Raw genomic sequence first — 238,200 nt, forward strand, 5'->3', positions numbered from 1 at the left:
AAAACATCAAAATAAAAGAATAACACAACTTTTAAAAATACATACAGCTGATTAAAATCATTAAATTAAACCGTAACAAAACACTGGCGCGCGTAGTGAATAAATGGAGAACTAATCGAGAGCGAGGGAAAATCAGCTGATCGATTTTCCCTCGCCCTAAATTAGAGCTTGAGAAACGACTACTTTCATTGATATCAGCTGTTATCGAAAATAGTTACTTTCGTTAAGGAGTGATGAAAACTATATTAGTTCAATTGTGTGCATTTTCCATTTTTTTTTTCCAGGGAATCCAGATTTAATCGGCCTTTCTCCATCTTCGCTTCGCAAGAAGGGCTTATGTGAGCGGCACTTCAGGCCCCAAGATATCCTGCCAAGTGGACGCTTGATGAAAGGAGCATTGCCTCTCCCATTCATTCCACCTGACTACGAAGCCGGCCCATCTACCAGTCAACAATTCGTCGATAGTCCATCCCCTCGTGTTCAGAGAAGTGGAATATCTCCGAAGCGTTACTGCATCACGAAGCCATCGCCGCAGCCTTCCCCATCAGTCAGCACTTCATCTTCACATTTTGTAATAGAAGAAATGTCACCTTCGGTCCGGAGCTGGATTGAGAAAGCTTCCCCAATGATGAAATCAAAAACTGCAAAGCGAGCTCTGTTTAAAACATCAAACAAGGTCGAGATAAAAAATCAAAACCAGAGCAGGCTTTTAGCTTTAAAACGAGCAGAGATTTCACGACTAAAAAGAAAATTACTGAAAGTAAACAATTCCAAAAAAACAGCTTTAGAAGACATGCGTTTCAAAAGCCAAGAAGCAGCGGTGTTATTTGGCATGCAGAGCCACAAAATTAGACAACCGTGGAAAAAAAACGAAAAAACTCTGGCTACCACCTTATACTTAAGATCCCCATCCATGTATAGATATCTCCGTAAACTATTTGTATTGCCAGGTCTGTCTACTGTCAAGCTTTGGATCTCTTCAAAAGAATGCTACACTCCAGGTTTTAACAAACAACTTATGAATCAAATTAAAATAAAGGTAGAAAGCATGACACAGATGGAGAAAGCTTGCGTCGTTCTATTTGATGACATGTCAATCAAGCAATGTTTGGAATATTCTACAAAATATGACTTGATTGAGGGGTTTGAAGACATGGGGAGTCTTGGAAGAAGTAGTAGGATTGCGAAATATGCTACTGTCTTCATGGTCCGTGGGCTCTTCTACCAATGGAAACTTCCGGTTGGCTACTTTGTTACGGAGAAAGGGATGAGTGGTCAAAAAATAAAGTTGACATTACAGTCCTGCATAGAGAACCTGAACGACGTAGGTCTTACGGTAAAGGCTGTAGTTTGTGACCAATCAACTACAAACTCCAAAGGATTGAGGGAACTAGGTGTGACCGTTGAAACCCCGTATTTCTTTTCAGAGAGAGGAGAACAGATATTTGCTTTGTTCGATCCTCCCCACTTGCTGAAATCATTGAGGAACAATTTGTTGACACATGATTTCTTATGTAATGATAAAATAGTTTCGTTTTCTGACATCAGGAAGTTATATGAAATAGAGATAAAAAGTGAAACAACCAGAGCAGCTCATCAATTGACACCATCACATATTTGGCCAAATAGTTTTCAAAAGATGTCAGTTTCTCTAGCTGCACAAGTATTTAGCCACACTACATCTGCAGCTTTGAAAACCGCCGTATCAACTGGACAGCTACAAACGGAAACCGCTACAAACACTGCAAATTTTGTGAGCAAAATAAATTCAATTTTTGATAGTATGAACAGTCGAACAGATGAAGTATGAACAGATAGTACATATGACAGTAGTATAGTAGTTATAGTACACATAACAGATAGTATGAACAGTATGTTTTACGTTATAGGCCATTAAGACTTTTCATACTACTTAATACTATTTTTACTTTTAATACTATTTTTTTTTATTAAATTCATGCTGTTTTGTGGATTTTTGAAAATGTTTACGTCCTACAGGTTAGGCCAATTGAGAACGAAAAGTCGTTTTGGGGCAGTGTTAGGGCGCATTAGTAACCTAATATTTGAGATTGTTCAGGGTCAGATCTGTTCTGTTCTGTTCTGTACTGCGGTCGTTATCACGATTACGCCTCCTGTATATGTTTTGTTGTCGTCGCGTTGGAGGTATTAAAAAAAACAAATAAACAAATTATAGCTTCACAAAACAACGATAAATGCACAAATTTAAGTTACAATCATGCTAACACGACCCGTCATAGCTACACAAAACAACGATAAATGCACAAATTTAAGTTACAATCATGCTAACACGATCCGTCATAGCGACACAAAACAACCATAAATACTCAAATTCAGCCATACTAACACGATTCTTCTTGGGGGTTATGTTTACACAAACTCAAATAGTAAACAAATGCACGCAATGCGTTTAATTGAATTTAAAAATAAATAACAGCAATAAAATTATACAGCTGATCAAAATGTAAACAATTATGTTCTTCATAAGGATAACATGGGAACTTTCAAAGCCACTGGGGCAGAGCCCAAAGGACTTTTTCAAAAATGTAACGCCAGTTTGCAAATCTACGCGACACGCTCTTTCCAATGAGACGTCAATGGATGAAATCGGTTAAGAAATGGCGGAGGAGTTCAACCGACAAAGTTTCATGTAGCGTATTAATTATATAGATTGCAATAGTAAAACTAATCATGTATAATCGTATAAATTAATTTTATTGGAAATTCATTACATTTATTGGCCTACTAATTCACAAGGATAAAAGTACTTAATAAAAATGTTTAAAGGCAATTTGGTTTATCATTTTCTTGAACGACCCTGTTTTATACTTTAATAATTTAGAAAAATAAGTGTTCAGTTAAGCAGCGCAATAAGTGCACAGGTAAGATAAAACGTGTTTTATCATAAATAATTTCTTCAAACATTTGTATTATTGGTCAACATTCTTTTAAGAGGTATAACTGTGACATTTTTTTGTTATTTTGTCAAATATTATTAGATATATATCTTTCCCATATTCAGAGTAATTTATCTACAAACATATTGATTTAAAATTATTAAAATAAACTCAACAGTATTCTACAACAGAGTTCTTGTATTTTGTGTTCAAAGGAATACCTAACATATAGTTTCGTAAGTAACATGTGTTTATTGAGAAAATAAATAAAAACTCACGAGTTAATTAAAATGTACCGTGTTGAATTTTTAAACAAAGCTTTAGGCCTAATTACCAACACAACAACAGTCACAATTGCAAACTTTAATGATTAAAACCGTAATTTTACATTGCTAGGACTGCATGCTTGCTTTGTACTAAATGAAATTAGACATTTTATCCCAGTAAATAGAAAATATTTTTTGTTTTAGGGTATTAAAGTAGCTTTTATCTACATTTTATTGAAATAATAATTTTGTTCTATCCTTAATATAAAATTGAATTATACGCTTGCAGCGTCATTTACGTCTATGTACTCATGAATTCACTAGAATTAATTTGAATGATTTTTAGACTGTCGTGTTTTGTAGCGTTTGTAGATTATAAATATGTATATTTCATTCTAAAAACGTAAGTAATTTAGTAGCAGAACACTGTTCCTCGTACTCGCGTCGGTAAAGAAGATCGTTCGCATCATCGACAGTGGCGCTGCCTGATATCCGCATCATGAACTAACTCACGGCGCAACGACGGCTGGCTGTCTGCTTTTGTTTCCTTAGTCAATGCCCGGATGAAGGAACCCCTAATATTTGTCAAGAGAGAGAAGATAGCCTTAGCAACGGAAAAGAGAGCGAAAACACAGAAACTTCTAATGGAAAGAAAGAAGAAAATAGAGTGGAATGGGAAAGAGGCAGAAAAGTTAATGGACGGTATTTCACTAGGACCGGAAGAGAAGTTAAACCTACATTGCGGTATCAGTTTTAACATTTTATCATGGGAGAGAGGATGTAATGGAATGACATGTGATTTAGTAATTATTTGTATGTTTACTCATATGACTATGGTTACCAGGGGTTACTATGTTGTTGACTTGTTTTGAAGTGAGTTGTTAAGTTAGTTGAATCTATACATATTTAATACGCAAGCAGTTTTTTTGTGACGATTACTCCTCCAAAACTACTGGACCGATTGACGTGTTTTTGGTGTCATTGGAAAGAGCGTAACGTGAAGTTGTGCAGGAAACTTTCTTTTTAGGGAAATAATTATAGAGTGAGGCCCTGGGGCCCTTTAAAGTTTCGTATTTTCCCGTAAGATTAACATAGGAAACAAAAATTGTTATGAAACTCCAGCTGTTGTCAGAAATTGAAAGTGAGAAGAAGAACGTATATGTTAATTGTAGACAGTCAACAAGTTTGCTAATTTAATAGCTTGCTACAAACATTTACTGAATTGGTTGAAATGGATTATTAACTAATGAGTTAGGCTATTTGTAGAAAACACTAAAAAATACCCCCGCCGCAGCAAACCTGCAGACTTAGCGAATTTCCATTTGCCTGATTGAATTTAAACTAAAATGTTTCCTTAAAAATATCACATTTATTCCCTATTTAAACAGAATTAGTTTAATGAGTACTTAGGTTTGCTGCAACAGGGAGGGTAAAAAAGTTTTTTTATGTAAAATATTAAAAGGTACTGTGGTTTAGTAAGAAATTAATGTATTTTCCAACTTTTATCAAAATATGTTCATAAACAAGCAAACTACAACAGTTGACTTATTCTCCATAAGAATAACATGGGAATTTTAAAATTACAATTTTTTTGAATTTTCTCCGTAACAATTAGGCGCATAATAATGCTTCGATATACTAAATTATTTGTTTTTTTAAGCTCTACAAAATGGTTTAAAAAGAAATTGTGAAATTTTGTGTTTTTAGGGTCAAAAATGGGAAAAACCTAATTTTACCCCATAAAACCCCCCATAAACCCCCGTTCCCATAGTCCGATCATGCTGGTTCGCGAACTCATTCAAGTTTATCCCGCCTTACACCTTCAAACCAAATTTTATCAAAATCGGACAAAAAATACTCAAGTTATCGTGTGGATGGACACACATATATATATATATATATATATATAGATATATAAAAATTTGAACGAATGGTGTTTTTGGCCTCTGGGGACATCAAAATGAAAAAGAAAATCGGTCCCGGGCTTAGGTCTTACTATGAGACCTACGGTAATAGCTACTTCCCTATAGGGAAATTCGCTAAAACAAGATCAGCTTTTGGAAAATGATAAGATAATAACAAGAAATATTGATTATATCGATCTGTTATGTAGATCTTAAGTATTTCCATTGAGTCGAATCTTTTAAAGTCACTATAAATTATGACTGTTGTTCGTTTTAAAATAATGCATGTAATACATAGCAATTGCTCGAATTCGAGCAACAGGGACACTAGTGTTGAATAAAAGTTCTTAGAAGAATTCCTTTTAATCTATCTTTACACATTACATTCATAAACGAAATCCATCTTAAATAAAACAGTTGATGAAATTTGACAGTACAATAGAAATCACATAACATAACATTAACCCCATATATTTTTTATTGTAATCTTTTAAATTGGTGGGAAGCCTTCGGACTCTTGTGGAACGGCGCATGTCTGTTTCTTCGTTATACGTGGCCGATGTTCAAGGCTATACGTGGCTAAAGTTTTCCCGGGAGTGGAGTTCCAGAGATTGACAAGCTAGAAACAAAAAGTTCGAACGATAGTTTTAAGATAGGGTGTGACTTTATCCACAAGGACAAAGTCTTGGATCGTAAATTGTGGCCCAAGAACATCACATTGAAGCGGTTTTTACTTACTTACTTACTTGAATACTTGATTCCTTCATCTTTGACCAACCAAAGTTGGATAGATTGCGTCAAAAAAAAGAGTAAGCTTATAAAACACTATAAACATATATATATATACAATTTAATCTGAACTGACGGATGTGACTCGGATTTTTGGAAAGGCGAGTGGTTCGTCAATCAGTTCCTTGATCGAGTACAGGGGCAGCTACTGACTAGGCTCTGGCGAAGTGCAGACTTAAACTGTTTCGGTTCTAGGGTCCGGATGGTTGTCGGTAGCGTATTGAATAATTTTATCGTTAGAGATGGGTATGAATTAAGCGTGTGGCTAAGTCGACAACGGGGTGCATCCAGGTCATAAGCTCTGCGGGTCCCATGGTTGTGCTGCATTTTTCTGGTTGAGAAGTTGTTTATATTTTCTCTCAAGAGGACTAGGGTGTTTAACGTATATTGGCTGTAAACTGATAGAATGCCAAGTTCTTTAAAAAGAGGCCTACAGTGGTCGGTAGGGCCGGAGGATGTTATTAGCCTTAGCGCCTTCTTCTGAAGTAACAGCACACTCTGGGTTGCGTGGCTATGGCCCCATACCACCAGTCCATAATTTATGTGGCTATGGAATAATGCATGGTACATTATGACTAGGTAGGGACGTGTGATCTCATGCTTAAGTTTCCTGATCAGATATAATATTCTACTTAGCCTAACGCATACTTTCTCCACATGGAGGTTCCAGTTGAGTTTGGAATCGATCCAGAAACCTAGCAGTTTGACCGCCTCGTCTTCGATGCCCTGTTTGAGAGTGCACGTGACGGATTGTGTTTTTTCGTCATAGATTTTGAGACGATTCAAAACGAACCATTCCTTGGCTTCATCCAGCAGAATTGCTGCCTCGGTTCTCAGGTCGTTCAGGTTGCTGTGCCTGGTCAGAAGAATTGTGTTGTCTGCAAAGAGCAGCGTTCGCCTGTTTAAGGACAGATCATTGATCATTATGACGAACAGGACAGGGCCCAGAATCGATCCTTGGGGCACGCCGTGGTGTATTTGCCTGATACTAGAGGAGGCTCCCTGCAGCGAAACAATTTGTTTCCTGTTTTCTAAGTAGCTGACTAACGATTTGTGGACTAATCCAGTGACGCCATATTTGCCAAGCTTGGTAAGAAGGATATCATGAGAGACCACGTCAAATGCCTTGCTAAGATCACAAAGACTAAGATAGAGGGAGTCATTTGATTCAAAGGCATCAGAGATGTTCATGACTAGGCTAAGGAGTGCAGAGGTTGTGGATCGTCCGGCCCTAAACCCATGTTGGGAATCGTTGAACAGGTTGTTGTTCTTGAAATAGGCCACCAGTTGCTGTTTCATTACTGACTCCAGAACCTTAGAGAAAACAGGAAGAATTGATATCGGCTGAAAGTTAGCGGGCTGTGCCGGGTCACCCTTCTTGTAGATAGGGATGGTTTTAGCTATCTTCAGGTTTTCGGGAAAAACACCTTCGGCCAAACAACTGTTGACTAAATAAGCAAGAGGGGCAGCAATCGATTTAAATACAGATTTAAGAATATGACTAGAAACTCCATTTATATCTTGACTAAATGAATCCTTAAAGTTGTGTACTATTTTAATCAGATCTTTCTCACTCACCTTTTTCCAATTTCTAAGGGTGACAGTTGGGGTTAGGTCCGAGAGGTAGTCAACTGAGTTAGGCTGTAACAGAGGTAGGTCAGAGATTATATTATCAGCTATACCAGAAAAATAGTCATTAAAGTCGTCGGGTGATGATGATATGGAGATGATGGTACATGAGTGGATGGTCTGTGTTGATTGATGATGCCCCAAGCGGCTTTACATGAATTTGGAGCATTCAAGATGGTCTGAGCATTGGACATTTTCTTAGCTAACCTAACTTTGGAACTGTAGTCTTTTTTGATTTTAGTATAGAGTGAGAGGTATTTGATTTTCAGTGCAGGGTCAAGGGTCAGTTTGTAATGATCATGGACTAAAAACCATCAGTGAACGCAGCTTGCTTAATTCTGGGGTATACCAATTGAAGAGTAAGCTATATATTTTTTATTGTAATCTTTTAAATTGGTGGGAAGCTTATAAATTAGGATTACTTACTTCGGTGGATTTAGATTTTACAGTATGCGGTTTTTCTTCATTTCTCTAGCTGGAAAGACCAAGTCAAATTGTTCTTGGAAAAGACCAGAAAAAATCCTAAAAGCATCTGAAGCGTCAGGTATTGTGTAGATACTCTCCCAAATTGTGTTATCTAGCATACTACATAGGGTCGGTACATTATTTAAGTCAAGTTTCCTTTTAACTATCTTGTATGAGTCCAGCCAATGGGGTTCTTTGCTTACCTTGGTTGGTCCCAATGTAAGGACCACGGCTCCATTGTGGTCACCGACATGGGACGGAACAACCTCCGCTTTCAAATCCCAGGAGTCAAAATTGGTAGCGGCTGTGTCCAGACACGCGTCGCCTCTGGTTGGCTCTCTTGTGGCAGCCCAAAATTTTGAAAAAGATTCACAAAAGAAGCCTCATCGGGAGAAGGTCTTTCCAAGTGTACATTAAAGTCTCCACACACAATTAGTTTACTAGATTTATATTTCGCTAGGTATGTTAGGCACAAGTCCATTTGGTCTAAAAACACTATCCAAATTGCTATCAGGAGATCGGTAAACTGTCATTAATATTGTGTTAATATCAGTTACTTCCACTGCAGTGACTTCAAAGAGCATTTCAATACAAAAATTGTCAAGAGACATCTTGTTACATTTGAAAGAGTTTGCAGCAAAAATGGCTACCCCACCATTTCTATGTACGCATTTACATACATTTTTATTCCGGGAATCAAGGGAAAGTGCAGTGACGTAGGACCTGTATCTATCCCAGTGCCCATCTCGGATTCCTTATAGCGTTTACAGACAATATACAAAATCCTCTAACCTCAAATGTGCCTAGGCCTAGGAAGCACGACTTGGCCAGGGATGGGGCTCCTGTACCGCAAACTATATAGTGATCATCTGGTATTTGGCTATCTTAATATTCATTCAATGTTTGTGTACTAAATTTAATGTCACCTCACTTTTTTGTGAAGAAAATCATTAGACGTTTTCTGTGCCTGTGAACATTGGATAGGAAACAGTGATATAGACGCTTTCAGCAAACTGAACTCATTACGGCGTGAGGCGTGTAGCAAGTTATTGACATGACCTGCACAAGAATGGTGGTAATACACTAGGTCTAGGCCTATTAATCTTGTGCAGTATTGCAGATTACAGTGAACTCGATATCGAGATAGTTGGTATTGAGCTGATGGACTTCTCCCTCCATCGTCCTCAGCATATATCGCTCGCCTGATGGACGGGTTCTGCAGTTCTTCGATCTGCTCGACCTGTGTCTAGGCTATCTTGCTGGTTTCAAGAAAAACATTATCTTGGGCGGAGACTTCAACATAACCCTCAATGCCAACGATGCAGTGGCCAATGACTTCGCAGATCCTCTATTCACTCTCATGGACTGTTCATCACGAGTCTTCTGCCTATGCGTGGACCTCGCTGCCTTGATACAGTGACCAAAGATCTTAACACATGGGAATACCAGGTTTGGACAACTGAACCGTATGTGGCGGACCATTAAGCGGTTCTCATGAAAGTCAACTCCAGTATGGCGAGTCATTCTTTAGCAGTTCATGCATGGCAAAATCTATATACTAGACATTATAGGTTATTAGATGACGAAGATCTTATTCCTGAATCCCCTGGGATGATGTGTTATTTGGCAAGCAAGCTGAATCGGCTTTTGATGCATTTTTTTATGTATATAATTCAGTTTTTAATACTTTTATCCCCTTAAAAGTCAAGAAAAAGCATCTTGTCTGAGGCGACGCGTGTCTGGACACAGCCGCTACCAATTTTGACTCCTGGGATTTGAAAGTGGAGGTCGTTCCGTCCCATGTCGGTGACCACAATGGAGCCGTGGTCCTTACTTTGGGACCAACTAAGGTAAGCAAAGAACCCCATTGGCTAGACTCATACAAGATAGTTAAAAGGAAACTTGACTTAACTTGACTTAAATAATGTACCGACCCTATGTGTTATGAAATGATTTACCTGGTACTTCTTTCTTGTTGCTACGGCTCGTGAGTAAGGATTTCTCTCGAGTGAGTCAATTGTACTTTGAACTCGAGTTGCACATTATACTTTTCCTACAGTTACCATAAAACAATAAATTGGTGAAGAAACATAACCTATTTTTACACAGTAGTGAACTTTTAATATAACATTTAACGTGAAGTGACAAATACAACAGTACAACAGCTGACCAGCTGATTTACAGCCAGTGCTGCCAACGTATTTCGCGCGCATACGACGTTGCCTGCATGCTACGCGCTCACTATTTCGTGCCTTCACGTTGAAAATCTGGAGTGAGACAAAGTAATTAGAGTGAGACAATGTTAACATTGTCTCACTGATGAGCGAATTGGCCACTTTGCTTTCTCAAATCAGTGAGAGAACATGTACATTGTTAGGTAACTGTAGGAAAACATATTTTTGTCCACTCAGTCTCTCTTAATTTTCACTATTGATCTTTTCCATTTGTCTTTATCCAAGGGTTTGTATTTCGCACCTTTTTTAACATTATTGTCTAGCACACTTCCACGGTTACTTACACTCATTTTAAAAGTAAACCAGATTTAAAACATACTAAAATCTCATAAATGTTAGTAAAATAAATCTAAAACAGCTAACTAGACCAAATGAGGTTATTTACTGTGTCGTAATACAGAACAGATGTTCTCTGCAAGAAGGGCCTATAACAGAGATTACTAAAACATCTGTTGTAGCACAAAAAACATAGATATTGAAAAAAATCACAGACTTCTAGATTAAAGTATGGAGAAGCCGTTTTTATATGTTCTCCCAAATAAGAAGGGCCGAAGGGCCTATATGGGCCTATAAGCCCTTCTTGTAGCTACCTCCTCAATTTATTATGAATCAGGCCCCTGCTGTCACTTTCAGTTGCTTCACCAAATAAATGTGTACAATTTCAGTAGCATTTGAGTAAACTTATGTTGACTGATGATGGATGAGATCATCTTCGTTTCAAGTAAATTTTACATTTTACAGAGAGGGAGAGAAATGTTAAATCTATTGCCATACTTGGTTGAAAATCATTTAGATTTTGTGAAAATAACACGAAGAAATACTAGATAACAAAGAGACTTCTATAAACTAGACAAAATCTGACATCCTTAAACAACGTTCTAACATCTTGCTGTTCCATAAGAATGGTTTAAAATTTGGCTTTATGAAGTTCTATAATCAAAGACAACGGATTAATTGTATAGTTATTGTTGGTCCATGTTACAACAATTGTTACATTACAGCTGAACGCTAGCATTTCTAACCGACACGAACACATGCCTTTAAAAACATGCTTTACTAGGGTTGCTTTCAGAGAGGTGAAAGCCAGTTGAGCGGAACAAACGTGATTTGATATTTGTATAAGTAACTAAATGTAAAAAAGTCAATAGATTTATTTACTAATGGTTTTATTGATTAAAATTATAATAATTCAAATTTACCTCTTCCAGAAAGTCTGACCAGGAAAATATTACAGTATAGTTGGAATCTGATATTAACATCCAAAAAGAGCGTTAAAGTATAAAAAAGAGAAAGGAAATTTAACATTCAAATTAAACTGTAGCCTACAACAAAATCATTGGACTTCATTTTTCACCCTTACAATTGGTTAAAGTGTATTTAAGTATAAAAAACAGTAACTATTAAAAAACGAGTATTGTATAACAACAGGAGAGGAAATTTGACATTTAAATTCAACTGTGCAACATAAACATTGGTCTTCATTTCAACCCTTGCAATCGGTTAAACTCAGCTTTCTTTGCTGGAAATAATTTATGATTGTTAATACCAAGTATTCTTGATGGAGGATATAATTGTAATGTAACTGGAATGTAGGTCTTCTGCCATTATTAGGACGATTTAGCGACGGCATTTTAATACTGGCCTTAATAATACCATTGGCCATTGGATACAGAAGATTCCCAAGTAGCAAAAATCGTTGGCAAATCGTTGGCCCAACGTTTCTGTCGATCGTTGGCCAACGGTATGTTTTGGCACTCAGTCTTACGGTTGGCCAACCAACCAATTTTTGCGGAAGGGCCAACCATCCCATTGGGCATAAACATAAAAAACACAAAATAATAAAGATTTTGTATGCAAAGCATAATTATGAGTTGAGTAAATTGATTAAATAGTTAATAAAAACTTATTTTGAAAATAAAACGAAATAAAATTTTCTGGCCGGGACGGGTCTCGAACCCGGTACCTTCGACATGTGAGCCTTGCACCTTACCTCTGAGCTAACTGTGCTTGTTGTTTAAGAGTGTTTTCAAGTGGTCAAAGAGTAGCCGACAGGTGCAATGGTCACAATTAATACTTCAAATATTTTTGATGCTACAGTATAATATGATTCTGTTAATCTGTTTAGGCCTCAAGTATTTGAATTGTTTTTCTGGTAGTTGGAGAGGATACTAGTATTTGAATATAGATTATTTAATTACCATTAGATTAGTAGGCTACTGTTATAATTGATTGTTTTAAAATTAATTAATCTTTTCTCTATAACTATTAAAAACTTGCTTAAATAAGTTAAAGAATATATTTAAAAAAAAATAATTATAATAATTATTATATGTTAAGCAGGTGTTCCCCACTGTATCTAGTATCACAACATCATCTAACTACATTCATTATTGATCCAAACTTTTACAATTTTGTCTTATATTCTGCTGCCATAACATTTATGTACTTTTAAATAAATCAATTTGTTAAAATTCGTTTTAGAATGTTTTATACTTAAACCCAACGAATGCCCAACGAAGGCCCAACGATTCTTTCCTTTGTAGGGCCAACGAATACCAGTTTCCGTTGGGCCAACGTTGGCAAATCGTTAACATTTCTGCCAACCATTTCCCAACCGTGCCGACCATTTCCCAACGTTGGGCCAACGATGTGTGCTACTTGGGTTTTGTTGAAAAAGCTGGCTACAAATTTGAATGGATTTATGTATCTCTAATACTAAGACTGCTTTCAGAGTAAACTAATGATTTCCCCCGAACAAAGCTTGGTTCTCAGGTACTGTAGATAATATAATTAGAAATTAGTAGCCTACTTCTGGACAGGCCTAGACAATTATCCATACCGTGGTTAAAAGTGTACTTCTATAAGCCCAGGTTTACTTTACGGTTGTAACTGGACGTATGATTAGTCCGTGGCATGGCAATCAAATAACAGTATTTATATAGGACAGGCTACTGTTACCAACATTTGAAATTACTGAATTGTTACCAAATTACTGTTTCACAAAATGCAGATTCCATTTTCAGCCGAGCCATTAAAATGAGGATTTGCCGAACAATTATTAATATTACAGAATAATATTTAATGATATACAGTTTTTCACATTTCATAAATTATATGTTAGTTTTGCTATGGTCAAAAGGTCCAAATCCAAATGTTCTTTTCATTTGGTTTTTATGTAGTAATTTGCTAGAATCATTATAAAGTCAATGCTAGAATACTGTAGATGGTTTGTTAAGACCATATGCAAGCATTTTTGAAATCGTTTCCCCGTTTAACCAACCATTCCAAAAGATAAAAGTTATAATGGTGCAACACAAATAAACAACCCGATCACCTACTTATAACCTACACTTTACCTTCCTCATCTAACCTTACTTCAAAACACTTAATGTAGTCATGAATACTCATAAACCCCGACCTACCTTCCCCACATGCCTAAATTAGATCAGTGTTCAATCTGCGTTTTATTAATAAGTGTAAACTTACTGCACCGTGGATGTAATTCTACATAATATAACCTGTGAGGTATTATCGGATTAAATATCGATTTCGATGCGGTTCAATATATCGCTTATTAAATCCTGATTTCTAACATTGGCTGTTTCTAATCAGCTGGCAACACATATAGGTTCCCAAGAAAGTAGTCACCGATCCGTATCCCTCCGCTCCTTGTTTATGCTCCGCGCATTGAGAAAGTAGTTCCGTATATTTTCTCGATTTGCAGTGAATTCCGCGCCTTAAAAACATGTTTAATAGTATATTTCGTACCAAGGGCCGAAAATGAGGTTTTGCCGGCTCGAGATAGTTTTTAAGTTCGAGACGAAGTCGAGAACTTAAACGATCGAGAGCTGCAAAACCATTTCGGTCCGTGGTACGAACGCTATTTTTCACCACACTATACCCTATTACCACTATTCACCACTATAATAATGCACACTGATCGTCAACACAACTACAACTTTAGAAATAATTTGAGGAATCAGCAAAAATATAAAGAAATAGTTGCTAGGCAACGGTGACAATAACACAATTCTATATTGCAATGGTATGGATTTTGATTGTGTATTTAAAACGCATTCATGTTCTAAGTAAGTAAGCGGACAGCTGATTTTGCGGCCCCGGCCTGTAAAAACCTGCTCGGTCCCCAAATTGGCGACAGCTGGCATGGCCAGCAAAACGTAACTTTCAGCCACCAATTAACGTATGTAATACAGCCAAAAACATCATAGTGTGGTGAAAACGGTATTTTCTCGTTTATTAAAATCCTAGGAATGGTTTAAAAATGTTTAAAAGAAAAGTCTAGAAAGTTCAGAAATACCTTATGATTCTCTTGTTTACATTTTTCTTGTAAACAAAAAACCTGTCATGGCTACTTTAGTCCCATAAGCCTAATGTTAAAAATTGGAAATTTTAAGTTCGTTTTAAATTGCATTAGCATTATCTAATTGAAATTTGTTTGTTTAAAAACCATCTCACTATTAGTCTAAGTAATTTTGTTAAGTTTGGCTGAAATGCGTTCAGCCGTTATTGAGTGATGTTTCTCTATTTGTTGCATTGAAGTTGATCCCAAAGAGCTTCGCTCGCTCCGCTCAATTACGTGTCTTGTTTAGGCTGTGGTTTCCTAGACGCGTAATAGATGCGCTGCGTGTGCGCATCTAAGACGCGAAAACTTGTCTTATGGGGTTTCGTGTAAGCGGTTTCCAAGGCTGCGTATCTAATGCGTGCGTATCTAATACGCGCGCACCAATAGCTGCGTATTTGACCGACTGCTCTCAGAGCAGTCGAATCTGAGTTACGCTGCGTTTTAGACATGTCTTGTGCAATGGATTCGGAAGTAAATGTTGTACAGAAAGCAAAATTCTCCAACAACGACGAACAAATTTATTGGATTTGTCTCTTCTAATGACATATTATGGAAATACTTTGTTCATACAATTAAAATTGTAAAGTATTATATTTCATATCATTCGTTATAGTGTTAATTTTCCCATAATGTGTGATTTTAATATTTAATCCCGTTGTTACATGTTCCCTACAATTAATTTGTCCTCACATATTTTCTTATTGTTGTTACTGTATTAATAAATAAACCTAATATGTACTGAAAAATATTCTTTTCAAGTCAGGACAACCAACTCCCAAATATAAGTGCCCCCATAATTATTTTAAGAATACCTGAACATCTTAGTAATAACTCTATATTAATTACTAGCATATATAGTACCCAAACGTCTTACGGGGTTGGCGTATAAGTATAAAATGATTATTGCAGTTATACTTATAAAAGGTATTTTCATCGATTCGGTAAATCCCGAATATGTAAATATAATAACAGTAAAAGCAAAGTTTGACAGGGTAAATTGAGATTTATTGTTTTCATTTTAAATTGACATGTTTGCTTTAACACTACAGTTAAAAGATGCGTGAGGGCCACGTGTTTTCACTGCTTACGCTTCTTCAAAGCTTTTAATGCCAAAATATCCATTTCATTATCTAAATCATCGTATAACATCATAGTAGCCACTAGTTATCTCTCCCGTGAACTTATGTTACGCACCAACCGTGTGTATTGTACGCAGTCTTGGAAACTACTCACGGCAGCTGCGTTTTGGGACCTGGATAAAAGACTTCATGTTGTTAGCCTCTGGATCACTGTTAAAGTAATAAATAATGGTTTAAATACCTTATACTGTCAAAAGTGATCCTTTGTAGTCTATATGTAGGCTACTGCAGTTTCATTCCCGGGGGAACTTCATCAGGCTTGTAATGACATCAAAACTTCATTCCATAGGAAGTCGTCATGGTAAAAATCCATCAAGGTCATATATACATAAAACACGGACGAACACACAAACATAACACATAAACATTACGAAACACGGTACCGGGAAGCACGTTACGCACGGAGGGCAGGTCTAGACTGATGCGTTATCTTGATCTCCAAGTGTATTTCCTCCCCCACCTACTTGCTTATCACGAGTTGACCAATGTTTTGTTTGCGACTCACCTATTCTTATTGCCCATTCATAAATAATATTAGACTTGAAACCTCTTTGTTCATTTAGGACATTGTGTGGTTCTTTTTTCACAGCCTTATAAATCTCGTACTCTTCCATTGTGTCCATGAAACGGCCGCTGCAACTCCCAAAACTGATGAAAATAACATGAACGGCACGGGTATTTACAAACTAAACTGTAACGATTGTCCTAGTTATTACATCGGCCAAACAGCTAGATCATTCAACATCAGATTCAAAGAACATTTACCAGGCAAACCCACTACTAATCATACATCCTCGTACGCCAATCACTTAATTAATAATATACATAATTACTCAAAAATTGACGACAACCTCGAAATTCTGCATAAATGTAAAAGCGGCCGTTTCATGGACATAATGGAAGAGTACGAGATTTATAAGGCTGTGAAAAAAGAACCACACAATGTCCTAAATAAACAAAGAGGTTTCAAGTCTAATATTATTAATGAATGGGCAATAAGAATAGGTGAGTCACAAACAAAACATTGGTCAACTCGTGATAAGCAAGTAGGTGGGGGAGGAAATACACTTGGAGATCAAGATAACGCATCAGTCTAGACCTGCCCTCCGTGCGTAACGTGCTTCCCGGTACCGTGTTTCGTAATGTTTATGTGTTATGTTTGTGTGTTCGTCCGTGTTTTATGTATATATGACCTTGATGGATTTTTACCATGACGACTTCCTATGGAATGAAGTTTTGATGTCATTACAAGCCTGATGAAGTTCCCCCGGGAATGAAACTGCAGTAGCCTACATAGACTACAAAGGATCACTTTTGACAGTATAAGGTATTTAAACCATTATTTATTGGATAAAAGACGTTGTGCATCTAAGCCGCTGCGCATCTACTACGCGTCTAGGAAACGACAGCCTTAACATGATCACGATAGTTTTTCGTTGTAATGTAACTGGTCTAGGGAATGGGCACACGGGAGGGATTAAGGCTAAAGTGTAGTGACGTCATATCTCTAGTGGCTAATGTATACTCTTGAGGCAACATGATTACCGTAACGAAACGATGAGTTACTAGGTGGCGTTCGCAGAGGCATCCACAAAATTGAGCGGAGTCATCAACGGTTCATATTATATTGTTTTTTATCATATTGCAGTAAAAAAAATAGTTTTTAATGCATGCGTTGCGGGTCTAAAGTAGCATTTTTAATATTTAGGGAGTAGAAATCGTTTTTAGCCTCTATGGAGTAAAAATCAGCTGTTGTCAACTCAGTTGTAAATTTCGATTTAAACGATTGCATGTATCGAAAATATGTATCGATTCATGCTTCGTAATCATTTTAACAACAGTCTACAGTCTCTTCCCGTAGCATATTAACATTGCAGATACATTAATCCATTCCCAAACTCAACACTGCTCACCTTTACTACTTCCTTCACCACACCCTACGTCGTGGACCTGTTTCCCTCTCTTCCCATAGCATTTTAGGATTGCAGATACATTAATGTAATTGCCAAAGACAGTTCCCACATTCTGCACTGCTAAGCCTTACTACTTTCTTCACCATTTACTACATCATAGACCTGTTTCTTTCCTTTCTCACAGCATTTAAGTATTACAGATTAATTTGATCTAACTGCCCAAACGGTCCCCCCACTCTGCACTGCCAGCCTTTACTACTTCTTTCACCACTTCCTACGTCATGCGGCCTGTTCCCTTCCCTTCTCATAGCATTTTAGCATTGAAGATACATTAATCTAACTGCCAAAGACGGATCTCACACTATGCTGATGCTCATACTTTACTACTTCCGTGGACCTGTATTCACCACGTTCCATAGCATTTTAGTATTTCAGATACGTTAATCTAATTGTCGAAAAATTCCAAAAATCCGTACTGCTTGCCTTTACTACTACTTTCACCATTTCATATGTCGTGGGCGTGCTTCCATCCCTGCTCATAGCATTTCAGCATTGCAGATACATTAAAACTGCTACAAACAGTTTCCAGTTCCCACACTCCACACTGCTCACCTTACTACTTCTTTCACCCCTTCCTACGTCGCGGATCTGTTTCCTTCTCTTCCCATAGCATTTTAAGATTGTAGATACCTAAATCTAATCGTCATAAACAGTTTCCACACTCCGAAGTACTCGATTTTACTACTTACTTCACCACTTTCTACGTCACGACCTGTTTCCCTCGCTTTCCATAGCATTTTAGTATTGCAGATACCTCAATCTGAACGTCATAAACAGTTCCCACACTCCAGGCAGCTCGCCTTGACAACTTCCTTTACCACTTCCTACGTCGGGGTCCTGTTTTCCTCCCTTCCCATGGCATTTTAGGATTGCAGATACCTTAATATAATCGTCACAAACAGTTCCCACAGTCCGGACTGCTTGCCTTTACTACTTCCTTCACCACTTCCTACGTCACGGACCTGTTTTCCTCACTTCCCATAGCATTGTACGATTGCAGATACCTTAATCTAATGGTCACAAACAGTTCCCACAGTCCTGACTGCTCGCCTTCACTACTTCCTTCACCACTTCCTACGTCGGGGGCCTGTTTTCCTCCCTTCCCATAGCATTTTAGGATTGCAGATACCTTAATCTAATCGTCGAAAACAGTTTCCACAGTCCGGTCTGCTTGCCTTTACTACTTCCTTCACCACTTCCTACGTCACGGACCTGTTTTCCTCCCTTCCCATAGCATTGTAGGATCGCAGATACCTTAATCTAATGGTCACAAACAGTTCCCACAGTCCGGAAAGCTCGCCTTGACTACTTCCTTCACCACTTCCTACGTCTCGGACCTTTTTCCCTCCGTTCCCATAACATCATAGGATTACAAATACCTTAATCTAATGGTCACAAACAGATCCCACACCCCGAACAGCTCGCCTTTACTACTTCCTTCACGACTACCTACGTCGCGGACCTGTTTCCTTCCCTTCCAATAGCATTTTAGGATTACAGGTACCTTAATCTAATCGTCATAAACAGTTATCACACTCCGGACAGCTCGCCTTGAATACCTCCCTCACCACCTCCTACGTCGCAGACCTGTTTTCCTCCCTTCCCATAGAATTTTAGGATTGCAGATACCTTAATCTAATCGTCATAAACAGTTTCCACACTCCAGACTGCTCGCCTTTACTACTTCCTTCACCATTCCCTACGTCGCGGATCTGTTTCCCTCTCTTCCCATAGCATTTTAAAATTGTAGATACGTAAATCTAATCGTCATAAACAGTTTCCACACTCCGGACAGCTCGCCTTTACTACTTCCTTCATCACTTTCCTACGTCGCTTACCTGTTTTCCTCCCTTCCCATAGAATTTTAGGAATGCAGATACCTTAATCTAATCGTCATAAACAGTTTCCACACTCCAGACTGCTCGCTTTTACTACTTCCTTTACCACTTCCTACGTCACGGACTTGTTTTCCTCCCTTCCCATAGAATTTTAGGAATGCAGATACCTTCATCTAATCGTCATAAACAGTTTCCACACTGAATCGGCCACTGCTCGCCTTTACTATTTCCTTCACCACTTACTACGTCGCGGATCCGTTTCCCTCTCTTCCCATAGTATTTTAAGATTGTAGATACGTAAATCTAATCGTCATAAACAGTTCCCACATTCCGGACAGCTCGTCTTGACTACTTCCTTCACCACTTCCTACGTAGCAGACCTGTTTTTCTCCCTTCCCATAGAATTTTAGGAATGCAGATACCTTAATCTAATCGTCATAAACAGTCTCCAAACTCCAGACTGCTCCCCTTTACTACTTCCTTCACCACTTCCTACGTCACGGACCTGTTTTCCTCCCCTCCCATAGAATTTTAGGAATGCAGATACCTTCATCTAATCGTCATAAACAGTTTTCACACTCCAGACTGCTCACCTTTACTACTTCCTTCACCACTTCATACGTCATGGACCTCAAGCTAGTGTCGTCATTTGATTATAATTTATGATCCATACCGTTTCTGTTCTAATATCTGTGGAATAATGCTATAAGCTATTTCTTTATCTACTGCATTCAAAAGTCAACAGCTGATCATATGTCTTTGTTTATGTGTCAAATACTGCTTCCATAAGGATTACATTGAAACTTTGAGACCCAGTGGGGCGGATTCCTGAGAGACTTTTTTAACGCCATATAGATGTTGGCACTCACCGATATGGTCTTTATCACCATACAAAATTTGAAAACGATTGATTCAGCCGTCTAGGAGGAGTTTGCGTATTACGAAATGCATAAAAGTCGATGTATAAGAGCTTCGCTCGCTTCGCTCGCTCCGCTCTTTTTTCACAGCCTTATAAATCTCGTACTCTTCCATTGTGTCCATGAAACGGCCGCTGCAACTCCCAAAACTGATGAAAATAACATGAACGGCACGGGTATTTACAAACTAAACTGTAACGATTGTCCTAGTTATTACATCGGCCAAACAGCTAGATCATTCAACATCAGATTCAAAGAACATTTACCAGGCAAACCCACTACTAATCATACATCCTCGTACGCCAATCACTTAATTAATAATATACATAATTACTCAAAAATTGACGACAACCTCGAAATTCTGCATAAATGTAAAAGCGGCCGTTTCATGGACACAATGGAAGAGTACGAGATTTAGAAGGCTGTGAAAAAAGAACCACACAATGTCCTAAATAAACAAAGAGGTTTCAAGTCTAATATTATTAATGAATGGGCAATAAGAATAGGTGAGTCGCAAACAAAACATTGGTCAACTCGTGATAAGCAAGTAGGTGGGGGAGGAAATACACTTGGAGATCAAGATAACGCATCAGTCTAGACCTGCCCTCCGTGCGTAACGTGCTTCCCGGTACCGTGTTTCGTAATGTTTATGTGCTATGTTTGTGTGTTCGTCCGTGTTTTATGTATATATGACCTTGATGGATTTTTACCATGACGACTTCCTATGGAATGAAGTTTTGATGTCATTACAAGCCTGATGAAGTTCCCCCGGGAATGAAACTGCAGTAGCCTACATAGACTACAAAGGATCACTTTTGACAGTATAAGGTATTTAAACCATTATTTATTGGATAAAAGACGTTGTGCATCTAAGCCGCTGCGCATCTACTACGCGTCTAGGAAACGACAGCCTTAACATGATCACGATAGTTTTTCGTTGTAATGTAACTGGTCTAGGGAATGGGCACACGGGAGGGATTAAGGCTAAAGTGTAGTGACGTCATATCTCTAGTGGCTAATGTATACTCTTGAGGCAACATGATTACCGTAACGAAACGATGAGTTACTAGGTGGCGTTCGCAGAGGCATCCACAAAATTGAGCGGAGTCATCAACGGTTCATATTATATTGTTTTTTATAATATTGCAGTAAAAAAAATAGTTTTTAATGCATGCGTTGCGGGTCTAAAGTAGCATTTTTAATATTTAGGGAGTAGAAATCGTTTTTAGCCTCTATGGAGTAAAAATCAGCTGTTGTCAACTCAGTTGTAAATTTCGATTTAAACGATTGCATGTATCGAAAATATGTATCGATTCATGCTTCGTAATCATTTTAACAACAGTCTACAGTCTCTTCCCGTAGCATATTAGCATTGCAGATACATTAATCCATTCCCAAACTCAACACTGCTCACCTTTACTACTTCCTTCACCACACCCTACGTCGTGGACCTGTTTCCCTCTCTTCCCATAGCATTTTAGGATTGCAGATACATTAATGTAATTGCCAAAGACAGTTCCCACATTCTGCACTGCTAAGCCTTACTACTTTCTTCACCATTTACTACATCATAGACCTGTTTCTTTCCTTTCTCACAGCATTTAAGTATTACAGATTAATTTGATCTAACTGCCCAAACGGTCCCCCCACTCTGCACTGCCAGCCTTTACTACTTCTTTCACCACTTCCTACGTCGTGTGGCCTGTTCCCTTCCCTTCTCATAGCATTTTAGCATTGAAGATACATTAATCTAACTGCCAAAGACGGATCTCACACTATGCTGATGCTCATACTTTACTACTTCCGTGGACCTGTATTCACCACGTTCCATAGCATTTTAGTATTTCAGATACGTTAATCTAATTGTCGAAAAATTCCAAAAATCCGTACTGCTTGCCTTTACTACTACTTTCACCATTTCATATGTCGTGGGCGTGCTTCCATCCCTGCTCATAGCATTTCAGCATTGCAGATACATTAAAACTGCTACAAACAGTTTCCAGTTCCCACACTCCACACTGCTCACCTTACTACTTCTTTCACCCCTTCCTACGTCGCGGATCTGTTTCCTTCTCTTCCCATAGCATTTTAAGATTGTAGATACCTAAATCTAATCGTCATAAACAGTTTCCACACTCCGAAGTACTCGATTTTACTACTTACTTCACCACTTTCTACGTCACGACCTGTTTTCCTCGCTTTCCATAGCATTTTAGTATTGCAGATACCTCAATCTGAACGTCATAAACAGTTCCCACACTCCAGACAGCTCGCCTTGACAACTTCCTTTACCACTTCCTACGTCGGGGTCCTGTTTTCCTCCCTTCCCATGGCATTTTAGGATTGCAGATACCTTAATATAATCGTCACAAACAGTTCCCACAGTCCGGACTGCTTGCCTTTACTACTTCCTTCACCACTTCCTACGTCACGGACCTGTTTTCCTCCCTTCCCATAGCATTGTACGATTGCAGATACCTTAATCTAATGGTCACAAACAGTTCCCACAGTCCGGACTGCTCGCCTTCACTACTTCCTTCACCACTTCCTACGTCGGGGGCCTGTTTTCCTCCCTTCCCATAGCATTTTAGGATTGCAGATACCTTAATGTAATCGTCGAAAACAGTTTCCACAGTCCGGTCTGCTTGCCTTTACTACTTCCTTCACCACTTCCTACGTCACGGACCTGTTTTCCTCCCTTCCCATAGCATTGTAGGATTGCAGATACCTTAATCTAATGGTCACAAACAGTTCCCACAGTCCGGAAAGCTCGCCTTGACTACTTCCTTCACCACTTCCTACGTCTCGGACCTTTTTCCCTCCGTTCCCATAACATCATAGGATTACAAATACCTTAATCTAATGGTCACAAACAGATCCCACACCCCGAACAGCTCGCCTTTACTACTTCCTTCACGACTACCTACGTCGCGGACCTGTTTCCTTCCCTTCCAATAGCATTTTAGGATTACAGGTACCTTAATCTAATCGTCATAAACAGTTATCACACTCCGGACAGCTCGCCTTGAATACCTCCCTCACCACCTCCTACGTCGCAGACCTGTTTTCCTCCCTTCCCATAGAATTTTAGGATTGCAGATACCTTAATCTAATCGTCATAAACAGTTTCCACACTCCAGACTGCTCGCCTTTACTACTTCCTTCACCATTCCCTACGTCGCGGATCTGTTTCCCTCTCTTCCCATAGCATTTTAAAATTGTAGATACGTAAATCTAATCGTCATAAACAGTTTCCACACTCCGGACAGCTCGCCTTTACTACTTCCTTCATCACTTTCCTACGTCGCTTACCTGTTTTCCTCCCTTCCCATAGAATTTTAGGAATGCAGATACCTTAATCTAATCGTCATAAACAGTTTCCACACTGAATCGGCCACTGCTCGCCTTTACTATTTCCTTCACCACTTACTACGTCGCGGATCCGTTTCCCTCTCTTCCCATAGTATTTTAAGATTGTAGATACGTAAATCTAATCGTCATAAACAGTTCCCACATTCCGGACAGCTCGTCTTGACTACTTCCTTCACCACTTCCTACGTAGCAGACCTGTTTTTCTCCCTTCCCATAGAATTTTAGGAATGCAGATACCTTAATCTAATCGTCATAAACAGTCTCCAAACTCCAGACTGCTCCCCTTTACTACTTCCTTCACCACTTCCTACGTCACGGACCTGTTTTCCTCCCCTCCCATAGAATTTTAGGAATGCAGATACCTTCATCTAATCGTCATAAACAGTTTTCACACTCCAGACTGCTCACCTTTACTACTTCCTTCACCACTTCATACGTCATGGACCTCAAGCTAGTGTCGTCATTTGATTATAATTTATGATCCATACCGTTTCTGTTCTAATATCTGTGGAATAATGCTATAAGCTATTTCTTTATCTACTGCATTCAAAAGTCAACAGCTGATCATATGTCTTTGTTTATGTGTCAAATACTGCTTCCATAAGGATTACATTGAAACTTTGAGACCCAGTGGGGCGGATTCCTGAGAGACTTTTTTAACGCCATATAGATGTTGGCACTCACCGATATGGTCTTTATCACCATACAAAATTTGAAAACGATTGATTCAGCCGTCTAGGAGGAGTTTGCGTATTACGAAATGCATAAAAGTCGATGTATAAGAGCTTCGCTCGCTTCGCTCGCTCCGCTCTTTTTTCACAGCCTTATAAATCTCGTACTCTTCCATTGTGTCCATGAAACGGCCGCTGCAACTCCCAAAACTGATGAAAATAACATGAACGGCACGGGTATTTACAAACTAAACTGTAACGATTGTCCTAGTTATTACATCGGCCAAACAGCTAGATCATTCAACATCAGATTCAAAGAACATTTACCAGGCAAACCCACTACTAATCATACATCCTCGTACGCCAATCACTTAATTAATAATATACATAATTACTCAAAAATTGACGACAACCTCGAAATTCTGCATAAATGTAAAAGCGGCCGTTTCATGGACACAATGGAAGAGTACGAGATTTAGAAGGCTGTGAAAAAAGAACCACACAATGTCCTAAATAAACAAAGAGGTTTCAAGTCTAATATTATTAATGAATGGGCAATAAGAATAGGTGAGTCGCAAACAAAACATTGGTCAACTCGTGATAAGCAAGTAGGTGGGGGAGGAAATACACTTGGAGATCAAGATAACGCATCAGTCTAGACCTGCCCTCCGTGCGTAACGTGCTTCCCGGTACCGTGTTTCGTAATGTTTATGTGCTATGTTTGTGTGTTCGTCCGTGTTTTATGTATATATGACCTTGATGGATTTTTACCATGCCGACTTCCTATGGAATGAAGTTTTGATGTCATTACAAGCCTGATGAAGTTCCCCCGGGAATGAAACTGCAGTAGCCTACATAGACTACAAAGGATCACTTTTGACAGTATAAGGTATTTAAACCATTATTTATTGGATAAAAGACGTTGTGCATCTAAGCCCCTGCGCATCTACTACGCGTCTAGGAAACGACAGCCTTAACATGATCACGATAGTTTTTCGTTGTAATGTAACTGGTCTAGGGAATGGGCACACGGGAGGGATTAAGGCTAAAGTGTAGTGACGTCATATCTCTAGTGGCTAATGTATACTCTTGAGGCAACATGATTACCGTAACGAAACGATGAGTTACTAGGTGGCGTTCGCAGAGGCATCCACAAAATTGAGCGGAGTCATCAACGGTTCATATTATATTGTTTTTTATAATATTGCAGTAAAAAAAATAGTTTTTAATGCATGCGTTGCGGGTCTAAAGTAGCATTTTTAATATTTAGGGAGTAGAAATCGTTTTTAGCCTCTATGGAGTAAAAATCAGCTGTTGTCAACTCAGTTGTAAATTTCGATTTAAACGATTGCATGTATCGAAAATATGTATCGATTCATGCTTCGTAATCATTTTAACAACAGTCTACAGTCTCTTCCCGTAGCATATTAGCATTGCAGATACATTAATCCATTCCCAAACTCAACACTGCTCACCTTTACTACTTCCTTCACCACACCCTACGTCGTGGACCTGTTTCCCTCTCTTCCCATAGCATTTTAGGATTGCAGATACATTAATGTAATTGCCAAAGACAGTTCCCACATTCTGCACTGCTAAGCCTTACTACTTTCTTCACCATTTACTACATCATAGACCTGTTTCTTTCCTTTCTCACAGCATTTAAGTATTACAGATTAATTTGATCTAACTGCCCAAACGGTCCCCCCACTCTGCACTGCCAGCCTTTACTACTTCTTTCACCACTTCCTACGTCGTGCGGCCTGTTCCCTTCCCTTCTCATAGCATTTTAGCATTGAAGATACATTAATCTAACTGCCAAAGACGGATCTCACACTATGCTGATGCTCATACTTTACTACTTCCGTGGACCTGTATTCACCACGTTCCATAGCATTTTAGTATTTCAGATACGTTAATCTAATTGTCGAAAAATTCCAAAAATCCGTACTGCTTGCCTTTACTACTACTTTCACCATTTCATATGTCGTGGGCGTGCTTCCATCCCTGCTCATAGCATTTCAGCATTGCAGATACATTAAAACTGCTACAAACAGTTTCCAGTTCCCACACTCCACACTGCTCACCTTACTACTTCTTTCACCCCTTCCTACGTCGCGGATCTGTTTCCTTCTCTTCCCATAGCATTTTAAGATTGTAGATACCTAAATCTAATCGTCATAAACAGTTTCCACACTCCGAAGTACTCGATTTTACTACTTACTTCACCACTTTCTACGTCACGACCTGTTTCCCTCGCTTTCCATAGCATTTTAGTATTGCAGATACCTCAATCTGAACGTCATAAACAGTTCCCACACTCCAGACAGCTCGCCTTGACAACTTCCTTTACCACTTCCTACGTCGGGGTCCTGTTTTCCTCCCTTCCCATGGCATTTTAGGATTGCAGATACCTTAATATAATCGTCACAAACAGTTCCCACAGTCCGGACTGCTTGCCTTTACTACTTCCTTCACCACTTCCTACGTCACGGACCTGTTTTCCTCCCTTCCCATAGCATTGTACGATTGCAGATACCTTAATCTAATGGTCACAAACAGTTCCCACAGTCCGGACTGCTCGCCTTCACTACTTCCTTCACCACTTCCTACGTCGGGGGCCTGTTTTCCTCCCTTCCCATAGCATTTTAGGATTGCAGATACCTTAATGTAATCGTCGAAAACAGTTTCCACAGTCCGGTCTGCTTGCCTTTACTACTTCCTTCACCACTTCCTACGTCACGGACCTGTTTTCCTCCCTTCCCATAGCATTGTAGGATTGCAGATACCTTAATCTAATGGTCACAAACAGTTCCCACAGTCCGGAAAGCTCGCCTTGACTACTTCCTTCACCACTTCCTACGTCTCGGACCTTTTTCCCTCCGTTCCCATAACATCATAGGATTACAAATACCTTAATCTAATGGTCACAAACAGATCCCACACCCCGAACAGCTCGCCTTTACTACTTCCTTCACGACTACCTACGTCGCGGACCTGTTTCCTTCCCTTCCAATAGCATTTTAGGATTACAGGTACCTTAATCTAATCGTCATAAACAGTTATCACACTCCGGACAGCTCGCCTTGAATACCTCCCTCACCACCTCCTACGTCGCAGACCTGTTTTCCTCCCTTCCCATAGAATTTTAGGATTGCAGATACCTTAATCTAATCGTCATAAACAGTTTCCACACTCCAGACTGCTCGCCTTTACTACTTCCTTCACCATTCCCTACGTCGCGGATCTGTTTCCCTCTCTTCCCATAGCATTTTAAAATTGTAGATACGTAAATCTAATCGTCATAAACAGTTTCCACACTCCGGACAGCTCGCCTTTACTACTTCCTTCATCACTTTCCTACGTCGCTTACCTGTTTTCCTCCCTTCCCATAGAATTTTAGGAATGCAGATACCTTAATCTAATCGTCATAAACAGTTTCCACACTCCAGACTGCTCGCTTTTACTACTTCCTTTACCACTTCCTACGTCACAGACCTGTTTTCCTCCCTTCCCATAGAATTTTAGGAATGCAGATACCTTCATCTAATCGTCATAAACAGTTTCCACACTGAATCGGCCACTGCTCGCCTTTACTATTTCCTTCACCACTTACTACGTCGCGGATCCGTTTCCCTCTCTTCCCATAGTATTTTAAGATTGTAGATACGTAAATCTAATCGTCATAAACAGTTCCCACATTCCGGACAGCTCGTCTTGACTACTTCCTTCACCACTTCCTACGTAGCAGACCTGTTTTTCTCCCTTCCCATAGAATTTTAGGAATGCAGATACCTTAATCTAATCGTCATAAACAGTCTCCAAACTCCAGACTGCTCCCCTTTACTACTTCCTTCACCACTTCCTACGTCACGGACCTGTTTTCCTCCCCTCCCATAGAATTTTAGGAATGCAGATACCTTCATCTAATCGTCATAAACAGTTTTCACACTCCAGACTGCTCACCTTTACTACTTCCTTCACCACTTCATACGTCATGGACCTCAAGCTAGTGTCGTCATTTGATTATAATTTATGATCCATACCGTTTCTGTTCTAATATCTGTGGAATAATGCTATAAGCTATTTCTTTATCTACTGCATTCAAAAGTCAACAGCTGATCATATGTCTTTGTTTATGTGTCAAATACGGTGGGGCACACGGGAGGGACTAAGGCTAACATATCTTGTAGTGTCAGCGTTCGCCGCTAGGACTGCTAAGTTGAACAAATTTAAATTAATTTTTTATTTTTTATTTTTTGTTATAAAATTAACTTTTTAATTATAAAATATTGTTTTAAAGTTATAAAATAAATTTTTAATTTTTAAAATTAAACTGTCATAACATAACCTAACCAACCAGACTTGCTGATAATATAAAAACTATATAAGATAAAAATCTAATTAATGATTACTTATAATTTTTAATTAATCATAAAATTAATTTTAAAATTTAGTATTATAAAATTAAACTGTCATAACCTAACCTAACCAACCAAACTTGCTGATATGAAAAATTTGTTGACAAAAAGTTAATGCTGCCAGCGGGTTTCGAACCCCGGACCTCCTGAACAGCAATCCGAAACGCTACCAACTATGCCACGAACGCCCCTGAATCACCTTGTTTCGTTACGGTAATCGTGTCGCCTCAAGAGAAGACAATAACCACTAGAGATATGACGTCATTACACATTTAGGCTTAGTCCCTTCCGTGTGCCCATTCCGTGTCAAATACTGCTTCCATAAGGATTACATTGAAACTTTGAGACCCAGTGGGGCGGATTCCTGAGAGACTTTTTTAACGCCATATAGATGTTGGCACTCACCGATATGGTCTTTATCACCATACAAAATTTGAAAACGATTGATTCAGCCGTCTAGGAGGAGTTTGCGTATTACGAAATGCATAAAAGTCGATGTAAAAGAGCTTCGCTCGCTTCGCTCGCTCCGCTCAATTAAATCGTTTTCAACGGCGTTCGTGGCATAGTTAGTAGCGTTTCGATATGGTGTTCAGGAGGTCCCGGGTTCAAATCCCGCTGGTAGAACAAACTTTTTGTCAACAAATTTTTCACATCAGCAAGTTTGGTTGGTTAGGTTAGGTTATGACAGTTTAATTTTATAATACAGAATTTTAAAATTAATTTTATAATTAATTAAAAATTATAAGTAATCATTAATTAGATTTTTATCTTTTACAGTTTTTATATTATCAGCAAGTCTGGTTGGTTAGGTTATGTTATGACATTTTTATTTTAAAAATTAAAATTTATTTTATAATTTCAAAACAATATTTTATAATTAAAAATTGAATTTTATAACTAAAAATAGCCTAAAAAAAAATTCAACTTAGCGGTTCTAGCGGCGAACACTGACACTACAAGATATGTTAGCCTTAGTCCCTCCCGTGTGCCCCACCGACTGCTCTAGTGCTCTTTGTCTTGTTGTGTTTTTATGTTTTGTTTTAGGTTATGGTTATGGTTAATGTTGTTTTGTTTGTTGTGTACTTGTGTCGTGTGTTGTGTTGTGTTGTGTGTTAGTCTGTCCTGTCTGTGTTGTACTTGTGCTTGTGCATTGATCTAAGCACGGCAGAGGCTAACTTATCAAATTCTATTCAGTTCAGAGCATAGTACCTTAATATTGTATCTTTTTTAGTTTCTTTTAGTAATATTTGATCGTTTTCCGAGTATGACGGTTCAAAAAAATACTAAATTAAGTGAAAACATGTAAGTTATTAGGTAATTAACTTAGGTACTGCATGTTATAGGCCTGCGTTATTTAAAGCTGCGTTTACACCGAAGTTTCAAACAAAAAGTTGCAAACTTTTATTGCAAACAGCAGTTGCAAACAGTAGTTTCAAATAAAAGTTTGCAATGTTTATTTCATGGTTCTATTTCCATGTTTCATGAAAATTTGTTAAACACTTTCGTTGATTATGACTCGTGTGGGTAGCCATACACGAGCCATAGGCCACAAGCCATACACCTACCCGCCTATGTTCTGGTTCTTGGGATCAGTCCTTCCAAGGATGACCAAGTGTCGAGGATGTCATTTTGAATGAAATGTCATTCCTTGCGAGTTTTTCATTTTTTTATTTTTGTAATCTGAAATAGTTTGGTTCCACAGGACTTGCTGCTTACTGCACAAGCTAATTAACTTTAGAATGTTGTAATCTCCCCACACCATTCCACTCAGTAAATTTTCCATTGGCACTTACCACTGATCACTCACTTAACAAGCACGAGGTAACTACAATAGTAGCAGTCCAGACAGGGTAATGACACTTGAGTCGAGACACAGGGTGGTGCGAGTGATCACGTGAGTGAGAGTGAAGGTGGCAGCGTAGGGGATGGCGGAGAAATGTTTCTGTTTTGTGTTTCAACGGCACATAGTGACCGAAACCAGTGTTGCAAACAAAAGTTTGCAACTCCCATTGATCTTTACCGACTTCAGGTGGAAACAAAAATTTCTGTTGCAAACACTGAAAAACTGTTTGCAACAGCAAAATGTTTAGTCCATAAATGTGCTTTGCTAGAGATGTTTGCAATTTCTGTTTGCAACTCGTGTTTCAAACTCCAGTGTAAATGCGGCTTAAATTAAATTATATAACCAAATGCAGTGATAAAATGAGCCTGTATTAATTAGTTTTTTACAACTGCTGGCACTAACCATGTCATATTGTAAGACATTTTTAAACGGAATGCAACTGTGAAAAGAACGTACGTCGGCCTAACTTAACTTATCTCATGCACTTTTGGTTGAGTAGTCCTAAATACTTTTGAGTTAAGTTAAATCAGTTTTTTGTTTTTGTGTGTGTATTCTCACTATTAGGCCTAAGTTACCTAGCACTGTTTTGCTTTTTTTTAAGGGAACGAGCCAAACCATGGTCTTGCTACTATTTAGCCATGATCTTTTTGTTAGATCATATCATTAATTGATAGCCCAATGACAAACGGCTCCCCGTGAGGTTTCGGGGATAGAATAGGACCACAGTCTTCCCGGGCTATATCATCTGAACTTTTTCAAGTTTACATTTCCTTTACATCAAAACAGATTGCCATGATACAATCTTGTTTTCACCACACTACCTTGTTTTTAGCCGTTTTACATACGTTAATTGGAGGCTGAAAGGGATGAAAGCTATGTATACCGTAGCTGTCCATGCCAGCTGTTATCATCATTTGGGGACCGAGCAGGTCTTTGCGGCCCTAGGGCCGAAGATCAGCTGTTCGCTTATTTACCTAAAACATTATTGTTAATATACAAGCTGTATACATATGCATTGCTATACATATATATACATATACATATATATTGATTTGTTTTAATTATTGTCACCGCTGCTAAGCAACTTTTTATTACCGTATTAAGTTATTTTTACTGATTCCTATTTCTTCACATAACCTTAAACTTGCAGTTGTGTTGTTGGCCCTAGGTACGAAATATACTATTAAATCCATATGGAAATGGGTTTATCATTAGGCCTACAGTTGGTGATGTTTAAGTAAATTTAAGTAAAATATTGTAATGTTAGGCCTACTTGCATAAAATGTAAAGAAGAAAATGACTACCTATGTTAGATATTGTGCTTTGATAAGATTTCCCATTTTCATAACTTATTAGGCCTATGTTTTATTGTTGTTTTAGTGAATTCAAGTAAAATAGCCTATTGCAATGTTTTTTGTTTTAATGTAAACTAGTGTACATGTTGCTCGAATTCGAGCAATTGCAAAGTGTTACAGGATTTATTTTAAAACGAATAACAGTCATATTTACAATTAATTTAAAAGAGTCAACTCAAGATTACCGGTGTGTAACTCAGACCGTGTTTATCTTTGTTATTGATAAACCTAAATCATTCCGGCTGGTTTTCTCCTTCTCAAAATACCTCGCTGTACAGGCAACACAGGTCATTGATAGAGGGCCAATTGATAACGAAAAGTCGTTTTGGGGTAGTGTTAGGGTGCATTTGTAACCAATAGTTGAGATTGTCCAGGGTCAGGTGCTGACTGTGATGAGTTAAACCTATTACGCGCCACTGTTCTGTAGCTGCGGTCGTTATCACGATTACGCCTCCTGTCTATGTTTCGTTGTCGTCTCGTCGGAGGCATTTAAAAGAAGAAAAAAAATAAAAAAAGTTATAGCTACACAAAACAACAATAAATGCACAAATTTAAGTTACAATCATGCTAACACGATCCGTCATAGCGACACAAAACAACGATAAATACACAAATTTAAGATACAACCATACTAACACGATCCGTCTTAGGGGTTAACCCTCCCAGTGTTACTTGACGAAAATTCGACAAGCAGCACACTTTGTGTAGTGTTACTTGTCGATTTTTCGACACGCAGACATCGTTTACGGCGAAGGCTCTATAACTGACTGAATCGGATTGAACTGGATCGAGTTAGGTATCGTTCTTTCCGTTATATTCTAAGCTTTCTCCAGGTCTGTCTCTAAGCGCTGTATGGTATCCGAGCCGATCGTAATTGTAGCAGACAGCGGAAGTGCGTATTTGTAAATAGCTAGGTTACCCTCGGACCGATGACTGATGTGTTTTATTACGTTTATCATAGTTTTAGTGTTAAAAATCAAAAGTAGTGATATACGTGGTGCATTATAAGAAGGTTTAAGTGATTTTGAAGGGCTGGTTGATGATCCTGAAGAAGTAGGTAGTGATATTGATGTAAATTATCAGCCAGATTCCTAGCTATGGTTAGGCTATGCATTCTTAGCTAAACGCTATGTACCGAAATCTGTTTTTTGCCCATAACTTATTTATTTGCAAATCTACTTCCTTATATTATTAATTTTTTGGAATCCTCATAAAATTTAGAACAAAGTGGCTATTTTCAAATATTTATAGGCCTATAATTTATACAATTTCATTGAGCGCAAACTTTTTTTTTTGAAAATTTTCCAAAATATTTTTTTTTACCTAAAAAATTTTTTGGAAACAATGTTCCTTATGTTTTATGTATAATATTGAAGCCCATGATTTTACAAACAAAATGGTATATAGAACAGTAGAATTAACATTGTTTTTAATCTTCTCAGATCCGTTTTAATAAAACCTTGCAAATGCGCAAAAAATAGGTGGACATTAAGGCCTAAACTATGGACACTCGGAGGGTTAAACAAACTCAAATAGTAAATAAACGTACTCAATGTGTTTCATTGAATAGAATAAAAATAACAGCAGTTAAATTATACAGCTGATCAAAATGTAAACAATTATGTTCTTCATAAGGATAACATGGAACTTTCAAAGCCACAGGGGCAGAGCCCAAGGGACTTTTTCAAAAATGTAAGGCCAGTTTGCAAATCTACGCGACACGCTCTTTCCAATGAGACGTCAATGGATAAAATCGGTTAAGAAATGGCGGAGGAGTTCAACCGACAAAGTTTCATGTAGCGTACCGGTATTAATTATATAGATAAGAAAATAACTTAGGCTATGTTAGATTTTGTGTTTTCATATGTGTTTCATTAGTAATATTAATTTTTCTAAGATATCTTTAAGAGATCGTGCACACAATTAAAATACCAGTAATAAAATTCAGTGAAAATGTGTAAACCTACATTTATTCGAACGAGTACGCAAACCAGCATAACCGGGCAATGGGAACTGGAGTTTATGGGATGAAAATAGGATTTCCCCATTTATGACCCTAAAAACATGTACAATTTTAAAATTTACCATTTTGTAGAGCTTAAAAAAAGAAATAGGCTAATTTAGTATATATTTTTATTTTATTTTTTTATTCTTTTTATTTTATTTTTTTACCGACGGCAATACACCAATTTACAAAGATAAAGATTGAAAGCTACAACAGTGAATGTTTGTGTTTTTTGCTAAGCATTAACAACGATAAACAATGAAAAGAATAACATAGTAGTAGAAATTAAACTAGTAACAATAATAAATAATGAAATGAATAACAATAATAAAGCATTAAATGATCAACAATAATAATGATTTGAGATACAACAAGATCAAAAACAGCACCAACAGTGAAATGTTATAGAGTGTCACGTTCCTTTGCTGCCACTCGCCTAACAGCCTCCAAACTGGAAGCGAAAAGGACGACCGACGAACAGATCTCGTTCCCGGAGTGCATCAGACGTGGTATGGGGCAGAAGCGTAGATAGCTGGTCGACGCATGGTCTAGCTCAAACAAGCGTTGATGCCTGGTACTTCTGGGAACGTGCAAGTTAATCCTCTCGAGCAGAAAAGGGCAGCTGATCTGGTTGTTAAGCAGCTTGAAGAGGAAGGCAACATCAGCAACTCTTCTTCTACACTCCAAGCTTTGGAGACCATAAGCTGCAGATATTTCCTCGACTGGGACGTCCATTTAATTGAACCCAGCGCGGCAACCAAGATGTCTCACGAAGCGTCTCTGTACTGATTCAAGATGATTGATTTGGCCGAGGAGGTAGGGTGACCAGACCACAGAGGCGTACTCGAGCAGCTGGCGAACTAAGGCCTTGAACAGGATCATTGAGGAGTTGGCACTCAACCCATGTCTTGACGTCCGAGAGATCAGTCCCAGCATGCGTGACGCCCTGGCACATATATGGCTTATGTGCGGTTCAAAATCAAACGAGGCATCAATCTGAACGCCCAGGTCCTTGATGGTGTCACACCTTTCCACCCTGTTCCCGTCAAGGAAATAGTCGGCTTCCAAGTTGTTCTTTTTTCTACTGAACGTTATACATTTCGTTTTGGCAGGATTTGCTGACATATCATTCTCCAAACACCAACTGACGACGTTGTCGAGGGCTTCTTGAAGTAGTTGACAGTCAGAGAGAGAGTTGACTTCCACGAACAGCTTAATATCATCAGCGAACAGCAGAAAAGGCACCTTTATATTATCTTTAATGTCATTGATAAAGATCGAGAACAAGAGTGGGCCAAGATGGGAACCTTGCGGGACGCCGGAACTCGCGACGAAGCTAGCAGAGACGTGGGACTGAAAGACATCAAACAGCCAGACGTCGACCAGACAGATAGCTCTCAAACCATCGCAGCATCGTGCCAACAACACCATAGCCCTCCAGCTTAGCAAGTAGATGACGGTGACTAATCTTGTCAAAGGCTTTGCTGAAATCTATGTATATAGCATCAACTTAGCTTCGTCGGCTAAAGGCATCCAAGACTTGGCACTGAAGCGAGAGGAGATTGGTCACAGTAGAGCGGCCAGAGGTGAATCCGTGTTGCTCGTCTATCAACACTTGTCTGAACAAGGGCTGAACTATATATATCTAAGATTAGGCCTTCGAACACTTTGCTTATAACGGACAAAAGGACAATTGGCCTATAGTTCATAACGTCGCGGTTGTCTCCCGACTTAAATATGGGGACGACATAACCATTCTTCAGGACCGATGGAAAAGTGCCAGAGGACAGACTGCGGTTAAACAAGTATTGGAGTAGAAAGGCTAACTCAGAGTGGCAGAACTTGAGCACTCCTGGAGTTATATCATCTGGCCCGCTTCCCTTGGTTGCGTCCAGCGCCAGTAGCTTCCTGTCCACATCTTGAACTGAGACGGAGCATTCGGAGATAATGAAGGGGGTGTTGAACACACGCACAGGCAGTTCACCATGGTGAGTGGGAGAGTAGACGGACAAAAAGAAGTCAGCGAAGAGTTGACACGACTCCACATGATTAGAAGCCTCATACGAACCAAGTCTGATATTTGCAGGAGAGAGAGAGAGAGAGAGAAAATTCTTTATTTATTACAAACTGTTTTGCAGCAATTAATAAAAAAAAAAAAAAAAATATCACATGGGTCACAATGACCTGTGCGTGATAGAGTCCTTAGCTGTCTGCTGTTAAAATAAAAGTTCTTCACACTTCACTTAATACACATAAAAAAAAGAACTAACAATAACTTGGTAAAATAAAATAATACTATACAATTATAGTTATAATAACCTAAAAAACCATATGCAACGTGCAATCAATAACAAGGGGTGCTCATTGTTTGCAATACATCCGATGAAAGCATAACTTTTTTCTTTCAAACCAAATAATTTTTTACTGAGGCGTGGATTCCGTCAAGTAAGAGTGCTGTAGAAAGTACAATAGATAGTCCAGTTATCAGTTGGTTAGGTCTAAACGAGATATTCTGGGCTGATAAGCGACTCTGTATTGTCAAGGCCTATCTCCATCAGCCAATTAGCAATAACCCTCTTATATACACTCAGTGACACTCGCAGGTCCCTAATTTCTGGAGGAATATTACGCAACAAGCAATTAGCAATGTAAAAGGAATTTGTTAAATTGATTGATTTGAGAACTCTTGGAACCCGTAATCCTATCATCACTGAGTTTCTGGTATGATAGTTATGAACTACTGGTGAGGCGATAAGATCTAAATGAATGTATGAATAAGCTAATAAATCCTTAACATATAGCTGCCTTATTGATAAAAACTGGGATTCTTTGAACAGATGATCAGTAGAATAACGTCTCGGTTTTCTTAACGCAGCTCTAATTATTGATTTTTGAATTACAAACAAATGTTGAATTACTGATGAATAAGTCCCTCCCCAAGCTATTAAACCATACTGCAGATGAGATTGAACGTAGGCGTAATAAATTCTTTTAATTTCTTCATGTCGTAAAATTTGACCTAATTGGTAAAAAACATAAATCATTTTTCAAGTTTTGTTTTAAAAAAATTTATATGACTTTCCCATTTCAATTTAGAATCCATTATAATGCCCAGGTATTTATAATGCGACACAGTTTCAATAATTTGGCAGTTGCAATCGCTGCCTGCGGTGCCACATGAGTGCAAGGTTAGTCTGAGTTCGGCGGGCGGCTCGCTAGCGGGACGAAGTGCGATAGACAAACATTTTGTTTTACTGACATTCATTGTTAAAATGTTTTCTGAGAACCATCTTTTTAAAATTTGTAATTCTGATGATATTAAATAATAAAAAATAATATTAAAAATATTAAAATATTAAAAACCTCTTCCCAAGTACGTGCCCTAAAGATTACCGCTGTGTCATCTGCAAACAAAAATATTTTTCCAGAAATATCAATTTTATCTATGTTATTTATGTAAATTAAAAATAGTAAAGGCCCCATTGTAGAACCTTGGATAATTCCAAAATCTACATTTATTTGATCACTAATTACGTTATTAATTGATACTACTTGAGTTCTATTGCTTAAATAACTTTTAAACCATGCCAGGGCTAATCCCTTTACTCCCAAATATTCTAACTTTTTTAAAAGAATTTTCCTATCAATAGAGTCAAACGCTTTAGCAAGATCTATGAATGCAATTAGTATTTTTTCATTTTTATCCACTGACTCGATTAAAGTTTTATTGATAATAAATAGAGCGTCGGTAGTATTTTTACTTTTTCTAAACCCAAACTGTTGTTCTGATAGAATTTCATGCTCATCCAAATAATTTTGGAGTTGAATTTTGACACATTTCTCTAACACTTTAGATAATACACTTAACAATGAGATTGGTCTATAATTATTTTTGTCATCTTTTTGTCCGGACTTATAAAGAGGAATTACCTTAGCTATTTTAAATCTGTTTGGAAAAATGCCTGAAGTAATACTCAAGTTAATAAGATGTTTGAGAGGTAGTAAAATGTCTTGCAGATGATTTTTTAGTATTTTGGCTGGAAATTCATTGAACCCGGGAGCAGAACTGCCTCACATTTCCCTCACACACTCGACCAACTGACTGTCAGAGACAGGCTCCAGTTGCAGTTCACGCCCCACACTGAACAAAGCATCGTCGACCAGTGGCGGACCCACGGGCGGTGGCAACTCGCTCGCCAACCTACTACCAACACTTGAGAAAAATTCATTAAACGAGTTAACCACCGCCCCCAAACTCCCTCCACCTGAGTCCGACGGTTGCTGGAAAAGAGAAACAGGAAAATTGCATTTCTTTATATTTGCTCCATTAAATTCATTTATATGTTTCCAAAATAATCTGGGGTTGTCAACAGAGGCTGTTATTTTTTCTCTGTAATAGTTTTGTTTGTAGTTTTGATTTTATTTGATAACTGGTTTCTAAAAGCTTGAAATTGAAATTTTAATTGCTCATCAAAAGGTCGGGCTTTAACCAGTTTACTCATTTTATCTCGTTTTCTAATAGCAAATATTAACTCTGTGTTTATCCATGGCTTTAATTTCTTAAATCTAGAGGTTTAAAAAAGCGTCACAACAATCATTAACATCCTGATGTGCAAGGACGTGATCCCACGACTGGACCGCCATCAAGCCACTCAGAACACCCGAGTCCAAGTACATGTTGCAGGTTTCAGGTTGAGCTGTAATGTTTTCAAGTTCAATTTTTGCTATAAGAGTGTAATGATCAGTTATGTCAGTTTTAAGTACACACGAAGTCAGCTTGTTACAGTCATAGTGTTTGACAAAAATGTGATCAATGCAAGTTTTAGAGTTATTAACTTCTCTTGTAGGTTTATTTATAAATTCAATAAAACCCGCTGAATACATTATATTTAAGTAAATCTCTTTAAAATTGGTTTGATTTGACTCTGGTAAAATGTCAATGTTTATATCACCCATGAAAATGTGAGTATTTGAATTGTTGGTAGTAATGTAGTAGGTTTCTAGATCATTTAAAAACAAATCAATATTCATGGATGGGCTACGGTAAACTGTAAGTATACTGTAATGTTTGAAGTCCAATGTATAGTCAAGTCGTAATCCAGTCGATTCACCCAGTCTTATCTGTTGCATTGTTCCGCAAAGTTCCGTTTTCAAGTACACAATAACACCGTCGTTTCTGTTCCAGTTGTTGTCTGTATTAAATAGATTGTATCCGTCGATGTGATTCAATGTCTTCAAATCATGGGTCCACGCCTCAGTAAATGCAATACAATCAAATTCTATGTTTAGACTTTGTAACAAAACCAATGCGGCATCAATGTTCCTACTGTAACTTCTAATATTTAAATGGATAAATAGTAAACCTTTCCCCTCATTGAAAAAGTTAGATACTTGTATAGTTTTAAAGTTTTCCAAGTCAGTTTCTCTATCAAAGTGAACCATGCTACTATCCTAACCGTGTCTTCCCCAAATTGTATATTTATAGAACAATTATAAAATCGCATAAAGCATTTCCTCCCCATATATTAATTTGAGTATACTATTACATTTAAAAGTTGTTGACTTAATAAAGGATGCTCAAAAATGCCCTTTTTATTAACGGGAAATAAAATTACACTAAGCAATATGCATTAGATTGGCGATAAATTTAGACAAATAAATACTCTAGTATAATGTTCTATGGACTTTTTGTAAAATTACATTTACTATCTAACGATCTAACGCAAAATTACAACAAAAGTATTTTTCTAAGTACAATACCTCATTCATGCTTTGTTTAATTTAGGTTATTAGTCTGGAGTTGGCTCGAAACACTTAAATAATAAGTTGATTTTAAAGACAGTTTATAAATACTTAGTTTTATGCCTAATCTGTGGCAAACAAACTAAAATTGAACGTAGTAAACATTCCAGGTTAATTTTATAAAAACAAACAAAAAAAATTAAACATTTTGAAACTGCATTATAGTCCAGTGCAATTAGACAAAAAATGACCTTGACCCGGACAAAATTGATAACAGGCTGAAAATTGGTGGAAACGTTCAGAACAATGTCCTGAGTGGCCCACACAAAGTCCCAAGAAATCCCAGTTGGGGAACGGCTGCCATCTTGAAAAAACTGCCGCCATCTTGGAAAATTAGATTTTTTGCTGTATTTTTTGAAGTAATAGTCCGGAAGGCATTATTTATGTCTCAAATTAAGCGTTTTGAACTCATGTATGAGGGTAGTATATAATTAAAGAGTTTAATACGTTCTAAGCATAAATATTATTTATATTAACCTAAAAATATATCTATAAAAATCATATAAATTTACAAAATATTTAAAAAATGAAGCTTTTTCTCTTTTGTTCTTAGTGGACTTGTTAAAGACATTAACCCTTTGATATTTCTTGCAATTCACTATGTTTAGTCTTTGGAATTGGTTAAATAAGGGGTGAATAAAAAGTCAAGACCCCCCCCCCTCTAATAATTTTCTAAGTAAATATACAGAAATATCCTTTTGGTGTTGTTGAAACCATAGTAGGAAATTTCATTTGATAATTTTGAAATTTTTGAGTGTCCCGGGGCAAAAAAAGGAGATTTTGAGGACAACTCAAAAATTTTAAAGTATATCCTATTCAAGTGACACCTCATCTTGAAGTGTTTACAAAAACTTAAAGAATGGTGAAAACCAGAGTTCGCTATATCTTCTCTATCCAAAATGGTAGCCCGTCAAAAGTTTAATGACGATATTAAATGGGAACTTACTACACATTAATTTTCTTGTGTAGTAAAAAGTATTTCCCCCCCCCCCTCTAATTTTTTCCTAAGTAAATATTAAAGAGTAATCCTTTTAGTGGTGATGCAACCTTAGCAGGAAGTTTCATTTTATGATTTTAAAATTTTTGAGTACTCTCCTCTGTCCAAAATGGTAGCCACTATTACAATTACGAACCAATATTACCATTGATGTTCCATAACGTTTGACGGGCTACCATTTTTAATAAAGATAAATTAGAAACTCTGGTTTTCACCATTCATAAAGTTTTTGTAATCACATTAAAATGAGATGTCACTTGAAGGGGGTTTACGTTTAAATTTTTGAGTTTCCCCCAAAATCCCCCCTTTTTGGGGAATATTTAAAAATTTCTTAATCATAAAATAATACTCCCTGCTAAGATTGGACGACCACCCAAAAGGACATCTCTGTATATTAACTTAGAAAATATTAGAGAGGGGGGTATTGACTTTTTATTCACATAGATGCTGTAATTTGCTATTTATTTATTTATTAATTCCAACAGCAAGATCACTAATTTACAATGTGGATTCAAGAAGCCTAAGTAGTAACAACATGCATTTTAACAGAAAACTTAACTAACTTAAATCTATGGCAGGAGCAGAGCGACATCGGTAACAGGAAATATAATCTTGCCTAGAAAAGCAACAATTTAACAATGAAGTTAAAAATAAATTATGAAAAAGCAATTAATAATTTCGGTTGTTCTGATCTGAAAAATAGAATCATCTAGTTGCTATAATTGATTACCATTATATTTTAATATTGCATATAAACTTACAATGTAACTACTCGCTGTTAAATAATATTGACGGTGATGTAATCTTCTTTGTAACTAGCGCGGTTGGCACATCCGTGTCCAGTGCAGTATCCATGCATCGTGGTACAATTAAGACCATAAGGTTCCATAAGTTGTACTGTATCCAAGAATCCATTTCAACATGGACTTGGTTTGTGCGTATTTTAACCAAATATGAGTGAAGGATGAGTGTAGGATGAGTGGCGAGATCTTGTAGTCTTGTCTCAGTTGGTAGTTAATGAGCCATATGGTGTTAGCAAGACAAGCATCTACAACTATTTTTTGTTCGGAAAGGGCTGTACTGACATCTCCCAACACTACTAAAGATGTCACAGGCTTAGGCGGACGTTGGTAAGGTGTCACTGGCTGAAAGCCATGAGATAGAAGGACACTTTTTGCTTTTGGGATGTACAGGGATTTTGGGATGCTTTTGCTGATCGTGGTACAGGAGCACTTGCATTGACACATTTCGGCTGGTGTTATGCACTCAATGCCACCCATGGCGTGAAGAGTACCATGTCCATAAAGTGTTTTAACGTCGTAATCCACGTTGTCGAAAACATAATGAACGTAAGCTCCGTCATCTATTGAAGGTGATACATTATCAGCTATCGAAGTCTCATAATTGACGACAATCTTGTATGTCGAGCAAACTCCGAGCTACGATAGAATGTCTAACAGCAACTTCGAGCCATACCGTCTGTGAAGGCCGAGCAGCAGGGGCGATATGAAAGATCGTGGTCGAGCTGCATTAATAATTGCATGAGCTGTATTAATTGTCTCCTTTTCAAAGCTTTATCATAGTTAAATGGATATTATATTTATATTTAACCAATTCCAAAGACTAAGCATTGTGGGGTGCAAGAAGATGCAATAGGATTAAGGGCTTAAACAAGTACATTACGAAAAAAGAGAAAAAAACTTATTTTGTATATTTATATCAATTATTTTAGATGGGGACGCCACTATGTGCGTATTTTGACCAAATATGACTGAAGGATGAGTGTAGGATGAGTGGCAAGATCTTGTAGTCTTGTTAGTGACTAAGGCCGACATGTTCCTGAGACACAGATGTTAATTAGTAGCCCACGCAGCTAATGGCAACTAAGGGGCATACAGTTTATGGAATCCGAACTACATGATAGTACTGCGGATAGTCATAGTACTCACTAGTGCGGACGTTAATCCACACCAGGGAGCATCACATCCACCTTGCATGCCTATAAATATCCACAATTCGTATAAAAAATGGGACATAACCGTATCTAAATCATTATTATAGATATTTTTAGGTTAATATAAATAAAACTAATGCTTAGAACATAATAAACTCTTTAATTATATATTACCCTCATACATGAGCCCAAAACGTTTAATTTGAGACATAAATAATGCCTTTCGGACTATTACTTCAAAAGATACAGCAAGAAATCTAAATTTCCAAGATGGCGGCAGTTTTTTCAAGATGGCGGCCGTTCCCCAACTGGGATTTCTTGGGACTTTGTGTGGGCCACTCAGGACATTGTTTTGAACATTTCCACCAATTTTCAGCCTGTTATCAATTTTGTCCGGGTCATAACCTAATTGCACTGGACTATTAAGTTTGTAAAGAGAACAGAATTTACTAAATAAATAAATATCCCTATGACCACCATTAATAACTTAAAAATTAAAAATCTTTTTTCACCACACTATGATCATGGTGTCTACTCTCCGGGAAATTCGGGAAAACCGGGAAACCTCCGGGAATTTTATCTTACCTTGAAATGTCCTGGAAAACTCCAGGAATCCACCCAAACCTCCGGGAATCCGGAGCCCAGTCATCGGAATCGTCGCCTAACCGAAACACTACCGCTTTTGTTGCCACGATCGCGGGAAACGATTATCGTTGTTGCTAAAACCGCATGATATGCTCACGAGTATTACCGCGATCGCGAGAGACGATTATCGGTGTCGCCCAAACCGCAAAATATGCATACGGGTGTTGCCGTGATCGTTGACGGTGTGACGTTTTGTCGCTGGTGTTGAAGATACTGCAAGATATGCTCACTGATATTCCCACAATCGCGGGAGATGATAACTGGTGTCGCCTTACCTACCAGTTATACTGTTTTATTATGTTGTATAAAATATTATTCTTTGGAAATGTTTTGTTTCAAATAATAATAATCATTATTAATAATAATAATAGCCTAATAATAATCATTTTCATTTATTAGCGGGTTGCGATTAGTTAAACGGGTTCCGATAGTAGCTCCTTAAAATTCAGGAATTTGTCTTGAATTCTCCTGGAAAACTCCTTGAATTTTTCAAACCAGGTTTAGTAGACACCATAATGATGTTTTTGGCTGTATTACATACGTTAATTGGTGGCTGAAAGTTATGTTTTGCTGGCCATGCCAGCTGTCATCGTAATTTGGGGACCGAGCAGGTTTTTACAGGCCGGGGCCGCAAAATCAGCTGTCCGCTTACTTACTTAAAACATGAATGCATTTTAAATACACAATCAAAATCCACAGCATTGCAATAGAATTGTGTTATAATCACCGTTGCCTAGCAACTATTTTTTTAAATTTTTGCTGATTCCTCAAATTATTTCTTCACATAACCTTAAAGTTGTAGTTGTGTTGACTATATTATAGTCGTGAATTAGTGGTAATAGGGTATAGTGTGGTGAAAAATAGCGTTCGTACCACGGACCGAAATGGTTTTGCAGCTCTCGATCGATTTAAGTTCTCGACTTCGTCTCGAACTTAAAAACTATCTCGAGCCGGCAAAACCTAATTTTCGGCCCTAGGTACGAAATATACTATTAAATATCAACTTATGGATAGTTATCTAATGCTAACAATAAAAGTGCATTTCAGTTTGTTTTTATTTATCGAACGTATATAGGCCTAAGTAATAATAGTAGTAAAAACAAAAAAATAAATGAATAATTAAAATAAATAATAATGCAAATAAATAACCCTAGGTGTCATAAGCTTGTAAATTGTGTTTATTTTTTATAGTTAAATATGCATGCAAATTATGAATAAGAATGTAAGAATGCATTATGTAAATACTAATAATGATGCTAACATATCGATTTGTTTTAGCAGTCGACATTCACAGTGAAGTATAAGTAATTAGATAACTTGTAGGAGTGATAAGCTTGGAAATGATAATTTCTTTAATAGTTAACGCATGCAAATTTAAAGAAGACAGAAAAAATAAATAAATAATATTAATAATGGACTGAGATAATATTAGTAAGATGAGTTTAGATAGTCTCACTTATTATTTAAGAAGTTGTTCCAGACCTTCCATTGTTCTCAGGAGGGTTAGTCGGCTTCCAGGTTCGGAGTTCCTCTTCCTCGCGAACACCTTGCAGTCCCGTGACCAGAGATTAGCTTCTTGTCACGGACGGCTTGTCGCGCCTTGCCGAGGATCGCTTTGTTGAACGCTGTTAGGTGGTCATTGATGAAAAAACTATAGGACGGCCACGAGTTGCTGAGGGCTGCTCCTGTCATCTTCTGTCGGTTAGCAAAGGCCGCATTCATCCACGCCGTCTTGCACTCCCTGGAGATGAATTTGACAATAATTGCTGGGTTGGGACGTTCAGCTGTCACTGGCAGACGATGTGCTATCGATATATCCCACGAATTGTATTTGATCTGGATGACCGTTGCAATTTTTGCGATAATCGAATAAACATTTTCTCCTTTTGTGTAAGGAATTCCCACTATTTCAATATTATCCCTCCGTGAATATTGTTCCATATTTTGCATGTTAGACTTGATATCACTAACCTCTTGCTTTAATTTAGCGTTTTCACTTTCTAAACTACATATATCATTCTTCCTGTCTTCATTTTCTTTAACTAAATTACCTAACGTTGCTTGCAATGAACAGATCGTGTCATTAACTGTTTTTTACTGACCTTTCACGCCATCAATGTTTGTGTTAACCTGTCCAATCTGGTCACTGAGGTTGCTCTCCAAGTTGCGAATCAATGTAATCAGAGCCTCGTTATCTTGGGTTTGCTTACCGCCACTACGTTGGGAAGATTGCTTCACATCACAAGTATCGCACAACCACGCTAGCTTTTGTTGATTGTTAAGTAGTTTATAGTTTTCATCAGATACAACACGTGAACACGCCGGGTGGAACACTTTCTTACACTTTGCACACACGAGAGTATCTTTTTTATCGACAAACACGGATGAACACTTGCCACAGGTCGACATTTTAAGCAAGAAAATATAATTACAAAAAAAATTAAAATAATCCGTCTATAAAATAATCCGTATTAAACCATGCACATGCACGTAAAAACTGGATGGGGAGACACGGCAGAGGTAGCCTAGATAGTGGAGGTCAGAGTGCAGACGACCTCCCTCGGCGGCATCCAGATAAGAACTGAATGGAGCAGGAAGCTGAGCAGGAATAGGAGGCGAACGATTGAGGTCTTTAACAAAGCTCCAGAACACCTTGACATTGGAGGTGATGGTTGAGTTGACGTTGTCGATGAACCTTGATCGGCAGTCTCTGGAGACAGATTTGCATTGGTTATATTGAAGTGCTGTTGTATGCATAACGGTTACAGAGAAAATATAAAAAAAACACCCCCCCCCACAGCAAACCTGCAGACTAAGCCAATTTCAACTTGTCTGATTACATTTTTACTAAAATATTTCCATAAATAAGACATATTTATTCCCTATTTAAATAACATTAGATTTAACGAGTGCTTAGGTTTGCTGCTACGGGGAAGGTAAAAAGTGTTTTTGGACCAAACGTCAATAGTATAGGATGAAATAAATAAATTTGCCAAATTTTATCAATATATACCCATAAACAAGTAAACTACAACAATTTTCATTTTCTCCATAAGAATAACATGGGAATTTTTTATTACACTAATTTTGAATTTTCTCTGTGACCGTTAGGCATACAACAGCGCTTCAACATACTAAATTATTTATTTTTTAAGCTCTACAAAACGGTTTGAAAAGAAATTGCAAAATTTTGTGTTTTTAGGGTCAAAAATGGGACAACCCCATTTTTACCCCATAAAACCCCCCATAAACCCCCGTTCCCATGGTTCGATTATGCTGGATTGCGAACTCGTTCGAATAGACATAGGTTTACATGTTTGTACCAAATTTCATCAAAATTGGATCATTTTTGCTCGAGTTATCATCGCGTTAACGGACACATGTGGGTGTCCATAAAAAACGTTTCAGGACTTTGGGAAATGAACCCCCATACTAAAAGGAAGAAAAAAGTTTATGGGAAGGTATGTCCGAAAATGCATATTTACCCAGATATCCACCACTTTGTTTTTTATTCAAAAGTATTTTTATCCTTGAAGTTTTTTATTCGATGATTATGAAATTAGGTAAACATGTTAACATACCTACACAAGACCTACAATAGAAAAAATAATAAAGTTGTTCCAATCGTAAATTTCAAAATGGCGGCCGTTTGAATTTTTCCAACTTAAATAACTAGAAAATGGCTAATTCTATGAAAAAATGACAAGAATACTTATTTTTAGCATTTTTAATTTCCTATCAAACGATACCAAGATCAAAATGATCGGACAAAAGATAGCTGAAATATAACGTTTTTTGTGTAAAAATAAGGCAAAAATGAAGGGGTTCCCCGACTAACTTTACCTTATTTTTATGGACACCCTGTACTGTATATATATATATATATATATATATATATATATATATATATATATATATATATGAATTTGAACGGGTTGTGTTTTTGGCCTCTAGGGACCTCAAAATGAAAAATGTAATCAGGTCCCGGGTCCATGAACACTACGGTAATAGCTTATTCCCTATATGGGAAATTCGCTAAAAGAGTTAATTTAAAATTCCCATGTTATTCTTATGTAGAAAATGAAAACTGTTGTAGTTTACTTGCTTATGGATATATTACAGTATGTTGATCAAATTTGGAATCTATCTTCTCTATATATTTAATGACAGTTGTAAGTCTGTTTTCTCAATAATTACTGGACCGATCCAAAAGATTTATATCTCAAATTAAAGGGGATAGTGCGTAGATTTGCCGAACTTCCTTAGATTTTACGTTTTTTCTAAGGGCTACGACCTACAGCCCTTTAAAGGTTGAGCCAATACGATTCTTATTAAAGAGTATAATACACAGTTTATAAATTATTTGTCAGCTGTTTAAGGTTTGCCAGACATTTGTTATTATTTTTATAACCTCACATTCAGTATGTAATACTTATAATCTAGGAATTGCTGTTTAAAAAAAAAACACGATTTGGAACAAAGAAAAGTGTATTTTTTTAACTTTTTATACCACAATGTATTACTTATAAATGTATTTGAACATTATTTGTAGCCTATGTTTTGGTGCAAATTTTGCATTTTCGAATAAAGTGTTAGTTTTCCTACGAAGTGATCTGAAGGAAAGTGGTAATTGAGTTTAAATTTGGGTATGGAATGAGAAAGAATACCCATAGTAGGCGACAGAAACTTATTGTTTCGATCAATAACATTTATTCTCTATTGCCACCGCCACCAGAACATCATAGGGAAATCCGCTTGCAAGTTGTAGCCTACAGAAAATTGTTAATGAGTGGGAAACATACAAACATTGTATTATAGGGGATGAATCTTACTCAAGGCCAGTGTTTGATGTTCAGCAGAGCCAAACTTTTTTTTCTAGAGATGAAAAATGAAATGAAATGAAATGAAATGAAATGAATGAAATGAAAAATTCTTTATTTTACCAGGCAAAGTTAGGGCCACATGGCCCTCTCTTACACTTAACCTGACAAACTTAAATATAAATAAATAAAAATACAATGACATTTCTTAATCTAATATAAAAATACATATTTAACACATCAAGTACAAGTTAAACAAAAATTCAATTTATTTAACTAATTAACTAATTAAAAAAAAAAATAGTAAATTATTATAAATTAATAAAATATACAAAAGAAAACACGTTCACACGCATACGCACCAGCAATCGCGCAAAGACGCAGAAGCCCTAGGACACGCCAGCCGAGACCATTTGCTCAAAGTAGAGATTTTTTAGTGCCGCCACAAACTGGGAACGTTTATCAAGGGATTTAATGTGTAGGGGTAGGCTGTTCCAAAGACGGCAAGCGGTAACAACAAAAGCCCTGTCATAAACGGTGGTCACATGATGAGGTATACGCAATGTGATCGAAGAAGAACGAGAAATTCGTGAACTACCCTGAGACACAAATTTAAAATCTGATGTAAAATATTTCGGGGAGCCTGATTTCAAAATTAAAAAGACTAATGACAAAATTTTGATGGATCTTTGATAATTTAGTTTCAAGATGTTTGCCTCAAGGTAGTATGGCGTGATATGCTCCTCACGCCGCAGACCATAGTCAAATCTCAAAGCGTAATTCTGAGACCGCTGGAGCATATCCGCCTGAATCACAGTCATGTCATTGATCAATGAGTTGCAGTAACTGAAGTGGGGTAGTACAAGTGATTTGATCAAATGAAGTTTTGTGTGTTGTGGCAAAAAGTTCTGCAATCTTTTCAGTGAATGTATGGAGGCAAAAACCTTTTTTTGTGTGTCCGTAACTGCTGTGTCCCAAGTAAGTGAAGACTGATGGTGAAGAAGAGATGGTGAGAACGCTGGATGGGCCTGACGTGGAACTACAATGTAGATTTTGTATTTTCAAAAAATGTGTTACTTTTCCTGCGAAGTGATCCAAAGGAAAGTGGTAATTGAGTTTAAGTTGGAGTATGGATCGGAACGTGAAATAATACCCATAGTTGGGGCGGAAACTGTTTGTTCCGATCAACATAATTTATTCTCTACGGCCACCAGAATAATCATAGGAAAATCAGCTTGCACGTTGTATAGAAAATTATTGCTAATGAGTGGGAAACATACAGCCATTTTAATATAGGGATCAATCTTACTCAAGATCAGTGTTTGACGTTTAGCAGTGCTAAACTTTACTTCTTAAGATGGTGAGTGCGTTGGATACGTCGAACTACAATGTAATGTAAAAGTTGTATTTTTGAAAAATGTGTTTGTTTTCCTGGTCGATCGTAATTGAGTTTACGTTTGAGTATGGATTGTGAAATAATACCCATAGTAGGGGACATAAACTGTTTGTTCCGATCAAAACAATTTATTCTCTACGGCCTCAAGGAGATCAATCATGGGGAAATTCGCTTGCAAGTTGTACAGATAATTGCTAATGAGTGAGAAACATACAAACATTTTATATTAGGTGATGAATCTTACTCAAGATCACTACTTTTTATCACTGTTCAGCAGTAACTTTAACTTCTAGAGATGGCGAGTACTCTGGATATGTGGAACTACAATTTATCAGTGAATTATACCCTATAACTATTTTTTCGAGTATACAGGGAAGTTGCTTGAGAAACTGTGACTTACGATTTCGGTTCTGGCGAAGAAGTATGTGACTTGATGTTTAATGTCAATGTTGACTCGGGTCATTACAGCGTTATAAAACTTAATTATACTTAATCATAATTCCCAGGATGTGAAAAATACAAAAAGAAAAAGAATAGGTGAAAAGTCATTAACTGTGCGTAAAGAGAAAACCAGGACAAACAAAACACGTGGAGATCCATAGAATAAAAAAAGTAAAAAGCAGTGATGGTGTTAAATGGGCTCTGGAAGTTCTTACAAAAAACATAGATTCTTTTGAATTGGGGTATTTAAATTGGATTTTTCACTACTGCAAATCTATGAATTTATGGGCAGAACAGACTAACAGGGACATAAATATATATTGTCACAAGGGGAAGGTAAAATTAGCTCCTTATCAACATTTTGAGTTCAAGGAAAATCTTATCAACGGGACTACATCAAATATGAATAAAGTATTAAGTATCAAAAGAAACAAAAAAAACTATTTGATAAATAAAAGATCATAGGCCTACAACTCTGCATTTGCAATGGTAAGTTTATAAGTCTCACATAGATGAATCAACATCATTCTGGAAGTCTATATAATTTTGAGATCTGGGACTCCTATTACCACCACGGATTGGACAGTTAATACCCTCTAAAATTGAACCAAAGTATGCTACAAACCAACTTTATGAATGCGACGTAAACAACAGCTGTTACTCACAGAATGAGTCAAAGATCCGGGAAATGCGACCAACTGCTGATGCGTGATTTAAGTGACTATTTTTATTCCACACAACGAGTGTAATGAACAAAAAAAAACAACGAATGTGGGAATATATATGAACAAATTATCTCCATAGCATAAGTAGCTTATTAGGTTAACAGCATTTTGCAGTTCGTACACTATTTATTTTTCAAACGAAACTGGAATTAATATAAAACATTCATTTGGTTAAACTATATATCGGTTAGATTAACATAAATAGTTTATACAGGCCAACTATCAGTTCTATGTCATGTAAAAAAAAAATCAAGCAGTCCCTAAATAAAACACAAAGATAAACAGTATTTGTTCATTATTATGTCTTTTATTGCTGACAATATTCCCGTGGCGGAGCACGGGCGGTTAACTAGTTTTATTTTTATTTCATCCCATAATATTAATGTTTGGTGAAAAAATAATTTTTCCTTCCCCTTGGCAGCAAACCTAAGCACCCCTTAATCTAATGTTATTTAAATTGGGAATAAATAGGCTATGTCTTATTCATGGTAATATTTTAGTGAAAATTTAATCAGACAAGTTGAAATTCGCTTAGTCTGCAGGTTTGCTGTGGCGGGTGTATTTTTGTTCATTGTGTTGGATTTATAGATTTAAACTTAATGAATTTTCTGATTTTGACAGTGTGACCTTAAATTTATACTAAGGCCTTTTAACAAATAATACTAGTGTCAACGGACAAAAACATTTAGATGTTAAATATTTACCCCCTGTGTGTGTTCCAAATTGATACTTTATGTTTCAGGTCTTACAAAACATGGTGGATGGTGTTTTCCACAGTGGTTATTTGTTCTTTTTTAAGCCGTTTCTACAAAGTAGATGAACCTGACCATGTTTGGTAAGTTTTTTTTACTCTTTAATTGTATTTAATATATTTTTATAGTAGGTAGGCCAACATTTATTCTCTTATACTTTCCCATCAGAACCATGTTGTGTCTTCATTGCATTAAACATGGAAATAATCTAAGGAAATAAAACACAAACCATCATTTGTTAGAAAAGACCTAAAGTTTTAATTTTAACCCTAGCAGTGGCCAACGAGCGTAATACGCTCGTTCGCCGTGACGCCTTAGAATGGCCACCAGCGTAATACGCTAGTATGGGCCGAAATATTTTTAACGGTGAAAAAACCGCTTATGTGAACAACTCTGATGTGAACAATATATATAGGCCTACCTATATACCATTCGAAAGATCACATTCTGAACTTTCATTTTATTATATAAACAAACCCTGTAGCAGGTATATAACAATGTCACGACGATTAGAAATCAAATTAATTTTTGGCGCGGCACGACTTTTGCAGCTGACTCTTGGGAACTGTCAAAACACGACTTGTTTGGCATTACCCTGCTCGGGTAATTTTCGTCTTGGGATGTTGTGGGTGGTACCACTGGATAGCCATTGATTTTATCTTCATTATGGTATTGATATTTAGAACAAAATATTGATTGCACAACAGGTATGATTTTATGAAAACAGCTGTTTTTCAAATTTATAACAAATGGCCAACCAGCGTAATACACTAGTTTGGAAAATACGAATTACATACAGTGTCAGTTATTATTACTAGTCATATAATATGTCATTTAGAAGAGGAAGAAATGTAGCTTGTGATAGTGGCAGCCCTGCGCTCAAGGTTATTTCCGTCTGCTCACACGAAGAAGATGAAAGTGCGTCACTACTGTCAAGGTCTCATACACAAAGTGCCTTGTATTCGCCAATGCGTGTTGTTGCCGATGAGTTTTCGCTCTCTTTTTATCCGCGATTTATTACTAAATTCATTATTATTTCGTATTGTTAGAGAAATGTGTGTGTGTATATAACAGTAATCTTCATGCATTTTACCATGCATGAATATTTACTGAATAGTGTGAAATTGTGTTTATAAAAGGTTGTATTTTTCTTGCGGTTGTATTTTGCGGTTTTCCGTTTATTATATTACTAGCTGTTGTAGGCCTACCCGTGCTTTGCAATGGGAAGAGAACTCAAAATAGAAACATTTTATCTTTACATCTGTTGATAAAATAGTTACACATAAGCCTTTTAAAAACAAAATTTAACCTTTATGGCCTACGAGTTGGGAACGTAGTTGTCCAAACCACGCGAACCGCCAAGTACCTTGGTGTCATCGTGGACAACAAGTTGAGCTGGAGGGACCAGATTTTACGTACGGCGGACAAGGCTGCTAGGAGTGTCGCTGCTCTTAGTAGGCTTATGGCCAATGTCGGTGGTCCCCGGTCCAGCCGTAGAAGACTACTGATGTCTGCAGTCCAGTCCGTGCTTCTCTACGGCTCTGAGGTGTGGGCAGACGCGCTTAACAAGGAGGCGTATAGGTTGAGGCTCGCACGAGTGCAGCGTCAGGCGGCACTCAGGGTCGCTTCCGTGTACCGTACGGTGTCCGAACCGGCCGTTTTGGTGATCGCTGGAGTTATCCCAGTCAAACTCTTGGCAGCGGAGAGGAAGGCAATCTACCAGAGACAAGGCTACATCGGAAAGGACGCTGCAAGAACAGAAGAGCGCTCCCGCACTTTTCAGATGTGGCAAGAAAGCTGGGAAAGGGAGACTCGAGGACGTTGGACTGCCAGACTCATCAGGCAGGTCCAACCGTGGGTAGAACGGCGGCACGGTGAGGTTGACTATTACCTCACGCAGTTCTTGTCAGGTCACGGCTATTTTCAGTCGTACCTGCACTTGATGGCCAAAACGAATTCACCTGACTGCATTTACTGCCCATGCATTCCCGACGATGCGGAACACACTTTTTTCCGCTGTCCACAATGGGATATGCTTCGCCAGGAGGCCATTCAACATCTTGGGGTGCTGTCGATTGAATCGATCTGTGAGACCTTGCTGAAGGGTGAGGACAACTGGGACTGCTGGTCGCACTTTGTCTGGAATGTCCTTCAAGCTAAAAAGAATGATCTAGATCGGAACATAGTCTAGATTTGATAAGAAATAAACGGCTAGACACGGCGTAAGCCCCTCGGGCGTAGGCAAACTCGGCCTAGTTCTGATGAAGGGCGACAAGTGTTCCCAGGCTAGTGTCCGAAGAGTAGGGGAGGTTTTTAGTGGGTAGTCTCTGGGCCTTAAGCCCGTTGGAGTCCCACACTACAGGCTAGCAACTTGTGTGCCTAAATACATTTTCCCACCTCTCCCTAAAAAAAAAAAAAAAAAATTATAAATTTTCAAAACTATATCTTTATAAATAACACCGGCATACTGCTTCAAATGAGTCTGTCAAACTTAACCCTCCGAGTGTTTTGTGTCAATTTTTCGACTGACAAACACTGTTTACGGCGAAGGCTCTATGACTGACAAAATCGGATTGAACTGGATCGAGTTAGGTATCGTTTTATTTGGCAGATTCTAAGCTTTCTCCCGAGGTCTGTCTCTAAGCGCTTTTTTTTCTCGAGCCGATCATAATTGTAGCAGACAGCTGACGTGCGTGTTTGTTAACAGCTTGGTTAACCTCGCACCGATGACTGATGTGTTTTATTACGTTTATCATTGTTTTAGTGTTAAAAATCTAAAGTAGTGATATACGTGGTGCATTATAAGAAGATTTAAGTGATTTTGAAGGGCTGGTTGATGATCCTAAAGAAGTAGGTAGTAATATTGATGTAAATTATCAGCCAGATTCCTAGCTATGGTTAGGCTACGCATTCTTAGCTAAACGCTATGTACTGAAATCTGTTTTTTGCCCATAACTTATTTATTTGCAAATCTACTTCCTTATATTATTATACATTTCTAATCCTCATAAAATTTAGAACAAAGTGGCTATTTTCAAATATTTATAGGCCTATAATTTATACAATTTCATTGAGCGCAAACTTATTTTTTTTTTTGAAAATTTTCCAAAATATTTTTTTTACCTAAAATTTTTGTTTTGAAACAAATGTTCCTTATGTTTTATGTATAATATTGAAGCCCATGATTTTCCAAACAAAATGGTATATAGAACAGTATAATTAACATTGTTTTTAAGCTTCTCAGATCCGTTTTAATAAAACCTTGCAAATGCGCAAAAAATAGGCAAACATTAACCCTCCGAGTGTTATTTGTCGATGCTTCGACACATAACACACTTTGTGTAGTGTTTTGTGTCGATGCATTGACTCACAAACACTGTTTACGGCGGAGGCTCTATGACTGACAAAATCGGATTGAACTGGATCGAGTTAGGTATCGTTTTATTTGGCAGATTCAGAGCTTTCTCCGGAGATCTGTCTCTAAGCGCTTTTCATTTTAGTTCCGAAAATATTGTAGCAGACAGCTGACGTGCGTATTTGGAAATAGCTTGGTTAACCTCGCACCAATGACTGATGTGTTTTATTACGTTTATCATTGTTTTAGTGTTAAAAATCAAAAGTAGTGATATTCGTGGTGCATTATAAGAAGATTTAAGTGATTTTGAAGGGCTGGTCGATGATTGTGAAGAAGTAGGTAGTGATATTGATGTAAATCATCAGCCAGATTCCTAGCTATGGTTAGGCTATGCATTCTTAGCTAAACGCTATGTACTGAAATCTGTTTTTTGCCCATAACTTATTTATTTGCAAATCTACTTCCTTATATTATTATATATTTGTAATCCTCATAAAATTTAGAACAAAGTGGCTGTATTCAAATATTTATAGGCCTATAATTTATACAATTTCATTGAGCGCAAACTTTTTTTTGAATTTTCCAAAATATTTTTTTTTACCTAAAAAATTTTTTGAAACAAATGTTTCCTTATGTTTTATGTATAATATTGAAGCCCATGATTTTCCAAACAAAATGGTATATAGAACAGTATAATTAACATTGTTTTCAAGCTTCTCAGATCCGTTTTATTTAATAAAACCTTGCAAATGAGCAAAAAATAGGCAGACATTAAGGCCAAAACAAGGGACACTCGGAGGGTTAAGGCCAAAACTAGGGACACTCGGAGGGTTAAGGCCAAAACTAGGGACACTCGGAGGGTTAAGGCCAAAACTAGGGACACTCGGAGGGTTAAGGCCAAAACTAGGGACACTCGGAGGGTTAACATTGCTCTTATGGGACTAAAATCCAATATGGCTACCACTGATGAAGACTCTTAATAAAGACTAGGAGAAACCCGTCGAAATCGACGGTTGGGGGCCTCTTCGTTTATATGGGCGTGCGGCTTCATTGGCAACAAATAATGCAAATGACATAGCAAAGTGGCATTTCCAAAAAGCAAAGAATACTTTAAATTGGCTGTTTCGTAAATATTGATGTTTAAATGCATTGTTAATCAACGCATCTTATAAAGAATGATGTGATCTAGTTTAAAAGGAATATGACCTTTCTGTCATGACAGTAACTGCTTGAATATAATTACTCTTTGTGCCATTTTTACAGCCAAAATGTCATGTTATTTTCAATAATCTTACCAACCTAGTGGGCCACGGTCCGTAATTTAGGCCACTGCAAATAATTTCTCAAAGATAGGTACCGGTACCATTCTAGGCAAGGTTTCTGTGTTTGGATGTTATTAGACTTGATAAGAGCTCAATGAACTTCTTCTACAGATAATTAATCTGTTGGGGAAATATAAGCCGAATTATAAATGCGAGTTTGGGCATTTTTTAACTGTATAACAAAGTTACATAGTATTTTTAGGCTGCTGCTCAGTCCACTTAAGAATATATTTTTTAGAGATAAATTAAATGGTTTTCGTTGCTGAGTAGCGATAGTTAACATGCAGAACCCTCTTCGCTAGCTTTGACTATTAATACAACAACTAGTCATTCCATTCCCATGTTAAAATTGTAGCCAGGTTTTTAATAAAATTTGTCTTAGTTGATGTGAGCCACCTACAGATTGCGCTGATCTAAATGACTGATTTCTGCCGATTACACAATGGTTTTTACCAAGTCAAACTGATGGAATGACTTATTATGAGCTATAGCAACTATTGTGACCCAGCGACTATGACAGTAACAAAAAATAAGGTACAAAATAGAGTTTTAGACACTAGCGCAATCTGTGACTGGTTCACACAACTACATTCTTTTTTAGAAAAAAATTGGCGACAGCTGATCCATATAGATGGGATGTCTTCTTCTGTATCCAATAGTCAATGTCGCTAGTCTAATAACATTCAAAGGCTCTCTAAAAGTTGAAGTTCTTATTTGTATACATACCCTTATTATGTTTTTACTAAGCAGAATGAATACATCGAAGTAACCTCTCTGAAAAGTCTGCATTAAATTGCAGTTTTCCAGTTTAATGACTTTTTAAATCATGCACATATTTCTACATAAATATTGTAAAATGTTTTATCCAGTTGCTGTACACTAATATTAATTTAACAAAATATGGACACGGCTCATATGGACAACGTGCCCTTCTGCACTCGCATTATTTTGTATTGTAGGCCTATTACACAATCAAAGACTTTTCCAATGATTGAAAACATCTACCAATAATCTTGCATGAACCTATTATGATCTGTCTTGAATAATATGATAAAATGTAGGCAAAAGTGGTATCAAAGGCAGACACCAACCCGTAAAATAGATATTTAAGATAGTTCAATGAGAAATAATTGTAAGAGTTACTATAATAAGTTATAAATAAAAAACTTTTAAAATACCCCCGCCGCAGCAAACCTGCCGACTAAGCGAATTTCCATTTGTCTGAATTGATTTTCAGTTAAATATATTTTAATAACATTAGGTTTAACGAGTACCTAGGTTTGCTGATACTAGGAAACTAATAAAGTGTGTTTTTGAGTAAAATATTGATAGCTTAGTACAAAATAAATAAATTTGCCAAGTTTGATCAAAATATATTCATAAACAAGCAAACTACAACATTTGACAATATTCTCCATAAGAATAACATGGGCATTTTAAATTTACAATTTTTTTAATTTTCTCCGTTACTAATAATTGAACAAAAATACTTTTATATACTAAATTATTTGTTTTTTTAAGCTCTTTAACACGTTCGCTACTGCAATAGTACGAAATTTTCCATTCACATGGACCAGCGACGCACATATGCGACGGCTGGTTTCCACCCATGGACTGCCGTCGCATATATGCGACGGCTAGTCACATTAAAATAGACTGCCGACGCATATTTGTGTCGGGGTTCTAATGTTATTAAAATGCTTATATCTTTGTAGTGGTCTATTTGAAGGCACTGAATTCCCTGCAGTGGTCTACAGAGATGTCTGACGCACAACTGCGTCGCTTGGTCTGTGGATATGATGATTAGTGACGTCATATAATAGTTGGAAAAACTGGTCTTTACTTTTCTGCATCACTGTATGCAGTATGTATGCTGCATTATCCTATGTAGCTTTTATATTTGTTCAGTTATAAACTGTTCTTGAATAATCTGTTTATTTCTTTACTTACTTTCACCTTAAAACACAAAAAAATGAACTGTCGCATATATGCGACGTTTAGTCTATTTCAAGAAAACTATGATAATTGTCATTATTGTCTTCGCTGTAGACCGGGCGTCGCAAATATGTGACATTACAAAAGGTTATAAAAAATACAAATAAACAAGAATAATTTATTTACAAACACCATTGTTGCGGATTACAACGTAAATGATCGCTGTTTAACAGGTTTTCGCCCGTGGTCTGTGTGTACTGTTATCAAAGTGACAGTCGGTCTATGTGTAAGATTCAAATGTATACCTCGGTCTGTGGCAATGACCGCGGCGTCGCATATATGCGACGCTCAGTAGCGAACGTGTTAAAAAGGTCTAAAGAGAAATTGGGAAATTTTGTGTTTTGAGGGTCAAAAGTGAGAAAAACCAATTTTTACCCCATAAAACCCCCCGTAAAGCCCCGTTCCCATGGTCCGATCGTGCTGGTTCGCGAACTCATTCAAGTTTATCCCGCTTTACACCTTTAAACCAAATTTCATCAAAATCGGACAAAAATTACTCAAGTTATCGCGTTCACGGACGTATATACATATATATATATAAAAATTTGAACGAATAGTGTTTTTGGCCTCTGGGGACATCAAAATGAAAAAGTAAATCGGTCCCGGGTCTAGGTCTTACCGTGCCACCTACGGTAATAGCTACTTCCCTTTAGGGAAATTCGCTAACAAAACGTTTTAAAACGTACTAAAAAGTAGAAAATAATTTATAAATTGTGGAGAGTATAAATACTTGTAAGATTTAAAACGAAAAACGTGGGGTGCATGCAATAGATAATTTACAATTACCTTCACCTAATGAACTCAGGGCCGATTTACCGAATAGGCACGGTAGGCACGTGCCTAGGGCGCGAGGCAATTGGCTTTTTTGGGGGCGCCAAAAATTTGGAAATAAAAAAAAAATCGTGGTAAAATCGCGGTAAAATTCTGATAACTCCTCGCGGCCGTGTAGGCATCGTAATCGTCTCCCGCGTTTGCGGCAAGATTCTTACTATTTTCTGCAGTCAGGTCGTTTGGACATAAAATTATCGTCTTCCATGATAGAGGCAATATATGAACATATCCCGCGGTCGTGAGGAGATTATCAATATCTACCGCAAATGAGGCAATATTCTGATATTTTCCCGCGGTCGTGAAGATATTATCCTCGTTTTGCGCGATCGCGGTCAAATTCTGACCACCCCTCGCGGTCGTGAAGACATCATATCGTCCCCCGTGGTCGTGTGGACATAGTAATCACCTCCCGCGATTGTGGAAAAATGGTAAACATCTCCCTCAGTCTTGTGGAGGTCATCATCCTCTTACGCAAATTAGGCAACATTTTGACCTTTTCCCGCGATTGTGTGGCCATAATCATCGTCTTGCGTGATTGTCATAAAAATCTGATCACCCCTCGCGGCCGTGAAGACATCATTATATTGCCCCGTTGGTCAACGGACATAGTGATCGCCTCCCGCGATTGCGGCAAAATGGTAATCATCTCCCGCGGACATATGGAGATAATCGTCTTTGGCGAATGAGGCAAAATTCTGATCTTTTCCCGCGGTCATGTGGACATTATCATCGTCTTGAGCGATCGCGGCATTATTGTGATCATCCCTCGTGGCCGTGTAGAAATCATTATTGTATTCCGCGGTTCTGTAGACATCGTAATCGTTTCCCGCAGTTGTGAAGACATCGTAATCGTCTCCTGCGATTGCGGTAAAATGTTAATAATGTCCTCCAGTCGTGTGGAGATCATCATCGTCTTCTACGATCGCGGCAGAATTCTTGCTGTTTCCCGCGGTCGTGTGAACATTATCATTGTCTTCCGTGATCGCGGCAATACTCTGATTATCCGTTGCGGCTCTGTAGATACCATTATCGTCTCCCGCGATCACGGAAACGTCACTTTTGTCATGCGCGATCACGGTAAATTGAAAACTCCAGGAAGAAAAACAAAATTCACGGTTCAAAAATCTCCCGCATGATTCCCGGATTTCCCGATCGGTGGACACCCTGTTATATATATATACTAGCTGGCCCGACAGACGTCGTCCTGTCCTATTGTGGTTTTATGTCACATGCTCATTCATTTTCAAGATGAGCTCGTTCGCATGGCTCAATCACGTCCAGGTTGAAGTTCGTTCGCTACGCTCACTCACCTTTTAGTTACAAATTAGCCGTTCTCATAAATAAAAAAAAAAATATAGTGCTGCACCCTGTTGGTAAACCTATTAACTTTTTAATGCTATTGAACATCACAGAATCAAATTGTTTAGCTGCACCAGCTGTTAAGATTCTTTAATTCCATTTAAATATGAGTACTCATAAGGTTAACATGGGAAACTCCAGAGCCACTGGGGCGGAGCCCTATTGACGGATCTGAACCAAACTTCACACAAACCATCCTTGAATAATCTATTCTATATATAATTCAGTTTTAAAAATCTTTGTACAACTAAATCTAGAGTTCTACTGGACCGATTTTATTAATTAATGGATCGTTGGAAAGCTCAATTCGTGTAGATTTGCAAATAATTATGAAAGTTTGCTTTTGTTATGATTTATGGTGAAATATTAAAAAAAAACATGTTTTCCATAAGAAATACATTGAAAACGGTGTTTTTCACACTTTTTATTTGGGTGAGACTTTTGGCTGCCTTTTTTTAGTGTTTCCAAGAAGTGTATGGTATCAATTTGTAGGAAATTTTATTCTCTTTCAGAATATCACCTTCCACTTTGGTCGATTTCCTCACCATTTAAAAGTTATTTGCAAAAAAGCTAAGCAACCTCCGAATTTATAGTAATGAGAAAATACTGAGTTAGGGATATTTTTGTTCAACTTTGTACAACTAAATCTAGACTTCTACCGGACCGATTTTGTTAATTAATGGGTAATTGGAAAGCCCAACTCATGTAGATTTGCAAATAATTATGAAAGTGTGATTTTATTAAATCTTTGTGGTAAAAAAGTAAAAATAAAAAAAATACATTAAAAACTGCTTTTTTCAAGTTTCTGTTTTCAAGTTTTTATTTGTAGCCAGCTTTTGGCTGCCTTTATTAAGCGTTTTCAAGAAATGCATAGCAGTTATTTGTAGTAAATTTTATTCTCTTTCAGAATATAACATTTACTTTGGTCGATTTCCCATGCATTTAAAAGTTATTGGCAATAATCTAAGTGATCTCCAAATTCATATTGGTGAGAAAATACTGAATTAGTTATATTTTTGTTAAACTTTGTACAACTAAATCTAGACTTCTACCGGACCGATTTTGTTACTTAATGGGTCGTTGGAAAGCCTAATTCGTGTAGATTTGCAAATAATTATGAAAGTTTGATTTTATTACATATTTGAGGTAAAACAATGAAAATAAACAATATTACATTTAAAATGCCTTTTTTTCTAAGTTTATATTTCCAAGTTTATATTTGTAGCCATCTTTAGGCTGTCTTTATTGAGTATTTTCCAAAAATACATAATAGTAATTTGTAGGAAATTTTATTCTCTATCAGAATATTACCTTCCACATTGGTCGATTTCCTCACCATTTCAAAGTTATTTGCAAAAACGTTAAGCAACCTCCCAATTTATAATGGTGAGAAAATACTGAACTAAAGATTTTGTACAATTAAATCTACAGTTCTACTGAACCGATTTTATTAATTAATAGGTCATTGGAAAGCCTAATTCGTGTAGACTTTCAAACAGGGAATTATGAAAGTTTGATTTTTTTATTTACTAGGTGAAACCCGTCAAAGTCTGACAGTTGCTGTTGAGGTTGCAAGAAAGACCGTTTGACTATAAATCGATGATAAAGAACTCAATTTTTTGAAAAATTTGAAAAAAATCATTGTTCGTGATTTAGCAGTGTGCTTTAGGTACGTCCGATCTTAATAATCAACAATTAAAATGGAAGCTGGCATTTCACTGAAGGTTCTTAGGTCAAAACAAATAGAATAACGTATTTATAATTGAGTAAATATATCTAAAACTAAATTCCATATCCAAGATATAATTAAATTTATGTTTTCTGATTGAGCGATTCAGGATATCTTTAACTTAACTGATTAAAACTATCAATATCTCAAGTGAAAGCCTTTGAAGTACTTTAAGACCAAGACATATAAAATAACTTAAATACAATTTGAGTTACGTATCTTAGATTGCAGATAAGTACCTAAACGATTATAATTATTGTTGATTCGTGATTCAGAAGTGTGCTTTAGGTAGGATTATTAAGATTGGAATCTTAATAATCAATAGTTCAAATGAAATCTGGTATTTCACTAAAGGTCTTTAGACCAAAACATATAGGGTTATGTAATTAGAACTGCTGGAATACATCTTTAATTGAAGTGAAAAAAAAAAAAAAATCAAATTAAATTTTTTTGTCGAGTAATACATTAGATAAATTAATAATGATGCTTGATGACAAATATATGCTTGCATAGCTTAATTTTTTAAGACCAAAATGATGAAAATCAGGCTGGTAGAAGAGCCAAACGAACTCGAAAAAAAATTTAACTCCCATAAGAAATGTACAGGGACGCATTTGTGCATGACTCGAAATATACGTCAAAATGAATGCCGATGATTGATGGCAAATCTGTGGTGCGTCCATACCTTCAGTTTAAGGCCAAAATTATGAAAATCGGTCTGGTAGAAAACCTTTAACCCGACTCAGAAAAGAAAACCAATTTTTTTTATAGATGGCATTAATTAGTTTACCAGTATGCATAATCTAAACATACGAAACATGTGTTAATAATTTAACAGCTTATTGTTAAATTGTTATTGAATTGATTTTTCTTTGATTAAATGTTGTTGTAAACAATTTGCATTTGTGTTTAAAGTGAGTTCCTTATGTTAAGTATGCGATTCTAATGTTATGTGCTTAATCTGTACCATTAATATTAGTGAGTAAAGTGATGTATGGATTTCACAACCATTATTTTACTAGAGACCGTTGTATTTAACCACAACGGGCTCTGTAGCTAGTGCTTAATAATGCTTAAAGTTTCATTACAATCTGTCAAACGGTTTTGGAGTCCATAAAGGACAAACATACAAATATACAAACATACAAACATACAAACATACAAACATACATTGGATTTTATATATATAGATTGCAAAGGGGCGCTACTATTAGATGTGCCTAGGGCGCTGACAGGGTCAAAAACGGGCCTGAATGAACTATATAATGTATTATCAATTGCATGCACCCGACGTTTTTAGTTTTAAATCTTACAAGTATTTATACTCTCCACAATTTATAAATTATTTTCTACTTTTTAGTTTTTAATGTGTGTGGATGTTAAATCTATTTCAAGCATCAATATCAGATTAAGACAGAGGCATGTGGGAAATCTAAGGTTTATTTGAGTTTCTTTTCATATAATTATGTATTAGATTGAATGTATGGCATACCTATAAATATATCAATATATTTAATTTATTGTTTACTTTATAGAATACTAAATAAATAATAATTGACATTATTAACAAACACCTTTATATCAGCAATCAGATTGTTTATCTTTATTTTGAAATGTTTGTTTGTATAAAGAATCTCTTGGGAGCATAACCTATACCTCTTAACCTCTGCTCTTCGAACTGTCAAATTTAAGTATTTACAGATGACTTAAATTAATTGATATATTTACATTCTTTCAAAATGTAAACATGGTCAATTTTGAAGCTCATGGGCGTAGCCATAGACTAACCAACACAAGTAGACTTCTCATCCCATTGTAAATTTTGAAGTGTCTAGTTCATGTACGTGACACAAAGGCACCAGTATCGATGAAACTTTGTTTCCATTATTTTAGGGTTAATTTCTTGATTTGTGCTTTACTGTTTGGTTATATAACCAGGGGGCAAGTTATTGTTTATGATTAGATCGTATTATTTGGTTAAACGAGGTTTTAAATGGCTGTAATAACGGGAAACAAATTGTAAACAAAACACGACCTCTACATAAACCGTACATGAACTAACAATAATATTGTCTTCAGCTGTTCCATAAGGATGAGAAATCTACTAAGGGAGTATGTTTTATCTATGGCGTAGCCCAAGGGAAATATGAAAATTAAATGATACAATATTTCATTGTCATCCATTTGTGAGCTATGTTTCAAATTTCAAGTCTCTAGCTCATCGGGAACTTCGTTTAAAATTGATATCAAAATTTGTAGGAAAGCGAGCTAATAAAAACAAGCCCATGGGGCGTAGCCCGAGGAAAATATGAAAATTAAATGATATAATATTGCATTGTCTTTCATTTGTGAGCTATGTTTCAAGTTTAAAGTCTCTAGCTCATCGGGAAGTTAGTATAAAATTGATTGCAAAATTTGTACCGGACAAGAAAGCAAGCTAATAAAAACCTTTTAAAATGATTGTCAACTGATTTCGTAATGGAACGTTATATTGCAAAACATGGCATGATACGGAAGAAAATAAATGTTAAAATCAGTAAATAACATTGCAAATACTTCTTTTGGACAATTCAATAACTCCCAATAAAATGTGTGTTGTTTAAAATACAATTTAAGAATTAACAGCTGTTTAATTCAAAAGTATCATCCACATGATCAAAATGTAAACAAATCTGTGGAGGGATCTTTAAGGGCTTCTGGGGCAGAGCCCTAACGGGATTCACTTAGTTTTTCTTTTGATAACTTATCTAGAGACCAAGACCTTTCTTTGGACACCAAGTTTCTACACCCCGTTCTCTCAAATTAGGGGAGACAAAGTTTCCAATTAAATATTTTGATTCCCCCATGTTAATCTTATGGGAGAAAACCCAACTTTGATAGATGATCCTGCCCAAACTAATAAAGATTTCAAAAAATGAAAACCACTTTGCAAAACTACAGATCAGGGCCATTATTTTGACTTTTTAACCATTAAAATCGGTCCAAAAATGAGGGAGGAGTTCTGTTTACAAAAATCGGCTTAGCGTATTATATATATATAGATTGTCATTCGTCCTTTCTTCATCACTTGAACATTGAAGATGAACGCTCTCATCTCTCCAGAGTCAGCAGACAGCCAGACACAGGAGACAGAGAGGAGCGTTGCAAGCGGCAGACAATGGTACTAACTTGTCGGTCACCCAGTGAAAAAAATTAGGACCAGTCTCTGGTCAAGTCTTTCTACCATTAAGCTGGTGCTGCCGCGTAGTGGCATATATGAAGTACACAGGGGGAAGTGTTTTCTTTGTTCACCAAAGCTTTGCAGCGGCCGGCAACCCGCTCCTGCGGCGCACGTGTCCGTCAGACCAATAGGACAGCACGGAAAACCCAGCACAGCTGTGTAATAAACTATTGACATTTGTTTGACTTTGATGCGTTCTGAAATAATCTTATACTTAATCAAAATATTTCAAATGGCTGTTTTGCCGTTCCCAAAATTATTTGCTAAACATTCATTTTTTTAGATTAAAACCTACTTTTTTATTTTTTAACTCCTAAAATTTTGCCGCTCCTAAAATTTGGCCCGCTCTAGGCGGGCGCCTAGTCTGCCTATTCGGAAATATGTCCCTGCTGCAGGTTTGCTGCGGCGGGAGTATTTTTCTTTAACAATAAATTGTAATAGGAAGGGGTCAAATTTTGTGAAGAGGAAGTATTTGGCAATGTTTTGTGAGTAGGCTGGTAGTGTTGTTAATCAATAACTTGTTGGGCTGACCTACTGAAGGCTGTTGCTTTAAGTAGGCCAGTGCACTTGATCAGGTCAGTTTTGTGTATAGTGGTGAAGGTGTTTTACAAGAGGTTGGGGTCCTGCTGGGGGAGTTGGAGCCTAAGGCCTTTGGCCCAGGTAAGGCAATTTTAGGGGTTTTCAAAATTGGGGTTTAGAGTATTTTTCCAAATTGGGGTTTCGGTTTTATACTGAATTATCATCACTGTTCCACTCTACTCTACCTTTGTGATTGTTACTGAGCTTTCTGTTCTTTGTTTTGTTTTGGGTAATAATAAATTTGGGTTTCGTAAGAGATTGCTGAGTTTTATTGCTGAGCTACGTCACCCAAAGTAACAGTGGGTACCTCCACTAGCTGGGGTACCTACCGTTACTGGTGTTGGAGGCTTGGAGGGTTTTGTAATTTTTTTACTAAACTTCGATCTTGGTTTTAATTTGTGGAGTTTTTGTAGTTTTGACAAATTTGGTTTTTAAAATATTTTTTAAAATTATTTGTAATCACCACTTTTGTGCAGTTCTTAATCAGTTTTATTTGGGGTACAGTGTGTTTTGGGGCAGCAGTGAAGGGCTAGAATGTCGTAATGTGAAGTTTTTCCTGAGTTATTTTTGTGAGTTTTGTGTCATGTGCCGGTTACACGTGATGTTGTCGTGTGTCATATTCAGTTGCACGTGGTCTTATGTATAGTTTGTAGGTAGGAAGTGAGTTTGATATGTGTCGTGTTTGGTTACATGAGTATTCTATGTTTCATATGCGGGTTGCATGTGAGTTTGTCGTGTGTCGTGTTTGGTTACACAATACTACGTTATTTGGAAAAAGGTTGCATCAAAGTATTATCATTTGTCATTCCCTAGCCCATGTGTTTTTTAAAGATATATTTTACAAGTGTTTGACTGAATAATAAGGTACACCGTAACCCTAACCTCAAAATATATGCAATCTCCGTGTTATCCGAGATTCTTGGTAACCAAGATAGTCTCGGTTCCAACAACCTCTGTTAATCGGGAGTGTTGTACTGTAGATAAAATATTTTAAATTTAATGATTATGCTGTGTTATATCATTATAAACTAGGTTTTCACGCTGATTTCAATGCCAAAGTCCAATTATAAATATATTTTTTTCTTTCTGAAGATATATTCAGATGAAAAATCTCCCCCAATACATTTCTTATGGACGTTTCGTATTTGGAAATTTTTTAAGATTATTTTTTCTTATACTGTATCTTCAGTTCTTATTAACGTTTGCAGTTCGTTCTAGTTCTTTCTGGTCTCAAATTACTCAGTAGGTGTTGGCCTTAAATTTTATTAATTACTAAATAAAATCTGACAAATTTAAAAAATGTGTTATGGACCTTCATTTAACATTAAATTATTTTTTTTCTAAATTTGTCTTTAGTTAAAGACATATAACCAATTATAAATAACTCCCAAAACTCTTTATAGTCTTAAATAATATGTCAAAGTATTGACATCTTTTTTTGGCTATGGATTACTTATTCATTTTAACACATCATTTAGTGATGCGCTACCTCCTCAGGGGGACGGGGCCCGCAAGGAGTCAGAAGAAAATCTTAAATGTAAGCATAGGTTGAGGAGCACATAAAATTAAAGGTTTTTACTAGTAAAATACAATGCCGCACATTTGAACTTAAAGGACATTTGAGTCAAAAATTTCAGCCATTCAAAGATATCTTGAATCCACCATTTTGGATCGTTGAACGGCTGCCATTTTTTACTCAGTTGTTCGTTTGAGCTCAAATTTGTGGCATTGTATTATAATGATTAATTAAAACCTTTAATTTAATGTGCATATCACATATGCTTATATTTATGATTTTCTTCCGACTTCTAGCGAGCGCCTCCCTGAGGAGGTAGCGTACGATAGCATTGCAAATTCAATGTATCTTTGAATAGCTGTCATTTTTTACTCGGCGGATTTGCGACATTGTATATTAGAATGTTACTAACATAGTCCTATTTAATTTGATATGCATATCAACCTATGCTTATATTTAAGATTTTCTTCTGACTCCTTGCGGCCGTCCCCCTGAAGCCTATGTCCCACGACGCGTGTCGCGGCGGTCTGTGGGCCACAGTGGATTATGTACAAGATGGAGACCTCCGTACTACACTGTATTTGTATTGACAGAAAGTATACCTATGCAAGAGCAAATTGCTGTTTCTTGTCACTGGGGACAGCTATGTTAGTCTTGTCATTTTTGCTCAGACAAACTGTATTAAGATGCGTTGATGAAGATTGCATTGCGTTTATTGAAGAACATAAAAATGAAATAAAGGTAAATAATGTTCGTATAAAGGATGTTATACATCAGGTTACTTTACCTTACAGGTTATTGGCTGTTACTTTTATTAAATTTAAACATGAAAATAAATAATGTCCACTTTTTAAAATGACTAAAATAGTATTAATTAATTGATAATTATGATAATGTTTATTTAATTTCTTTCAACAACAGTTTACAAAACGTGTATAACTAAATAGTACTAGCGCAGGGTGATCCTCGCTCCAACCCGCGCCTTTGATGTTTACCGACATTTTTCTGGGAACGGACGCGCAACCCCGCTCTACCACTCTTGCGCGTACCACCACGCGCTCACCCTGTCCCACGACGCGAGGCGTGGCACGCCTCACGCCGTGCGGGCCGCGCAACGCTCGGCTTGAGGAGTTAGCACATCACTGAAAAATGTGTTAAAATCATTAAAATGCCCAGTAACTGTGTACTAAGTTTTGAAGCTCTATCTTTATTACTTTTTGAAATATTAAACCGTCCTGGGACTTTTTCCACCCTGTATATTACACTGATGTTTTAAATAAAGAATAAGTTGATTTTTCTTAAATTTCTTGTTTCAGTTGGGATGAAACACATTTTGGTAAGATGGGGAGCTGGTACATCAAAAGAACATTCTTCTTTGATGTTCATCCACCACTTGGAAAGGTAATAAAAAAGGAAATATATTTTGTTAAAATCATCCAATGGTGCAGTTGATAACATAGAAAAGGCCCGTATTATATGTTGCAACTTTGAATACAAAACCTAGTTGCAGAGTATCGAAATCAACTTGCATCATAGATGTAGGATTATTGTTATCAGCTGAGTTATGAAGTTATAAATCATCTGCTATTTGGTTTGTTTACATTATTATTGTTTTTGTAAATGAATAGTTTTGATTGAGTTCACTTAAAATGAGTTTTAATAATTAATTATTCTATATTGGCGACGAAAAAATGCCGAGGAAAACAGGCCAGTCTCAGTATAAGAATGTAATTGATTGTAGTAACTTGCATACAAGATAAAATGAGCAGATTTTCATTTAAAGAGTATAATAGTGAACAATTGTGGGAAGACTACATAGCTCGTTTTGAGTTGACCTGCAGAGTTAAGGGACTGGGTGAAGCTGACACAGAAGAACAAGCAGCTCGGCGAGATCTTCCATTGGCAAATATCGGAGAGGAGCACCTCAGGGCACTGTCGGACCAGATGTATCCAAGGGCCTGGGAGGAGTGCACCTACGACGAAGTCAAAGAGGAAGCCAACCGGTTGTTCAAGCCTACAAGGACCCTTTTTGCAACAAGGTTTGAGTTTGTAAGGGCTATAAGAAAATATGGTGAGACATTTATTTTCTTTTATAAAAAAAAATAAAATAAATGCACTTGCAGTACATTAAAATAAATTTTTAATAATTTTTTTTCACTAGTAAATTTTTTTGCTGGGAGGTAGATTGAAATCCTAAGCTAGAAGTTGTACATATGGAGATAGCTTAGATGAACGAGTACGAGATAGGTTTACAGTAGGAAGCAACTGTCCAGAATTTGAAGTCGAAGTCAGACAAAGATGGCCCGAGGGAGTTAATAACCGAGGTGAGCGTGTTAAGTCAACAGTAGTACTAGAGTTAGCTCAATCTATGGAACGCGCGAGAGAAGAAGTTTCCAAACATTCGTGTAAAAATGAGATTTTCAAAGTAAGTGACAGTAAGGAAAAGAGGAAACCAGAGGTACATAAATCTACTGGATGTTATAGATGTGGGTTTGTGCATGACTCTAATGAAGATAGGTGTCCTGCTATTTCTGCTGTGTGCAATTAGTGTTCAAAGACAGGCCACTTCTCAAGAATGTGTAAAAGTAAAAATAATTTTGTCAAGAGAACAGATAGTAATTTGAGAAAAGTAGATGATTCTTGTGATCAAAATTACAATGATGAGTATAATTCTGATATTGATGTTAGCGGAACACAAATTAGGTAAGTCAAGAGTAAGGTTCCCATCTAGAGCTACAATAGATGTAGAATTGAACGGGTATAATGTTAGAACGGAGTTTGATTCCGGGGCTCGGGTAAGTGCTATAAGTTTGTCTCTTTGGGATAAGATCAATTCAAGTGGCAAATCTCTCAAAAAGACATCTGATGTCATCACTGGCTATGGGAAAAATAAGCTAGAAGTTGTGGGTAAGGCTTTTGTGGACGTTACTTCACGTAATCGTACTAAGCGATTGCCTGTATTACTAGAAGATGATGTTCCATTACTTGGGTTGCTGTGGAGTGTAGCTTTCAATCTTAATTTGCCTAGGGAAGTAAGGGTTAGGCGTATTGACAATGGAAAGACAAATAGTAAAGAGACAGGTAAGAATGAAGAAAGTTATAGAAAAGAGTTACAAAAAGAAGTTGAGGCATTAACTCAGGAGTTATCTGAACTCTTTCGTGATGAGCTAGGAACGATATCTGACGCTGATGAAGTTATCCATCTAAAAAGTGGAACAAAACCTGTATCTTACGGGGCACGACGAGTTCCATTCCCCTTAAGGGAGGCAGTGGAGCAAGAATTACAGAGATTAGTACAGGAAGGAGTTTTGGAAGCAGTGGACCCTTCCGAAACACCGATAGTATGGAGTACCCCAACAGTCAACGTAGACAAGGGCGGAGGTAGAGTCAGGATCTGTGGCGATTTTCGTACAACCTTGAATCCAAACATCCTCCCGGAAAGACACCTCTTGCCAACCCTTGATGACTCTTCCAAATTAACTGATGGAAAGGTATTTTCAGTCATAGACCTTCGAGAGGCGTACTTGCAAATCAAAGTACACCCCGAGTCACAAAAGTATCTTACAATAGCAACTCATGTAGGTTACTTTCGCTACAAAAGGTACAAAGTTATGAAGTTACGAATCATCTGCTATTTGGTTTGTTTACATTATTATTGTTTTTGTAAATAAATAGTTTTGATTGAGTTGACTTTTTATGAGTTTTAATAATTAATTATTCTATAATGGGCTTAATGCTCTACACCAAGTTACAGAAATGCAAAACAGCGAACAGTAGAACTTTATACATGGTGTAGCTGGTATAGGTAATCGCCTAGAGATAATGTTACAAGTCAGCATCCAGCAAAGCTATCAACCACTCCAACTGTAAAACCTGTGTCATCTTGTTCTGTGCTTGTTCATATACAATGTTGTATGCAATGGCGGAGGCAATTACTGTGATAGGGTTGGATTACCCAGCATCACAGCAAGTGCCACCACCCACTAAGCAAAATAGGGGTCAGTGGATGAGGGGTGATAACGTTCAACCCGAGCCCTTATTCGCACCAGCACTCACACCCACACCCAAGTCGGGGGGCAGGGGCCAGATAATTATTGACATTAGCTGCTTGTCGTGAATAAACTAGAAAAATCAGATGTCTCGCTTAGTTTGATGAACATCTCTTTCTTTTAATTTATGTAAATAAGTGGTGAAAACTTATTAGGCTACCTAGTATGATAAGAGGTGATGATGCACATGTGAAAATAGTGTAAATAAAGTATATGCCTATGAATAAAGTTTTAAAAGTCAAATCAAGTCAATAATTTATTTTTACAAATTGTTTACAGGTCCGGCGTAGCTAAGAAACAGGTGAAATGGTCATGGCCAATCAAAATACATAAAACTATGCATAACTAAAAATATGCTAAGAAATCAAATAAAAATATTTTTTTTAATCATTTGCTAAATATTCTATGCTAAGCAGAAATTCGGTAACTTCTATTTTGTATATCTGAAAATATTCTAATGATTCTAATGAGACAGTTTATTATACCATTTTTTCCCTGGATATTGTTGAAGGGTTTCAAGTGAGGCAAGTCTATTTGAATGGGTAGTTGTAAATCATTTTGATGTCATGTTAAATAATATTATGATTATAGTTTTCATTCATAAAAGATTCAAGTTTGTTTTTTATCAAGATTAATGTTTGCAAGTTTTTTTTAACTGCTGAGTTAAAATATAAGATAGGGTTTTCAAGTAAATACACTTATAATCAAGAATAACTTTTAGTCCAAGCAAACTAATCAAACTTACATAGTGATCGTTAAAAAAATTGCAAGAAAACGTATTATGGTTTAATTTTGTAGACTAGGGATTGCAGAATGACATACTAAAAGTTGCCAAAAATCGGTGCACGAGAAAACCACTAAAATCAAAATTTAAAATGGCGGCTTTTTCCAACATTGGACAAATAAAAAAAAACATATTTCACATGCATTTGCTATGCACATTTTTCGAGATATTGACTTGGAACCACCGCCTGTATTTATTGGGTGGTTAGTACTTCATTTTTATAGGGAACATGTTTTTGGCCGCCATCTTGGATCCGCCATATTGGACATAGATAATTTTTTTTCAATGTAATGATAGTGTTGTGACACATTGTTACCAACTAAATTTTTACACTGATTTCAATGCCGAAATCCATTTTTAAATATCTTTATTCATTTAGAAGATATAATCAAACGAAAACTCTCCACCATACATTTCTTATGGACGTTTCGTAGTTGGATAATTGTTTTAACATTATGTTTCTTATATCTCCAGTTCTTATTGACGCTTGTAGTTCGTTCTAATCTTAAAATATTCAGTAATGTAAGGGCTTTCATTTGAGCTCTTGATCATTAAAATCAGACGAGTTAAAGACCTGCTACGAACCTCAGAACAATATTAAATTTAACTTTTTAGAAACATATTTTTATTAAAAGATTTATAACTCGGGTTTTTAATACGTCACCAAGTTCTTTATGGTCTCAAATTACTCAGTGAATGCTTAGCTTTGATTTTATTAATCACTAAACAAAATCTGATAATTTTAAAATGAGTCATGGTTCTTAATTTAACATTAAAATGTATTTATTTCGAAATTTGTCTTTAGTTAAGGACATATATCCCAAACCCTAACAACTCCCGGAAAGTAATCCATAGCTAAAATGAAAGTCAATAATTTGGCGAATTATTTAAGACTATAAAGAGTTTTGGGAGTTATTTAGAATTGGGGATATACGTCTTTAACTAAGGACAAATTTCAATATAAATACATTTTAATGTTAAATTATGGTCCATGACTCATTTTAAAATTGTCAGATTTTGTTTAATGATCAATAAAATTAAAGCCAAACATTTAGTGAGTAATTTGAGACCAGAAATAACTTTGTGACGTATTAACAACCTGAGTTATAAATCTTTTAATAAAAATTTATTTCTAAAAAGTTAAATTTAATATTGTTCTGAGGTTCTTAGCTTGTCTTCAACTCGTCTGATTTTAATGATCAAGAGCTCAAATTAAAGCCCTTACATTACTGAATATTTTAAGCCTAGAACGAACTACAAGCGTCAATAAGAACTGGAGATATAAGAAAAATAACTAGTTTAATATCAAACTACGAAACGTCCATAAGAAATGTATGGTGGAGAGTTTTCGTTTGAATATTTCTTCTAAATGAATAAAGATATTTAAAAACGGATTTCGGCATTGAAATCAGTGTAAAAATGTAGTTGGTAATGATGTGTCACAACACTATCATTACATTGAAAAAAAAATATCTATGTCCAATATGGTGGATCCAAGATGGCGGCCAAAAACATGTTCCCTATAAAAATGAAGTACTAACCGCCCAATAAATACAGGCGGTGGTCCCAAGTCAATATCTCGAATAATGTGCATAACAAATGCATGTGAAATATGTTTTTTTAGTTTGTCCAATGTTGGGAAAAGCCGTCATTTTAAATTTTGATTTTAGTGGTTTTCTTGTGCACCGATTTTTGGCAACTTTCAGTATGTCATTCTGCAAACCCATCTCTACAAAATAAAACCATAAAACGTTTTCTTGCAATTTTTTTAAGGTCATATCCTATATTTCTCCGACTATTTTCAAAAATGAATAAAAAATTTTCATATGTGCGTCAGCACTGCCGGTACTCATATTGTACTAGTTAGCAAACACAGTCTATAAATGCAATAAACCCATTATACCTATTGTTCAATATAAAGTAATTTGTTACCACTTACCTGAATTAAAAAAAGAATGTTGCTTTTATAAAATACCCCCGCATCAGTAAACCTGCAGACTAAGCGAATTTCCATTTGCCTGATTGGATTTACACTAAAATGTCTCCTTAAAAATATCACATTTATTGGGGGGCCACCAGTTGACCGACAAGATACTTGGTCGTTTTGCCACTAGACCGTCTTTTTTAATTAAATAGATAAATACTGAAAACCAGTACGTCGACAAGTTATTTCATCGTCAGTCCAGTTGACCGGCCTGTAAAACTAAATTATTATATACGAGAAACCAACTTGTCGTCAATCGACCCGGCCGACATACCACTTGCTCGTCTTTTAGGTGGGGATGTGTTGAGCAGCAGTGCCAGCGGCGCGCGCAGCTGTGGAGGGCGCTGTAGGCGTACCAACTTCTGTATCTTGTAGCGGCGGTTTTTATTCCGACGATTTCCAGCTATCACAATGCAGCGGACTAGTGAGGTTTTTTATTACGTGTAATTGTTTGTTTCTCAATCGATATTTGTTTATATACAGTACAGTGAATATAAATATGCCTATATTAATTTACTTCAATTAAATACACGTTTTTTAGCTACTACATTTAAATTATTGAAGAATTACATGAAATCTAGAAAACTAGAGTACCGTTCAAATCATTTTCTGTATTTACTGGATTAGTGAGAGTGTCTTTGGCTATAAAAACATGGCTTCGCTTCTTTGAAAACAAAATAACGAACTATCAAGAACACAATTTTGTTCGATTTTTGTCAAATTTTCTTTCAATGTTTACTATTACATTTTGGGTCAATCCATTTCAAGTTGTCCAAAGGTAGTTGCTTCAAGATTTTTAATTTTTTTATATTTTTATCCTTGAAAGTACATATCATTAGAAGTACAAAAATACAATTATTTTATTTTTATTTAATTTTTCTACTGTATGGCGGCCATTTTTTTGTTAGTCGAATGCCCGTTTTCAGCGATTTCAGAGCTCTACGTTAAATTAAACATCTCTGGTTCTACTAATCCTAGAACATTAAAATAAAAACCAATCTCTTCAGAAAGATCTAAACTTTAATATGGTAATATAGTTATGCACTTAAAACTAAATATATAGGTCTAAATTACCTGTTTAAAGTTTAACGCAACGATGTTACGAAAACAGATATTTAACAATTTATTTTTACATCAAGGCAATTGACTATGTGTTTGTTATCCGATAGTTATAGGTGTGTACTTCAAATTCTCAAAGTTTCAAGTTGTGGACTTGCATAGGGTATTAAATACAAAATTTCAAAATCTTAAAATTTTCAAAATTTCAAAAGTTTGACGCTTAACATCTCTGTTGGGCATGAAAATAAAAATTTCAAATTTGGCTCAGATATAGTACTTAGTAAGAGTATTATCCTGTAATAATTTTATTTTGTGGACTCAACTGGTCTTAAAGTTATGAAACATTGAAAAGTACTCAAATTAGCATTATACGTGTAATAGCGTAGGAAGCATAATATGATATTATAATACACTATCAATGTATTTTATTAATGTTATATTTTAATAATAGATTTTAAGCATTTTGATGTTTTAAAACACTCTACTTTGCTGTCTGCCACAGGTACAAATCTGTGAAAGGATTGTGTTCAGGGAATTGGTAGACGTCCTTCAATATTGAATCAATATTGAAGTTCTAATTCATCTTTTGCTACTTCTTCATTGTCTACATAAAGGAATTGAATACCTTAAAGGTGTATTTAACAAAAGTTAAACATATCCTTAGCATTCAAAATTTGGTTGTCAATGGTATATTGTAGACTCTATTAGTGTCTTCGCTCTTTGTAGTGCCTCCTACACCATCGGAAAATATTGACTCCACTTTAAATTTATAGAAATGGTTTTTAAATTAATATTGTTTTGGTTTTAAACCCTATGTGATTTATTTTCTTTTAATTCATTTATGTTCATAAATTTAAATTAATAATACACAAGTCAGCCATGTTATCTTATGGGACGTCTGGCGCTAAACAACACTACTTGTGACGTTGCAAATTCTACCAGGCCACGGCCTGGATTTATAGGTAGCCGTGGCTATACAGTATCATAAAACAATTTTTTTACTGAAATATTCAGTCACAGGTACTAAAATACCAGATGCGAGGCATTTTTTGATACACTACTGCGCACGGAAAAAATGCCTGCAATGGTGTAGGAGGCACTACAAAGAGCGAAGTCACTAATAGTCTACAATGTACCATTGAAAACCAAATTTTGAATGCTAAGGATATGTTTAACTTTTGTTAAAAAACCTTAAAGGTATTCAATACTTTTATGTATACAGTGAAGAAGTAGCAAAAAAAGAATTAGAACTTCGATTTTGATTTCAAAGGACGTCTACCAATTCCCTGAACACAATCCTTTCACAGATTTGTACCTGTGGCAGACAGCAAAGTAGAGTGTTTTAAAACATCAAAATGCTTAAAATCTATTATTAAAATATAACATTAATAAAATACATTGATAGTGTATTATAATATCATATTATGCTTCCTACGCTATTACACATATAGTGCTTATTTGAGTACTTTACAATGTTTCATAACTTTAAAACCAGTTGAGTCCACAAAATAAAATTGTTACAGGATAATACTCTTACTTAGTACTATATCTGAGCCAAATTTGAAATTTTTATTTTCATGCCCAACAGAGATATTAAGCGTCAAACTTTTGAAATTTTGAAAATTTTAAGATTTTGAAATTTTGTATTTAATACCCTATGCAAGTCCACAATTTGAAACTTTAAGAATTTGAAGTACACACCTATAACTATCAGATAAAAAAATAACAAACACATAGTCAATTGCCTTTATGTAAAAATAAATTGTTAAAAATCTGTTTTCGTAACATCGTTGCGTTAAACTTTAAACAGGTAATTAGACCTATATTCAGGGTGATTGATATAAGTGTGCCAGCCGTTTTATTCAAAAACTATAAGAGATATCAAAAAAAGTTAAATGGTAAGTGCCTTGGATTTTTTATTTAAAAAATTATAGTCAAGTCAAAAAAATTATTTTAGCCGCCATTTTACCAATATGGCCGCCAACTTTGATTTTTCTTATGGAACACCCTGTATTTTATGATGTATTCTGGTAGAAAAAGTAATTTTAAGACGATTTTATTCTTGTGATTTTTTTCATAAACCTAACCGTTTCAAAGATAATAATGGTTTAGGTTGTGAAATTGTGAATGGTTTTCGAACAAAACAGCTGGCATGCTTGCTTAGGCCTTTATCAAAACTCTTTCTCATGCAGAAATTTCAAAACTTTAACCATTATTATCTTTGAAACGGTTAGGTTTATGAAAAAAATCACAAGAATAAAATCGTCTTAAAATTACTTTTTCTACCAGAATACATCATAAAATACAGGGTGTTCCGTAAGAAAAATCGAAGTTGGCGGCCATATTGGAAAAATGGCGGCTAAAATAATTTTTTTGACTTGACTACAATTTTTTAATTAAAAATCCAAGGCACTTACCATTTAACTTTTTTTGATATCTCTTATAGTTTTTGAATAAAACGGCTGGCACACTTATATCAATCACCCTGTATTTAGTTTTAAGTACATAACTATACTACCATATTAAAGTTTAGATCTTTCTGAAGAGATTGGTTTTTATTTTAATGTTCTAGGATTAGTAGAACCAGAGATATTTAATTTAACGTAGAGCTCTGAAATCGCTGAAAACGGGCATTCGACTAACAAAAAAATGGCCGCCATACAGTAGAAAAATTAAATAAAAATAAAATAATTGTATTTTTGTACTTTTAATGATATGTACTTTTAAGGATAAAAATATGAAAAAAATTAAAAATCTTGAAGCAACCAATTAATTTATTTCTGGACCACTTGATATGGATTGACCCTTTTATGAAATAACGATCAGCTGTTTGGATTAGTTCCCACTTCTAGCTGTCACTGATATGTTTACATTAAATACTGTTTACAAATACAGTACCGCAACCATTTCCGATCAAGTTTTGTAAGCACATCCAAACTAAGTGAGATTAAAAACGTTGTGCCTTACTTAATCGGTTTAATTAATCGCAAGTGCAACGATTGTACTTGAGTTTTGATAACCAAGGAAAAGACCGTGAATCAGTGTTGTATAGTCCTGGGAAACTTATTTTTTTTTTTAAATCGTCACCAATAGTTTACAAAAAGGTTTCCACTCATTGACTGCGTTTCAAGGACAGTTGTGTAAAATGCAAAGTATAAAAACACAACTGCAAGGGTGATCGTGGATGTTGCTGTGATCTTTCTGATTTCGCTGTGATCGTAACAGAGGTTTAACTTACAGATGTAGTTAAACTCGCTTTTCCAATGTGTCACTTTTAAATTCTTCTTACCTCTTTGTGCTGCAATCGCTGGACCATACCGCAAATCTTGGCCCTTAGCCCATCTCTTGGGCAGGCCCTACGTAGGCCGAATTATTCACAACCAAATTTCGACAACGATATCGGTACTTTTAGAATACATAGCCTTCCTACTTAGGAAGTAAAACTACAAACGTCCAAAACCCCAGATTTGTGCGTTTTTTGTCACATCTCCTCCGAATGTTTCCTTGATTTACCGATCTACGTTAGGTTTAGAGATTACGTAATCTTTTAAATAAGAAACCTTTGGTTGGATAAAGGTGGTTTCTTCAAACTGTCATTAATATGTTAACATTAAAAGTTGCTTACAAATAATGCTATTAATGGGAAATAACTTAGATTTTCGAAAACTTAAAAAAAACCAAGAGAGATTAATAACTTCGGTACTGATACCACATCAAGTGAAAGATTTTTTGAGCAAACCATCATGAAATTTAAAGCTTTACGTTGTTAACGTATCAATGTTTTGTCCCCTGTGTATTTATTTATTATTTGCCAACGGATTAACACCAATAATACAGTTTGATTAGAAGGGCAGTTTGAATTGGTCGTAAGTACTAATAGTTCTTTTCTTAACTGTAAACGTTGGTTTTTGGTACTGGTACTTTTTCTTAGAACCTGTGGTAGCAGTAAGAATCATTTTTACGTACAAACACATCCCTATTTACAACTTTGTTATCTTTAGTGCTGCACCTTATTGCTTTTTAAGTTTAATTGATGTCTTACTGTATATTTTTTGGGATTTCTGTCTGGACTCAAAAATGTTAGTTCAGCTATGAAAGTAATAACACATTAGTGAAAGATTTTTTCAGCAAACCATCATGAATTTTTAAAGCTTTACGTTGTTAACGTATCAATGTTTTGTGGACTGTGTATTTATTTACTTATTTATATATTTGCCAACGGATTTACAAAAATTGTACAGTTTGATTAGGCCTAAATACGATTATCATAAAATTTGATGACACTATCAAAACTTTCAAATAATTATTTTGTTTGTAATTTGCTTTGGCTAAAGCGTAGCAAATCAACTAATTCAATTCTGCATTTGTGTGTGTATGTCTGTTGGTAACGCATTAATGTCCTTATTTTTTTGTGTTTCGTGGAAAAGACAAGAGTGCCTTTGTTAATGAAAATTTCACCCCGAATAAAGTGTACAGTAGTGAGGTTGAGGTAGTATTTTAACTACTTTTAACCAGTGTGAAAAGTAACTTCCAATTACAGGCCTACCTTAGGGCTATGCCTCATAGATCTATAAAGCAATTATTTTTATCATTAGATATAAAATAAGGACTAACACGATGGGGTGACTTTTTTTGCGAAGCATTCATTTTGGCTTGAAACTGTCAGATATTGTATTTGCGAAGGTTTATATGTATTCCTATACAAAAATAGTTTTTCCAGCATATCTGGAAAAATGCACTCTAAAGATGCAAACAAACTCCTGTTCTGAATATAAGAAGGTTTCAACATACTACAAGATTCCTGTACGTAGAACGGTACTCTGCTAGTATAAAATAAAATCGCTGTTTGTATAATTAAACTAGTAGTACGCTTATTCTGCGCGTAACGGGATGAGTGAACATGAGCGCAATAATGAAAGAGTCCACCCACACCTAGCCTACTTACCGGTGTCACTGGTGAACACAATAATGTTATTTGTATGGGCAAATCAACCAAATCTCAGTCAACAACAATCCTAACTTCTCGTCCATTAATTAACCAAAGTCTTTGGTAATATACGTAATGGATTTCCAACAGTAATCGATTGGAGGTAAATCCATCGTTCCTGTACAAAACGTCTTTTGATTAAATGAAGCCTATTTCCATATTTGTTATGAGGCCTATCATAAACAAAACTAAGCCAAAATGAACTAATTTAACTTAAATAAATTGCCAAAGCACAGTGTAAGGAATCTCCAAAAAAATTTCGTAAATACCACTGACTCATTCAGTCATTCGCTCACTCATCACGAAATCTCAGAAACCATAAGACCTAGGAACCTGAAACTTGGCAGGCATCTTCCTTTTGGGTAGTAGACGCTCACTAAGAAAGGATTTTACCCTCCGACCTCTGGGGTCCGCCCCAGTGGCTCTGGAGTTTCCCATGTTAACCTTATGAGAAATGGAATTAATGAATCTTAACAGCTGTTTCAATTAAACAAGTTGGTTCTGTTCTATGATGTTCCATAGCATTAAAGTTACAAGGATTACCAACAGGGTGCAGCACTATTATTTCTTTTACTAATTTGCAACCAAAAGGTGAGTGAGCGTAGCGAACGAACTTCAACCCTGAGGCGAGTTAGCGTAGTGAACGAGCTAACCTGAAGGCAAGTGAGCGCAGCGAACGAGCTCCAACTCAAAGGTAAGTGAGCGTAGCGAACGAACTTCAACCAGGACGTGATTGAGCCATGCGAACGAGGTCATCTTGAAAATTAAACGGGGTCATCTAAAGTTCAACGGGGCAAAGCATTTTAGTATTGCAACTGTTTCATTGCAGATACATATATCTAACTGTCACCAAATGGTTCCCACACTCTGCATTTCTCACATTGACTACTTCCTTTATCACTTCCTACGTCGTGGAGATGTTTCCCTCCCTTCCCATAGCATTTTAGTATTGCAGGTACATTAATCTAACTGCCACAAAGGGTTCCCACACTCCGGACTGCTAGCCTGGACTACTTCCTTCACCACTACCTACGTCGTGGACCTGATTCCCTCCCTTCCCATAGAATGTTATTATTGCAGGTACATTAATCTAACTGTCACAATGAGTTCCCACACTCTGGACTGTTCACCTTGACTACTTCCTTCACCACTTCCTAAGTCGTGTACCTGTTTCCCTCTCTTCTCATAGCATTTTATTATTGCAGATACATTAATCTAACTGTCACAAAGTGTTCCCACACTCCGGACTCCTCACCTTGACTACTCCCTTCACCACTTCCTACGTCGTGGACCTGTTTCCCTCCCTTCCAATAGCATTTTTAGAATTGCAGATACTGTACATTATTCTAACTATCACAAAGGGGTTCTACACTCCGGAATGCTCGCCTTGACTACTTCCTTCACTACTTCACTACTCCCTACATCGTAGACCTGTTTCCCTATATTTCCATAGCATTTAAGTATTACCATAGACTAAGTATTACAGATACATTAATTTAACTGTTATAAAGGGTGTCCGTACTCCTTTCTTTTCACTGCTCACCTTTCCGCTTCCTTTACCACTCTCTACGTCGTGGACCTGCCCCCCCCCCTTTACTAACATCTTTGAATATTTAATATTCAATGCCAACATTAAATTGAATAATGTAAAAAGCTGCTTTGTTCTAAATACATACATATATATTTTTAATTTAAAGGTGAATTTTAATACTGAACATAAACGGTATATAACTACCGACTAATATTGTTAAGTTCAATTTATTAATCTGAAAGTTGTGAAATTTAATTAGCTTAAATAACATTATTCTGAAAGCTGTGAAATTATAATTATATATATTCATAGACGCCAAACTGTTTACTCCATGAATGAAAGAGCTTAGAGTAAAAGTCGTTCTCTCTGTCTTAGGTAGACAACAAAATTGTTCGTCGCAAAACGTAAACAAATAAAAAGAAGAAGAAGGTAGCTCCTAATGTTATTCTTATGGGACAAATTTAAAAATGTTTTTTAAGTATTTTATAATTACTACTGAGCGGAATCGTCTAGAATTTTAATGGTGTCTTCCCACTGGTGTCATAATTATTTTAGCAAAATTTGAACACTATAAGTGCAACGGTTCTAGAGTTTTTGGTGCGAACACACACACACACAAGCGGACAACTTTTCTTCGACTCCGCTATACACGATACATAGATTCGTTCACTTCGTTCACTCATCTATGACGTATACAACTGTAATAGATCGTTAATCAGAAATGTGTAAACCAGTTTAGAAGTATATTAAATAAATAGCAGAGCATACAATTCTAATAAATCACTTATCATTCATTAATTACAAACCAAAAACATACTATAGATTAAAGCAAATTAATTTGTCTCTATAATAATTAAATAGATATCCTTATATATAATACGTGAAGGCGATTTATACGAAACACTACTCCTCCGTTAATAATCGACGGAGTTTTACAAATGATGTGTCAAAATTAAGTATTTTTTATGTAGACGCCCCCTTTCACCAATTCCAGCAATAAAAGTCCTCGGGCTTTGCCCCACAGACCATCTAAATCCCAATGTATTTCTTATGAAGCAAGAATTTTGTTTACTTAAACATATTAATAACTAGCAGAGCACCCGTCCTTCGTACGGGGTTGGTATATAAGTATAAAATGCTTATTGCAGCTATACTTAAGCTTTGAGTTTGCAATGGGGGGAAGACACAGTTTGATAAAATTTACGGTATGATATAACACATCTACCATTGCCATAATGTTCTACCACTGCACCTAAACAATAGAAAAGATAAATTATCAAACATTCGCACAATATCTCAAATTATTCATTAAATAAAAAAATCAAACCTAACTGTAAACAATCCTATTTTGACTTGACAGTTCTCATTGTGTATCACAGCTTTTTGTTGCTGCTTAGTACAAATTAGCTGTTGTCATATATGCAAAAACGAAATAATAATAGTGCTGCACCCAGTTGGGAAACCTTATAACTTTTTAATGCTCTTGCATATTAGAGAACCAACTTGTAAAGTTGAAACAGCTGACTAAATTCTTTAATTCCCTTTAAATATGAATACTCATAAGGTTAACATGGGGAACTACAGAGCCACTGGGGCGGAGCCCGAAATGATTTTTGAGATAAGAATATGCCTTAATGTTAATAGGAAATGTTAGCTATCATCATGCCAAATTTCAGACCAATCCGTCTAGTAGTTTATGCGTGATTGAGCAACACACAAACATACACACAAATTCACAAACTTTCAAATTTATAATATTAGTAAGATTTGTATAAATTGCATACTAACACAGCTGTTCAAAGTAAACACATGATACACACAAGAGCGTTCGTTTTCAGAGTGAGTTCGTTTTGAGTTTCGATAACCGGAGTGGAGTGATTGATTACATTATCTTTGAGCTGACTCTACTAAGTCATCGGGAAGCATGGATGTTATTAGTTTTGAAATATCGCCTGTAATACTTTACAATAATTGCTCTAATTCGAGCAACAGGTGCATTAGTATATAGTCATAGCAGTACAATTTTTACTAAAAGCGTTATTAAGAGCCATAATTGTTAAAGAAAAATGAAAAAAAATGTAATTTTAAAATTCCCATGTTATTCTTATGGAGAATAAGTAAACTGATGTAATTTCCTGTAAAAGGAAAATATTTTTGATAATATTTGGAAATGCATTTATTTTACACCTAACTACGGAGGGGCATTTCACAAAAACACTTTTTACCCTGCCTCTTGCAGCAAACCTATGTGTACTCGTTAAACTAATGCTATTTAAATAGGGAATGAATGTGATATTTTTATAGAGATATTTTATTTATTTTATCTTATTGTTATTTAATTTATAATTTTATTTTATTTATGAAGATGGTTGTATTTATTTGGTTTGAATGGAAATATTTGCATTGTTTTGTTGGTTGAAAATCCGTGTTTTACAGCATAACACTTTTTTAAATCGTTAAATGAATTTACAAATCAACATTTGTGCACTATTTGTTGTGGTTCTTAATATCAGCGTTTACACACAACTAAATAACAGTAAGCCTATATTTTTTAATGTGTCCAGAATACGTGAAAGGTACGATTATTTTCACTAGAGTTTATCTAGTACTTTTAGGGAAGGTCATCTGCCTTCTTCACTTATGATGTTAATCACCTTATGGTTATTTTATAATGCTTGCTCAAGAGAGAAGATCAGATGTAAGTTCGATCATCCCTACATCCTTACATAAAGGCTAAAAAGTCACAATCATGCAATTGCAGATGAGTTTGTTGCTTTATGTTTTTGGATTATATGTCAAGTATCAGCGGTTGTAGCGAATTACAAATTGCTTTTAGTGAATATCCCATACAAGGAATAAGTTATTTATGCTTTTTCGTAGTGAAATGTATGCATAATATCGAGGATTAATCATTCTTTTTTACTCGGTATTTAAAAAAAGCCACTTTTATTTATGTGTGTAAATTCCGCTTGGTGAAAATATTGTAGACAATGTTGACCCACCTATTTAGGGCCAAAATGAGAACCAAAAATAAAACATTTTGCTACACCCATTTGACAATAATTGTGATATTTTGGACGGGATAACCTCTGGGTTTGGTACATTCTGTCCCTATAAAAACATTTAAAATATTTTGAAGTTATAGTTGAGTTTGTTTAGTGGGAAAATGGAAAATAAAAATATTTTATTTCATGACTGTGGAACAAACGGTTTGTCTGAAATCAATAGTGGGCACCTGACGTGATTCACCCTGTGTAGTAGGCCTACTTCATCCATATCCTTCTAGGAACATCGGAGCAGTTCGCGCTTTCTCACCGAGACTACTTTCACTTCCTACCCCATTCGGAACCATCGACTGATTGGCACCCCTAATGTGCCGGGGAGGGCCATAAATCAGGGAATTAGCTTTAACAATGCCCGGGTGATATTATAACAACACTTCTGTCTACCTTCGACTGGTACGTTCTGAGTTGCATATTCACGTTAGAGGCTTTTCTTGCCACCATTGACATTTTAGTTATATCGATCTGCAGGGTGAAGTTATTAATTTCATCCAAGATGGCTACTTTTTTAATTGCATCAATGTTTTTTAAAACACCAAAGAGCGGGTTTTCTGAATAAACCTAGATAATACAAAAAATGCTTTTGTTGTATGGCAATATGCCCTTTTGTTGTATTGCCCTTTTAAAACATTTTTAGTCTGATTAAACCAAAATACAAATTTTAACTTAATTGCGACGCTGCACTATAGCCAGTTTTTTGAAATTGACATGTTTACTTTAGGCAACTCACCTTTCAAGGTGTAGGATTATTGGTTTTCTTATTTGACTTTTGCAAATATTCCTTAATGCGTTTTGTTGTAAATTTATTTTTCCGAAATAGGTACAGTTTTTATGTAATGAAACATAAACACATTCAATACATTTCAAGAAAAAAATACATGATATAGTCGTCTAAAAAACATTTCAATAAATACACAAACACAACGCACGCAAAACATTTAAAATTTAAAGTAGGCCAACTATTAACCGGTCACGGCACGGAGGCAGACTCACTCATTAGTGGAAGTTTGCAGATAAAGCGAAGTCTAAAACACAAAATATAGCGAAACAAATTCAGCAGCATCCGTGAACATCCATGAAGATCACGATGACATCGTAAAATCTCCCGTGACCTTAGCTACATTTGTGAAACCCTCCACAATCATTATATTTACTTGACGCGAAGACGTTAAAAAGAGAGCCGAAAGAAACACCGTTATGAGTGGACGCATGATTGTAGGTTATTACAGCTGATTGTTCAAAATGTACAACTTTTTCAGTTATATTAATTAAACGAACGAATATTTATTTATTTAACCTTTAATCTTCATTTTTACATACCTACCAACTATTCTATATATATTTAACAAACGCATCTTCAAATAATATCACCTCTTATCTCTTCTTTACAACAGGTTTCAATAAATGGTTATGTTGGGTTGATTTCGTTACTGACAGGAAACGGCATTTATCAGTTTTGATTCGGTTATTTACCAAGGGACGTAGAACGCTCTGTTGTATGCATTCGAGTTTTTAAGCCCCTTAGGTTAGTTACCTCATTACACGCTAAAAAGAACTCTATTATCATGTTGATGAGATACCTAAGCACTATATAAGATTGGTTGTAGCTCACTTACACTATCAAAGCGAAGTTTACCAACTTCGGTCAAATTCTCATACTACGCAATAGTCCGTATTATGAGAGTATGTCCAAACATATCAGGTATGCTGAGTTTAGTTTTCCTGCTATAACCTGTTAAAAAGTTAATAAGGGATATTTCAAAATGACTGCCATTTTGATTAGGGGTGCGATATTGACCTCTAGTTTGCGCCATTTAATTTGTTTTGAGAAACCCTTTGAAATGAGGGGTCACATGATAGGTGTTTACATTTGAAAATTTGGTGCTGCCCCCAAAATACCCCATTTTGTGGGCCGGGTACAAGTTCTAACTTGAATGAAAAATCCCATTTTTATGTTTTAAACATGTGCCGAGTTTGATTTTCCCACTACCACGCGTTATAAAGTTAAGGGGGTGTCCAGGCTTTATCTTGGGCTGCCATTTTGATTACGGGTGCGATATTGACCTCTGGTTTGCGCCATTCGATTTGTCTTGATAAACCCTTTAAAATTAGGGTTCACATGATAGGTGTTTACTTTTGAAAATTCGGGGCTGCATTGTAAAAACTGGGGCAAAGTTGTAACTTAGATGAAAAAGTTCCATTTCTTATGTTGTAAATTTATGCCGAGTTTGGTTTTTCTACTGCAACGCGTTAAAAGATTAACTGGGGGATTCCAGACTTTTTCCTAATCCTGTATTCGGCTATAGTTGTGTACGGTACTGCAGAGGCCGTGTTTTGTTTACAATTGGTTTCTTGTTATTTCAGTTATTTAAAACATCATTTAACCAAATAATACGATCTAATCATAAACAATAACTCGTCTCCTATTTATATAACTAAACAGGAAAGCACAAATCAAGATATAATAGAAACACAATTTTGTTGACACTAGCGCCCAGTGTCACCGTACATGAACTAGACACGAAAACGAGCTTCAAGATTTACAATGGGGTAAGAAGTCTACTTGTTTTACTCCTAATGAAGAAATTTGGAAAGTATCAAATTCACTCAACCGGGGAGCGACCTAACATAACATAGCATATAACGTATATAACACAATGTGTACCCTATATCGATTCTTTATCAGCACATATGTTTAATACCCCCGCCGCAGCAAACAAACCTGCACACTAAGCGAATTTCAACTTGTCTGATTACATTTTTACTAAAATATTTCTATAAATAAGACATATTTATTCCAAATTTAAATATCATTAGATTTAACGAGTGCTGCTATGGGGAAGGTAAAAAGTGTGTTTGGACCATATATGTCAATAGTATAGGATGAAATAATTAATTTGCCAAATTTTATCAATATATACCCATAGACAAGTAAACTACAACAGTTTTAATTTTCTCCATAAGAATAACATGAGAATTTTAAATTATACTATTTTTAAATTTTCTCCGTAACCGTTAGGCATACAACAGCGCTTCAATATACTAAATTATTAATTTTTTAAGCTCTTCAAAACGGTTTAAAAAGAAATTGCAAATTTTTTTGTTTTTAGGGTCAAAAAATGGAAAACCCCATTTTTACCCCATAAAGCCCCCCATAAACCCCCGTTCCCATGGTCAGATTATGCTGGATCGCGAACTCGTACGAATAAACGTAGGTTTACACGATTGTACAAAATTTCATCAAAATCGGATCATTTTTGCTCGAGTTATCGCGCTAACGGACACACACATATATATACATATGCATTTGAACGGATGGTGTTTTTGGCCTCTAGGGACCTCAAAACAAAAAATTAAATCCGTCCCGGGTCTAGGTCTTACCATGAGTACTACGGTAATAGCATATTCCCTATATGGTAAATTCACTAAAAACAAACTAACTTCGTTATAGTTTTAGCTGTTCTGACCGGAAAGAAACTATTTCAGCGCTCCAAGCGCCCGGTGTCTGGAACTATCCGAGGCAAGATACACCAACGAGGAAAGAGAGAGGCTAAGATACAACAATGAGGAAAGAGGAGGTAAACTGAGGCAAGATACACCATCGAGGAAAGAGAGAGGCATCTGAGGCAAGATCCACCAATGGATCTTGGTGGATATCCACCAATGTGATATCCACATATCACATTGGATATCTACATATCACACATATCAGTGACAGCTAGAGAAAAATAATCCATCCAAACAGATGTTCGTTATTTCCTAGATGTCGTATTCTCCAAACAGATGATTAGTATTTGATAAAGACGTATGTGGTAGACATGGGGAGAAAACTTGACAAAAATCCACAAAATTGGGTTTTGAACGTCATCAGTCAGGTTATTTCAAAAGTAGCGATGCATGTTTTAATGGCATACACTCTTGCCAATTCAGTGAACACAAAAAAACTATTTAAATCCCTATCGTATTTCGTATTCGTATTTCAGGAGAAGAACTCTTGTTCATTTTTACATGCAAAGACTACGTAAAATGCCTTCTGGGCCATGACAAACAGACAGACAGAAAGTGAGATAACACATTAAAAGTTTTTTAAAGTATAAACTCAAACATAACCGAAAAATACATAATCCTGAACAATGCACAGAGAAAACTCTAATTTTATTTATAGATATTTTATATACACTTTCACTTCTATAAAAGATTTTCTTTATCATGACGCTTGATGAACGGCTCATACACGTAATAATAACTTTCTTAAATAGACAATCCTAACGAACTACTGTTGCAGTAAACTTGCGAATATTTCTTACTTTACTCTTACACATGTTTGAAATTTACATCTTGCATAATACACTACTTTGTGCCTGTTGGCTACTATGAATCGTTCAGATTAATTTAAGATATTAAACTTTGTTGATATACACGAGGTAAATTGACCTCCATGATACCCATAATTATACACAGGTACCATATTACCACACTACAAATTTGATTCAACAATATACGGTACGTAGTTTTATCCAAACAAACGATCAAAAACCCCTAATGAAATTGTTATTTGACTCAATAGTCAATGCATATAAGCGAGTCTTATCTTTCGATGCAGATTAAATAATACAAAGGCAGAGGAATGCGCGAGACCAAGGACAAGGTCACGGCACGGTTGCTATAGAAACGACGAAACTATCTATTAGAATTGCGCGCCAACGTCAACTAAACGCCAGACAGTACAATAAACACGCCGCGTGTGTAGTGTTCGACGGAGCCATAGTACTTTCAGTTGGCAATACTGGCTTCTAGCCTCGAGCGAGGTGGTTCAACCATGAGAAGCGCCTCAAACTCCTGGGTAATCCCCGGTTAGCTCCTCCCACTCTGCCCCCTATCCCCACCTAAAAGACGAGCAAGTGGTAAGTCGGTCGGGTCGATTGACGACAAGTTGGTTTCTCGTATATAATAATTTAGTTTTACAGGCCGGTCAACTGGAATGACGATGAAATAACTTGTCGACGTACTGGTTTTCAGTATTTATCTATTTAATTAAAAAAGACGGTCTAGTGGCCAGACGACCAAGTATCTTGTCGGTCTACTGGTAGGCTCCCCATTTATTCCCTATTTTAATAGAATTAGTTTAACGAGTACTTAGGTTTACTGAAACAGGGAGGGTAAAAGTGATTTTTAAAAAAAAAATGTTAATAGTTTAGTAAAAAATAAATGCTTTTTCCAAATTTAATCAAAATATTTCCATAAACAAGAAAACTACAACTGTTTACTTATTCTCCATAAGGATAACATGGGAATTTTAAATTTACAATTTTTTGGAATTTTCCCCGTAACCATTAGGTGCATAACAGCGCTTCAATATACTAAATTTTTTTTAGCTCTACAAATTGGTTTGTAAAGAAATTGCTAAATTGTATGTTTTATTGGTCAAAAATGGGAAAAACCAATTTTTACCCTACAAAACCCCCCATAAACCCCATTCCCATAGTCCGATCATGCTGGTTCGCGAACTCGTTTGAATAAATTTAGGATTACACGTTTGTACCAAACTTTATCAAAATCAGATCATTTTTGCTTGAGATGGAGCTAACGGACACATATTTATTATATATATATATGAATTTGAAAGTATGGTGTTTTTGGTCTCTAGGGACCTCAAAACGAAAAAGTAAATCGGTCCCGGGTCCAGGTCTTACCATGAGTAATACGGTAATAGCTTATTCCTTATATGGGAAATTCTCTAATATTCCCTATATGGGAAATTCTCTAAAAAAAACCAATCCACTTTTGTTCAACATTTTTTGAGCCAAGTATAATATTGAGAGATGAAGTGCGAATGGTATGATGCCTTTGTAATTAACAGACTGATCTTATTCTAGATGCTGATTGCACTAGCTGGCTTTCTAACTGGATATGATGGAAACTTTCCTTTTGAAAAGCCTGGAGACAAATATGAGAACGTGAACTATGTTGGAATGAGAGTAGTAAGTTGATTGTTAGTATTTTATAAGTGTTATATATGTTTTATTTGTGTTTGTAGCCTCTAGAATTGCTGAATCGTAAAGTAATCCAAGTATGTAATGTAGATTTATTCAGTCCAACCAACTCCAATGCAATGTAATTTGTAATGTTTCTTTAGACCTAATGATTGCTTGGTAAAACTCAAAATATGTACACATAATCAGCATACTAGAAAAGGAATTGCTTGGACTGAATAAGCAGTGTTGGGGAAGCTACTTTTAAAATGTAGCTAGCTACAACTACTGCTACATTTCCAAAAAAGTAGCTTAGCTACAGCTACAGCTACAGTTCCGAAAAAGTAGCTAGCTACAACTACAGCTACAATGAAATGTAGCTACAGCTACAATTTTAGCTACTTTTCCAAAGACGTTACTTTTTATTCCACGCACATTAGGTAAATGTAAAATTCAGAAGTGTATCATTGTATAGGCCTATATACCTACAGGTATATATAGTCAATGATTGTGTCTAACATTACATGGAAAACAAATTATTCCTAGATTGTATTTAATTTGTTGGCATTATATACCTAACATTAAAACAACAGAACCAAATAGTTGGGTTTCCCATCATATTTAGTACTTATTTTTAAATATTGCATTATTTTTAAGCATCTTGTATGTAAATTTCATTAAGTTTAAAGGACATAGACCTACAACCAAACTATATTTTAAAAGCTCATTTTATTTCTTTAGTATAGATTCATTTATAGATGTCTTGTATAAACAATTAAGACCAATAAAACTGTAATACGATTATTTAAAAATACTTGTTGGTGTTACAGAGCCTAAGTTAGCCTACTGAAATTGGAGTTTATTGCCTTTCTTAACTTTTAATGTTAAAAACGACATTGTTATAACTTTTAACCAAAGTGATAAGTTACTTGTTCAATAATAACACTTTTCAATGTCAAGAAATCGTCCTTTATTGTCATTATGCATAGGGCAAATTGCAAATTGTGCTTAAACCTAGTTGGTACAGAAAACAGTATTCAGCAACTTATCCTGAAATCGGCTTTTAATTTAAACATGTGGAAATTTGTAAAGTAAAAATAACATATTGGCAAACTTGGAGTTACATAGCCAAGTAGGCCTATATGTTATTTTTACTTTTACTTTTAGTTGGCTATAGTCGGCTTGTTCTTGCAAGGACTAAACAGATATATTCCTAATAATTGAACTTGGAACTTGGTATTCGTCTTAAACCATAGCATAGCCTAGGATTAGCCTATACAAGAGCTGTTACCAGGAGCAAACTGTGCTATTTTTTCAATGTAAGTTTCATGTTATATGGATATTTTTTCGTTACAATTATCATTTAGTCTAGGTATATCTTAAATCACATCAGGTAATTTCTTCTTTGTTAATTTAGTAAACCTTTGAAAAATCTTCGTAATCTAGCCAAGGAAGGGCTTGTGATGATGAACCACAATCAACAGCTGAAGCAAACAAGCAAAGGTTGATAGACCAGTTTTCTCATTATTTTGAGGTTTAGTGTTGGTTTCCATTAAAACCCAAGTTGAAACACTATCGATATAATAAAGGAACTAAATTGATTACTAATTTCCCTGTCAATCACTTGCAAGCATTCAATAGCTTCTCTTGTCACCGTCACCTCCCACCGGTAACGTTTAAAAGTCGTCTGCATCTAGGGATGTTGCGATACTATCGATACCAGTAGGTATCGATACTTTTATTGCGATACTGCTGGTATCGTATCGGTATCGGTTGTTCCGATATTTACGTGGTATCGATACCAAGAGGCCAGTATCGTATCGTAAGTATCGGAAGGTCATTTCTGACAAATCTGAGTAAAATGGCTACGCTCGTGCCTTCTGAGCGGTTGTTTTACAAGGCTGGAGCAACAGTGACCCAAAATACCCCCGCCGCAGCAAAACTGCAGACTAAGCGAATTTCAACTCGTCTGATTACATTTTTACTAAAATATTTCCATAATTAAGACATATTATTCCCTATTTAAATAACATTAGATTTAACGAGTGCTTAGGTTTGCTGCTACGGGGAAGGTAAAAAGTGTTTTTTGACCATACGTCAATAGTAGGATGAAATAAATAAATTTGCCAAATTTTATCAATATATACCCATAAACAAGTAAACTACAACAATTTTCATTTTCTCCATAAGAATAACATGGGAATTTTTAATTACACTATTTTTGAATTTTCTCCGTGACCATTAGGCATACAACATCACTTCAATATACTAAATTATTTCTTTTTTTAAGCTCTACAAAATGGTTTAGAAAGAAATCGCAAAATTTTTTGTTTTTAGGTTCAAAAATGGGAAAAACCCATTTTTACCCCATAAAACCCCCCATAAACCCCCGTTCCCATGGTCCGATTATGCTGGATCGCGAACTCGTTCGAATAAACGTAGGTTTACACGTTTGTACCAAATTTCATCAAAATCGGATCATTTTTGCTCGAGTTATCGCGCTAACGGACACATATATATATATATATAAATATATATCTAAATATATATATATATATATGAATTTGAACGGATGGTGTTTTTGGCCTCTAGGGACCCAAAATACCCCCGCCGCAGCAAAACTGCAGACTAAGCGAATTTCAACTCGTCTGATTACATTTTTACTAAAATATTTCTATAATTAAGACATATTATTCCCTATTTAAATAACATTAGATTTAACGAGTGCTTAGGTTTGCTGCTACGGGGAAGGTAAAAAGTGTTTTTTGACCATACGTCAATAGTAGGATGAAATAAATAAATTTGCCAAATTTTATCAATATATACCCATAAACAAGTAAACTACAACAATTTTCATTTTCTCCATAAGAATAACATGGGAATTTTTAATTACACTATTTTTGAATTTTCTCCGTGACCATTAGGCATACAACATCACTTCAATATACTAAATTATTTCTTTTTTTAAGCTCTACAAAATGGTTTAGAAAGAAATCGCAAAATTTTTTGTTTTTAGGTTCAAAAATGGGAAAAACCCATTTTTACCCCATAAAACCCCCCATAAACCCCCGTTCCCATGGTCCGATTATGCTGGATCGCGAACTCGTTCGAATAAACGTAGGTTTACACGTTTGTACCAAATTTCATCAAAATCGGATCATTTTTGCTCGAGTTATCGCGCTAACGGACACATATATATATATATATAAATATATATCTAAATATATATATATATATATGAATTTGAACGGATGGTGTTTTTGGCCTCTAGGGACCCAAAATACCCCCGCCGCAGCAAAACTGCAGACTAAGCGAATTTCAACTCGTCTGATTACATTTTTACTAAAATATTTCTATAATTAAGACATATTATTCCCTATTTAAATAACATTAGATTTAACGAGTGCTTAGGTTTGCTGCTACGGGGAAGGTAAAAAGTGTTTTTTGACCATACGTCAATAGTAGGATGAAATAAATAAATTTGCCAAATTTTATCAATATATACCCATAAACAAGTAAACTACAACAATTTTCATTTTCTCCATAAGAATAACATGGGAATTTTTAATTACACTATTTTTGAATTTTCTCCGTGACCATTAGGCATACAACATCACTTCAATATACTAAATTATTTCTTTTTTTAAGCTCTACAAAATGGTTTAGAAAGAAATCGCAAAATTTTTTGTTTTTAGGTTCAAAAATGGGAAAAACCCATTTTTACCCCATAAAACCCCCCATAAACCCCCGTTCCCATGGTCCGATTATGCTGGATCGCGAACTCGTTCGAATAAACGTAGGTTTACACGTTTGTACCAAATTTCATCAAAATCGGATCATTTTTGCTCGAGTTATCGCGCTAACGGACACATATATATATATATATAAATATATATCTAAATATATATATATATATATGAATTTGAACGGATGGTGTTTTTGGCCTCTAGGGACCCAAAATACCCCCGCCGCAGCAAAACTGCAGACTAAGCGAATTTCAACTCGTCTGATTACATTTTTACTAAAATATTTCTATAATTAAGACATATTATTCCCTATTTAAATAACATTAGATTTAACGAGTGCTTAGGTTTGCTGCTACGGGGAAGGTAAAAAGTGTTTTTTGACCATACGTCAATAGTAGGATGAAATAAATAAATTTGCCAAATTTTATCAATATATACCCATAAACAAGTAAACTACAACAATTTTCATTTTCTCCATAAGAATAACATGGGAATTTTTAATTACACTATTTTTGAATTTTCTCCGTGACCATTAGGCATACAACATCACTTCAATATACTAAATTATTTCTTTTTTTAAGCTCTACAAAATGGTTTGGAAAGAAATCGCAAAATTTTTTGTTTTTAGGTTCAAAAATGGGAAAAACCCATTTTTACCCCATAAAACCCCCCATAAACCCCCGTTCCCATGGTCCGATTATGCTGGATCGCGAACTCGTTCGAATAAACGTAGGTTTACACGTTTGTACCAAATTTCATCAAAATCGGATCATTTTTGCTCGAGTTATCGCGCTAACGGACACATATATATATATATAAATATATATCTAAATATATATATATATATATGAATTTGAACGGATGGTGTTTTTGGCCTCTAGGGACCTCAAAATGAAAAATTTAATCTAAATTTAATTTAATTTAAGGTTGGCTGTGTTTGGTTAATTTTAATTTTATCAATTTTTTACATAATTAAGTAGGTAGGTCTTAGCAGCTCGAATAAACATTTTATATTGGCTGTACTGTACTGGAGCGAGTGAACTAATCAAAGATCAGACAATCGGAATATGACGTCACTGGTATCGAATGGATACGATACTGATGGTATCGATACTTTGGTTCCGATACTGAGCCGGTATCGATACTTTTTTGCGATACGGTATCGATACCAAATATCGGAAAGACAGTGGTATCGCAACATCCCTACTGCATCTAGCGATTTTATTTAATCTGACAGTAATCATAGAGTAGTAAATTAAGGAAATGAGAGCCAAAAATGTGGATAACACTCATTTAATGGCCTCCATGTCCACACAACATTGTATAGGGAATGAAACGGCTGCAACCAGCTGTATGAAGCCAAGAAAGTGGGCCTAATTTTTTTGAAAATCTCAGTTTGAAAGGTTTCACGTAAGGTTGAGGTTATGATAAAAATCACTATCTCAAACAATGTTAATGTAGCGAGAAAAGTAGCTAAAATTCTGCTACAACTACTTTAAAAATGTAGCTAGCTACAGCTAAAGCTACAAAATCTTAAAAGTAGCGTAGCTACAGCTAACGCTACAAAAAAAGTAGCGCGCTACTGTAGCGTCGCTACTTGTAGCGCGCTACTTCCCAACACTGTGAATAAGGTATTATTTATGAGTAGGGATGGAAATTTGTAAAGTAAAAATAACATATTGGCAAACTTGGAGTTACATAGCCAAGTAGGCCTATATGTTATTTTTACTTTTACTTTTAGTTGGCTATAGTCGGCTTGTTCTTGCAAGGACTAAACAGATATATTCCTAATAATTGAACTTGGAACTTGGTATTCGTCTTAAACCATAGCATAGCCTAGGATTAGCCTATACAAGAGCTGTTACCAGGAGCAAACTGTGCTATTTTTTCAATGTAAGTTTCATGTTATATGGATATTTTTTCGTTACAATTATCATTTAGTCTAGGTATATCTTAAATCACATCAGGTAATTTCTTCTTTGTTAATTTAGTAAACCTTTGAAAAATCTTCGTAATCTAGCCAAGGAAGGGCTTGTGATGATGAACCACAATCAACAGCTGAAGCAAACAAGCAAAGGTTGATAGACCAGTTTTCTCATTATTTTGAGGTTTAGTGTTGGTTTCCATTAAAACCCAAGTTGAAACACTATCGATATAATAAAGGAACTAAATTGATTACTAATTTCCCTGTCAATCACTTGCAAGCATTCAATAGCTTCTCTTGTCACCGTCACCGCCCACCGGTAACGTTTAAAAGTCGTCTGCATCTAGGGATGTTGCGATACTATCGATACCAGTAGGTATCGATACTTTTATTGCGATACTGCTGGTATCGTATCGGTATCGGTTGTTCCGATATTTACGTGGTATCGATACCAAGAGGCCAGTATCGTATCGTAAGTATCGGAATGTCATTTCTGACAAATCTGAGTAAAATGGCTACGCTCGTGCCTTCTGAGCGGTTGTTTTACAAGGCTGGAGCAACAGTCACCCAAAATACCCCCGCCGCAGCAAAACTGCAGACTAAGCGAATTTCAACTCGTCTGATTACATTTTTACTAAAATATTTCCATAATTAAGACATATTATTCCCTATTTAAATAACATTAGATTTAACGAGTGCTTAGGTTTGCTGCTACGGGGAAGGTAAAAAGTGTTTTTTGACCATACGTCAATAGTAGGATGAAATAAATAAATTTGCCAAATTTTATCAATATATACCCATAAACAAGTAAACTACAACAATTTTCATTTTCTCCATAAGAATAACATGGGAATTTTTAATTACACTATTTTTGAATTTTCTCCGTGACCATTAGGCATACAACATCACTTCAATATACTAAATTATTTCTTTTTTTAAGCTCTACAAAATGGTTTAGAAAGAAATCGCAAAATTTTTTGTTTTTAGGTTCAAAAATGGGAAAAACCCATTTTTACCCCATAAAACCCCCCATAAACCCCCGTTCCCATGGTCCGATTATGCTGGATCGCGAACTCGTTCGAATAAACGTAGGTTTACACGTTTGTACCAAATTTCATCAAAATCGGATCATTTTTGCTCGAGTTATCGCGCTAACGGACACATATATATATATATAAATATATATCTTAATATATATATATATATATGAATTTGAACGGATGGTGTTTTTGGCCTCTAGGGACCTCAAAATGAAAAATTTAATCGGTCTCGGGTCCAGGTCTTACCACGAGTACTACGGTAATAGCTTATTCCCTATAAGTTATGGGAAATTCGCTAAAAGAAACAGACTTCAACCCAATTAAATATTTAATTTTGTTTTGTTTAGCTTGTCTGATATGTGGTTTGTGTAAATTATGATTCACTATTCATTCATAGAACTATAAGTAAAACCATTGACTATATATACCTACAGTACTGTAGGTATATATAGTCAATGGTTTTACTTCAATGGTAAAACTTAAGGGTTTGGTTGCAGAGTTATTTTTATAACACATCAATGTTAGCAACGTTGTGTTAGGCAAATAAAATGAAACCATGGACTATTAAACATCAAATAAATTAAAAAGATGGCACCTAAAGTTAGGCTTGTTAAAGTTTAGGCTGATTGTAAACACAAATGTGTGTGTATGCGTTGGTAATGTAATAAAACTGTTTTTTTAAAGATAGGCCTAAATAATATAGGCTTAAACCACAGATACTTGAACTTATAACTTTAAGGTAGGTAACATTGAAAATAAAGGTTGGCTATGTTTGGTTAATTTTAATTTTATCAATTTTTTACATAATTAAGTAGGTAGGTCTTAGCAGCTCGAATAAACATTTTATATTGGCTGTACTGTACTGGAGCGAGTGAACTAATCAAAGATCAGACAATCGGAATATGACGTCACTGGTATCGAATGGATACGATACTGATGGTATCGATACTTTGGTTCCGATACTGAGCCGGTATCGATACTTTTTTGCGATACGGTATCGATACCAAATATCGGAAAGACAGTGGTATCGCAACATCCCTACTGCATCTAGCGATTTTATTTAATCTGACAGTAATCATAGAGTAGTAAATTAAGGAAATGAGAGCCAAAAATGTGGATAACACTCATTTAATGGCCTCCATGTCCACACAACATTGTATAGGGAATGAAACGGCTGCAACCAGCTGTATGAAGCCAAGAAAGTGGGCCTAATTTTTTTGAAAATCTCAGTTTGAAAGGTTTCACGTAAGGTTGAGGTTATGATAAAAATCACTATCTCAAACAATGTTAATGTAGCGAGAAAAGTAGCTAAAATTCCGCTACAACTACTTTAAAAATGTAGCTAGCTACAGCTAAAGCTACAAAATCTTAAAAGTAGCGTAGCTACAGCTAACGCTACAAAAAAAGTAGCGCGCTACTGTAGCGTCGCTACTTGTAGCGCGCTACTTCCCAACACTGTGAATAAGGTATTATTTATGAGTAGGGATGGACGAGATTGGATTTTTAGTTCGAGACGAGACGAGACAAGATTTTTTATTTCTCATAAAATTTCGAGACGAGATCGAGACGGGATTTCCCTTCTCATACACAACGGGAAATGCACGTTCAAAATTTTTACCTGATTTTGTAACATTGTTAGATGACTGTTTAAATACAAAAATAATGATAATAGGCAAGAATATTTACAATCTTTTATTAAAAAACATCAGCATAACATTTTTTTATTAATCACGCCTAACTTATTAAAAATGCCTACGATTAGGAAACATAGTGATATCAGTTAGGATAGAGTTCAACTTATCCTAAAATAAAATAAATCATAAAATAAAAGCAATATTAATTTTTATAAAATAATTACTTGTTTTGACTTTTTATAGTAATAAAACATTCCTCACACTGCTTACACTTAACAAAACTTCTCAAATGTTATTAAAGTAATATTATTAAAATAATTAAAGTAATATTTACATTTAAAGAATTAGTTAAATAAGAACGCCTTCGCAAAGGAAACGCAACTACAACACGCTCCTCAGGTTAATGACTTCTCTTATGTAGAGTGAAATTGATGTGAGAATTTTCCTGTATTGCGGGTATTGCATTGACTTTCTGCAGGCGTTTTTAATTTTTTTAATTTTTTTTTATTCTCGTCTCGATAAAAATCTCGGCCAAAAAGAAATCTCGTGTCGTGTAACGAGATTTAAAATTTCCCGAAAATTTCCCGAAATTTCGAGACTTGACCATCCCTATTTATGAGCTAATTGATGTAAGCCAATTTTTTCCCCTTCTTATTTATTTGATTAGTACCAGGGGACCGAGCATTGCTGGTGGTATTTAATTTGTTCTAGACGTTAAAATAATAAAACTTAGGCCTTCGTATGTACAATTTCCTTGATATTATGAAGTACAGTCTAAAATATGTAATAAAACAAATGATATACTGTAATAACATTTTATGATGCTAAAGTATTGGTGCCATTTGCACAACATTTTGTGCATGACCTTGTTGTCTCAAGTCATTGAACACCATTGTAGGCTTAAATAAACACACATTATTGACACAGCAAAAAATACCAAATTAAAAAAAAAACTGCATTTAAAAACAGTTTCATTGCATATTGTTATTTTTAAAGCTGAGCCATTGTACAAGACGTGATTTTATGATAGTTGGTAATCTCATATTTTATAGTTTATTGACCTATAGTTGACAACGGGTTTTCTTTACCAATTAATTGACTAAGCCGTTAGACACATCGTACAGTTTTATTCAAGGCCTAAGGAAATTTAATTTTTATTAAAAACTAATAAATTTTACTGATAAATCTACTCTTATTAATATAGTTTGAAACATATAAAGGGAAAATGGTTAGAAAAAACTGCAAATAAACTCTCTGATTACTCTAAGATAAGGTTTTGGCTGGATAATGTAGTTTAAGTTCCAAAGGCTAAATTTGAGGGCTTGAGAGACAAAAAAAGTCATTGCCTTTACTTTATGCTTTAGATTCTAGATCATATGATGTACACGAATGTGAAGGGATTAGTTTTTTACTGAATCGCATTTAGAATAAGTCTAAATAATACAAATAGGGATATTATATATTAAAATAAATCAATTAATTAGAACGATAGTTAACCTATTAAAACTTATACCATACCTACTTTGTCTTACGTGTAAATCATCTTAATTTTCAATTTTGCCACGTTTAATTAAGCTGTAAAGCCAATTTCACTTACATGGTAGACATCCTCTTTTCATTCTAATTTAATAATAATAATAATTTCTAATAAAAAATTTCCATACAGACGAACAATTAAAACTGAAAATTTCTTCAATAAAGTTCAATAACAAACTCGTGATAGTATTTAACATCTGTTAACCAGCTTTGTTGCAAGTTGCAAATAGTATGTGCTCTATGGTTGCGACATGTAGTCATCGGGATCGGGAAATGTCACAACAATGGAATCGACCACAATTAATAGAACAGAAACAGTGTGGATCAAAAACATAAAAGAATTACGTCACTGGATAAAATCTAATACTAATAACCTCTGCATCTGTTTTGGCCGTTTTTTTTTTACTGTAGCATTCAAACAATAATATAGACGTGTTTATTTTTGGGTCATTTGGTTTGTTTATGATCCGTACCGTTTCTATCTTATAATCCGTCGGATCGTCAATCAAGCAACATTCCGGCAGAACATCGCCAAAAACTAAAAAATGTCCTTGGCTTTTCTTCAAGACTTTTAGTTCAACCTTAGTGCATATTTTTTTTTTATGGTTAAATAAATGCACTATGATTTTGAACAGTAGTAATAATTATCCCAGTGCTTTGTAAAACACCTCAAGTGTATTTTAAATAACCAACGACTAATAGTATTCATAGGAGTGTCCTTTTCATTTTGACTGTATTAAGTAATTTATTAATTATTGTGTTAAAAATGTTTGTTACAATTCATTTATTTACATTTTCATAAAACTGTCATGGCTACTTGGCCATCCATAAGACCAATGTTAAAAATATTAAAATTTAATTTTAAGTTTTTAATGAAAATCAAAATTTTCCAGAACAGAGGCTTGCATGGATATTGTTTTTAGCCTGAAATTAAGATATTTCTAATAATTTAGAGGAAATGATTGGAGCCATTTTTGAAATCATTGTACGCTAACATTACTCGTATTGTCTTAATCAGTGAAAATATGAATAATTTTAGTCAAAGATCATTACATTTCAACAAACATTTGATTTCTATGCCCAACTTACCTCAGTACTCCATTTGTAAATCATAGAAATACCTTCAGTTAATGAGTCAAGTTTGGCTTGAGTATAATACATTTGCAATTATAAAATGGGCTCTCAGGTTTTGGCAGTTGTGAACTAAAAGTAAATTCAAGATTTTACTTACCACTAGCATGGTGGTACAAAAATCAGTAGTAAAAAATCCTTTAAATGCTATCTTATTTGGAACAAACAAGAAATTTAGGGAGGAATCGCACAAGCCTTAAGGAGTCAGCTATGAGTCTTTTTATGAACAAAATAAGTGTTTGGATCTCTTTTGTGGAACTGGCCGGAAAGTTCAGAAGCTCTATTATTGTTTCAGTTCTGTACTTTTCTGGGAGCCTGCATCCCGCCTCTAGGGTTTCTCACTGTGTGGGAGATGACTACCTCCTTGGCAGCTGCTTCTTTTGCTGCTCTGCTCATTCTTTGTGGTAAGGTCACAACACAGTGGTATGAGGTATATAACAAAATTGGTTCCTTGGTACAGTCCAACCTCAGTATAACTAATCTGAAGGGACCGAACTAAATATTTGTTATATCAAGGATTTCGTTAAAACGAGGTTCGTTATATTGGGGTTAGGTTTGCAGGAATTTCGCTAAGTCGAGGTTCAGAACCAGCATCAGTCAATATAGGTCGGGATTGGACCTCAATGGCCTCATTAAAACACAATTAAAGTAGCATAGGCTACAATACTTTACAGTGAACAGTGTTTACATTTTAAAGTAGAACCCCGATTATCCGGGGTACTAAAGGGAAGGGATCTTTAATATTGCGCAATCATGACATTTCTAGTTATGGACCTTGGTACAGGTTACGGTTACAAACTGTATGTTTAAAATCACAGCTTACTCTAACCCACCTAAAACCTAGCCAAACACTGTATTTTATAGCAATAAACCACGTAAAGAACAAAACAAAACAGTTTAGAGTTTTGTAAGCTACTGCTCGTGATAGGCCGGTAGGCTACAGTCTAGGAGGATTAAACATTAAGGAGAGGGCACGCGAATAGGAATACACGTGTTGCGGTGAAGCCAGCTTTAGCAGAACATTAGAGGGGCACGCGGAGCCGTAGAGTGGCAAAAAGCCTCGGCTATAACATGGGAGAGATAGGGAAAAACGCGACGCGCGCTGTTTTGAATTAAAATTGCCGCTAAACTAAAACACCTGTGTTATTCACCGATGGCATTCTTAAAGTAAATTAAATTTCCTATCGAACAGTGTCAATCATTCCTATAAAAAATATTATTTATTATTTATTATTGAAGATCAAAGTTGAAAGAATTGACCTGGACTTTGAACATACGATTACTTTAATTACGTTTTTGATAAAAATATGATGTATCTACACAAATTAACAATTTATTCGTGTTCCTTAAGAGTTTCTCGAAATAAAAAATATATATTTACCTACATTTAAAAGTGGTATTTAGAAAAATAATTACTATAAAGTTTTTTCAAATTTTTCCAGTTTATAAAACAATCTTACTAATAATAGGTTAAAATGAAAATTTTAATTCGGGTGATGAAATACATTTTAAATTTGCTTTTCATAGTTTTCTCGATTTGTTAATATAATTTTTTACTAGTTTTAAGTCATTTATGTGCTAGGCAGGTGATTTTAAATAGCCAAAGTTAAGAAAAAATGCAAAGCCGCTATAACTTTTTTTACATCAACAGCCGTTACAATTAAATTACAATCATAAAAAGTAAATCAATTTCTTGGCAATCAAATTCTTGATTTTTTAAATATCATATTGAACTATATTTGATCTGTTTACCTAAAGAAACTTCGAGTAAAAAGTGTAAATGTTCAACAATCATCGCGTCTTGTAACCGCCAAAGTGCGTTTATCATTCTTTTAAAGGATTAAAACTTATTTTATTTCTCTTTAAGAAAATGTTCAAGTACACATACAGTACTACTCATGATTTCAGTTTTAATTTATAAACAGTAAAATCCATTGGTGATATGGTGGGATTTGAACCCGGGACCCCATGTACCGGAGTCCCGCGCTCTGGTTAGAGTATTATAAATAATACACAATACAAGTATGGCAAAAAATAAAAACAAGGACAACGAATTCCAAAAAAATAAGTCATCCTTGTGTAAATTACTCACCTTTGAACGTACTATTGGTTCATAAATATGACTTTCCTCTTAATAGGTTGCTAATATTATGGTTAGAATTTAACTTTTTAATTTTCGTAGCATGATGAAGTCTAATTTTTAAATAATCATATTTCTGTTACCAAATCTTCCAGTAATCTTCCATACAACGCAGAATGAGAGGGGGCGGGAGAGTAGCGCTGCCTCCCCCCTCCCCAGTACGCTGGCTTCAACGAAACTACAGCGTGTCCTCTCCTTAATGTTTAATCCTCCTAGGCTACAGTGCTACAGTACTGCTTTAAATCACAACAGAGGAATGTCAATACTGTAATAATCATCAACTATAGCATTGGTGTTGCCTTAGTTTAAACAAATCATATTGAAAATAATAAAAATATTAGATAAGTCGTTTTAAGTGTATAATCATAGCCAACTTAAAGATAATAATACCCCCGCCGCAGCAAACCTGCCGACTAAGCGAATTTCCATTTATCTGAATTGATTTTCAGTTAAATATATTTTAATAACATTAGGTTTAACGAGTACCTAGGTTTGCTGCTACAAGGAAACTAATAAAGATTGTTTTTGAGTAAAATATTGATAGCTTAGTACAAAATAAATAAATTTGCCAAGTTTGATCAAAATATATTCATAAACAAGCAAACTACAACATTTGACAATATTCTCCATAAGAATAACATGGGAATTTTAATTTTACAATTTTTTAAACTTTCTCCGTTACTAATAATCGAACAAAAATACTTTTATATACTAAATTATTTGTTTTTTTAAGTTTTTTAAAAAGGTCTAAGAAAAAATTGGGAAATTTTGTGTTTTGAGGGTCAAAAGTGAGAAAAACCAATTTTTACCCCATAAAACCCCCCGTAAAGCCCTGTTCCCATGGTCCGATCATGCTGGTTCGCGAACTAATTCAAGTTTATCTCGCTTTACACCTTTAAACCAAATTTCATCAAAATCGGAATTACTCAAGTTATCGCGTTCACGGACGTATATATATATATTTTTATATATATATACATATATAAAAATTTGAATGAATAGTGTTTTTGGCCTCTGGTAACATCAAAATGAAAAAGTAAATCGGTCCCTGGTCTAGGTCTTACCGTGCCACCTACGGTAATAGCTACTTCCCTAAAGGGAAATTCGCTAAAAACACTCGTAAAAGGAATGTGCTTTGTTCTTCTATTCTTTTTTCTTTCTAAGGTTTCTCTTCATCCAAAAATTTTACAATTCACCATATTTACTTACTTTTAATCACCCAATCACAGCTTACTACACATTACGTCGTCATCAGTCCTCATTGAATGAAATCAGTTCTCAGTTGAACATATAGCGCGAATGCAGCGATGACAGCAGACGGGCCGGGATGTGTAAAACGGAGCAGACGAATGTTAGCGCAAGCGTTGACGTCACCTTTCCATTTCATTTTATGAAGAAACTGATTTTTCAAAAACAATAATGGGGGTGGGGGGTTCGTTGTATCGAGGGAGAGACACAGACAATTCGTTAAGTAGAGGTTAAATTCGCTATGTAGTAGGGGTCTGCGGTACAGAAAATTTAAGGTCGGTACGGTACAATATTTTGTACCTCGGTTCTCGGTAAAAAATCGGTACGGTACGCGGCTACCCGTATTTTTGCGGTTTTCTTCTCAGATCTGTATTTGAACCATTATTTTTAATTTTAATACATTGACATTACTATGAAAATGGATAGTATCCTACATTCATGGTTTTCTAACAACAATTCTGTACCACACATTATTAAAACATTTTACTCCTTCGAGGATTGTGTCTAGAAAAATCACAGTTAAGATAAAGGCTTTACCTATTTTACTCTGAGATACTTTGAATAGCCATGATAACAATTATTTCCAACCAATACAATGTCTAGTTGTTTTTTAAACTTTTAAAAACATATAAAAGCATTCAGTACAAAAACAGTGTAGTTGACAGCTATTCACATTCAACAGATGACAATGAAAAAAAGGATGTTATGATGAAGTAATAGCAATTAGCATCTTTTTTATCAGCTTGAAAACTAATTATAAGATGGATACATCTTTTGCAAAGTTTTTTTCTTACACTAAAATTTGGATTACCACAGAGTAATATTATTGTCTTTTCATTTACAATGTTAACATCCACACAACATATCAATCATTAGTTCATTAACTCAGACTCAATCCAATTTTCTTAGTATATTTTAAGGATCTTCTAAAGAGTCAAAAGACCCAGGCCTAGACCTAATTATTTAAGATGGCCTATATAAATTGAGTAGGTTACAATGAGGGTAGCAAAATCACTATCATAATTCTAGTTCATAAGATTTAGATTGCATAAAGTACCTTCAACACAATAAAAAAATCTAAGAAACAAAAAACATTTCAACCTTAACAGCCACATCCAAAAATATAAGACAATATACAGAACATGCAATGACATTAATTTAAGACCGAGTAGGCTTGCATAACGGAAAAAAATATGCAAACAACAACTACTACGCTTGTGGTTTCATCAATAGAAAGATAAATTATCCATAACAAATATCTTAACTTATAAAATAAGATTGTAGATTAGTAACGACTTTAATATGAACCCATAAACAGTTTTAAGGCAGTAGGCAATGGCCAGCGGCAAATTGAATATTCACGAAAATACTGACTGAGTTAGAGATAACATTTACAGTCATCATAAAACTATTATTTTTATGATAAAATAGAATTGGGGAAAGCCGTAAAGGAATAAAAGTGATATAACTCAACAGTTCTTGGAAGTACTTGAATACAACAATTATTGTCTTGATAAAATGTTAATGGATTTGGGACTGCTAATGGGTTTTTTATTGCATCATCACCCTAGTAATAAATTATGAAGATCGTAAACAAACATCTGATAAGACTTTTATGTGCTCAGAACCAACCACCTCTGACTATGATAAGTAATTTATTATTATAATAGGCTGTACCAAACGGAATTTGTACCGCGTAAAATGCTGTACCGAACCGATGACGGTAATTAAGCTTGTACTGTACCAGACCGACTTTTTCGGTGCACCGCAGACCCCTACTATGTAGAGGTTCTGACAATGATAAATTCGTTATATTGAGGTGTCTTATTTTTATCCGGGATCATGAAAAATTCGTTAAATCAAGGTCGTTGATATGGTTTGTTCGTTATGTAGAAGTAAAATATACATTGTGTTTTATGGAGAGTTCTAGGGGATTAAAAAAAAATTGGTTATATCAAGGAATTTGTTTTATTGAGGTTCGTTATATGAAGGTTAGACTGTATCAAGCCAAATATAACATAAATTCAATCACTGTTTTTGATTGATCCACAAATTCAGCAAGATTCTATATCAAGTTTTCATTATTTTTCAAACTCAGTTTCAATGGTTTTTATATTATTACAAAATAACAAAATTGCAGTCCATTGGCTTGTGTACTATTATATGTATTTTAATAACACAATCAATGTTTAAGGTTTTAAAATGTTGCTGAAAATAAGATATAAATAAATTTGTTTGATAATATTAAGAAAAAGTCAGATTTTAAATGTTTCTAGTAATAAAACAGTTGGATTCATCATTGCCTCCAGGATTGATTATTGACAATATAAACAATAAATATGTTAACATACCTTACGTCGTCAATTCTAAAATTAGTCTATGGCGACTATTTTTTAAACATTAGTGGTTTCACTGTCGAGCATCTTGCCTCTTAAAAATATTGGGACATCTTGTCGTCGTCAATACACAATAGTACATTTGTCATTTAACATATATAAACAAGGACACAAACTATTTACAAAAATGAATGTGCAGCCGGCCTTAAGTACCGCGGTGACAGACACTAACCGACTCCTGTCTGTTGACATTTCAATGAACTAATTTTAGGATTGACGACGTAAGGTATGTTAACCTATTTATATTGTTAATAAAACAGGGTGTGTTAGAGTAATTAAGGAAATAGACAGGAAAGCAGGCTTACCTTTAAATAAGGTAAACCAGCTTAAATAATAGTAAACCAAATTGCTTCTGCCATTGCCATTCCTCCAGTGGTTGAAAAAGTGGTCAGTGTTCTACTTTTGTGGTTTATTTTATGTGTCTCTATGGACTTATTTAAAGGTAAGCCTGCTTTCCTGTCAATTTCTTTAATAATTCCTGGCAAATGCCCTATCTTTTTATCGGGTGTGTTAGAGTAAGTGTCATATGTTGTTATTTCTTATAATTCACTTAATTTTAATCATATTAGCATCGGCTGTGGTTTTATGTTTACTTTTAATTCAGTTTTTTAAATAATTTCATTCAGAATACAAGTCTGTAAAATCTTATTCAATCTCATAATTAATCTCATAATTCGACATGTTGGCAGCGGTCTAATTTCTTTACAAGGCCAAGAAACAAAAAGTCAACCAGAAGTAAATCAAATCAATATTCAGAAGCATTAATTAATCTAAAACCAAGACTTCACCAAAATAGAACTTCAGAAGTCATGTTTTAGCCTCCACAACCTGTTGATTTCAAACATCCTGAACATTGGGAAACATGGTACAAGAGATTTTAAAGATTCAGAATTGTATTAGGACTGAATTTAATAATCAACCTGAAAAAACTGGTATGTTGCCTGATATATTGCATGGGATATCATGGGTATCCGATTCTGAAGATATCCTAACAACAGCACACCTCTCAGGAGATGATGAAGCCTCATTTGAATCTGTGACAAAGCTTTTAAGGATATATTCATTGGGAAAAGAAACGTTATATTCGGAAGAGCAAAATTTAGTTCAAAATCACAAGAGCCAGATGAACTATTTGATACATTTCTAGCAGACATGAGAAATCGTTTCTGAACCAAGCTGCAGATAATTTCGGTTTCAAAACAATTAAAGGCGGTCATCAGGAAAATAGTGATGTCATTAAAGTAGTCCATACTCTAAAAACATTGTCATCTAGTACTAAGATCCAACTCTTAAGCTACTAGAATACAGAGCAACTACAGGTTCCTCTGGGTAGAGTCCTTTGGGCTTACAAAACTGCCATGACGTTTTATGATCATAATCCATACTGAAACTGCCACAGCAATTATGAAGGATTATAAGGGTATTTTTGAGTGGATTATAAATACCGAAACTGCCACAGAGGATTTCTCAGAAAGGGGAGGTTAGTTTGCCAACATGCAGGAGGAAACTGGAATGAGAAACTCCCTCATTCTCCTTATTCATGACAATCACAATTTACATTTGCTCATTACTTAGTTAAATGCTTTATATCTCGCTTCTTAAGAGGCTATACTATGGTTGTATTTAAATCAGGTAGTAATAGAAAATCTTATTTAATTTACCGATGAAGTCAGAAATAATTTTATTTTAATGGAATAAGATTGTAGTGGTTTGTAAATTGCGCTTACTTAACATATTATATGAAAGCTCCTATCTGTTGTTAAAGTGCATTACTGGTGGTAAAGAAATTGATAAACTAATTTTTTTCATTAGATATGAAAGTTACCTCATATTTACTAAATTTTAAGTTTAAAAATATACCAGGTGTAGGTAGGTATCGCCAAAATTACACAATAACAGTATCATGTAATGCATACAATAGGTCTTAAAGTACACCTTACTTTGCTTCTTCATTAGTACATATCTATCTATCTACAGGGTGTTCATAAATGGGTGTTACAAACTTCAGGAGCTGATAGTACTAATCAATCTAAACAAAAAGGTTCATATTAACATAGGTCGAAACAAATTTCCTTTAGCCGCTAGCTGCCATTTAGTTTTTTTTTTTTTACAAAACAATTTATATCTCAAGAATTATTCAAGCTACGGAAACCAAACTTTGCACATACATTTATTGTGTCATCTCAATGCTTATCCAATCCCAAATCTTGAAGAAATTGTCAATAAAGTTGCTAACTATGAAGTGTTTAGTGCCATTGATTTAAAAAGCGCTTACCATCAAATACCGATCAAGGCTGAAGATAAGCCTTTTACAGCTTTTGAAGCATGTGGTCAGCTGTATCAATTTACCAGAATTCCTTTTGGGGTGACAAATGGAGTTGCTGCATTCCAGAGAGTTATTGATGGCATAATCAGGGCAGAAAATCTTAATGACACATTTGCTTATTTAGATGACATAACAGTATGTGGTAAAACACAAGAGGAGCATGATAGGAACCTAAACAGGCTGATGAACGCTGCTAGCAAGTATAACTTGACTATTAATGAAAATAAATGTTCTTTTTCAATGAAATCTATTAGTCTCCTTGGATATACAATAAGCAACAAAACCATTAAGCCAGATTCTGATCGGCTTTTACCTCTAAAGAATTTCCCCTTGCCCACAAACGCATCATCCCTAAGAAGGGCAGTAGGAATGTTTTCCCATTTCTCAAGATATGTCCCACGATTTTCTGAAAAGATTAAAGTTCTGACAACCAGCTCTTTCCCTTTATCCGCAACGGCTATAAAGGCATTTAATGAACTGAAACAAGAGATTGAAAATGCCTCAATGAGTCCCATAAATCCTGATCTACCCTTCACTGTTGAGACTGATGCATCTGACACTGTAATAGCAGCAACACTGACCCAGGAAGGAAAACCTGTAGCCTTTTTTCTCAAGAGGTCTGTCTCATAGTGAACTAAAGCACAGTTCGGTTGAAAAGGAAGCATATGCAATCGTGGAGTCAGTACGAAAATGGAGACACTATTTGCTAGGCAGACATTTCAAACTAATAACAGACCAGAAGTCTGTCTCTTTCATGTTCAACTCTAAGATATCGGGGAAAATTAAGAATGACAAAATCATGAGGTGGAGACTAGAACTATCAAGCTATAGTTATGATATTGTTTATAGACCTGGTAAACTGAATGTAGCTGCTGACTCTCTATCACGAGTGTGCTCGATGAGCGACAAAATGAACAGACTTCATCAATATCATGAAAGAATGTGTCATCCTGGTGAAACTCGTATGTATCATTGGATAAGAAGCAAAAATTTACCATACTCCCTTGATGAGGTAAGAAGACTGCTTCCTGTAAGGTATGTTCTGAAGTAAAACCAAGATTCTTCAAACATGATGGAAAATTAATAAAAGCAACATCACCGTTTGAACGTCTTAGCCTGAATTTTAAGGGTCCTCTTCCCTCTTCTACAAGAAATCGGTATATGCTAAGAATCATTGATGAGTACTCACGATTTCCATTTGCGTACCCCTGTCCTGATATGTCCTCTTCGACTGTTATTTGCAAACTGAAACAGTTATTTTCATTGTTCGGTACTCCTAGCTACATTCACTCCGATCAGGGATCTTCTTTTCTTTCAAAAGAACTAAAGGAGTTTCTCGCTTTAAACGACATTGCTTCTAGTCGGACTACTGCTTACAACCCTCAGTGTAATGGCCAGGTTGAGAGATATAATGGTATAATCTGGAGAACAGTAGAACTTGCCCTTAAGAACTATCAACTTGACGTGACAAAGTGGGAATTAGTTCTGGATGAAGCTCTTCACTCTATCCGATCCTTGCTTTGTACTGCCACGAATTGTACGCCACATGAACGAATGTTTGGACATCCCAGAAGATCATAAAATGGTGTTTCCACAACAACCTGGTTGATGACTCCTGGAAAAGTGTTGATGAGACGTCCTATCAGAAACTCTAAGTATGAACCAATAGTGCAGGAGGTGACATTGCTGGAAGGAAACTCTGATTACGCTCATGTACGATTGCCAGATGGGCGTGAGACAACAGTGTCTACACGCAACTTAGCTCCTTGTGGAAAACAAGCTGAGAGAACAGATTTTGATGATGAATCAACACCGGAGAACCACACAATGGAACTTAATAGCAATGTAAACTTAGTAGACGAGACCCAGGATGTGTCTCATCCCGATGCAGAGGTGATAGAAGAATCTGCAACTCAAGAGCCTCTACAAACCTTAAGGACTGATGAAACACAATCACACAGACGAAGCTCAAGACAGAAGAAACTACCTTCTCACCTTAAAGACTTTAAATTATATTAGCGGGGAAGAATGTGATAGAAAATATTCCCAGCTGTTGTTGGACATTGTTATTTTATTTGTTTATGTTGAATGTTTGTAATCATTATTTCATTCTCTAGATTTAACTCTTACTTATGAATTCCATTACTTGAATTGTGTTAAATAAAGCCTACTCATTCAAGGCAAACAATCTTTATTCTTCAACATGTCAAGAGACAGTAAAAAAAATAGTGTAATTTTGTTTAAATTTACAAAATGGCGGCCATTTAAAATCTTTAAACATAAATTACTAAAATATGGCTGATTTTTATAAAAAAAATTCAAGAACACTTTTATTTAGAATTTTTAATTCTCTATAAAACGATACCAAGTTCAAAAATAAAAATATTGAATAGAAAAATCACGATTTTTAGTTGTAAAATCAGATAGATTAAAGCTAAGCTAGTCAGGTAAAAACAATACTTTACTTAGGTCAGAAAATAGGGGAAGAAAGTAAAAATAGTTACCGATTTCAGTCTCAACTTATAATTAATCAGTGTAAAACAGTCTTCGTTCAACTTTTATTACTAAGCTTATCCTAGCTTTCACTTTTTTGTGCATTTCTTCCTTTCCTCAATTATCCGTTGCTTGTTCATTTTGCTATAATTATTTGGTCAAATTACAGATTGTAAATAAGCATTTCTTGAACAATGGCATTAGATCTTTACCTCAATAAAGAAACACCTCAAAATCTGTACTGTCGAGAACATAATACATCTCTGACATGAGTACATTTCTCTGACACTTACACCTTGAAAAGGTATTTTCATACCTTTCACCAATCATAACTTCAAATACATTCAAACCAGTAATTAATTTATCCTTATATATAATTCTGTAAGACAAAATTTTTACCAGAAAATTGTGTATGATAATATTTTTGTTGGGCATCACTCACCTTATTGAAGTCACGAGAACGTAGTCCTTGTCATGTCACAATCATACACAGTTCATTGCACATAAAAATATACAAAAATAAAAATTAAAATTAAATCCAAATTTAAAATATCAGACAAAAGTTCTCAACACCGACGTTTCGCCGCACGTTGATTTTGGTGCGGCGAAACGTCGGTGTTGAGAACTTTTGTCTGATATTTTAAATTTGGATTTAATTTTTATTTTTATTTTTGTATATTTTTATGTGCAATGAACTGTGTATGATTGTGACATGACAAGGACTACGTTCTCGTGACTTCAATAAGGTGAGTGATGCCCAACAAAAATATTATCATACTGAAGTATTGACCTCATCTAATATACCATGTCGTTTAGGAACAGAAAATTGTGGACGTCTGGTAAGTCGCAGAAAAGTGGTAGGGGTCTTAAATTAAAGGTCTTGACCCCAGGGACTCGGGAAAAATAGCAGAATTCCCATAAAGTTACCAGAAAACAAGATATAACATAAAATATCCACCATAAGAAAAGCATGGGAATTGAAAAACGTCTGCATTCTAATCAGCTGTTACTTATTTATTTGCTATGTTTAAATTTATTCTGAAAGTCAATGTTGTTAAACAATGTTTTGAAATGAAATGCATTTGTTTAATTTTTTGGTTTTCCGTTTTTATTATGAGTGAAGTAACTAGATAGGGTAGGGGAAGACGTGGAAGAGTATCCAGGAATTCAACTGACACAAGAAATGCTGAAAGAGAACGTAATTTAAGGCCTAACTATGAAAGAAATGCACAAGCTGGGTTACAACCTTCCTTCAGAAGAAGGCTGGAAAATGAGTTGAGTGTTGTTTCTCACAATCTTCGTCCTCTTAACAGCACTTGCATGTATTGTGGCGCACTTACTTCACAGAGGAGGCCACAAATAAACATTTCAACTCATGTTGCCACAATGGACTCATTAACATGCCACAACCCCAAGTAAATTACGAACCAAAAGAACAGTTTTTACATGATTCTAGCTTCATAAAAAACATAAGGCAATACAACAGTGCAATGGCTTTTGCGTCGCTTTCCGCTACACAAAAAGAGATTCTGGGAAATGGGCCTTACTGTTTTAAAATTCAGGGACAAATTCATAGATATATTTCTGACTTACTACCGCGAAATGGGGAGTTACCTTCATATGGACAATTGTATTTCATTGACTCATCAGAAGCAACTAATATACGACTCCAACGGAAGGAAAACCAAGATATAAAACAAGAAACACTGTTAATTTTAAGTAACATACATTGATATTGATATCATTGATAACATAAAATTTATAATTTTAAAAACATATTTCAAGTATTTGTATTTTTATATATAGTTTATTTTTATTGTAGTCTAAGTTAAGGGCTGTGGCCCCTACAGGCCACTAGTTTAGAATAAGGTCATAGGGATATTTTTTATTTTCCCTATCTATCATGGTAAAATAATAAGAAAGTGACTCCTTGATTTATTTATTTTATAGTCCCTCCCACGTACAGGGTGACACAGAGGAACCGGACGTTTTTTAACCAGCTGTTCCATTGTTGTCGCACGTGGTAGGAAGATTGAGGTTCTGTCATAACATTCAGTGAGGCTTGCCATTTTTGTTGAAATGGCCCAATGGACCGTAGACCATCGTGTTTTCGCATACGATACTTTTGTCCAAAATGGTGAATCCGTCGTGAAAACCCAGCGGGAATTTCGTCGACATTTTATTTTGAACGCCATGGAACGGTTCCAAGCCGAAAAACATTATTAAGATGGGTTTCAGGGTTCCGAACAACTGGGAATATAACAAGAAAGAAACCACCAGGCCTTGTGAGAACTTTGAGAACACCCGTAAACATCGCCAGAGTAAGAGAAGCATTGATAAGGAGTCCAAGCAGGTCTGCGCAAAAACATGCTCAAGAGCTGAAAATGAACCGCCATTCGGTAAGGAGAATTCTTCGGAAAGATCTTAAGTACCATCCTTATAAAATACAGGTAGTGCAGGAACTTAAAGTGACTGACTATAATAAACGAGTAAACTTTGCATCGCAAATGCAAATATTGTTTAACAACGAGCCGAACATGATATTGTTAATGAGTGACAAATCCCACTTCCACCTTAATGGCTCGGTAAACAAACAAAACTTCCGTTACTGGTCCAGTCAGAATCCCCGTAACATTCATGAAAAACCTCTACACTCTCCCAAGGTTACAGTTTGGTGTGCGGTATCTCATTCCTGTGTTATTGGGCCGTATTTTTTTGAGGAAAATGGTGTAATCGTGACAGTGAACTCTCAACGCTATGTCCACATGTTGAACACATTTCTCCGTCAAATAAACCGAAGAAGGGTTTATTTTCAACAGGACGGTGCTACAGCCCACACTGCAGACCAATCAATGAGAGTCTTGAGGCAAATGTTTCCTAACAAGGTGATTTCTCGCTTTGGTGACATACCGTGGCCGCCAAGGTCACCTGACTTGTCCAGCTGTGTGTATAAATTCAAATTTATTTTAAAAATTGAAATCTTACTACACATTGTAGTCTGCTGTAGAACAAAGAATAATATGACATGAAATTTTGCAAGTTTGCTTAATCCTAATTATGATAATTGTTATATAGGTGGTTTCTTATCAAATTAATAGAAAATTATATGGCTGTTAAAGATATTAAATATAGCACTTGATTTTCCAAATTGAATTTCTTCAAAAATTTCTCAACTTGTTGAGAAATTGTTCCTCTTGATCCAATGAGTAGTCCATATACTTCAAATTTAGATATTTTATATTTTTCCGAATAATAGGGGATAGTTTTCTTATAAATATTTACTTTTTCTTCATGGACTTCCTGTGGCTGATTTTCATTTGTCTCAAGACGAACTGTTGGGTCTATAATGAGACCAAAATCTTTCCCCTTGTCTATAACAATGATGTCACTCCGCCTCACAGAGCCCTCTTCTTCTGTGACCTATTCATAGACCTCGTAACTTTTCTTTCTGAATTGATCAGCTATGATTTTTCTGATCGTATGGTGGCGGGTATTCTGTAGAAGACTACTAAATGGGCACTTTCCAAGGAGGTGGGCAAGAGTTTCAAGAATAAATTTCTCAGATACAGGACAATGCCTGTACTGGTTCCCGTCCCTGGATCTCCCATGAAGACTTCTAAGAGGAATAACGTCTCCGACCATTTTCAAGTATTGTTTGAACTCAGCTACTGTGAGGCCACAACCTCTAGCCAAATTTTTATTGATCTTATTACATTCTTTAAAAAGAACCACCCCATTCCCTTTGTATGGAAGTTTACACCAATTTTAATACTCTAAGTCTCGTAAGATTTCTCGCAGTATCTTGGGTTTTGATTCGATAAATTCAATACTTAAATTCAATTTTTCCAGGCAAAACCTAATTTCTTCATCAAATTGACGAATATTAAGTAAGTAGGGGCTTCCCGTTTGTTTTAATACGGGACATATGTTTATATGTTGGATTGATGATTCCCACATTGATTTAAATAACCCAATCCCTTTGTTTTTAGTACTTGTATAAAACATAGAATTTGGCATATCATTTGGAAGATTTAACTGAAATTACATTCAAAATCACTAAAACACTCTGAAAATATATCAAACTCATTAAAAATGTAGGAACAAAATCTCAAAACAACTTTTAAGTTAGCCACATCAGCTGTATGTGGCCAAAGGAAGGCTTAGCTTCCTTTGGGGTTTTCTTAAGGAGCGTGTTTATGCTCACAAACCACACACTCTAGAGGATTTGAAGTTGGCAATCACAGAAGGGATCAATGGCATTGCACAAGACCTCCTGACCCGAGTTTCAGATGATTGTCTGACTAGAATGAACATTTGTAGAGAAGTACATGGCCGCCATATGCGTGACTTCATTTTCAAAAAATGACTGTTTGGCAACAAATGGCAAATATTTACCTCACTATGTACAGTAGTAAAACCATTTTATTCCTTTTGACTACCTACTGTGTACTACTTATTTAAAAAACATCCGGTTCCTTTGAGTCACCCTGTATATCTCTAAGCCATGCTCTTGTTGAATCTTTGGGGAATGAAAAAATAGTAACATGCTGTCCTGGGTTTTAGTCACTTTTACTGCCTGGGATGCAACTCTTGTAAGGCATAATTCACACAATTTTAAACACAATGCATTAGGCAAACAGCACAAATGTCATGGTCAGACAGTATATAGACAAACATGGTGTTGCACTCACACAAAGGAGATGTTTCCAAAAGACCAAGGATTGTCTGCCCCCTCAGTTGTGATGTGGCGCCTGAAGTGTCGGGGGAGCAGTACGTCCTGTATATCTAGTGCGCCTTGATGGAATCAAAAGTAAAACAGCCAGTCTGCCACAGTCTTGCAACTCCTAACAATTATCATTCTTTCTTTGTAATGTTTTGTGATGTCAATGAAAGCAATATGTCGCTAGCGTCTGCGTACATAGTGGTGGATCAAAAGAATCTAATGTAGGTAACGGTGAATTATGTTTTTACCCCATGAATAAAAAAGCAACAACATCATCTGGACAAATATCACCATATTTTAGCAGCACAAAGATTATCAGACAAATTTCATAACATCCTTAAAAACAGTAATTTAATAGTTGTTTTATAAAAAAAATTCAGCAAAACCTCTAGAATGTAATTAGGCCTAGTTGTTTAACCTGAATGAATTAAGTTATCCTCTCCCTTTTCCCCATACAAGTAGATAAGCATGTCAATCTGATGCTTACCAGAATGTAGACCTAAATTGCTAAGGGAATAATACCTCTCAAAGCGAGTCTTCCAGTCGTGAGGATTGAAGGAAAAGGCTTCAGGAGGCTTAATGTTCAGTGATACAGGTTCTTTATTCGACTGCGCCATGTTCTATTTCTTATTTAGATAAAAATTAAATGATCAAAAGAAACTACACTGTTTTAATCAAGACAAAAATACAAGACAATATCATTACAGAAAGTAAATAAAACATATGGTTAAATATTAATTAAATAACCATAGAGGTTAAACAAAACCTTTTTCACGATCAACTACTCCCAATCAAAAAGCTGCAATAAAACAATCATAAAGAGGCAGAATGATAAGACCTACCAAACGTTTTCCTGACTAACTCTGAAAAGAAACTCAAAGGGAAAGATGTTTAACCTGTTCTTTTCAAAATTTAAACAGGTGCAGATGTAACGATTTTGCCTTCCGGCATTAAATTGAACAAGAAAATCAAGCTCAACCCACATATGCAAAACATTTAGTTGCGCAAATGGCCAAGCTCTGTCAATTTTGGGAACTGCTACTGTCAAACTATCACATAATCACAAAACATGAAATGAGATATGCCGGGATATAAAATAAGCAGGAATATTGGTATGAAACAAAAAGAAAAAGAAAAACATAGTATTGACAAGGGGGTTTATCTTATTAAATGCAATGATGGAGATGATTGTGATAAAGAATATATTGGACAAACTAATAGATCTTTCAAACAACGTTTTAAGGAGCATAACGCCCGAAACCAAAAAAATCCCACGTCCAAAGTTGCCCAACACCTGAAAGAACATCCTTCCCACATTATAAGTTTTGATAAATCGCTAAATGTGCTAAAAGCCTGTGATAATGCTCAAAGGTCGAAAATATGGGAGGGGTATTTTATTTTCAAAAAGGTCACTTCAATGGATAAACATAGCTTATTAAATGTTAAAGAAGACTTTTCTGATAAAGTTACCTATCGTCTGTACAGTAGACTAGAGGGGGAAGAGGTTACCACGGATAACACAACAGCTGATTAAGACAAGATAAGGGAGGAATGACCAGTAGGCCTACAACCTTGTGCGGTATCGCATGTCTTCTCCCGCTCGCTTGATGTACAGTACGTGTGTGACCATGGTTGTAAAACTGTATATAACTATGTGTTTCGTGAACTGTGTCAAATGTTTTGTAAATTGTGACAACCACTTCTGTGGGCAATGTTGAGACCTGTGACAGCGACTGAAGATGCATTGTAATTAATGTGAAACGCGTCTCGCAGGAGATAAGAATTTTGGACACCTTAGGCTACCAAAAAGATAAAAAATACTGATATGAAATGAGACTATATACGTTTCTAAGGGCACTTCCCAGCCACTTCTAGGTAAACCTGCAATAAAAAGTTTGCAGTTACTTGCTCAAATCAATGAAATACAGCCATCCTGTAATGACTGGTATGACAGACACCCTAAATTGTTTGAAGGCTTAGGTTCCATTGATGTCAAATACAAAGTAGAAATGAAAAATAACGCCAATCCATTTGCAATCAACACACCTCGTCGGATTCCTCTTCCTCTTTGGGAATCTACTAAAGAAGAGCTTGAAAGAATGGTGTCAATGGGGGTGATTGCTGAGGTACATAATGCCACAGACTGGTGTTCTCCAATGGTTGTTGTACCAAAGAATTACTCTAACAAAGTTCAAATTTGTGTGGATCTTACTAAATTAAACAGATGCGTCAAACAAAGATACTATCCTATTCAACCCATCGACATAACATTTGCCCAAATCTCAGAAGCAAAATGCTATTCTAAATTGGATGTTAATAATGGATTCTGGCAGATCACATTGGACGAAGAATCCCAAGATTCGACAATGTTCCTAACACCATTTGGACGCTTTAAATTTCTGAAACTACCCTTTGGAATAACATCTGTACCAGAAGTGTTCCAGTAATGTGTGAATCGAACCCTTAAAGGTCAAATTAATGTACTTGTGCACATGGACGATGTAATTGTTTGGGGGAAAACTCAACAAGAACATGGCTATTTCTTAGAGGAAGTACTTACCAAACTTGAAGTTGCTGGCTTCACCCAGGGCCTGATTACCCGTTAGGCTAATTAGGCTGTAGCCTAGGGCGCCAGTCAGCCAAGTATTTTAGGGGGGCGCCAGACAGCTAAGACTTAAAGTTGGGACCAGGGGCGTAAAAAATGTTTTATTCAAAAAAAGGATTCGCGCACGGCGCAGGGCGCAGATAGGAAATGAGTACGGTGCGAGCGATGTGAACACCGTGGTGACACGACAGCGACTGGCGCCGCCCCCCCCCCCCCCCACAAACCACCCCTCCCTCACGAAACGCCCCTGCCACTGCCACTGCCAACCTCTCCTCGACATATGCGCAACCGCCTACAAACGTTGTTCTGCGCAACATCCTTTCAAGTTTGTAGGCAGGGCGCTTAATAATCCCTAGATTTCCCCGGATGCCACACCTGTTTTTTGGCAAATAAATCCTAAACAAACGATCAGTGTCAGTCAGAGTCAGTACAGTAGTATGTATGTTTGTTTTGGTTAGTGACGACCGTGCGACTGTGTCTGTGATCTGACGTGTGTACTTTGTGATATTGATATGTTTAGTTGCGGCGTGGCGTACTTTGTTCATGTTTAATGAGTAATGAGTGACAAGAAAAAACCAAGTGGCGCGGAGTACCGGAAAAGAGCCCGGGAACGTAATGTGCGGGAAGAAACAATCATAAGTAAATGTCCCAAACTGTATACGTTTTTTAATCAACCAAAAACGACATTACAAAGCGACTGTGAATCAGTGTCAGTATCAGTGAATCAGTGTGAATCAGTACCGGCACTGACGGCGCCTTCGCCTTCCCCCCCTGCTGTGGCACCTGTGTTGGCGTCCACATCAGTGAATCAGTGTGAATCAGTACCGGCACTGACGGCGCCTTCGCCTTCCCCCCCTGCTGTGGCACCTGTGTTGGCGTCCACATCAGTGAATCAGTGTGAATCAGTACCGGCACTGACGGCGCCTTTGCCTTCCCCCCCTGCTGTCGCACCTGTGTTGGCGTCCACATCAGTGAATCAGTGTGAATCAGTACCGGCACTGACGGCGCCTTCGCCTTTCCCCCCTGCTGTGGCACCTGTGTTGGCGTCTTCCTCCACTTCGGAACCTTGGACACTTTTCCAATCGTTTGAGGACCATCTACAAGAGAACTCTCCTCAACAAATCAAGGTAATTGATATTGATAACAATAATGAGGAAATTGAAAAACATTTTGATGATCCGGCTTTGTGGAAAATAAATGAAGACCTTCGTGAACATATTGCAATACATGGGATCACTCAGAATGACGATGTAGACTTTTCAAAATCTGCTAGGCAATATTCAGACCAAAAACGGTTTTTAAGTAAGAATTTATTTTACAAAAAACTTGTCAATGGAGAAGTAGTTAAAAGGTGTTACCTAATTTACTCAAAATCAACTGGTCGTGTTTACTGTGCTCCTTGTAAACTTTATGGCGGAACTACCGCCTTGGGAAGTGTTGGTTTTAATGACTGGAAAAACTCTCACATTGTGCATGACCACGACAACAACACTGAACACAGACAATGTCTTAGCAAATATTTAGCCCGAAGTAATATTTCGAACAGAGTTGATAAACACCTGATGTTGCAGTATCAAGAAGAAGTGCAATATTGGAAAAATGTGTTGCTCAGAATAATAGAAGTCGTAAAATTTTTATCTTCTCGAGGACTTCCTTTTCATGGCGAAAACGAAGTTATAGGTTCAAACAAAAATGGGAACTTTTTGGGGTGTATTGAACTGTTGTGCAAATTCGACCCTTTTATGGCTGATCATGTTGCCCGATTCGGAAACAAAGGCAGGGGAGTGCCATCGTACTTATCCTCTACAACGGTAAATGAATTTGTTACAATTATAGCAGACCACATAAAAGCTAAAATCATAACAGAAATCCAAATGTCAAAGTATTTTTCAATTATTGTCGACTCCACGCCAGATGTGGCAAATGTGGATCAACTAACGTTTGTAGTTCGTTATGTTTCACATGATGGTTCACCGAAGGAACGTTTTTTAACTTTCATACCCAATAGTGGACACAAAGGTGAAGACATGGAAAAAGCTGTTATTTCCACGCTTGAATCCCTAGAGTTAAATATAAATGACTGTAGGGGCCAGAGCTACGACAATGCAAGCAACATGTCAGGCTGCTATAAAGGGCTACAAAACAGAATTAAAATGCTAAATCCACTTGCTATGTATGTTCCTTGTGCAGGCCATTCATTGCAGCTTGTAGGCTCTGCAACTGCTGGTAGTAGCCAAAATTCCGTTGAATTTTTCGCTGTGGAACAGCAATTGTATAATTTTTTCCATTCCTCAACTAAGAGGTGGGAAATTTTATTATCTTACTATGAAAAAGACGCACTTACAATGAAGACACTCTCAAAGACTCGTTGGAGTGCTCGAGCTGATGCAAGTAAATCCCTGTACAGATCCTATAAACCAACTATCACAGCGTTAGAAGAGATCAGTGCAAATGAAGAAGAAAACAAGGAAACCCGATTTGAGGCAAAACAGCTATCAGAAAGACTAAAATCCTTAGAAATGGCTTTGATGACTTGTTTTTGGAATGAAGTTCTAACAAAGTTTAAAGATGTTAGTGAAAAGCTTCAGGGTGAGGACGTGGACTTAGAACAAACGGTGGTGTTGTATTCTCTAGAATCGTTCTTAACAGCCTTGAGAAATGAAGAAGAATTTTCCAATTTTGAAATTAAAGCAAAGACCATCTGTGACAGTGAGAGTTATAAGAAAGATAAAACTAGGAAAAAGAAGTTGAAGGTACCTTTTGGTGAAAGTAAAGAGGGGTAAACAGAGTTTGATGGACGGAAAGAATTTCTCGTAAATTCTTATTACAGCGCAATTGACACACTTAAAAGCCATCTGGAGAGAAGGAAAGAAGTTTATTTGAGCCTAAGGGACTCTTTCTGCTTTTTGTGGAGTTTGAATGAAGTGGAAAACACCACCTTAAAAGAGAAGGCAAACCATCTGTTAAAAATGTACCCTTCAGACTTGGACGTTTCATTTCCAGAAGAATGTCTGTACCTTAAAGAATTTTTACAAGAAAATGGCGAATTCTACAAAGAAGAAAAGGAAATTCTAGAATCGAAATCAAAAATGAAGGTAAAAAAAACTGTGGAAAAAAGTGCAAAATTGGGCACTAAGGCTTACAGACTTTTGAAACACTTGAAGTATCTGAAGATAGAATCACTTTTTCCAAATGTTGAAGTGGCTTTAAGAATATTTTTAAGTATGGCCGTAACAAACTGCAGTGGTGAAAGATCGTTTTCTGCTCTTGGGCGAGTGAAGAACTTCCTTAGATCAACTTTAAGTCAAGATAAAATGAAGTCACTTGCACTTTTGTTTATTGAAAATGAGTTTGTGGAAACAATATCCTTTAACCAAATAGTTGAATCATTTGCGTCAGCCAAAGCACGAAAGAAAGACTTTGCATAAATTTGCCTAGTTCGCATAAGTTTTGGATCAAATGTTGATGAACATTCGTGAATAGGGACAGATATTTATAATCATTATATTTATAGTAGGCCTAATGATTGATTTGTAAAAACATTTAACGATACTTGTTGTTGCAGATAAATACAGATAAATGCTGTAAACTAAGTAATTCCATCTAAAAGGCACTAATCAAATTGTTTTAGGCCTAGCAGGTGATTAACAGAGTTAATTAAGAAAGTACTTACCTATGTTATTGTTCGGTTTTTTGATATTTTAGGTTAGGTCTACTTTTGATTTAATACAATCATATATGTTTAATAAAATGTAAAATAAATGCATAATTTTTTAAGTTTTACATTCCTTGAACAACCGATTTGTTTCTATTTTAAAAGTTCCTAATCAAACCATGCATTTATGTATGATCAGTTTTCTTTTGTTTTTAAATAAACTGAATAGTAGTATAATGCCTTTCTTTGGCCATTTTTAATTTTTGAATTCAGTATTACTGTTTATACTTAAAAATTTTGAAAGTGGTGGCAGATTGGAGGGGTAGTGTGAGGGAGGGGGGGCGGGGAGGGGGCGCGAAAAAATGTCAGCCTACTGGCGACTAGACCCTTAATCAGGCCCTGGTTCACCCTAAACAAAGACAAATGCTTGTTCTCTCAAACCTCGCTAACCTACTTAGGTCACCATTTATCCAAATCAGGAATCAAAGTCGAAGTTATAAGAAAAATGGCACCTCCAACAGATATTTTGGGTGTTCAAAAAGGTTACTTGGCATGGTTAACTTCATTGGCAAATACATACCGAACAAGAGCCAGTTACTAAAACAAGCTGTTACCCACGGGCTTCACCCCGTTTGACTTCATAAGTATTAATAAAACTATTGATTGGTTAAGTTAATCTGAAATAAACAAAACAGAATACAGTAATACAAACAAACAAATAATCACACCCGATTTTAATAAGGTAATAATTTTAAAGAATGACATACAATTAAGTACAGCTGATGTATTTTTAACATTAAGTATATGGAAAGTTCTCTTTGGAAAGCAATTACGACCTTAAAGGGCAATTTACGAAATAATGGATGGTTGCACAAGGTTTCTCGTCATTACAAACATTTTAAGTATATGGTTTATGGGGGTGTGAGTTGTAGTTTTCCCAGAAGTTCATGGGTACTTTGGGCTTTATATATGGATTCATTACCGACCTACTAAGTAGCAAAAACGAATGGTGTTGGGATTGTGAACAACAAAAAGCATTTGATGAACTGAAAGAATTATTGGCTTCTCCACCTCAACTTGCATTCTATGATAAAAATAAACCGACTATGATTTCTGCTGACTCTTCTGCACATGGATTGGTTGGAGTTCTTTTACAACAACAATCAGATGGTAATACAGAGTGGGCCAGATAAAACCGGTCCCGAGAGGCGTAGGCTTCATACGAGACGCGCCGATGTACAGCATGACGGGACATTGACCTTTCCCCTTCCACTACTGTCTGCCGTCCGTCCTGTCCTGTCTATCTGTCCACGTCAGTGTAGCTTGAGTGTTTGACCGAGCAGTGTGGATCATGCCGTATTCAATAGAACAGCGTGTTTTCATAGTGGAGGAATATGTTCGTACAACTTCAATAATGTTGGTCCGTGAAAAGTTTCTTGAGAAGTATCCTGAAGATGGAGTTCCTGCTAAATCAACCATTCAGGATTTAATTAAAAAGTGGCGTACAACAGGCAATGTGTCCAATATGAAGAGAGACAAACAACCAACTGTACGAACACCAGAAGCTGTGGCCAATGTACAGACCATTATTGGAAGGAGTCCTTCAAAGTCAACACGACGATTATCGCAACAAGTCGGAATTTCTCGAACATCTTGTCGGCGTATACTGCATGGATTAAAAATGCGTGCCTATCGTGTGAGTGTTGTTCAGGAATTGAAAGAGGTTGATTTGGCTAGACGCGTACGTTACTGTCAATGGGTTCTTCAAGAAATTGCAGAAGGTAACGTGGATCCATTTTTATTCATTTCTACAGACGAAGCATGGTTCCACTTATCAGGGTATGTAAATTCTCAAAATACGCGGTATTGGGCAACACACAATCCTCATGTAACCCATGAGAAACCACTGCATGACTTAAAAATTGGTGTTTGGTGCGCAATGTCTGGTCGCCGGATCATTGGACCAATATTCTTCGAGGAGACAGTTAATACAGACGTTTATCTACGGATCTATGAAGAATTTGTTACACAACTGAATCCAGAAGAAGTGTCATATGCGTACTTCCAACAAGATGGGGCAACCTGTCACACTTCTGATCGATCTCTCGCTCGAATCCACAGTGATTTTACTAAAGAGAGAACCATCAGTAAAGGCTTGTGGCCAGCCAGATCGCCCGACCTATCGCCTTGCGATTTTTATCTCTGGGGCCGTCTCAAAGGTAATGTCTATCACAACAACCCACGGACTTTAGAAGAATTGAAGCAAAACATACGACAAGAAATTGCCAACATTCCAGTAGAAGAATTGCAGACTGTTTTCCTGAACATGATTCGCCGTGCTGAAATTTGCATACAAGTTGGTGGCTCCCATTTTGAACAGAGACTGTAAATCCTTAAATGTACATGTTGTAAAATAGACAAAATAAAATTTCATTTTACTTAATATTATGCATTTTTTTTATTTCGCCTAGTCACTTTTTCAGTTTCCTGTACGCATTGTATGAGTATTACGTAAACTCGCTCGGGACCGGTTTTATCTGGCCCACCCTGTAGGAAACCTATTTCTTATATCTTACACACTCTGAGCGAAACCGAACGAAACTACTCTAACATTGAACGAGAAGCTCTATCATTAACATGGAGCTGTGACAAGTTATACATCTACATTGTGGGCAAGCACATCATGCTGGAAACAGATCACAAAGATTTGGTTAGTATGTTGACTACTAAAGAGATCAATGATATTACACCCCGTCTTCAAAGACTAAGACTAAGATGTCTGATGAGATATTCCTACAATGTGACGTATACATCTGGCAAACATTTAGCCAAAACGTAGCCATATGGGAGCATTCACACGAGCAGTCGGTCATCGCGCTGCAGCTCGCATACTCCCCTTTGTTCTCATTGTGCGCCAGTGATGGATCCGAGTGGCTTTGATATCGATATTTTCATCTATCGACTCGTCGCTCGTGTGAACCAGTGTATAGCCGGGTCATGAAAAAGTCGCTTGTGTAAACCGTGCATTAGACAAGAAATGTTGACAAGAATACATACACGCCACCTAGGCATTACGAAATGTCGACTTAGAGCCAACAATGGTATGTGGTGGCCAGGAATGTCACTTGATATTGAGAAATTTGTTAATGATTGTCCAAATGTACTGAACATAGAACACAACATCATGAACCCCTTTTACCCAGTGAGCTTCCATCTCGTCATTGGGAAAAGGCAGCGATTGATCTCTTCAAACTCGAAGGAACATGGTTCGTAGTAATCACTGACTGTTTTTCACGTTATTTTAAAATAGCTACATTAAAAAAACCTGTCAATTGCTGAGATAATTGAGAAATGCAAATCTGTATTTTGCCGCCACGGTATTCCAATTGAGCTGCGATCTGATTGTGGTACACAGTTTGCTACCAGATACACTGGTCTTGAAAACTCTGAATTCAAAAATTTTGCTCAAAACTATAACTTAAGCAAAAGCATAACTTGTGACGAGCAGCACAAGCTACCACCAAAGTAACGGTGCAGCAACAACTATGCTTTAGAGCTTGATTGATCCACTGACAACATTGGAGGGAATGATGGCCTTAACGGACCAATCACAGAGTAGCCTCTAATATAAACCAGCTCCTTGGCTGTGTGCAGTAAGTAACAAACTTGCTTGTTGCCAACAGGCTTTGTGAAAGACCTCTATGTAAACCGCACAGTAGACCTACACTTCCACCATATACCTCCTTCCTAGGACACATTGTATTTACTTCACCTGGAGACTGCAACGTGCGTAAATTCTACCTCTATCTCCATGTCTAGCTTCTCTCAGTATGTGACTTCCTTTATCTTCCTTTATAACTCTGTTATAACAAAAATACTCATTATGAATTATTGTTTACAGATGTTGGCATCCTCACTCTCACTCAGTATATTCTGTTGGACCCTATACTGCTGTTCTTTGTGATGGGATCTACTTATGGAATGGCAAAATGCCATTGTGCCAACAACAAGTTAGTACTCCTACTATTTAACTCAAAATTTATATTATACTCTTCAGCTTAAACTGTCTTGTTCTAATGTTCTACCAATCAAAGATTTAATGTTTACCTTATAAACAGCTATTTAATAGAAATCTCAATTTTTTTCTCAAAACGTCCAATAAATTAAGTGCAAAAATCCATTTAACGTGTAGTGATGTGACCAGGGACTTAACCCTTTGGCCGCCACGGTCCGATATATCGGATGTCTGCTAAATGTTTGTTTACTGACCACCTCTATGTCCAAAAGCCACAAATAACACACCAATCGAATCAGCATCATCTGGGCTTCATGTAGCAAGAGCTTTGACTGCCTTTGTTTGTGTTTTTTTCTCGTGATGGACGAGATTTCCCAAGATGGCGTCGTCTGATAAACAGTGATCATGTGTTTGTAGATAACTTCTTAAGACTTATAAGTTGTTCTGGTGCTTTTTTAGTTAGTAAATATGACTAAACTTGGTCGAGATAAGTCGACAGTGAGTGAAGACACAATATTTCATAACTTGACAGAGATTGGTGTGCAATTGGTGAGTTGAGTGATCATTTCATAAATTCTCGAGGCCTATTTGTAGGTAATGTCTTTATGTCCATACTTTTGGCAGATTATCTATACAGGGTGTCCCGGAACTCTCTACCAATATTTTAGGGCATTGCTCTTGGGTAAGAAACATACCTAAATATCATATTTAAAATGTCTGGAAGTCCTTAGTTACTCACACAGCCGCCATTTTGTTTTTTTCAGTTATTAATTTTTTTCTGAAGAATAGTTAAACATATGAAATTGAAACTTTGCACAAACATTTAGGACAACTAGACAAAGCTACAAAAGAATTATAAAGATTTTTCAAATTTATAAAACAAAATGGCGGCCATTTACAATTTTTGTAAAATCAACGGTTTTTGAGTTATTTAAGAAACAAAATTTTAAATGACCGCCATTTTGTTTTATGAATATGAAAAATCGTCATAATGTTTTTGTAGCTTTGTCTAGTTGTCATAAATGTTTGTGCAAAGTTTCAATTTCATATGTTTAACTATTCTCCAGAAAAAAATTAATAACTGAAAAAAGAAAATGGCGGCTGTGTGAGTAACTAAGGACTTCCGGACAATTTAAATATGATATTTAGGTATGTTTCTTACCCAGGAGCAATGCCCTAAAATATTGGTAGAGAGTTCCGGGACACCCTGTATAAAAGGATGACTTACATTACAGGCACTATGAGGAAAAACAGGAAAGGTATACCTGATACTCTCGACAAAAATATGAGGAAGGCCAAAAAGATTACAACCTTAAAGACCACAAATTGATGGTTGTGTACAAGGAAAAAGTCTCCCAAAAGAACCCAGTACTTCTTCTGTCAACTAAGTGTGTTACAAAATCAGTAGTAAGAAATAATGAGGTAATTGTAAAAGAAAACCCAGAGATAATAGATTTGTACAGCTCCTTCATGGGAGGTATTGACCATTCAGATCAGATGTTATAGGTTACGCCTACCTCGGTGAGCGACGGACCGATCAGTATTAGAAAAAGGTTGTATTACACATTTTTCAAGAATAATTTTGAACTTTTACCTTATATATAAGGAAAACCATAGTGGAAAAGACATGAATAGGTTTCAGTTCATATTACAGTATCTATAATTGACAGTATGTCAAAAGAGTGGCTTGTCCATAAGTATCAGTTAGCAGGAGGAGACAATTTTCAGATGGCAGGAGTAGACAATCAGCGGCAAAAATTACCAATTTGGAATGGAAACCTTACCAGATAAAAAAGAGAGAAACTGCTGTGTATGTAGTAGGCTATTGCAGCAGGTGGAAAAAGAAAGAAATCCCGAACCATATGCACTAGAGTGTCTGAAAGGTGTACATGCCCTGTGTTTTAGCCAACAAAGGTGCTAGACGATGTTAGACCATTAAAATTTTTAGGCTAAGTGTATGTATATAGTCAAGGCCACACTAAAATAACAGGCCGTAATGCTCGCCTAGAATGACGTCACGATAGAAGACGGCTATGACGTATAAGTACTTATTTATTTATTTTCCAATGAAAGATTAAAACAAACAGCTGATCACAAACGGCAAAATTACGTCATTGCCGTCTTCTATCGTGACGTCATGCTGGACAAGCATTACGGCCTGTTTTTTTAGTGTGGCTTTGATATAGTTTTATGTTGTAAATAGTTGGTGTTATCTTTGTTTTTTGGAATAATGAAAAACTGCTGGCTTCTTACTTTTCTTGTGCATGATATGGCATTAGACTTTATATAGCGCATTTGAGAGACACGAAGACATCAAAACGCTCTGAAGACAATTTATTTCAAACCCTGAAAAGAAGCTTATTTTCAATGTAGGATTTCCAAATTTCGCATTCTTACTAACAAAAGTGTGTAGTAATAAAAAATTACTCAAATATTGGTAAAATATTTTTTATGCATTTAGTTATTTTGGTTGTACTCAAAGTTTTTATTTATTTATTTTTATTTTTTGAAATTACATTTGGTAACATAACAAATTCTTTGAAACCTTTATAAATATTATATTTTTATAATTCAATTTTATTACAATTCTAGAAAAAATTAATTTATCAAAATATTTGCAAAAATAAAAATGTTGTAGCCATTTTATATAAGCATTGAGTTTAAGTACAAAATGGCCTCGGCGGTTCTCGATTAGACGAATAAATAAAATGCTGGCAGCGAATGGGTTAATATGTTAGATATACTGTAATTTAGTTGTCACCTAATTATCAGCTGACAGATTCTGTCAGCTGATAATTATTTCTTACTACTGAATGTTTAAATAGTTTTGTTATTTTTGGTTACTAGGAAGTTAGAAACAAAACAAGGATTAGTATATTTTAGGCTTTCCACCAAAAATGATTGATTTAATTGAACATACTTTTTAAAATAACAAGCAATTGCTTAGTACAAATAAATTGGATAAATTTTTGTTGGGAAGTCTAAAATATGCTGATCCTTGTTTTGTTTCTATCTTCCTAGTAACCAAAAATAACAAAACTATTTAAACATCTGTCAGCTGATGATTAGGTGACAATTAAATTATATTTAACATTTTAAGTAGTTTTTGAGTTTATCTCATACAAACACACAGACACCACCTCTTCTTTATAATATTATAGATTTTAAGTCTCTGGTCAACCAACAAATATCAAGAGACACGGCATCAACCGAAGCTTCATTTTTTGTGATTTGGACACATATTTGCTTGTTTTTCTGAGGCTGGATGCTATGAGAAAATCTTAATAACATCCATACACTGGACCTCATCCAGTGATCAAGAAATACGGTAAAAATAACACAATAAAACTGAATGTTTCTAATGTTAATGTTAGTCTTGAAAGATTTAAACCGGCTTTCAGAACGATTAAGTTAAGCCCTCAACTGTATCTCAAACTTCAAAGGATGTGGATCTTCTAAAGTCATATACGACAAAGTCTGGAAGAAAAGTTAAATTCAAGAATCCAGTTTCAGTTTGATGGTGCACGTTTATCCTTACTGTTATTTTATTTTATTACTTTTAATTTTGTTTTGTGACTTTTCGGAACCCTCCCGAAACTCCATGGACTTCCAATCTTCGCAGGGGGCTCCTCTAGTGATGTGACCAGAGATGTTAAAATGTTAAATATATTTTAGTTGTCACCTAATTATCAGCTGACAGATGTTTAAATAGTTTTGTTATTTTTGGTTACTAGGAAGATAGAAACAAAAAACGGATCATTATATTTTAGGCTTCCCAACAAATACTGATTTAATTTATTTGTACTAAAGAATTGCTTAATACTTTAAAGAGTATATTCAATTAAATCTATAATTTTTGGTGGAAAATCTTTAGGTATTTCTTCTGGTATAAATAAAGTCTTATTTTAATACGAGGTTCTTTCCACTAAAAACGTATCACGTTCATTATAGAATTTGATGGGAGTTTTGTACACTTTTCGGACACTTCACCAATTAATTGTAACAATGATAACCAGTTTTTGCTATTGACATCATTTGGGAAAGATAGATTTGGCCAGGTTGAAGGATTTTGTGGTTGATAGAATGAATGCAGGCTCACCTTACTGATGAATATGGTTGAAAGACTACAACTGGAAAAGATTTTAGTAGTTTTGAAAACTCTATGTTTCATGTGTTTAAATGAGCTTTCCACTATTATAATCACATAGTTGTAACATGGTCTCTTTTATCAGGCCGTTCTCAGTCCAGTGGTGGGCTTGGTTGGTCTTCACTGGAACAATGATAGCCTGTGCTGTCAGTGTCAAGTTTGTGGGACTGTTCATTGTCCTTCTTGTTGGATTTTGCACCGTTACGGAACTGTGGGATATCTTAGGAGATATCAGCAGACCTGTGGTAAGAACAAATACTTCTCAATCATATATTATTTCAAAAGTATATTAGTGAATTGTAACTTTCATTTCTATTGATTCTGTTCACATTACTGACACTAGCTGATGTACATTTACCGCGGCAATGAATACAGGGTGTCCAGCTGACCTGGAAACCGGGAAAACCAGAAATTGTATATGGATTTTGATGACCGAGAAAAAGTGGTATCTTTTTCACCAAAAGTAAATATCTCAAACTATACAGCAAACTTTTAGGTTGACTCTAGGTTTTTTACTGTATGTTTGGGCTGCTCCTAAAATACTTATACCTTTGATACCCATTATAATATATCTTTACCCGTAATAATTAAATTGTGATAAGGCTAGTGTTTCCTGAATTGGTAGATTCCGATACCGATTCCGATTCTACAACTTTGGTTTCGATTCTCGATTCCGCACTCGATACCGATACCTGTTAAAAATTCATTTAATAACACATTTAACTTATGTGTGCTTCTCGCCATCGCTATAAATAAAGGAGCATGTTATTTTTATTTAATCTTTATACAATAAGATAACTGCATGCTATTAATTAAGGTTACATAAACACGCACAGCAAACAAACAACAAAACCAAAACATTGGTTACACAATTAATTTGTCATTTGCAAAGTCACGACAGTTGTTTCAGTTCAGTAAGAAAGAAACAACATATAACGAAAAAAAATAAATCGCTAAACGGCCGTCTCCAATAGTCGCCATGAAGCCCTGAATTAGCTGAACAGTTAGTACAAGTAAGCTGGGGCAATGATCACGCATAATATATAAAAATAACGAACAAAACTTAGCACCTACAAACTCTCCCAATTTTGGGTGGGCGACACTCGTACGCATCAGAAAACCTGCCCAATAAGGGGTGGGCTATACCATAGACTAATCAACACAAGTAGACTCCTCATCCCATTGTACATTTTGAAGCTTGTTTTTTGTCTCTAGTTCATGTACGTCCACACTGATGGCTAGTGTAGACAAAATTTTGTTTCTATTATTTAAGGGTTATTTTCATGATTTGTGCTTTACTATTTGGTTATATGACTAGAAGACCAGTTATTGTTTATGATTATCCAGTTTTATTTGGTTAAATGATGTTTTAAATGACTGAAATATCAAGAAACAAATTGTAAACAAAACATAACCTCTACAGTTGGACGTACAGAACTAACAATAAAATTGGCTTCAGCTGTTCCATAAGGATGACAAATCTACTAAGGGAGTATGTTTTATCTATGGCTATACTTAGAGGGTTAAAGGATCAACCACTGAATATATTATTACGAAGTGTGTTTATAGTCAATGATATTATTATTATACACTATGATCAGCAAGTTATCAAGCTCTCAAGCTGCTAATGAAATGTACATAAACCCTATCACGAGTTAGAAAACGTGAGTTATACTAGTACCATTGACTATATATACACTTTATGTGTATTATATTTATATATTCAATGCTTGTACCATCTGGCAACATTGCCCTCGATCTGACAACATGGCGGCAACTAGAGTTCTGTTGTTTTGCTCTGCTAGTTGTCACTGTTGTCAATCAGGTGAACACAACTACACATCATTCGGCGGCACTAGTTGTGAAATGCAAAGCAAGCTATTTTGGATTATAAAACTTTTACGAATGTGAGATAATGAACTTGGAATTATTTGTATTAGCTGACTTCAGAGTATTCCAAATAAACTAAGATGTGCCACTCTCTACAACCTTCAATGTCAGTTGAGTTTGGCATCATAATTAACCTCACTTTTCAGAATCGGTATCGATTACAATGAAGCGAAATATCGAGTATGGGCAATTCTTCGATACCACTGGAATCGGAATCGGCCCTTCCCTAGCTATAACATAACATTTGGTTTGTAGGTTTATTGAAACTGGTCAGGGAAAACATGTTCTGTTGTAATTCATTTTAGTTTGTCACTAGATAAAAATAGCAATTCAGTTATTCACATAAAACGCATATTTTGATTTATATTTAGATGTAATGTTCATTTCGGCCGCAAATCCCACTTCAACGCTTTTCACATCGACACAATTGCTGTTTTATTGTAAAATTATCGGATTTAAAATGCATATCTTATAGGCTTATAATGGGATGAAAACATCATATTTGGTTATGCGACATTTGTTTACAAGGTGATTTTTCACATTCAAACTGCAAGAAAATTTGTCTTTATACGTGTAAACTAGCTGTTCTGAATTATACACAGTTTTAACTTACTACTCCATTCCCGTACGTAGAACGGGCTAACACATTGTGTTATTTAAATAGATTTATATATAAATCCAATCAGGCAAATGAAAATTTGCATAGTCTGCAGGTTTGCTGCGGCGGGGGTATTTATTTAAGTAAGGAGTTTAATATAGAGGGTAGTGGGGGTTGTATATTAAAGGGGTGGGGTGCCAAAAAGATCCTCACATGTTCAGGAAAAACACCTTGCACCAGCCCTGCGGATCGGTGAACTTGGAACTACTGATATTGTTTTGATAATGAACAAAATAAAAGAATAACCCGAAACCTGGGTCTGCTACATGAAGTTGGCCTACTTGTTTGAAAACATTATTGGATTGATATATTTACACTCTGTTGCCATGGCCAGATTGATCCCAGATAACAGTGTTTATTATCCTCATTATTGGATTGATAGATTTACACTCTGTTGCCATGGCCAGATTGATCCCAGATAAATAGTGTTTATTATCCTCATTATTGGATTGATAGATTTACACTCTGTTGCCATGGCCAGATTGATCCCAGATAATAGTGTTTATTATCCTCATTATTGGATTGATAGATTTACACTCTGTTGCCATGGCCAGATTGATCCCAGATAAATAGTGTTTATTATCCTCATTATTGGATTGATAGATTTACACTCTGTTGCCATGGCCAGATTGATCCCAGATTAATAGTGTTTATTATCCTCATTATTGGATTGATAGATTTACACTCTGTTGCCATGGCCAGATTGATCCCAGATAAATAGTGTTTATTATCCTCATTATTGGATTGATAGATTTACACTCTGTTGCCATAGCCAGATTGATCCCAGATAAATAGTGTTTATTATCCTAATTATTATTGGATTGATAGATTTACACTCTGTTGCCATGGCCAGATTGATCCCAGATAATAGTGTTTATCCTCATTTTTATGAATATATTTTATTTCAGACATACACAGCCAAGCATTTCATCGCCAGAGTAATTTGCCTCATAATTTTGCCAGCTTGCCTCTACATGTCATTTTTCTATATACATTTGACAGTACTAAGCAAAAGGTAGGTTTCTGTATTTTAGTAAGTTGTATTTACAAATTTATAAATTAAATATTTATTTTACTTACTTTAATCTTGGCCCAGAGCCTTTCCTTGAACAAAACTAACATTTCTATAGTATTTGTATACATTATGGATTTAGTAGTGATGGAACTAGCTATTGATGGTCAAAACCAGAAAACTCGAATCTCAAAACCGAAACCGAAACTTTTAAAAATCAAATCCCGAATCTCAAATCTCAAATCTATATGTGAATCTTTTTTACTTAGCTGGTAACAAAGGTCAAGGTTACAAAAATACAGATAACAATAAAATGTTAAGTATGCAATCAAAACTGAATGAGATCGACTCCTGACACTGAAATATTTGTCTGATAATGATACGGTAATCTTAAACTTGAATACAAAATATTTTTTTATAAACAACCAACATTAAAATTAAACCCCTAACACCAACATAAACATGACTATTAGATTAATTACAACATTTAGTAGTCAATATTTCTTTGTGTTATGAAATATTGATATGAAACTGAATCGTACATCATTAAAGCTATAGTGTTTAAGATGCCTTTTTTAAAGGTTCAGAATACAGTTTACTTTTTTATTACTGTTGATGGTGATATGTTTGCTCTATTGCTACGAGCTAGTGTGGAAACAGTGTTATTAACAATAATAATGACACAAAAAATATCAGCAGTTTCAAAAATAAAACTGCAAAAATCTTCGAAACTTTTGAATCTTGAAACTCTGTGATCGAATCTCGAAACCGAAACTTTTCCAAAGTTTTGATGGTTTTGAGATTTGAGATTCGGTTTTGACACATCTTTAGAACTAACGCTCCTTTCACACTATCCGATTTCATTTGTCAGATTAAAAATCTTATTTGTAGTCAACCATTGAAGCTTAAGAGTCGGCAGGACCACCTACCATCTTCGATTTTCTGCCCATAACAGCAATGTTAATGGTCGAAGCATGCGCTTGCTATGTCACAACAGTTTGTGGTTGGATGATTAGTAACCATGACAACTTGTTGAAGTGTGGATGAAGAGAAACCAAAGAAAGAATAGAAGAACAAAGCAAAATAATAAGTGGTGTTTTACGTCATTGTTATCTTTATCTTATTTTACAACTGTTGTAATCTTTAAGATTTAAGTACTAAGATTTTATGCCGTATTATGAGTTATTTAATGTTTTTATCCACATTCTCATGGTACGACCTAGGCCCGGGACCGATTTACTTTTTCATTTTGATGTCCCCAGAGGCCAAAAACACCATTCTATCAAATTTTTATATATGCATATATATAAACATATATAGGCTATACTCCTTCAGATTAATACAACGAATGTCCAACAACAATCGGCAACCAATGAATAAATATGAAAAATCAGGAATATACCAAATCAATTGCAAAGATTGTTCTAAATTTTATAGGGTGATCAATTTCTTGCCGATTCAAAGAACACATTCAATCAGTAAAATCCAACAACATGACAACTCAAAAATCAATGTACGCGGAACACATTTTATCACATAACCATAGTTATGGAAAAATTGATGATAGTGTCAACATTTTAGAATATGAACAAAAAGGAGAAAGTATGAATGTAAAAGAAGAATTACATATATATCTAGCAACAAGAAAAAATGAAAGCAACATCCTTAACATAATGCAAACACAAAATTTAAACCCAATTTATGATAAGATCCAAGAATTAAGACAAAATTAATAATTAAAACCATTGGCATAACGATATTCTTAATTATATAATTTTCCAAGTCAAGATAGATTTAGTTAAAATTTAAACATGTGATTTTATTTATTTTCTTTGTTTACATATTAGATTTAATAACATTGTGAAAGACTGTGACCATGACCTTAATGTTGAAATGCATCAGTCATTAAAAATAATAAAAAAAAGGGTACTATGGTATATTATTTATTAATATTAATTACAGTAGCCCTACACGTGAACAATATCAAATATAATATGCATATATATATGTGTGTGTGTCCGTGAACAGAGTAATTTTTGTCCGATTTTGATTAAATTTGGTTTGAAGGTGTAAGGCGGGATAAACTTGAATAAGTTCCCAAACCAGCATGATCGGACCATGGGAAGGGGGTTTTATGTGGTAAAAATTGGTTTTTCTAATTTTTAACCCTCTAAACACAAATTTCCTAATTCCTCTCCAGACCATTTTAAAGAGCTTAAAAAATCAAATAATTTAGTATCTCAAAGTTTGCTTGTTTATGGATATAATTTGATCAAACTTGGTAAATGTATTTATTTTATACTAAGTTATTAATATTTTACCAAACAACACACTTTTTTACCCTCCCTGTAGCAGCAAGCTTATGTACTCATAAAACCTAAAGTTAATTAAATACATTGAATTGAAAATCAATTCAGGCAACTGGAAATTCGCTTAGTCGGTAGGGGGTATTGTTCTTTACGTTATTTATTGCTATACAGTGTTTAGCAATTTTTGTTTTGTTTAAGTAAGCACAGAGTAAAATTTTTATTACTGAACCAAGGTTAATGACTTAACATATCACGATTGTGCAAATACCAACTGTATTTTGATGATGTAAAATAAAAATTAATCATCACATTAACGTCCATTTATATAGTATTAGGCGTTTATGGGTTTGTAATACATTTTTATTGCGTGTTGGATTAACCGTGGTGTAGAGTGTTTGTGTGTAATAAATTAAAGTTGAAATAAACCCTTAATATGGTTTGTATTCTAATCTTATCTTAAACAATAATAATTTGAGGACAGAGGTTTTAAAGCATGAGGTTTAATGGTACATAAGTTAAATGGTTAATATGGGGTTACAAAAAAATTGTTCAGGGGTGGGGATTCGTGCTGGCCGAATCAAAAGATTTCCAATTTAAATTTTCAATGAGTATGGTAAATTATAAATTTAATAATCTTTCAAAAACAATAAATTAAATAGGAAGGATTTTGATTTTAATTAATGGAGGTAAATAGGGTCCAAATGGATGCTTGAGGAGTCTATAAGTTAGTCTGAGTTAATAAATGGAATGTTCTCACCAATCTTCTGTAATAATAATTTTCTTCTTAGTTTAAAGGCTTAAATTCTTCTTTCTTCAGTAAAATTTGGAAATTTTGACACTACTTTCTTTTATAATATGACAATTATTTTCACAATTAAGAGTTTAAACTTTTATGTTCTTCTTGGATGCTTTTACACTGCACTGTTAATCTCATTGTTGTACCTCATTTTAAGTTATGGGGTTCACATAAATAAAAATATGGTTGAATTTTATTAATAATCTTGAACCCAGATGGATGGTGTTCTGATTGGAGGATTTGTTTTTGAATAATAATTTTGGATAAGCCAATGAATAAATTTTGATAGTAAATTATATATATGTTGAGACAATATGGTTTTAATAATATTAAAAATGGACATGGATAAATATTGAAAATATAACAAGATTGAGTTTGAAAATAAAATAAGGACTATAATTATAAACATTGAATTTTGAGTCATTACAATATCCCCTCAGAAAATATGTAATTAAATTTTTAATAACATGTTTTCGCTAAATGACGAAAAATATATTTAACTTTATACAGCAAATAACAAAAATAGAGATGAAATTGAGTTGAAACAAAAATCTAACAAACTTAACATTAAGGTTTAACTAGAACAAATTTCAGTTGGAATGAACATAACAATAAAATAATTCTAAAATAGCAAAATGATTACTATCCCCTCCTATCTTCTACAAACATTAAAAAACATAACATTAATTTAAGTGGTTAAAACAATTTTTTTTTTATTTTTTACATATTAAATGAATGGAGTGATGAACAAATGTTGAAATATGAAATGAACATGAGACATATAAGAGATGTATGATTCTTATAGGTACCATGGAGTACATTAAATGAATAGTTGTTTGTGATTGCTTGATGATAACCTCTTATAACTAAATACATTAAATTTGTGATTATGACTATAGTTTAACTATTGGGACAGAGGTAACTGGGAAATTGGCTTGTTAACTCACTGCTTGTGTGGGTATGATTTAAAATTCTTCCTTTTTACGACAATGTTTACTGGGTTAAGCGCACATTACAGTTTATCTTCTATCTTCGGTTATGGTGTGTAGATCGGTTCCATGTATTTCTTCATGGAGGATATATATGATAGGGTCCATATAATTTTGTAGAGATCACTTATGTGGTATGTTGATGGTCCAAGTATTGGGGAAATCGGTTTGAAGGTCTTCATGTAATTGTGGGTCTGTGGTTCTTTCTTGGGTAAGTGATATTCTTTGTACATTGTAAAATAGTTTTCTTCATTGTTATAGTAGTTATCATATGGCCTTTGGCAATTGCCTATATCTATTTGACATACTTGTCCCATTTTAATACTCATATCACATTTTAGATTAATATCAGTATCATTAATTGTTAAGCTTAATTTATTTTCATTAGAATCTATCTTTAGTCGGAGTTCTGTTAATGTGTCCATACCAAATATCACAGGTTTAATTAAATTAGGTATGATAAGAAATTGAAGCCAGATGGTCTGATGTTCAATGGTTACAGGGGCATAAATGATTCTTGCAACACGTTTTGATTTTTCACCAGTAGCTGTAGTTATTGTCGTATTAGACAAAGGAAGTTCTTCAAATGGTTGAATTATTTTTTGATTCTCTTTGAAACATTGTTCGGAAATACATGTTATTGTAGAACCAATATCGATTAATGCTTTTGTTGGGAGATTATTGATTCTAATATCTATTTCAGGGCATTTAACTGGTTTGGATACAGGAAATTTATTATTTTCAGTGGGTTCTTATCTTAAATAATATCTTATCTTAAACAATAATAATTTGAGGACAGAGGTTTTAAAGCATGAGGTTTAATGGTACATAAGTTAAATGGTTAATATGGGGTTACAAAAAAATTGTTCAGGGGTGGGGATTCGTGCTGGCCGAATCAAAAGATTTCCAATTTAAATTTTCAATGAGTATGGTAAATTATAAATTTAATAATCTTTCAAAAACAATAAATTAAATAGGAAGGATTTTGATTTTAATTAATGGAGGTAAATAGGGTCCAAATGGATGCTTGAGGAGTCTATAAGTTAGTCTGAGTTAATAAATGGAATGTTCTCACCAATCTTCTGTAATAATAATTTTCTTCTTAGTTTAAAGGCTTAAATTCTTCTTTCTTCAGTAAAATTTGGAAATTTTGACACTACTTTCTTTTATAATATGACAATTATTTTCACAATTAAGAGTTTAAACTTTTATGTTCTTCTTGGATGCTTTTACACTGCACTGTTAATCTCATTGTTGTACCTCATTTTAAGTTATGGGGTTCACATAAATAAAAATATGGTTGAATTTTATTAATAATCTTGAACCCAGATGGATGGTGTTCTGATTGGAGGATTTGTTTTTGAATAATAATTTTGGATAAGCCAATGAATAAATTTTGATAGTAAATTATATATATGTTGAGACAATATGGTTTTAATAATATTAAAAATGGACATGGATAAATATTGAAAATATAACAAGATTGAGTTTGAAAATAAAATAAGGACTATAATTATAAACATTGAATTTTGAGTCATTACAAAGTTATGAGAGAAAAATTGATCAAGTCATTGTAACAAGAAGAACCTGAATGGGATGTTTATTTTTACAATATTATGAATTGCTTAGCAATTATCAGCTGTTGTTTTTAATTTTACATGTGAAGGCTAGTAGAAAAAATTAACTAAAAGAACTGAACATACTCCCGGCCTTGAAGTGTCCTCACTTCAACCGTTAGTTTAGAAAAAACACATTAACACAAAAGTTTGTTCTAGGCCGGCTATAGCAGCTAGTTGCTTTTTTTCTACTTCTGCTTTTCAACCGATACCATCTTTGCTGGGAAACAACTTAAAAACTGTTGCTGGAGACCACCGAAGTCCTAGCTCGTTGAAATGGTGATCATCAGAGTTTCGAAGGAACTTTGGTGTTTAATGATGAAATTGAGAAACAGAAGTGAACAAGTCTTGGTCTTGAGAGTTCATAACACATTTCTTCCATTCAAAGCACTCTTTTTTCAATAATTCAACAAGTTGTTATTGGAGGATGAGCGCTTCCTCTGTAGTTTGTGATGAAGAGTAGCCATTGTCCAGAGCTTCATCGGAAGATACAACCATTTGCCTGGATTGCTTGACTGTCTTTACTGTAGTGGTTTCACTCTTGGTTGGGTTAGCGGCGGCACTGTCTGTTGGTTTAACAGCAACACGATCGGTAGGATAGGTGATATAATTATCAGTAGGATGGATAACAGTACTGTCTCTAGGGATGACAGCAATGTTGGTAGGTTGGATGGCAGCACTGTCACTTGTCAAGGTACTTGAGTTCACTGTTGTATCTGTATTCGTTGGTTGAGGTTTTGTCACTGTCACTGTGGTGTTTCTAATTTTTGAGTTTGTGAACTTAGGAATTGTGATTGCTACCGGCCTCTTTATTGTAATGAATTTTGTTGCAGGTTGTATAAGCTGGGTGCCTTTGATTTGAAACTTATTTGATGAGTTCGGGTTGGTTATATTCACTGAAGTAGTTATCTGAGGTTGAGCTGGACTGCAATTAACCTTGGCCAAATAAGGGTTAGAACCAATTTCTGAAAGCAGCACTTTAATGTAGCTGGTGATGTGGATGAATAGTTCACTGATTTGGTCTTCATCTTCAGCTAAAGTTTCAATGTCCAAATCAAATCATCTTCACTTGACGCACTTACAATGTGATGAAAATAAGAATCAAAGTCTTCTTTCTTCTTCTGGGCTTCTTGCATAAGAGTCTTTAAGGCTTCGTGTTGCACAACTGTTAATGTTTCTTCTTGTTCAACAAGTTGATCTACGATGTTTGTTATTTTGTTGAGACGAGTTTTAATAAAAGATGTGAGTCGTGTATGAGTTTCAATTTTAAAATCACTATTTGGAGATGCCATTGTACAAAGATGAGGAGATAAATGTCAAAAATTCACAAAGTGTAAATGAGTGGGTTAAGAGTTCCAATATGGAAATAAGAGTTTGGTTGGGTAAGAGTTCAGAGGCAAAGAAATCAATGGGTAAATGAGGAAATATTAATATAAGAAGAGTTCTAGTGGATGAGTGTAATTCCAAATCGCTTAAGTAATATCTTGGATCGAAGGACCATTAAATAATGTGGAGTGTTTGTGTATAATAAATTAAAATTATGAGAGAAAAATTAATCAAGTCATTGTAACAAGAAGAACCAGAATGGAATATTTATGTTTACAATATTATGAATTGATTAACAATTATCAGTTGTTGTTTTTAATTTTAAATGTGAAGGCTAGTAGAAAAATTAACTAAAAGAACTGAACCCGTGGTCTCCCCCCTCCCCAATACCTCGGTTAATCGAGGTTCTACTGTAGTGTAAAACCAACAGACTCACGATCATCTGCCCGTCGGATTAACAATCAAAGGAGTGAAATCAGGTAGTGTAAAAGGAACGTAAGGCTTGGATTGGAAGTAATTCTTTATTTGATAATTAATTCTAATTAGACATATCTTTGTACTTCTAAATTTGTAACCAGTTTTAGAATAAAAGTACCAGGGGACCGAGCAGTACTCGATGGTGTTAAATTTGTTGGGAGGTAGTCGCTAGAGTTTTGTGCTAGGCCCAAAAAGTGCAATTTGTGTTCTAGAAAAATTAATTCAAATGATAAATCTACACTTATAGTAACATATAGAATTATAGTTAGTATAAATAATGTTAAAACAAATACAAAATCGATAATATTTAAAACTTCACATAAATAATCTTCCTACTCTGTCTAAAGATAGGGGAAGGACGGGAATAACGGCCAGTCTAAGAGTTTTTTTTACTAGTTAAATAAAAATAATAATAGTAATATTCTTTATTGCTTCAAACAATACCATGATTGCATAGCATGCGTCAACATATACAAAATAATAGAAAAGGGCACAATAGAACAATATAAAGCATAAAATTATAATATGACTAAACGACACAACCAGAGTGTTATATATTTTGCGTTAGATTGGTTAAACCAACTTCAAGCCAATGCGTATTTATTCCCTATGGTCCATGAACTCATCCACCAAGTAGAAAACATTCGACACTAAGAAGCGTCGTAAATTTTGCTTTAAATTTGGTTTTGCTATTTTCATCTCTGATACCTTTCGGCATCTTATTCAGGAGAACAACACCAGCCTGGGATGGCATTCATGCCATTCAGGCAAACCTGTGCTGCACTGGCCTATACACGTCCCTGGATCTAGTGTTGTAATTGTGTACATCTCTTCCCTGTTTAGACTTGCAAAAAAAAATGCAGTCTCTAGGATGTACAGCGCAGCGTGAGCAAGTTATAATCGCGAAAGGCATCCCGGCACAACTCTCTACGTACAAGTTTAGCTGTGATACGGATGGTTTTTTTCTGAAGAATGAAAAGAATCTCTATTCACACTTGGCTTAAAATACCTACCATTCTATGGTCGCCATTTCAAATTAAAGTATTAATGTATAGTATTATATCCTTCATTTCTCTTCCGTTTCAGGCCTTGAAATTGAGTTATTGCCCTACCAGGGTTGTTCCTTAAGAATCGCTCGATAGCCTGAACGTAAAATGTCTTCAGGGGCCCCATTAAAGATAAATCCAGAGGTTGGGATTTTTGTGGCTGCGATGCATACCCTAAGTGGATTTCCCTTGCTATCCAGATGAACTCTTAAGTTCTTTGTATGGGTCCAATGTCCATCTAAGATGACCATCACTGAATCATCTGCAGTTGGTTTGGTGTGTGCTGATAAAATGCATATGCCATTCTAAAAAAATTTCACTCTGCATGCAACCTTTTGGATGGCAAGTGAATGCGTTCCCTGGCAGTGACCCATCGACCAACTCAGCCTTCATTCAAAGTTACCTCTAGCTGACATACACATTACCAAAGAAGATAAAACTCCTCTTTCTGCTGAGGTAACACTGCCAACCTGCCGCCTACCCTTCAAAGCTAGGACTGTGGTTAGTCCAGTCTCATCAACGTTTTATATTCTGTGAGCTGGATAGTTGTGTTTGGATTTATTAATTGAAATGGGCACCTAGTGTGTATTTTAACCTAAAAATGAGTAAAGGATGCGTGTAAAATGGAGTGAGATGATCTATGTAGCATTTTTACCGACTAAGATCAGCTGTTTCATTAGCCAGGATCATTTATTTAAAGCCCAATGATCAGGATCAGCTTGGTCCACTTTCGAACCATCAAAAAGCTACTGACTTTTCTCAGGATCGATTCTGCCACCGTTTAATCGTTAGGCAAGCACTATAACCACTCAGCTACCCATCAATGTAACAGTATACACCATTTTGGCTTAATAAGTTTTAAGGTTTAATAACTTTAAGCACACAATAAAATTTAATTTGGATTATTATACAAGTACAGTAACTTAGATAAAGATAGTTCACAGATCTATTTGTAATTTATATTAGTAAATTGTTTTAAAGTGGATTGTAGAAAATTAATTTAAAAATGTTTTGAGCTTTTGAGGGTTGTTCTCAGTCTTGCAAATGAAGTCCTTTACAGCTATGTGCTTCAAATTATCTATCCATTAGATTTTTTTTTTTTCAAACAGTTAACTAATTCTTTCAGATTGGCCTTTGGTAGTTTAATTTTTATATTGTATTGAATTTGTTGTGATTTTCTTTTGTAGTGGAAATGGTGATGGATTTTACAGCTCAGCGTTTCAGTCCAAACTTGAAGGCAACACCTTACACAACGCAAGCATGCCGAGAGGTTTGTGTCTTTTATTTTATGTTAGGCTTATGTAAGTTATTTGGCTATGTTTTCCTTAAAAATGGGGTTGAGTGAGATAACATTGGTTTAAGTATTGACTTCTCAATGAGACAATTTCTAGATTTTATTTTTATTGTTTGTTGTTGATCCGGGTCAATATAGACAATTTCTAGATGGTTTTCAATATCAGTTTTACAAAGGTATAATAATCTCTGCAGAGTATCTCAAAATAAAAGATCATGATATTAATTTGTGTTTGTAAAATAAGAAAGAAAATTGCATTTGTCTTTAAATACCTATATTCTTATTTACTAATAAAGATGGGAAGGTGGGGCAAGACGGGGTTGAGGCCGTTGAGGGCAAGACGGGGTTTTTGTGATTCCTACCTTAGTGGGTGTCTCAGCCTATCGGTAAATAGTTGAAGTAGTAGATTGTTGCTATGCTTTTGTCTGATAATGCAGCAAGCCAGTTCAAGCAAACCACATGATGCGTAAGGGTCATAGTGTTTTTCACCAACCGTGATGTAATTTTTGCTTTTTTTACGCAAGAATATCTCAGATACATGCTTTTTCCTCATACAACTTATTATCATTAAATGAGAGTTTTTTTAGGGAAGTAATTATTACAACATACAGCTTAATTGATGATATTGTTTATACATTAAACTAACCTAACCTATAAATTGTCCACGGGGCCCAGACAGGGTACTTACTAGGGGGCAAGACCGGGAAGATTTATTTGAAGGATAAGATTAATTTTGGTTATGAAAGTTATTTTGTAATTGTTTAACTGCAGACATTTTTATTTTAAGGAGAAGAATCCTTTTAGTTAGTAATGTTATTAACTTTTTGCCCTTTTTGGTAACTGCAATACTTTTTATTACATAGTAAAGTGTCAATAATATAAATTGGAGTAATTTGTTATTGTTTATAGGAGTAATTTTTGTGTTTTCGGTTGAAAACGTAATATCACTATTGACAACATAATACTTTTTATATTAAAACCAATGTTTTTAAGTTTGTATAGTGTTTAATTGTTTACTAGTGTCCCTGTTGCTCGAATTCGAGCAATTGCTAATTATAACAGGCGTTATTTTAAAAGGAATAACTACCATAATTTCTGATAACTTTAAAAGATTCGACTCAAGGATTATGGAAATACTCAATATGTACATAACAGATCGATATAATCATCATTTCTTGTAAATATCTTATAATTTTTCAGAAGCTGATCTTGTTTATTTAGTGTTTTCTACAAATAGCCTTACTCATAGCCGCATTAGGTTGTCCATAATAAGGATTATAAATGCCATTAAAAAAACATTATTTCTATTTCTTCTCCTAGGTGGTGTTCTATGACTTGCCTATGTTTCCATGGTTTGCAAATCGGCTCTTTCAATGATTACTAAGAAATGCAGCACAGTGTTAACTCAGTTTTCTTTATAGTATATCAATTTATCCAGCCTCTCTGGTTTTTTCCATTGTAATATTTACGCCAACCCAAATTTAAAGGGTAAATATTTAACTTCAACCAAGTGAGTAAATGTCTGTAGCAAACTGTTCAATTAACAAACTTATTGACTGTTTACTGTTAACATATTCTTCTCACTTTTAATTTCTGACAGCAGCTGGAGTTTCATAACGATTTTTGTTTCCCATGTTAATCTTATGGAGAAATACAAAACTTTAAAGGGCCCCAGGGCCTCACTTTCTAATTATTTCCCTAAAAAGAAAAATTCCTGCACAACTTCACGTTACGCTCTTTCCAATGACACCAAAAACATGTCAATCGGTTCAGTAGTTTCGGAGGAGTAATTGTCACAAAAAACCTGCTTGCGTATTAAATAAGTACTAGTTAACCGCCCGTGCTCCGCTACGGGAATATTATCAACGATAAAAGACATAACAATTAACAAATACGTTTTACATTTGTATTTCATTTAGGGGCTGCTTAATTTTTTACATGAAATATATAACTGATAGTTGGTCTGTATAAACTGTTTTATGTTAACCAAACCGATATATTAGTTAACCAAATTAATGTTTTACATTAATTCGAGTTTCATTTGAAAAATAAATAGTATACAACTGTGCAATGCTATAACCTAATAGCCTACTGATGCTATGGAGATAATTTGTTCATGTATATTCCTATATTCGTTGTTTTTTGTTCATTTGTTTTACGGAATAAAGATAGACACTTACATGTAAATAACGCATCAGCAGTCGGTCGCATTTCACTTATCGTTGATCCCATTCTGTTTACGTCGTATATATAAAGTTGGGCATTCTTTGGTTCAATGTTAGAGGGTATTAACGGTCCAATCCGATGGTAAAAGGAGTCCCGCATCTTAAAATTATATAGACTACCCGAAAGGTGTTGATTCAAGTAAGACTTAGAACTCACCATTTCAAATGCAGAGTTGTATGATCTTATATTATTCAAATAGTTTTTTTTTCTTTTGACCCTTAATACTTTATTAGGCTATTATAGTCGCTGTAGCCCCGTTGATAAGATTTTCCGTGAACTCAAAATGTTAATAAAGGAGCTAATTTTACCTTCCCCTTGTGATATTATAAGGAGAATATATTTGTATCCCTGTTAGTCTGTCCTGACTCGAAGTTCGTAGATTTGCAGTAGTAACAAATCCAATTTAACGACCCAATTCAAAAGAGTCGGTGTATTTTTGTAGGGACTTTCAGCGTACATTTAACTCAATCACTGCTCTTTCCTTTTTTCGATGGTTCTCTACGTGTTTTTCGTTCTGTATGTCTCTTTACGCACGGTTACCTTTTCTTTTTCTTTTTCTTTTTGTACTTTTCACACCCTGGGGTTAATGATAAAGTTTTATAAAGCTATAATGACCCGAGTCAACATTGCCATAAAACATCAAGTCACATACTTCTTTGCTAGAAACGAAATTGTAAGTCACAGTTTCTCAAGCACTACAGTGACTTCCCTGTGTACTCGAAAAAAAAATAGTTAGGGCATAGATAACTGATAAATTGTAGTTCCACGTATCCCAGCGTACTCGCCATCTCGATAAGGTATAATTTGGTACTGCTGAACGTCAAACACTGATCTTGAGTAAGATGCATCACCTACTACAAAATGTTTCTATGTTTCCCGCTCATTAGCAATTATCTGTACAACTTGCAAGCGAATTTCCCTATGATTGTTCTGGTGGCTATGGAGAATAAATTATATTGATCCACACAATAAGTTTCCGTCCCCTACTATGGGTATTATTTCACATTTCATACTCAAACTTAAACTTAAACTCAATTACCATTTTCCTTTAGATCACTTCACAGAAAAACTAAAACATTAAAAAAATAGAAAATTTTCACCAAAAACATACAAATAATGTTCAAATACATTTATAAATAATACATTGTGGCATAAAACACTTTTCCTTGATCAAAATCGTGTGTTTATAAACAGGAACTCCTAGATTAATAATTACATACTGAAAGTGAGGTTATAAAAATAATAACAAATGTCAGACAAACATCAAACAGCTGACAAATAATTTATAAACTGTGTTTATATTCTTCAATAAGAATTGTATTGACTCGACCTTTGAAGGGCTGTAGGTCGTAGCCCTTAGAAAAAACGTAAATTCTAAGGAAGTTCGGCAAATCTACACAATATCCCCTTTAATTTGAGACATAAATCTTGAAGATCGGTCCAGTAATTACTGAGAAAACAGTGTTACAACTGTGTATTAAATATATAGATAGATTTGCCTTACTTTGTAATGGTACCCCATCTTGCCCCATCAGTGCACCCCATCTTGCCCTCACTGTAGGGCAAGATAGGGTACTTGGTAAACTATACAAAAACAGGTTTTTGTATATATAAGTTTTTAAGCTAGACGAGTAAAAATATTTATATATACTCTATACAGACTGAAGTTTAAGTTGCAATATCAATTATTTTTGTTAATCAATTAGGAAGCCTTCAAAAAATTATTAAATGCTTAAGTACCCCATCTTACCCCACCTTCCCAGACTAGAATAATAGAGGTGCATCTTATTTCTTAAAAGATGATAGTGTTTTTATTTCACGATTCTGAATCAACCACTTGACACATTTTCATGTTTTTTGTATGAAAGAAAGATAATTTTGAAAGGAAGGGAATTTAAGTATAAGTTTATGCCATGCAAATTTTGACGCATGTTGAGAAATACTTTGTTGAGAAAACTATCGCTTAATTTTTTACCACAACACACTAAACTACATTTGATCAAATCACTTGTACTACCCTACTTCAGTTACTGCAACTCATTGATCAATGACATGAGCTGTGACTCAGGTGGGTATGCTCCAGCGGTCTCAGAATAACTGTTGGAGATTTGTCTATGATCTGCGACGAGTGGAGCATATCACGCCATACTACTTTGAGGCACACATCCTGAAATTAAATGATCAAAGATTCATCAAAATTTTGTCATTGGCTTTTTTAATTTTAAAAATAAGTGTTGCACGACATCCAAATGTCACAACCTCCAAAATATAGTTTTTGAGCTGTTTCACAACGTTCAATATAAACTATTTGACTGTTGCATGGTGTCCAAATCACCATGTCCAAAAGTACAGTAACTGCAATAAACATAGTCTTTCTACAAGCTTTGAACGTCATGGGATTGGTCGTCTTGCAACAGCGCACTTAATACTCTTAGAAACTTAGCAGTAACACAACGTCCGGTCCAAAGCCATTGCCAGTAGTAGTAGTCATTTTGTACGTTCTAGGACAGAGGAGGGAGGAGTGTAGACCACGTGGGTTGAGGTAGGTAACCTCACTTTGCCTAACCTAACCTAACCTTACAGGCAGAGACTGATCCTCTGATTTGGACGACTTTACAGAAACGACAACAGCTTTTGAATCTCATTTTATATAGGACCACCAATAGGTTCTCAACTGCACAAAAATGGCGCCGATTGCATCATTCGGTGCTCATGTTTTCACTAGAGGATTTGTATGAAGATGCAGTATTTCGATCTCAATGTATACTGACACGCCATTTGAAACTCACGTTCTAGGACAGAGGAGGGAGGAGTGTAGACCACGTGGGTTGAGGTAGGTCGGGAAGGGAGGTGTGTCCATGACGTCACATGTAAACAGAGGATGATCTTACAGACAGAGACTGATCCTCTGATTTGGATGACAATTTTTTTTTGTGTAGATATAAAGAACGTTAAATCAGTTCTCATTTGGTATACTTGTCGTATAATAGGATCTCACGGCTGAGATCGAAAACGACAATAGCTTTTGAATCTCATTTTATATAGGACCACCAATAGGTTCTCAACTGCACAAAAATGACGCCGATTGCAACGTTAAATCAGTTCTCATTTGGTATACTTGTCGTATAATAGGATCTCACGGTTGAGATCGAAAACGACAACAGCTTTTGAATCTCATTTTATATAGGACCACCAATAGGTTCTCAACTGCACAAAAATGGCGTCGATTGCATCATTCGGTGCTCATGTTTTCACTAGAGGATTTGTATGAAAATGCAGTATTTCGATCTCAATGTATACTGACACGCCATTTGAAACTCATTGTTTTCATGTTGATTTTTACGTGTCTTTTGAGTTGAGTTGTTCCGTGTTTAGTGACGTCACTTGTCTTGGGATCATGTGATCATGGAATGTTCTAGAAACATTACCATAAAAGGAAATGCCACGTGATAGGTCACGTGATCATCTTGGAACGTTCGAGAACATTACCATATATGGTCATGTGTTTCGACGATTGTGCAACAGCCCGCGCGGTCTTGCGTCAGTCTTCTCTGAGAGGTGGTTGTGAGAGGTGCTATTTTTCGAGTCTTTGAAATTGTGTAGTGCGTGAAAAGTAAGTTTTCAACCATTTATAAGTGTGACGAGGATTTGCGGTGATGGCTAGTGTCAGTGCTACGAAGCGATCGTTTCCTAGTGACAACGAGAGTGATGACGACAGCCTTCCTACACCACCGAAGCGTCGTTGGTTCCAACGTTATAAAGACGATATTGAGGAACAACAAGGTGCTAGGGAAGAACACCGCTTGGATGTTGCCTCGGTCTCTGACGGAGAACATCATGTGTCACCGGTTGTTCAAAGTGCTACCAAGCGGTCGTTTCCTACTGACAACGACAGCGATAACGAGACCCGTCCTATATCACCGAAGCGTCGTCGAGCCCAACATAGTGAGTTGGATATTTCGGAACAACTACAAGGTGCTAGTGAGATGATGGACATTCAAGAGCAGGAAGAAGATGTTTCGGATGTCGTGCAGGTTCTACCTGTCAGGAGAGCCGATACAAAAACATTAAAGTTCTGTGATATATGTCACCTCAGTGTTACTAGGAAAAACTGGGCCCGTCATACTGGGAGTGGAGCTCACCAAGCGGCGTGGATACAAAAACAGCAACTAAACCGACCATCCGTCATAGTTCAGCCATCCATCATAGTTCGGCCATCCATCATAGTGCAAGTCCCACGTAAGCCTCCGCCACCACCTAATCTTGAAATCATCCAATCTAAAACGGCGTTCAGAGGTCGAATGAAGACGTTTGAGATCAATAATGTCAAAGTAAATGGTTACAAAAGTGTTGAAACTTTTATCGAAGATTCCAAAAAACTTATAATTGAAAAGGTTCGTGATGAGGGAACTTCATTGAAAATCCAACTTATCCTTAAGGCAAAGTTCGCTAAAGGGATTACGGAAAAAGTCGAATCTGATTTCGAATTCAAAACGAAAAACATCATCATTTACGAAGATTCTAATCTATCAGATTTGTTAAATGAGGCAAAACAAAAACTATTGACTGAGATGGAAAGTTTTAACCACAAAGGCTCCAATTGGAACATGAAAACGATTGAATGTCTTCTTTTACATATCAACCGACTTAAGCCTTTGAAAGGGTCTAGTTACATAGCCCTGCCAGAAAAAATTCGCTTGAAACGTGCTGTTGTAAACATAAAAAACAATGATCAGCGTTGTTTCATGTGGTGTTGTCTAGCAGCACTCCACCCTCCAAAGGTACACCCGGAGCGGATCGAAAGCTACACTGCTTATGTTGATGGATTTCTCAAGTTATTTGATGGGATAGATTTTCCAGTCAAACTGACTGATGTAAAAAAATTCGAAAAGCGTGCAGGATTATCGATCAATGTATACGGTCTTGAAGAAAATAGTGATGTTTTTCCCTTGTGTGTAACAGATGAAGAAAAGCCCGTGCATGTAGACCTGTTGTTGGTTAAAGATGGAACGAACTCACACTACTGTCTAATCAAAAACCTATCTCGTTTAGTTCACAGTCAAGCTACAAAACATAATAGAAAATGCTATATATGCAGACGTTGTCTTCAACACTTTCATAACGAAGACAATTTGAAGACACATATGGAGGACTGCTCTAGACATGATCCCTTAAAAATAAAGCTCCCTACCGCTGGAAAAAATGACAAAATAAGATTTACGGAACACAATAAATCAATGAAAGTTCCTTATGTCATTTATGCTGATCTGGAGAGCATGCTCCTCCCGATTTCTACTTGTGAACCATCGGGAGTTGATGAAAACGGTGCTAAGAGATCGTACACATACAGCTATCAGAAACACGAAGCTATAAGTTTCTGTTACTATATCTCTGGCAGTGAAAAGCCTCCAACGACATATTTCGGGGAAGATGCTGGACGAAAGTTTGTCGAGGTGTTGAAAAAGGAGGCCGTAGAGATAAAACAAATCTACGAAAAGATCATTCCAATGAAACCACTGGAGGAAGAAGAGATACGTAGACATAAAGAAGCGGTAACCTGTCACATCTGCCAGGAACCTCTCAATGAAACCGACAAAGTTAGGGATCACGACCACCTCACCGGTTTGTATCGAGGCCCTGCCCATTCCAAATGTAACTTATTGTTTACTAAGCCCAAATTTATTCCTGTTTTCTTGCACAACCTTTCTGGCTATGACATACATCAGTTCATCAAAGAAATAGGACAACAAGGTGAGAAACTCAAAGTGATTCCCCAAAATGATGAGCGATATATATCATTCACCGTTCAAGTTAGGGGAGGGTTGGAACTGAGATTCTTGGACTCTTTTAAGTTTTTAAGTGCAAGTTTAGACCAATTGATTAACAATTTTACTACAGATCAGTTGGAGCATACAAAGAGATTTGTCAGATCATCACAGATAGAGTTGGTAACAAGAAAAGGAGTTTATCCCTATGACTTTATGGATAACATAACAAAATATGATATGACAACTCTGCCGGAACTTCATGATTTCAAAAACAAATTAAATAAGTGTGATGTATCAGAATCAGATTATGAGCATGCTCAAAAGGTTTGGAATGAGTTCAACATCAAAGATATGAGAGAGTACACATTGTTTTACAACAAGATTGACGTCCTCCAGTTGGCAGATGTTATGGACAACTTCAGAGACGTTTGCCTTCAAACATATAGTCTCGATCCAGCGTGGTACTTCACAGCTCCCGGATTAGCCTGGTCGGCGATGCTGAAACTCACTGATGTAGAGCTCCAGTTACTAACCGACCTCGATATGATTCTAATGGTTGAAAAAGGAATTCGTGGAGGTGTTTCGCAGTGTTGCTTGAGACAAGCTCGAGCCAACAACAAGTACATGAGTCAAGGCTTCGATGAGAACAAAGAACCTAGCTACCTGGTGTACTTAGATGCGAATAACCTATATGCTTGGGCTATGTCGCAGGCAATGCCATTCGGTGACTTTAGATGGCGAAAAGATACTGAAATAAATGTTTTAGACATCAGTGATGACGCGGCCACCGGCTACATTCTCGAAGTTGACCTCGAGTATCCCGAAGAAATTCATGACCACCATGCAGACTTTCCACTCGCACCTCACCACATGATTCCACCTGGGTCAAAAATATCCAAACTGGTCACCACTTTGTACGACCGATCTAGATACGTTGTACACTACAGAAATTTAAAACAGTATCTCAACCTCGGAATGAAACTAAAAAATATACATCGGGTTCTTGAGTTTTCTCAAAAACCGTGGATGAAACTATACATTGATTTAAACACTAACATGAGGACCAAAGCAAAAAATAAATTCGAAATTGACTTCTACAAGCTTATGAATAACGCGGTATTTGGGAAAACTATGGAAAACCTTCGGAATAGAGTGGACGTTCGTCTGGTAACCGACGAACGACAGGCGGATAAATTCATTGCCAAACCTACATTCAAGAGTAGGAAAATATTTACGGACCATCTTGCAGCTGTGCACATGACCAAAACATCACTTCTTTTCAACAAACCGATTTACGTGGGGGCGGCTATTCTAGATGTGTCGAAAACCCTTATATACCGTTTCCACTATCAAGTGATGAAGAGCAGATATGGTGATCGGGTCATACTCACCTATACTGATACCGACTCACTGATTTACATCATATATACAGAAGACTGGTACATGGACATGAAAGAAATGATTGACGAGTTCGACACGAGTGCATATCAAAGCTCCAACCCTTTTGGTATGCCTCGAGTAAACAAAAAGGTTCTCGGAAAAATGAAAGATGAGCTGGAAGGTCTGATCATGGTTGAATACGTTGGTCTGAAGTCAAAAATGTATGCCACTGACGTAGAGGAAGGTTTGAATTGTATAAAAACATCTAAAAAGGCTAAAGGAATCAAGAAATCAGTGGTGGAAAATGAAATCACAATAGATGACTATCGCAGATGTTTGAAGACTCTCGAAGATGTGTACAGACAAATCAACAGTATCCGAAGCCACCTGCACGATGTTTATAGTACGACACAATTCAAGAAATCACTTTCGCCAAAGGACGACAAACGGTGTGTTCTTCGAGACGGAATAAGGACGCTACCCTGGGGACATAGAAGAATTCCTACTGAATGTACATAAAAAAATGTAAAAAAACTATTCCTGTAAAATATATTTTTTTCGTGTTTTACACTGTTGTTATTTATTGCCCTGGTGTGCACAAGGTTTTTTGTAGCTCTTTCTCATAAAAAGATCCAATTATTTCTTCACCACTTTTATCTTTGATTCTATAGGTTATTGGAAAGGTGTCTTGCACTTTGGATATGGTAAATATCTCTCTAGTCCAATTGCGACTGTATTTATCGGCAAACGTATCTTTTTTTGCCACAATCCTCACTCTGTCTCCTAGTTGAAATTTTATTTTTCTAGGTGTATGAGGAATATTGGAGAACCTCTCAAGCAATCTAGGTACGTCCGCCTTAGTAACCTCTGCAGGTTTCATACAAATTGTACGATGGACACTATTGTTGTACTGATGTAACAAGTCTTGAACTATGTCCAACCACCGAAAATAATTTCGAGTCTCGAATATAACCTTCATTTTTTCATTCAACGTACGATTGAACCTCTCAATGATTGCACTCTTTTCCTCATTTTCAGTATGATACATTTTTATGTTGTACGATTGCAAAACTGACTTAAAATCACGGTTAAGAAATTCTTTGCCCTTATCGGTGTGTAACAGTCTGGGAGCGGTGTGACCGTTGACGTCAATTGCTCGCTTCAATATGAGCATAAACGATTCCGCTACTTCTGCACCCCGTTTGGTCATCAACGGCTCTGACCAGGCGAATTTTGAAAAGGTATCAATCACATTCAACATATAATTATAGCCATCATTCTCACTGGCATACTTTCTCATGACAACCAGATCTGCGGCCCACAGATCGTCTATACCTAGGGTAACAATACGTCGTCGAGGAAAGTGCTTGATCACTGGTCTATGTACTTCCTTGGCGGCCATACTGGGCTTAGGAACTTTGACGAAGGCGCCTTTACGCTGACCGCAAATATTGCATGTCGTATTTAAACGCCATTTGTTGTTAACGGTTTTGACATACTCCCCACTGTCTTGAGAAGTGGTTTTCCTTTTGCATTTCATACAGTAGATTTCCATTGGCTCTTATATAAGTGGGAAACACTTAAAAATGAGTGAACTGCACAGACACAGAATTCACTTGTCCGACGGTCAGAAGCGTAAGCTACGCATCGCGTTTAAGAAGCGTAGAACTGCTATAATTGGTTTAACTAATGATAGCCTCTCACGTGGAGCGGATCATATACTGCTTAACGAAGCACAACACAAGGCTGTTGAAAAAGCTATCCGGAACAAAACCGGTCTACGTCTGGCTGTGAGCTACGACCAGCTTTTGAAAAACAAAGAGGGTGGTCTTTTGAAAGAGATGTTGGAAATGGTTGAATCAAAGGTGCCATATGGAAAACGTTTCATATCTCCATTGATACGACATCAGGTGGCACCGATTCTCAAGAACCGATTCGTGCCGTGGTTGAAAAACCTGATCGATAACGAGCTAGATTCAATAATTGAAAAAGACCCCAAGGGAGCCGGTCTGAAGCGATGCATCAACAACAAGCTGGACTCTCTTTTAAAAAACCCGTAAAATCGTTTGAACCTATGTCACTGGGAGAAATAGAGCTTTATGCTAACCAATTAGGCATCCGTGGCTTTCGAGGAGTGTTTATGAGACAGATATTACCCGAAGCCCCTATGGAGTTTGAATGTGGAATCTTGAATCTGGGTAATATCGATTCTTCTGGAACCCATTGGACTTGTTATGTTAAAGACAAAAACAAAAAGTTCTATTTCGATTCGTTTGGAAACGCACCCCCACCACTAGAACTAATAGACTATTTAGGTTCAAACGATCTCTTCTATAATGACATTGCTGTTCAAGAGTATAATGATCCACCTATCTGTGGTCATTTGTGTTTGGAGGTTTTACGACGAAACTCTAGTGATGAGCCTTGGGATGATATCATAAGAGCTATACGGGATGATAAATACGTATGGAGTTGGTGGTGGCAGCGGAAGATTCATGTTCAATAGATTCGGGGACGAGGTGGACTACCAAAGCTCAATTCGTCTACAAATCGAATCACAAACAAAGTCTGAAATTAGGGATCTTGTCAAATCAGGTCTTTCGGAAATGAAGAAAATGATGAGAACACCTAACGACGATTCGAGCCATGTAGCATTAAACACTAGACTTGGTAAAATAGAATCTACGATGAACATCAAGGATAATTTCATTGGTTTTAAAAGCAAACGTTTGGTTAGCGTCTCCAATGCAATTGATAAACATGATGTTGTAAACAAATATCAATTAGATACTGTAAAATCAACGGTGGATAGACTAACAAAAACATTCGATGTTTCGAACCCTGAGGTGGTGAATTTAAACGGACATCGAAGAATAGGAAAAGTCAGCAGATCAAAAGATCTTTATGACGTGATCGTAAGGAAAGAACTAAACGAGTTAAATGAAAAACTGATTATATTCCAGACAAACCTTAACACGATATTGGGTAATATACACGATGACATTATAAATTTAAAGAGAGCACAAAATGGTAATGATATAAGTGACAAAGATGCCGCTAGTGAAAATCCGGGGCAAAGGATGCCAAATGACATTCCATCCAGAGCACCCTATCCGCCTCAGTGATGGTAGCAAGTGCCGACTAGCTCTAGTTAGCTTTATGTCGGAGAACTACATAAACAACGTGTTAGAACCGGGTAACATATATTTTTGGGACAGCGATATTTATCTGATCTCGACGCCATTTACGATCTCAAAGGGATATTGGACTATTGAAAAACTAAATGAAAAAATCAACGAATATATTACTGCATTGAAACTTAACGTACCTACCAACCAATTTTCAATCAAAAGAGAAAACAATCGTATCGCAATAACAAGTCCATTGAAATTTTATCTCGACGAAAAGGCGGCTTCATTCCTCGGATTCTCAAGTCCAGGAGAGAAACCATTAACCGAACAGAAATCGTTTTACGATGTCAATACATTACTGACTGCGCCAAACGCACCCAATTTCAGGGCTGTGGACGCCATAGAGGTACACTGCAACATCGTAGAGCACAGTTACATCAGCCACGATGAGCACAGACACAAACATGTGGAAGCAGAACTGTTGTACACGTTCTTCCTGAATGTAGCACATGGCTACAAGATATATGAAGTGCCAACGGAGAAGTTGTACGTTCCTCTGAGGAATGGCTTACAAACGATCAACCGAATCGACATCACTCTCCGAGATCAAAACAATCGCTTGCTTCAAAACGAAAACGTTGAATGTGTAATAGTTTTAGATTTATATAAGTCCTAAAATGGATATCAATGTGTACTGCATCGAAGAAGGATCCATAAATAATCTATTACCACACCCATTAAGATGTCTTATAGTCGGTTCATCAGGGTGTGGAAAAACAAACCTATTGCTCAATTTTATCTATAACGTAAAGGGTGTAAAGTTCAAAAACCTTTATGTATTCAGCCGATCCATTGATCAGCCAGCATACACACAGCTACGTAAACACTATGAAAAAGTAGAGCACGCACTCGGCACAACTATTGCATACTTTTACTCAAACTGCAGTGACTTGATACCTCTAGACGAATGTAAGTCCAATTCTTTGGTGGTGTTTGACGATTGTCTTTTAGAAGAACAAACAAAAATAAAAGACTATTTCATACGAGGGCGTCATAAACAGATATCTTGCATTTATTTGAGTCAGAGCTACGGGCGGGTAGACATGCAAGTAATAAGGAATAACGTTAATCTTTTGTGTATATTCACACAGAACAAACACTATACACAAAAGATATACAACGACTTCGTTGGATCCGATATGATATACCAAGAGTTTGTAGGCATGTGTAAAAAGTGTTGGGCGGAACCTCACGGTTTTATGGCAATAGACACTACTAAAAAAACGCATCTAGGTAAATATAGATGTATGTTTAAGGAAACGCTATATCCCTAATAAAAACATTTTTGCATCAAATACGTGTATTTTGTTACATTAACGATATTTTATACGTAAGAGCGTATTTACACTAAATGATAGTGTTTATGCTAAAAAACGATATTTCAAATTAAAGAGCGTTTCTGCGTTAAATAAACGTTATATTTTTATCGAAAGCGTTTCTACACTAAATAAACGTCATATTTATGTAAAGAGCGTTTCTACAATCAATAAACGTTTCACATGTACATGTTGGAATAACGATGTGAATCTTACGTTGTGTTTATGTGTTACTAAGTGCACAATGGATGCAAAAGAAGCTAAGCGACTTGAGATTCTAGAAAAGAATCTCGTCAAAAAATTTCGGACAGCGGAACAGGAGGAAAAGAAAGAACGAGCTAAGAAACTAGAGGAGATTACAAACTCCCATCCCAATACACATGCAATACAAGACATCACAAAACCCCCAACACGAGTAACAAGTAAAACGCGAGATGAACCTCTGACAGTTGAAAAAGCTAGACAACTGGAGCAACTGCAAACCACTCTGCAAAACCAGTTCGGAGAAATACATGTTAGGGAAATGGAGGAACAACGTGTAAGGGAGAAAAAGTACGAGGCTATCACCAAAGCGATTAAAGAGAAAAAAGAAAAAGATGAGGTACTGGAGAAAAAAACAAAAGAAATGCTGAAAAAACAAAAATACAACCAGCTAATGAAACGCAACTTTAGACCATCAGTCTCTAGTACACCAGACCGAGTCGGTTATATCGGTTCCACTCAATACGATGATGATGAAGATGAAAAAATGGAAGTAGTTGCGGATCAATCAATAAAACAGTTGATGGATACCAAGGTCGTTAATCTCGGAGTGGTCGGAGCTAAATATCTACCACGAGCTAGTGACTCTCAATTCGGCATTTATTTCGATGAGATAGATGAGCAACTAAAAATCGGTTCTGAACCGATTGGGTTTGATTATGATGATATTATTGTAAACAACAAACGATTTAAAGGTACTGAAGGACTTTGGAAACTTTTAACGAAGAAAGGGTTTGTGCAGTCTAATGAATACACATCAAACGATTGGAAGACATATAAAGATATGCTTTTGATGACAAACTCTATCTTCCAGAAAAATGACCCTACTACACGACGTCCAAAATCTAGTTCAGGACAAAAATGGCGGAAAATGATAAAACCTATTTGGGACGAAGTTATCAAACCGACCGATCCGATTGAACAAGATATGGAGAGGGATCTATTGACGGGATCCGGTTTAAAACGCTACCATGACGGTCCGGTTGAATATCGCTACATCAAAGACCTCAACGAGCTCATCAACCGTCTGAATTTTATTTACGCAGAGGAGGTTGCAGGCAACAACAACTTTCACAACGAAAAACTATCTGTTGTTAAATTCATATCCGACCGTATGCAAGAACTGATTGACCAACCGAACGGGGTCAAATACGTAGTACGATGTTTGTCAGCCTTGCCTGAACGCGCGATAGAAGGCTCGGGATTGTTGAACGACATCATCAACAAATTACCTGTAGAACTACACGCCCCGCGTAACTGGAAATTCGATACGTACAACTTCTGCGGTCCAGGCACGAAGCTCGCTGAACGATTAGGTCGTGGTGACAAGGGTGTGAACCCTTTAGACGATGCGTGTAAACAGCACGACATATGGTACAGAGACCACCGGAAGCCCGAAGACAGATGGGTCGCAGATAAAGCGTTACAGAAAGCGGCGTGGGATAGAGTGACGTCTAGCGACGCGGACCTTAACGAGAGGAGCGTAGCCCTCGCGACCACGGGTGCGATGTGGTTGAAACGTAAACTAGGGATGGGTTTAGGTACATCCGCGTGTTCATATCCCTGTAGGAAAAAAATGGGTATATATAAGTGAACAGCATGGACAACGCTTGGCGAATCTTGTCCCGCGAACCGAAGGCACCGAACGGTGTACTCAACGACGAGCTCGTTATGAAGTTCGATAGGTACCTCAACTGGGACCTGTTGTCAGTTCACTATGATTTCTCCATCGATATGCTACGTATTTACTTTCATCGTGTTGACTGGGGTCCTATTCTGAAGAGGCAAAAATTCAGTGAGAGCTTCCTTCGTGAGATGGCACCAAACTTTGAGCATGCGTGGTTTGCTGTCAGCAAGCACCAAATACTTTCCGAGTCGTTCATACACGACTACGCAAACAAAGTCGATTGGGAATACATTAAAAAATTCCAGATCGTTTCGCAACAGTTTTTGGATGATCACAAAGCTTACATGGAAGAGGAGTTCGATGAGTAAGTCTATATATAACATGTAGTTAAAAAAATAAATAAAAATAATTAGCTTATACTTTTTTTTCTTGTGTGTTATTAAGTTATTGTAGACAATGGAAGCACTGTATGAACGTTTCTCCACCGGAGTGGTGAAAAGCGAGTACCGAGCTGTTATGCCGATATCCGAGTTGAATTTCAACACACCAAACAATTACACAATCTTCAAACTCGATCACGGAGACACGTTTTACGACTCGGCAATTCAATATCACATCTGCGGCGAGGTAGTAAAAAAATCCGATGGTAAAGCATATGATGCGACTGCCACTATAGCCCTTATTGACAATTTCATACCATACCTATTTACAAGAATCGAACTGAAAAAACACAACACAACAATCGATGTGGTCGATCATCCGGGAATTACAAGCACTATCAAAAGTATTCTAAACTATCCTCAATCGATGAAACCCGCTTTGCAAAACTGTGGGTTCGCATCAAGATACTCGCTTGGTGGTGGCAAGTTCGAAGCAATTGGAACCTTAGCGCATCTCGGGTTAGGGTTCTTTGACCACATGCGATACCCCATGTACAAAGGTGGATTCGAGATTGTATTCACAAGAGCTGAAGATAACGACGCTCTATACCATTGGAAAGGAACCGCTGCCGCAGCTACCGATCCTGAGGACGGCAAAGTGAAAATCACTTCCTTCGTTCTCAGAGTTCCCATAGTGGAATATACGTCAACTAGCAAAATCCAACTAATCGATGGTCTAACAAAACTTAGTGAAAAAGACGAGTTGGTCTACAACTATTATCAGTGGCAATGTATTGACAAAAAGGGTGTGTTCGGATCTACGTACACATTCGACATTACAAACGTTTATAGAAACGTATACAACCCTAGATTCGTAATCATGTGCTTTCAAACTAACCGCACGAATGATCAGAAAAAGAACCCAGCGCAATTTGACAGCGAAAATATAAAAAACTTTGCAGTTAAAATAAATGGTCAACGTTACCCTCAAGAACTACAAAACGCTGCAATCCTCGAGGGACGTTGGAGAGTGATTTACGAGCAATTCATGAGATATCGTAAGGTGAATTTCGATGACAGCTCAATGATCATTGACCCAAGCGAGTTTATTTCACACTACCCACTGTGTGTTGTCGACACACATCTTCATCCGATGAATACAGACCGTTCTAGAAGTGACATTCAAATAGAATTCGATTTCACAAACGCAATCGCATCACCATCAGCTGATTCAGGCACTACCGCATATGTCATCGTAGTCTCTGAAAACGCGTTTGCCTACGACATATCAAGGAACATAATCAAGGTAATGTAACTGCGCATTTATATAAGTGAGAGACATGGCACAATTGGTAGATTTGCTTAACGCGTGCCAAGCACCCAAATACACTAAAATCGAAGAGCTGCGACATGAGCATCCCTACAGAATAGTGGAGTTGCAGCGAGTCGTGACGAGATACGGTCCCTCGGTAACTGCTACTGTCGAAGAAGACCCTTGTGGCAATCTAAGAAAATTGTATCTCCCATGCAGGTACAACAACGTTTTGACAGACGTCATGATTAAAAACTACAACAACGGTGTCAACGAAAAACTTGCTTTGATACCCAAAAGCCATGGTCAGATCGAGTTTACAACAATAAACTAATATAACAGAAATAAAATACGCAAAATAACTGAAAAACACAAAAAAATATTTTTTCGCCTCCGAAGGATTGGCGTGGTCGGAACCACGTGCTGAGTCACTCAGAAGACACGTAAAAATCAACATGAAAACAATGAGTTTCAAATGGCGTGTCAGTATACATTGAGATCGAAATACTACATCTTCATACAAATCCTCTAGTGAAAACATGAGCACCGAATGATGCAATCGACGCCATTTTTGTGCAGTTGAGAACCTATTGGTGGTCCTATATAAAATGAGATTCAAAAGCTGTTGTCGTTTTCGATCTCAACCGTGAGATCCTATTATACGACAAGTATACCAAATGAGAACTGATTTAACGTTGCAATCGGCGTCATTTTTGTGCAGTTGAGAACCTATTGGTGGTCCTATATAAAATGAGATTCAAAAGCTATTGTCGTTTTCGATCTCAGCCGTGAGATATTATTATACGACAAGTATACCAAATGAGAACTGATTTAACGTTCTTTATATCTACACAAAAAAAAATTGTCATCCAAATCAGAGGATCAGTCTCTGTCTGTAAGATCATCCTCTGTTTACATGTGACGTCATGGACACACCTCCCTTCCCGACCTACCTCAACCCACGTGGTCTACACTCCTCCCTCCTCTGTCCTAGAACGTGAGTTTCAAATGGCGTGTCAGTATACATTGAGATCGAAATACTGCATCTTCATACAAATCCTCTAGTGAAAACATGAGCACCGAATGATGCAATCGGCGCCATTTTTGTGCAGTTGAGAACCTATTGGTGGTCCTATATAAAATGAGATTCAAAAGCTGTTGTCGTTTCTGTAAAGTCGTCCAAATCAGAGGATCAGTCTCTGCCTGTAAGGTTAGGTTAGGTTAGGCAAAGTGAGGTTACCTACCTCAACCCACGTGGTCTACACTCCTCCCTCCTCTGTCCTAGAACGTACAAAATGACTACTACTGCCAGTTGCACGACGTCCAATAGGGCCGGCCGCACACCTAATACAGCACGGCACGTCGAAACGTTCTCGCCGCGCCTTGCCATGCCTGATAGAGAAAAAATATAAACCTGAAATAATAATAAACTTGAAATAATATAAACCTAGGCGCCTTAAGGCAAAACGTCGCGCCGTGCCGCATCTGGTGTGCGCCCGGCCTAGCTCTACGCTGTTGCACATCGTTCAATAGCTCAACGCTGTTGCACAACGTCCAGAGCTCCTGCATATGGAGCAAGATTAGATTAGGTTAAGTTAGGTAAGGTTAGGTTAGCATGTACTACAGACGGCAAAACAATACTCACAGTGTGCTCTAGACGTCGTGGGACAGCGCTGAGCTATTGGACGTCATGCAACTGCTACTTTTTTAAAGAGTGTAAAGTGCACCGTTGCACGACGACCAATCCCATGACTTTCAGAGCTTGTAGAAAGACTATGTTTATTGTAGTTACTGTACAGTACTTTTGGACATAGTGGCACTAAGACGTCGTGCAATGCATCCTTTGAAAACCGGCTCCCGAAAATATTTCAAATCCGATTTTTAAATTTGTGTCTCAGGGTAGTTTTCGAATGTCTTGTTCTTCTTCGATCACATGGTGTACCAACCACAAAGTAAGAATAAGGAACCAAAATTGATTCATACCATATCATGACTATCCCAGTAGTACTTATGGTTGAGAAACCTGGCACTGACCGAAGAACAAAAAAACCTTATCGCTGGGTTTGAGAATAGAGTAGTGCAGAGAAAACATACGGACCAGTTCAAGATAATGGAGGTTGAGATAGGAAAGAACAGAGAGTAATAGAAATGTATAAACACCCAGATATAGGGGTACTTTCCAAAGGTAAAAGGCTCGGATGGGCAGGCTATGCGTGGTGAAGAGAAGACACATCAACTTTTAAAAGTGTACTTATTCCAAAGAGTACCACAAGATAGTAGATCACTTGGAAGACCAAGACCAATTATATGAAAGAAATCTCCAGAGTAGGATTTACATTAGAAGAGACAGGGGATAGAAGAGAATAGGAGGCTAGAATCCTTATAAGGTTTCAGTGGCCACGGAGATAAGATAAACTGTAAGTGATAGTATAAAGTGGAAGTTAGTTTGTAGCTACTGTACTCAAAACCAGTGTGTGTGAATCGGCCGCCAATCTTACTTCAAGGCTTTTAAAATTGACTCAATTGCTATTTAATAGTTAAATCATCGGGTTTAAAATGCATATCTTATAAGCCTTTAATCGGATGAAAGAAATAGGTGGTCCCGTACAATTTGTTTACAAGATGATTTTCCCCACTACAACTGCCAAAATTTGTCTTTATGTGTTCTCAATTATATTCAGTTTTAAATTGACTTCTCGTTTCCCATACATAGGACTGGCCAACAGCTTGTAATAACTTATACTTGAACTGGAAAGTGATACCAAGGGCCTTGATAATTTTGTAGAGCTAACTGTGTCAATACAAACTGTTGTGGTGTACAGATGTGGCATACGGAGCCGTAGTTACATTGAAGAACCACCGTACAGGGGGTGGGTATCTGCACTCCCACTGGCACCTTTACCCAGAGGGGATGGGAGCGAGACAACAACAGGTCAGTGGTACATGTCATATCAGCTGACTGATAATTATTTTACTAGGCTATTATTCGTTGTCTTTTACTCTTCTGGCTCGCCCCTTTCCTAGCTGGATAAGTTAACTGTACTGGCTCCCCCATTTCTTAGCTGGATAAGTTCACTGTACTGGCTCCCCCATTTCTTAGCTGGATAAGTTCACTGTACTGGCTCCCCCATTTCTTAGCTGGATAAGTTCACTGTACTGGCTCCCCCATTTCTTAGCTGGATAAGTTCACTTTATTGGCTCACCCCTTTCTTAGCTGGATAAGTTCACTGTACTGGCTCCCCAATTCTTAGCTGGATAAGTTCACTGTACTGGCCCACCCCTTTCTTAGCTGAATAAGTTCACTGTACAGGCTCCCCCATTTCTTAGCTGGATAAGTTCACTGTACTGGTTCACCCCTTCCTTTGCTGGATAAGTCCACTGTACTGGCTCACCCCTTTCCTAGCTGGATAAGTACACTGTACTGGCTCACCCCTTTCCTAGCTAGATAAGTTCACTGTACTGGCTCACCCCTTGCTTTTCTGGTAAAGATAGCTCTACTGGCTCACCCCTTGCTTTGCTGGGAAAGATAGCTTTACTGGCTCACCCCTTACTTTGCTGGATAAGTTCACTGTACTGGCTCTCCCCTTGATTTGATGAATAAGTTCACACACAGGTACCAAGCCTATGTGGACAGGCAAATGCAACGTTCAAAAAGGCCATCAAATTATATTAAAAGGTTCTTTTTAATAAGAGAAATTTGTACTGTCATCTACATGGTATACAAATTCGGATTTTATGAAAAAAGCCGGTTTTGATTAAAGTTAATTTGTCCTTATAATTCTAAACAAAATAGTGTAACCCCCCATTGCTGTAACAAATACGGTTCAAAATTTATTGCGACTTTTGTGATTTTCCTATGAAATATCATATTTTTCCCAACGCTTACCCAAAATAAAGGTTGTTGACAAGCTAATGAAAGTACCTATGTGTTAGTTTGCTGATACCGTTTATTTAAAATTTGAGATAGAAAGCCCTTCAGAGGCTCACACAAAAAGTAACCCTTGGTTTTTCTCACAGTTCACTCTTAGAAATCCTGAATTAAATAACGTACAGCTGATCTGAATCCCAAATACACCCGCCGCAGCAAACCTGCAGACTTAGCAAATTTCCATTTGTGTGATTGGATTTTCAATTAAATCTATTTAAATAATATTAGGTTGAACAAGTACCTAGGTTGGCTGCTACAGCAAGGGTTACCTGAGGTAACCTGTCCACCTACTGGCTCAAGTAAACACAGCCTAAAGGCAAATAACACAAAAAGTATCCAGCAAGCCTTTTTATCTGTTTAGTAAATTTACAAATTTAATATTTGAATTATTTATTTCAGAATTTTCGACATTGCCAGACATAAGCTTTATTAGTTATTTAGAAAAATATCTGAATTGTTTAAAACAGTTTCAAAGAATGATCAACTTACTTACTTACTTGTCTATCTTACTTCATGGGGCGTCACAAATCTCAGTTGATTTTTTGCCTCGTAGATTATCCTCCTCCACTCTTCTCTATCCTCCGCCATTCTTATCGTCCCTCCTCACTGGATCACATCGTTCTTGACTTGGTCATACCATCTTAATTTAGGCCAACAGACTTTTTCCTGTAGATATGGCCTCACAAGAATAATCATCTATCACAAATAAATTTATAATTTCATACCATAACTAATACTTAAGTAACTAATATTTAGTACTATGAAATGCTCAATTATATTGAAAGGACCCGGCACTATCAAATTAAGTCAACTAACCTGTTAAACGTATGACGCAGGACTGAGGGCGAACGTCAGTAGTGGGGACGCAACGTCATCTCCATATACAGTGCAGCCACCACAACTAACTAAAATATTATCTTGCTGATTCTTGATGTATTAATAATATATATTACAAATACAATTTATGTTATTGAGCCATTGTTTACAAATTCTCTATAAGACCCACCCTCATATTACAGGTAACCACATACACTCACAAGGACGAGAACAACAAATGGTTGATAAAGAAGTACAACTCGGATGTAGAAGTGGGCGAGGAAGATGTAGAATTGCTGAAGCATGGGGATCTAGTCAGGCTGGAACACGTTGTGACACGGCGGAACCTGCATTCTCATAGAGAACCTGCGCCTGTCACCAAGAAACACTTCCAAGTCACAGGCTACGGCGAGGTCAGTGACACCATGTCTTGTACTTTATGACTTTTTTCTAAAATGTAACCAAGCAATATTCTTCTCACTTAATAATGGATTTAATTTAATTATTTAAAAATTTACATCTTCTTAACATCTATTTAGGACTGGGAGGGTGGCGTCGTCCAGTAATCCAGCTACTAGGAGGCCACGAATTGTGGATACTCGTAGGCATGCACTGTGGATGTGATACTCCCTGGTGTGGATTAACGTCCGCACTAGTGAGCACTCCAGGGTGTCTACCAACCGGGAAATCCGGGAAAACAGGGAATTGTTCTTAAATTTTTACTGGCCATGAAATGTACGGGAATTGTCCTTAAATGCCAGACAATGTCCTTAAATTTTTAATGGGCCATAATTTTATTGATCGCTAGTTGGTTAGGAGCACATAAAAGGTTTATCAGATGTTTGTTTACATTTTCATAATTTATTACTAGAGTAATTATGCAATAAAAATCCCATTAACAATCTCAAACCCATTAATATTTTATCACGACAATCAAGTGTCAAGTCAAGTACTTCCAAGAACTGTTGACTCAGCAGCTAGCTCTTAAAAGTTGTATCACTTTTATTCCTTTACAACTTCTTTTTTTATTACTAGGGTAATTATTATTAGATCCCAAACCTATTTTATCATGAAAATAATACCGTAGCTTTATAATGGCTGTTAAATTTCACTTCTTACTTGTACTTTCGGCTTGAAGATTCAATTTGCCGCGGCCAGTGCCTAGTGCCATAAAACTGTTTATGGTTTCATATTAAACATGTAAATAATCTACAGTCTTATTTTGTAAGTTTACCCCTTTTTATGGACATTTTATCTTTCAATTGACAAAACCACAAGCATTGTTGTTTGCATTAATGTTTTATCACTATGTAGGCCTGCTTGGTTTCAAATTATGTCATTGCATTTTCTGTATCTTTGTCTTATATTGTTGGTTGGCTATTCAGGTTTCAATGTTTTTTGTTTCCCATATATTTATTTATTGAGTTGTATGCTTTAAGCAAACAAAATCTTATGAACTATAATGATGATAGTAACTTTGCTGCTATTATAACCTCATTGTTTGTTACTCAGTTTATATACGCCCTCCTAAATAATTAGGTTTAGGCCTGGGTATTTTGATTCTTGAAAGAGCTGTAAAATATATTAAGAAAATGTAATTGAGCCTAAGATAAACAACTAATGATTGCTATGTGTCGATATTAACTTTACAAATGAAAATACAATAATCTTACTCTGTGCTTATTGCTTATTAATAGCCGCTTACCATACCTTGATTTTGTACTAAGAATTGAGTAACAATATGCATTCAAGATTTTTTTTCAAAAGTTGAGAACCTAACGTTGTGCGAAAACGTTACGCAACGTGGGCGAATCATGCCAAATTAATCCGCCTGGATCGGATAAGCTATGTTTTGAAGTTTACGTGACGGATGGAGATATTTGTCGCTATCGCAGGAGGCAATGATTGCGTTTCTCCGTTACACTATAAAAGCTTTACCTAAAGTATAGGTAGGCCTATGTTTGTTTACTTTCAATAAATTTCTATTTTGTAATTTTTAACTCTTATCTATTACTATTTACTTTTCTCTCTGGTACAACTACAGTGAATAACAAGATTAATACAGTTTGACAAATCAGGAAAATTATTCGGTACGCCTAATGACACCGACAAAGGTTACGGCAAAGTGTCCTTAAATGTACGGGAATTGTCCATGAATTTTTTATCCAGAATGTAGTAGACACCCTGTGACTATCCGCAGTACTACCCTGATAATTAGACCAATTTGTTAATTACAAGGTAAAATTGTGGTTCGGATTCCACTATAAACTGTAGTTCCCTTAGTTGACATTTGCTGTAATGGGCTATTAATTAACCAGCTGTGTCTAAGGAATATCGAATATGTCGGCCTCAGTCACTAACAAGACTACAAGATCGCGCCACTCATCCTACACTCATCTCCATTCATACTTACTTACTTACTGCTGTGGCCACTGGTACCCTAGATGGTACTTGGCCTCCCCAACACACTGCCTCCATAGGTCTCTGCTTCTTGCATCTTCCTTCCTTCTCCCTAGCTTCCTCAGGTCTTTCTCCACTTGGTCGAACCATCTAAGTTTCGGTCTTCCAAGGGGTCTTCTACCTTCTGGGTTATTCCTCAAGATGTTCTTTGATAGGGAGTTGTCATCTTTTCTTAGAATATGCCCTGCCCATCTCAGTCTTCTGCTCCGTACCTCAGCGACAATATCCGGATCCTTAAATAATTCTCTAAGTTCCCAATTATGTCTCGATCTCCATTGTCCATCCTCAAAAATTGGTCCGTACACTTTCCTCAAAATCTTGTTCTCAAATACAATAGCTTTCCTTTCTGATTTCTTGCTTAAGATCCAATTTTCTGAACCATACAGGAGAACTGGTCTGATGATTGTCTTATAAATCCTGAGTTTGGTGGTGTGGGATATTATTTTTGAAGTCAGTAACTTGTGACAGGCCGAAAAACTTTTTTGTGCTAGGTTTAATCTATTTTGAATTTCTAGCTCTTCATCATTATCACTGGTGAGGATGACTCCTAAGTTACTGGTGGTTAATATCTGAGTGTCCTGGCACCCAGCAGAACGTAAGATCATTCCATTCATACTTGGCTTAAAATACCTACCTTCGTATGGTCACCATTTCAAAGTAAAGTATTAATACAGTAAAGTAGTTCGCCATCAGGTACCATTTTCCAACACAAGTAAGTTTTTTTTAAGTTTTAAATTACTTGATTAAAATCCTCACCAATCAACACAAAACAAATTTCAGCATAGTATATTTATGTCATTTTAAGTGACAGATTAAACTCTTAAAATCTGCTTTTTAGAACCCAACAACGTACGATAATAGACAAACTGTGGTTAATATTTTTGACAATGTAATAAAAAAAATACATTAGTACATACTTACATATACATACTTAAAATATATATCCTATAAGTTCCCCTGGATTGTTAGGTTTTAATGTTTTAAAGTTAGATAATCTATTAGTTTTATTGGATAGTTATATGGAATCAATTTTCTCACGTAAATTACAGAATGGTACAGGGGATGCCAACGATGTATGGATGGTTCAAGTTGTGGGTGGAGTTGAAGGAGAAGTCATTCACACTGTTACCAGTAAACTGAGATTTGTCCACTTCCTGCAACATTGTATTCTCACTACTAGCGGCAAACAATTGCCAAAGTGGTAAGCTCATTATGTTTTTATTTATATTAGTGACTAGTGGCCTATAGGGGCCATAGCCCCTAATTTAGACTACAATAAAAAAACCATATATAAAATGACAAATATTCGAAATAGGCCTATGTTTTTAAAATTATCAATTTTATGTTACTTAAAATTAACAGTGTTTTTTGTTTTATATCTTAGTTTTCCTTCCGTTGGAGTCGTATATTAGTTGCTTCTGATGTGTCAATGAAATACAATTGTAAAATAATGATTAAATCAATAACACAATATAATGGAAACGTGCACACGGTTTGGCCTGAGCCCGGAGAACTACGAATCAGAGCTGAAATCATACAGCAAAACATTGCACATCTTTTCTAGTTTAAAATTGAAGATTTGTTTTGTAATCTTACGAATTCACTTAAATTATTTGAAGAATCACATAAAAGTCATGGAGTTCGTAGGAGATCATAACCCATTTTTTAACAACTCACTACGCTTGCACAGCAATCAACAACAACAAAACAAAACATAAACAATTAACCATTTGCACACTCACTACAGCTGCTTCAGTTCAGTCCAGTCGGAGAGAAACAACATATAACGACGAAAATACAACGCTGTCAAGGGAAGTAAATAGGTACTACTGTTTTATTTGCTATGATTTAGTACTGGCAGGGTGTCGGGAATTAGTATTGAATTTCAAAATGGTCTTGAAAAGTCGGGATTTAGTATTTATTTTGATATAAAAGTTAAGGCTTCCAATGAATGCCTGTAGCTTCCCAATAAGTTCATCCTCGGGAAGATATCTTCCTCTAGCCAGATTAACAAAAGTTATCATTCTAGCATCAGAGAGCTCGTTACAATCAAAGATACGTGATTGGCTGTCTCTTCTGACCTATCACAGTGCCTACAGTAGGGTGGGCTGAAAAAAATGGATTTTTTTTTAAAGTTCTATTAGTGCGGAAAAGTTGCGAATCATACATAAAACAAAAAAGAAAAAAAATTATCAAAATCGGTAACATTTTCCGGTCGCGCATAGGCCCTAAAGTTTGAAAAATCACGTTTTCAAACGTTTGCTAGTTATCAGTTCTACAATTAGTTTGATTCTTCGTCTGTCAAGTCTCAAGAGGTCAGAGGCAACCTTCTTATAAGGCCTAAACAGCATGAGCTTGCTGACCCTAAGAAGGGGAGTGTCGACCCAGCGTTGGCGGTGCTTTTCTTTGGCCCATCATGCAATCGAAGAACATGCGCTGTTTCCTGAGATGCCACAGAAGGGTTGTGGGCCTATCATGGTTGTCGCAGAGGCAGTGTTTGCCAATCTGTCTGCAGCTTCATTATCTGAGTGTCCTGGCACCCAGCAGAACGTAAGATCATTTCTCCTACCCAACATTGACACAGAAGCAAGGCAGTCCCACTACGCCTTAACTTGTAAGGTCAATAAGAAAACAATTGTCTGGGGTGCGCAATAATTTGATTTTGGATGAAGTGCTTAAGGTCTCGACCTGCCCCTGTTAGATAAGATAAGATAAGGAAAAAGATATCAAAGTCGGGAATTTTCATAATTTTGCCGCGATCGCAGACAACGACGATGACATTTCCATGGCCGTGGGAGTCAATGATGATGTCTACACATGCTACACATGTCTACACGGTCGTGGGAAATGTTTATTATTTTTGCCGCAATTGCGGACGACGAGGATGACGTTTCTGTGACCGGGGTAGACGACGATGATGTCTACACAACCGCGGGAAATGTTCACGATTTTTCGGCATTCACGGACGACAATGATGACGTTTCCATTAAGCCTAGTTTACACTAGCATGTAGCAGTGGCGTCACTTGAACCGCGCAAGTTTTAGTGTTATGCCACTAGAGTTTACAAACAAAAATGAATTTGTTGGTCATGCCACTGTTACTGGCGCAACTAAGACGTCATCAGTAGGTTTCTTCCATACAAGTGGTAGTTTTGTTCGACCTCTTATAATTCTTCCCCAATTCACTTCTTCCCCAATTCACTTCTTCCCCAATTTGATTTTTCTTCCCTTTCGGATTTTTATTCTTCCTTATCTTTGTCTTTGATTTCTCTCATCTTCGACAGCATCACTACCTAATAATACCTGATTAAATTCTAACTCCACCATGATAGCAGAAACTTCTTTTTTATCACAAACACACTCACGAACACAAACACGTTGTTTACAGGAACACTGTCAGTGGAACTGGAGCTAAACGTCTGCAACTAAAAGTGGAGCCGCGGTTTACACGGACCACTAGAAGTGACGCGTCAAAACAGATGGCGCCTCACCGCTACTGACGCCACTAATATATGTCGGAACAAATATTAGTGGCGTCACTCCCAATGGCGCGTCACTGCACCTCTCCACTAAAAGTGGCGCGTCATTTGAGGTTTACACATTACATTTTTTGCGCCACTTTGAATCCAGTAAAAGTGACGCCACTGCTACATGCTAGTGTAAACTAGGCTTTACTGCGGGAGTCAATGATGATTTCTACTCGGCCGCGGGAAATATTCATAATTTAGCGGCGATCGCGGTCAACGACGATGACGTTTCCGAGACCGCGGGAGATGACGATGACGTTTCTGTGACCGCAGGAGACGATGATGCGATGTCTACACGGCCGCAGGAAATGTTCATGATTTGGCCGCAATTGCAGACGACGACGATGACATCTCCAAGACCGCGGGAGACTATGATGATGTCTACACATCATCATCGTCGTGGAAGATTTTCATCATTCAAAAAATCCAATTTGGCTAGTTGGATTTTTCCATTGCTGCATTTTTTCTTTACTTGAAAAAAACCCTATTACCAAAGACAGGGGTTGGTGTAGAATTTGAAAATTTTGTTAATTTATAAAATTTTGTATCGGTATCAAGAATTGAGAATCGATACATTTTGGTATCAACACATCACTAATTTTTGAAAAAAACTATTCTTGGAAAATCTGGAATTAGTCTTGAAAAGTCTGAAATTGGTCTTCAATTTTTAAATGGAAATAAATTAGACACCCTGACTGGGGATGTAACTTATCGATCGATAGCTTCGTTTGGTGATATCTTATGAATTGACTACTTTTAAATTGTAATATAATATTATGTATAGGCCTAGTGCCTCAGAATTTTTAATCATAAAAATTATCAATATTGATGAGTATATGAAACTGGAAAGAAAATGGGTGATTATTTACTCTTAAAATCGCTATAATAATATCATGTTTAGACTCTATTTTCTGAAAATTTTTATTTATTTTCATTTTAGTACAAAATTATTGTTATAAACAACAAATATTCAAAGTTTCAGTATTTGAGTACACAAGCATAATAAGAGTCACACACCACTGTGACGGATGATAGGGCAGTTCCCATTGTGCCCATAATGGTGAGTGAGCGTGCATTGGCAAAGGGTCGCTTAATTCTTCAGAGTCCATAGGGCTCCTGCCAAAGTATAGATGTTTAATGCTACTAGTACTGCACTGTCTTATTGTCACCATCCCATTGTCCGTTACAATTAGTACAGTTGTTTAATGCTACTAGTACTGCACTGTCTTATTCTCACCATAACTTTGTCCGTTACACTTAGTACAGTTGTTTAATGCTACTAGTACTGCACTGTCTTATTCTCACCATCCCTTTGTCTGTTACAATTAGTACAGTTGTTTAATGCTACTAGTTCTGCACTGACTTATTCTCACCATCCCTTTGTCTGTTACAATTAGTACAGTTGTTTAATGCTACTAGTACTGCACTGTCTTATTCTCACCATCCCTTTGTCTGTTACAATTAGTACAGTTGTTTAATGCTACTAGTGCTGCACTGACTTATTCTCAGCATCCCTTTGTCTGTTACAATTAGTACAGTTGTTTAATGCTACTAGTTCTGCACTGACTTATTCTCACCATCCCTTTGTCTGTTACAATTAGTACAGTTGTTTAATGCTACTAGTTCTGCACTGACTTATTCTCACCATCCCTTTGTCTGTTACAATTAGTACAGTTGTTTAATGCTACTAGTTCTGCACTGACTTATTCTCACCATCCCTTTGTCTGTTACAATTAGTACAGTTGTTTAATGCTACTAGTACTGCACTGTCTTATTCTCACCATAACTTTGTCCGTTACACTTAGTACAGTTGTTTAATGCTACTAGTACTGCACTGTCTTATTCTCAACATCCCTTTGTCTGTTACAATTAGTATAGTTGTTTAATGCTACTAGTACTGCACTGTCTTATTCTAAACATCCCTTTGTCTGTTACAATTAGAATAGTTGTTTAATGCTACTAGTTCTGCACTGCCTTATTCTCAACATCCCTTTGTCTGTTACAATTAGTATAGTTGTTTAATGCTACTAGTTCTGCACTGTCTTATTCTCAACATCCCTTTGTCTGTTACAATTAGTATAGTTGTTTAATGCTACTAGTACTGCACTGCCTTATTCTCACCATCCCTTTGTCTGTTACAATTAGTATAGTTGTTTAATGCTACTAGTACTGCACTGCCTTATTCTCAACATCCCTTTGCCTGTTACAATTAGTATAGTTGTTTAATGCTACTAGTACTGCACTGCCTTATTCTCAACATCCCTTTGCCTGTTACAATTAGTATAGTTGTTTAATGCTACTAGTTCTGCACTGTCTTATTCTCAACATCCCTTTGTCTGTTACAATTAGTATAGTTGTTTAATGCTACTAGTACTGCACTGCCTTATTCTCAACATCCCTTTGCCTGTTACAATTAGTATAGTTGTTTAATGCTACTAGTTCTGCACTGCCTTATTCTCAACATCCCTTTGTCAGTTACAATTAGTATAGTTGTTTAATGCTACTAGTTCTGCACTGCCTTATTCTCAACATCCCTTTGTCTGTTACAATTAGTATAGTTGTTTAATGCTACTAGTTCTGCACTGCCTTATTCTCAACATCCCTTTGTCTGTTACAATTAGTATAGTTGTTTAATGCTACTAGTACTGCACTGTCTTATTCTCAACATCCCTTTGTCTGTTACAATTAGTATAGTTGTTTAATGCTACTAGTTCTGCACTGTCTTATTCTCAACATCCCTTTGTCTGTTACAATTAGTATAGTTGTTTAATGCTACTAGTACTGCACTGCCTTATTCTCAACATCCCTTTGTCTGTTACAATTAGTATAGTTGTTTAATGCTACTAGTTCTGCACTGCCTTATTCTCAACATCCCTTTGTCAGTTACAATTAGTATAGTTGTTTAATGCTACTAGTTCTGCACTGCCTTATTCTCAACATCCCTTTGTCTGTTACAATTAGTATAGTTGTTTAATGCTACTAGTTCTGCACTGCCTTATTCTCAACATCCCTTTGTCTGTTACAATTAGTATAGTTGTTTAATGCTACTAGTTCTGCACTGCCTTATTCTCAACATCCCTTTGTCTGTTACAATTAGTATAGTTGTTTAATGCTACTAGTTCTGCACTGCCTTATTCTCAACATCCCTTTGTCTGTTACAATTAGTATAGTTGTTTAATGCTACTAGTACTGCACTGCCTTATTCTCAACATCCCTTTGTCTGTTACAATTAGTATAGTTGTTTAATGCTACTAGTTCTGCACTGCCTTATTCTCAACATCCCTTTGTCTGTTACAATTAGTATAGTTGTTTAATGCTACTAGTACTGCACTGCCTTATTCTCAACATCCCTTTGTCTGTTACAATTAGTATAGTTGTTTAATGCTACTAGTTCTGCACTGCCTTATTCTCAACATCCCTTTGTCTGTTACAATTAGTATAATTGTTTAATGCTACTAGTTCTGCACTGCCTTATTCTCAACATCCCTTTGTCTGTTACAATTAGTATAGTTGTTTAATGCTACTAGTTCTGCACTGCCTTATTCTCAACATCCCTTTGTCTGTTACAATTAGTATAGTTGTTTAATGCTACTAGTTCTGCACTGCCTTGTTCTCACCATCCCTTTGTCTGTTACACTTAGTACAGTTGTTTAATGCTACTAGTGCTGCACTGTCTTATTCTCACCATCCCTTTGTATGTTACAATTAGTATAGTTTTTTAATGCTACTAGTTCTGCACTGCCTTGTTCTCATCATCCCTTTGTCTGTTACAATTAGTATAGTTGTTTAATGCTACTAGTTCTGCACTGCCTTATTCTCACCATCCCTTTGTCTGTTACAATTAGTATAGTTGTTTAATGCTACTAGTGCTGCACTGCCTTATTCTCAACATCCCTTTGTCTGTTACAATTAGTATAGTTGTTTAATGCTACTAGTACTGCACTGCCTTATTCTCGACATCCCTTTGTCTGTTACAATTAGTATAGTTGTTTAATGCTACTAGTACTGCACTGCCTTATTCTCAACATCCCTTTGTCTGTTACAATTAGAATAGTTGTTTAATGCTACTAGTTCTGCACTGCCTTATTCTCAACATCCCTTTGTCTGTTACAATTAGTATAGTTGTTTAATGCTACTAGTTCTGCACTGCCTTATTCTCAACATCCCTTTGTCTGATACAATTAGTATAGTTGTTTAATGCTACTAGTACTGCACTGCCTTATTCTCAACATCCCTTTGTCAGTTACAATTAGTATAGTTGTTTAATGCTACTAGTTCTGCACTGCCTTATTCTCAACATACCTTTGTCAGTTACAATTAGTAGAGTTGTTTAATGTTACTAGTTCTGCACTGCCTTATTCTCAACATCCCTTTGTCTGTTACAATTAGTATAGTTGTTTAATGCTACTAGTTCTGCACTGCCTTATTCTCACCATCCCTTTGTCTGTTACAATTAGTACAGTTGTTTAATGCTACTACAGTAGAACTCCGATTATCCGAATCAATTGGGACCAGACCCCATTCGGATAATCAAAAATTCGGATAATCGGAGTTTTACAGGAATTCCGGGAAAAATTTCCAAGAAAAATCCTCATTTCCGGTACTAAATGAATTTTTAATTAATAATAAATTAAATCAGAACATTTTTACAGTATACAATGCTCTAAGCACAAGTGTTCTAAACTTGTTCTTAATAACAATTCTTTGATATTTTCCAAACCTTATTATTACTGTAGCTTTACATTATTAAAATTGTTGAAATAAGCGATTCCGATAATCAGCGATTCGGTTAATTGGAGTTCGGATAATTGGAGTTCTACTGTAGTTCTGCACTGCCTTATTCTCAAAATCCCTTTGTCTGTTACACTTAGTACAGTTGTTTAATGCTACTAGTGCTGCACTGTCTTATTCTCACCATCCCTTTGTCTGTTACAATTAGTATAGTGGTTTAATGCTACTAGTTCTGCACTGCCTTGTTCTCACCATCCCTTTGTCAGTTACAATTACGGAGGCTTAATCCCTAACTGCTATGTTAAGGATGGATGAGTGACAATTTTATTTTGTTCCAGGGCCTATGAACAGTCAGAAGTTTCTTGTAATCCAAATCTGAGAGACAAAAGTGCTGTTTGGAATGTTGAAGACAATATATTTGCAAAATGTAAGTACAACATTTTGTTGGACATTTATGTTGTACATTTTGTTGTGCATTTAATTAACTCATCTATTGTTAGAGGATTATTTCCTTCTAAATTAAAAATTTGCTAAAGTTAGTTATTCCTCTTTATAAAAATAATGATTCTTTAAAAATAACCAATTACCGTCCTCTTGCTATTACCCTTTTGCTTAAAAAAAGCTATTCATAATATGGCAGGAGTCGATCACATATCACACTGTAAGCAACTTTTTGTTAAAAGAAAACAATATGCGTTATTTATTAGGGGTGGGCGAGTAGTGATTTTTCAATTCGAGTCGAGTCGAGTATTTGAGTAAAAACTTGAGTATCGAGTCGAGTCGAGTAGTTGCACGTTAAGTAGGCCTAGGCCCAGGGTTTAAGCTGTGGTAGTATTTTTAGCATCTTGCTTTTCACAACTTAAAAATGCTAAGTTAAGTTCACATTGTTTGTTTTAAATGTTCAAGTTATTGAATAATATTTTTTCTACAGTTAAGTTAACTTAGTTTTTGTCTTTGCAGAGAGTTTGAAGCATTTTGCTGAAACAAATTTCATCCTAGCCTAAACCCTGCCTAGGCCTAAATAGGTAGTTTAAGTACTTATACCAAATTTTCTAAGTTATATGGTTACTAATTATTAGTACCTCCTGCCTTAGGCCTAATACAAAATTTGGCCTAGACTACTTGTTGGCTGCAGCATTAAATTATTTAGGCCTACACATAACTTGTTCTTGTGTGTTTTATTTTTTCTTGCCTTTAATTCCTCCTCACTAACATGATAATCAACCTAACTAACTAAATAAGGTATCTCTAAGAATTAATTTCAATTCAAATAAGAAACAGAATTTAAAAAAATAAATTTATTTATGAAACAGAAAACTAATATCAAACTACATATTGTATCACAAGTTAAAAACATAAATATGCAATTAGGTATTTAAAAATAATCACTTAGATAAGCACTTCATCTGTCTTAAGTTTGAAGGATATGGGTACTAGGGCTATCCTCTTCACTCAGTACATTTATAAAAATGATCAAGTCACTCGTCTCTGACAGACTGAAAATATCAAACAAAAACATAGTAGGCCTATTATCTCGAAATAAAATATCACATTAAACACTTAATTTAAAATAAAACACATTTCACTGTAGCCCGGTATAGCCTATTTGGCCTTTCTTTATAAACTCACATTTTCTAGGTTAAGTTACAATTCAAACTGTCGTTGTCATGTTTCTGCCACCAGATTGAAAATTGCACAATCAAAATCACAAACAGAATATGTTTATTTTACTTTCTATTAAACTTGCACTAACAAAATCAATTTTATTTTAAGCTACAAATTCACTTCAAAGTAAAAACATTCAAAACTGACATCGACATAACTTCAATCACTTCAATCCATTATTTTGTTGTTACGCCAGCTGTCACCATATCTGCTCTCTCTCTCTCTCACTCTCTCCTCTTTCTTTAGTCAGTCGGCTCATTCTGCTTCTGCTTTGTTTTCCCATCAAACAGCTGTTTTGTAGGGCTGACGTTGCCATATTTATCATTACACCATTATGGTGAATGTCGGTAAAATTATCACAAAATTGCTGTAGCTTTTATCTCGTAAAAAAATTAATAGTTTGACTAATTTTAATCATGTTTATGTAAACTGATTAGAAAATAAATTATACTTATAGTTTGTTTACGCCAATACCACAGTTGTAAAAGTACAACAATCATCGTCCATCTGGAAACACTGAGTTTAAAGTGGAACTGATCTTTTCTTTCTGCCAAGACCCAATGAGATTGTGTCATTCAGATGCATCGATGTTCCTTGCAGTAACTTATCGGCAGAGGTGCCCATCCCCCCCAAACCCAGAGGCGCAACCCCCCCCCCCCCAAGCCAAAGGAGTAGTCCCCCCCAATTTATGCTGCCGTCTATTTAAACCTACCCTCCACCTGCCAATGTATCTGGCAATTTCCCCTTTACCTCATAAAACGAGCATTTCAAGTATTTAGTAAACTTGAGGTAAAGAAAAACAAACCTGCTGATAATCAATATTAAATGTTTAATAGGAAACGTCATTTAACAATACATCATTATATCTAACTAACGGACAAATTAGAAGTTTTTCAATTTACAATTCAGAAACTGTACTTATTGTCAGCCAACATGTGCTCAATATACTCGGTGAATTACTCTACTCCAACACAGTATTGTAACTGTACAATGTATTAGGTGGCGTTAATTTTTACAGGGCTTAAGAATTCAAAACAGCTTTAAGAGCATTAATAATACTTTGACAAAAGGTATATGGTTTCAAAATTATAGGCAGAGAGTCACGAAATAGGGCAGACTTGTTGCTCGCCACTCCCAGGCTGCCTTCTACATAAATCGCCGGGCAAAATACACAAAATACCTTAATTGCCACTAGCACAAAAGGTTTTTGCGACGAAGTAATCTTATTATTCATTTTGATAGCCCCAGGATTGCCTTTTATGACTAATAGTGGTAGAAACACATCTTGTCAGACAATCCTTAATAATATATGTACGGTAGTGTCGTATTTTACTTGCTACATATGTTTTGGCGGTTCTTTAACATATTTAGACTTCCATATGTAACATACACCATCGTCAGACTTACAAAAGGATCGACTTCTGGAGGTGTCATCAGAATATGTTACAAACATTTAACACAAAACACGAAACGATAACAGATAGGCCTATCAATTCATGCAAGGACATTGCTGCGGGCAGGACTGGAAGTAAACTACTGAATCAGGTTATGACAGACCGACGTGGTCTCTGGATTGCCGTCTGCGTTTTCAACAGATAGTTAGGACTAATTGTAGTGACAGAGGAGAGTGTTGAAAATATAATGGGATTCATAATTGAGTTTTCCATTCAAAACTATTGACAATAATAACCAATTTTTATGCTGGATATAAATGATGGTCTCGAAATTCTACATTACTGCGTGAAAAGAAATTAATTAAATACTTTGGAAGAGTTTGGAATACCGGTATATAAATAAATAAAACTAGGGACAGCACACAATTTTTGAGTGAAAACACTCAATTAATTATGAATCCCATTATATTTTCAACACTCTTCTCAGTCACTACAACAATAGTCCAATATCAGCTGTTGAAAACGCACAAAACAGACAACAATCCAGAGACCACGTCGGTCCGTCATAACCTGAACTGATTCAGTTTTCTTCCAGTCCTGCCCGTGCCAATGTACTCTTGTGCATTGATAGGCATATCTGTAATCGTTTTGTGTTTTGTATTAAATGTTTGTAACGTATTCTGACAACACCTCCAGAAGTGGATCTTTTTAAAGGCCTAAGACTGACGATGGTGGAGTTAAAGAACCACCAAAACATATGTAGCAAGTAAAAGTCAGCGAACACAGAATAAAAAAAGTCGACACTAGTACATAATTAAGGATTGTCTGATAAGGTGCGTTTTACCATTCTTAGAAGCAATCTTAATTACGAATGGCAGAATGTTGTTGGTGTCGATAGTGAGCTACTTAGAAAAAGTTTTTCAGTCTGATTATACAAAATTCTACATTCATTATGACAACTAACAAAAAAATATTCCCCCCAAATTCTCCCTAAAGAAGTTCCCCCACAAAAATTCCTGTGGCGCAAATGCGCCACGGTCAAATGCGCCACGGTCCCCCCCTCTGGGCACCCCTGCTTATCGGTTTGTAAAACTAAACACCAATACCGATAATTGTGAAAAAATATTATGCTACAACAGGTTATTTTTATTTGTTGTATTTCTATATTTTGGTATAAAATAATTTGTTATTTCTATATTTTGGTATAAAATATTTTTATGGCAGTTCAAACTAAATCTGATACTGTACTCTATAATATCTTCAAGAATCGTCTGCCATTGTTATACTAGTCACGAGACTCCCTTGTTGACTATCGACTATTGCAATTCGATAGATTAATTCAATGCTTTATTTCAACTTACTGTATCGTTATCGAGACGTATTGTTGACTGTTGTAGGAAAGTGAAAGTCTGTTAGTAGTCTGAAATAATCCCTTAAATATGGTTTGTATTCTAATCTTACCTTAGTTTAAACAATAATAATTACGAGGACAGAGGTTTTAAAGTACAATGTTTAATGGTACATAAATGGTTAAAATAAGGTTACAAAAATTGTTCAGGGGTGGGGATTCGTGCTGGCTGAATCAAAAGATTTCGTTTATACCTAATTTAAATTTTTAATAAGTACGTTAAGTTATAAATTTAATAATCTTTTAAAAACAATAAATTAAATAGGAAGGATTTTGATTTTAATTAAGAGAGGTAAATTGGGTCCAAATGGATGCTTGAAGAGTAGTTTGAGTCAATAACTTAATAAAAATGGAATGATCTCACCAATCTTCTGTAATAATAATTTGCTTCTTAGCATATAGGCTTAAATTCTTCTTTCTTCAGTTAAATTTGGAAATTCTGACAATACTTTCTTTTATAATTTCGCAATTATTTTCACAATTAAGTTAATAGATTCTGTGTGTTCTTCTTGGATACTTTTATTGCACTGTCAGTCTCATTGTTGTACATCATTTCCAGTTATGGGGTTCACATAAATAAGAACATGGTTGAAATTAACTTGTAATCTTGACCCCAGATGCACTGTATTTTAAATGGAGGAATTGTTTTGAATAATAGTTTTGGATAAGCCAATGAATAAATTTTGATTATGAATTATATATATGTTGAGACAATACGGTTTTAATAATATTAACAATGAACATGAATAAGTATTGAAAATATAACTAGATTGAGTTTGGAATTTAAATAAGGACTATAATTATAAACATTGAATTTTGAGTCATTACAATATCCCCTCAGAAAATATGTTATTAAATTTTTAATAACATGTTTTCGCTAAATGACGAAAAATACATTTAATTTTATAACAGTAGATAACAAATATTGAGATGAAATTGAGTTGAAACAAAAATCTAACAAACTTAACATTAAGGTTTTAACTAGAACAAATTTCAGTTGGAATGAACATAACAATAAAATAATTCTAAAATAACAAAATGATATTCCTGTACCATCCCCTCATATCTTCTACAAATCATTAAACACATAACATTAGTTGAAGTGGTTAAAACATTTTTTTATTTTTATTTTATTTTACACAATACATGAATGGAGTGATGAACAAATGTTGATATATGAAATGAACATGAGACATATACAAGATGAATGATGCTTATAGATAATATGGAGTACATTAAATGGATAGTTGTTGGTGATTGCTTGATGATAACCTCTTATAACTAAATACATTAAATTTGTGATTATGACTATAGTTTAACTATTGGGACAGATGTTTATTGGGTTAAGCACACATTACAGTTTATCTTCTATCTTCGGTTATGGTGTGTAGATCGGTTCAATGTATTTCTTCATGGAGGATATATATGATAGGGTCCATATATTTTATTGTAGAGATCATTTATGTGGTATGTTGATGGTCCAAGTATTGGGGAAATTGGTTTGAAGGTCTTCATGTAGTTGTGGGTCTGTGGTTCTTTCTTGGGTAAGTGATATTTTTTGTACATTGTAAAATAGTTTTCTTCATTGTTATAGTAGTTATCATATGGCCTTTGGCAATTGCTTATATCTATTTGACATACTTGTCCCATTTTCATACTCATATCACATTTTAGTTTAATATCAGTATCATCAATTGTTAAGCTTAATTTATTATCATTAGAAACTATCTTTAGTCGGAGTTCTGTTAATGTGTCCATACCAAATATCACAGGTTTAATTAAATTAGGTATGATAAGAAATTGAAGCCAGATGGTCTGATGTTCAATGGTTACAGGGGCATAAATGATTCTTGCAACACGTTTTGATTTTTCACCAGTAGCTGTAGTTATTGTCGTATTAGACAAAGGAAGTTCTTCAAATGGTTGAATTATTTATTGATTCTCTTTGAAACATTGTTCGGAAATACATGTTATTGTAGAACCAGTATCAATTAATGCTTTTGTTGTGAGATTATTGATTCTAATATCTATTTCAGGGCATTTAACTGGTTTGGATACAGGAAATTTATTATTTTCAGTGGGTTCATTTAATAAGAAATCTTGATCACACATTATATTGTTTATCGAGAATTTGGAAGGGTTATTCAAAGAATTGTTTTCGAGGATATTTGCTGTTGATATCATCGCTGTAGTTGTTATGATGTTAGTAGTTGATGGTCCTCGGCTTACATCTACAGCGACGGGTCATTTCCCTGGGTAGTGTGTGAGGGGTTGAAATTTGTTGGAGATCTTCGCTGTGTTGCTGTGTCATGTGGACTGTCTTGGCTTATCATAGCACACACTTGTTTTTGCTCATGTAGGATATGGTTTGCTGTTATTGTAGTAGTATTGATTAGGCCTTTGGTTGAATTGGTTTTGATTTGAGGATGTATTGGTATATGGATGCTGTCTGTTGTTCTGATTGTAGTTTTTGCGAGAATCATGTCTGTAATGGTTGTATGGCTGATATTGGTGTTCTCTAGGTTCTTGATGTTCTTGGTGTGGTGTCCGTATAGCATAAGATGATGTTTTTGATTGATAGGCTCGATGTTTAATATCAGAGCTATATGATGGAGTCTTGTTACGATGTGCAGGACTATTTGGTCGGTGATCCATATTATGGTAGTTCGCATGTTTGCTCCTTTTGGGTCCATCTCGAATATCTTCTTTTTGCAGAAGTCTTTCGAATGCTCGAATTGTTGTCACGTTCTGTACTTGGATGCTATCTTGGATGAGTTGATCAAATCGTTCGCTTAACAGGATCACTATTTCCTCTTCAGTCATTTGTGGTGTAATAGACTGTAGTAATAGGACTCTCTCAGTAAAATATTCAGTTCTGTTGAGCGTTCCATTAGGTTTGTAATGTTCGGCTTCAATCTTGCTACGTACTCCTCTTTGTACTTCACGGCTCCAGTATTTCATGGTGAATTCTTCGGAGAATCTTTCCCAACTGTTAATGTCTACCTTAACCAGTTGAAGCCATCTGGACGCTGGTCCTTCAAAACTGACGTCGAGAAGATCTTTCAGGATTTCAACAGGGTCGTAATTAGGATTTCTTTCTATCCTTTTAACGTAGAACCGTTTAAGTTTTTGTATAGATATTCATTTGGATTTATAGTTCTTCCATTGAATTTAGGGATTTGTCTTTCCATTGGGTCAGATCCCGAACATATGATTTGAATAGGATTGTCGTTCCGGATTGGTGAATGATGTTTCAGTTTTAGTGACTGTACTTCACTTTCACATTTGTTTAGAATTTCAGTAATAGTTTTAATTTCGTTTTGTTGTTCTTGGATTAGATTATTTTGTATGTGTAATTTAGGTACAATTTCATTGTGGATGGATTGTGCATAATATTTAGCAATATTTTCACTGTCGGTTTTTGTTTGTAGCACTAATGCTTTCATATTTTGTTCTAACTTTTGTTCTTGTTGTTCAAAGTTATTAGTTACAAAGGTCTGGATATTTATTTTTGATTCGTCAATTTGATTTGTGATTTGAAATTGAAATTCTTTATTTTCTTGATTTTGGGACTGTTGGTTAGCTTTTAGGACATTTAATTCCTGGCGAAATTCACTTTGTATTGTTCTAATGTCATTTATTTGTTCTGTTAGAATTTTTTGACATGATTTTATCTCACGGTTTAGCTCTATTCGGGTCTGATCTAATTTTTGGTTTAGTTGTGTGTTGGTTTGGTTTAGTTGTGTGTTGGTTTGATCTAGTTTAGTGTTAAACTGTTCTAGGAAATTAAATATTTTATTCAAATCCGGTTGTTCAGTAGTTTGCGTAGCTTCGGGTGGTTGAGAGGTTGCGTGCGTGAGTGTTGGGATTACGTCATCGGGACAATTTTTAATGGTCGGAGTCTCAGTCTCTAACAGCTGGAAACTCGTTTCGGGCGTCTTCGTCATCTCTCGGATGATTCCGTGTGTCGTTGTGATTCTAATATCAGCTGACTGTGGATGTACTGCAATTGGTGTGCTTTGATTGGCTGCGGGTCTTTGGTTTACTTCAATCATTTCGGTCCGGTCCGTTGATTCTGATTGGTCGCTCTCGTTCCGGTTCAAATCTTCGACACTAGGATTGAAACATTCTGAACTGGTGTTGGATTCAACTTGGCCTTCTACATAGGTTAGGTTTTCTATTTCTTCTGTTGACAGATTTGACGATTCGTCTGATTCGTGTTGTTGAAATAATAATGCAGGATAACGTCTCGGTTGTCTCAAATTATAGTGATTATCGTTATCGTTGTTAGCCATTTTGTTTACGACGGTGTAAGGGAACAGGGATATTATAGGACAAGTTGGGTATCGTTATAATAATAATGAGATAGACCTAAGCTTTACGACATTAAATAAATCTGATTTACCTTATAGTAGCCTATTTATTTTAAGAGTTAGAAGTAGTTTAGTTAGTAACCTAATATTGGTGGGACATATTGTTGTGGGAAATCGGGATTCTTAATCCTACCTAACTTCTTAAGAGTAGGCCTAACATACGTAAGTATTAGCCTATTGGTATTTATTAGCCTATTAGATTGTCTCAACATACGATTATGAAATCTTTTGATTCAAGCCTATTACGTTGGGCGCCATTGAAATAATCCCTTAAATATGGTTTGTATTCTAATCTTATCTTAGTTTAAACAATAATAATTACGAGGACAGAGGTTTTAAAGTATAAGGTTTAATGGTACATAAATGTTAAAATAAGGTTACAAAAATTGTTCAGGGGTGGGGATTGGTGCTGGCTGAATCAAAAGATTTCGTTTATGCCTAATTTAAATTTTCAATAAGTATGTTAAGTTATAAATTTAATAATCTTTTAAAAACAATAAATTAAATAGGAAGGATTTTGATTTTAATTAAGAGAGGTAAATTGGGTCCAAATGGATGCTTGAAGAGTCTAGTTTGAGTCAATAACTTAATAAAAATGGAATGTTCTCACCAATCTTTTGTAATAATAATTTTCTTCTTAGTATATAGGCTTAAATTCTTCTTTCTTCAGTTAAATTTGGAAATTCTGACAATACTTTCTTTTATAATTTCACAATTATTTTCACAATTAAGTTAATAGATTCTGTGTGTTCTTCTTGGATACTTTTACTGCACTGTCAGTCTCATTGTTGTACATCATTTCCAGTTATGGGGTTCACATAAATAAGAACATGGTTGAAATTAACTTGTAATCTTGACCCCAGATGCACTGTATTTTAAATGGAGGAATTGTTTTGAATAATAGTTTTGGATAAGCCAATGAATAAATTTTGATTATGAATTATATATATGTTGAGACAATATGGTTTTAATAATATTAACAATGAACATGAATAAATATTGAAAATATAACTAGATTGAGTTTTGAATTTAAATAAGGACTATAATTATAAACATTGAATTTTGAGTCATTACAAGTCCTCTTGCTAGCTCTGCTGAATGACGATGGGTGTTTGTTGAACATTTGGTTTACGCTGGTCTAACCTATATGAGGTTAGATAGTTGTTTTTTGTAGGAATGGGGATTAAATAAGGCATCAACACAAAACAAAATATAATTTATTAAATATGGGTGTAGAAAATCGTGAAGTGGCAATATTTATAACTACTTGACTCGAATTTTCGAGTAGTAATTACTACTCGACTCGAGGTCGAGTATTTGAAAAAACTCGAGTAATTACTCAAAGGTCGAGTACTGGCCCACCCCTATTATTTATGTGATTAATGGTTTATCACTATCCAATTGGTTCAATGTGTTTTACAAAATTTGTTACCTATTGGTAGTGCCTTTGAAATTTGTACTAATAAAACTTGTTCCTCTATTCAGGTTTGTACCTTTACTGGAATTATCTAAGTTACCTATTGAATTAAATTAGGCATAAATTAAATATACAAAAGACAAAAATGACTAATCTGAAGGATTTTACAATACAAATTTATTTAATAATAGACGTAAAAAGTAGGATTGGACAATGATAATGAATGGGGTTTAATAATTTAAATGAACAAATACAGGGTCACCATCTTGGTTAGCCTAGCTCAGTAAATCAGAAAAATGAGTTTACAAATAAGTTAATAAGTTCAATTAGATATATTCTCAGGGAGGGGAGCTCGGCTGACTCAAAAGATCTTCAAATATTTGATTTACTTAGATATTCAATAATATATGTGGCATACTTTGTGCCACATTTTGGTGATCTGGTCATGTGATTCAAGTTCCAGACCAAATCGTTCATGTTGGAAACGTTAACTGAACGCATTATTTAATACAGAGGAGACAATTTACCGCAATTCACAGGCACTAAGAGCCAGCCTTGATGAGAGTTTGATTAATTAAAGCATTATAACACTGAAATACGTGGATTGTTCAACTCAGTGGATATTTAGTATATAAGTCAACTGGACACAACGTGAACTAACATTTGAATTAATAATCAACAATAAATGACGGAATGAATGAAATAGTGAATTTGACTAGATGATCTGAAATTACATATTATTAAAATACTATTACTACGACACAATACCTCAAGGGGGCATCCCCCCGTATCCCAACGAATTTACCCTTCCATTCTTGAAAACAGCAGACACACGACAGAGCGTTGGTTCACTCCTTTTACCCGCCTGCTCCCTGCGCATGCGCGAGCAGCTCTGGGGTTGAGATTAGGCGGGACATTTAAATAGTTGCTGTGCTGTGGAGATTGACTCCACAAGATCTCCCCCCCCCCTCCCCCGAGCAGCAAAGATGAAGAAAGGGTGACCTCCATGGTTGGGGTGTCACGTTGGTCCATTTGCCAAAAAAAAATATATATGCTGTTGAACACAAGTAATAAAAATAACATATAACAACAGTAAATATACAATAAATAGTAACAAATAAATATATATATATATAACAAATATCTGGAAACATGAAATATAATACATGAACTTAATGTTTATCCGGTAACTGGTGTAATGTTGTGTGAGTGTATTGTGTGAAAGTGTAAGTGCGACTTTGCCTCCCTCCATTCACAAGTCACAGTTTGCAGGTTTGAGCTGTTGAAATTAAAAAAATTAAAATAAAGGTTATAGCTCGACCGCAAATTAAAAAAAATATAAAAAATTAGCTAACCTGTGACTTCGTCTGGAGGTTGGCGTGTATGTGTAAATGTAAGTGTGAGAGTGGTGGTCTTAAATCTAATTAACCTAATATCACTGGCTTGTGTGCGGTTTCACTTTATGTATGTTTCCCTTTTCTTTTTCTTTTTTTGGTGTCATTTGATGACAAGTTTTTTGTTTTGGTCTTGTGCTCTGTTTTGGTTGGGGTGGAGGGTGGTGTCACTTTCTCCGCGGGAACACTTCCGTTTGTCTACGCAGGCAGCTGGTCGCTTTCAATAGCTATGTCAGTGTGTGGGTAGATTGCTGTGTTAATTATTATTAACATTTATACTTTTATTTTTTTTAATTGTATACATATATATATATAGATATATACATACATACATATACACAAGTAAATTGTTTAAGAAAGGGTTTTGACTATTGCACTAAAAATAATGTAAGCTATTGTATTGATTTGAGCTGGGCTGAGGAGTTATTTTGACAAACTCGACGTGTAATGTGACAGTAGTACCTAACTTGTGTAAGGTTGTGTGTTATTGAACACACTTTACATTCCATTGCCATTTGATGCATTTGGAATATTTGCATGAGATTTGATTTCACCTGGGATGTGGTGAGATTTCATTTTTTTTTTTTGTTTATTTACTTGATCTTTTGGTGGGGTAAGGAAATGGTTTGGTTACACCCAGACGCCCTAGTAAATGTTGAACAACAATACATAAGAGAGTGGAATAATCGCCCTGGGTTCTCTGACCTTTTAGCCACATCTACCAAGACAACAGTGCAACGTCGACACTCATTTTTCCTTTTTTTTTTTTTTGGTGGAAAACCCAGAGTTGGGTAAACAAATACTAGTTACTAGCGCATTTAAAATTGAAAGTACAAAAATGGCAAAAATAAAACTAAAATGGTGCACCAGGTATGTCCAACATCACGATACACATGATAACTGTTTGATAATTTATAACAAGTGCAAGCTTAGTCTAGACTCATTTTTTTTTTTTTAAGGTTTAGGGTAAGGAGGTTGTGGGTAAGTTGCTAAGCAAGTGTGTGTCGTTACAGTCAATCGTTGAGTTTACATTTAAATGCCAGGGCGGACAAATCCATAATCCAGTTATCTGCACCATTATTATTTGCAGGTTGTAGGTGCTTATTATTGACTAGTCAAGTACGACACACTTATTCGGCCATTTACTAATATGGATATTCAAGGACTGAGAGGGTAATGTGCACTTTTCTTTTCATTTTTTTTTTTTTATAGCTAGCACTTGTTCACTGAAACTTGAAAAAAAATATCATTGTGTATGATGACGTGTAGACACACCTTCAAATATCCCGGTATAAAAAAAATCCTAGTGGCAATAGTTTTCAGAGGTTGACCCTTGTTTGCTAGAAACAAATACTAATCTAAGCCTAAAGACAGTCTTAAAGCCTGGGTGTTTAATTGAGGTAGGTAAGGTTCAGGGTTGGTGTATAAAAAAATTTATTTCGGTTCAACGCTAACAAGCATTGAGAAGATTTGAGAAGTTGATGACATTGCACAAGTTTTGTGCTTGATCGATGTCGTAACTCGGATAGGTACGATAAGAAGTTATGTTTGTAAGCTATGTGTTGATTGTGTTTTGTAGGATCCTGGAGTTTGCAAAATTCTCCTGTTCAGCCAGCTTTTTTTTCACAATAGAAGAAAAACAAATTTTATTTTATTTTATTTTTTGTAACTAACTAACATTCATTTTGTCCCTATTATGCTTAATAATTGCTGTGATCAAATGTTAAAGGCTCTCCTATTCAAATGTAGTTGGTCTGGTCGACGTGAATAATTGTATTGCTGTTCAAAAAACATTCCATTTGTAGGCTCATGAAAATGCAATCGCAGAACAAAAATAGTTTCGCTTTGCAAGGTTGCGAGAAATTTATTAAAATCGGCCAATCGCTGCATGTGGGAGGATGAACAAAGGTATCTAAGATACATTGGTAAGATAAGTGTGATAATGTATTGTGGGTGACAAAGTTTGAGTCTTACAAGTGATGAATATTGTGCGTGTAAATGTTCACTAGGCGTCTGCCTCACAATGTCATTCGTAGCTGCGAACAAAACTACAATTGGCCTAACATTCATATTAACTAGTTGCTGGCAACGTTGCTTTAAAATTGCTTTCAAGTTGGCCGTCGTAGCTCCAGACACTGTTATGCTATTCGAATTGACCTTTAATTGCTGCATGTGTGAAGGAAGTTTATTTAAATAATCTCTGTACCTACAAAATTGGGAATCACCTACCAATAAAACCTCGGGTAATCGCCGCTGCATAATGAATAATGTAACTAACAATATAATGAACAATGTAATGAGCAATGTTATGAGCGATGTAATGAACAATGTGGTGAACAATGTGATGAACAATGTAATGACAGGTTAGAATAAATAGCACAAATCTATATCTATAAAAGAGGAACTATGTATGTGTGTGTGTGTGTGTGTGTATATACGTTATGGACTCTGAAACCGCTCGACAGATTGTAATAAAACTTTCAGGCATTATTAAGCATCTTTCTAGGATGGTTCGAGTGAAGTTTGGTGCAGATATGTCAAAAGGGCTCTGCCCCAGAGGGTTTTAAGTGGGCCAATGTCAGACTTTTTGATCTACAATGTTTACAAATAAATATAATTTAAAAGCAGATGTTTACTTTCACCAACTGTTTTGTAGGTTTGAATAATCACAACATTCACTATTAGCATTAGTCATGATTTGAAATAGTGCCACAGTGTTTCTACAGATTGCAGCACAGAAAACTATTTTACTTTTGAATAAGTCCAAATGTATTAAACCCCAATCGCAGCACACCTGTGCACTTAACAACGTTTAAATTCTCCAATGTTAAATATTAAAACATAAAAACCTTTATCAAAGTACTGTATTATAAACAATAAAAGGGATGCCTTTTTTAAATTCATGACAACAGCTAATTTGCAACCAAAAGGTGAGTGAGCGTAGCGAACGAACATCAACCTGGAGGCGAGTAAGCGTAGCGAACGAGCTAACCTGAAAACAAGTGAGCGCAGCGAACGATTTCCAACCTGAAGGTGAGTAAGCGTAGCGAACGAACTTCAACCAGGACGTGATTGAGCCATGCGAATACTTATGAAGTTAAGCGGGACAAAGCCCGCGGGTACAGCTAGTTATCTATATATTAATTTGAAACTGTTTTTCTTTGTCACAGCGATTTTGAGAGAACGGCTGGGCGTAGAAACTCGGTAGAGGTGTCTAAAGAAAGGTCTTGGTCTGTAGATGAGCCATCAAAAGAGAAACATGGTGAATTCCCTTGGGGCTCTGCCCCAGTGGCCTTTGAATTCCCATCCCATGTTATTCTTATGGAGGAGAACGGGGTTTTTGTCACAGCTATTTTGAGAGAACGGCTGGTCGTAGAAACTTGGTAGGGGTCTCTAAAGAAAGGTCTTGGTCTGTAGATGAGCCATCAAAAGAGGAACGAGGTCAATTCCCTTGGGGCTCTGCCCCAGAAGCCTTTAAAGTTGCCTCCAGATTTATTTACATTACGACCATATGCAGAATTCTACACTACTACTTTTTAATGAAACAGCTGTTAATATTTAAATTGTGATTTATTGAATTTGTCAAAATGAAGTACAGGTTTTTCTGATTTTAAAATGGATTTTATTCTGCATCGTGTCATGTTTTGCAATATAATGTTCTATTACCAAATCATTGGAAAATCCTATTATCACAGTAACTCTTTTCTTTTGGAGTTAACTTATATCTATTGTATGGGTTGGTTTCTGTCTTTTTTACCACTTCTTGGAGATTGTACGTAGGTGATATTCGTTGGCATATTGCATCTGTAGACGAATGGAAAAGAGTGATAAATCCTGGACAATTTGATATAGGCTAAAAATAAAACTGAATTAACACTGTTCTACATTTCTTGAGCAATCATTGAAATAACCAATTTGCAAACAATGGAATCATAGAAAAAGTCATAGAACACAACGAAGTAGAAGAAATAGAAATAATGTTTTTTTTTTTTTTTCATTTATAATCGTTGTCATAGACAACCTAATGTGGCTATGAGAGGGAAAAATTTGTAGAAAACACTAAAAAAACAAGATCAGCTTTTTGAAAAAGTTTAGATATTTACAAAAGATTTTGATTATATCTAACTGTTGTGTAGATTTTGAGTATTCCTTAATCTTTGAGTCGCCTGTAATGCAATTGCTCGAATTCGAGCAACAAGTACACTAGTGATACAATTATTATACAAATAGTACGAATTGTGGTAGTAAATAGTTGCAAGTGTAAATCTGTTAACCTATTTTGTCTGTGGGAAATGTATAAACAAAATTTGAGCGACGAGAATAATCCTAAAATCTAAATTTGTTGTGATGCGAATGTCTGCAGTTAATATTGGACGCAGTGAATGTTCGATGTTATGGCTACGTTTGTAAACAAACAAGTTCCGCGCGAATAAAAGAAACTATGTGGGTGAAGGTCAAACCCGGTCAAATGGCAGTCAGCTGTTTGCCTACTGTCCGCTGCATATTCAATCACTCTAGGCCTACACTATTTTGTTTTAACATTTGCGTTGTTCGGGAGAATACCATAAATTGAAGACTGTATTGTTGAGAACCAATGTAAATGTGTTTGCAAAATGGTGGTGTAATAAACACAATGCTGAAAAACCCTACCAACTAAACAATGAAATTGATTTAAATAATTACCAATTAAATTAACTACAAATACTAAATTAAACTCTTGAATTGCACATACGGTGTAATACTGCTGTAAAAGATATAGGCTAAATAATACTGGGTCTATTGAACTTAATTTAAACATTTATTAAAGCTTAACGATTTGTGCATTCAGTTTTTTTTTTGCATTTTTTTATTACTATTTTTACGATCAATGCTAAACAATAATTACAGCTCTCTAGCTCGTGGACAGATTACAAAATGATACTAGGAATTTATTGTCATGAAACAGTACCCATTCAATGTTTTTGTCCACAAATAAACAACACTTGATTACACTTAAAACCAAGACCAGAGATATTGCTAGATCGGAAACTTCAAATATTGGTAACACAATAAATATTAAATACGACAATTATATAGCAATTAACCCTTTAGTTACCAAGCAATAAACATGAACATGATATGAAGTTTCTGGAAATAATCATTAAGTTGTAGATCTTACAATTCTCTGAGATCTCACTAAAATCAGATATTTATTGCTAGCAATCAAGTACTATTTATTTTCTGTCTTACACTGATCTATTAATACTTATTTATATCTTTTTTTTTGCCTGAATACACAAATTGATAAACTACAAAATTTAAAAAATCTACTATGTAATATTACAACTTACAAATCAGTAGCTACGGGGAAAAATTTGAAATCACTGGGCCTAAATAACTATTAAACAATATTCCTATCAGAGTGAAATATTCCTGGAAATGTTTGAACTGCAATGGAAACTGCCTCACGTATTGCGTAACCTTGACCGGTCTGCGCATGAGTCATCGTTTCCTGTAGACTCATGCCACCATACCGACGCCAGATCGCACAACACGTGTAGGCAAATTTAATTTAAAACATTTTTAATGACTTTGGACCTGCTAAAATTGCGGTTTACCTATAAAACTGGATCAAACGTTTCTGCTCTGCTATCACTTGTGGCATACTTTGTGCCACATTTTGGTGATCTGGTCATGTGATTCAAGTTCCAGACCAAATCGTTCATGTTGGAAACGTTAACTGAACGCATTATTTAATACAGAGGAGACAATTTACCGCAATTCACAGGCCCTAAGAGCCAGCCTTGATGAGAGTTTGATCAATTAAAGCATTATAACACTGAAATACGTGGATTGTTCAACTCAGTGGATATTTAGTATATAAGTCAACTGGACACAACGTGAACTAACATTTGAATTAATAATCAACAATAAATCACGGAATGAATGAAATAGTGAATTTGACTAAAAGATCTGAAATAACATATTATTAAAATACTATTAATACGACACAATACCTCAAGGGGGCGTCCCCCCGTATCCCAACGAATTTACCCTTCCATTCTTGAAAACAGCAGACACACGACAGAGCGTTGGTTCACTCCTTTTACCCGCCTCCTCCCTGCGCATGCGCGAGCAGCTCTGGGGTTGAGATTAGGCGGGACATTTAAATAATTGCTGTGCTGTGGAGATTGACTTCACATATATGCCAATTATTAAAATAAATAGGAATAATTGAGCAAAGCTCTTATACTTCTGCTTTTGTTTTACAAATACTCCTCCTGAACGGCTGAAGCGATCTTCACGAAATTTAACACAGTCATAGGACCCAACCATGGGAAGGTATAAATCTGAAATGGTACAAATCGGACCATAAGAGTTTTCCCTACATGAATGCAAACTTTTAGAAATTTAACATGGGCCTTATGGGTTAATTGGTTGCCATGACATTATTTGCGAGTCAACACTAAAAAGTAAACAAGAGCCTCGACATATGTTAGTCAACAAATCTACCACATTATAAATACAGTACAAAAGAAAAAATGTGATGAATACTAAAGAGCATATTAGTTAATTCTAATTGCATGTAATACGAGTTGATTAACAATCAGTTCTATATTGAGTGATTAAAATCATGACGTTTATATTTAATTGTATAATCGTTATGTTCTTTTTAACAACAATGAATAGTCAAGTAATTAGGCCTAAGCCTATGTTGCTTGGAGAAGGAGAAGTTAAAACGAGGTCATTAAAAAAACACTACAACATAATTATACCGACAAAAATCACACTGCCCTTGATTTGCCAGTAAATTTGTAAAAATGTACCTGTAGCTAAAAATACAAAATAATTTTACGAAATGAAATCACAACCACTTGGTTTACAGATAAGGTTTAAAACTAAATGGTGTAGCTTAGACAATAAAATCCCAAAGGATTAACACTAATATTGCTGAGTGCACTTCGACAAGAATTAATCACCAATTAAATTAGGCCTATATGCTCCTCTGTCAAATTCATGAGAAGATTAAACGCCGTTTTTAAAGGAAATATGCCTACCGGTAGACCTATTGTCTACCACCTCGCTTTACTCTGCGATACTAACTTACAAAATAGTTTTAAACATTGCCATGTAGTAGTCTAAAGTAAAGTTGGAAAAATATATAGGTTCCAGCTACTAGGAAAAATATGGTTTCAAGTTAAGCAAACTGCTTATTTTAATGTTATGATAAATGTAATGAAACTTACCGGTAAACCAATTCCTAAAGTTTTCGCTTATTCTTTTTAGTCTACATTAAAGTCGTATTGATAAATTTTATTGCACCAAAGAAAAATTTTGAAAGTGGTTGACAATAGGTATATTTCTTACTTTTAACTGCTAAAATAAAACTAGACCTAAGTTATAGGTCTATACTTAAACGAATTGATTATTTTAAAAATCGATTAGCCTATCTCAATTATTTGCTTTTAGGAAATGATTACAAGCAAAAAGTTAATGTATTTATAAAAAATGCATTCTTATATTAAAATTAAGTTATAAATGTCTCAGATAAAAAAAACTGATCAGTGAAGTTAAGAGAAAATCGTATTCTAGCAAAATCAGAAGGCCGCCGAGGAGATTCGAACCTGGGATCTCAAATAATAATCGTTATTGGCTTTTAATGATGCAGGTATCGCACAGGTTTGCCATGATTCATTTGCAGGATATATAAATTAATGAGCAGAGCGTAGCGAAGCTCTTATCATTGACTTTATAACTTCTCTTATACTACACTCCTGCTTTTGGTTAATAGCATTGAGCATAATTTACTACAAAATGAATAACCATCAGGGTTGCCAGAATTAGGCTAATGCACCATATTGCGTTTGGATACTGTAAATAACTTTTACAGTAGGCTATTTTATGTGAGCAAGACGTGCCATTAATTTAGACTTTGAATATGTACTGCAATTCCTATTTGCAGTCTACAAATAGGAATTCCATTAAATAAATTAGTCACAAAAACAATGTCTCAGGCTTCTGATTGGTTTCAATGCAATGGACTTTTGCTCAACACAGATAAAACACAAAATTTGCTTTTCAGTTTAAAAAACAACCCAAATAATTTTAATCTTGATTTAGTCACAAATGCTAAATTCCTAGGTATTTATTTAGACAATCATTTAACTTGGAGCTCACATATAGATTACATTAGTACGAGACTATCAAGAGTAATATATCTTATGAGACGCCTTATAAACATTATTCCTAAAAATTACATCAGAAGTGCGTATTTTTCCTTTTTTGAATCTATCATTCGATACGGTTTAATACTGTGGGGAAACTGCTCAGGAATTCAGGACATTTTACTGCTCCAAAAGAAGGTGATTAGAATTATGGCTGGAGTACATTTTAGGGAACATTGCAAACCACTTTTTAGGCAGCTTCAGATTTTAACGGTCATAGACTTATATATTTTTGAAATCACAGTTTATATATTAAAAAACTCTCATCTATTAAAATTCAAAGACAAAATTCATAATTATAATACCCGAAACAAAACTAAAGCAGTGATTCAATATTGTCGCTTAACTAAATCGCTGGATAGCCATGTGGTGATATCTTTAAAAATTTACAATATCTTTGAGCCTATGATTAGAAAATATTCAATAAATCAATTTAAAAACAAACTCTATAATTGGTTACTAGATAACCCATTTTATACATTAGACGACTTTTTAAAAATTGGTGAAATCAAATTTTAACATAATGTAATCTTTGCACTTATTTTTTTTATTTTATTATTATTATTATTTATGTTATTTCTATTATCTTTTAATATTATTATATTGTATTTTACATGAGATTTTAGAGGTATTTAATATTTAGTTTCTTAAATGATTTACACAAATTTGTCTAACTTCTTTGATTGCTTGACAAAAATAACTTGAACAAATTTCTGTTTGTATTTAATTGCTGTTGTTGGAATTTAACTATTCCTAATTAATATTATTTCATTATTTTTTTCCCTTCATTGTAAGAAATTTACTAAGCTCTCAAATGTTTTTATGTTTTATTAATAGATAGCGTAAAAGAAATACCCCCGCCGCAGCAAACCTGCCGTCTAAGCGAATTTCCATTTGGCTGAATTGATTTTCAATCGATCTATTTAAATAACATTAGGTTTAACGAGTACCTAGGTTTGCTGCTACAAGGAAACTAATAAAGTGTGTATTTTAAGTAAAATAATTATTGCTTAGTAGAAAATGAATACATTTGCCAAGTTTGATCAAAAGATATCCATAAACAAGCAAACTACAACATTTTAAAATATTCTCCATAAGAATAACATGGGAATTTTAAATTTACAATTTTTTTAGTTTTCTCCGTAACCAATAACCGTACAAAAACACTTTGATATACTGAATTGTTTGTTTTTTTAAGCTCTTTAAGAAGGTTTAGAGAAAAATCGGGAAATTTTGTGTTTTGAGGGTCAAAAGTGAGAAAACCCAATTTTTACCCCATAAAACCCCCCATAAAACCCTGTTCCCATGGTCCGATCATGCTGGATCGCGAACTCATTCAAGTTTATCCCGCCTTACACCTTCAAACCAAATTTCATCAAAATCGGATAAAAATTACTTAAGTTATCGTGTTCACGGACACATATATATATAAATCTATATATATATATATCTATATATATATATATACATATATAAAAATTTGAACGAATGGTGTTTTTGGCCTCTGGGGACATCAAAATGAAAAAGTAAATCGGTCCCGGGCCTAAGTCTTACCATGAGACCTACGGTAATAGCTACTTCCCTATAGGGAAATTCGCTAAAAAAAAAGTTAAGTTAATTTATCATTTTAATTTTTACATCCTCTAGATACTTAGTCCTATACTATTGTAGATGTGTAGTATGTATGTATATGACGTAGGCCTATACATAGGCTGATGTAGGTATTGACTTTGTCAATGATTTGTAAAAATCCAAAAGACAAATAAATGATATGATTTGATTTGATTTGATTTGATTAAGGTGAACCAAATATAACACTCATAGTTTCGATACCGCAATTAGACAATTCGTTGACACGAACCCGACGTATCATTGACTTTGAATATTGTACATAGACATCCCATATAAGTGAAACAGAAGTAGGCCTAAGCCTACCATTGACTTCGGATACTGCAATTCAGCATTTTATTTAAGTGAACGAAATAAATGGACCATTGATTTAGGATACTGCAAGTAGACTATTCATTTACATGTACCATTAAGTTTGGATACTACAAGTAAACAATCTGTCTACGTGAACCGGACGTACCATTGACTTATTTAGAATCTGTAAATAGGCATTACATTTATGTGAACCAAATATATCATTAGCATTGGATACTGCAAGTAGACAATTCATTCACTTAATCCTGACTTAATGCGAACCAAATATATCATTGACATTGAATTAATATGCTGGCTCCGCTCAATATTGCAAGCAGACAACTGCATTGTACACCTAGTTAACTTATATTGCACTAAGGCTTGGATGGGTAAAGTAAATCTTCCAACAATGAATTGAATAGGCAATTAACAAAAGTTAAATTTAGTTCAAATTGTTTTTCTAATTTGAATATTCTTGATGGTATAGATATATAGTTTTTTTTTTTTTTTTTTTTTTTTTTTTTTTTTTAATTAAGTTTGATTGGATTGAAAAGAAATTGGTTGGAAATTGGAAATGGGTTGGAAAAGAAGATTGGTTAAGGAATTTCTTGAAGTAGGATAAGCCTAATAGTCACAAAATGGAGAGTTCTCACCAGGTTGGTTCTTCAGTTAGTAACAGTGTCAAATTAATACAAATCTTGATGTGGCAGTACAAATTTAAAATAGAAAAATAAAATATATATAAAGGCTTACTCTTCTGTTGTTAGTGTTAAATAATTTTCGTCTCTTTGACTTTATTTAAATGTTAGGGATTATTCCCTCAATGAATTTAAGATGTTGAAGCTACCATGTCCAAATAGAGAAGGAGGAATTTTTTGATTTAATACAGGATGTTCAAAGTTCATTGTTGAAGACAGCTTCCTTCTTCATCACTTGCACACATGCACTAATAATCAGGCTTTTGGATAATAATTCAATGTTGGTGTTTTAGAATTAATTTACTATATTAATAATTTTGGATAAAAGTGTTATTGCAACTATGGACTTAATTACAGGTTACAGGTTTTTATTAACATTAATATTTGTTGAATATATACAATATATTTTAAAATGTGATGATGGTTTCTGAGGGGTGATTAAAGGATAATATAATTGAAATTTACTATAAATTTTCTGATAATTTATTTAAATAGGCTATATGGCAAATTTTGGTACAATCAAAGGAGTAAAATTATATAACTAAAAGAATGAATGTAGTGAATAGGCTATATATGACAAGTAACATTGCATTGTAGAGTTCAAAATTCCTACAGTATTCAATCTATACATCTTTCAAGTTCTGGTTTATGCTAAAACTAACTTTAATAAATATGTTTCGTACTCGGCAATATATTCATAATCATTATACCAGGGTTTGGGCGAAATTGGATATAGTACCACATAGGCTTACCAAAACTAAAACTTTTAACTAAATTGCATTTAATTTTTCAATAAGCTGCCTGAGAATGCAAGAGAGGTAGTTTAAACAGGTTTAAATCCGTGTTGTACACCTGGCTGGTAGAAAATCCCTTTTATAAACTTGAGGAGTTTTTCAAAACACAAGTTTGTATTTCTTTTTAGTACATTAACGTCTTGTTTTATTTTTATTTGTTATATGTTACATTTGTATAACAAATTGACTTGTCCTATTTCTGTACAAACAGATCAATGGAAATAAAATATTCTTATTCTTATTCTTACCAACCATTTCAAAAATATATGAGAAAGCAGTTTACATACAACTGGCGAATTATCTGGAAACGTATTCATTAAATTACAATAATCAGCATGGCTTCAGATCAGGAAGATCATTTACAACTGCAGCAATCAATTTTATTGAATCTGTAATAAACTCTATTTACAAAGGTGAAACAACAGTTTGCATATTTTTAGACTTAAGTAAGACTTTCGACAATGTGTCACATACAATTCTTTGAGATAAAATCAGAAGTCTGGGCATTGATGGCATTTCGTTTGAATGGTTTAGATCATACATGTCTAATAGATATCAATACGTCGAAATTAAATCAGCTCTTGTCTGGTAAAAATTCATTAGAGTACAGAAGTACGTAATAAAAATCACATTTTATTAAGCATGCGGCAAACAGCTGTTTTCCGAAATAAATCCAAACGTGGAAGGTCAATTAAAACAGTGTTGTGTGGCAAAATGTATTTTACGTTGTGAAAAAATGAGGTTGGCATTGGCAACTATAACCCTTTATAGTTGCCTTAATTGCGGAGGACAGTGACTATATTTCCGTTACTGATAGATATATTCTGGATTTCGCTGCGATCATGAGGGACAATGATGATGTCTCAGACAGTGACGCAACCGGCCACGAACATAGCCAATTGAATGTTTGGAGGGAAGGGGGTAGATTTAGGGGAACTTTTACTTTTGGAATATGGATAACTGTTAGCACAACCGTAACAGAACTAAAGGCACAAACCTCTCAGTAAAAAGTTAAAGTTTAAAAAATAAGAAATTACCCCGCATCCAGTTGTTTGGGAATGTTGCTGGAAGTCAACAGTCCCGGAAGATCAAATAATTTATACCTGTGCCGCTAGGTCAAAAACTACAATGTTTGCAGTGCCTGTAGATCAAAAGTCCCAGTAAGTCAAATAATACAGTCCGAGCTAAAAACGTGGTCTATGTTAAAGCAATTGACTTATTGGGAATTTGACCTAATGCAACAGCAGTTTTAATATAACGAAATACGGTAAAATACAAGTTCAGTTTCGCTGAGTCAACAGGGCCGGAAGATCAAAAGCAATAAAAGTGAACGTCGATTTAGTGTAAAGTAGACCTCCTGCAACGCTTACTACACCAACAAAACTCGCTTTTAGTTACTTCGTGTTTTGTCATAATTAGAATAGAGCTAAAATTATCATATTTGGTACATAACTTATCTATTAATGCTTCTTGCCAACTGTTTGGTCAACACTGTAAATAGGTATAGTTTATGTAATGAAAAGCCTTTCGTCAAAATTTGTGGCATAAAATACACGCAAGGACGATCTGAAAATTCCTGGTTATTATATACGTTTGTAAAAGGAGATCCATTAATTGTAGAACTATTTTATGAGTTATAATGTAGTCTACATATAAACTGTGTAAATGTATTACGCCTCGGAAGGGTTGAAACCTGTCCAAGCTATCATATATTATTATTAAAACGTAAATGGGGGTTTTTCACGATTCTGAATCAACCAGACGATGGATTTTCTTTAGTTTTGTGTTGAAAGAAAGACAATTTTGAGAACTAGGGAATTTCAAAGCCATAATTTAAAATTAGTGTCCCAGTTTTTATAAATTAAGTTTTAGTTTTTAAAAAGTCTAGCAGACTTATGGTTGGCTTATTTATATTATGTGTAATGCTGACCATTGATACATTTAATTCTTCGGTACGAGGATGGCAGATTAATTAAATATTTATAGTAAAATACAGTAGTAGGATGTTCAAATTATTTTTTAAAGTATTCTTTGTAATCATCGATTTGTTTTAGTCCAATATAATTTGTTTTAACTAACAGCTGGTTGAATGTGCTATGTATACTTATAAAAGGCAAAGCCCTCACTGACACACTCACTCTCACTCACTCATCATCACTAATTCTCCCACTTCCCATTTACCTAGGAGGCTGAAATTCGATACACCGATTCTTTGGGCATTAAATAGGAAAACTAAGTAATTTTTATTATGATAGGGCATTCGAGCTTCGCCCCAGTGGCTCTGGAGTTTCCCATGTTAACCTTATGATTTTTCATATTTAAAAGGAATTAATGAATCTTAACAGCTGTGTCAATTAAACAATTTATGGCAACAGCTAATTTGCAACCAAAAGCTGAGTGAGCGTTTCGAACGAACTTCAACCTGGACGTGATTGAGCCATGCGAACAAGCTCACTTGTGAAGTTAAACGGGGCGAAGCCCGCGGGTACAGCTAGTCTATGCTAAAACTATTGCCTTGGATGTAGTACGCCAGTGTCACGGTGATAACGGCGGGAGTGGTCGTGGTAGGCACGGATGAGTCGTTGTTCTTGCAAGGCTGTTTTTTGCCTGGCTTCTGGCTCAGTCAGCACTTACACCATCGGGAAGAGATAGTACATCCAAACTAACGAAAATAGTTTCTAAGGACCCATATTAGATTTAATACAATTGGCGGCAAACGTTATTGTTGATTAGTATGTTAAATAACAATAAAACTGTTGTAGGAGTTCGTTCCTAACCGTAGGTGCTCTGTATAATATTTAAATCGCTGATATTATACCCCAAAAATCAACGTTTACAATCGTGATACGTAAACAAATGATCCAATAATATGTAAGCCGAAGGATCGTCGTAAATTAATGTCTTTCGTGTAATACAATAATATGTTAATCAACAATGTTACTATATCACTAATAACGTGTAAGTAGACCGTCGTAATTAGGCTCAAATTAAAATATAATAATGCAATGTCAGTATTAAACAATGTTAATACTTGTGCGTAACAATATTGCTGTACTACAGAGAAACAAGGGTTTTCGAGTCGCTGTTGAATAATAGGACAACAAGAAATATAATAATAATACGTTAATCAATACTATTACTATAAAACTGTTTCAATCCCAAATATTTTACGGGCAAGCATATTATGCAGAAATAAAGCCTATATGAACGAGGAAACTCAAATAGTAAACCGCACGAATACCGTTATCAAACAGCTGATCTCTTGCCCATTCATCCAGAGTGCAATTTTTTTCATAGTTAAGTGAAAACTATGAAACTATCTGTATATTCATCTTTTTCTTGTCCTTAGAACTGTAAATTAAAAGTCCACTCAGCAGTCGCATCGTACGATGTAGTTCTTTCCATGCGTTGCGAAATGCTAAATTTGCCGTCCTCTTCAACCCAAGTTATCTATTGAACCACTGATTGTAAAAAATTCAAAAAAATATATTTTACGCATCACACTTTTGGCTACAACTTTGTCACAGACAAAACCTCTCTAACCCAAAAACAAAAAAATCTCGCATGCTAACTTTTTCATGTTAGAAATCACGATTTAAAACTATTTCACCATACAAATCAATTTTTATTAATTAGATCGGTAAATAGTTTAAAGTTCCAACAAAATAGTCATCGAGTAGGACTAATCAAGAAGCTCTGTGCCAAATTTCAAAATTTTAGCACAACTTGAAGTACACCAAAACACGAAATTATTGAAGTCATGCGTCGAGAGGATTATCGTTGTTTTTAACAGATTATACTTTTGACCTTCCGGCACTGTTGACTCAGCGAAACTGAACTTATATTTTGTCTTATTTCGTTATATTAAAACTGCTGTTGCACTAGGTCTAATTCCCAATAAGTCAATTGCTTTAACATAGACTACGTTTTTAGCCCAGACTGTACTATTTGACTTACTGGGATTTTTGATCTACAGACACTGCAAACATTGTAGTTTTTGACCTAGCGGCACAGGTATAAGTTATTTGACCTTCCGGGACTGTTGACTTTCTGCAACGCGTCCTCCAGTTGTTTCACCTGTTTTAGTTTACATTATTGTAATATGCTGTTTTATTTCTTAATGTTGTGTTGTATGATATTTAAGCTAGTGTGAAATCAACTGATATTTTTATCGGTTTGTATACAACTATCTCGTCTAAATCTTGACTTTCTCTTCACCAATAGCTTAAAACATTAAATGGCTTCCATATGTCAATATTTATTTGCTTTATAGTGTTTTTTATATAAAAAAACATTGATCAATCTAAAACATTAAGAAAATTATTGATTTAAAATAATAAAATATATTGTTATTACAGTGCCCAATGTCAGCTTTGAGGTTTATGCACCAGGATTCCTGGAGAGATTCATAGAGTCACATGCTGTGATGCTGCAGGGGAATGCTGGCTTGAAACCCAAGGAGGGTGAAGTGACATCCAGACCTTGGCAGTGGCCTATAGACTACAGAGTCAGTATCCAGTACCACCTCTAATCACTGTCATGTAGTCATGTGTATGCATGTAGTCATTGACCTACAATAATTAATTACTTTCAATTTACTAAGCAGTCAGTCAAGAGTAGTTTAAACAGAGCTGATTTACCGAATAGGCACAGTAGGCACGTGCCTAGGGCGCGAGGCAATTGGCTTTTTTGGGGGGCGCCAAAAATTGGAAAATAAAATAATGGTGGTTGTATTTGCATGCGATTGTGGTAAACTTCTGATAATCTCTCGCGGCCGTGTGGACATCGTAATTGTCTCCCGGGGTCGTGAAGACATGGTAATCGTCTCCCACGATTGTGGCAAAATGTTAAATCCGTAGTCGTGTGGAGATCATCATCGTCTTCCGCGATCGCGGCACAATTCTTGCTGTTTCCCGCGGTCATGTGGACATTAGCATTGTCTTCCGTGATCACGGAATCGTCACTGTTGTCATGCGCAATTGCGGTAAATTGATAATTCCTGATTTAAATACAAAATTCGTACATAATTCCCGGTTCAAAAAAACTCATGCATAGTTCCCGGATTTTCCAGTTGGTGGACCCCTGTTATATATATTAGAAAGGGGCGCTACCATTATTTGTGCCTAGGGCACTGACAGGTTCAAAAACGGGCCTGAGTTTAAAAGGATCAGGTATCAAAGGAATGTAAAATATAAATACATTTGTAGTAGGTTTATGTTCCATTATATCCCTTGCTCTTTTTTTTATTTTAGTTCATATGTGAATTAAAACATCATCAACCCTGCCAAAAAACCTTAAAATATAATAAGAGACAGGGACACAATCAATTTGCAGGTAATAACACAAAACACAGAAGGCAAGCAGCCAACAAGAGCTTACAACTACACTACACAGTCTTCAGGAAGGAGTGTCTTATTCACCATAATCCCATCATTACAATTCTTATTACATGGAATAATAGTTAGTTCAGACATAACCTTTTTGGTTACAATACATTTAATAACACGCTATAAGTTTATGACTGGAACGGTATTATTGTAGAAATTGTACAGTATTAGAAATTGATATTATAGACTAAATAAGTAGATTTTGAGGTTTGGTATTTTCAACTATGACAATATTGCAATAAAATTAGTTATTGCATAAATCTTTGTAATAGCAATTAATAGTGAAAATAACCTACTTCACCTACAGGTCCTGATGTTTTTAACATATGTTTTTCATATTTCAGGGTCAATTTTTCTCAGGCAGCTCTTACCGCATATACTTGCTTGGTAATCCTGTAATATGGTGGTGCAATATTGTATTTCTGGTCATCTTCCTCCTAGTTTTTCTATGCAATGCTGTAAAACACCAGCGAGGATACCCTAGCCCTCCCCATATTGCAAGTAAGTTAAACAAAATTGCACAAACTAACGAAAATTTGAAATTTTAGATTCAATACTGGCCCTTGGAAAATCCATTTAGATAAACTTGTTATATTAACCCTTCCCAGACGGCCTATAATATGTACCTATATAGACATCAAAATTAATAAAAAATAAAAAAAATAGTTGAACTATGCCGCACTTTTGTTCAAATTTTTTTTATTTATTTTTTTATTTTTCTAGAAAAATATACCTAGTACATTAGTTAAAGATATATAATTGAATAAAAGACCGTTTTTAGCGAATTTCCCCATAGGGAAGTAGCTATTACCGTAGGAGGCACGGTAAGACTTAGGCCCGGGACCAATTTACTTTTTCATTTTGATGTCCCCAGAGGGATTACTTGAGTAATTTTTGTCCGATTTTGATGAAATTTAGTTTAAAGGTGTAAGAAGGGATCAACTTAAATGAGTTTGCGAACCAGCATGATCAGACCATGGGAACGGAGTTTTACGGGAGGTTTCATGGGGTAAAAAATGGTTTTCCTCATTTTTGACCCTCAAAACACAAAATTTCCCAATTTCTCTCTAGACCATTTTAAAGAGCTTAAAAAAAAAATAATTTAGTATATTAAAGTGTTTTTGTATAGTTATTGGTAACGTAGAAAATTAAAAAAAATTTTAATTTAAAATTCCTATGTTATTCTTATGGAGAATATTGTAAACTGTTGTATTTTGCTTGTTTATGGATATATTATTATCAAACTTGGCAAATTTATTTATTTTATACTAAGCTATTAATATTTTACTAAAAAATACACTTTATTAATTTCCTTGTAGCAGCAAACCTAGGTACTCATTAAACCTAATGTTATTAAAAATAAATTTAATTGAAAATAAATTCAGACAAATGGAAATTCGCTTAGTCGGCAGGTTTGCTACGGCGGGGGTATTATAAAGATTAGTGTTGTTTTATATAATCAACTATAACAATATATGTCGTAATCATCCGTAATACCGTCCGCTATGCACAAAATGACCAATAATCTATCTATATATAAAGTCCAAAGTACCCATGAACTTTTGAGAAAACTACAAGTCGCAACCCCATAAACCATATACTTAAAATGTTCGTCATGACGAGAAACCTTATTCCATAAATTGCCCTTTAAGGTCCTAATTCCTTTCTAAAGGGAACTTTCCATATACCTTATATGTTAAAAATACCTCAGCTGTACTTATTTATTTATTTATTTATTTCCAACGGACATCTCCATTTTAACTTATCTTCCATTTTGCACTTATTTGTATGTTGTTCTTTCAATTTATTTGTGATTATTTGTTTGTATTACTGTATTCTGTTTTGTTTATTTCAGCTTAACTTAACATCAATAGTTTTAGTAACACTTATCACTTATGAAGTCAAATGGGGAGAAGCCCGTGGGTAACAGCTAGTAATAATAATATTAATAAACTTGACCCAGGTGTGCTTGTTTTAAGGATTAATAGCTTTTGATGATAATCAGAGGTTCCCATCCCCCCCCCCCCCCACCAATACAGAGGAGCTGGTTCCCCCATTTTATGTTGTCCTCTAATTAAATCTCCCCCCCTGCCAATTTACTTGGTAATTTCCTCTTACCGCATAAAAACATGTTCTCACTGTTCTCAGTATTGCAATAGACACAAAAAAAAAAAAAAAACTTTCAACAACATACTCTGTGAATTACTCTACTCCAACACATTGCCATGCAATATATTAGGTGGTGTAAATGTTTACAGGGCTTAGGAATTCAAACAAAATCTTAAATTTGTAAGTGCATGAATCTTGCACAAGTAGTGGCAAAAAGTATCTTGTTTCAAAATTAGGCAGAGTCAAGAAATAGGGCAGACTAGGAGGGGTTGCTCGTCACTACTAAATTCACCGGGCAAAATACCCACAATACCTTAATTACCACCAGCACAAAAGGTTTTGGTGACAAAGTAATCTTATAATTCATTTTGATAGCCCGAGGATTGTGTTTTATGACTAATAATGGTAGAAACACAATCCTTAATATGTACGGTAGTGTCGAATTTTACTTGCTGTATATGTTTTGGGCGTTCTTTAACTCCACCATTGTCAGGCTTACAAAAGGAAAAGGATCAACTTCTGGAGGTGTCAACGGAATAAGTTACTAACATTTAACACAAAACACGTAACGATTACGGATAGGCCCATCAATTCACGCGTGTTCACAATACCGCGGGCAGGACTGGAAGGAAACTGAATCAGGTTATGACGGACCGACTTGGTCTCTGGATTGTCGTCTGTGTTATCAATAGCTGATATTGGACTAATTGTAGTGTCGGAGGAGAGTGTTGAAAATATAATGGGATTCATAATTGAGTGTTCCGTTCAAAATTATTGGAAATTATAACCATGATATGCTGGATATAAATTTTGGTCTCGACATTCTACATTACTGGGAAAGGAAATTTATTAAATACTTTGGAAGAGTTTGAAATAGATTCTTCTAATATTTTAAGTGAGAAATGTTGGATGTATGGATAGATGTTTGTGACAAGTAAACACGAAAAATACAAACCGACAGGATTGAAATTTTGTTATGATGATAGCTCACATTCCCGATTAACATATGGACATATTCTTATCTCAAAAATCCTTTCGGACTCCGCTCCAGTGGCTCTGGAGTTTCCCATGTTAACCTTATGAGTATTCATATTTAAAAGGATTTAAAGAGTTTTGTCAGCTGTTTCAACTGCACAAGTTGGTTCTATGATATTAAATAGCATTAAAAAGTTATAAGGTTTACCAACAGGGTGCAGCACTATTATTTTCTTGCATTTATGACAACAGCACTGTGGTACACAATGAGAACTTGACTTTTAGCGAATTTCTCTTATATGGGAATAAGCTATTACCGTAGGTCTCAGGTAAGACCTGGACCCGGGACCGATTTACTTTTTGGTTTTGAGATCCCCAGAGACCAAAAACACCATCAGTTAAAATTCATATTTATCTAATATATAAAATTCTCGTGTCACAGTGTTTGTCTGCAAACTCCTCCGGAACGACTTCACCGATCGTTATGAAATTTGGTGTGTAAATTCTGTAGGTATGCGAATCGGACCTAAACTATTTCCCGTTTCGAAATTCTTAAAAGGGCTCCGCCCCAGTGGCTCTGGAGTTTCCCATGTTAACCTTATGAGAAATGGAATTAATGAATCTTAACAGCTGTTTCAATTAAACAAGTTGGTTCTGTTCTATGATGTTCAATAGCATTAAAGTTACAAGGATTACCAACAGGGTGCAGCACTATTATTTCTTTTACATTTATGACAACAGCTAATTTGCAACCAAAAGGTGAGTGAGCGTAGCGAACGAACTTCAACCTGGAGGCGAGTTAGCGTAGCGAACGAGCTCCAACCTAAAGGCAAGTGAGCGCAGCGAACGAGCTCCAACCCAAAGGTGAGTGAGCGTAGCGAACGAACTTCAACCAGGACGTGATTGAGCGATGCGAACGAGATCATCTTGAAAATTAAACGTAACGGTACTTTCTTTCCATCGGTCTGTCTTAGGGGAAACCTATAACTTAGGTGATACGAAGTTCGCCGGGTCAGCTAGTTTATATATATATGTGTGTGTCCGTTAGCACGATAACCCGGGCAAAAATGATCTGATTTTGATAAAATTTGGTATACACGTGTAAACTTACGTTAATTCAAACGAATTCGCGAACCAGCAAGATCGGACCATGGGAACGGGGTTTTATGGGGTAAAAATGGGTTTTCCCATTTTTTACTTCCCTAAAAAAAATTTTGAAATTTCTTTCTAAATTATTTTGTAGATTTTAAAAAAGAAATAAGGCCTAATTTAGTATTTTGATGCGCTGTTGTATGTCTAACGGTTACAGAGAAAATTAAAAATACCCCCGCCGCAGCAAACCTGCCGTCTAAGCGAATTTCCATTTGGCTGAATTGATTTTCAATCAATCTATTTAAATAACATTAGGTTTAACGAGTACCTAGGTTTGCTGCTACAAGGAAACTAATAAAGTGTGTATTTTAAGTAAAATAATTATTGCTTAGTAGAAAATGAATACATTTGCCAAGTTTGATCAAAAGATATCCATAAACAAGCAAACTACAACATTTTAAAATATTCTCCATAAGAATAACATGGGAATTTTAAATTTACAATTTTTTTAGTTTTCTCCGTAACCAATAACCGTACAAAAACACTTTGATATACTGAATTGTTTGTTTTTTTAAGCTCTTTAAGAAGGTTTAGAGAAAAATCGGGAAATTTTGTGTTTTGAGGGTCAAAAGTGAGAAAAACCAATTTTTACCCCATAAAAACCCCCATAAAACCCTGTTCCCATGGTCCGATCATGCTGGATCGCGAACTCATTCAAGTTTATCCCGCCTTACACCTTCAAACCAAATTTCATCAAAATCGGATAAAAATTACTCAAGTTATCGTGTTCACGGACACATATATATATAAATCTATATATATATATATATATCTATATATATATATACATATATAAAAATTTGAACGAATGGTGTTTTTGGCCTCTGGGGACATCAAAATGAAAAAGTAAATCGGTCCCGGGCCTAAGTCTTACCATGAGACCTACGGTAATAGCTACTTCCCTATAGGGAAATTCGCTAAAAGTGCAAATTTAAAATTCCCATTTTACTTTTATAGAGAAAATGCAAGATGAATTATTATTTTACAAATTACTCGAGCCTTTGCTCTCTGTTCTTAATAATTAGAACAGTACGATTCAGCATTAAACGACAAGCTCAACAAACCCCAAAAGGATTCAGAACTAGGTACGGGGGCCTAATATGATTATTTATAAATATAACATAATGGATGGCATACAATATTTGCATTCAAACTATTTAAAAAAGGCAAACAGAGTGTCTGTATGTTGTAAAATAGTATTTGGAGTATGATTCAAGACATCCTTCTAACATAGTAACATAATCATAAATCAATAACTTAGGCCCTACCTAATACAATGCTAATATCCATTGCAGAATAACAATCCAATGTACTGCTGTAGACGTAATTGATAACGGATAACGTAAAACAAAACAATATAACGTGTAGACATAAACTCAATGACAATAGTAACACTACGCCTCACAAAGAACAATATGTCATGTATCGCTCAAGTATCACTCACATCCACAGCTAACCAATACAGCAACGCAACAATGAAACTGTCAGCAGTGTTAAGAACGTGGTTTTCTCACCCCTAACGCGGTGAAAAATAGTCTCAAGGCCAAGAGTCATAAGACGCAACATTGTAAAGTGACAAAATATATTTGGCTTGATAAAACGTTTACTCTTTAGCGAACATATTTCAACAATCCAAAAATAAACAAACATCACTGTGTGTTCTTTATGGCCATCAAGTATCGTCCTTGAAGGCAGTTTTTAATTACTGTTCCAGTACTATTTTAACTAGTGATGGTCGGATCCAGATATCAGACTACCGGAATTGCCGGATCCGAGCTAGAACCGGCACCCGATCGGATCCAAAAAATTCCGTATCTTGGGCTGGATCCGGTTTTGATAAATCCGATTTTTTTACTAACACAAAGCTGTCTGTATCCATGTACAAGACCGATTTTTTACTAACACAAAGCTGTCTGTATCCATGTACAAGACCGATTTTTTTACTAACACAAAGCTGTCTGTATCCATGTACAAGACCGATTTTTTGAGCGGAGCGAGCGAAGCTCTTATACGTCGACTCTTATGCATTTCGTAATACGCAAACTCCTCCTAGACGGCTGAATCAATCGTTTTCAAATTTTGCATGGTGATAAAGACCATATCGGTGAGTGCCAACATCTATATGGCGTTAAAAAAGTCTCTCAAGAATCCACCCCACTGGGTCTCAAAGTTTCAATGTAATCCTTATGGAAGCAGTATTTGACACATAAACAAAGACATATGATCAGCTGTTGACTTTTAAATGCATTAGATAAAGAAATAGCTGATAGCATTATTCCACAGATATTAGAACAGAAACGGTATGGATCATAAATATAATCAAATGACGACACTAGCTTCAGGTCGAGGTGGTCCGTGACGAATCAAGTGGTGAAGGAAGTAGTAAAGGTGAGCAGTCTGGAGTGTGGAAACTGTTTATGACGAATAGATTAAGTTACTGTATCTGCATTCCTAAATTTCTATGGGAAGGGAGGAAAACAGGTCCGCGACGTAGGAAGTGGTGAAGGAAGTAGTCAAGGTGAACTGTCCGGAGTGTGGGAACTGTTTATGACGATTAGATTAAGGTACCTGCAATCATATTATGCTATTGGAAGAGAAGGAAACAGGTCCGCGATGTAGGAAGTGGTGAAGGAAGTAGTAAAGGCGAGCTGTTCGGGGTGAGGGATCTGTTTGTGACGATTAAATTAGGGTATTTGCAATCCTATAATGCTATGGGAAGGGAGGGAAACAGGTCTGTTACGTAAGAAGTGGTGAAGGAAGTAGTAAAGGCAAGCAGTCCGGACTGTGGGAACTGTTTATGACAATTAGATTAAGGTATCTACAATCCTAAAATGCTATGGGAAGGGAGGGAAACAGTTCCGCGATGTAGGAAGTGGTAAAGGAAGTAGTAAAGGCGAGTTTTTTGGAGTGTGGGATCTGTTTATGACTGTTAGATTAAGGTATCTGCAATCTCAAAATGCAATGGGAAGGGAGGAAAACAGGTCCGCAATGTAGGAAGTGGTGGAGGAAGTAGTCAAGGTGAGCTGTCTCGAGGGTGGGAACTGTTTATGACGATTATATTAAGGTATCTACAATCTTATAATGCTATGGGAAGGGAGGAAAACAGGTCAACAACGTAGGAAGTGGTGAAGGAAGTAGGCAAGGCGAGCTGTCCAGAGTGTGGAAACTGTTTATGACGATTAGATTAAAGTATCTACAATCCTAAAATGCTATGGGAAGGGAGGAAAACAGGTCCGCGATGTAGGAAGTGGTGGAGGAAGTAGTCAAGGCGAGCTGTCTGGAGTGTGGGAACTGTTTATGACGATTAGATTAAGGTATCTGAAATCCTAAAATGCAATGGGAAGGGAGGAAAACAGGTCCGCGATGTAGGAAGTGGTGGAGGAAGTAGTCAATGCGAGCTGTCTGGAGTGTGGGAACTGTTTATGACAATTAGATTAAGGTATCTGCAATCCTAAAATGCAATGGGAAGGGAGGGAAACAGGTCCGCGATGTAGGAAGTGGTGAAGGAAGTAGTCAAGGCGAGCTGTCTGGAGGGTGGGAACTGTTTATGACGATTATATTAAGGTATCTACAATCTTATAATGCTATGGGAAGGGAGGAAAACAGGTCAACGACGTAGGAAGTGGTGAAGGAAGTAGGCAAGGCGAGCTGTCCAGAGTGTGGAAACTGTTTATGACGATTAGATTAAGGTATCTACAATCCTAAAATGCTATGGGAAGGGAGGAAAACAGGTCCGCGATGTAGGAAGTAATGGAGGAAGTAGTCAAGGCGAGCTGTCTGGAGTGTGGGAACTGTTTATGACGATTAGATTGAGGTATCTGAAATCCTAAAATGCAATGGAAAGGGAGGGAAACAGGTCAGCAACGTAGGAAGTGGTGGAGGAAGTAGTCAAGGCGAGCTGTCTGGAGTGTGGAAACTGTTTATGACGATTAGATTAAAGTATCTACAATCCTAAAATGCTATATGGGAAGGGAGGAAAACAGGTCCGCGATGTAGGAAGTGGTGGAGGAAGTAGTCAAGGCGAGCTGTCTGGAGTGTGGGAACTGTTTATTACAATTAGATTAAGGTATCTGCAATCCTAAAATGCAATGGGAAGGAAGGGAAACAGGTCCGCGATGTAGGAAGTGGTGAAGGAAGTAGTCAAGGCGAGCTGCCCGGAGTGTGGAAACTGTTTATGACGATTAGATTAAGGTATCTACAATCCTAAAATGCTATGGGAAGGGAGGAAAACAGGTCCGCGATGTAGGAAGTGGTGGAGGAAGTAGTCAAGGTGAGCTGTCTGGAGGGTGGGAACTGTTTATGACAATTATATTAAGGTATCTACAATCTTATAATGCTATGGGAAGGGAGGAAAACAGGTCAACGACGTAGGAAGTGGTGAAGGAAGTAGGCAAGGCGAGCTGTCCAGAGTGTGGAAACTGTTTATGACGATTAGATTAAGGTATCTACAATCCTAAAATGCTATGGGAAGGGAGGAAAACAGGTCCGCGATGTAGGAAGTGGTGGAGGAAGTAGTCAAGGCGAGCTGTCTGGGGTGTGGGAACTGTTTATGACGATTAGATTAAGGTATCTGCAATCCTAAAATGCATTGGGAAGGGAGGGAAACAGGTCTGCGACGTAGGAAGTGGTGAATGAAATAGTAAAAGCAAGTAGTTTGGAGTGTGGGAACTGTTTATGACGATTAGATTAAGGTATATACAGTCTTAAAATGCCATGGGAAGAGAGGGAAACAGGTCCGCGACGTAGGAAGAGGTGAAAGAAGTAGTAAGGTGAGCAGTGTGGAGTTTTGGAACTGGAAACCGTTTGTAGCAGTTTTAATGTATCTGCAATGCTGAAATGCTATGAGAAGGGATGGAAGCATGCCCACTACATAGGAAATGGTGAAAGAAGTAGTAAAGGCTAGCCGTACGCAGTGTGGGAATGTTTGTGGCAATTACATTAAGGAATCTAAAATACTAAAATGCTATGGAAAGTAATGAATGCAGGTCCACGACGTAGGAAGTGGCTTAAGAAGTATTTAAGTATGAGCATAGTGTGAGATCCGTCTGTGGCAGTTAGATCAATGTATCTTCAATCCTAAAATGCTTTGAGAAGGGAAAGAAACAGGCCCCACGACGTAGGAAGTGGTGAAGGAAGTAATAAAGGCTGGCAGTGCAGAGTGGGGGAACCGTTTGGGCAGTTAGATAAATGTATCTGTAATACTTAAATGCTATGAGAAAGGAAGGAAACGGGTCTATTACGTAGGAAATGGTAGAGTGTGGGAACTGTCTTTGGCAATTACATTAAAGTATCTGCAATCCTAAAATGCCATAGGAAGAGAGGGAAACAGGTCCACGACGTAGGGGGTGGTGAAGGAAGTAGTAAAGGTGAGCAGAGTTGAGTGTGGGAATGGATTAATGTATCTGCAATGCTAAAATTCTACAGGAAGAGACTGTAGACTATATGTTAAAATGATTAAGAAGCACGAATCGATACATATTTTCGATACATGCAATCGTTTACAACCAAAATTTATAACTCAGTTGACAATGCTACTTAGATACCCGCAACGCATGCATTAAAAACGACTGTTTTTACTGCAGTATGACAAAAACAATACAGGGTGATTTGTACTCAGTGTGACAAATTTTTTTTTTTTTTATGTAAGTACAAAGTAAATGAAGTGTGATGATGATGACAATCAGAAAACACAAACACATATGTGACAATCATATCAAATGTTCCAAGTCTCAAAATTAGCGTCCCAAAAAAATATTTTATGTTTTTCAAAAATAACCATGCTTTTAAACTTAATACAGCAATTTCTCAATTACCTGTATATGGATTTGAGTAGATAATGTCATTTTCGTGTTCTACATTAAATTTTGAACAAGAATAATGGAAAATGACGAAGGATCAGTTGTAAAAACTCCATTGTAAATAGATTCAAAGATAAAAATTTTAAAAACAATGGTCTATTGCATTTTTCACACCCTGTATACAAGAAAGTGTCGGAATATGTTAAAAACTGTGCCATGTTATAAGCTTTCCAACCATATGCTACACTATTGAGGTTTAGATATTTTTTTGTTTGTTTTAGTGGTTTGAATACCAGAAAACAGGGAACTTTTTTACTGTTTTTACTGTTCAAGCTGAATCAAAAATACATTTTTGGCTTAATACATGCCGACTTTCTATGTTTTAAATGTTAAAGACACCATGCTTTGCAGTCTTCAAACCATTAAAGCGTACATAAACAGACATAAACCTCAATAGTGTAGCATATCGTTGGAAAGCTTATAAAATGGCGCAGTTTTTAACATATTCCGACACTTTCTTGTATACAGGGTGTGAGAAATGCAATAAACCATTGTTTTTAAAATTTTTATCAAACATCTTAATTTTTATCTTTGAATCTATTTACAATGGAGTTTTTACAACTGATCCTCCGTCATTTTCTATTATTCTTGTTCAAAATTTAATGTAGAACACGAAAATTACATTATTTACTCAAATCCATATACAGGTAATTGAGAAATTGCTGTACTAAGTTTAAAAACATTGTTTTTTTTTTTTTAAGCATAAAATAATTTTTTGGGAAGCTCATTTTTAGACTTGGAACATTTGATATGCATCATCACACTTCATTTACTTTGTACTTACACCAAAAAAATTTTGTCACACTGAGTACAAATCACCCTGTATAATATGAACCCTTGATGACTCCGCTCAATTTTGTGGATGCCTCTGTGAACGCCACCTAGTTAACTAACACAAAGCTCTCTGTATCCATGTACAAGACTTTCTGTGACTGTGTACAAGAAGACTATCTGTGTCTGTGTACAAGAAGACTCCTCTAAAATAAGGCAACTTTAAATCAGCAGCATGTTTTATTATATCCAAACTACTTAATGGTTTTTCTGGAAGTCTTTAAATTATTTCCTGTGAGTACATTTTTGTTTTTACTTTTACTACCAGATTCCGTATAAGGTCTCAAATAGAGCCACTTACCGAATTACCACTTACTTTATTTTTCCTCTTGCAGGCACATTTTGGATTTTTTCTTTTTCCCAACAGGTTTTTTCTTTCTTATTTGTTTTTTAATTTATAAAGTATTCTCTTTTCCCCCACCAAGTTTTGCTTTAGTTTTCATTATGTAAGTAACTGCCAAGGAGGCAGCTCTCTCACCAATACTAGAGTCTGAAGCTTTTACCCTTTCCCAAGCTAATAAGCTGTCAGCCACTGATCTAATTTTACTATCCTTCGATCTTGAGTATGCTATATCGTGGTTTTTGCGTGCAGCATCCAATTTATTTATGCCTGGATCACCCCTTGCTTATCTCTTCCCTAAATTCGTTCCAGGTCCACAGTACTGATAGCCGGGTATGTGAAATTCTACAGGTAAAATACCCTGTGTCTGTGTAAAAGAAGATTATCTGTGTACATACAGGGTAAATAAAAAGTCAAGACTCCCCCATCTAATATTTTTCTAAGTTAGAACATACTGTGTCTTCTTGTACACAGACACAGGGTATTTTACCTGTAGAACTTCACATACCCGGCTATCAGTACTGTAGACCTGGAACGAATTTAAGGAAGAGATTAACAAGAGGTGATCCAGGCATAAATAAATTAGATGCTGCATGAAAAAACCACGATAAAGCATACTCAAGATCGAACTATAGTAAAATATACTCAGATAACCTTTTGGTGGTCGTGCAAACTTAGCATAAAGTTTCATTTTATGATTTTTTTTAAGTTTTAGTGTCCCCAAAAAATGAGGGATTATGGGCTCAACTGGAGATTACTCTATATACAAGATGTATTAACCTTTTAACAATAGCAATTTAATTTTAAACCGTATAAATTGGAATTCTGTCAATTAGGTTTTTTTAACCCGACCTTATGACAGTGTGGATCTTCGGATCCGGATCCGAATTTTTCAAGATACGGATCCGGTACCGACATTTTCTTGGATCCGCCCATCACTAATTTTAACTAATCGTATTTTACTAACTGTGCACTAATAGGAGGTTTCGATTGCTATAAACTAGAAAGAGTCACTATAAAACCATTTTTCACAACATTTGGTTTGTAGTAAAATATTGCCTAGTTATTATAAAATAAAGTAGCCTAGTTATTGAATGTTATAGGCCCTAATGCTAACCACTGGACATTTCATATTGACCTCAACTATACAAAATGTTTTTTTGTAATTTGTTGTAATAAATTCTTGATTCTTGATTCTTGATTCTTGCACCACACAAGAGCAATTATTATAGTTTTTTAAGGCTTATAATTATCTATATATAATTGTGAAATGTCAATCAACGCACAAAACATTGCAGCTGCAAGCTCACAATTTCGTATTACAAAAACCTCGTTATTGGGTACGCAAGCAGTAAGATCGTTTTTCGAAATTCCCAAAAGGCTCCGCAATACACTAGCGGATCAAAGTGTTTGTGAAGTGTTATAGGAAGAATGCTTTGTTTTGATTTCTTTATTTTAACAGTTGTCTGCTATCTAAAGCTAATCAATTCCTGTTATTTAATTTAAACTAGTTAACCGCCCGTGCTCCGCCACGGGAATAATGTCAGCAATAAAAGACAATTTTAGAGGGTATTAAAGGTCCAATCTTATGGTAAAAGGAGTCGTTGATCTTAAAATTATATAGAACATCAGATTTTGATTCATCTAAGTGAGACTCAGCAGAACTCGCCATTAAAAATTAGTCATTTGATCTTATATTATTCAAAAAGTTTTTTTTTTAAAGTGTTTTTGTTTTTTTTTTACATTGGATGTAGCCCCCTGTTGATAAGATTTTCCATGAACTCAGAATGTTGATAAGGAGCTAATTTTATCTTCCCCTTACAACAACATGAGGACAATGTATTTGTGCCCCTTGTTAGTCTGTTCTGTCTCGAAATTCATAGATTTGCAGTATTGACAAATCTAATTTAACGATCCCAATTCAAAAGAGTCAGTGTTGTTGTAGGGACTCCCAGAGCACATTTAACACCATCACTGTTCTTTACTTTTTTAGTTCAACGGTTCTGTTAGAAAAATAATAACAAATAACTCACAGCTGACAAATGGTTTATAACTAATGGGTTATAACTAATTTCATATTCAATAATAATTGTAATTACTCGGCCTTTGAAGGGCTGTATGTTGTAGCCCTTAGTAAAATGTATACACTTAAGAAATTCGGCAAATCTGCGCATTTTTCCCTTTATATTTATATTCCCATTATATTTGATTGAAACATAAATCTTGTATAGCGGTCCAGTAGTCACTGAGAAAATAGACTTACAACTGTGTAATAAATATATAGATGTCCTATAAAGGTTGTTGCCATCAGCTATTTTTAAAGTACACACTAATTTCAATTTCAGTATTTATTCTATTAATACAGTTACCAAGCTTATAGTTGTAAAGCAATTAAATGTTATCATTATTTTATTTACATCAAAACGGTTCTTCCTTAGTTTTATAATAATGTATACAAACTACTTGGGAATTACATAGTCTAAAAATATAACCAATTCATTGTATTCCTAAAGAGGTAAGTTTAACAGGTATGCGATCGAACGAGCGCAATGCTTGGGCTCGGAGACCTATATAAAAACACCGGCGGCGTGTTGCAAAGAATAAGCATAGGGCATTCGCCGGGCCTTCTGTGGCTGGTAGTATAGCGGCAGTGGTTGTGGGGGAAGGTATACATTAACGATCACATAAACGCACGTCGGTTACGTCATGCCACTACGTGTGCGGCAACTGTGTGTGCAAGCGCTGCACTGGAGGCGGAGCCAGATCGAGTTTCAAGCCACGGCCGCTAGGAGCGACACTGCATGGAGGGTTTACTCGACTAGTTCGGCTGAAATTGTTGGCAATGGATTACAGTACACTATAAGAGGTCTAGTGTAGATATAAAGTCAATGACGTCGGTCCGTCATAACCTGATTCAGTTTACTTCCAGTCCCGCCCACTGCAATATGTACACAAATTTATAGGTCTATCTATAATCGTTTTGTGTTAAATGTTTGTAACGTATTCTATCGACACCTCTAGAAGTGGATCATTTTTTAAGCCTGACAATGGTGGAGTGAATGAACCGCCAAAACATATGTAGCAAGTAAAATTTGACACCACCGTACATTTTAAGGATTGTCTGACACGGTGTGTTTTTATCATTTTTAAAAGTAATATTAATTACGAATAGCAAAATGTTGGTGTTGATAGTGAACTACTTAGAAACACTTTTTGGGCTGCTTATACAAAATTATACATTCGTATGACAGCTAGCAGAAAAATATCCCCCCCCCAAAAAAAATTCCAGTGGAACAAGCACGCTATGGTACCTCCCTCTGGGCACCCTGATAATAATGATATTGGCTAAATAACAAGCTGATCTTATTCAGTAACAAATCTGTCATTTCATTTATTTTTGTTTACTAATCTTCACCCTAAAATAAGCACCCTGATTTGTCGGTATCATACAACTCTAATGTATTATGTTGTTGATCAGTTTTAGAAGAGAAGATGATTGTCAGCAGTGAATGGTTGTTCTTGGGCTGGTGTTTGCACTATGTTCCGTTCTGGGCCATGGGTAGAGTTCTGTATTTCCATCACTACTTTCCTGCATTACTCTTCAGTTCAATGCTAACAGGTATATATAATACTAGCAGAGTACCCGTTCTTCGTACGGAGTTGGCGTATAAGTATAAAATTATTATTGCAGTTATACTCGTGCTTTGCGTTTGCAATGGGAGAGGACACGGTTTAAGAAAATTTTGTTTAGTTTATGGTATACTATAGTATAGCACATCTACCATAGTTATAAATGTTCTACCACTGCACCTAAACAATAGAAAAAGTAAAGTTCTCATTGTGTATCACAGCTTTTTGTTGCTGCTTGGTTCAAATTAGCTGTTGTCATAAATTAAAAAAAAATATTGCTGCACCTTGTTGGTAAACTTTATAACGCTATTGAATATCATAGAACCAACTTGTGTAGTTGAAATCAACTATATAAAGAACTAGAGTTACTTATATCGTTGGTTAAAACAGCTGACTAAATTATTTAATTCCTTTTAAATATGAATACTCATAAGGTTAACATGGGAAACTTCAGAGCCACTGGGGCAGAGCCCGAAAGGATTTTTGACATAAAAATATGCCTGTATGTTAATCAGGAATGTGAGCTATCATCATGCCAAATTTCAGCCCAATCCGTCCAGTAGTTAAAGCGTGATTGAACTTCAAACAAACACACAAACTTTCACATTTATAATATTAGTAAGATAGTAAGATAAGATAAGACATTCAACTTTTCTTGTGATTTTAATACATTACAGTTTTTCTTTAAAATGTCAATGTCACACAGAATCCCATGCATTAGAACCCATCCATACTGATGAAGTTATTTTAGCGAATTTCCCTATAGGGAAGTAGCATGGTAAGACTTAGGCCCGGAACCGATTTACTTTTTCATTTTGATGTCCCCAGAGGCCAAAAACACCACTCGTTCAAATTTCTATATATGTATATATATATATATATATTTAATATGTGTGTGTCCGTGAACACGATAACTTGAATAATTTTTATCCGATTTTGATGAAATTTGGTTTGAAGGTGTAAGGCGGGATAAACTTGAATGAGTTCGCGATCCAGCATGATCGGACCATGGGAACAGGGTTTTATGGGGGGTTTTATGGGGTAAAAATTGGTTTTTCTCACTTTTGACCCTCAAAACACAAAATTTCCCAATTTTTCTCTAAACCTTCTTAAAGAGCTTAAAAAAACAAACAATTCAGGATATCAAAGTGTTTTTTTACGGTTATTGGTTACGGAGAAATCTAAAAAAATTGTAAATTTAAAATTCCCATGTTATTCTTATGGAGAGTATTGTAAAATGTTGTAGTTTGCTTGTTTATGGATATCTTTTGATCAAACTTGGCAAATATATTCATTTTATACTAAGCAATAATTATTTTACTTAAAACACACACTTTATTAGTTTCCTTGTAGCAGCAAACCTAGGTACTCGTTAAACCTAATGTTATTTAAATAGATCAATTGAAAATCAATTCAGCCAAATGGAAATTCGCTTAGGCGTCAGGTTTGCTGCGGCGGGGGTATTTTAGTTTAATATTGTTCATGCCTATTAGGTCTAATCAAATGCTCAAGATTTCTTAAAAATTCACACAAATATCTACTCTCTTTTTAATTTAGTTTACTTGTGCTATTTTTAAGTGATACAATATTAATATTTTTTCTTCTACTTTGAAATCCTAAATTCCATTAAGGAAATTTTAATGACATTTTTTATCAAAATTGAATTTTCATGTGGACATATGCATGTGTATATTTTATGTAGACTGGCATTGGTTTTGCAGGAGTTTTGATTGGCTACGTATTGGAAGTAATGCCTTTTCTTCTCCCTGAGAGAATAGCAGTATCTATATATCATTGGCTGACAGGGGTCATCATATCTGCCGTTGTTTACAGGTAGGAATTGCTTTTATTAGAATACTTTTTTTTTAGTGAGGGAAAATGTTGTTACTCACACAGGTAGCCTGTAGTGTGAGACTCCTGAATCAGACTACTCACTAAAAAACCCCTCTATCTGCCCACCTCAATTGCCTCTTCTCCTTTATTAGAATACTAGCAGCAAGACAAAATACAATGCATGGTTATAAATTACTCCTGCTGCAGCAAACCTGCAGACTAAGTGAATTTTCATTTGCCTGATTGGAATTTCACTTCAATATTTCCTTAAGTTTTCAGACATCAAATAACATTAAGTTAAATGAGTAATTAGGTTTGCTGCTATGAGATATATTGTTAGTTGAGAGAATATAAATTTTGTTGTGAAGATAAGTTTTTCATTTAAAATGCAAAATAAGTTGAGTAGCCTATATATATACATTCATGAATACAAAATAGGGCAAGAATAATAGCTCAATATTGATTTTAAAAGTACATAATATAAAATATGATGTAGTATAATTGATGGCTGTTGCACTCTAAGTATGGTATGAAAGTACATTTGATATGGATTTCTAAGTATCGTAAAAGGGTGCTGATAGGCCAGATTGCTGTGAGAGCAAAGGAGTTGCTGAGAACTTTTGTTATTCTTCTTATAAAAGGTTACTTTTTCCTAAATTTTTATGGATACTTCTTTAATGGATCTAGAATGTTTAGGGTAAGCCTCTCCTGTTCCTTTTTTCTAACATTAATAATTATGAAGATAATAATCTAGAATGTTTATGATCAGCCTTTGTTGCCAAATCAATTGCTTTACTCATTTTTTTTATGAAAAAATTTTTATTCATTAAATTAGTTTTTCTATTTCTAATTATATTTTGAGTCCACAGTCTTTCAGATTTCTTCTCACTCATAATTAATCACATCCTTTTTCATTAGCTCCACTAAATTGCTTATAGCTCCATAGTTTGCGTGAACGCTGCATCATTTGTGAACAGAACGACACCATTTGCAGCTCCGTAGCTGACTTGAGCACTTAAGTGTGTATTATTAAATTATATAATCTTCCGCAGCGTGCGAGACATGGTCAGGGATACGTTTTTGACCACAAGAAACTTATCTGATGGTACAATTCCTCGCCAAATGACTGAAGGCTATGGCGCAGATGCATGAGTGAGGGTTAAGTGTGGAAATGGGTTATGGAGTGTAAAAATGGTCGTGAAAACCTTTTACCATTGTGGTCTACTGTGAGAAGTCTGGGTACCCACCAAAACACAACTCCAAAATGAACATTGTTACAGCCATTTCAATTAAATTCAGGGTCACAAACCTCTCCCTAATGAAATGATGAGAGGGGAAAGTACAGAAATGGACTTGGGAGTTTAAAAATGGACGTAAAAATTGTCATTTTGGAAGGAGTTCTGGTTTTGGTGGTTTCTAAAACTTTTTAAAGAAGACCAAAAGGAAAAATATTTTCAAGGTAATTTTTACACTCCGATTTCCACCAATTTTCACACTTTTTACCCTCATTATCGGCAATAGCCTTCAGTCATCTGGCAATGAATTTCGCTATCAAATATTTTTCTTGTAATAAAACAATCTAAAACGTATCACTGACCTTATCTCGCATGCAGCGCGAAGTTCAATAATTTAAAAAGATGTCTGGACACACAGCGAAGCATTCGTGTCAGCTATAGAGCTGTGAATGGTACTGTTCTGTTCACAAATGTTGCCAGTAAGTGATGAGAATCCTCGTTGCGGCGTACACGCGATCCACGGAGCCATGCGCAAAAATAGCTCTCACCTAATAAACTACTCTTGTAGTTGGTAAAATAGATGTTTAGTCTTGATATTTTTCAGTTTTTACCTGTTCGCACCTCTGGCATATGGTATGTCTGGACCTTCTGCTACTGATCCCAACAGTACAATGTATGGCCTGCGGTGGATGGAGTCCTGGGAGTTTTAAGTTTATTTTTGTTAAATCTAGAGATCATATCACCAGACTGCATAACTAGGATGTAAATGATCTTTGATACAAAACTTGTTACGAATCATGACTAAAAGCTTGTGGGCAACGTTAAAGGTGCATAGACTGAACCACCATTTCATTCTACCTATGTTACTTTCTGATCAGTCCTTGTATTACTCAGCCAATCACAAAATTAGGCTTTTAAAAACCAGAGGTTGACATCCATTGTTTGAGTCACTCAGATCAAACACATATAATCCTTTTGATCCATGCTGTGAGTGGATAGAAAAGATACGCTTCGTTGTCTCCCATGACTTAATCAGAGTTTAGGGCTTTGATAGGACATTTCTACTCAAAATGAATGAACTAAAAAGTTAAGTTTTAGGTCTGGCAGACCTTGGATTTCTGGTGACTTCATAAAAGTTATTATTTGTCTATGATCTAAGATGATTTGTCTACATCCAATATTTCATACTGTGGACAAAGGCTATTATTATCATTTAAATTAAGAAAAACTTTTTATAGATTTAACAAATACCATTTCACTGACTTTATAAAACCTGTTGAAACTATGCTGATCAGTAACAAATTGCCAATGAAAATTCCTTGTTAATAATTTAATTATAGTCTTACGTTTGAAGGGTTTTATCCTCACATTTATTGTGACCTCTTACCTAGACAGTCTTAGATAAGTTTTCTAAGGGGAAGTTGGTTAAATTTTCACTACTTTATAGATAAGGATAATTTATCTAATTTTTTTTTTTTTTTTTTGTAAGCCAGTAACATAAACTGGAATATTAAAAGATACAAGATCACTTAGTTCCTCTAATTCAGAAGATTTTTTATGGCTTTCCTTACAAAATTGTCAAAGATATTGCTCCATACATTAATACCGTACTGTAATACTGGAATGGCGAACATACGAAGGTCAGTATTTTAAGCCAAGTATGAATGGAGATGTGTGTTATAGAAACTTTAAATTACCTAGTTAATATTGCCTTATTAAATTACACATTTCCAAGTTGTCTGAAAATATGCAAAACAGTGAAAATCTTCTGGAAATCGGGAAGAACATACCACCAATGCTGGAAATCGGGAAGAACATACCACCAATGTAATAACAAAGTTGTCCCGAGTTTGTTTTTTATTGCAAACACTAAAAAAAACTGTGTATTAAAATCACACACTTCTTTCTGTTATTTTAGTTTATTTCATACACACTTATTTTATGGAAATATTCTCTGGCGAAATAGTTGTGGGGCAAGCAGGATGTTTATTTGGCAAAGAAAGGCCCTGCGGATCCTGTTTGATATACCAGCTGCAAACCTTACTTTATATATAACTAGCTGTACCCGCGGGCTTTGCCCCATTTAACTTCATAAGTATTCGCATGGCTCAATCACGTCCTGGTTAAAGTTTGTTCGCTACGCTCACTCACCTTTTGGTTGCAAATTAGCTGTTGTCATAAACTAAAAAAAAATAATAGTGCTTCACCCTGTTGGAAATCCTTGTAACTTTAATGCTATTGAACATCATAGAACAGAACCAACTTGTTTAATTGAAACAGCTGTTAAGATTCATTAATTCCTTTTAAATATGGAAAAACAGGGAGTGTTGCTGAAGGTCTAAGTCCCGGAAGGTCTAATTAGACCTTCGACACACATTTTGCAGTTTTTACTTGTTGCTGAGGGTCTAATCTGGCAGTATATCGAAGGTCTAAGTCCCGGAAGGTCTAAGAGTACAGTCAATGCAAAAAACTCATCTACTGATACTGTTTTAGACCTTGCGGGATTAGACCTTGGGCACACAATGTATATTTTGTAAATAAATGTTCATAAAATGAGAGTAGCTGAAGGTCTCAGTCCCGGAAGGTCTAAGATTCAAGTTCCGGAAGGTCTAAGATGATTTGAGTCCCGGAAGGTCTAAGATTCAAGTCCTGGAAGGTCTAAGATTTGAGTCCCGGAAGGTCTAAGATGCGAGTGGACATTGCGTCGCCAGAGATGAAGGCTATACAGATAGGCAATGACGCAACAACTTTTAGAGTTGTAATATTCATAGTGATAGTTTTAATAACTCTCACGACTATTTTTTTGCAAGCTCGTTATTACAAGTACGATGGAGATATTAAAAAAATCTCCATTTATATGATTGACTATTGGATACATTAATTTTTGTTTCAGGCATAGTTGCTGGGCCATAACAGTTGCTATAGCTCAGAATAAATCATTACATAAGTTTAAATTGGTAAAAAAAAACCATCGTGCATTCGGCACAAATAAGTTAATATTGGTGTTAAAATAACATCGTTGGTTTCCTTGGTGTTCAAGATTCTGTTTTGTTTATTTCAGCTTAACTTAGCCAATTAATAGTTTTATCTTACTAATATTATAAATCTAAAAGTTTGTGAGTTTGTGCGTGCGTATAAGGCCGGTTCCGAGGCGATCGATGTGATTTTCCACCGTGGAACCGAGGTCCCCGCTGGTTTCGAGGTCCTGGTGTGAGTCCTCGGATCCAAATACAACCGAAACCATTGTGTTCGATGCTAGAGAATAATTTTAATATCAATATCAAGTGATTTTGAGCGAGACCTCGGAACCCTAATGGAAATTTTAAAACTTTTTCACAGAATTTCTGATAGGAGCGTAGCTTTTGCTAAGTGTCTTTGCTGCACTCGAGAATCTTGCCACAGTCGCCTGAGGCTCATACCAAGGCCCCACTAGAAAGAACAGGCCATGCTGCAGAATCCATGACGTCACATTAGTGGATAGATTAAATCGCATATCCCATATGTTTTAGGTAAATAAGCTGGCTGTTTGACAGATTTTGATGGTACGCGTCGTCTGTAGGCTTCAAAAGCACAATAAACATTGCGTGTAGGTTATGTTTACGCCGTATCGCTCTTTTTCCTATAATTGGCACACTGATGTTGCAATTAGTTCCTCGCATTAGGCTTAGGGTAGTTAGAAAAATATATAAATTCTAAAATGGTGTAATGAGTTATCCACCTAATTCTGATAAATCATCTCTCCTAAAATACAGAATTAGTGTACTAAATGTAGGTAAATGAATTTAAACAATGATAAGATTTAAAGTATTTTATTAAACACATGTAGGTTTACGATCTCATTGTGTTAACTTGTCAAGCTTTCGTTTTTTGTTTGACTTTCTCACTGATAACTTTTCTCTAGAACATTTACAATAGTTATTTAAAAGAATATTACAAAAAATGGTAATACATTTGTTCATAAGAGGAAAATTGCAAGAAGCACAAACCGTCGTTATGTTATTTAAAAAGAATAAATCAACTGCATCTGAAATTAAATGCACTAAAAGTTTTCGTTGACATTTTGAACTTACGAAGGCATATTCATACCTTTCACTTATAATCATCTTAAACAATTTCAAACCTACAGCTAAAACGTTCACAATATCATCTGAAGGGTACTTAAGGCTACCTCTGTCAACGATTCTCAAATACTCATAATTGATATTTGAAACGATCGTGTCTTTATTCCTGTTTAGTAATGTTACTTCACATGTTTTACATTTGTTAACTTTTAACAATTTATAGCACACATATCCACCAATATAGGTGAGACACACTAAATCGTTGTCACTAACGTCCATAAATCTAATGTCTTCATAAATGTCTTCAAATTCAGAATATTCGTTGCAATCGATTTCTTCCATTTCTGGACTAGAATTGATGGTATCAATATTAATATGCAAGTCTGAAATTTTGATTTCTTTTTTAGAGGCCGAAAACAACTCAATAATACTAACGGTTTTAAGTTTTTTTTTCTGAACCTAAGATTTGTTTAACGGTAACATTATAGCAACCTCCACTCATCTGTCTATATTGGCCAAATCTTTCTTCTAGGGGATCATTCTGAAATTTACTTAATAGTATATAGTCCACACTCCAGTCTTTCTTCAGATATTCAATAATTTCTATTATAGTGGAAGTTGTATGTTGTAGAGCTAGTTGTGTCTCCGCAGTCAGCTTCCCATTTCTTTTACTTTTTTTGTCATTTCTTTCACCCTGTATTTTAAATTCATTCCACTTACTAAGCCACAAAACAAACCGCTGAAGAAATAGAAAGTTTTCATCATTTAGAGTTCTTATGGGCTGACAAAAAAATCATTAAAACGATCACCCTTAAACACATGAGAAACGTTCATAATTTTCCACCATTTAATAACTAGTTCTAAGAATAATATAGTACCCTCGTTATTTACATTATATTTAGATTTAACATACTTTAATGCTGCAACATTTTTCTCGTCAAAAAACTTCACACATAGGTCTACTTTTTGTCGTTCGACAGATGTAGGATGCAGCACTTTTTTATTTAAAGCAGGGGCTAGCTTTATTACACTATTTTCTTCTTCTTTGTGAAGTGATTTGAGGTCAGATACACTTGCAGTACACATTTCGTCAAAGTTTTCAAAATTAGGAAATATAAATGTTTGCTTACAATCCGTTTGATTTAACCAATTATTTCTAATCGATTTGAATAGATGCACAGAATCAAAAAGAATAAACACTTTTTGTTCGCCTCTGTTATCATAAGGATTGATAAAACTTGACATTAATGTTCCACCATTTAGTTTAGCAAAAGCATTACGATTTAATTAGTTGTTATCTGTTATTATGCTTAAAACTTTGTATCCTATAGTGGTTAGCATTTTTTAATATTTGCAAAATTAATTTATGCAAATATTTTCCATCAAGGTCCTTACATGGGAATAAACCTACTACATCTTTTGTTCTAGAAAATAAACTAGTGATCATAAATGTTTGTATGGTTGTCGCTAGCTGTACAGATGAATCCCTTTCTTTGGATGACTGGTGTACAACCCCTTCTAATTTACCACCCTGATAGCTGAGTTCGGGTCTAACGTAAACTTCATCAGCAAGTAGGTTAACTATTTTTTCGTGATCCTCCAAATATTTGAATTTAGTTCTCAAATAGTTAACATGAGCAGGATCAAAAGTCGAACAACCGTTTCCAACATTTGATATAAATGTTTTTAGGTATCTTGGATGAGGCATAGTTAACAAATTAGACTTCCTTTTACTTTGGTATGCAGCTGGGAAACAAAAGAAAATAGTTGCAAACCATATTAGAGTTCTAGCACAATACCTAATTTGTTTTTGGAAAACTAGATTTATTTGTTCTTTATAAAAAGTAAGTTTTCTCGAAACTACTTCATCATTACTTGATTCACTTAGTTCATCCATAATTTCATTTATATGCTGAAGTTTGTCGGTTGTAGTAATTATTACAGAAGAGTCTTTTTCAAACAACCACTCACATAAGGCATCAAGTTCAGAAATACAACTAATTTTGTTGGGTTCATAAAAGATTACAGGACAAGTGTTGGTGATATTGTTAATTACAAAGTCGTTTTTAGTTACAACAAACGACAAGTCTTTCTTTATTACTAGGGAAACCTCAATCTTTGGAACATGTACATTGATATATTTTACATTAAATACATTGATAAAATCGTCAAAAATATTGCACTTAACGTTTTTTACAATAGGGACGCAATTACTTTTCAAATATGTTTTTAAACTTATGAAGCTTTTGATAATGTCCTTTGACTGCTCTTCTTCCTGTTGGCTTAAAACACTTTGTCCCCCTTCAATTACCCACTGTGTTGGAGTTTGTGTAGGTAAGTGTAATGTTTCTGACATGTAAATTGGCTCATTGTACAATATTGACGGTACTGCATCTTCTGTGAGCTTTAGACGGTTTCGAGGAACACACAATACCGTCCCGTCAGGCCGAACCACAGAGTCTTCTTTTACAATGAACCTTTCGTCGAAGTGTTTAATACACACTCTTGAACTCAAACTTGGTTTAAAATCACTACCGGTACGGTGTATTGCACTTATCCATGCATTTGCTTTAGTTTGGTCTTTTGGGAATGAAAAAATGGGCACTGACACATTTTCTCTATCCTTGTAGTAATTGCTCTGACAACCTGGGACGCAACAACAGTACGGCATGGTTCTGTATAGTAATCAGTGGCCAATATTGTACAAAGAAATAATATCATATACATCACGTTTTCCCCTTTATATATGATACGAACGAACATAATCAACGGCAGTACAAAAGGTTTTATGAAGAAATAAAGCGTATTCCCGTATTAAAACTAGGCCTACTGGCGGACAGTACGAAAATATAGATTATAATTAATGACAATACTGTCAGTATGGCACTTAAATGCTTACCTACAAGTCCACCCAACACTTCCAAGAGGGTCGTGGCATTACCACGTAGATAAAATCCATTTGTTATTGGTGAGATTTCAACCCGTGCTCTGGAACTGTAAAGCCCCATGCTCTACCATTCGCCCAGCTCGCTTCCCAGTCTCACCTTCACATACTAGGACACTAGGTTCTAGCCCAGAACGGTTTTACACAATAAGTTATTTCTAGTTAGTCCTAGAGGGTTGCGTTATTATCAGGTAGTTAAAATGCATTGGTTATTAGTGGGATTTGAACGCATGCTCTAGGACTCCGGAGCCGGCTCATGTTCTACCACTAAACCAGCTCGCTCCCCAGTAGATATTTAACTAATCGTTTTAGTTAAATGCTATCCTGGATAAGATCTGAACAAAAAAATTACAAGCGTAATTAATTATCAAAGGCTTCTTTTAAATTAAACTAACCCATATAGTCATAAACCTAATGTAATTCAAAAGGTTTTGCAGTTACTAGATGTAACACGTAGCCTTTATTTTTACCTGGTTATATATTACAATTTAACAAAAATGATGTTTCTGTACAGTAATTAGTGACCGATAGTACTAAGAAATAATTATCATGTGGATCAAGTTTCCCTTTTTTTATATATGATGTATTACATGTACTTATTGTCAGTTAGCGTCCATAATCAACGACAGGTTTAGTGAAGGGTTTATGAAGAAATAAAACATATTCCCGTATTAAAATTACTGGCGGAAAGAACGAAAATGTACTATATATTATAGTTAATTACTATACTGTCTGTACGGCACTTAAATGGCTACCTACAAGTCGACCCAACACTTCGACTATCTAGATGGTGGCGTGTTGTCGGGGTAGCATCTTGACGACAGCCCCTTACTGTTATCTTCTCGTTTATCTATCTATTTCGTTTATCTTCTTATTATTAAATTAATCGTTTTATGTAAAAATGTTTTTATAGATAACCTGATACATGGATACGTTTCCAAGGATCTGCTCCTTACCGAATTTACAGGTCAGGAACAAGTAGGAACAAGTCAGGAACAAGTAAATGCCGTACCCATGGTAAAACTTAGACCCGGAACCTATTAAATTTGATGAGAAAAACATAAAGTGTGCTATTTCTTTCCAAACAATGCAACAGTTCATAAATTTGGATATAATTAAATAATATATAAAAAGCCTATTACCAGTTAATTAAGCCTTACAGCCTGTTTAAAATATATCATGTTTATAATCTATTTCAAACACAAGCTAAAATAAAATAAATATATATATATATATATATATATATAATTAAATAAATCTCAAAAAGCCAATTTACACAAATGAAATTTCATATAATATTAATTGACCTGAGTGATTAAAAGTGAATAGTGAATTTCAAGATCTAGAAGACCTGAATGCATTGTTGCTGTAGAACATGTGTTAGCAACTGGACTTCCTCCTTCTTCTGCCATGAAATAGCCTGGGTGATAGTTTAAACAAATTTGTGTGGTCTTAATATTAATATTTTCAAGTAAAAAGTGAAAGTTAAACCAAAATAGTCTAATTATTTCAAATAGGAAGAAGATCTGGAACCATTGAGAATAACCTTTTTTACCAGACAGGCAAGAAGAAATTGTTTTAAGAGAAGAAAATTGAACTTGGTAATCTCCATCTGATTATTAAAGACTAGCCTACAGTATTTAGGTGTTGGACAATTTGTGAACATTACTTCTGAGGTGGATCGAGCAACCTCATAACTGATCTATATAAAATCTATATAAAACCTTTTTATTAAAGTAAAGACTTACATATGTTATTAATTAAATTAGAAAACCAGTAAAACTAAAAACAAGCAAAGACATTAAAATTAGGCCATAAAACATGTGCTTGAGATACTAAATTTATCCATTTGTTTTGGAACAATTCTCTCTAACTTCAATATAAAATTATTTGGTAAAGTAAATAATCAAAGGCTATCACTTTATTATCATAAAAAAGCTTACTAAATTAGAAGATTAGCAAGGATAATTGGAAAATAAAGAGAGTTCCCAGCACTTACCTAAGCCCTGAGATTATGAAAATATTGTAATACCGACTGAAGCCGAGGACATTATATCTAAGCATATAAGTAAAGTTAGCATCCCACCAAATTTATGTAACATATTTTGTGAATCCCTAGATCTTTTTAAATACACAGTAATGTAATTTCTAAAAATAAAAAGGCCAAGTTTTGATAACTTATTGTATTAAGGAGTATTTTATTTCGACGTGGACATTTGTTGACAAGGTAAAAACACAAAGAATAAGCAAATATAAATGTAAATATACAAAGAAAGTTAAGTAGGTTGCAACAATTTTGTGAAGCTTATAAGAAAGTATATAGTATAAGTATAAAGTAAATCAAAATCTTTTTGGACGTTTTGTTATGCGCTTTATGGTAAAGGAAAAAAATAAAATATGTTAATTCTAAATTCTCATGTTATTTTTATGGTAAACTAGCAACAGAGCCCGTACGGCGATCTCTAGTAAAATAATGGTTATGAAATCCATACACCACTTAACTCACAAATATTAATGGTACAGATTAAGCACATAACATTAGAACAACACACTTAACATAAGGAACACACCTTAAACACAAATACAAATTGTTAACAACAACATTAAATCAAAGAAAATTCATTTAGATAACAATATAACAATAAGCTGTTAAACTATTAACAGGTGCCAGTCGGTTTTTGCTCGGAACGGGAACATGTCACCCGTTAGTACGACAGGCCTGTTCGGTTTTTGTAAATATTTTAAATGTATATTATTGTTCATATGTGTTACGTGTTTAAACTTCAACGACGCTACTTCAGCCGAGTTTGTGTTTTTGTAGTCTGACGATGGCATTATAATGCCGAAACGGCCGTAACATAGTTACCACAAGAATTTGAGCTGCAGTGACGAAGGTAAAGCCTATTTTTAGTTATTATACAGCTCAGGGGCTAAAACATGGATTTTAATATTAACACCTGTTTCGTATGATTAGATTATGCATGATGGTAAACCAATTATTAAAATTATTGGTTTTTCTTTTCCAAGTATGCTATGAACTATTCTATGAAAACAAATTTTCATAGTTTTGGCCTTAAACTAAAGGTGGACGCACCACAGATTTGCCATTAAGCATCGGCATTCATTTTGACTTATATTCGAGTTCGTTTGACTCTTCCAACCGACCCATTTTCATTATTTTCGTCTTAAAATAAAGCTATACAAGCATATATTTGTCATCAAGCATCATCAATAATGTATCTAATGTATTGCTCGACGAAAAAAATTGATATTTTCGATTTTTTAACTAAATTACAGATGTATTCCACAAGTTCAAATTAAATTACCCTATATGTTTTACTCTAAAAAAATTTGGTTAAATCCCAGCTTTCATTTGAGCTATTGATTATTAAGAACGGACTACCTAAAGCACACTGCTGAATCACGAATCAACAATAACTGTAATCGTTTTAGTACTTATCTGCAATACGTAATACTATTTTTATTTAAGTTATTTTATATATCTTGGTCTTAAAATACTTCTTAAAATAAAGGCTTTCATATGAGATATTGATAGTTTTAATCAGTTAAGTTCATGATACTGTATCGCTCAATCAGAAAACATACATTTGATTATATCTTGGATATGGAATTTAAGTTTAAGGTTATTACACATTAAAATTATCCTGATCGTTCAATCCAATGTGCATTCGATCCAATGTACAGCAAAATTCAAAATTAATATTTTCTACTTGTTAGTCTACTCCTAGAGCTGATTGTACCCGTTAGATTTAATGAACAGTGGAGCGAATGAACAGGCAAATAATTTGTAAAATTACTTTTTGGAGTGAACGATCTTGGAGTGAATGAAACATCTTGATAATTACAACTAACACTAAAATTGTTGCGTTATTGCCTGTCTGTATAGTGTATAGCCTTCATCTCTGGCGACGCAATGCCCGCCCGCATCTTAGACCTTCCGGGACTCGAATCTTAGACCTTCCAGGACTTAAATCTTAGTAGACCTTCCGGGACTTGAATCTTAGACCTTCCGGGACTTAGACCTTCAGCTACTCTCATTTTATGAACATTTATTTACAAAATATAAATTTTGTGCCCAAGGTCTAAAACAGTATCAGTGGATGAGTTTTTTGCATTGACTGTACTCTTAGACCTTCGACATACTGCCAGATTAGACCCTCAGCAACAAGTACAAACTGCAAAATGTGTGTCGAAGGTCTAATTAGACCTTCCGGGACTTAGACCTTCAGCAACTGATCCAAAAATCATAAGGTTAACATGGGAAACTCCAGAGCCACTGTGGCGGAGCCCGAAAGCCCGATGAGAATAAAAACTACTTAGTTTTCCTATTTAATGCCCAAAGAATCGGTGTACCGAATTTCAGCCTCCTAGGTAAATGGGAAGTGGGAGAATTAGTGATGAGTGAGTGAGTCAGTGAGGGCTTTGCCTTTTATATATTTAGATAATATAATGACACTTTCAAGTATTTATATTTTTAATAACTTCTTAAAGAAAAACATTACATATTTTACTAAACGCTACTCAATCCATAACCACACAACCAGACAATCAAACCATCTATACGTCCCACCAGTTAGACAATCAAAATTCACGAAAAGCCATCACAAATATTTACAACTAAAACTTGTCAATTAACTTATCATTCCATTTAGAGAAATTGAAAACATAAACCTTTTCAAACCAACATTATCAAAATGATCAGCAAAGCCTTTTTTTCTATAGAAAAATTTTTTTACACAAATTACTCAGAATTCTTAAAACTATTGGCCGCTAGCAGCCTGCATGACCAAAACTCTACTAAATTACTTGAATATTTACAAATATTTTGTTTAGTTTTGAAGAATTATTTTTACTTAAGTTTGTATAAATTTACGTAAGAGGATTTCATCTTAGAATTTCAAATTTAAATTTAAATATTATGTTTAGTTTATACAACAAAATGTTTTATGTGCTTCATAAAGTGATGGATTTCAGCATGATGTCATATTTGGGCCCTGACTCCTAGCATTGTCTATTGTAATTTTATGTTGCTGAATGACAAAAAAAAGATTATTATTATTATTATTAAGTTTACAACTTGTTATAGGCCTAGTCTTTTTAACTTAACTCTTGTATTTAGTAATTTATATTAATGTTAATTTGTTTGTTACTTTTTTATTTATTTTACCCAATAAATGTATACAAGTCTTGGGTACCGGTACTCGGTCCTGGACCAATTTTTTAAATCTTAAGATTTTAGAGCTCTCAAAATCCTTTATTGATATAGTATAACAATGCAATAGTTTTGTTGAAATTGAAAACATACGAGGGCTATCCAGAAAGTAGCAGATGTTTTGAAATAAGCCATATACAAAATGAAAAAACAATTTTATTATATACAGTTTGAAGCTTAACTTTAAGGCTATTTTTCTACATAATCGCCATTTATAGTGTGGTACAAGCTTTTCAATGTTCTCTTTAAAGAAATCTACCGCCTGTGAGTTTAACCACTGGTTTACACTGGCATGGAGTTCAACGTCAGTGTCAAAGCGTTGCTTAGTGAGTCAAGTCTTCATCGCTGGGAACAGATTATACAGTAGACCTCGTATTAACCGATAATCGAACTATCCGCCCTTGATCGTAAAATATTACAGCTTGTTTTCCGACCTTGCTTTGAGAGCAGTTCGGTTTAACCGCCGCTTTATAGGAATTTTGGCATTTCCGCTCCCACGCTGGGTGACGAGAACCGAACCATACGCTTATAGAGCAGGGAAGGGGGTTTAACGATTCCAAGGTCAAGATAGTTTTTGTGACTCGACGCTCCAGTGAGAGGCTATAAATAAACATCCTGTCTCGTAGCAAAATGGTTGCTTGTATATTTAATTTTGACAAAAGGTTCTGTACTGTATTACAATAGATTTGGAAAGCATCAATTAATACATTACAGTACTAAAGTTATTAAAATAAACATTTTTATTGACTCTTGCCTAATACTGTACTATAATCTATTCAACTGAAAGTAGGTCTATTTGACATATCCGTGTTTTGTGACTTTGTGACTTTTCTATCAATACAAAAAAAAGGAGATAAGAGTAGTTTATTTTATAAATAATGCAGGTATGACTTAAAAATAATGATTATATAATTCCAAATGCATAGCACTTCATTATGTTATGATTTAGGGATTGCCCGTTTTAACCGATCTTGGAGCTATCCGACCTAGGTCCGGTCCCATTAGGGTCGGTTAAGAGAGGGTCTACTGTAGTCGCTCGACGCCAAATCCAGGCTGTACGGCGGATGATTGAAAACTTCCCATCCAAAACCATCCAATAGCTCTTGGGTATGATTGGGTATAATGTGGACAGGCATTGCCGTGGAAAAACAAAACTTGTTCACTAAGTTTTCCAAGATGCTTGTTTTGGATCGCACGTCTTAATTTTTGGAGTATTTCGCAAAACTTCTCTGAGTTGATTGCTTGGCCACGTTCGAGAAAATTTACCAAAATCACATCTTGA

General features: G+C 35.6%; 1 protein-coding gene across 2 annotated transcripts; it reads left to right on the top strand.

Annotated features, from left to right (window-relative positions):
- The first annotated feature begins 29,992 nt into the window (after positions 1 to 29,992).
- Positions 29,993 to 226,592, top strand: LOC128983149 (protein O-mannosyl-transferase 2). Of its 2 annotated transcripts, XM_054402324.1 has the most exons (18): positions 29,993 to 30,198; positions 51,622 to 51,714; positions 68,854 to 68,938; positions 90,870 to 90,974; positions 102,272 to 102,380; positions 127,464 to 127,572; positions 131,810 to 131,969; positions 135,181 to 135,287; positions 145,031 to 145,113; positions 165,421 to 165,530; positions 167,546 to 167,755; positions 170,852 to 171,003; positions 178,399 to 178,487; positions 205,689 to 205,837; positions 207,062 to 207,218; positions 221,461 to 221,601; positions 223,334 to 223,445; positions 225,285 to 226,592. In XM_054402324.1, the coding sequence occupies exons 1-18, from the start codon at positions 30,161 to 30,163 to the stop codon at positions 225,388 to 225,390; spliced, it is 2,115 nt and encodes a 704-aa protein (XP_054258299.1). In that variant the 5' UTR covers positions 29,993 to 30,160; the 3' UTR covers positions 225,391 to 226,592. The 2 variants fall into 2 exon arrangements, with proteins under 2 accessions (XP_054258299.1, XP_054258300.1); XM_054402325.1 differs by lacking the exon at positions 223,334 to 223,445.
- The last annotated feature ends 11,608 nt before the right edge of the window (positions 226,593 to 238,200 follow it).

The sequence above is a fragment of the Macrosteles quadrilineatus genome, unplaced genomic scaffold, assembly GCF_028750875.1.
Source record: "Macrosteles quadrilineatus isolate MER2022 unplaced genomic scaffold, UCM_ALF_1.0 Scaffold_1__1_contigs__length_201487025, whole genome shotgun sequence".
In the NCBI taxonomy this organism is placed as follows: Eukaryota; Metazoa; Arthropoda; class Insecta; order Hemiptera; family Cicadellidae; genus Macrosteles; species Macrosteles quadrilineatus.

What these genes read in the sequence shown, in the direction of transcription:
- LOC128983149 (XM_054402324.1), top strand. Translation starts at nt 30,161, where the DNA reads ATGACGGTTCAAAAAAATACTAAATTAAGTGAAAACAT. An exon ending in ACTATGTTGGAATGAGAGTA is followed by an intron (nt 90,975 to 102,271) that starts GTAAGTTGATTG and finishes TTATTGTTTCAG; the next exon opens with TTCTGTACTTTTCTGGGAGC. An exon ending in CTTCAGTTCAATGCTAACAG is followed by an intron (nt 221,602 to 223,333) that starts GTATATATAATA and finishes TTGGTTTTGCAG; the next exon opens with GAGTTTTGATTGGCTACGTA.